Source organism: Armigeres subalbatus, chromosome 2, assembly GCF_024139115.2.
Source record: "Armigeres subalbatus isolate Guangzhou_Male chromosome 2, GZ_Asu_2, whole genome shotgun sequence".
NCBI lineage: Eukaryota > Metazoa > Arthropoda > Insecta > Diptera > Culicidae > Armigeres > Armigeres subalbatus.
The window spans coordinates 222,776,933-223,032,318 of NC_085140.1; the positions used below are offsets into that span (position 1 = coordinate 222,776,933).

Genomic DNA, 255,386 nt, shown 5'->3' on the forward strand with positions numbered 1-255,386 from the left:
GTTTTAAATGTATTTTCATTTTCTATATATACGCAACTTTGGTCCACGCTCTATTTATCTAATATTGACCAAGCTAGCTTTTAAAAAGATGATATTGAAACTAATGCTTTTTGCCTTTTGTTTAAATATTAAACATGTACATCTCACAGTATTTATCTGGAGTGCTGCCGTTTAAAACGTTTAAAACAGATCGAGTAGAGAATAAAATATATCAATTGATACCATCGAGCTTTTGGTCATATTTTATATTGATGGTGTATTTTTCATTCATGTACTACGCATTACATATTAGCGAAATTATATTAATGTCCCGTCAAACAAAAGTCTGATGTAAATAGGTAAATTATGTTGTGGTATGCTTTAATCTAACAATCTTATTTCTAAATGCACTACCTTCGTGTCGATAAATTATTTTCAATTTCAATAGAAAACTTAATCCTTAGTACAATGAATCTTTCTTTCTTGGCATCTGGAAATGGTAAGCATTGTGCGTTATTAAAGCAAATCACAATATTAACAATCAATTCTAAACACAAAACATTCTTCAACTTTTGTTTATTATTTTAACAAATCTCACTTCATTGCAACATTATATGATTGAGTGCATCTCATGATGTTATACATGTGCATCTAGGAATTAATATTCAAGTTAACAGAGCATCTGAATACGATATGCCTTAAATATATTAAAGAAAATGTCTGTGCTTGGTCCTGCGTTCTAAGTTTAGATCTATTTTCGCTATTATCTACGCCTGAATAAAAAATCAAAGTCAGCAAGCATATATATATATATATATATATATATATATATATATATATATATATATATATATATATATATATATATATATATATATATATATATATATATATATATATATATATATATATATATATATATATATATATATATATATATATATATAGTGATCACTTGCTAATTGAGTTGAGGCATGACCGCACCCCAATTAACGAATGCCGTTCGCTATTTGAGGCGTTCTGACAAACGTCATTGCTGCCCAACACAACGTCGAAGTTTGTTGACATTGAATCTTGAGGTTTGGCAATCTTTTAATTGTGTTTAATTAGCGAACCCTCACTAAAAAGCGCCTCAAATAAAGAAAACCCAATTAGCAAACATCCATGCGAAACCTATATATGATCTATCATCTATCCGATTTTCGGAGAATTGTTCTCTTCTGAAAATAATAAGATCCGTATTTTTTTTAGTTCCCCCATTAGAAGGGTAACCAGTTACAAGATGGTTAGGATGGCCGACATTTCGACATTTTCGAAAAAAAAACTATTTCCAAAAAAAGTAAATATAAACTAGGTATTAGGTTGATTTTCAATCTTCGAGAAATAAATGCTAAAGAGCGCTGTTCTGCTGGAATGAATCCAAAAGAGAATGAAAAATTCTCTCAATTGTCATCTCTGTATACATTTTCGATATGTAGCATATCGTGAGATACTTTTTTCGCAAGCTGTCATAATAAAGAACTGATTCGGGAGGCTAAACCTCATGATAAATTTCTTTTAAAAAGCTCCAAACGTGGGGAGCACTAGTTCTGATGATGCATTTCAACTTGTCCTACACAGCTGTGCGGTCCCCAACACAAAATAAACAGAATAAAGCGAGAATTATCACTTGTCTGTGGGGGTATTTTAGGTATTTATAAGTTCATTACGTATTTCAGTTTTGTATTTTTACACGCTTTAGAGTTTATTTCGTTGGAAGGATCGTAGCGCAGTAGTTAAAAGTTATTATTCTTTTGATTTTATATGGATTCGATTTATTCGATTTTTTATGGATAAATCACAATACAATTTGTTGTCTTTCCTTGCAAAATCATCCTAGTTTTCATATTTTAGGTCGAAAGAAGTTTTCAATTTTATGTTTAAAAAATTAGATATGTTGGGTAAGTTGTTCCGAAACCGATTACAATGTAGGTCAGCAACCATGCGTCTCCATGCACATTGAGATTGGAGAAACTTAAAAAAAGCATCCAGTTCGAGATGATAGATTGAAAATTGATCCAGTAGTAAACAAATCTTTTTAAAAAACGAAGTTTTGAAAACGTAGATTTTTCAGACGGTCTAATTATTTTCGGAAAGACCGGTCGTATTATGGTTTCACATCAAATTGCTGTAAATAATTATATCCATGTCATTGAATCGAAGGAAGACTGAATAAACCGAATGCAACTTATACTGCTTTTATGGTTTTCTGAGAAAGCGTTGTATAAGAAATACTTACAATTATAAGTCTATGAGAAACAAATGTATTGTATATTAGAATATATTCTCATTACTGTCACTTGTTATCGAATAAGTATTGAGTACAGGTGCTTGTATAAAGAACATAATTTTGATTAAAATTAACCTAAATATGTTTTATTAGCTGGGTAAATTGTGCCATAATTCCCCAGCATGCCAAGTTTGACAACTCTGATCAGTAGAATAGCCTCTTAACAAACCATCCCTTTTATTTAAGTTTAATCAAATTTGGCACGTTTTTAAAATAATTTTATGTTTTTTTTTTATCCGAATCAGATGCTTAAAATAGGCCCATATTGGGCAAAAACATGAAGTGCATTTGAACCGTAAAACAAAAGTGAGATTATAAAACTAATTGTATAGGTTTAATTTATTTTATTGTATTGTGATATACTTCGCAGAATACTCCGTAATGAACTGAGCAAACCCAGTGACAGAAATTTGTGTATATGTACCAAGGTATCATAAATGGCAAAAGAGATGAGTAAGGTGACTTAAATGTTTCCAAATTAAAGCGTGTAATTCATATACTTTCATACACTAGTGATTAATTGAAAGAAATCCATAAAAGTCTGTTGAAATATTAAGTATTACTAAAAACATTATTTTTAAGAAGCACTTGTCACCCTCACCCTTCATTACATGTTTTAGCAGTTATTATACTACCTCAATCTTAACCCTTCCCTTTCGTTTTCAAAAATGCCAAAATAAATGTTATTTGGCGTAGCTTAAGTTAGAGGAAAATGAAAACAAGTTCTTAATTTTAAATCAATAGTTGATTGGTTGATTTAATTAGTTTCACCATTTCTACGCTAAATTGAAAATGAATGTAATGAAACTAATAAAGATGTGCTATAAATTGCTTTTTGTTGTGTAACGATTGATTTACAACCTTATTAAAGAATATGAGATTCGGCGCCTTTGGTTCCACTATTCATTTTGCAAGGGACTTTAGAGCCACTTGAACCCAATACCAATACATCCCATCCAGTGGCGTAGTCACGGGGGTGGTTTTGGACATACCCCCCCAGTGACAAAATTTTTTAGAACAATTTTTTTTCATGAAACACCAACCGCCACCCAACCCCACACCAATTTTCTGGCTACGCCACTGATCCCATCCTAAACTGCTCGAATTAAACAAAAAATGTGTAGACGAGAAAATCTAAAATATTCAAATTTTTCCTATCTAGAAAACCAATGCTATTAACTCGCTCAAGGTTGCATATAACAATTGCTCTAGGTAGTTTCGCAATTATATTCGATGAGCTTATTAGGTATATAAGGTATTAAGACCTGGCCGAATAAAACCTAGCAAAATCGAATCACTTTTATTGGAGTGCTCCATTGTGTCGGATCGTTTTGGTTTTTGGATATTAAAAGTTTTACAAGTTGTCGGTAAGCTCTAGTTAGTGGATTTTTATTTAAAACTAGAGCTAGTAAGTAGCTATGGAGCTAATACGAACAAAAACAAAATTATTATAAATAGTTTTACTCCTCTAATAGTTATATAAAGCTAGTTAAGTTATTAGAAGCTTTTTCATTATTTGAGACCCGTTATAAAGTTGACCCAGGTAAGAAACGTTATCAGATTATTATATAGAACGGTTAAGTGAGACCCATATTCCCTTTAATAGATAACCCATTAGCATGGGTTATCATTGCATTCTGAACCACCTTTGAGTTCGGACGCGCTTTTTTAGCGCTCGTGTATATAATTTTATTATTTTGACTTTTTTTATAAATATTATTAACTGACCGCGCGCGACCTCCGCGTTCGTTTTTTTTTCTCTCGTAAGTAAGTACCCGCGTGTGACAATGAAGTGTGGAATGGTGAACTGTGCACAAAACGATAATCGTTTTCTTTGGCGATGTCACGGCAGTTGCAGACGTACATTTCACGCAGCATGCGTAGGAGTACAGCGCAATCACGAGGAAGTATTGCGGACTTTCATGCTCCCACTATGTCAAGACTGTCAGGAAAAGTTCACCTTTGAACAAAACCTGCAACATTTAGCAGAATCCTTCTTTAATATCAAAGCAGACATTGAGCGCACTTTGTCTGCAAACCATAAACTGCTTTCTAACTACGAAAGCTTAGCTGCTACTCATGACGAAACGCTTGAACGCGTAGAAAAAATGTTTGGTACTATTAAGCAAAACATTTCTAACGTCGCCAACAGCAGCAAAAATTGTGCTACGAAAATAAAAAATAAATTATCAGCCCTACTTGACACACCTTCAGCATTCACCTGTACGACTGTGGAAAAGACCGCCAATTCGGCAGCAGCTGCAACAACAACAGCAACAACAACAACAACGGAAGCAGAACACTCAACAGACTTGCTGCCGGACCTCATGAATGCAGTCAAGAGCGACTTGGTAACTTTAACCAAGTCAGCTGTGACTGCGGCAATAACTGAAATTACATCAGCAGTAGCAAAACGAAGCACAACTGGAGACTTCCCTCACTTAATTTCTTTGAGTGAGCAACTCTTAGAGGAGGTCAGGTCAGTTTCTGCTGCTATTTCCAATATTGACTGCAGTACTGACAAAATCTCAACGCTCGCAGACAAGACTTTGGCGGATGAACTAGCAGAGGAATCCCAAGACAAAAACTCCACTGAAAATAATTTAGTTGCTGGGGCTCACAATCCACAATCTCCACTCAACATCAAAGTAAAACAGCACCAACCAAACCCATCTCCTGCCCGGCAGAAAATTTCGCGTGATGCCATTGCAGAGCTTTTCGCTGAGCGACGCGCAAAACTGGCGCAAGTAAAGGGAAGTTGTGTTAGACACCTTAATAAAGCTGGTTGGAAATGCTTTCTGCCAGGAAAAAATGCAGCTGGAGCCCAGACTGGAAAAACTGGAAGAATACCGGCAGCATGAAATCTCCAGAAACACCCTCACCAATAATCCACTGAATGAAAAGGCGACTAACAGTAAAAGACATCATAAACAAAAAGCTCCACCAATAAGAAGCAAAAACAACGTTACAACTTCCTACACCAGCAAAAACAACAACAATAACAACAAATCTACAGACAAACAGCTGCTCGTAATGGCAAAGCATCAATTTTCCGGACCCCCAGCATCTACAGACCACCCAATTGCAGCTCTCTCTGCTCCTGCTGCAAAATCGTTCATCAATTTCAAAAAAGGTGAAACGATAAACCCGGCCAAAAAAACAAAACCCACACCTCCACCAATCCTCAACCAACAGAGTGAACCAAATATCGGAAATCTGCAAAGCCTTCAGCAACAGCACCAGCAACAACAACAACAGCATCTACGACAACAACAAGAACAAAATCATCAACAACACCAAATATACCAGCAACAACAACAACAACAGGAAACACAACTACCGAATCCTGACAGCCAATTTGAGTTAGATCCGATGAGACCACCCATCGTCCGTCTGACTCAGCAATCCACCGAAGGAGACGGCCGTTTCCTTAAAGCCAGACTACGTGACCCGAGGATTATGAAGGTTGTCCGGTTGTTTTGGCATACATGAAGGACCAGTCTGCTAATGTATGCGTCGAGGAATGACTCAACGAGCATCAGGATGCTCCTTGCATCTGAAGGACTGCCGACTTTACCAGAACATCTACATCAAATATTCATCCAAGTACATCAGTAATACGGAATTGGGCCAGCAGAAGCTGCAGCTGATCTACAGTCATACCGACAATACCTGTCCAGCGAGCGGACACATCGCCTGCAGCAACTACGGGAGAGCACAACGAGGTACCACTCTCCTTCTCCCGGAAATTTTCGCAAGTAAGGACGCCTTCTTCGGCTGAAGAAAATAGCACTATCTTATCGACCAACAGGGTAAATATTTTAACAACTTTCTCATACGCTTAATACCCCTCATAGTCCGTCGTATACTAAAACATGCGAACTAATATCGCGATCGTTCTCTAGGAGTTCGTTCCTTACATTCACAAGTCTGAAACAACGGCACAGATTCAACATTAAGATAAGCTTCGCTACAGTACGTGAAAACGGACTTCTTCTATATAACGGAAGATATAACGAGCAACACGATTTCATTGCGTTAGAGATAATTAACGGAAAAGTAACATTTTCTTTCTCACTTGGGGACAAAATTGAATCGGTTGTTGTCGATCAAGATAAACGAGTGTCTGATGGAAATTGGCATATGGTGGAAGTGAATTATTTCAACCGTTCCGTCACCTTATCTATAGATAACTGTGACATTGCATTGGCGCTAGCAAGTCTAGGACAGCGTTGGAATTGTGCTAATCAGACTACAATGATGTTGGATCGACGATGTGCATCACTAACTGAATCATGTCACCGATTTTTGGATCTTACTGGACCTCTACAGGTCGGTGGACTACCGAGAATTCCAGCACATTTTCAAATACAATCTCATGATTTTATCGGATGCATTGCGGATCTTTACATCGACCATCGGTATGTAGATTTGAATTCATTTATCGCCGACAATGGAACAATCGCAGGGTGTCCACAAAAATCATCTTCATGCGCATCTGAGCCATGTTTCAATGGTGGAACTTGCCGCGAAGGATGGGGCGAAGGATGGGAATGTGATTGTCCGGATGGATATACGGGAAACGCATGTCAAGAATCGGTTACATTACCTTGGCGTTTCAACGGAGATGGAATTCTAAGCTTCAATCCATTACTTCGCCCGATACAATTACCGTGGCTTACTGCCCTTTCAATCAGAACTCGCCAAAAAGATGCTTTCCTGATGCAAACACAAGTAGGTCAAAATAGTTCGGTGATTGTTTCTTTGCGGAATGGTGTGCTGTATTACACGTATAATTCTGAACCAATGTTTCTTGCCGGAACTAATCTAGCAGACGGAAAATGGCATAGGATAGAAATCAAGTGGTTGGGAACAGAAGTATCGCTGTCTGTGGACTATGGCCAACGAGCCGGTTTGCTGCCAATGACTCAAAAAATACAAGGCATGTACGTCGGCAGAATAGTGATCGGAGGTTCAGAGAGCAGCATTTCTGGATATGGTGACTACGGTTTCTACGAAGGTTGCATACAAGATGTTCGTGTAGGAGGAACTCAGTCGGTTCTTAATCGTCCAACCATCCGAGAAAATGTGATTGATGGATGTACGTCAAATGCCAAATGTCCAGATAGCTGCCCGGAACATTCAAACTGTGTCATTAGTTGGGACGAGGCACATTGTGAGTGCATCCACGGCTATGTTGGAGAAAACTGTTTACCTATATGTACGGCCAAACCCTGCTCCGACAATGGGCAGTGCCGTGCTGATATGACAACTAAAAAGGGTTATCGTTGTCAATGCAATAGCACTGCTAATTCTGGTGACTATTGTGAAATCACAACTCAACAACCATGCCCTGCCGGATGGTGGGGAGAACGAGGATGTGGACCTTGCAAGTGTAATTTGAAGCAAGGTTATCATCCCGATTGTAACAAATTAACTGGCCAATGCTACTGTCGTGAGAACCATTATCAAATGGAAAACGACACATCTTGTCTTCCTTGCGAATGTTATGCCGTAGGGTCATATGGAAAATCTTGTACAAACTCTGGTCAATGTGAGTGCCGAGAAGGAGTGATAGGAAGGCGTTGTGATTCGTGCTCTAATCCATATGCAGAAGTAACTCTGAACGGATGTGAGGTAGTGTATGATGCTTGTCCCAAATCATTTTCCGCTGTAGTATGGTGGCCAAGAACAACTTTTGGTGAAATGGCTATGGAAAATTGTCCGTTACCCGCTAGAGGTAAAGGAGTTAGAAAATGCGATATAGAGCAGGGAGGATGGGGCCAACCAGACATGTTTAATTGCACATCCGAAAAATTCTTGGATCTTCGAAAGCAGCTATCTCAGATTGAAACTGAAGGACTTGAATTAAATACATTTATATCAGTTAAAATTGCTGCTAGTTTACAGAGTGCTACTACTAGTTTCAGACATGTAAAAGAAGATAGCCAAAATTCATTCCGGACATTTGCATTCGAATCATCATTTTCGTCGAAAAACTCTCTGTGGCAGCAGAATGATTTCGAATTCGATTATTTGTATGATATGCAGAATACGATGCAGACGAAATTGTATGGTGCTGACATTCTGATAACTGAAAGGCTGTTGCAAGAATTGATCAATTACGAATCCAGACAAAACGGTTTGAATCTGTCCCACAGTCAAGATAAACATTATATTAAGAATCTTGTAGAAAGTGCCGGAGTCATTTTGGACGCTCAATACATGAATGAATGGAAAAGAGTGATTGATTTTACCCAAAGAGGCCCCAATGATTTGGTTGAAGCGTTCAACAAATATATGCTCATACTGGGTCGCTCACAGCATGATACTTACACGAATCCGTTTGAAATAGTGCACGACAATATGGCTTATGGGCTGAATATTGTTACTGCGGAATCATTATTCGGATTTGAGCCACAATTGCTGACTGGATACCATAGGAATAGTAAATCCAATATGTATACTACCGAAAGTGTTATATTGCCAGATACCAGTTTGTTTCTGCAACACACATCTAAGCAGAAATATCCTCTGATATCGTTCCCAAAATACAACAATTACATCCAAGATAAGACAAAATTCGATCGATATAGCAAAATACTGATTCCGCTGGATATGTTAGGAATTACACAGCCCGACAAAATGAAGTCATCAATTCAATAAGTGATTATAGAGCAATCGTTGGATATGCACAGTACAAGGATGCAGGAGCACTTTTCCCATTAAATTTCGATGAAACTATCACCCGCAGATGGGGTGTGGATGTACAAATAGCAAGCCCTGTCCTAACGCTCAACATACTTGTACCTAATATAGATAGAAAAGGTTTCGAGAATCCTACAAACGAGCTTCCAGGTTCTTCGGACAAATCGTCCACGAAAGATTCCGAAGTGTTTGCAACCCCCATCCATGAACATTCCAATGAAAAGTTATCTAATGAAATAAAAATTTCGATTCATGATATGAGTGATCATGATAATTTGGAAACCTTGGACGAGCACCCAGAAATTATAATGAGCATTGATGAAAATCCATTCGAAACCTCTAATCCTCCGGATACAGTAGTTTTATCTTCCGGTACCGCTAATAACGAAGCAACATACGGAATTGACGAAACGGTATACACTAAAATAAGGAAGCGTAGTGTTTCCAAATTACAGTCCGATACTTCGATTCTTGATAAACCGATTGAATACAGACCATTAGGCAGTCCTCATCTACCTCAACCGATAAAATTACAAATGTGGTTGCATATACCAAGAAATTGGTTTGGGCCTCGATCGAATCCTCAGTGTGTGCGCTGGAACGCTCACGTAAACCTATGGACCCGGCTAGGCTGTCAAACCGACATTCCCGATTATGAATCATTAGCTACAAATGAAAGCGTCTTCATCAATTGCACCTGCAGTCAAATATCCAGCTATGCCGTATTAGTGGACGTAATTGATCCAGAAATCATTCCTGAACCATCACTGTTGGTACAAATTACATCGTTTTCGGCGTTCCTGATCTCACTACCGGTGCTGTTCTCCGTCATTATTTCCCTAGCGCTTTTGCGTGGCCTGCAAACAAACTCGAATACCATCCATCAGAATTTGCTGTTTTGTATTTTTTATCGCCGAGATGCTATTTTCGTCGGAATCCAAGCACGGAAAGAATTGGTCGACAACGAGGTAAATATATGTTGAACTAATTTTAGTACCCATTTAATGCTCAAATCGTACTGCGGGAAAATATTTAACATAAGACTGCTTTTCAGAGTGGAATATTTGAAAGAATCATCCAATGTAATTCCATATCAATTTTTCACTTTTGCATATCGTGTTTTTCCCAAACGGTCCTCTACAGAATGACCTATTTTCCAGTATATAAAGTATAATATGGCAAGTGGTATTTTGGGTATTTTTTTCTGTGCTCATCCAACATCAAAGGCTTATACAGCAACCGTTCGCTAACTGGGCTAAAACACCAGTCCAGTTAACGAACGCCGCTTTTTAACTGGGCTGACGAGGGAATTCGCGATGCATTGTTGTGATCGTGTTTTACATTAAGCTTAAAGAATATTCCATTCAGAATCCCCTCGTCACCGAGTCTTGTTGTTGTTTTTGACGGATAACTGCTTTTTAACTGGGCTTTGGCCCAGTTAGCGAACGCCCAGTTAAAAACAGTCCAGTTAAAAGGCGCCGAGTTAGCGAACTGTTGCTGTACTGTGTTAAAGTATTTCTTAAATTCCGACCCCTAGCTTAGGCTAGTTCGCCGACTGGCTGGCTTGCAATATCTCGATCACTCGGCGTCTGTGAAGGAAACTTCGACAGTTCCGGTGGTGAATAACGTCCGCACTGGCGGTGCCCTACATACCCAAAGCGCTTTCTTCTTCTTCGAGTGCCGAGGTCAGTTCGACGATTCCGGTAGGCCCCGACGACCCGAGGCCAAACCCTTCGCACTGCGTTGGATACTCCCCTGAACCGACACTTATTCGCTGATCCCGTCTCTATCTACGCTACAGCTCCGACAGTATTTACGTCATTACTCTGCTTATCGCATTCCATATGCCTTCTTCGTGACACATTCGCTCTGTGATGTTGACCGAGAATACCACGTGATCTGGAGTCTCATCTACGTTGATAAACGCCGGGAAAAATGGCGATGACGCATGGTTACACCGGTGCAGATATTGGCGGAAACAGGACAGGAACACTGTGTAACGTAAAATTTCACCTGTCCATGCTCTCTGCTCACCCACATTAACATATTGGGGATAACCCGGTGGGTCCACCTTCCACTATCCGCATTGTATCCTCCGATGGCAATCTACATCCACAGAATCACTTTTAGTTGCTGGGTAGGAGGAGAATCGTGGAAGAAGTTGGGAATCGATATCAATAGACGGTCAAGAAACAGCTGCTCCAATACTGTGTGTGATCCCATGAAATTGCAGTCGAGTGATATATTTTACCGTGGTACGTCATGGAACTCTTTTTAAATATTGTCATGTCTTTCCCAGTTCTCATGCAAGTTGGTTGCGATAGTGCTACATTACGCTTGGCTAGCGTCATTCGCGTGGACTACAGTAGACTGTGTGCATTTGTATCGTATGTTGACAGAAATGCGCGATATTAACCATGGTCCCATGGGTTTCTATTACACGCTTGGATATGGCGCACCGGCACTTCTGGTAGGACTTTCTGTAGGGGTGCGCGTCCATGAATATGGAAATAATATGTTGTATGTATAGATTATGTTTTGAGTAGCTTTCTATTCTCATTCTGCTCTTTTTCAGTTGCTGGTTATCGGTATACGAGTCTGTAATATGGTGGTTAGTAGGACCAATCGTTATTATGTCGGTTTTGAATCTTCTGATACTGTTCCTGTCAGTGAAGGCTGCTTTCACGATAAAGGACCATGTTCTAGGATTTGGAAATCTTCGAACGCTGCTGTGGCTTTCTGTAGTGTCATTACCTTTAATGGGTATTATGTGGGTTCTTGCAGTGTTAGCCGCATCCGAAAGTTCGCAAACGTTAAAAGTTTTGCTTTCAGTAGTTGTAATCATACATGCGTTTTTTTCCATAATTGGGTACTGCATAATAAATAAGCGTGTGCGAGAAAATCTCCACAGAACATTGTTGAGATGCCTAGGAAGAAAAGTTCCTCTGCTTGATTCATCTTTAGCAGTCAGCAGTAGCTCTCAAAACATTGGACAAACTCCAAAACTCCTGGATTTGCAAGCCAATACGAGACTGCACGAAGGAATATAGGAATTAGCACTTCCAGCACGACATCCAGAAGTACAGCCAAAACTAGTTCCAGCCCATATAGGTTTGCTATACTTAAGTTTATTGAAAAGATAAGTTTGAATATTAATTTATTTTCACAGGAGTGATGGACAATTTCAACACACATCGACGTCCACATCGAATTATAATTCTAACAGCGACGGGGTGCCTTCTTACATGCGTGGTTACGATGGAAAGGGAATGCGAAAATCAAAGAATCCAACGACGGTTCCCCGCACGCCAGGAAAGGACGACGTCATAGACGAGATTCAGATTCTGGAAGCGAAACAGATGGCAGAAGTTTGGAACTAGCATCCAGTCATTCGAGTGATGATGAAGAATCCCGTGTAGGTCGTAATAGTAGCACACATCGCAGTTCTGGTGTCTGCTCCACTGGATATCTCCCAAATATTACCGAACATGTAGTCACTACGCCACCAGAACTGCATGTTGTGCAGAGCCCTCAGGTATGTATCAAATCATTATTAAAGAATTATAAAATATGAATTAAAAAAAATAAATCGTTTTCCTGTTTTAGCTTTTTCCTAATGTCAATGCAACACGATGGTCGAGTCAAGTTCCAGAATCGTACTTGATTGCAACTAACGGTAATTATCATTCTCATCTTATCACTTTTGGACACGCATAGCAATATAGTATTATCAGGAATTTCAACTGAAGAAATCTCCAAAATGTTATATTTTTCGGTATACAACTGTCCCGATAAGCAATATTTACCGGAATTTCCATAAAGCCACGAAAGGCTGGAAAAGTAGAAATCTTGCATAAGGCTAACATAACAACAATTTTGATATGGAATTTTCATTGTTTTTGTCTGTACAGCACAAGAAATTTGGTGGCAGCATAGTCCTTTTCATAAGTACAATCAAAGGAAATTAATTACTATGTCTGAAACTCGATTTGTGCAATTGCACAATATGTGCAAGATTTAGTTCGAAAAATGTACTGCATGGTAACCACTTCCTTCGGTGGAGTTGCTTTCCCTACCAAGCTACGAATGATCTCCGTCGTTCTCCGCAGCTTAGGAGGCTACTGATGAGATCGAATCTCCAACACCAGGCACATAGTCGAACTCTGGCAATCTATTTTTTAACCAACTCTTTTACACGCATTGTTTTGTGCAATGCCAACCGAGTAGGATGAGTAGGATCTCAATAATTATCAAATAACCCTGCTCGCAGAGCAAGATTACTTTTGACATAATTTTGCTCGTTTTTTTGTCAACAAATGGGCAAGAGAGGGATGGGAAGAACTTCGAGCTACTTCGAGCTGCTCATTGGACAGCACTAATATCGAATCATTTTGCTTCGTTGTCTTACTGGAATTGCTGGGTAGCACCAGCCAATCTTATTACCGGGTGATTTTTTAATTTTTGAACTGTCACTTTTAAGTTTAATTCTCCAAATGAGACAGACCCTAAGTATACGTAAAGGCTATATGATCACTACAAAACCGAACTTTTAATAAAAGGCTCGAGACCCATAATATTATATGCCAATCGACTCATCTCGATGAATTGAGGTGATGTCTGTTATGTGTGTATGTACGTATGGGTGTATGTGTACTATATTTTTGGTGGTTAATGAAAATTGGCCAAATTGGACCATCACCGCTAGGTGGATTGATCAGGGTTTTGCCTTATTAAACAGAAATTAGTTCAGTTCTATTATTGAAATGACTTAGACATACATTCTTCTCTTCAGCTGGTCGTTGGTCGCAAGATACTGGATCCGATAATGAGGCACATCCTCATAACTCTGGAATACAAAACATTCTACCGAATCCCGATTTAACGGATACATCATATTTACATCAAACTCGAATGAACATGCCACCTTCAATACTAGAAAATATCCAAGAAGGTTATAATTTCTCTAACCAAGATTTAAGACATAAAAAGTACAATGATCAAGGAAACGACACGTATGCAGATAGTTACAGAGATTACGAAGGAAATCATCAGCATGACACAATGCCTTATGTTACCGGTGGGGACTTAAATCACTTATCCGGTTCAACACAAGTTATCAACCATATGCGTTCGTACAACCATGAAAGCCCTTATGCTCTCAAAGAATCTCTATACGATAGATCTAGAACTCTTGGTTACAAGGCTGAATCTCAGTATATGTCGAAAGAGCGAATATCTTCAGATTTGTACAGTCCTAGATCAGATGCACATGGGTCCTTCAAATCCAGTGTTCAATCTTTATTGAAGAACGACTATCAACGTCACAAACAAGGTGCTGATTCGGACCGTATGTCGGAAGGTTCCGACAAAAACCCATACAACTTTCCTTACACCGCAGAAGAAGATCATTCAAGCCACACAACTACGAGATCGAACGATGGAACCAATCATGCAATGCACCGGTTCAACAACTCTTCTACAATTCAACCAATGGCGCCTTTGACTAATATAAACGATAATAACGAGTAAGTATCAATCTTCAATGTCCTCTCGTCTACTTTCTATGAACAACTTTATATAATTTCCTACTAAACAGATGGTGTTGGGAACGGCTAAAAAGCCTGGAATAAACTATACGTTGAAATATCATCGAAAACAAAGTAAGGTTTGAATTTGCATGGAATTGTAACATGATTTTACATTATACTTTTTTTTAATTGTATGCCTTATTTATTTCATTGTAACATTCACCTCATCTTACCTATTTTGAAACATTGACACAGATATTATAATAGTTTTTTTTTCCTGGTCGGGTATGCCACTGCCACTGCTGTGCCACGTAGATCTATTGTAGTATTCCCCGTATCCTTAGTGTATAAGTGCTGTTTGAATTACTCCATTATTATTGATAAGCAATGCAGTTTCGGTTTCGATACAGTTCTTGTTCTCAAGAGCATCATGACAAGGTCCCGCTATTTAAACCCTTCACAGAGAGCTCATGTTTAAAGTGTATTAGATGGTGTTGTGTAATGAAATACAATATTTAAATTGGCAAAATCTATTGTAAGACCAGTTATTAGTACTATATCATTTAATTCCACCAAGTTGTAATCTTTACAGATATGTTTTTAGACTTCGACCTGAACTGTAAGGCCGTCTTTAGTGTCTCGTTCTTGAAAAGTCGAGTTAAGCACGAGACACTGAAGACGATCTTACAGTTGAGGTCGAAAAACGTACCTGTAAAGTTTACAACGTGGTGGAATTAAATAAAGCTTGTACGGATCAGGCAATTGTTGAAAAGGTTAATGTAATAATTATTAGTATAAGATGAAATACGACTCTGTACAGCTGGATGCGGCGAGTGAGCCTTAAATAAACGAAATAATTAAAAAAGAAGTAGTTGCTTTAATGCTTTCGTGTAGGAATAACACAATACAAAATCAAACAGCATGCACTAACTTCTATCCTACTCGAGTAGATATATAGGCTAGATGTACCAGTTAAGGCTATAGCATCAGTTGTCGCACTAGTGCTTTATATGTCAAATGGCCAATCAAATCACCGCAAACCAAGTTCATATCGATAAAGCATATTCATATGATACGATAACACCTTTGATTTCCACCAAAACAAGCAAAGCATAATTTAAAAAAAATGATTTTGCTTAATTTTTGACGTCCTTTGCACCAGTTGCCGCACTAGTGGTCCCAATTTGGCCATTCCCATAAGAAAACAATGGGATTTGCCAAGTAAGGAACCAAAACTAAGAATAGTGCCATGACTGGTGCATGCGTTCCTATTATGGATTAATCAATTTTGAGGATAATAACGAATTTCATTGTGGTTTTCACAGCTGTTCTAAGGAGCAGGAAGTAAAACTTTTCGCTTCATATATAAAGTCCACCCACATTTCTTTTTCTTATTGTTTTTTAAATAGTTGTTCTTATGTATGGCGACAATTGGTACACCCACCCTATATATCATATATCCATACAGTATTACAGTGTTTTCCTTTTTCTTTTTTTTTTCTTAGCGGACCGAACGATGATGACGAAACAACTGTGTAAGAGTTCAATTAATCTTATCAGTTTTTCTCAAATGAACCGTCACTTAATACATAAAATTTCTCAGGATGGTCAAGGTGGCGTGCTAGTAAAAAATGAAACGAATTCTGAATATTGTAATGAGCGTATGACTCAATGTATGTGTTTTTACATATATTAATTGAATAAATTGTAATCGCGGCTCGATGTAGAAGGAATTAACTACAAAGGAGTACCTACTTCGTTTAGACAAAAGAGTGAATAACATACTATTACAATTCCCGCAGCAAGAGATGTGTCGTCAAATTATCCAAATAACATGTTACAGGCCCTAGGTGTGAACATAGTGTAGTACATTATCGTTCTACATCTATCGAAACAAGATTTCGCTAATTTTATCTTTCCGTCCATTTTTATTAGTGCTGCTGCCCACGTAGCGTTTTTTCAAGCTACGTGCACGCCGCGACCACGCAAGGTACTCAACATGCGATGTTTGTTCCTAAATTATTCGAAATACATGCGAAAGTGCAATGGTTGTTACGTCAAACAAACATGGGACAAATATGCGTATGACGGCAGTATACGTGTGCATTACTCCATTTGATACTGGGTACCTTGCGTAGAAGCGGCGTGCACGGAGCCTAAAAAACCGCTACGTGGACATCGGCCCTTAATGAGATGAGTGCGTTACTTCTGCGTGAAAGTTAAACGCGTTTTACAATGATATGGAAATGCTAATATCATCTACCAAACTTAGACGTACATCATTTGTGACGATATACTCGCTCGAACTTCCTTCTACCAAGCTTCCTTATAAAGCTTCCTCTTCATTGGGAAGCTTGACGGAAAAAAAGGTGTGCGATTTATATCAAAGTCATTAAAACGAAACTATCAAATCTTTTATTTCGCCTCTAATTTTTTTCTACCGTTTCGCCACTATTTCTATTATGAAATTTTTTGTCTAAGTTTGGAAGATGGAGCATTTCCAGGCCATTCTTGCAAGCAAAATATGTTTCGATAGTGCAACAGGGATTTTTCATCTATAATTCATTACTTCTATTAAAGGGTTAACCCAGACCAAAGCTTCTTTATGAGAAGTAGAATATCGAGGGTCGAGTGCACGAAAATGAAATATTTCATAACTTAACTAAATAGATATTATTTAAGCTACGTCATGAGACCATATTCTCAGTACATAAATACTGATCGAAGCATTTCCTCGTTTAGTAAGATGAACGGTACAAATAACTGTAGGTATGCACTAAAAGATTCTTTGCATCGATCTTGACTTATTTGAAAGAAAAATGTTGGATGCAATTTATAGTGTTGCTCCATGAATATATGATGCCACGATGTTTTAAGTTTTAAATGTATTTTCATTTTCTATATATACGCAACTTTGGTCCACGCTCTATTTATCTAATATTGACCAAGCTAGCTTTTAAAAAGATGATATTGAAACTAATGCTTTTTTGCCTTTTGTTTAAATATTAAACATGTACATCTCACAGTATTTATCTGGAGTGCTGCCGTTTAAAACGTTTAAAACAGATCGAGTAGAGAATAAAATGTATCAATTGATACCATCGAGCTTTTGGTCATATTTTATATTGATGGTGTATTTTTCATTCATGTACTACGCATTACATATTAGCGAAATTATATTAATGTCCCGTCAAACAAAAGTCTGATGTAAATAGGTAAATTATGTTGTGGTATGCTTTAATCTAACAATCTTATTTCTAAATGCACTACCTTCGTGTCGATAAATTATTTTCAATTTCAATAGAAAACTTAATCCTTAGTACAATGAATCTTTCTTTCTTGGCATCTGGAAATGGTAAGCATTGTGCGTTATTAAAAGCAAATCACAATATTAACAATCAATTCTAAACACAAAACATTCTTCAACTTTTGTTTATTATTTTAACAAATCTCACTTCATTGCAACATTATATGATTGAGTGCATCTCATGATGTTATACATGTGCATCTAGGAATTAATATTCAAGTTAACAGAGCATCTGAATACGATATGCCTTAAATATATTAAAGAAAATGTCTGTGCTTGGTCCTGCGTTCTAAGTTTAGATCTATTTTCGCTATTATCTACGCCTGAATAAAAATCAAAGTCAGCAAGCATATGTATATATATATATATATATATATATATATATATATATATATATATATATATATATATATATATAGTGATCACTTGCTAATTGAGTTGAGGCATGACCGCACCCCAACTAACGAATGCCGTTCGCTATTTGAGGCGTTCTGACAAACGTCATTGCTGCCCAACACAACGTCGAAGTTTGTTGACATTGAATCTTGAGGTTTGGCAATCTTTTTAATTGTGTTTAATTAGCGAACCCTCACTAAAAAGCGCCTCAAATAAAGAAAACCCAATTAGCAAACATCCATGCGAAACCTATATATGATCTATCATCTATCCGATTTTCGGAGAATTGTTCTCTTCTGAAAATAATAAGATCCGTATTTTTTTTAGTTCCCCATTAGAAGGGTAACCAGTTACAAGATGGTTAGGATGGCCGACATTTCGACATTTTCGAAAAAAAAACTATTTCCAAAAAAAGTAAATATAAACTAGGTATTAGGTTGATTTTCAATCTTCGAGAAATAAATGCTAAAGAGCGCTGTTCTGCTGGAATGAATCCAAAAGAGAATGAAAAATTCTCTCAATTATCATCTCTGTATACATTTTCAATATGTAGCATACCCTGAAAGACTTTTTTCTCAATCTGTCATGGTAAGGAACTGATTTGGGAGGCTATACCCAATGATATTTTTTTAAAGCTCCAAACGCATTGGGGCACCGGTTCTAATGATGCATTTTATCTTGCTTTACACAGCTGTGCCGTCCCCAACACAAAATAAACAGAATAAAGCGAGAATTATCACTTGTCTGTGGGGGTATTTTAGGTATTTATAAGTTCATTACGTATTTCAGTTTTGTATTTTTACACGCTTTAGAGTTTATTTCGTTGGAAGGATCGTAGCGCAGTAGTTAAAAGTTATTATTCTTTTGATTTTATATTGATTCGATTTATTCGATTTTTTATGGATAAATCACAATACAATTTGTTGTCTTTCCTTGCAAAATCATCCTAGTTTTCATATTTTAGGTCGAAAGAAGTTTTCAATTTTATGTTTAAAAAATTAGATATGTTGGGTAAGTTGTTCCGAAACCGATTACAATGTAGGTCAGCAACCATGCGTCTCCATGCACATTGAGATTGGAGAAACTTAAAAAAAGCATCCAGTTCGAGATGATAGATTGAAAATTGATCCAGTAGTAAACAAATCTTTTTAAAAAACGAAGTTTTGAAAACGTAGATTTTTCAGACGGTATAATTATTTTCGGAAAGACCGGTCGTATTATGGTTTCACATCAAATTGCTGTAAATAATTATATCCATGTCATTGAATCGAAGGAAGACTGAATAAACCGAATGCAACTTAAACTGCTTTTGTGGTTTTCTGAGAAAGCGTTGTATAAGAAATACTTACAATTATAAGTCTATGAGAAACAAATGTATTGTATATTAGAATATATTCTCATTACTGTCACTTGTTATCGAATAAGTATTGAGTACAGGTGCTTGTATAATTTTGATTAAAATTAACGTAAATATGTTTTATTAGCTGGGTAAATTGTGCCATAATTCCCCAGCATGCCAAGTTTGACAACTCTGATCAGTAGAATAGCCTCTTAACAAACCATCCCTTTTATTTAAGTTTAATCAAATTTGGCACGTTTTTAAAATAATTTTATGTTTTTTTTTATCCGAATGAGATGCTTAAAATAGGCACATATTGGGCAAAAACATGAAGTGCATTTGAACCGTAAAACAAAAGTGAGATTATAAAACTAATTGTATAGGTTTAATTTATTTTATTGTATTGTGATATACTTCGCAGAATACTCCGTAATGAACTGAGCAAACCCAGTGACAGAAATTTGTGTATATGTACCAAGGTATCATAAATGGCAAAAGAGATGAGTAAGGTGACTTAAATGTTTCCAAATTAAAGCGTGTAATTCATATACTTTCATACACTAGTGATTAATTGAAAGAAATCCATAAAAGTCTGTTGAAATATTAAGTATTACTAAAAACATTATTTTTAAGAAGCACTTGTCACCCTCACCCTTCATTACATGTTTTAGCAGTTATTATACTACCTCAATCTTAACCCTTCCCTTTCGTTTTCAAAAATGCCAAAATAAATGTTATTTGGCGTAGCTTAAGTTAGAGGAAAATGAAAACAAGTTCTTAATTTTAAATCAATAGTTGATTGGTTGATTTAATTAGTTTCACCATTTCTACGCTAAATTGAAAATGAATGTAATGAAACTAATAAAGATGTGCTATAAATTGCTTTTTGTTGTGTAACGATTGATTTACAACCTTATTAAAGAATATGAGATTCGGCGCCTTTGGTTCCACTATTCATTTTGCAAGGGACTTTAGAGCCACTTGAACCCAATACCAATACATCCCATCCAGTGGCGTAGTCACGGGGGTGGTTTTGGACATACCCCCCCAGTGACAAAATTTTTTAGAACAATTTTTTTTCATGAAACACCAACCGCCACCCAACCCCACACCAATTTTCTGGCTACGCCACTGATCCCATCCTAAACTGCTCGAATTAAACAAAAAATTCCTATCTAGAAAACCAATGCTATTAACTCGCTCAAGGTTGCATATAACAATTGCTCTAGGTAGTTTCGCAATTATATTCGATGAGCTTATTAGGTATATAAGGTATTAAGACCTGGCCGAATAAAACCTAGCAAAATCGAATCACTTTTATTGGAGTGCTCCATTGTGTCGGATCGTTTTGGTTTTTGGATATTAAAAGTTTTACAAGTTGTCGGTAAGCTCTAGTTAGTGGATTTTTATTTAAAACTAGAGCTAGTAAGTAGCTATGGAGCTAATACGAACAAAAACAAAATTATTATAAATAGTTTTACTCCTCTAATAGTTATATAAAGCTAGTTAAGTTATTAGAAGCTTTTCATTATTTGAGACCCGTTATAAAGTTGACCCAGGTAAGAAACGTTATCAGATTATTATATAGAACGGTTAAGTGAGACCCATATTCCTTTAATAGATAACCCATTAGCATGGGTTATCATTGCATTCTGAACCACCTTTGAGTTCGGACGTGCTTTCTAGCGCTCGTGTATATAATTTTATTATTTTGACTTTTTATATAAATATTATTAACTGACCGCGCGCGACCTCCGCGTTCGTTTTTTTTCTCTCGTAAGTAAGTACCCGCGTGTGACAATGAAGTGTGGAATGGTGAACTGTGCACAAAACGATAATCGTTTTCTTTGGCGATGTCACGGCAGTTGCAGACGTACATTTCACGCAGCATGCGTAGGAGTACAGCGCAATCACGAGGAAGTATTGCGGACTTTCATGCTCCCACTATGTCAAGACTGTCAGGAAAAGTTCACCTTTGAACAAAACCTGCAACATTTAGCAGAATCCTTCTTTAATATCAAAGCAGACATTGAGCGCACTTTGTCTGCAAACCATAAACTGCTTTCTAACTACGAAAGCTTAGCTGCTACTCATGACGAAACGCTTGAACGCGTAGAAAAAATGTTTGGTACTATTAAGCAAAACATTTCTAACGTCGCCAACAGCAGCAAAAATTGTGCTACGAAAATAAAAAATAAATTATCAGCCCTACTTGACACACCTTCAGCATTCACCTGTACGACTGTGGAAAAGACCGCCAATTCGGCAGCAGCTGCAACAACAACAGCAACAACAACAACAACGGAAGCAGAACACTCAACAGACTTGCTGCCGGACCTCATGAATGCAGTCAAGAGCGACTTGGTAACTTTAACCAAGTCAGCTGTGACTGCGGCAATAACTGAAATTACATCAGCAGTAGCAAAACGAAGCACAACTGGAGACTTCCCTCACTTAATTTCTTTGAGTGAGCAACTCTTAGAGGAGGTCAGGTCAGTTTCTGCTGCTATTTCCAATATTGACTGCAGTACTGACAAAATCTCAACGCTCGCAGACAAGACTTTGGCGGATGAACTAGCAGAGGAATCCCAAGACAAAAACTCCACTGAAAATAATTTAGTTGCTGGGGCTCACAATCCACAATCTCCACTCAACATCAAAGTAAAACAGCACCAACCAAACCCATCTCCTGCCCGGCAGAAAATTTCGCGTGATGCCATTGCAGAGCTTTTCGCTGAGCGACGCGCAAAACTGGCGCAAGTAAAGGGAAGTTGTGTTAGACACCTTAATAAAGCTGGTTGGAAATGCTTTCTGCCAGGAAAAAAATGCAGCTGGAGCCCAGCTGGAAGAATACCGGAAGCATGAAATCTCCAGAAACACCCTCACCAATAATCCACTGAATGAAAAGGCGACTAACAGTAAAAGACATCATAAACAAAAAGCTCCACCAATAAGAAGCAAAAACAACGTTACAACTTCCTACACCAGCAAAAACAACAACAATAACAACAAATCTACAGACAAACAGCTGCTCGTAATGGCAAAGCATCAATTTTCCGGACCCCAGCATTTACAGACCACCCAATTGCAGCTCTCTGCTCATGCTGCAAAATCTTTAATCAATTTCAAAAAAGGTGAAACGATAGACCCGGCCAAAAAACAAAACCCACACCTCCACCAATCCTCAACCAACAGAGTGAACCAAATATCGGAAATCTGCAAAGCCTTCAGCAACAGCACCAGCAACAACAACAACAGCATCTACGACAACAACAAGAACAAAATCATCAACAACACCAAATATACCAGCAACAACAACAACAACAGGAAACACAACTACCGAATCCTGACAGCCAATTTGAGTTAGATCCGATGAGACCACCCATCGTCCGTCTGACTCAGCAATCCACCGAAGGAGACGGCCGTTTCCTTAAAGCCAGACTACGTGACCCGAGGATTATGAAGGTTGTCCGGTTGTTTTTGGCATACATGAAGGACCAGTCTGCTAATGTATGCGTCGAGGGAATGACTCCAACGAGCATCAGGATGCTCCTTGCATCTGAAGGACTGCCGACTTTACCAGAACATCTACATCAAATATTCATCCAAGTACATCAGGAATACGGAATTGGGCCAGCAGAAGCTGCAGCTGATCTACAGTCATACCGACAATACCTGTCCAGCGAGCGGACACATCGCCTGCAGCAACTACGGGAGAGCACAACGAGGTACCACTCTCCTTCCCCCGGAAATTTTCGCAAGTAAGGACGCCTTCTTCGGCTGAAGAAAATAGCACTATCTTATCGACCAACGGGGTAAATATTTTAACAACCAACGTGCTTCCAACAAGTTCTTCATCAAAACAGAATGCCACTGAAGTTTTGATTTACTGTCAAAATTTCAATCGCATGAAAAGCCCAGCTAAAATGAAGGAAATTCATAATAACATCTTAAGCTCGTCCTTCTCGGTTATTTTGGCAACTGAAACCAGCTGGGATGAAAGCGTGAATAGTGAAGAACTTTTTGGAAGCAGCTTTAACGTATTCAGGGACGATCGCGATTTCTTAGAATCAAAAAAAAGTCTGGCGGTGGAGTTCTAATCGCAATCTCTAGCAATTTTGATTCAGAAATAATAACTACAAAAAAATATAAGAACTTTGAGCATGTTTGGGTGAAATCTAACATTGCAGGAGAAACCCATGTTTTCTCCTCTGTGTATTTCCCACCGGAACATGCGCAAACAACATCTTATGAAAGTTTTTTAAAAACTGCAGAAGAAATTTTATCGGGACTTCCACCTGAAGTCAAAGTACATATTTACGGAGACTTTAACCAACGCACCGTTGACTTTATTCCGGATTCAGAGAACGAACAAATTCTACTTCCAGTCGCTGGGGAAAATGAAACACTTATGTTTATATTTGACAGAACTGCTAGCCTAGGACTTAACCAAATCAATCACATTAAAAATCAACAGAACTGTTACCTTGATCTCCTACTAACCAATATTCAAGAAGATTTCTGTGTGACTAAATCATTGAATCCCTTATGGAAAAACGAAACATTCCACACGGCAATCGAATACTCTGTGTTCGTTCATGAATATAAAAACCCAGCGACTGTGACTTTGAAGAAGTCCTTGAATACAACAAAGCAAACTATGACAACATAAGACATAAGCTAAGTAGATTTAACTGGAAGCAAATTTTAGAGAATGAAGGTAATATTGAATCTTCCGTTGATGTCTTTTATAACATTATTTTTGATATTATTATTGACGAGGTCCCAAAAAGAAGAAAACGACGGAGCGGAAATTCAAAATATCCAATTTGGTACAATAGGCAAATAAAAAATTTAAAGAATCGCAAACAAAAATTACATAAAACTTACAAGCTAGACAAGACGAATGAAAATTTGGAAAAATATTTGAACATCTGCGATCAATTAAAATTAGCAATTAGCAATAAAGTCATGCCCAAAGAACTTCTTCAATTACGTAAAATCTAAATTAAAATCAGACAATTTTCCGTCAACCATGTATTTAGACGAACGCGTCGGTAATTGCTCGGAAGATATCTGTAATCTTTTTGGAGATTTCTTCCAAGAAATATACACCACCTTTTCGGAACAAGATCGCGACCTAGATTTTTTTGCGCCTATCCCAGAATTCGCTAGGGATATCGGTGTTAATCAGATCATGGTGAACGATATTCTAAACGCTTTAAAAAACTTAGATGCATTTAAAGGCCCTGGGCCTGATGGTATTCCACCGATATTTATGAAGAGTCTGGCTAAAGAGCTGACTGCACCTTTGTTTTGGCTCTTCAGATTGTCATTGGAATCCGGAAATTTTCCCAGGGTATGGAAAAGCTCCTATCTTGTGCCTATCTTCAAATCAGGCAAAAAATCTGACATTCGTAATTACCGTGGAATAGCCATTATCTCTTGCATTCCCAAACTTTTTGAATCCATTATCAATGAAAAATTATTTTCACAACTTAAAAACAGAATTACGAATAAGCAACATGGATTTTTCAAAGGTCGCTCTACCGCTACAAATTTAATAGAGTTCATTGACTATTCTCTTAATGCAATGGATAATGGTAACTACGTGGAAGCTCTATACACTGACTTTAGCAAGGCGTTTGATCGTATTGACATTCCAATGTTACTCTTCAAATTGCAAAAAATTGGAATTGAGCCAGGACTCCTTAGATGGCTTGAATCTTATCTCACAGACCGGCAACAAATAATAAAATTTAACGGAAAGAAATCCAATCCCATTCAAGTCACTTCAGGAGTTCCACAAGGCTCTCATCTTGGCCCTCTTTTATTTATATTATATGTAAATGACATTACCTTCATTCTCAAAAATATAAAGATTTTAATTTATGCCGATGACATAAAGCTATTTATGGAAATAAAAATGAAGACGACATAATCATATTCCAGAATGAAATACACATGTTCTATACATGGTGCAGAAAAAGCCTATTGCAACTGAATGTTAAGAAATGCAACATAATATCATTCAGCAGAAAAAGAATAACACCAAATACACAAATTGTATTAGGAACAATACTGTAGAAAGACACGAAAGAGTTAGGGATTTAGGAGTGATTTTAGATTCGAAACTAACTCTTGTTGATCACTATAACACAATCATCCACAAAGCTAATAATATGCTAGGCTTTATCAAGCGTTTTGCTTCAACTTTCAGGATCCCTACACAATCAAAACACTATATATTTCATATGTACGATCTATACTTGAATATTGTAGCATTGTATGGTCGCCTTATACAACCACACATGAAGAAAGAATAGAGTCAGTACAAAACAATTTCTATTATACGCTCTTCGTAAATTAGGTTGGACGTCATTTCCTCTTCCATCTTATGAAGCACGTTGCATGCTTATAAATATACAAACTTTGAAAGAGCGTCGAGAATGTGCAACGGTTTCATTTGTTAACGATATAGTTTCTCAACGTGTTGATTCAACTGAAATTTTATCGAAATTTAACTTTTACATACCTTCTCGGCTACTTCGACATAGAACATTATTTTTAACCAACCACTGCCGAACAAATTACGCCAAATTTGGGCCTCTCAACCGAATGATGGCCGTTTACAATCAACACTGCGAAACTATTGACTTAACAATGTCTCGGCATAACATTAGACAGTATTTCCAAAGAACAAACATTACAAATTCAGCAATATAAATTCAAAATCAAAATTATACATCACTTTACTAAAAAAACTATTATTTAATTATACTATAGCATTACAAAAACAAACATGTATATGTATATGTACTAGTCTACGTTGGTTGACGAAATAAAATAAACTAAATAAAATAAACTAAACATGGGTGCTGGTTTGGGAACAAGGTTCCCCCGAACTTGAGATAAGGCCTGAAGTGCAAGCACTTCAGTAAAGTAGGACTAAATTAGGAGCGCATAGAAAGTCTCTACTACAAATACCAAACATGATTATCCTCCCCAAGCACCAGCTTTCTTCTGTTCTGAGCAACAACTAGTCTCCAAACTGAACCCTATGTACCATCAAGGAATAAGATATGCACCAGGGGCATTTCACTCCTGCCCTATTGAAAGTATACTTTCAGAAAGTGGTCTTACTTCCATTGGATCTAATAATCGATTTCCGAAAGTTAACTCCTAGTGTGCCGCTCACGGTGTCTGTGATTTTTCAAAAACAGTATCCGCTCTTAAATTAATTTAGTCCTACTCTATCAGTATCTCTGAAACACCCACTACGCGAAAGTATGAAACTTGACTGCTCAAGGGTTGGGGACAGGGTAGAAATATTTCACAGTCAATGCAGTGAAAATCATGGATCTCAGTAAAATCTGCTGTCGCCTTCATCGCCGCCGTGGTGAGTGCGACTGGGTGCAGCCGAAAAATCATTTCTAACACCGACTATTCATTTTCGCATTCAGCTACTCACAAGTCGCTCTGACATGCTGCTCAGTTCGCGCCTTACCGTATGACTGTGAGTGGCCCATTTAAACGCGTGGTGAATTTTTTCAATTTGCTGGGTGAATGTGTACATTTTGCTGTGGTAAATTTCATCTTCGCGGCGCTGTGGGTGATGTGAGTTCTGTTGTTTACTTTTCAGCCTCTCTGGGAATGTGAGGTTGATTTCAAAGCAGGAAGAAAATAAAAAAATGATATAAAAAAACATCACCTTCATCCAGTGCTGCCGAATATTTACAACCCTGGTTGGGGATCTCTAGGGTCGTATGACTTGTCTCTCAAATTGCTAAGTTGAGCTTTTGCGTAAGGAACAGGAACATTTATAAACTAAATCTACATCCGGAGTTGTTACACCTTTTACGGAAAGTGGAGTACATCTATATTTACCTAGGGGGAATTCAAACAAAGCCCAGCATTCCTTTTTGCCTTTCTCGTATACAAAGTATACGTAAAGGCTATATGTTCGTTCCGAACGAACTTTTGATAGGAGTCCCGGAGACCCATAGTGTTATATACCAATCAACTCAGCTCGACGAATTGATGTGATGTCTGTGAGTGCGTGTGTGTGTGTATGTGTGTGCGCAAAATAATCTCACTCATTTTTCGGGCACTTATTCTTAACCGATTTGCTCGCAAAAAGTTGCATTCGACGCGGAATCTTGTCCCATTGTTTCGTATCGAAAATTGGATCAATCGGACTGTGGGCTTCGGAATTACGGCCAAAATATATTTTTTTATAAGAAAAAATTTCACTCACTTTTTAGGCACTTACTCTTAGCTGATTTACTCGCAACAAGTTTCATTCGACGTAGAATCTTGCCCAATTGTTTCGTATTGAAAATTGGCCTAATCGGACTATGGGTTTCGAAGTTATGGCCAAAATTCATTTTTCAAAATCTCACTCATTTTAGTCACATATGTACCCTCAGCCGATTTGCTCGCAAAAAGTTGCATTCGATGCAGAATCCGGTCCCATTGTTTCCTGTTGAAAATTCGGACTATAGGCTCAGAAGTTATGGTTAAAATACTTTTTTTTTCACCAAAAGTGCGTAGAAATTACTCACTCGAGAGAAACGAGAAAGGCACCATCACCGCTAGGTGGATTAATCTGGGTTTTTACTTTTAATCCGAGAAAGACTAGGCTTGACAGCTCCTTTCGAGCTCGGGGAAACGACACAAATATGAAAATAGGTGGAGATTATCTGATCCAGGGCTTGCTCTTTAGAAATTAGCCAACTACCTACTAAATTTCGACTTAAATTACATAGTGTTTTTAATGACGTCACAGTGTTGGGGTTATACTTGCAGATTTGTTGAGGCTTTGTATCATTAACGCTTCAAATTCGGTTGGAAGGTCCAGCTGGGACGACGGGCGAACCACTGAAAGGCTGGTCGCGGTTTTGACCCGATGGCGATGTATGTCGAGATGGCTTGCGAGCCCAAGCGTGGATAAGTGGATTACCTTGGAGTAATCGGTTCGTGGAAACTACGATCTTTGTCGGCACGCGCGGTAACATTGCCGCTTGACACAGCGGTCGTAGTACGATGAAGACGGGTGTTCTGGCGAGATTTCCGATATCGCTTATAACGGGGCTGCTATCAATGATGGATAGGGTTTCTATAAGCACTCCTGACGTGGTTCACTTCTGCAGACCCGGAAGATATCTGTCGAAGAAGTTCGAAACAAAGCAAAAAAGGGCCATTCATTGGACCTAACCCCACATTAGACCCCTGTGACGTCAATGTATCCTAACCTCGAAACACAGGCTATAGCTAGCTCATATTTTACCTTTTTCATATTTTTTTTGGCTTCAGTTATTTAGTCCCATGTTCAGTTGTAACAATGGTGTTATAGTTTAAGCTAGTAAAAATAACTAGAAATTACTAACAATACTATTTATCAACCTCAAGGTTTGTTAGCTATTTATTCATTCCGTACTATCACTTTTACACCACTGATTTCAGTATTTTAACTGTTTTTGCTCGAGGTTTCAACTATTATAAGAGACAATAGAATAGGATAAGAAAATTTCCACCGTAAAGATTTTGGCACAATTCTACCTCAATTTAATGTATCGATTGCAGTATTACACACGCGCGCACTGCTACTCCTTTCTACTGCTTTGCTACTGCTACTACTTTGCTACTGCTTTCGGACGACTATCAAATGAGGATGCGCTTGTTAACATCTCGATTTTTATATAGAAATCCTAACATAAAATTAATATGTTGCATTTCATGGTAATGCACTCTGTTTTTGGTGTATTGGCGCTTTGATGTTGCACGAAGAAGAAGAAGCAGAAAGATGATAATCGAAAAAATCTCCACGGGAAACCATACGGAGAAGTTTTTAAAACTCTCAAAAATTCTAAAAGCTATTTAATTAAAAACGGTTAGCAGTACTGGGTTGGACTTTTCTTAAACTGTGTTTAAAGTGTAATATTACAAAATAAAATTTCGAATAGAAATATTGTTCAATCAAAGGTAATTGCCTATTTCCGGGGATTAAACCACCCGACTTGGACGTTAATTTACAATGTTATGAAAACTCATATGTGAACATGTACGTTATGTGGAAGATATTGATTTGGAAAATGTATTGGAGGTAACCACTTTCCCTTCGATGGGACTCGAACCCATGACCCTACAGTACGCTAGACTGGTGCTTTAACCAACTAAGCTACGAAGGACCTCCGTCGGCCTTCGCAACCTAGCGGCTACTGAACGAGCTCGAGATTCCCAAATTGGACGCATAGTCAAATCACTCGCAATCCATTTATCAAGCCAATACTTCCACATGTGTATTGTACACGTCCACATTAGAGGAGCGTGAGTATTTAGAATGTCTGGCGGCTATACACATTCTTCATCAGCAATGTGTACCGTACTGTAGGGTCATGGGTTCGAGTCCCATCGAAGGGAAAGTGGTTACCTCCAATACATTTTCCAAATCAATATCTTCCACATAACGTACATATTCACATATGAGAAATATTGTGTTTATTATACAGTAGAAGAAAAGTCCATCATTGCAATGATGGTCTTAAAATATAAAGTACATTTAGAAATCACAATCAATTAAAAAAAGTCACAGTAGTAAAATTGCTATCTAGGTGTGTAAAAAAAGGTCAAAAACCTCCGACGTAACATATTACGCGATAAATGGTAGTCAAACAATGTTGCAAATCTGTTGAATACGCGTTGCAAGCCACCGATTGCCCCATGTAGTCCGTAATTCGTCCTTTGCAGTGGTGGTCTAAGCATTCCGCTATTGCGGAGTGTCCTTGGTCGAACATTCAAATCTATCTGCTCCAGAATACCTTCGCAGTCGATTCATCCCTGTAGTATATCGGCGGTCGTCATCGCCCGGGTGGTGTCTCTCCTAGCACAAAGAAGTTCCAGATCGATCAACTGGCATCGGCTCTCATAGCTTGGTAGGCAACGGATCTTATGCAAACTCGTGGCTCATTCGCCTCCTCCACGTACCGTCCGCCTTCTGCACCCCACCATAGATGGTACGCAGCACTTTCCTTTCGAAAACTCCAAGTGGGCGGCGGTCCTCCACGAGCATTGTCGAGGTCTCGTGTCCGTAGAGGACTACCGGTCTAATGAGCGTTTTTGTAGATTGTCAGTTACGGCGGCGAACTCTATTCGATCGTCTTGCGGAGTCCAAAGTACGTACGATTTCCAGCCAATATGCGTCTCCGAATTTTACTGCTGGTATCATTTTCGGCAGTCACCAGTGAGCCCAAGTACACAAATTCTTCTACTACCTCGATTTCGTCACCACCGATGCAAACTCGCTGTGGGTGGCTCACATTGTCTTCTCTCGAACCTCTTCCTATCATGTACTTCGTCTTCGACGTGTTGATGACTAGTCTGATCCGCTTAGCTTCCCTCTTCCGTCTGATGTAGGCTTCCTCCACCTTCTCAAAGTTCCGTGCCATAATATCTATGTCATCGGCGAAGCCAAATAGCTGGACGGACTAATTGAAAATTGTACCATTCGTGTTAATCCCTGCTCTTCGTATTACCCCTTCCAAAGCGATGTTGAATAACAGACACGAAAGACCATCGCCTTGCCGTAACCCTCTGTGCGTTTCGAAGGGACTCGAGAATGCCCCTGAAACTCGAACTACGCACATCCCTCGATCCATCGTCGCTTTGATCAACCGTGTCAGTTTATCCGAGAATCCGTGTTCGTGCATTAGCTGCCATAGCTGGTCCCGATCAATTGTATAATATTTGAAGTCGATGGATAGATGATGTGTGGGCACGTTGTATTCGCGGCATTCCTGCAGTACTTGGCGAATGGCGAACACCTGGTCCGTGGTGGAGCGTTCGCCCACAAAACCCGCCTGATACTGCCCTACGAACTCCCTTGCAATTGGTGCTAGGCGGCGTTCAGAAATGTGATTGCGTGGTAGTTGTTACAATCCAGCTTATCGTCCTTTTTGTAGATGGGCCACAGGACACCTTCCATCCACTCCTGCGGCAAAACTTCCTCCTCCTAAATCTTGGTAATGACCCAGTGCAGCGCTCTAGCCAGTGCCTCGCCATAGGAATATCCGAAAGAAATATGGTAATAATTGGATTCTCTATCGTTCTTCTGTTTATCGGAACACATCTTTGACGTTTTGTATTATTTTTATTTCATTCGAGGATTAAAGCGTGTCGACGCGATTTGGTACGTGTCGCGCCGCAGAAATTGAAATTTAAGCGTGGACGCGCGTCAACGCGTTCAATGCGATGGACTAGTTCGACCGCCATCCGTAAAAGCGGTGACAGCGCTGTTTGCCTGTTTTTAGCAAGAGTGGGCTATATTGATAATATACTCGCGCGCTAGTCTAATTAGGGCCTAATTAGACTAGCGCACTACCAGCGAGGTTAGGTTTAACGTACGGATTGGAGAAAAATCCAACTTCGATAGTCCCCTATTTCGGTTTTCAACTTGACTAGCGATATATAATTTTTGATGACATGGAATAAAACCCCAAAATGACAATGTTAACATCAAATCATCAACACTTTAACGAAGAACAGCAGCAGAAGCCCCCAAAAATAACGTGAATAGTAAATAAACTAATCGTATTTTGATATCCCAAGCAAACGAATCGACGGTTGAAATTATTCAATGGAAATTTAATGGATTCAGGAGTCAGCACTCAGAACTACAAATCATGATAAATAAACACAGCCCAGCAATTATTATTTTATACAAGAAACAAGAACAAACAGGACGGCTAACTACTCTAGGTAAGCAATATTATTCGACACCATCAGTCTCCTCAGTGCGATCTCTATATGATTCCTCCGTTGCTCAATGAACCGCTTGATTGATCGCAGACATCCTCACCCAACCTGAAGTTCCAGAAACTTTTGAAAAAAAAAAATTGGGAAAAAAAACCCTTCACGATGCACCGGACTGAATCGATTGACTTGACTTGACCCTAATCTTCCTGCTTCTGCAATGGCAGCTCACACAATTTGGCTACCGGCCTTTTCATGAACCCGGTTGAGGTTCTTAGCGTTACCACTCGAGTTATTCCATCCGCGCCAGGGTGTAGTTCCTGAATCCGGCCCATCTTCCACTGCTTAGGTGGTAAGTTAGGTTCGACGATGACAACCAGCCTTCCTACCTTCACATCTATTGCCGGCTGCCAGTGCTTCCCTCTAGCTTGAAGTTGTGACAGATATTCCCGGCGCCGTCGTTTCTAGAAGTCCTGTAATTGTCGCTGTATGAGCTGGAACCGTGACAATCGGTTTAGCTGGACGTCTCCAAGATCTGGATCGGGCAAAGCATGAAGTGATGCTCCGACTAAGAAATGCGCCGGCGTTAGAGACTACAAGTCCCGCGGATTATCGGATAGCGCCGTCAATGGTCTGGAGTTAAAGCACCCTTCTACTTGTGCCAACAATGTTGTGAAGTCCTCATGCGATACTGGATTTCCACCGAGTACCCTCAATATATGGAATTTGGCTGAACGAACCGCGGCTTCCCGTAATCCGCCAAAATGCGGGGCACCAGTATGCTGTCATCTGAATCAACCTTGTGAACGTCGAAAATCTTACTAGATAATCCGAGAGAAAATTGGACTCCTTCGACGAAGCGCAAACCACCACGTTGCGTCGCTTTTCCAATTCTTCCTTCGGTGGTGCTTCCGTGGCTACAGGCCACTCTCCGGGGTCTTGCTTTAACCATGTGGGCCCATGCCACCACAGTTCATTGTCACGGATGTTGTTCGGTAGTATTCCACGCGATATCAAGTCTGCTGGGTTGGTGTTCCCTGGAACATGCCTCCATTTGTCTACTCCCGTTGAACCTTCGCAATCCTGTTCGCGACGAAAGTAGTCCAATTTCCTGGCGATGACTTGATCCAATGAAGGACGCAGGTCGAGTCCGTCCAGAAATAAACCCTGTCCTCTATCTTTAGCAATTCTGCCACCTTTTCCCAGAGTTGTGCTGCCAACAGTGCTTCGCAGAGTTCCAATCGTGGTAGAGATTGCGTCTTGAGCGGCGCCACCCGTGATTTCGAGGTCAACAGATGAACCGAAACCGAGCCATCCTCTATCTGACTTCTCACATAGATTGTCGCGCCATATGCGACTATCGAAGCATCCGAAAAACAATGGTATTCTATAGATACCGATCCTGGAACTATATCGCACCGTGGAACCCGTACATCGTTCAATACTGGGATTTGCTCGTAAAACTTTCGCCATTCCTCACCTACCATTTCGGATAGCGGGTCATCCCATTGAAGAGTTTCATCCTTCTCGTTTTGCAAGCACCAAAGCCGCTGCATAAAAACCTTCGCTGAGGTAATCGTTGCTCCGAGCAGACCAAGCGGATCGAAAAGCCTCGCTATGTAGCACAGCACTTGTCGCTTCGTAAGAATCTGGTTTGCGGTGAGAGAAAGAATCTCGAACTTGTACCGAAAACGATCAACGTTGGGTAGCCATGTTAAGCCCAATGCTTTCACCTCCGCGTTCTGGTCCCAATCAATACCGTTTGCATCCGGTAACGCCAAACATTCGTTCGGAAGCCATTCGAGTACTTCCGGACGGTTAGAAGCCCACTTTCGCAGTTTAAATCCTCCGCTGATCATCGCTGCGTCGAGTTGTCGCCTCAATTCGATCGCAGATTCGACGTCGCCCGCTCCTGAAATAACGTCGTCCATATACTCGTCTTCTTCGATCGTCGTAGCCGCCAGAGGAAACCGCTCCAGCTCGTTGGATGCCAGTTGCTTCAGAGTACGTGTAGCCAGATATGATGCCGATTTTGTACCGTACGTCTCCGTCAGCAGCTCGTATATAGAAACCTTGCCATCTAGTCCAGTCCACATGATGCATTGTAGCGGAGTGTCATTGGAGTTCGTCCAAATTTTCGACATCAGCAACCACCATCACCTGACGGATTCTACTCCGAAGGACGACCGATCTAAGGTCTTGCTGTACTACTGGTCCAGCATACAGCGCATCGTTGAGGAATATTCCAGTAGAAGTCTTACAGGAGGCATCAAATACCACTCTCACTTTGGTCGTGGTGCTCGTTTGCTTAATAACCGGATGATGTGGCAGAAAACTGTCATATCCTCAGGTTCGTCCACCTTTCGCATGTGACCGAGATTGATATATTCGGTCATAAACTCGCTGTACTGCCTCTGTAGATCAGGATCTTTCGCCAACCTTCGCTCTACAGCTCGTAAGCGCGTCAATGCGATGTCTTTCGATTCACCAATTTTCGCCAGCACTTCAGTGTTCTTTGGAAGGGTAACTGTGTAACGTCCATCCGTTTCTCGCTTCACCGTGTTTTCGAACAGCTCTTCGCAGCGGCCTTCTTTCGGAGAGTGTTTGTTGACGGCTCCCACTTCCTCGCAGGACCTTAACCGTGCCATTATCTCTTCCAGATCGTCCGACACTGCCATGTTGCAGGAGTATCTAATCGCCTGACTATCCGATGTGACTTCGCCTGTCACTATCCATCCGAAAACGGACTCTGTCAATACAGGCAGGCTCTTGCCTAATTGAATTTCTCTTCCTGACGGGAAGAAGGTGAAGAAAGCTTGGATGCCCAATACCAAATCGATCTTCCTCGACCGGAAAAACTCTGGATCCGCCAGCTCGATGTCTACAGGTATGTCCCATCCACTTGCCTGAATAGTGGACGTTGGCAGGCTCGCTGTGACCTTCGGTAACACAAGGAATTCCATAGATCGAGCGTACGACGAAACGCGGGACTTGACGACAGCTTTAATTTTGTGCGATGTCTTTATTCCGGACTGCCCGATGTCTTTATTCCGGACTGCCCGATGTCCTGAATCGAAATGTTGGCTTTCTGTACGGAAACGCTCATCGTCTGGCATAGTTTAGTGGAGATAAAGTTGCACTCTGACCCTGAATCCAGAAGTGCTTGTGCTGGGTAGCGACATCCTACATCGTCTTCGATCACTACGACAGCTGTAGCCAAGAGAACTTGGGATGACACACACTGCGCCGCGTTGGAAGAAGTAGATTCGACCGCTGAAGCATTCGCTGCCCTCGACCTTGCGCTTGTACTACCCCGTTTCGGACTCCCTCCTGAACTCGATCTCCTGGGGGATCCTTGGCTACCCTTGCGTTCTCTTCCCTTGAAGCAAAGTAACGAATGGTGTCGACCCTTACAATGCCAACAGGAGAATTTTGAAGTGAATTGACACTCATAGCAGCAACAAATTCCACAGAATCGAAGGTTTGGCGTTAGTGTGAGTCAAGAAATGGCTTCGGCATTTACCTGAATACTGCCCTGAATCGCATATTTGTCCCATATGCATAGGAAACCCATCAAAGATGGGACAGATATGCGATTCACGGCAGTATACCAGTTCTTACATACCTGACGGTAGTAGAACAACGCTAAGGTTATTCCACAATTCTTGTCGAAACTTTCGAATTAAATCCACATGTAATTCCCACGCCCTCCACTGTGCTATGATACAACAGCAGCTGCAGCAGGCAATCAGCGCTGGCGGTCGTCGTTCAGTTTGGCTCCTATTCTGCCGTAATCTGGAAAAGTGACGTAACAGCCATTTTACAACATGCATGTTTTCCATTTTTCTGTTAAAGAGCTCGATGAATAGTACTCGTTAACACCATTTTTGGAAAATGGCGTATACGTCACTTTTTTTAGATTACGGCAGTATTCTTCCCATCTGTTGATCAAACATCGAGTGTACGCAGTTCGACGATCAGCTGTTGACGGCAGCCTATTTTTGCACACTTTTTGCCGCTCCAAATTTAATGCGATACAAATCACGATACCATTAGTTCTTGATATGCGAGCGATGGATAACGAATATATTTCAATTATTGTGATGGCGATTTGATCCTGACTTGTAGAATGGCCGAAGGATCTATTCAGCAGTCGTTCGATGGCCACTGATACCATTCAAGACACTATAGTATGGCGATGATTTTCCTTTATTGTCTGTTTGTTAGAGCACTTTCACTGGCACAATAATGTTTGAATTTTCACAGGTTTTCCGGTAGTATCATCCGGTTCGAAGGATCAGCTTATGTCGGGTTCCTTCCCGACCGAGAACTATGTTTTCACCTTCACTATGTTGGCCAGCGAACCCAGTCCAAAACGACACCTTTCCCAGGGCAGATTTTGTCACCCAAAATGACCATCAGTCACACAAAACACCAAGTCTTCACATTGAAACACAATTTACAGTTTATTACACTTTACATTAAACATCGATTTATTATTAATTTACGACACTACTTTATTTGACACTAATTACATTCATTACTAAATACTAAACTTAACACCCAACAATAAAAACGATCAAGGGTTCGCCCCTCGAAATGTGCACGACGGCGGACTGTTTACAACTAACGCTGCTGCTGCTGCTGTATTGCCTTTCAATTCGCGAAGTCGAAGCAAATTTTGCTCTTCCCTCCTATGGGAAATCCCATTGCTATCTGTCAGAGTTTGAGTGAAACATGGCCGCCATCTCCTCCTCTCTGTTGCTCTACTGTAAAAACCGAGCCGGTGACAAGCGCGGTGTCATCATCATCAATAGATATAGACCGCTGTCATCAATGAAACGCAGTATGAAAAAAAATTATAGCCCGGGACATCCTGGCTACGATCTGGCGATGGGCCAAACAATAGGATGTCAATCTCGATGTCAATAGCCTGGTAAAAACCCATAAAGAACTGTCATTGTTTGTGTGAAGAATAATTATTTTGCTTCGACTTCGCGAATAATCACCGACGCACCGAACGACGACGGCACGGCAGTGTAGATATGATGATGGGAGAGCCTGCGAAAGAGCGAACCGAACCACACCCCCCCCCCAGACCAAATTTCTGGCTACGCCACTGGATAGAGCTAAAGGTGTTAAAATATATGGTAAGGTGGGGTAAGGAGAACTCTCAATGCCTTAAAACCTAAACATTCAAATTTAATTGTTTAACATGCTGTTGGGGTAGTAATTAGTACTGCGAAAATGGCATCACTGTTCAATGTTCAATAAATCAGTATGAATTCAAAGTTTGTGTGAAACGAACCTTCCTTCGGCAAATCGCGATTCGTGCACTAAAATGTAAGTAGTTTTAGGTAATATTGTATGAACAGGGGCCCTCCTTAGCCGTGCGGTAAGACGCGCGGCTACAAAGCAAGACCATGCTGAGGGTGGCTGGGTTCGATTCCCGGTGCCGGTCTAGGCAATTTTCGGATTGGAAATTTTCTCGACTTCCCTGGGCATAAAAGTATCATCGTGTTAGCCTCATGATATACGAATGCACTGTTATTTGTTAGACTGCACTGTGTCACCGGAAACTGTACGAGGCGCATTGCGACCTAAAGTGGTTCATTGCACAGAGGCCAATAATGAACGTCTAACGGCAGATGTATTTCCCAATGTTTAGACATCGCAGATAGGCCGAGGCTCAGGAATGGGTCAATATTATATTTTTGTTATACGAAAGGAAAAAAACAACAGATACAGGAAAGTCATCTTGTTTTATTGCATTTGTAAAAGAAACGCAAATGAATGAATGATTTTTAACGATTTGCAAATGTGAGTTCAAATGTTTAGTTTATTTCGTTTCATTTCTCGTGGTGTTAATAACAAAACAGCGTTGGTGAATTTTTCGAAATTGTCAAATTGCCACCTGTTCAGATAAAGCTTAGACAGACTTTTTCGAAACACGACCTTTCAATACCTTGTCTTTTTTTCCTCCTTTTTTGGCCTGCCCTTGTGAAAGTCGTTTTGCCTTAGACTTACTCTTCGCGGCAATGTACTCATCCAAATCAAATTCGTCATTTTCGTCTTCTTCATCATGCTCGTATTTCTCGGCGAGGCGGTCAAGCATGGCAGAGAATCCGAGTTGCCGCTCGCTTTGGCGTTGTGCAATCTGCTGTTCTAATGACGATGCTGATTGTTTTGATTTCTTTTTCTCGAGCTTTTCCTTCAATGCAGCTGCTTCATCTGCTTCCTTAGCATACTTCTTGTGACGGCGATCACACTTTGCTTTCGGTTCCTCGGTGAAAATTTTGTACTCTGGAACTTCTTCAGTGGCGATCATCTCCTTAACGATTCCGAAAATTCGAGGTTCATCTTCACAACTCATAAAAGGTACGCTATTCAGCATGTAGTTTATGCAACCTTTTCCAGACAAGTAAGCTTTTTTGATATCATTACGCTCTAGTTCTGAACCAATGTAAACCTTCTCAAAGTTACTAATATCTTCAGTGGAAATGGGCTTGAAAAATTGCTGCCACATAGTCATCCATTTGGTTCCAGACGAATCATCATCATCATCGATGATTCCCTTGTCATCGTATAGCGCTCGTTTATCTTTGTCGGACAATATGGAATAGATTTTGCTCAGCACTTTGAACTTTTCCGTGGCTTCTGTTTTTTCGTTTTCCTTTACGCGATCAGGGTGCACTTTCAACGATAATTTATAGTACGCTTTTTTTACTGAAAATAGAAATTTCTCGTATAAAAACTATGGCCTACCAGAACAATTAAAAAAATAATCTAGTAGTTTAATCCACCTAGTGGGACTGATGCCTTTCTCGAACATCACAAAAAGTGTAATAAAAGCACATGATCAAAGAGAAGACCTTAGGGATTTTTTTCTACAGGTCTTTGTAGAGTAGAGAAGGGCAAGATGGATAACCTTAAGCGCACTCTCAATATCGCAACAACCTGCATTCCATCTGGATGGATCCCAATTTTAGATTCATACTGGTCAGTACGGTTCCAGTTGGGGTCAGTTTGTTCTCGGAAAAAGTAGCTATTTACAAATTTAAGTCAAAACATGCCGTGTGGCACCTCAAATTTTATGATTTTACAAAGCAATAATGGGAATGATAATTTTAGGGTTCCTTGGTCAGTCTAGCCCAATCCGGGGAACCTTCGAAATGGTCATTTCCTTAATTGAGTCAAATTAGGTCGTGACACATTAAACTCTATAATTTTACAAAGCAATGATGGGAAATGATATTTTTAGGGTGGTTCCTGAGCCACTCGTGTCCCACCCGGCAACTTCGATCGGGACCTTCGGGATGGTTATTTCCTTAATAAAGTCAAAACAAAACAGGTCGTGTTGCACCTCAAAACTCATGATTTCACAAAGTAATAATGGGAATGATATCCACGGATGAGGATGGTTGTTATATTTTGCAAGTTTTTTTTATGAGATGTACCCCACAGGACATAAAAAACCAGATCATTCAGCTTTGGTAAAGCCTGAATATTAAAACGCAAGCTGTCTACACTGTACTTACTTTCTTTCTCCTGGGCATTTTTGGAAACTTCAAATATTTTGTATACATCTCTTGTTCCGTAGAATGATTCACATAATTCCAGAGTTGGGGCCATTGGGAATGGAGAAACTGGTTCCGTTTTACTTTACGCAAACAACTTTTGCAAGTTCAATCCTGTTCAACAGAGAACATGAACCGTACCGACAACCGCCAAAACAACAATGCGAGATCAGAGACTAGGACTATCACGCTTGAAAACACAGAAAACCAAAGCTACCCAAAAGTGGGTTGTTTTCACTCAAAACTATAGGGTCTGTTCAAAAATTACGTAACGCAATCGGGGGTGGGGGTTATTTACTTTTTGTTACGATTTGTTACGCAAAATATGCACGGTTAGATGACTTTACCCATTAATGGGTACTATGTTATTGTTGATATTATTCCCACAGTGAAAAATTCACCCATTTTCTTGAAAAAGCGCCACTACCCATTTTAATGGGTAGTGGCGCTTTTTCAAGAAAATGGGTGATTTTTTTACGGTGGGAATCAGCCTATTGACATCCTATTGTTTAGCCCATCGCCAGATCGTAGCCAGGATGTCCCGGGCTATAATTTTTTTTCATACTGCGTTTCAATGATGACAGCGGTCTATGTCTATTGATGATGATGACACCGCGCTTGTCACCGGCTCGGTGGGAATAATATCAACAATAACATAGTACCCATTAATGGGTAAAGTCATCTAACCGTGTGGGGGGTGCACAAGGGGAGGGTCGCTGAGCACAGTTCTAATATTGTAGCGCGCCCACCAAATCGGAACGCGCGTGTGCGACACGCGACGTGAGACTGATATCCGAATCAATTGTCAGAATGACATTTGTCATTTTTGTAATTGTTTTGTTGTTGAGTCTTGAGAGTGAAATTATTACTGTTCAAAATAATATTGCGCATAAATCCCAAAATTTTATTCCCACCTTTGGGTTTCCGCGCCGAGCACTCAGCGCCAGACTCGGCGACAAGGCGAAATTTATAAAGTTGGTAACCCTGATTTTTGACAATTAATGTCGATTGTTTGTGTGAGTGCACCGATGTCTAAAAATAGAGCTTTTAGCTGAATTTTCTATTGTCAAATGCAAATTTTGACAGTATTATTTATGTATGAGTGAAAAACATGTACAAAAGGTGTATCGGGGAAGCTGTCGCTGAAGTCAAATGTCATTTTATTCAAAGACGAAACGAAAAGTTTCAATGCAAAAAGCAATATGGGAACGTCCACAAATTACGTAACGCTTAGAGGGGGGAGGGGGGGTTGAGTGAAGTGTGACGATCCATACAAAATTTTCAGAATCTTCATACAAAAAGTGTGACATAGGGGGGAGGGGGGGTTGAAAAAGTCCAATTTTTGCGTTACGTAATTAATGGATCTTCCCTATAGGGCTCATCTGCTTAAAAAAGTTGCTTTTTTCACATTTTGTAAAATAAACCTGGATTAAAATGGCAAATCCTATTATACATAACGTCCGACGACAACATGCAAGTATTAACACAGTGTACCATGCTCTTTATGGACACTGTTAAGTGAAGTTTGATATTTTGTGAAACTGGCAACACAGGTTGATCAATTAATGCACATACTTCCATACAGAGGCAAAAGGATTTTATTAGAATAGTTTAGAACGGCGACGGAGACTGTGGCTCGTGGATTGAAGTGAAACTAGTTTGTAAGTTATTTCATATAGATAATAAGTTCAATAATAATTCATAATTGCATAATAAATTTCAGCTTTGGAGCTGTGTGAAATGGACACTGCTGTCAAAACTGTTTCTTTCGAGCCAGAAAAAATCCGTCACAACATTCTCCAAAGAAACTATCTCTGAAGTGGGGAAGACTCGCCATGGATGAGCTAAAACGAAAGCTTGTACTGCTTGAGGAGCAGAACAAAGCATGGCGGACTCAACAGGAAGAAATTGAGAAGAGAATCCGGCTGGATTACGAGTGCAAATTAAAACAATTGAATGAGGATTACGAGAGAGCGGCAACGGAAATCGATTTAAAATTTGGTGCACGTAAGGCAGCAATCATATCAAAATATTACGGGCAAAGCACTTGCAAAAAACCGGCGAACGAAGAAAAACAGCGAAATTCTTTCAGTGACAAAACAAAATCACTCCATGAATTCGATAGAATATTTTGTTTTGGTGCCGCAGATTCCCTCCAAACTGCTACTCATCAAACACAAACGTACGTATCGCAAAAGAAAATTGAAATTAAACCAGTAGGCCAAGCGCTGCAAAACCGTAGAGATGCATCGACGATAACCGTGCGCCGTCCTGGCCATCGAACGAGCTCGGATGAGTACATCAGTTCATACACCGCCGCACAGAATAAGGGTAACAAAGAGTTCGATTTGGCGTACGATTCAAAGCAAAGCAGGTTATTTGGCGTATTAAAGGAAAGTGTGAAAGAAATTGTAGATCGTTTTGGGAGAACAAAAACTTTTGATCCAGGCGGGACTGATAAGGGAACAGATTTCAAGTGAAGTTTAGAAAAGCGCAATGGACCCGTTTTGCTAGTTTCACGGGTGGGAGTGTTAAGTGAAGTTTGATATTTTGTGAAACTGGCAACACAGGTTGATCAATTAATGCACATACTTCCATACAGAGGCAAAAGGATTTTATTAGAATAGTTTAGAACGGCGACGGAGACTGTGGCTCGTGGATTGAAGTGAAACTAGTTTGTAAGTTATTTCATATAGATAATAAGTTCAATAATAATTCATAATTGCATAATAAATTTCAGCTTTGGAGCTGTGTGAAATGGACACTGCTGTCAAAACTGTTTCTTTCGAGCCAGAAAAAATCCGTCACAACAGACACTATTTCCTTGGCATTTCGAAAAGAGAATTGGCTACAATCTACGGGAAAGCTGTTTCAACAATCTACGATTGGGTTTTACGATACGAACGTGATGGAGTGTTCCGGAGGAAACAACGTGACCGTATTTACAGAAAATTCAACATCGAAACGAGAGAATGGGTCGTGAACCTCTACCGGAATGAACCAATCCTATTTCTCGATGAAGCCAAGCAAAGATTTCAACATCATTTTCAAATTTCCATCAGTGTTTCTTCAATTTGCACTATCTTACATGAATCAGGGCTTAGCTGGAAAACGATAGAACGGCGAGCAATACAAATCCGAGACTCTGAGATAATTAGATTCGTTCAGGAAATGCTCTCCATTCAATGGGACTTATATAATTTAGTTTTTCTGGATGAAGTTTCCTTTGATAACAAGGACATGCTACGCAGGAAGGGATATGGAGTGGTTGGACAAAAACTGATCTACCGTGGAGAGTTTTCTAGGAAACCAAGAGTGTCTTTTCTATGTTTTCTCGGATTAGGTGGAATGCTGGATAGTTTTTGGATAGAAGGAACTTTCAACAGAAGGAAATTTTTTGAATGCTGCCGTACGTTTGCGTTGAATAATAATCTCGTTCAAAACTATCCAGGGCTCCACTCAATCTGGATTCTAGATGGCGCTCGCATACATTGCGACCCACACATTATCCGCTATCTAAGATCTATTGGCATCATTCCCATATTCCTTCCTGCGTACTGTCCTTTTTTCAATCCCATTGAAATTGTTTTCGGTTTAATTAAAAGACATCTACAGAGATATCACCAAGAAAATGCATCGATATTGGAGGAAGTTTGTGAAGGAATGAACTACTTTAAAGTTTATCCCTGCCACAAGCTTTTCGAAAATTGTGGGTACATGTCTGGAGGTGTGTTCATTCCTGAAAAAGGCTTGAGCCAAGACCCAAAATACATGGACTTTAATGTATTTCCAAGATAAGTTTTCAAATAAAATTATAATTTATTTATGTAAAACGTTGAATGTTTTTATTTCATTAAAACAAAATGGAAGAAGGTAAAAAAGCCATTTAGATTCGCTTATCAAAAGCTGCGAAAGAAAGATTTTTTGGAAATGGTCATTACATCATAAAAGTGCTTTTCTCTATAAATTACTTCTACGCGTGATCAACATCAGTGCAATCCATTACTTTATCCGCCAATGAGTGACTCAAACTTGTTTCCTCTGGGCGTGTGGCCGATTCCATCGCACTGAATAGCTCCGACTCGGAACTTCCTCGGATCGTCATGGCCTCCAATTTGCGCATTACTCCCTGTAGAACTGAAATTCCAAGGGAAACTTCAGTCTTCAAATCATCCAATTCGCGACACCAGGTATTATTGGATGTCTGAGCTACAACCATTCCACGATGAATTGATTGCAAACGTGCTGCTTCAGAAACGGCTGCCCAGCGGAAATACTTTGACAGCTCGATAGGAGGAGAATCCGCTTGCTTCAGAACTTCCTGCATATGGGCTGGTGAAGAATTGATTGTGTTGGCCCATAGTAACCACGAACTTTGATGGCCTTCTAGATGACAATGATTCTTCCGTAGTTCATCAGCCAACGCAGAGTCATCCCTTGTGGAATGAGCGCCCGCTCGATCTGGATTTTGTGGTGACAACAACCGTTTTGCTACTTGCTGATACTGGCCGGCCGTCTCCACTGCAGTTGAAAATGCATAGACAAATATTTTAACGCTCTTGCCGCGCCAGTTTCTCAGCAGCCGTGGTGTCAAAACACTAACAGTATAGATCCTTCTCTTCACCTCGTCCTGCAAATTTACAAACTCCTGAATGTCGTCAATGGTTGGTTCTGTTTTTTCTGCCCAATTTGGAACATCATTTTCGAATATAACTTTCCGGTTCATCAAATGCTTTGCTTGATTCCAGATTGATTCGATAGTTTCGTCCACTGAATTCCCATTCACAAGAGCTCTGACACTCTCCTTGGGGCGCTGTTGACTGCGATACAATCTTCGGCAAAATACGCCAGTAAAGGAAAAAACAAAATCTTCTCCTTCAAATAAATTATCGGTGTCAACTAGGGATTCATCTGCTAGGATGTCCTCTCTAGGAGCATCGTCACTCAGCGGCCGGAATTCTCGCTGGTCGTCGGAAACCTCAATGCTGTACATTCGTGTATTCTTCCCAGCAGTTTCCTCTAGCAGATCAAGGCCATCCTCATCGAGATATTCCTCGGCTTCGTATGATCTGTGAAATTTGAGCACTGATAATCAACTGTAGGGGAAATGGAAATTAAAAACTTACTCTTCAATTTGTGAATCCATGAATGAAACTGTAACTGGAATTAATTATTTTCTCAAGACTCTTGAAATTTATTTAACGAGTCTGGTGAGTATCGACAACATAAACAAATAGGGTTACTGCTCCTGGACTTCATCTCATAGCTCCGATATTGGTCCTACGAAAAACAAAGCAATGAAAAGGTATTTGATTTGTTTATTATTTTTGTGATTTTTTTCAGCAGTGAGCACGCATGTTAGCAAAAAGAAGCGACGAAATTTGTGCCGTATTTCATTGTTTCACGATGAGATGAATATATGTTCAGTGAGATTGAAAACGGAACAGTTCCCCTACACGACAACGTTCACGTTACTCAATATGACAGAAAATTAACCCATTTCTTTTTATTTGATAAAATAAATAAAAAATGTGCATTTTTATGCAAGAAATGATCCTCCTTCCTAAATAAAGAGCTAATGTAATAAATGCACTTAAGTTAAATAACAGAACAACGGCTAATGTGGTTACCTAGGCCGTTGAAACAATTAATATATTTTAGCATTTTACTTTGAATTGGTATGTTTTTCTTTAACATGTAGTCGCGTATAAGAGAGTTGCTTTCTGAACTGCACTCTATTTTTGATTTTCAGTCAAATACCCAATATAAGCATTTTAAAATGATCTCCCTATGCTGAGCTGTAGGATCTGTCAAAGTTAACACCGTCGTGTGTCTTCTTCTTATTTTTACTTGGATTCGTCTATATAGTATATTATAATGTTACATTACGTTATATTGCTTTTGTGTCATATTTTTTTTCGGTATAGGCTCTCAAACAAAATAGTGCTGTCCAATGAGCAACTCGAAGTAGCTCGAAGTTGTTCTCGTTCTGCTCGTTCTTTTTTTGTCACTAATGATTCAATTATGCGGCCCCTCCCCATTTGAACAACCCATTTTTTTTTAATTGTTTTATTCCTCCGTGTATAGTATTACCGTTTAGTCTTCTAGCAACACTGCTGTCGTTGTCAAAACTATCGATTCGATTGCATCAGAATCCTAACTTTGACGTTTCACAAGAAAAAGATGGCCGAGCTCAATTAATACCTACTACGAACTTATCCAATTTCTTTAGTAAAATAATGGAACATAGCAGCGCAAAATCCCTCAAATTAGTAAAAGTTTGCAATTTCGAGGATTCAGAATTTCTGTTACGTAAGAAGGTGAAGGTTCAGTGCGCTAGTAATTGTCGAATTATAGTGATTTCGAAGGACTCTCGTCGTTTGTGGCTTTGTGCGAAGAAAATTGCTCATTGGAAAAAGACCAACAACAGGAAGATCAGCAAGCAGCGTTGTACTGGCGAAGGTCGTGATCCTTTAAATGATGATTGTTTGGATGACGACGATGATTTCATTCTAACGAAATGTGACTGCTAGAACTTTTATTAAGCTTAGCATACGATTAATCTTATTAAACTTATATGAATACTGGTTATTAGATAGCTGGAATAATCGTGTGTAAATACAAGTCGATATCAAACATGTATTCCAATTGGGATAACAACCGAATGGCAATGGTTGGAATGAGACTGAACTACAGGAAGGAGTTTCCCCAGGGCAATTCTAGGAGCAGCGAAGTATCATCGAGCCGTGGGTACAGCACAACGGGTTCCAAGGGAATTTTTGGAAGCTTAATGCAAAAGTGTGTTGCATTCCTAAATCCTTGGATGCAAATCAACACATCTGAAACGAATAAAATGCCCTTGACTGTACCCGACATTTGCGTTGATTTTAACATAAGTGCGCCAATATTCGAGGCCATACAAGGTAAAGCAAAACTCATAATCCCGGAAGATGAAGTAATCTGTGAAGAAAGCCTCTCTGCACCCATCAAAAGCTGTGTGTCTGTTCAACATTTATTTGACGGTAACTCGGATCCTTCCAATAGTAATCATCGATGCAATATGGCCAAACCTAAGAAAAGGCAAGATGTTGTTTCTCCGAGTAAATGTCATGTCAATTTAGATAAAAATGGCTATGTTCAAACAAGAAAGGTGTCGCCTATCCGCATGTATAACAGGTCAAAATCTTGCATCAAAAACCGCAGAGAGAAGAACTATCACGTTTTACAGTTAAACATCAAGGAAGATATGTGGCAAATGAACGACGATCAAGAGTTATGTTTGGACAACAAAAAATGCGAATCCAATCCAAATTTCAGAGGTTCGCCTTTGACCTCTTCGAACACCAAAAACTCCCTTATAGATTTATCAGAAACCGCATTTCCTTCAATCGCTCCGTCTATTTCGGAAAAAGTAAATTTTCCAGAAATAGTCAGCCGTTCATCTGAAAGCGACAGTGAGGAGAGTTTTGTGATGCTTTTCGATATGACAAATCCAGTGGGCGGCATCGACGTATGTCCTACAAGGTCAATGATTTCTTCAGTTTTTGCTAATCAGAGGTGTCGACAGATATCGGAATGTAGCGATGACAGTATCGTATTTTGTTACGAGAGCGATGGAGAGGATTCCGCCCATCAGCCCGATCACGCATATGACGATGAAGATTATTCCGAAGAAGAGGGCACGGATGAAGAAGATAGCTGTGATGAAGACAGTGAAGACACCCTGTCACATCAACCTGATTCGGGGTTTGAGGAAAAAAAGGTTAGTACTTTTCGGATTTATTGATCAACGGTTTCTATCTTTAGATCAGGCCAGGGAAGAGATAACCAGCTGATCAAACTTTTTCTTACTTGGGATCAGCGCCTAATTATTGCTTTTCAAATGTTATTTTATTGCAGTGCCTTACCTATTACCAGTGTATTTTTGTAATTTTCAATAAACATATCTTAAAGCAAATCAATTAGAGTTGAACCATTTGCAAGAGTTTAACTTTAGTAACTGAGACAATCGTTTCGCGAATTAAATCGTGTAAATGTTTTGTTTAAAAATCCTATCCCTGCAACACCCTCAAAGTGAGAATAGTTTTGTAATAAAATATGAAAAAATGCATCACTGTAATCGCATTTACGTTCACAGGTACAATTCAATCTGAAGCCGGTAGTACACGTGATGAGAACATGGACTTTGCATACCGCCAAGCCCGCAAAGGAGAATGGGAAATGGCTGCCAGAGATCGAGAGCGATTTAAAAACGGATCAAAGAAACTGAAATCATCCTCTGTCCGGTATTTGATCAAAATTTACGTGATAAAGTTTATAGGGAGAGATTTTGTTAATGTAAATAATTTTAACGTTCTCTTTTTCAACTTCAGTGTGTAACCTAATAAATCTATGCAAATGTTCTGGCTCCTGGTATCCAATGACTTTTCGCATACAAGTTATAGTAAAATTATTTCTATCATAAGAACCAAATAAATAAACTTCCATACCAAACTATCGTTCGGGTTCTTATTTTTCGATAATTTCGTTCAGAATCTTAGTTCTCCAACACTCGCTATGAGTGTATGTATGTAAACTAAAATATTTTGCAAAGGAAGGAATGTATAAAATAAAGACGGTGCAGTAAAATTAAGAACTCGCTTATGCGGTATAATGAGCGTATCGTGGTATCTAGTTCTACATCATAGTGCTTTTGCTATATTTAAGATTGTATAAACAAATGTAAATATACAGGAATTCTTGGTAAACATAATTCGCAATAAAAGAGTGGTAATAGATTTGTTAACTATCGTTTTATTATTTCTGAGTTATTTTTGCTTTTCAACTTTTTTCTCGCACACGATTTAGACTTGTATTCATCGATTTTTCTGGCTCTATGTAATGCTACAATTAGCAATAGCAGGAACAACAAATAAAAGAAAATCGGTAGGTAAGATTGTATATCCTTTACTATGTAGAACATCCGTATTAGGTTGATGATTTTCAGAGGAAGCTCGTGTTGGCGCTGCAAATGATATATATTATACGTTAGAAAACAAAATATAATCTGTATTGGGCCTTTACATTTGTTGGCCGTTTCATTATATAGTGAAGTGCGTAAAATGAACTTTGAAGCGAAACTGAAAACATTTAGGGGAACTGTTCCGTTTTTCATCTCACTGAACATATATTCATCTCATCGCAAAACAAAGAAATACAGCACCAATCTTGTCGCTTCTTTATGCTAACACGCGTGCTCACTACTGAAAAAATCACAAAAATAAGAAAACAAACCAAATTCCTTTTCATTGCTTTGTTTTTTATGGGATGGAAATAGGAGCTATGAGATGAAGTGCCGAACCGTTCCCCTAACGTAAAGTAACGCTTATCTCACGAAGTGTGGAATCGGTAGTAACTACGTGTTCCACCTGAAAAGGATCTTCTCGCTTAGTGTCACTTGGTGAAATCCGTAATCAAAGTTGGTAAAGTATCCCATGTAATTCCTTACAACTAAAATCTATGTATTGAGCGAAAAAGAAATACAGCAAAGATCCGGGAAGTCGAAGTTCCGATGCGATATCTGGAAAAAGTGTACAATATGAGTGACGATGATGGAAATGTAACACGGAATATATAGGAAATGAAATTTAAGTTGCATTTTTTAAATTCAGAACAGTATTGGATTAAAAATTATTTGGTATGCGGGATTAGACTTTTGATAAGCTTTACAATAAACATATTAATTTGAAAATATCGTTTTTACATGTAAAGGTGCTTATTTAACAGATTATCAAACTTCTACTACCAAAAGTAAATTAGTTTTTATTTTACTATACTTTGCCATGCTTAATTTCAGTGATGTCACTCATGTTCGTATGTATGCACGGCAGCTTCGAGTTCTCGGATAAAAATCCCAGCTAAGGAGTCGTTCAAAAATGACATCCCACGTTTTAGGGGGGGGAAGGGTCTAAAATTTTGTAACAGTACATGTACTAAGTATACAAAACCCAGAATAATCCACCTAGCGGCGATGATGCCTTTCTCGTGCATCGTAAAATGTATTGAAAAATCACATAAGAAAGGTCAAAAAAGCAATTAATACGCATTGCTACCTTTACTGAATTTTTTTTCTTCTAGAAAAAACAATGATTTTTCAATAATTCCGTAATGCACTGTCCGATCGGTCCAATTTTCAATAGCAAATAATGGGACCGTATTTCCCGTCGAATGCAACTTGTTGCGAGTAAATCGGGTAATGCTAAGTTCCAAAAAGTGTGTCTACAAAATGTGTACACATACTTACACACATACACACACACATATACAATATACATACACACATTATGGTGGCTCAAAAAACACTTTTTCAAATTTTTTGATGGGCCGCCCTCTTATTCGGTTCTATTTGATGCCCTGATGCTCTGGACAAAATTTTAGCCAAATCGGTTAACGTTTGGGCGGTGCTAAACTCGTTGGAAGATTATATGGAAAAATGTATGCAGTAACATCCAAAAACAGTGATTTGCAATTGGACGGCACAATTTACGATCAAGAACAATGATACTCATTCAGTTCTTGTAGAATTAAATACAGAATGTTATGCTGAAAACCGCGAGAAGATTACCCAAGAAGGTCCATCAGAAAAATTGAAAAAAGTTTTTCCCATACTAATTTGAGCCACCCTAACACACATACATACATCACCTCGGTTCGTCGATCGGATTTGGATCTCTGGGCCTTCTATCAAAAGTTGTTTTTTGGAATAATTCTATAGCCTTTCGGTACAACTTTGTTGTACGACAAACGTCACATTTTTATAAAATGGGTCACCCTATTTTTCGATATCTCTATAACAAGGACCCAAGTATCCAGAACAACTTTGTAGAACGATTTTGTTTCTTAAAAGTGTGGTTTATTTGGTCGAAAATGCATCTTTTCTCGTTAATCTTGCAATATTGGATCCGATTTTCGGATCGGAATCTTCAGCATCGAGTACTTGGGCGGATAACCAGTGTCATTATGACCCCCGGCTACGACAATGGCGCGGCTGGTAGCAGCACAGTCTCCAGAGAAATTTATCAAGTAAGTAAAAGAAAAAAAGAAAAAAAAACTAAAGGAAAATTGATATCCTTAAAATCGACCCCGATAGAAAAGGCGGTGGTCAGTGAATAATAGACTCCGATTGGAAAGGCGGATGTCTGCAACAATGGAACTCCGATTGAAAAGGCGGAGTTCAATATTTTGAGATCCCGATTGGAAAGGCGGTTGTCGATAATTCTTTAGACTCTGATTGAAAAGGCGGTGGTCGATTTTAATGAACTCTGATACGAATGCGGTGGTTCATTGCAATTCATTGCAGGACTAAAGAAGGTATTATTTTCTTCTACAGGATAGTTAAACGAAGTGCGGCCAAAAAAGTATCGGAAGAATTGGCCAAAGTGAAAGCAGAGTTGGAAAAGACTCGTTTGGAGAAGGAAGAATTAAGTCGGCTCCTGGCGGATCGGGATAAGGCGGAGAATAAATTTTGCCAAGCTAGATAAAGCACGATACGGGTGGAGCACACTGCAGATAATGAGACATTGCTCACGACAATGAACAACATGTCACTGAGCAGTCTCAATATGCCAGAGTGTGTTCCGACAGCAGGTGAAATTGAATAAACGTGACTACGACCATTAGAAGAACGTTCTGAACGCCTCCATGGACCTCATACAAGCAGTTGATCAGTCAACGAGGATCAATATATTTCGCATCAAGGCAGGTCCATTGCTGCTTGAGTTGCTTGACGGAACATCATCTAATCCAGGGATACCGGATGAGAAACAGTTTCCATATTCGAACGCGATTGCTCGGTTGGACGCTCACTTTGGATCAAGAGCATACATGTTGTCACAACGAAGTAAGCTAGCCAATATGGTTCAAAGAAAGGGAGAAATGAACATCCAATTCGTGAAACGGGTGGCAGCGGCGGCAAGGCTATGCAATTACAGATCAGATGAAGAATTCGAAGCCATTTCTTGAACAGTGACTAGAGGATCGACGGATAGCCGTGTTAGAACTCTCTCTTACCGAGTACTTACGGATGGAGGATCCTTGAACGAATTGGTTGACCAAGTGCGTATTCGAGGGGTTGAGCTAGAAAGCCGCCGCGGTAGAGGATCTTTCTTTCGTGGGCCTGAAGGCAGAAGAAGATTCAGAGCATTCGAAGGTAACCGATGTTGAAAGTGTTTAAATTTTCGAAACTATAATTATTTCAATTTTGCTTTAAAATGAACTCGAATAATAATAATAATAATTGTTGTAGGTGGTAGCTCAGGTGAAATACCCTGGGCCTCCATGAAAAACCACCATTTCGAGTAGGTGGGAGCTGAAGGCCGAATTCCTAAGCACCAATGAAAAACCACCCTCGGGCGAGCACTGGCGCTTGAACCTAGCTATTTAGCACTGTAAAGAATTAAATAACTTTACAGAACCCGTAGCTTCCGGGAATGAAAGCACACCCAAATATGGAGTTACGCTCAAGAAGAATACCACCAATGCGATTGCCCGAGGAGGAAGCCCCTACTGGAGCTGGTCCTGGAACGGGGGACAGAGCGAGCCGCCAGCGGCTAGAGGAAGGAGAGGTGCAACAGCGACCCTCTAGACATCGGGCTCAGCCCGTGCCGACAAGGCAAAACAGAAACAATCGCAAGTAACCGTCGCGATTCGATTGCACCCGCCGCTCCAGGACCAACAGTGGAATTGCAACTACAGCAATTGAAGGACGAACTAGCTAATCATATGGGCACAGCAGTTACACAGTTTCGTGGGACAGACCCCATGTCCCGACACCGGATACCCAAGTTGCAGTACTCCTATCGGTTGACGAGTACAGTAAGCATCCTTAACCAGGATATTTTGCCACAGTACTTGGAAACCGTGGAGAACCTTGAGGAGCTGCAATTTATCGTGTATTCGGCTGCAGTGGCTGTTGTAAGAACGTTGGGATTGCGAACGCGCCCACAAGGTGAGAGTGATGGACGCGCACGCCCCAAAGCACGAAAACCCGCGTGGATGCGACGTCTGAAGACCCGCATCGCCACACTGCGGTCAATGGTTGGTCGATTAACACAGTACAAGCAGGGGAATCGATCAACCAGGCTAGTTCGGAATGTTGCTGAAATTGTGAAACCCACAGAACTCCGTGATCTCTCTGAGGCGAACATTACTGAGATCCTCGACACCCATGTACAGCGGTTGAGTGCTCTTGCTAAACGACTGCGACGTTATGGAGAATGTTCGAAGAGAAGGAGCAAAATCGAATGTTCAACATCAACGAAAGGGAGTTCTACAACCACATCCGAAACGACAAAGCCGATTTTGGCGAGGGCCTTCCGGAGATTGGAGAAGTCACGCAGTTTTGGTCCAATCTATGGTGATGAGGTGAGGCGATGAGGCGATGAGGTGTGGATGGCAGAAGAAGAGCAATATTGTGGTGGAATTGGAGACATGACCGCTATCAACGTGACCTCCCAAGACATACGTGAGGCTACCCGGTATACCAGGAATTGGGCTGCACAAGGACCTGATTTTGTGCGTAATTTCTGGTATAAAAAACTCACAACGGTCCACGGGCGGATGGCGGAATGCTTCAACACGGTACTAGATAAGCCCGGGCAGCTACCGGAATTCATCACTAGGGGTGTCACTTATCTTCTGCCGAAGGATCGGAACACTTTGAACCCAGCCAAGTACAGACCAATAACGTGCCTTTCGAGTCTGTACAAAGTGCTGTCATCGGTAATAGCGAGGAGGGTGCAGAACCATTGCGACGTCAACAACCTGATGACCGAAGATTGTGCACCAACAGCTTGCTTTAAAGCACAACTTGGTTAACCAGTTTGTCGCCTACTACAAATATGTGCCTGTCCCGGTTCTGAAAAATAGTTTCGTGAAGCTGTACTGGGATCGCGAGATCATAACGGATGTCCTCATTCGTGCCAATCGGCCCGATATTGTGGTCTACGACAAAAGGATGAAGCGGGTAACCCTCATCGACATTGCTGTACCGCTAGACCATAATGTCCAAACAACATTCTCCAACAAGATAACGAAGTACCACGACTTGGCGGAGGAGTTGAAGCAGATGTGGCACCTGGAGGACGTGCGTATAATTCCGGTTGTTATCTCATCAACAGGAATCGTCCCGAAATCTCTTCTGAGATACTTAGGAGAGCTGGAACTATCTCATAACCTCCATAGCATCCAAAAGACAGTGGTTCTTGGAACTTGCAGCATCGTAAGAAGATTCCTAAACCACCATAACTAATACATCTGGTGCAAACGTTTATTATAGGATTATAAGTCAACCAGCGAATGAGATCCACAGAGCCCAATCCCCTTTGGCATTCAGATTGCCCGGGGTAGGTGAAAATTCCCAGTACGCTTGCTGAAGAAGTGCCACAACTCTTTAATGATAATAAAAAGAGAGAAAACTATGCATAAGTAATGAAAAAACGTTTAGTTTTATTATCACGGTGATATTGTTTCAGGAATCTCAAAATCTACCTACTAATCAAGAGAAGACAGTCATTGGTATGATCGGATCTGATGTACCAGACGATAAGGCAGCATACGTCGTTGCAGACGTCGCTGGAATAAGAGCCCGTTTCTTCATAGACTCCGGTGGGCAGGTGAATACGATTACACCGGAGTCCTTCAACGCCATGCTACAGAATGATACCGCGAAACGAAACTTGCACGAACTTCAGTATTGATCGGACAAGGTATTACGAGCATATGCTATACAGGGAAATATAGATGTCTTAGCTACATTCTCAGCAGAGCTCTATGTTTCCGATGAAAGACCTTTGAATACTGAGAAGTTTTACGTAGTGCGAGAAACGAAGGCACTTCTTGGTTTCAATACTGCTGTACGATATAGTTTGTTGCGAATTGGCCTGGAGGTTTCTGTCCAAGGAAACACAAGCTCAGACTGGAGATGCGAATTCAAACTGAATGCCGTACAAGCGGAACCTCGGAGAGAATTTCCAAAATTCAATATTCCGGAGGTGGCTTTGAAGTATGACAAAACCATGCCACCTTCCAGAAACGTTTATATCCATATTCCAGCAGCTTTCAAAGAGTTGACAAGCCAAAAACTCGAAGAATTAAGAGATACTGTTATAATTGAAAATGTAACTAAGGAAATGGATAAAAGTTTCTGCTCATCATTGCTAGTGATCCCTAAGGTAAAGTCGGATATCAGACTTGTCATCGATCTACGGGGCCCAAATAAATGCTTCTTCAGAACGCCTTTTAAGATCCCGACGTTTAAGTCAATTCTGTTGCAGTTTACTTACTTACTTATGGATCCTGTACACCTCCGGTGGTGCAAAGGGCCGACTTGAAAGATCTCCATCCTGAGCGTTGCCCGGCTATCGCTTTAACCTGTTGCCAGGTTAGATTTCGGTCGACTTCTTTTATTTCTTTATTGAGACTTCGCCGCCATGAGCCTCTGGGTCTGCCTTTGCTGCAATGTCCCACTGGGTTCCAGTCTAATGCTTGTTTACAGATTTCGTTTTTGCCCCTTCGTAGATTGTGGCCGACCCAGCCCCACTTCCGATTCCGAATTTCTGTTGCTATCGGCCTCTGGTGACAACGACGATGGAGCTCGTTGTTTGAGATCCAGTTGTGAGGCCACCAGGCCCCAATTATATACCGCAGGCATCTGTTAATGAACACCTGCAGCCGTTGAGTGTTCTCCACTGATACACACCATGTTTCGCTAGCGTATAACAGCACAGATTTCACGTTAGAGTTGAAAATTCGTATTTTGGTGCGTTCACTTATCTGCCTGTTTTTCCAGATATTTCTTAAACTCGCAAAGGCAGCCCTTGCTTTCTTGATCCGTGCGCAGGGAATCAATTTTTCTGAAATGCGCTTGCGAAACAAGCGACAAAAGAGAACCAACGACAAAGCTTTGTTTTTGTCGGAGATAATAATGACAAACATCCTTGGGCGTGCCTCATTGGCAAGTTGTGCCAATTTACCGTGCTGGGCTAGGGTTAAAACGTTCTATGCTCCTATTCGTGTCCGTTGTTTCGCGCTAAGAGTCGTCGCCGTAAAATCAGTCCGTATCAGGGTTTGCAGAAATCGCTCTCAATAGATAACGAACAACGATAAAAGAGATAAGAAAATTATTTTGAGCTTTTTAGTGGAATGTTTTCACCTGTCATAAGACGAGTTTAAACAATCCCATTGAATTCCACCACTTAATTGTATCCTGACAGATACGTATTTCGACCTCAACAGTAAGGTTGTCTTCAGTGTCTCGTACTTGACTCGACTTGAAGAAAATGATCGCAGCTTACACTATTCATACTATGCGTAGGTATAATAATTTATCTAGGTACTTATCTTACTACGGTGCTTATTTCTACTCGCTTGATGCGCTTAATGCTTAGGTATAAACTTGAAGAGCCAGGAGCTACCATTTCCTTGATCTTTATTCAACAACCGCGTTTGTACCTGTCGGTAGATTTCCAAGCTCTCAGCAACATCAAGTTTCCACGGAGAAGAGACATTTCTTAAAATTTTAATGTTTGATGTCGTAATTGAATTTACAATTAAGTGGTGGAATTCAATGGGATTGATAAAAGAGAGGCAAAAACTGTTCCGAATCATAACAAGCCATGATAACAAATTTATCAAACTTGTATACAAGTGCGAAAAAACAGAATCGGATAGGCAATCCCCACAGAAAAATGATGATTTTTGCTTTGTTTTCGCTCCTTTCGTGTTGGTTACTGCACAGCTGTGTAGAACAAGTTGAAATGCATCATCAAAGTCAGTGCTCCCTACATTTGGAGCTTTCTAAAAGAAATTTGTCATGGGGTATAACACCCCGAATCAGTTCTCTCTCATGACAGCTTGCGAAAAAAGTTTCTTGCGGTATCCCTGGTCCGTATTCTTTCATTATCGGATTCTCGAACAAAATGATGTTTCGGGAGCAGTAGGTTGTTGGCCCAAGGTTCCATATACACCGGGATGGGACTGCCATCTTAGGTATAGCTTCCGGGGAATAGCATTTCATACTCAGCCGCTGGATGCCAGAACAAACGCTGTTGGAGCCGCACCTCCTTGGTGGACAGACGCTCGATCAGTCGGGTCAAATTTGTTCAAAGTCCCACCCAACACCAGGACTAGGCTAGTGCGCTTTGAGCGGCACACGGTCGCTTTGATAGGGCCTGCTTGGGGAGACATGCAGCTTTTTATAGAAGTTCAACAGGACCCAATGTCGAACTCCACCACATCCTAGGCAGACCCCACAGGACGCATCCTCTCACTCTAGCTGATGTCAGAAGGATAACAGTGCCCATGCTGCACTACCAGCTAAGTACGCAACCCTTAGCTGGCTGTCAATTGTCATCGGAAGACCCGTGGAAGCGTGAGTATTGGAACTTGTGCGGACCAGAGCTATGTTAGGCGCCCCTTCCCGGATGTCAACTCACCATTTCGCAGTCCTGTTGCAGTTGCATGGTGAAAAATTCTTTTCTACGATCGATTGGAAGGACGCTTTCTTCCATATTGAGCTACAAAAAAATTCCAGGCCCCTTACAAACTTCTTTGCCGGCGACGCGCTTTACAGATGCTGCCGTTTACCATTTGGGTTAACAAACGCTCCGGATATTGTCGGCGTAGCACCAACTTAGAATTCGGAAGTCGGGACTTCCGAACCGAACTATCTTCCGAAGTTTTAGCTTGAGCTTGATTGACTGCTCGTAGTTGCTACTCTATTATGACCAGATCAGCTGTTCTTGCACAGAGAACCAACAGATGTTAGCTTGGGACTAGCACACATCTTAAATGTACAAGTACTGGTGATCTCATTTGTTACGTCATACTGGCGCCTGCCACGTCAGAATGCAAGTCAATGTAGGGAAGGGGGAGGAAATGATGATGCAATCACTCGCCCACCACGAGTTCATGCGGAATTCGTTGGAATTTTTGGGTTAGGTTCGAGAGGCAGAGGTCCGTCTTGGTTAACGAGCTGCCAATGTGATAGATAGGAGAAGTCAACTGATGGAATTTCTTATTGGATGTAGCAAACGAGCTCTATAAGTTCATTTCCAATTCTAGCAGATTACTGTTAGAATACTCAAGTTGAAGGTATAGGAATAGTAACGGAAACGGTATGGAAGTCCATTTCCAGTTCTAGCGATTGCTAGAACATGAGAGATATAGAGAAAGATACAAAGTAGGAGAATGCAACGGACCTGGGATTGAACCCACGACCTCCTGCGTATGAGGCAGAAGCAGTAACCATATGACTACCAAGCCCGGTCCGAACTTTCTCCCGAAGTTTTATCTGTTAAACTAATTGATGCATTGTTCAGCGCATCTTTAGGCGTATCTAGCGCACTACTTCCGAAGTTGGAAAAGTTGCCTGTATCTGGAAAACTTCCAACTTCGGTATAAAAAGCGGTCTAACTTTTATCCGGATAGACAATATATTCCAGGAAGTTATGCAAACGGTAATTCTTTCGGAATGCGAAGGAACGGTCAATAACCTGGACGATGTCATGGTATTCGGCCGAACTAAGGAGGAACACGATCGGAACCTACAGAATGTATTAAAGAGACTGGAGCATCACAATGTGATGATAAACCAAGAAAAGTGTTCATTCGGGATGGAAGTAGTCAAATTTCTTGGCTTCACAGTGTCGAACGAAGGTTGGCAGATCGAGAATGAGAAAATCAGCGCCATCAAGGAAGTACGGAAGCCTGAATCGGTACCAGAGGTAAAAAGCTTCCTGGGGTTTATCACGTTTATCGACAGATTCATCCCTCAAAGAGCAGACAGGACTCGCTACTTGCGGGAATTGTCCAACTCCAATGTTTTTTATTGGAACCAAGACCTATAGGATGAATTCCAATATCTGAAGCCTAGTGCGTGGAAACATATCAAGACCCTTGGCTACTTCAATCGTGAAGACTCAACGGAGTTGTTCGCGGACGCAACTCCATATGGACTCGAGGCCGTTTTGGTTTAGTATGATGCGGAATCAAAACCACGAATCATGGTTTGGGGCGTTGAGCGATTTGCGATATCTATTAAATATGCAACAGTGTTAAATACAACACTGGAGAATGGTTATGTGTGCGCTGATATACATCATAAGTTAAATCTATGGATTTTTGCCAATAGATATGTGTGGATTTTAAGTAGTGTAGCTGAGTTTCATTGGAGTTCGTCCAAATTTTCCGGAACATCTTTTCGACATCAGCAACCACCATCACCTGACGGGTTCTACTCCGAAGGACGATCGATCTAAGGTCTTGCTGTACTACTGGTCCAGCATACAGCGCATAGTTGAGGCGTTGAGGGATATTTCAGTAGAAGTCTTACAGGAGGCATCAAATACCACTCTCACTTTGGTCGTGGTGCTCGTCTCCTTAAGGTCTGAGGGAAGCTCTCTCGCGGTAGAACGCTATTTTCGTACTAAAACGTCTATAACACGGAAATGGGAACGAATTTCGCTTATCCCAACTGACAATCTCTTTGAAATTTATCAAAGAATGTTCCTACAAAATTTCATGGACCTACTATTTCCCAAATTTGAATGAATGTCTCAATACTGAGCTATTGTACAACTGAAATTTTCGCTTCTCAGTACCTCTCTCCGATGATTTGAGGCACAAAGGAACCGAATTTCGCAAAACCCAACTGACAAAAGTTTTGAATTTTTCCAACGATCATTTTGATGTAATAAAAAGTATATGTCACCGCAATAAATTTTGCAGGAAGCTCTTTTTACTTCAACCAAGTTTTTAAATTCCATACAAAAGTTACCATTTCGGGAGAGCAGCCAACAGCACATTTTCTTGTGGCGCACGGCAGGAAAGGAGCGATGAGAGCGGTAGAAAGTCCGTCAACTTTGTATCTAGCGTGACACTAGAAAAAAGCGTATTCCTATTTGGGAACACGAGGATACCAAATATATAAATTGAAATCAAATATTGGAAACAAATAAGACAAATAGAACAAATAAGCAAAATAAAAGAGACAAATAAAGCAACTAAGACAAACAGTACAAATAAGATAATCAAGACAAATTCCTACGGAAGTCCCTCCAGGTATTCCTCCAGAAGTTCCTCCGGAAGTACCTCCAGAAGTACCTCTGGGAATTCCTCCGGAAGATCCTCCGTAAATTCCTCCAGGAAATCCTCACTCCAGAAGCTCCTCTAGGAAATCCTCCAGAAGTTCCTCCAGGAATTTCTTCTGAAGTTCCTTCAGGAATTACTCCGGAAGTTGCTCCAGTAATTCCTCCGGAAGTTCCTACAGTAAATCCTCCTGGAATTCCTCCGGAAGTTTCTACGAAAATTCCTCCAGGAGTTCCTTCGGAAGTTTCTCCAGGAATTACTCCAGAAGTTACTCCAGTAATTCCTCCGGAAGTTCCTCCTGGAATTCCTCCGGAAGTTCCTTCTGGAATTCCTTCGGAAGTTCCTCCAGAAATTCTTTCGGAAGTTTCTCCAGGAATTCCTTCAGAAGTTCTTCCAGGAATTTCTTCGGAAGTTTCTCCAGGAATTTCTCCCAAATTTATCCAGGAATTCTTTCGGAAGATCCTCCAGAAATTCTTTTGGAAGTTACTGCAGAAATTCCTTTGGAAGTTTCTCCAGGAATTCCTTCGGAAGTTTCTCCAGGAATTCCCTCGGAAGTTTCTCCAGGAATTCCTTCGGAAGTTTCTCCAGTAATTCCTTCGAAAGTTTCTCCAGGAATTCTTTCGGAAGTTTCTCCAGAAATTCCTTCGGAAGTTTCTCCAGGAATTCTTCCGAAGTACCTCTAGGAATTCCTCCGGAATTTCCTCTAGAAATCCTCTCCAGAAATTCCTTCGGATGTTCCTCCAGGAATTCCTTCGGAAGATCCTCCAGGAATTCCTTCGGAAGTTCCTCCTGGAATTCCTTCGGAAGTTCCTCCAGGAATTTCTTCGGAAGTTCCGCCAGGAATTCCTTCGAAAAATCCGACAAGAGTTCCTTCGGAAGTTCCTCCAGAAACTCTTTCGGAAGTTTCTCCAGGAATTCCTTCAGAAGTTCTTCCAGGAATTTCTTCGGAAGTTTCTCCAGGAATTTCTCCCAAATTTATCCAGGAGGAACTTCCGAAAAAAATCCTGGAACAACTTCCGAAGAAATTCCTGGAGGAACTTCCGAAGGAACTCTTGTCGGATTTTTCGAAGGAATTCCTGGCGGAGCTTCCGAAGAAATTCCTGGAGGAACTTCCGAAGGAATTCCAGGAGGAATTCCTGGAGGAACTTCCTGGAGGAACTTCCGGAGGAATTCCTGGAGGAACTTCCGGAGGAATTCCTGGAGGAACTTCCGGAGGAATTCCTGGAGGAACTTCCGGAGGAATTCCTGGAGGAACTTCCGGAGGAATTCCTGGAGGAACTTCGGAGGAATTCCTGGAGGAACTTCCGGAGGAATTCCTGGAGGAACTTCCGGAGGAATTCCTGGAGGAACTTCCGGAGGAATTCCTGGAGGAACTTCCGGAGGAATTCCTGGAGGAACTTCCGGAGGAATTCCTGGAGGAACTTCCGGAGGAATTCCTGGAGGAACTTCCGGAGGAATTCCTGGAGGAACTTCCGGAGGAATTCCTGGAGGAACTTCCGGAGGAATTCCTGGAGGAACTTCCGGAGGAATTCCTGGAGGAACTTCCGGAGGAATTCCTGGAGGAACTTCCGGAGGAATTCCTGGAGGAACTTCCGAGGAATTCCTGGAGGAACTTCCGGAGGAATTCCTGGAGGAACTTCCGGAGGAATTCCTGGAGGAACTTCCGGAGGAATTCCTGGAGGAACTTCCGGAGGAATTCCTGGAGGAACTTCCGGAGGAATTCCTGGAGGAACTTCCGGAGGAATTCCTGAGGAACTTCCGGAGGAATTCCTGGAGGAACTTCCGGAGGAATTCCTGGAGGAACTTCCGGAGGAATTCCTGGAGGAACTTCCGGAGGAATTCCTGGAGGAACTTCCGGAGGAATTCCTGGAGGAACTTCCGGAGGAATTCCTGGAGGAACTTCCGGAGGAATTCCTGGAGGAACTTCCGGAGGAATTCCTGGAGGAACTTCCGGAGGAATTCCTGGAGGAACTTCCGGAGGAATTCCTGGAGGAACTTCCGGAGGAATTCCTGGAGGAACTTCCGGAGGAATTCCTGGAGGAACTTCGGAGGAATTCCTGGAGGAACTTCCGGAGGAATTCCTGGAGGAACTTCCGGAGGAATTCCTGGAGGAACTTCCGGAGGAATTCCTGGAGGAACTTCCGGAGGAATTCCTGGAGGAACTTCCGGAGGAATTCCTGGAGGAACTTCCGGAGGAATTCCTGGAGGAACTTCCGGAGGAATTCCTGGAGGAACTTCCGGAGGAATTCCTGGAGGAACTTCCGGAGGAATTCCTGGAGGAACTTCCGGAGGAATTCCTGGAGGAACTCCCGGAGGAACTTCCGGAGGAATTCCTGGAGGAACTTCCGGAGGAATTCCTGGAGGAACTTCCGGAGGAATTCCTGGAGGAACTTCCGGAGGAATTCCTGGAGGAACTTCCGGAGGAATTCCTGGAGGAACTTCTGAAAGATTTCTTGGAGGAACTTTCGTAGACAATTCCTGGAAGAACTTCCGAAGGAATTGCTGGAGGAAATTCCGGAGGAACTTTCGTAGACAATTCCTGGAAGAACTTCCGAAGGAATTGCTGGAGGAAATTCCGGAGGAACTTCCGAAGGAACTCCTGGAGGAACTTTCTTTATTTTTCTTCTTAGTCTTGTCTTATTTGTCTTATTTGTCTTATTTGTCTTATTTGTTTAATTTGTATTATTTGCCTTATTGGTCTTATTTGTCTTATTTGTCTTATTTGTCTTATTTGTCTTATTTGTCTTATTTGTCTTATTTGTCTTATTTGCCTTATTTGTCTTATTTGTCTTATTTGTCTTATTTGCCTTATTTGTCTTTTATTTGTCTTATTTGTCTTATTTGTCTTATTTGTTTTATTTGTCTTACTTGTCTTATTTGTCTTATCTATCTTATTTGTCTTATTTGTTTAATTTGTATTATTTGCCTTATTTGTCTTATTTGTCTTATTTGTCTTATTTGTCTTATTTGTCTTATTTGTCTTATTTGTCTTATTTGTCTTATTTGTCTTATTTGTCTTATTTGTCTTATTTGTCTTATTTGTCTTACTTGTCTCATTTGTTTTATTTGTCTTATTTGTCTTATTTGTCTTATTTGTCTTATTTGTCTTATTTGTCTTATTTGTCTTATTTGTCTTATTTGTCTTATTTGTCTTATTTGTCTTATTTGTCTTATTTGTCTTATTTGTCTTATTTGTCTTATTTGTCTTATTTGTCTTATTTGTCTTATTTGTCTTATTTACCTTATTTGTCTTATTTGTCTTATTTGTCTTACTTGTTTTATTTGTCTTATTTGTCTTATTTGTCTTATTTGTCTTATTTGTCTTATTTGTCTTATTTGTCTTATTTGTCTTATTTGTCTCATTTGTCTTATTTGTCTTATTTGTCTTATTTGTCTTATTTGTTTTATTTGTCTTACTTGTCTTACTTGTCTTATTTGTCTTATTTGTCTTATTTGTCTTATTTGTCTTATTTGTCTTATTTGTCTTATTTGTCTTATTTGTCTTATTTGTCTTACTTACACCAGCACCACTGTTTTCACCCAAATACTTTTCAAAGCTTGTGTGGAAACCTTGTTCAGAAATCCTCCTACGATATTTTCTAATGTTGTTCTAGAAACGACTCATGTTTTCATTTTCCAAAACCAGCTGGAGTTTGTTTATTTTGATTTCCTCTTTGCGTGATTGGTCGGCGCTGCTGCTGTTCTCTCTCCGAACCACTGCGTGAATAATGTCTTCCCCATTGTTGCCAATTCCTTTTGGTCCTTGTTTACGGCAAATTCTAAAGCATTTGATAAGCAACTGCATAATGATGAAATAATTTTGGCCACACTGACATTCTGGCGGGCTGAATTGGGCAATTTTCTCTCTCAGAGAGTGCTACCACGTGCTTTTTTAACGGAAAACCCTTCCCTCAGACCTTAATAACCGGATGATGTGGCAGAAAACACCGTTTGACTGTCATATCATCAGGTTCGTCCACCTTTCGCATGTGACCGAGATTGATATATTCGGTCATAAACTCGCTGTACTGCCTCTGTAGATCAGGATCTTTCGCCAACCTTCGCTCTACAGCTCGTAATCGCCTCAATGCGATGTCTTTCGATTCACCAATTTTCGCCAGCACTTCAGTGTTCTTTGGGAGGGTAACTGTGTAATCCGTTTCTCGCTTCACCGTGTTTTCGAACAGCTCTTCGCAGCGGCCTTCTGAGAGTGTTTGTTGACGGCTCCCACTTCCTCGCAGGACCAAAACCGTGCCATTATCTCTTCCAGATCGTCCGACACTGCCATGTTGCAGGAGTATCTAGTCGCCTGACTATCCGATGTGACTTACAATACAGACAGGCTCTTGCCTAATTGAATTTCTCTTCCTGACGGGAAGAAGGTGAAGAAAGCTTGGATGCTCAATACCAAATCGATATTCCTCGACCGGAAAAACTCTGGATCCGCCAGCTCGATGTCTACAGGTATGTCCCATCCACTTGCCTGAATAGTGGACATTGGCAGGCTCGCTGTGACCTTCGGTAACACAAGGAATTCCATAGATCGAGCGTACGACGAAACGCGGGACTTGACGACAGCTTTAATTTTGTGCGATGCCTTTATTCCGGACTGCCCGATGCCCTGAATCGAAATGTTGGCTTTCTGTACGGAAACGCTCATCGCCTGGCATAGTTTAGTTGAGATAAAGTTGCACTCTGACCCTGAATCCAGAAGTGCTTGTGCTGAGTAGCGACATTCTACATCGTCTTCGATCACTACGACAGCTGTAGCCAAGAGAACTTGGGATGACACACACTGCGCCGCGTTGGAAGAAGTAGATTCGACCGCTGAAGCATTCGCTGCCCTCGACCTTGCGCTTGTACTACCCCGTTTCGGACTCCCTCCTGGGGGATCCTTGGCTACCCTTGCGTTCTCCTCCCTTTGAAGGAAAGTAACGGTGTCGACCCTTACAATGCCAACAGGAGAATTTTAACCACGCTTGAGACAATTGCGGCAGAGGGATTCCGCACGCAAAAATGATTCCCTACTGGACAACGACAGCTTCAAAAACGATGGACACGTGTGAAGTCCATGTATCTGCGCACACGATGGACACTTAGCGTTGTTAGACTGTACGGCGTTGTTGCTGATCTTCCCTGAAAACGGCCTTCTCCTGGTAGGTAGCGGCTGCTCGACAACTTTTGACTCCGCCTTCACTGGTAGAGCTTCGAGAATTTGGATTCTACGCTGCAGGAACTCCAGCAAGTCCCTTATCTGCCCATGATCACATAGTTGACGTGTAAGCCAAAATGACCAAAACACACTTTTTTGCGGATATGGATTCTTCGTACGGTTATACATATGCTCCATGAAAAAATATGCATGTTTTGTTCGGAAACATTCGAGTTATAGCGATAATTGTTTTTGGAAAAATGGTCATTTGATCGCATAAGTTGACGTACCTCCATTATGGTGCTGCAATATGGTGCAAAAACCTGTCTCATATTTTTTCGACATTCACAATCCACTAATTAAGCACAACATAGGTTTTCGTTTTACTTTGTCGTATTTCAGCACTACTTTATGGTTTGGGCGTGACTGATTTTTTATTCAAAAATTCTTGTTAAATCCACGGTATAATCCAACAAAATAAGCTTTCATCCATCGAGATGTAGGTCTGGAGATAAATAAACGACGAAAAATAAAGCAATGCTAATTTTATTTGCAAATTGCAATATACGTAAAAGGCTATGTAGTTTTCTCTCAAAAACAATTTTTATAGAAGGCCCGTGTGTGCGTGTGTTTGTGTGAGTGTGCATGTATGTCTATGCGCGTATATAATAATAAGATGATATCTATTCTACATATCACAAAGAATCGTGGTTCCAAAAATATACACGAGTCTACCAAATAAACCGACCCGGTGACAAGCGCGGTGTCATCATCATCAATAGACATAGACCGCTGTCATCATTGAAACGCAGTATGAAAAAAAAATTATAGCCCAGGACATCCTGGCTACGATCTGGCGATGGGCTAAACAATAGGATGTCAGTAGCCTGAAATAAACGAATTTTGAAAAAAAAAATCTTTGCGCAGAATACTCCCTCAAGCGATTTGTTTGCGACAAGTTTCATCAACAGTCCCATTGTTTCCTAAAAGTGGCCAAGTCAAACTATGGCATATTTATGGCTACGCCCAATAAACATTGGAGGTGGGTAAAGCGCTTATATGACCAAAAATTGTCTTGTTCAGCTAAAAAAATAGCTTAATTGTTTGTTGGGCGGTGTAAAAAAATATAGCCAGAAAATTGCTCTGGTGGGGTGGGGTGTTCTGAAAATTTTGTCTTTGAGGGGGGGGGGGGGTTATGACCAAAACCACTCCCGTGGCTACGCCCCTGATTCAACGGCAACAGACCCGGCAACGAATAAAGGACAACGATTGGAAAGTCGGATCTTGGAACGTGAGAACTTTGAATGAACCCGCACGTGTTGGGCTCCTGGCTCGTGAGCTGCAGAAGGTCGAAGTGAGTGTGGCAGCAATCAAGGAAATACGGTGGCCCAGAACTGGAGAACGTGAATTCCGGGCGGTGGGTCCCATCGCGAACATTTCAGCAGACCTTTAGACCTTTAGACGGATTGAAGTAGAGTGATGCACTTTCGAATTTATTGTTCAACATTGCACTCGAAGGTGCTATTAGGAGATCTGGCGTGCAGAGGAACGGCACTATCATCACACGGTCGCATATGCTCCTAGGTTTTGCGGACGACATCGACCTTATTGGAATCGATCGCAGAGCAGTAGTGAAGGCTTTTGTTCCACTGAAGAGGGAGACGGCGAGGATAGGCTTAACCATTAACCCTACCAAAACAAACTACATGGTGGCAGATAGAGATAGGGGAAGACCTAGTGGTGTTGGTGCAGAGGTAGTGCTTGATGGGGATGTGTTTGAAGTTGTTGAAGAATTTGTTTATCTTCAAACGCTTGTGACATTGACAATGACGTTTCCCGTGAAATGAAAAGCCGTATTGCTGTTGCGAATAGGGCATTAACGGAGTGCTGCGTACAATACTCCGGGGGAGGGGGGAGTGACTAGAAAATGTTGTGGCGCAGACGCATGAATCATGAGCTGTATCAAGTATTGCCGATTTCACCAATTTGAAGAGTTAGGGTAAAATACCCAATAGTGGACCCCCTAGTAGCGAAATTTTGCTCTTTTTGTCATAAGGAATGGAAATTTTCAACATATTAATTCTGCTTGACATCTAATACCAAGTTCTGCATCTCTTCTTCACGATACATACATAAAACACTCAAAAACACGACGTTATTCGTTGAAATTATCATTTTAAAGTCTGACTGAATTGGCCCTATAGTAGACCCCCTGGGGGTCCATAATAGGAATTTGCTTCCCTATAGTCGACACTTCATTTGATTTTTATGTTCCGTTTCGGGACGTTCTTCTTCCCTATTATGGACCCCCCAAAATTTTCCTATAATGGACACTCTCGTGTTTATTTTTTATAGAATTGTAAAAAATCATTTATTTTTACTTTCCATAGTATTTCCAATGCATGTAATCAAATCATAGGACTGTAAGGTAGGTTCTTCTGATGGAATTTCATAGCAAAATGTTTACATTGTGCTGTAATAATGCAAAAATGGCTGGAGGGTCCACTATTGGGCACTTTACCCTATGTGTAGATTGTGACTTGCCCGCTTCTTTTTCTCACACTCACTCTCATTTCGGGTTGATCGATTTTTGTTACTGAAATTTACCCAATTATAACCCATTACTCATTAGTCACAAGTAAGCGTGTACACTAAATCGATTCCCGCCATGATTTGACGTCTATTTGTTTTCAGATTGAGCACTCACACACAAATATTATAAATTCAGTAGAAAACCGAATTATAGCCGCTAACGAAGTTGGATTTTTCTCACAATCCATACGTTAAACCAAATTTCGGAAGTGGTGCGCTGTATAGCACATCACCAAATGAAAACAGCGCACCACTTCCGAAGTTAGGTTTAACCTATGGAGTGTGAGAAAAATCCAACTTCGTTAGCGGCTATAACTCGGCTTTGCACTGAATTGATAATATTATACACGGAAAATCAAACTTTTTTGAGTGTATTGAGTGTGAGAAAAAGATGACTGTAAGAAAAAAAATCTCGCAAAACTCTTACACTACTAAAAATCCACTCATATTTATTGGCAAAAATCCATAGACGATTGCACGAGCCAAAAACTCCATATAAAAAAACATAAACATTGCCCTCATGAAACTTCACTCGCCATTCCAACACGGGTAAAAAAAATTTGTCAATGCGTTGTCGCAGAACTGCGTATTTACCTCCTTCGATTGGGTGGGGGAGTTCTTTACAACACTGGCTTGGTAAATGGGTGATCCGTATCCCGTAACTCGTTCCCTAAGCCCCTCCTAGATGACGACGACGTATTCGTATTAGCAATCTCTCAGTCATCATGCATTAAGTAGGTAGCTGAGCATACGGGTGTGTTTATCATCTCCAATTCCCAACTTGCCCGTTGTTTAGCCTTCTCCGATTGAAACGTTTTCTGGTCAGCAGAAGAATAATCGTCTACGGTGCGAGTGCAGTTTGTGTCAGGGATGTATGCAAGAAGGGACCCAACAGACGTCATGATGCAATGGTTCATAGATTTAATTCATGATGTATATCAGCGCACACATAACCATTCTCCACGCGGATCACTAATAAAATATATATCCAAATAAACTTTATGTGTGGTCTCGAATTAGCAATTATTTAATTTATGTGTGGTTCTATATCGATTATATTAGGGTGGAGCTATTGTAAAAATTTATAACGGCGACACATATATCTTATACCGTGGACCCCCGATAATTTGAACGGTACCTCATTCAAATTAACGGGGTTCATTTTTAATTTGAACTTCTGGTTACTCTATTTGCATAAAAAAAACTGGTTTCTGGCTGCTCTCTTGGCTGGTTTGTTTGGATTCTGCATTCCGTTTCACGATGTTCCTTTTTTCTTTTCTCGATTCCACGTGTTAAATGACGTTTGAACCATTTTTAATTTGAACGATGTTCAAACGAACGGGGTTCAAATTAAAAAGTGTTCAGATTAAAAGCGGCCATATTACCGGGGGTCCACGGTATACATATTTTTGGCAGTGTGTGAAGTGCAAAAAGCGCAATATACAAAGAAGAAAATATTGTGATTCGTATAAAATACGGCAGACTTCAGTGGGCTGGTTACTTAGTGCGAATGTCGAAAGAAAGAATAGCGAAAACAATATTCCACAGAGAACCAGATAGGGGCCAGCGACTTCGTGGAAGGCCACGAACACGCTGGCTGCACGCGGTGGAATCGAACCTGCACTCAGCGAAATGGACTATCGAAATTGATAACTGGCGCCTTATGAATCTTCGACTGATTATTCCACCAACGGTGCTTTTTATACACAACACAGTTACCTTCCCGAGTATTCAAGCGTCGATGGGCGTGTGGTCTACATAGCGACCTCCCAACCCCAATGTCCATGGTTCGAACCCAGTCTGCCGCACTTTACTTTTTTTTAATGAAATCATCATTCATAAGGCAACATATTGAAATTCATACCGATTCCTTGTGGCAAATTTTCATAAGGCGTTTGATTAAAAATCATACGTCCATTTTCCTCAGTGTGGGGATCCTGATCGTTCGGGGAAACTGAAGGAACATCGCCCAAGACCGACGATTATGGAGCTCTACAATACGCCAGGCATAGGTGTATCGACGCTGTAGCCAACCAGGTATCCAGGTAGGTAGGTAATTGTTGGGAAAAAATGTTTGAATTTTGCTTGGCCACTATTAAATCCTAAACCGTACTGCAGAATCAATACTGTTGTCACTCCGAAATGTAACTCACTGCATAACGATCATTTGTCTAGAGCAGAGTGTATGTATTATCAATTCAGTGCAAAGCCGAGTTATAGCCGCTAACGAAGTTGGATTTTTCTCACAATCCATAGGTTAAACCTTACTTCGGAAGTGGTGCGCTGTTTTCATTTGGTGATGTGCTATACAGCGCACCACTTCCGAAATTTGGTTTAACGTATGGATTGTGAGATAAATCCAATTTCGATAGCGGCTATAATTCGGTTTTCTACTGAATTTATAATAATTAATTACATACACTGGTCTAGAGGATCTATATTAAAAATACACTAGAACAAAACTACTTTGGTTCTCCGTAAAACAGGGGGGATCATGTGTCTCAAGGGATCAAGTCTTCCCACCTTTCCCTACTCAGTCTTCGTCGGTCTCGATTAGAATGCTGTCAATGATGGAAAATAGATAAAATATCATAATTACGTATTCTATCCAGAACATAGGAAGAATCATTTCGCTGAACTTTTGGATATCAGCGGGAAATCCAGTTAAGTGCGGAATAACCAGGTTACTTTGCGTGCGTGCTCGTTGATCGATCGGTATGCCAAGTATTGGCTCGGCGATTGTGTAGCTGTAATGTTTATCATGGTCAGGATGCATTCCAGATATTTTCTTTGCCATGGATATGTTTCTTGCGAAATAATGTGGACTGGTGGCAGCTATAGGAAAATCTGCAAATATGATGTTATGAATAAATATGAAGCAATAATATTGAATTATGATCACCATTGTAGCATTTTGACATATCAGTCATGCCATCCTCGAGAAAACTGTTTTGTCCTTTATAACAGTCTTCGGAAAGATTAGCTAAGCGATCATATGAATGATCTGGAAGAATATATTCGTAGCCAAGTATTGGTCCTCGATGAACCTTTTTTTTGAAATATAAAGGCACAGCTCGACACAATGTTTTCCTCCAATAAACGATTACAGAATTTTCATCTAAATTTTGTTGATACAATGCTCCTTCGGAAGAGTTTACAATCGAAGCAAAGCAATCACCATTCTCTGGAATATATCCCGGTACAGTTTGGCGATTCCTGTAAGAGTTGATCATGAAAAACTGTTCATCTCCATGTTGCGCACCGTATCGCACATTTACTCTATCATCGTAATCGTTGTAAATCTGAAAATAGAAATAATTAGTTTTATTGGTGTTGCCTAATGAGCAGGTTGAAGTAGCTCGAAGTTTCTCCCACATTACTCTTTTGTGTCAACAAATCGAGCGGAATAATGGGAATAACCTCAGGCTACTTCAAGCTTCTCATTCTTCTTCTTCTTCTTCTTGGCATTACATCCCCACACTGGGACAGAGCCGCCTTGCAGATTAGTGTTCATTAAGCACTTCCACAGTTATTAACTGCGAGGTTTCTAAGCCAAGTTACCATTTTTGCATTCGCATATCAGTTGGCTAACACGATGATACTTTTATGCCCAGGTAAGTCGAGACAATATCCAATCCGAAAATTGTCTAGACCGGCACCGGGAATCGAACCCAGCCACCCTCAGCATGGTCTTGATTTGTAGTCGCGCGTCTTACCGCATAACTAAGGAGGGCTCTAAGCTGCTCATTAGACAGGAATATTAGTTACACTTACAGCCCTTTCCACTAGAGCTTGGGCTAGTATCTGGCCAGACCACTCGTTTCCACCATTTTGAACTCAATGTAATCAGTAAAAAATTAAGCTGCTTTCTCTCGTCGCGCGCGGATGTGTAGCAGCTAGATTGTTTTCGGACTGTGAAAAAGACTGGCACTGTAGGTACCGGACAGCATTTTTTCTCATATTCGATCTTATTCGTACGGTTCCCTCCACTACAGGCGATTAGAACTAGGGATCCTAAAATCATTATAGGATCCCTAATTAAGGCTGTGAACCATTCCACCGATTCGTTTAACTTTTAATTAAAGTTTGACACTTCGATTGTTATTTTCCCATTGTGGTTAAAATTTGACTCCGAAGCCGACCCATTTGAGTTTCGACAGATTGATAGTTATTCGGAACGAAATGGATTTGGCGCCAATTTTCTCGCGAACAAAGTTTAACTATTGAACTGTCAAATTTAACCAGGCACCGGAGCAGGGTTATTTTTAACCACGGCGAAATAACCATCGAACTGTCAAACTTTAACTAAAAGTTAAACGAATCGGTGGAATGGTTCACAGCCTAAAACGTGCGAAATGATTGTCAATAGAGTCGAATTTCGTTTTCCGCCAAGCGCTCCCCGACCGACATGGGTGGCCATTCCCGCCAAACATTGGCCTGGATCATTTGTTTACCGGTGTGAGAGGTGTGTATATTGGTGTGAAGAAGAAAATTCCTCCTTCATTCGAAGTGTCGAAATGAAAGGGAATGGTGTTCTACCAAGATTTGCAGAACAAATGCTTTCTGTGTCGAGCTGAAGGTCATCGAAAGGATGCGTGTCCACAAAGGAATAAAGTGAATCAGCAAAAGGAACAAACAGCTGGAAAGAAGGAGACAAAAATGAAGGAAAATAACCCAGAAAGACAACAAAAATCATACTCCGGGGTTGTTATTGTGTCGCCAGCACTAAATTGTATTCCGACTTCCGACGTTTTACTTCCGAACTTACTTCCGACATCATGAACGTCAGAACAAAATTTGAGTTTGTTACCAACACATCGTCGGAAGAGCGTTCGGAAGTGTGGAAATCGACTTCCGAACTTCGATTTGGTGCCAGCGACGTTGTCAGCGACAAAACAAGCTCGATTTTGTGACAGATAATTCCGTGCAGTGCTGCATATTTATTTTATTTTACCGTGTGAATCTCGTTGGAAGTGGGCCTTGCTGCCAGTTTATCAGCGTCATACTAACAGTTTTGGTCTAAATGCACAATATCGGCTTCGAAGTAGCAAACGGAAAAACACCAGTGGAAGTAAGGAAAAATATCATCATTAAAGTACCAGAGGAAGATGTAGTCGAACTGGACGCTTACCGACGGGAACACGGAGCCGACCGATCTCCCCCCAAAGAAGACAAGATGCTTCTGAAACTCCTTCGGAATTATTGGTTGTATTATTTCTAATGCTCCGTAGAGTTTTAATTAAACAATTGAGCCTAATAAATAAATGAAATTATTTAAAAAAGTTTGCTGCCAACGGTGCCGGTGTTAACATTCCGCGATCATTTTATTTCGGGTAAGAACTGCGAATTATATTAAGTTTTTACTTCAGACTAATGACTAATTAAATAAAGTTAAGTTTGATAAATATCCCATCAACATTTCGGGTTGATCCTGTGCGGAATGGTGTTAAAAAACTTGTATTTAGTTGCACTCTGAGAAGAAGTGAAGTGCAGTGATAATCGCGGGAGGATATTAAATTGGCACGTAACTGCTAATTTATCCCAAAGTTTGAGCTGAACTACACAGGATCTATTGAAGAAATATATCCATAATGACGGCCCAGTATCCAGAAGGTAGCTAAAGCCGGAAGGGTACGATGGGCAGGGCATGTTGCAAGAATGCCGGACAGCAACCCTGCAAAGATGGTGTTCGCTTCCGATCCGGCAGGTACGAGACGGCGTGGAGCGCAGCGAGCGAGATGGGCAGACCAGGTGCAGAACGACTTGGCGAACGTGGGGCGTATCCGAGGATGGAGAAATGCGGCCTCGAACCGTGTATTGTGGCGTCAAATTGTTGATTCAGTGTTATCTGTTTAGATGTTAACTAAATAAATGAAATGAAAAATCCATAATGACGGGAAGTAAATACTTAAGCGATGAACAGGTTAGTAATTTGAATATTGGATTTTTATTCGACGCTTTTCGTAGCATTCGAATGTTGGTGGGAGAGACGTGAAGGAGGGGTGATGGAGATCCGTTAGCGGACGGGTGCCATGCTGGCTACCATCGTGGTACTCTTCCAACTATGTCCTTAAAGTGATCTTCCTATGCTGTGCTGTAGGATCTGTCAAAGCTAACACCGTCGTGTGTCTTCTTCTTATTTTTACTTCGTCTATAAATGGAACATTATTGAACTCTTTCCGTATACGAGCAGCGTATTTCACGGAACCGCAGAACAACTGACTTTCTAATTCTTTTCATGTGGTGTTGATATTACCCATTTTCCGCAAGCGGTAATGGCCGCCAGCTTGCCTGCGGGTTAGTATTTGACGTATTGTCGGCGTAGCACCAAGTTAGAATTCGGAAGTCGGGACTTCCGAACCGAACTTTCTTCCGAAGTTTTATTTGTCAAACTAATTGATGCGTTGTTTAGCGCATCTTTAGGCGAATCCAGCGCATTACTTCCGAAGATGGGAAAGTTGCCTGTATCTAGAGAAAAATCCAACTTCGGTATAAAAAGCGGTATAAATTTATTCCGGATAGACAATATGTGGAGGTCAACTGCACCCGCCATTCTAAGCATTTTGATCAATGTGGTATATAAGAAAACCTAAATTCATTTCATCAGCACCTTATTATATGCTACATTGGACAGAATGCTCGGTGCGGTACACTGACAAAAATCCAATCATATCCATTATGTGTGGCACACATAAATTTTGACTATAGCATTTACCACATAACGGCTATGTGAATTCGCATAGCATATATGTGGAAACACACATAACCATTATTACCTAATAACCTTTATGTGGATTCTCCTATAGCGGGTGGTTATTAACGCACACATAAAATTTATTTGGAAATTTCTTTAGATTTTTGCCATTAAAAATGTGTGGATTTTTATTAGTGTAGGTGCAGTTGACCTCCACAAACGTCATATCAGAGACTAACTTGCAGGCAAGCTGGCGGCGCATGTCCGTAGAAGACAAACGGTCTTATTAGCGTCTTGTACATGACATCATTGTACATTTTATTAGTTTATCACAATAGAGCCTTAATAAAACTTTAAATGTTTTTCAGTGATCTCTTAATATAGTATCCAAACGCTTAGCATTTTTTTTTAAATTATGCCATAGAAGATAAAATTAAGCGCACACCAGGGTCACACTATTGCTCTTTGTCGTAAATTTATTGAAAAACAAAACATTGCGAAAAACTACGGCCTCAAACTACCTTTCGATATACTCAAAACTATCTTGACTAAACATGTACTGCGCGTACATTTACAAAACAGCATTATCCAGGATGAATTACGATAAAATGAAGCACTGAAACTAACACAACAAAAATTATTACAAATAAACGCTCATTTCTGATTTTTAAATTTCATGGCTACCAACTCGACAACTATTCCTTCGTCGCCGAGTCTGCTGTTGAACTTTCCATATATGCGACCAACTCGATAACTATTTCTCTACCCATAAGCAAAAGGTTGTGGGTTTCTTGCACCACAATTTGTAACACCATTATTTATGTAATGTAAAATATGTTCTCTGTATAGACTGATAAACTTTTCCGTTAAAAGACAAAGTAAACAAAACAAACCTCCATTTATCAAAATTGGTGATTTTTGTTCTAGCAAAGTTCGAGAAAAACAGTCATCAACTTACTTGTATTATTGGTTGTAGAAGCATCATTAAGCAAAAACATTTTCCTTTAACAACAATCTGAAAATGGATTAACAAACACTATTTTCCACTTTGCTGCACAAATGTTATTATTTCCGCACAAAAGTTCCATAAATGGTACCAAAAATTGGGAGCACACAACTTCTACCGACCATGCCATTGTCGGGATTTCCTTTTGCACAAATTGAAACACTAAACACAAAATTGATTAATCTTATCAATATTTTTTTTTTTTTTTTTTTTTTTTTTTTTTTTTTTCATTCTAGTTCGGGACACTGTTCTATCACCAGAGCAATCGCGTCGCGCTTGAAATTCGTTCGCTGTTTGTTGCGTTTTTGCAATCGGATCGTTAATCCAAGTGGTTCTCTGCTTAGTTGCTGGTGGTTACTAGTGGATTGGCTCAAAATCCGATCAAAATCGATATTAGAACGACGAAAATAGAGTGTATCGAAGTGAGTTTGAAGTGCTTCTATCGTGCGGGTACGGCAAAACAACAACTCGTCGGCATTGTTCATCACTCGTGCCGAGGAGAGCCCATTAGGCTATCCATGAGGACATTCAGCGATGGGACTGACAATCGAAATCAAAACAAAATGTGTATGCAGTTGAACGGAACTCACTTCTGGTGTGAACCGCGCTTAACAATTTCCTTTGAATTGTTCTGCCAGTCCGGTCAGAATCTGTCAAAAAATCAAGGTAAACAAAAATCGTCAGCTGTTTGCAGCTGTCTTATGGATTGCCTTATTGCGGTTTCTTCCATATGTAACCCGAGTAGGAGAAAGTGCTAAAGTGCGAACATACCATCGTTCTGGTTTTTAGTTCGAAAGTTTCACATTATACATAAAGTGACAAAAAGTGGTTCGGGTTCGACGTTGAAGGGGCATAAGGTAGGAAAATTGTATTTTCACTATTTTATTAGCTCTGGGGTAAGCAACGGGTGACCGTTGCTAACATTTTGCGATTTTCCAACGTCTACAGTGTATTAAAACTGGAGTAGTGTAGGGTAGGGCGGTCATGGCAGCCGCGAGCAGCGGCGACCCTGGCGGGTCTAGAGAACTATGGCCGGGCTTAGGAAACTCGTTAAACGGACTTGGAGGGCTGACATACCTGCAACTGATTCCGAAGCATGAGACGAAACCACTGCCGCAGGATCCTTTCATCATAGGTGCTTCGGTGGAAAAGGCTGCAGGTGGAGCAATTGAGGGAGCATCAACAGAAGCAAAAGGAACTCGATATATGTTAAAAGTTAGGAAGCAAGTACAGGTCAGAGCGCTGCTGAAGTTGTCTATGCTTATGGACGGCACTGAAGTTGTTGTCCAAGAACATCCAACTATGAACATTAGTCGTTGTGTTATATCCTGCTTTGAACTCATCCATATGGAGGAGCAGGATGTTCTACACCATCTTACAAGCCAGGGTGTGATCCGAGTCCAACGGATCACTCGTAAAGATCACGGTCTGATAGTTAACACGTCCGCCTTAATTCTCACGTTCAACAAATGCAATCATCCGTCATATGTTAAGGTTGGCTTACTACGCGTTGCTACTCGCTCATATTATCCAAATCCGCTTCTATGCTACGGTTGTTTTCGTTTTGGCCATCCTCGTCTCCGCTGTCCTGGTCCTAAGCGTTGCTTCAACTGTTCAAAGGAACACGAATTAGCAGAAGAAGAATGTACGGCCATTGTATTAACTGCGGAGGAGCACATCGACCAAACAACCGTCAGTGCCCGGTTTTCAAAAGGGAAGTGGAGATTGCCCGTTTGAAAGTGGATTACAACCTTACTTTCCCGGAAGCTCGTAAGCGAATCGAAACAGGAATCGGCAGCTATGCTGATGCCGCAGCCCGGCAATCAACCGAGAATAAACTGGATGATCTAATGAAGAAAATGGAGGCAAAAGAAGCTAGAATCACCCAGCTTATGGATGACATAAAAAGAAAAGATGACAAAATGGAAAGAATGATGGTCCACATCAGGGCGAAAGAATCGGAGCTCCGTCAAATCCAAGCAACGATGCAAGCAAGTCAAATGAGTCAACGAAACGAAGAACCTAAATCATGTCAAGTGAACCAACAATCCCAAGCGAGCCAATCGGGTCAACAAAGCCAGCTAAACCTATCAGCGGTAGCTGCACATCAGCATCGTCTTGCTAAACAGATCGGAGAATCTCCAGTAATGAGGCAACTTAGAAATAGATCACCGGCGATAACTGAACCCAAAGGCAACGGAAGCAGCAAGAAGCAGAAAAGAAAAGAAAACCGGCACAACAACACTTCGCAAAGTCCACCTCCGAAAAACTGCCGAAAAACCGCCACTTCAGATCAGGATGTCGAAAGCGTTGACGAAGACTATGAGGTCGAAGGAACACCCCTTAACCATCATGTTCGATAGGAAGCAATCCCCCCTACAACTATCGACCAGCAGTAACTTCCTGATAAACGAAATAGACAGTGATACGAATCGACTTGAAGGGAGGGAAAGTGTAGTACCCCCTTCACTTTTACAAGTAAGAGCGCAACAGGTTGGAAGATCTGTCCGGGACGTTTTACCCCTACCCGTTGATAGAGAATCCTCCTGTGCGGTCGATCATAGAACAGATCAATGTACCCTCTACCCACCTACTAAGAAACCGTATACTCACGTACCGTACACATTCGCTGCACCTTCCACAAGTACTGTAATTAATACAACCCTGTCCTGCGACGCCGCCGGCGCCACAATTTCTAGTAACTGGTTTGGCGAAGAAGAGATGAAAGTAGCTTCTCCACTTCCGAGCATGGAAGGGTCTGTCCGGGGGGAAGAGGGCGGTACTCACTCCAAGAATATTCGGCCCTCGCAATTCTCCTCCCGGCTTTCCGCCAGTGAAGCCTGTAGTCATCATGAGACCCGAATGAACGAGCTAGTACCTGTATTATCACCATCAACATCAAACCACTGCGTTTCTATTTCGACGCGCCACAATCGATGTGGGGAGGGAGAGCGTGAAGTAACCTCCCCCCTCCCAAGGGTGGGAGTGGATGTCCGGGGGGATGTAGGTGAGACCAGCCAAGAGCGTCTTGCACCTCCTTCTTCCTCCTGGAATCCGGTCGATTTTTCTACATCGTCATCATCTGTAACTTCTTCCGGATCCTGCAATGAACCTACTAAATGCTTCGCATTGCAGTGGAATATACGCGGCTTACGTTCTAACATTAGCGAGCTCAAGTTGTTAATTAGTAGGTATCAACCATGCATAATAGCTCTACAAGAAACCAAAGTAGATAAACGAAACGTCACACCAGAATTTGCCGGCAAGAACTACACTCTACTCGTTGAAAACGGAAGCCGTCGGTATTGGCAGCAAGGTGTAGGGCTTGCCATTCGTGAAGGTGTTCCTTTTGAGCGCATTGATGTAAACTGTAACCTCCAAGCAATCGCAGTTCGGGTACAGCTTCCGACTCCAATGACGATAGTGTCACTATACATTCCGCCAAGTGATCAACGTTGTCAAACCGAATTAGACAAATTACTGGATGGACTGCCAACTCCATTATTGCTTCTTGGTGACTTCAATGCTCACCATCCTGCATGGGGTTCACTTACAACAAATCTACTCGGACGCTACATTGCGGAAAAAACATTGACAAAGCAGCTGATCATATTGAACAATAGGTCGCATACACGTATTGATCCAGCAACGGGTTTCACGTCAGCTTTAGATCTGTCAATATGCTCGGAGATGTTAGCCCCAAAATTTATTTGGAGGACACTTTTGGACACACATAATAGCGATCATTTTCCGATCACAATATCCGCACCCAATTGGTCACGAGTACCGACAAAGACACGACGATGGCTTTATGATCAGGCGGATTGGACAGCATACGAGAGGTTAACGGCAAGCAGCATTAAGCCTGGGGACCAAATCGAAGTCGACGAATTTGTGAACCGAATCCTATCAGCGGCAGTATCCTCCATACCTCGAACATCTGGCCATATTGGTACAAAATCGGTACCTTGGTGGTCGACAGAAGTAAAAACAGCGATTAAGCTTCGCCGAAAAACATTAAGAGCATTGAAGCGCATCAAAGCAGCCGGTCTAGACACATCCGATGCACTTGGAAAATTCCAAGTAGCCAGAGCAGAGGCGAAGAAATCAATAAACGAAGCAAAAAGAAAATCGTGGGAGGAGTTCGTCGGGAAAATATCAACGAATAGCACTGCCGCTGAAATGTGGCACTCAGTTAACACATTGAGAGGAAAGAGGCAACACCGTACAGCCGTTCTCAAGCGGCCTGATGGGTACACTGATAATGCGGAAGAAGTAGCAGCAGAACTGGCCAAGCACTACTGGGAAAGATCAGCGTCCTCAAGCTATCCTCCATTATTTCAAATGGCAAAGGAAAAAGCTGAACGAGTTCGCATACAACTCCTACCTGATACAGGCAACACGTACAACTCGGACTTCTCCTTGGATGAACTCCTGTACGCACTTGATAAAGGCCGAAGTGCCTCTACAGGCCCAGACACTATTGGATACCCGATGCTACAAAGACTACCTCTATCCGTAAAGACGGCATTGCTAGAACTTCTAAACCGAGTATGGCGCAGTGGCGTTTTCCCATCCAGTTGGAGAACTGGAATAATAATACCAATCCCTAAACCGAATACCACTGAATCCGGCCCCGCTGCCTTCAGGCCAATTACTCTCACAAATTGCATATCGAAAGTTTTTGAGCGTATTATAAATAGAAGGTTAACAACCGAGCTGGAGTCAAATGGTAGGCTCGACAAGAGGCAACATGCTTTTAGAGCTGGTCATGGCATCAATACGTACTTGGCGGAGTTAGACAGGTCGCTACCAAACAATGATGAACACTGTCTCATAGCATCGCTAGACCTCTCGAAAGCTTATGATACCACATGGAGGTACGGTATTTTACGCACACTGCGCAAGTGGCAAATCAACGGGCGAATGTTCAACATTTTGAATAGCTTTCTCGATGGTCGGTCTTTCCGCGTAAGTGTCAATGGAGCATACTCACAGGAAATGTCTCTAGAAAATGGTGTACCGCAAGGGTCTGTGTTGTCCGTCACACTATTTCTAGCAGCAATACAACCGATTTTTCGTATTGTTCCGAATAACCTCATCGTACTCCTGTACGCGGACGATATATTATTAGTAGCGCGAAGGAAAAAGGAGCAACCTATGTATCGTGATTTACAGAGAGCCGTGAAAGCTGTCGACAAATGGGCTAAAAGCGTCGGATTCAGCATATCGGCAGATAAATCTAAAATTTTCTACTGCAGTCCTAATGCCCGCCGAGAGCCTGGGGCAATATATCTATTGACCGTGTTGTTATACCAAAGACGAGACAGTTGAAAGTCGTCGGCGTAACCTTAGATAGGACCCTAACATTTAAACCTCACTGTAAACTGGCAAAAAGAAAATGCGATTCACGGCTAAGAATCATGAAAATGATAACCGACAGGATTCCCCGAGGCCAGCGAGCTGCACTGTTACGAACCGGTTCAGCAATAATAACAACACGCCTTCTTTACGGCATAGTTCTGTTTAGTAGAGCAAAAAACGAGGTTATCCATTCACTTGCGCCTATATATAATAAAATGATCCGAATGGCTTCTGGTGCATTTGTTACCAGCCCAACTCTAGCGATTATGGCAGAAGCTGGCACAATACCATTCAACCTCTTGACTGTCCAATCTTTAACTCGTGCTGCTACTCGCTTGATGGAGAAAGATTGATCTAATATCGACCTCCCAGTTGTTCGGAGAACATCTGAATGTCTCATGGAAGCAGTAGAGATGACATTACCGAAAGTAGAAGTGCGCTCGCGGCTTAGCACTCGAAAGTGGCATGAACACAAACCAGGAATAGTATGGGATGTGAAGCATAAGGTCAAAGCAGGAGATCACCCGATTGTAGTAAGACCTATCGTACAAGAGTTGTTGGCAAATAATTTCAATCGTTCCGTGGTAGTATATACCGATGGATCGAAAAGCGATAATTCAGTTGGAGTAGGAATATTCTGTGATAATCTTCAACAATCGATAGCCATACCGTCATTTTGTAGCGTGTTCTCAGCGGAAGCCTATGCGATCAAACTAGCTCTCGGTACATGTACATCGAACAATTTAGTGATTCTCTCGGATTCAGCGAGTTGTCTTTCGGCCATAGAAAATGGCAAATCACAACACCCATGGATCCAAGAAATAGAAAGAATGCTTCGAATACGTCCAGCTCAGTTATGCTGGATCCCTGGCCATGCCGGAATTCATGGCAACGAAGAAGCAGACCGGCTTGCCAAAGAGGGACGAGACAGGCTACCACATGAGATCGCAATTCCAGGAGTAGATGTGATAAAGTCTATCAAGCAATCAATCCGTATAAGATGGGAAGATCAATGGTCACATGAAAGAAACGTCAAACTAAAGGAATCCAAACCTAGCACCGTTAAATGGATAGACCAGGAAAATCCTGCCGATCAAAGGATGCTCACGCGACTACGTATTGGTCACACTCGACTAACTCACGAGTTTTTAATAAAGAAGTCATCCCCACCAGTTTGTGAGTGTTGCGGAACAATCATTGACGTCCGCCATATTATTCTGCAATGCAGAAAATACGACGATGCTAGAAAAAAATATCGACTAGATCAAACAAGCTTGTGTGCGGCTCTACAGAATGATCCTGGAGGTGAAAAACGTATGCTGGATTTCCTACAAGAGACAGATCTGTATCGGCAACTGTGAACAATACGAAGAAATGCAGAAGAAGAGGAAGAAGCAGTAAAAGAAGAAGAAGAAGAAGAAGAAGAAGAAGAAGAAGAAGAAGAAGAAGAAGAAGAAGAAGAAGAAGCAGATTATTGGGGAAGATGAAGAAGAAGCATACTATTGAAAGAAGAAGAAGAAGCTGATTATTGGAAGAAGGAAAAGAATAGTGTTAGTAAAAGTGATATGAAAGAGAAGTTGACGCAAAGTGATGCACAAGAAAACGGAAGAATACAAAATGAAGAGGAAGTTGAACAGAACGAAGAAGACGAGATATGTGTATGAAAGTGTAAAATCAAGCGAAAAGCAACAAAAAACAAAAAAGCAGTAAAAACATTCAAAAGAAAGTGAACTAAATGAAAGAAAATAGAAATCTATGCAAATAACTGGAGAAATACAACGAAAGCAGTACCACGGAATCGGCGAACAGCAGCAACTAATATAATACATAAGCTAAGTGAATTTACTGTACCCTTACCATATATATATATGTTTTTAATTACTCTAATTTATCAGACACGAATTCACGGATAGTGTAAAGTGTCACTAATAAACAACAACAACAACAACAACAATACTTTTTTTTATTACTGGCAGTCATTTTTCTTTTCAGAGTTTTCTTTTCTTTTTTTTTCATTATCCACACGCGTCCGTTCTCATCAATCTTCGTCACAAAACTGATCTCTCGTATTTCTTCCATGCTGAAACAGAGCTCCTCTTTTCTCTTCGCTCAGCATATATCGCGCTCTCAGCCCAAATAACGAATACGATCTCTAACAATTGCAACACAGCGCTCGTTGAATAAAAGGCATTTCAGCATTTCTAAGATTGCATATCGGAATGGTATTATCAACGTTTTTAAATATATCAATTTTTAATATCCAATTTCAATATCATATTTTTTTATTCTATTCTATTTCCTACAATTTGGTGCGATGGCGAATCTTTTTTGATCGCAGTTTCTTCTGGATTCCGTAGTAGGCCCGACTTCCACAGATGATGCGCCTTCGTATTTCACGACTAACATTGTTATTAGCCGTTAGCAAGGATACAAGGTAGACGAATTCCTCGACCACCTCGAAGGTATCCCCGTCTATCGTAACACTGCTTCCCATGCGGGCCCTGTCGCGCTCGGTTCCGCCCACAAGTATGTACTTTGTCTTTGACGCATTCACCACCAGTCCAACTTTTGTTGCTTCACGTTTCAGGCGGGTGTACAGTTCTGCCACCTTTGCAAATGTTCGGCCGATAATGTCCATGTCATCCGCGAAACAAATAAATTGACTGGATCTGTTGAGAATCGTATTCCGGCTGTTACACCCGGCTCTCCGCATGACACCTTTTAGCGCAATGTTGAACAACACGCACGAAAGTCTATCATCTTGTCTTAGTCACCAGCGCGATTCAAACGAACTGGAGTGTTCGCCCGAAATCTTCACACAGTTTTGTAAACCATCCACCGTTGCTTTGATCAGTCTGGTAAGCTTCCCAGGGAATCTGTTCTCATCCATAATTTTCCATAGCTCTACGCGGTCTATACTGTCGTATGCCGCCTTGAAATCAACGAACAGATGGTGCGTTGGGACCTGGTATTCACGGCATTTTTGAAGGATTTGTCGTACAGTAAAGATCTGGTCCGTTGTCGAGTGGCCGTCAACGAAGCCGGCTTGATAACTTTCCACGAACGCTTTCACTAATGGTGACAGACGTCGGAAGATGATTGTAACCTGCGGCTACCAATGTTACTCGCGGCTCCTCCGCAAGCGATGGTTTCCTGTTCTTCAACCCACCGAGTAATAATCCCATCTCATGTTAGTGAGAAGATGAGATCCTTCTCACTAAGATAAAATGGTAAAGACCGATTGCATATACGCGTCACTCAGTCATTCATTTACAGCGGTTTGAGCGTGAGCATAAAAAATAGAACGCTCACCACTTCGTTCATTTGCTCTCCGTTGTCTCAGGAGAGAATGGTTGCCAAATTGAAAGAACAACATCGGCTTGGTTCGTTGTTCGATCGTAATTAATTATTAAATAAAATAGCTCAGCTTGATTCCGAACGAGGATAGTCTGTCCGTGACCTCCTACGGGAATCGTAGTGCGCGCCGGAAAAATTAAACTTAAATTGAAGTGGTAACCAGTTAAACCAAGTTAAACTGAAGAAGATTTCTAAGTGCTAATCTCGAAGTTAGTGTGTGGTCTAGACAAAGTAGTACGGAAAACAATAGTACGGGAATAATTGTGATAGTACGGTCAGTTATATAAGGCATTGTTAGTGGCAGCCATTGCTAATTTATATGTTGTTCGCATGTTATTATAGCTTAAAGATCTAAACCACCACACGTGGCAAATCGTAATCAACCAAATTGTAAAATCATCATTATCTACAAGAAAAAGGTAATTCGCTCGTAAGAATATGTAGGAGTAATTGGAAAGTGACGTCATAAAGGGGGTACTAATTATATCCGCAGGTCCGTTTAGTGGCCTTTTTCTTCTTTTTTGTGTTGCTTGGCAGGACGGTAATCGCTGGAAGTGGGTTCGGTGGCTTTCCGACGCGCACGGGCATCCCTCACGCCTAAACGAGGTCTGTGGAACGACAGTGGGCATTCCATCGCCCGAGCAAACGACCATCTCGTCAACCCGGTAGCCAACAGCCGGCCGACGAAGCAGCCATCGCTATTAGCCACACGTGAACCACCTTGTCGCCCCGGTAGCCAACAGCCGGCCGGCGAATCAGCCATCGCTATTAGCCACACGTGAACCACCTTGTCGCCCCGGTAGCCAGAAACCGGCCGACGAATCCGTCATCGCTATTAGCCAGCTGTGTGCCCGTTTCAATCAACCATCGTGTCGCCCGGTAGCCAAAAGCCGGTCGGCAATTCCGTCGTCGCATCAGTCACACGTCCGCCCAGCCAAGCAACCCTCTCGTCAGCCTGCCGAGCCGCCATCGCTGTAAGCCACCAGTTCGCTGAGCAAACCTCCTGCAACCAGCATTGTTCTCTGTCAAGCCGGTGGAGCGAACCAGAAGGTCCACGTGTCACCATCGCATCGCTGCCTACGCTGAATCAACGTCCGATCGTCGCCACGACGGTGAGATTGGAGTCTATCCGTGGACCTATTCACCGATCAAGTGATCGGTCCCCGAAGCAGCTGCTACCGGCAACCATTCGCCAATTCCGGTCCTCGGATGCCGTCTACCAGCGACATCATATGCCCTAAGAGGCCAACGAGTGATAAGTACCCCTACATTTATATGACGTCACTATAGAAAGGCCAACGTAGGCCAATAAATAAGCATGTAAAATGAAACAAGTTGCGTAGGTAGCATATTCTTTCTAGAGCAAGCACTCCCTGAGGTTTCTTCTTCTTCTTTTTGCTTTATTGTCGTCCTCCGGACTCACAAAGGAGTCGTCAAGCCTCGCCCGCAGAGGTCAGGTACTGAGTGTCGTATTTCGGTAAGCTTTTGAGCATTTAATTTTGTCACGATATCTTTTGGCAACCTTTCCGCTTTGTCACACCAGAGAGCACGTGTCGCGTTACACACGTGTGTATGCTCCTACTGTAGGTGAAGGGTGAAGGACTAGTGTGTGTGTGGATCAAAGTAAACGACCCTGTTATTGTCTTCCCTCCCTAGCCTCGCAGTAGCTAACCACGGGTAACATGATCTGGAATATCACTTTGTAGGCGGCATTAGGGATGGTGAACTCGCGAAAGTTCTCACACTCCAGCTTGTCGCCTCTCTTGTAGAAGGGGCATATAACCCCTTCCTTCCACTCTTCCGGTAGCTCTTCATTTTCTCAGATTCTGACTATCAGTTTGTGCAGGCAAGTGGCTAGCTTTTCTGGGCCCATCTTGATGAGCTCAGCTCCGATACCATCCTTACCAGCTGCTTCATTGGTCTTTAGCTGTTTTGGATGGCATCCTTAACTTCCCTCAAGGTGGGGGCTGGTTGGCTTCCATCGTCCACTGAACTGACGTAGTCATCTCCTCCGCTGCCTTGACTTTCACTGCCTGTACTCTCAGCGCCATTCAAATATTCCTCGTAGTGCTGCTTCCACCTTTCGATCACCACACGTTCGTCCGTCAAGATGCTCCCATCCTTATCTCTGCATATTTCGGCTAGCGGCACGAAGCCTTTGCGGGATGCGTCGAGCTTCTGATAGAACTTGCGTGTTTCTTGAAAACGGCACAGCTGCTCCATCCCCTCACACTCCGCTTATTCCAGGCGGCGTTTCTTCTCCTGGAAAAGGCCTCCGCTTCCGTCTATAACATTCCACGTTCTGCCGGGTACCTTGCTGCAGCGCGACCGCCCGCGCTGCGTCCTTCTCACCAATCGTTCCGTCGACTTCGTCCCATATACCCGACGTTGTTCTCCGCTGCGTCGTTAATGGGTGCTTTGACTGTATACCAGCAGTCCTCAAGAGGGGCCCCATCGAACTCACCCTCTTCCAGCTACGCTATCATAGAAAACTGGCGTTGTTGTTATAAAAATATGGTGAAAACTAAGCTGCTGTTTGAAAGAATTTCCTTTTTGATTGAATCACTTGTTCTCTGTAACTACACATCACAGCGATATGATTTCTAAGACAGAACATAGCAAACATTTTTCTAGATTTTTATACGCTTGCTATTTACTTCCATTTCAGCCACCTTCAACATGATGTTGCTTTGTAGACGCATTATAACCGCATGGCTAAGGAAGACTTTTATATTACTATGGTAGATTATTGTTAAGCGTGATCAATCGTTTTTAATAATTTTATGACACCAGTTAAACTTATTCATTCGCATAACAAATTTCAATTTTGGCAGGTGTTGAGAAAGAATTCGGTGTATATGTAAAAAAGATATCGAAGCAGTGCATAATCTACATCCAAGCCTTTCTCAGCTATTTTCAGAGGATAACATAAATTTATCGAATTCTTTTATCTTCGGCTTCGGCTTCGCTATGCTTTTTGACGCTTGAGCTTCAATAAACAAATTATTTGGACTATAACTTTGTAATAATCGATTCATCCTTAGTTTTTATATGATGATTGGAAGTAAAAAAATTGAGGAATCTCATTTAATAGTGACGTGGTAAATAATTGACAGTTTTACAACAGAGAGGTTTCGTTCAGGGAGAAAAAAAAAGTTGTTCGGGGCCCCTCGGTAGATTTTTTTCAAATAGAGCTTGCTGACGTTTACTCACCCTTCTCTTTCAATCGCACGGGGAGGATAGGATTTGTTTTCATCGGGAAACGCTTCGGAAGCGTTTCCCGATGAAAACAAATCCTATCCACTCTGTGCGCGTGCAAGAGAAAGATGATTAAACGTCAGCAAGCTCTATAGTCACGAAATGAAAGCTTAAGATCTATATTTTGATATTTTCACGTAGTGAAAGTTTTAGCGATACTCATTTTTTTGTCATAATACATACACACGCCGTGGATTATCTTGATTTTATGACATCAATGATGATTTTTTTTAATTAACTCGCATGCATAATCCCATTTTTGAGAATTCCCAAATCGTTATCAATTTTTTAATATGATTTGACAGAGAGAAACGAAATTTTGTGAACAATCTGCCCGACATGAGAGTCTGATATAAATACAATATAAAAATAATTAAGTTCGTGGTACAATCTCTATATATAAATATGAGTTTGCATTTCCTTTCAGGCAATATAACTCACGAACGGGTTGACCGATTTATACGGTTTTCTCACTGAAAATACAATTTTGATGCGAGTTGTAAGGAAACCCAATACGATCGCGCAAAAAATGATCTAGAGTGCGGCGCTGAATGAACTCAACAATTGACAGTAAGAGTGCAAAATAAAGTCGATTCGATGTTCTATAGCTCGATATACTCGATTAAGTTGAAAACCGGAATACGTGACTAGCGAAGTTGGATTTTTCTCGCAATACGTACGTTAAACCTAACTTCGCTAGTGGCGCGCTAGTCCAATGAGGGCCTAATTAGACTAGCGCACTACTAGCGAAGTTAGGTTTAACGTATGGATTGCTAGAAAAATCCAACTTCTCTAGTCCCCCATTTTGGTTTTCAACTTGACTAGCGATATCTCTCCCTATGTCGATGGTTTCTTCGGTCACTGCAATCTACGTATCGCTAGTCAAGTTGAAAACCGAAATGGGGGACTATCGAAGTTGGATTTTTCTCGCAAACCGTACGTTAAACCTAACTTCGCTAGTAGTGCGCTAGTCTAATTAGGCCCTAATTAGACTAGCGCGCCACTAGCGAAGTTAGGTTTAACGTACGGAATGCGAGAAAAATCCTACTTCACTAGTCCCGTAATCCGGTTTTCAGCTTAATCATGTATGCATTTTGGCTTTCTTCATCTCGATAACCTCCCTATCTCGAAATCTCTCTTTCTCGAAGTGTTGAAATCGTATTATGTTCTGGATTCACTCTCCTTATGTCGATATGTTCAAATTTTTAGGCTACTAGACCATCTTTGGACGATAACAAACGCATCAACAATAAGTAATGACATTTGTTTTGTTGTCGTTTTTCATAGCAACAAGCTTTTTTGGATCTAGTACCCATTTAAATTTTTCTTCCATTCCTCGATCTCTCCCTATCTCGATGGTCCCTTCAATATCGAGATGTGGAGAGGCGACTGTAGTAACATCCCGAGCAAGCTCGGGTACGTTCAACTAGTTTTTCTTGCGAATTTATCGAAAAATTATCTATTAAATCCCAAAAAAATATCTGATATTGGATACGAAATCGAGAAAGCACAATAAAATGGGCGTAATTAGGTTTAGCGGAAGTATCTCACCGTAATGCTACGTTTTGAAAGAACAAGTGAATTGAACAACTTATTTGAATGCAATTGACTTGTTCTATTCTCCGTTCAAAATTATGGACGAGAACAGATTCCCTGGGAAGCTTACCAGACTGATCAAAGCAACGATGGATGGTGTGCAAAACTGTGTGAAGATCTCGGGCGAACACTCCAGTTCGTTCGAATCGCGCCGTAGAGTAAGACAAGGTGATGGACTTTCGTGTTGTTCAACATTGCGCTAGAAGGTGTCATGCGGAGAGCCGGGTGTAACAGCCCGGGTACGATTTTCAACAGATCCAGTCAATTTATTTGTTTCGCGGATGACATGGACATTGTCGGCCGAACATTTGCAAAGGTGGCAGAACTGTAGACCCACCTGAAACGTGAAGCAACAAAAGTTGGACTGGTGGTGAATGCGTCAAAGACAAAGTACATGCTTGTGGGCGGAACCGAGCGCGACAGGGCCCGCCTGGGAAGCAGTGTTACGATAGACGGGGATACCTTCGAGGTGGTCGAGGAATTCGTCTACCTCGGATCCTTGATAACGGCTGATAACAATGTTAGTCGTGAAATACGAAGGCGCATCATCTATGGAAGTCGGGCCTACTACGGGCTCCAGAAGAAACTGCGGTCAAAAAAGATTCGCCACCGCACCAAATGTGTCATGTACAAGACGCTAATAAGACCGGTTGTCCTCTACGGACATGAAACATGGACAATGCTCGAGGAGGACTTGCAAGCATTCAGAGTATTCGAGAGACGGGTGCTTAGGACCATCTTTGGCGGTGTGCAAGAAGACGGTGTGTGGCGGCGAAGAATGAACCACGAGCTCGACCAGCTCTACGTCGAACCCAGTATCCAGAAGGTAGCTAAAGCCGGAAGGGTACGATGGACAGGACATGTTGCAAGAATACCGGACAGCAACCCTGCAAAGATGGTATTCGCTTCCGATCCGGCAGGTACGAGACGGCTTGGAGCGCAGCGAGCGATATGGGCAGACCAGGTGCAAAACGACTTGGTGAGCGTTTGGCATATTCGAGGATGGAGAGATGCGGCCTCGAACCGTGTATTGTGGCGTCAAATTGTTGATTCAGTGTTATCTGTTTAGATGTAATCTAAATAAATGAAATTGTTGTGTACAACCCTAATGCGATGTACCGCACGGTACTGAGTACGCCGCTGGGCTCGCACAACGACAGCATAACTGTCACTGCGCGATGCTGAGGGTCTGTCTCATTTGGAGAATTAAACTGAAATTAAACTTAAAAGTGACATTTCAATAATTATCAAATAACCCTGCTCGCAGAGCAAGATTACTTTTGACAGATATCGAATCATTTTGCATCGATGTCTTATTGGAATTGCTGGATAGCACCAGCCATTTTTATGACTGGGTTATGTGCTAATTTTCGAACTGTCACTTTTAAGTTTAATTCTCCAAATGAGACAGAGCCTGAATAAAGCGCATCAATGTATTTTAATCTGGTTGTCGTTGTATTGTATTTTGTTATGTATGTTCAGTTTGTTTACGTCTGGCAATTTGTTAGTTGTGCCGATTTTAACGTGTCGCGAATAAATTAGTTTTAATTAAACAATTCGTGCGCGTTACATTCCCTGATGTAGGGATAACAATCCGAAACACCATCGGGGTTACCGCGGTACAAAAGTGGCGACGAGAATTCGCGAGTGAGGGTAGTTTTTCCATCGCAAAAAGGAAACTAACCCATCATTTCGTCACCCGCGCGAAAGAAACGCAAGTGGAGTGCGATGGCCGACGGTAGTGGGCAAAGTGGAAGGAATGGTGCCGATCCGCCGGGAGCAATTAATCAGCGGCAGCAAATTAATCCGCTGAATATTCCCGCACCAGTGGTCCACCAGCAGCAGCAGCAGCCAAACTTCGTTCCCGGAGTGCAAACACACCATCAGCAGCCATTCGTTCCCGTTTCTACTGCCCTGCAGCATATGCAGTATATAGCTTTCCCGCCCCACCAACAGCAACCGCAAGCCCATAGCAACAACGAAAGCCTGTTGATTCAACTGATGCAAATTGTGGGCTTCGTGGCCGTGCGGTTAGCGACGTCAATCGTCTAGACGCATGTGCTGTGGAGTGTGGGTTCGATTCCCGCCCCGGTAAGGAGAAAACTTTTCGTAAAGCGAAACGTTCTCCACTGGTCCACTGGGTGTTGTGTAAATGTCCTGTCCGTTGTCTCATGCTAGATGTTAAGCGTTCAGTCTGTGCGACCTCTGGTCGAAGACGGTGATTCTGTCTTAATAAAGTAATGCAGCAGCAGCTAGCCCAGTATAATGAGTTGATGGCTCGTCTCGTTCAGCGGCAGAATAGCACCGAAGACCAGCAACAGTTCCTTCATAGTATAGCATCGTCCATCAATGTGATCGAATCTCCGACTCTCTTCGGCCAAGTCCAAGCAGTGCGCAAGTTCGGTAGCGGAAAGCGATTTGGAAAGCGTGAACGTGAACAACAAAAACGTCCTTTCAGTGACACCGGTAAAAAGCCAAACTACCCGTGCTGGTTCTGCGGTGCACACTTACCTCATTTCACCGTATTCGGTAAATTTTACCGAAATCTCAACAGCAGAACTGTTCGGTAATTTATTTTACAGATTTTTTGTAATTTTTTCCATTGCTCAACTGTCAATATCACCGAAAATCAGTTAAATTATTTACCGAACAGTTCTGCTGTTGAGATTTCGGTAAAATTTTACCGAATTCGGCGATTTATTTTAAGTGTGTGTGCTACATTTCGTTCGGGACTGTGGCTACAAAACCCACAAATGCAACGATTGTGGCCAATTCGGGCACCGTGAGGGGTACTGCGACAGTGCTAAGTCCCGTAAACCTGGAAGCAGCCGCAGATTGCGGGAAGTTTCAAGCAAGGTGGTGGTCGTTGATATGTGCAGCGTGCAGTAGCGGCGCATATTTGTTTCTGTTGTTATATCCGGAACGCAGATACGGTTGCAGCTTGACACGGCGTCAGACATCACCGTCATCAGCAGGGACATATGGAAGAAGCTCGGAAGTCCTGTTATAGCACCAGCTACAGTGAAAGCGAAGACAGCGTCTGGCAACATCCTGCCGCTCGATGGAGAATTCGAGTGCAATGTCACGATCGGAGGAAGTACACGATGCGAGCTGGTACGCGTCTCCGAGAAGCAACTACATCTGATCGGTTCCGATCTTGTTGACAGCTTCAGTCTCTGGTCTGTACCCATGGACACCTTCTGTTGCAGCGTTTCTGGTTCCCCAGCTTCACTCGAGTTATCCTTTCCGAACGTCTTCAGCGAAAAGCTCGGTTTGTGCAGTAAAATCAAAGTGAAATTGGAGCTGAAAGAAAGTGTTCGACCCGTTTTCTGCCCGAAGCGTCCGGTAGCATACGCGATGTACGATGCCGTCGACCAGGAGCTCGATCGACTGGAGAAACTCAACATCATAACTTCTGTCGACTACTCCGAATGGGCCGCTCCTATTGTCGTCGTTCGCAAAGCCAACGGTACCATCCGGATTTGTGGAGACTATTCCACGGGATTGAATGCTGCTCTTAAACCCAATCAGTATCCGCTTCCACTTCCGGACGACATCTTCGCCAAGCTCGCTGGCTGTCAGGTATTCAGCCAAATAGATTTGTCCGACGCTTTCTTACAGGTGGAAGTCGACGAGCAGCACCGCAAGTTGCTCACTATCAATACGCATCGTGGCATATATTCCTACAAAAGTCTTCCGCCGGGTGTGAAGATTGCACCTGGTGCATTCCAACAGCTCATCGACACGATGCACAGTGCTTCGAACGTATGGAGCTACGGGACAAAAATCATAACTTACATTCTACACGTTTTAACTCAACGGTGTCTTTGGGAAAATGGTTGTAAACTATTTTTTCCACTAGTTGCATTACTGACCTATGTTAAATTGATAATTGCATTAGTGGCGTAAACGCCAAATTTCATAACATATAATATCCATCTTCTCGGATAGTCTTAGCACAGAGAACAGACATGGATGCTCGTTAAAAACGTGTGTAAAGATTTAAATTGCACCACAGCGCCGCCAACGCAGGCTGCCCGTCATAAAAACTCAATTCCACTAAGTGATGGCGTTATCATACACTTCATAAGCAATGTAGTGCTGCCACCTAGGAGCGAGCCAGGGAACAAGTCGGAATGAACACTAGCGCTAAAAAGTAAAACACGGCAAATTTGAACTATTTTTATCAGCACACTAGCACCGCGCAACGGGGGCATAACGACATACTTTAAAATGACCAGTACAAACTTTTACACAAGCACGCGAATGAAGATGAACGTCTGTTCTCTGTGGTCTTAGTTCTATCGAGGCACTCCGGTCGATGAAACCTGTTAAGCACGCATCTTACTTTCTTACAAACATAAGAGAGCAGATGCGTGTTTTGGTCGAAAGATCATTCAAGATTACCTTTGTTTGGGTCCCATCTCACTGCTCAATCTACGGCAATGAGAAGGCAGACTCGCTGGCAAAGGTAGGCGCACAGGAAGGTGAAGTTTATGATAGACAATACTCGAGCAACGAGTTTTTCCCATTAGTCCGTCAGAGTACTCTTCAAAGTTGGCAAAGAAATTGGACACACAACGAACTTGGACGGTGGCTATTTTCCATAGTTCCAAAAGTTTCTGGGCGAGCGTGGTTCAGAGGTGAGGACTTAAGTCGAGGCTTCATTCGCGTGATGTCGAGACTTATGTCTAATCACTATTCACTAAACGCACATCTGTACAGAATAAACCTTGTCGATAGCAACTTATGTAGGTGCGGAGCCGATTATGATGACATCGATCACGTAGTTTGATCCTGCTCGGAAAATGACGCCTCCAGAGAGCAATTATTGGATACCCTTGTGGTCTGAGGTAAACAAACCTTCAGTGATCTTCGTGGTGTTTTGGGAGATCGTGATGTTGTCTATATGCAGGCCATTTATAGTTTTCTTTGTGCTTCTGACATCAAAATCTAATATTTTGTTTTTTTTTTCTTTCTTTAAAGTTTTTTTTTGTTCTGTCTCTGTCTTTTTGTTCCGTAGAGCTCCATAGCTCTTGCCATCCGGAAGATGCTCCCAGTTATAACGCCCTTGAACTAAGCTCAGTGTATAATTGGATCTACAGGGTCGGAATCAAGGAAACCGGTACAACAACTCACTTACACTCACGAATTCATTTTAGCAGGAACTCAACATTAGGCCATTCCCATTAGTAGAGTTCAATTGTGGCACTCACAAACAAGCTTATGGTTTACAGTCGCTCAAAAGCCACACTGTAGAAAATCCTCTATCTTAATCGCGAAAGTGAGAGAAGGGGTGAAACTCAATTTGAGATCGGAATTATCGGAATGATTATGAGTAGTGGTGAACTTTTCTTGACACCTTAAAATGCCTTCAAACTCAATCGTTACATGCACTATAGGGTATATTAACAATTATGGATAACATAGATTTATGGTTTTAACTTAATCTAGTTTTTGTTTTTGTGACGTCACATTATTTTACTTGCGGTTTTTTGTATGAAGGTCTAGGTTCTTCTGTGGTCGGCGAAATGCGGTAACTGATTGCTTTGCGTTTTCTCGCACGCGGAGACGAGACGAAAATTCTGGCGATCGTGGCAGACGTCCGTTGCAGGTTGATGGACGTTGCTCCCTGCCGAAGCTATTGTAATTTTCCTTTCAGGCGGTTCACCGGAAGTTTTTCGTGGTCGGAGTGATAGCCGACGGCCTATCCAGCCCACCGGGGCTTCGCTCGACGTGCCTACTTGGCCGGGTGGCGAATTGACGCCTAATGGCCTCCTTGTCCAACGAAAAGGAATTGCTGGAGTTGTCCACGGGACGTAGTAACTACTTCAGTAACTTCAGTAACTACTAACACTACTAACTCACTTTTAACGTACTATTTTACTTTATACGCACTAACAAAGTTTTCAGTTCTATTTATTTTTTATCTAGACCTATAAGTTGAAGAACACAATAAAATGTTAGAAAAAAACACCACTAATAGAATTTGCCTATCATTGGCATACTTTGAAATTTTTAACGCGCCCCGCACTTTACTGCTCGCTTGAGCGGTTGGAACAGAAGAGATCGACAGTGTTAAATTGCCAAGCATTCTACCTACGAAACTTTCATAAGAAAACCGAACGAACCCGAGTTCGTTGGGTTAGTATTTGTCATATTTGTGAACACCATACCCTTTACCCTATCTATGCATGCCCATTTCAGCTGGGTATCTTTTGCCAGTGCTCAAACCGCTGTCAACAAACTCTAGGTGGGTGAGTGGTACCGTGCGTGCTGGAAAGGATTGGGATTGAGAGAGAGAACTCCAGTCTCTCACTGAGCTTCTGACAGAGTCGAATTTCGGTTTGTACTAATATTCCTTGTGATAGAGTCACAAGCACAATTTTAGAACCATTGGTTACACAGTCGAACCATTCCTCGAGCACGACGACACGCCACATGGTCACTGACGCCAAATGCTCGGATGAGAAGCTGAAATTTTCTGATCCCAAATCCTTAGCCCCGTCCATCCTTGAACATTGTAAACTAACCTCGAGTCACCACGAGTACACTGGCTTCTACCCCCTCTTACTAACCGTATAATTAAATTATATTGATTGTATATATCACAAAGAGCAATGGCTCCGTAAAGTGTTATACACGCCTGAGCCTACCAAACAAACGAAATTGAAAAAAAAACATATAATATGCTTCGTATAATCGAGATCTATTTGGGAAAATTGTCACTTATGATAAAAACTAATATTTGTGTAATTGACCTATGTTGAATAGATAATTGCATAAATGCCGTGAACGCCAGATTTTACGATATACCTCAAAGAATCAGGATCTTTATACAAAAAAATATGAGGTATGATAACAGTTTCTATTTCAACAATTGACAAATTTCCAATTGATCATCTCATAAGTGACGTAAACGCCAGTTCTAATGTTTTATACTATAGAATCAGGATATCCTTAGAAATGATTTGAGGAATTGTTTTTTTTAACGACGGTATCAGTAATCATTGGAATTTGTTAATTTTTTTTTTCAAGTTCGTTTATTTTGTAGGCTCAGACGTGTATAACACTTTACGGAGCCATGGTTTTTGATACGTACAATCAATATTACCTTATAAAGTTAGTAACAGAGGGGTAGAAGCCAGCGTATTCATGGTGACTCGAGGTTAAGTTTACAATGTTTAAAGATGGGTGGGGATTAGGATTCGGGAATCATGGAATCATCATAATCAAGGAATTTCAGCTGCTCATCCGAGCATTTGGCATTAGGGACGATGTGGCGTGTCGTTGTGTTCGAGGAATGGTTCGACTTGGAGCATCTTCCATATGGCCAGAAAATGAAGGATGTCTGACATGGCCGCGGATTTGACCAGAGGATAGTGTTGTTTTTAATGTCGATATTTTTTTATGGAACTAGAGCACGACAAGCAGGCTATCATCTGAGCTCTCAGCCTTCGATAACTTTTGTGTGGAGGTGCTATATCCTGAGCTTCCATCAAAAGCCCATTAGCATACAAGTTTTACCGTCCTTGAGCTCTCTACCGAAAGTTGTTGCATAATGATAAGCGAGGTACAATTCATTAGGTCTTGCAAATCAACCTCAGTGGACATTTCAACGCGTAAAGACTAGGAAGCAGATTTGCATGAACCTCGTTTAAAGTACTTCGAAGCAGATTGTACTTTCTCTCGGATAAATCAAAGCCAATGTACAACGCCAGTGCTTGTGCCGATGTCATAACCTTTTCCTGATTTGCGCTTGAGCTACTTGATATATTGGTGGAAAATGCTAGCTCCTCCGGTTAATTATTATTGATGGGGTCTTCAACACGTTGTTTCTTTGTTTCGTTTCATTCCTGAAACGGGTTTTGAGGTCTTCCCTTCGCGATGTTGAATGAAGGCTCGGTAATTCTTTCAATATTTGTATTCGGATTGCGAGGAAGATTTACCAATGAAGACAATTAGCGAGAGTTTGGCTTCTCAAATTTCTCGGATGATCGAAAGCGCTGTGACCATTTTTGATCAAACAAAAGAATGCGAAATTGCTTTAGTTCTTTCTCAAGTTCCTCGGAGAACTCATCAGGGTTATATACATCAGACAGAAACTTCAACATATGAGCTTTTCGTTGGTACGGATCAACGGAAAGGCACAGTTTGTATATATCAATGTTATAGAGCGCAAGAGTATCACCTAGAAAATCGTTAACAGCTATTAATAGAGCAAATAAGAGCAGCTGGAATCACTGCTATTCTCTTAAGAATACTATAAGTGAGCTGAGTACTTTTTTTTTTAAACTGTTTGAAGTTGTAGATCATTTCTTCATATATAACTTCATGCCCATGACTTGGAAGCTTTACTCATCACAATGATCGAAATATGTCCAACTGAAACACATTAAATTGGATCTTACTGACTTGATTTTACGCTTTCCATATCGATTTTCACAGTGAAAGGTACCGTTTGAAAACTTGGGCAATGCAAAAGATGCTTTTCACTAACAGGTGATAAACCTTCCACTTTCAACGATGGAAATGTTTACAAACACGAATTGTTTTGATCGTCCCAGTGACCTCACAAAGATACTAATGCGCATACAGCATAATTGAAACATATGTTAAAATCATGGTCAACTTGATTCGACTAAATACGAGAGTCGATTTTTCCATTTTTGTCCAAGGGACAAAGCACTGTGCGATGCTTGCCGGCCTAGAATGCACTTCCGGGTACCTCGATGACGTCATCATCGGAAGTAAAACAGAAGAAGAACACGATCGCACTCTTCGAGCTGCTTTGAAGCGAATCCAGGAATTCGGTTTCACCATCCGCGTCGACAAGTGCACTTTTCGTAAGCAGCAAGTACAGTACGTGGGTCACGTCGTCGACAGTCGCGGTTTACGCCCGGATCCGGCCAAGATCGAAGCGATATCCAAACTACCGCCTCCTACCGATGTATCCGGTGTACGGTCCTTCTTGGGGGCCATAAACTACTACGGCAAGTTCGTCCCCAACATGCGAAACCTACGATATCCGCTCGATAATCTCCTCAAAGCTGACGCAAAATTCCAGTGGACTCTAGACTGCCAGAAGGCGTTTGAAAAATTCGAACAAATCCTCTCCTCGGATCTGCTTCTCACACACTACGATCCGAAGCGGGAGATTATCGTCTCTGCCGACGCTTCCTCCATTGGACTAGGAGCGACAATCAGTCACAAGTTTCCCGACGGTAGCATCAAGGTTGTCCAGCATGCCTCCAGGGCACTCACGAAAGCGGAGCAAGGTTACAGTCAGCCGGACCGTGAAGGTTTGGCCATCATCTTCGCCGTTACGAAGTTCCACAAGATGCTCTTCGGACGGCACTTTCGTTTGCAAACGGATCATCAGCCTCTACTGCGGATCTTCGGATCCAAGAAAGGTATTCCGGTCTACACTGCAAACCGCCTTCAACGCTTCGCACTCAACCTGCTGCTCTACGATTTCGTCATCGAGTACGTGCCCACTCACAAGTTCGGCAACGCGGACCTGCTTTCCTGGTTGATCAACCAGCACGTCAAGCCCGATGAAGATTACATCATCGCAAGCCTCAACCTGGAAGAGGATCTCAGGTCAGTTATATCTAGTTCCGTTAAAGTGTTGCCTCTCCATTCCAGAGCCGTCGCGCAAAGCACCCAGGCAAATCTGCTGCTACGCAAAGTCTATCGCCACATCCAGAACGGTTGTCCCCAGTCCAAACTTTCGGGGTCCGACCTCCACCGGTTCCAAGCCAGACAGGAATCGCTCTCTGTGGTAGATGGGTGCATCATGTTTGCCGAACGGCTCGTCATCCCATCGTTGCATCGCCAGCGCTGCCTGGAACAGTTCCATCGTGGCCATCCCGGCATGCAGCGTATGAAATCTCTCGCACGCAGCTACGTCTATTGGCCCAGTTTGGATGCCGATATCGTCACCTTCGTCAAGGCATGCCAAAAGTGCGCGTCCGTAGCTAGATCACCTCCTCACTCTCCACCGGTGCCGTGGCCCAAATCGACAGTTCCGTGGCAGCGAGTCCACATCGATTACGCTGGCCCGATCGAAGGCGAATACTACCTTATCGTCGTCGATTCGCTCTCCAAGTGGCCGGAGATCGTTCAAACGAACCGTATCACCTCGACGGTGACCATCAGCATCCTCCGTGGGTTGTTCGCTCGCCTGGGTATGCCTGCTACACTTGTCAGCGACAACGGTACCCAGTTCACCAGCGCCGATTTGCTGATTTCTGCGCCACCAACGGCGGAACACCTCACGACGGTTCCATTCCATCCACAGTCCAATGACCAAGCGGAAAGATTCGTGGACACTTTCCAACGGGCCGTGAAGAAGATTAGAGAGGGGAGAGGATCGATACAGGAAGCACTGGATATATTTCTTCTAACGTACCGAAGTACGCCCAATCGTGCTCTTCCCGACCAGAAGTCGCCATCCGAGGTCATGTTCGGGCGCAAAATCCGCACGTGTCTCGAACTTCTGCGTCCACCACCGGTACGAACACCAGTACCAACGCCCGACGACTGTAAACAACTGCGATCCTTCAGCCGGAACGACCCCGTTTACGCCAAGCTCCACGGTCGCAACGGCTGGAAGTGGGTTGCCGGTAAAATTATAGAGAAAATCGGAGACGTAATGTACAACGTGTGGGTCGAAGATCGTCGAATGCTGCGCTCCCACATCAACCAGCTCCGGAGTCGTTTTGCTGCTGACACGACGCTGAAGCAAGCTACTAGTCAAGCCACCTCTCGCCGATATTCATACCGCTCGACATATTGTTGGATGCTTGGAATCTCCCAAGTACATCAACCGGCAGTCAGGCACTGTCGCCTATTCCAAGCGCATCCGTTTCGACTCAAGCATCAATCTCCAGTCCCGAGCCTACATTGATAGGTTCCAAGCCAGCTTGTGCTGCGTCCACGCCACGACACGAGCTTCCGGCAGTTCCGTCTACGTCATCATCAACGTCAACATCGACCGAGTTCGAGTCCGCTATTGAAGTGGAACCAGTACTGGATCTTCCTAGGCGTTGTTGAAACGCAGGTGTTAAGTTCCAGTAGGAATTTAGGACACCGAAGAGAAAGAAGAATGATGCATTGGAATAAAATCGATAATTAATATTCATAAGGAATCAAATTGCTTGCTGAAGAAAATGATTGAAATGTTTTCAATCATTTCAATGTTTGCGGAACGGCTTTCACAGTTTGAACGATTGAAGCAAAAATGTAGTTTGTCTGCATTGCACTGCTTCATCGAAATATTTACAGTAGTGTTTGCATTAACAAAGTCGATATACTGGTAATCGATTTATTGAAAAATGTATGGACATTCCCACACTGTAAAATGTCATCGAACAACCATGTGACTACTCACCGGAAGATGGCAGGAGGGTTTTCCCGCACAAGCTAGAAAAACATGTTTAGATTCCTCTTTGCACGCTAGATGATGTTGTTATCACCAGAAAATTGTTCGCCATTGTAACCTGCCAAATTGCTTACATTAGAAATTTATCTAAATTTACTGTACAAAAATTATTATTCATAAAATCGTACTTTATATTGGTACTGAATCATGGTACAGTAGCCGTTCGATAACTGTAAAATGTTTACTTTTCAGTTAACGAATGCCGTTCGATAACTGCAACGCATTCTAGATGTCAAATGGTTGTCAATCGACGTCAGATGCAATAAAAGTGCATCTAAATGTGCAGCTCAATGCAGCTGTCATTGAGTTTGACATCAGTTTGAAGTTTAACGGTCCGATAACTGCAAAACTGTTGCAACTATCGGATTGTAGTTAAAAAGCATTGCAGTTAAATGACTTGCAGTTATCGAACGTCTTTGTTGTACTTTATATTGGTATTGCTTTTTGCATTGAAACTTTTCGTTTCGTCACTGAAACCATTGACACTTGTCTTCAGCGACTGCTTCCGCGATAGAGCATTTGCACATTTTATTCACTCATACATCTATATTGCTGTCAAAATGTGCATTTGGCAATTAAATTTTCAGCTAAATGCTCTATTTTTTGACACCGGTGCACTCACACAACCAATCGACATCAGTTGTCAAAAAATCAGGAGTACCAACTTGACCACTATCTCCTTGTCGCCGAGTCTGGCGCTGAGTGCTCGGCGCGGAAACCCAAAGGCGTGAATAAAATTTTGGGGCTTATGCGCAATACTGAATCATGGTAGTTTAAGGCTTTGGTCCGATTCGTAAATTAAAATCAAATTAAACTTAAAAATGACAGTTCAAAAATTTGCAAATAACCCTGCTCGCAGAGCAAGATTACTTTTGACAGATATTGAATCATTTTTGATAGATATTTTGTTGGTCTTGCTGGGTAGCACCAGCCATTCTTTTCATAATTTCCGAACTGTCACTTTTAAGTTCAATTTGATTTTAATTCACGAATCGGACCAAAGCCTAAATTAATAACTAAGATTTTGTAAACATAATGGAAACTGAGAATCTAATGGGCCAAACACAATTGGTACGTTTGCGTGCGTTTTGACAGTTTTTCCATGGGATAGATTCCCTTCGGGATAGAAATTGTACTTGGGTGTCAAATCCAATATTCTAGAGATAAAATTTTATGCGTGATTTTCATAAATAGCGTCAAAACTAACAGTGGATAATTTTTCTGATTTAACCGCGAAGTGGACGAAGGACTTCGCTTCACCTGCCTAAAAAAAACATGAGATGTCCAAATCTCTCACATAATCTTATTTGGATAAAAAAACACCGATAACAGCTCAAACATTAATAAACTATCAATCGATTTTTCATCAAATGTTGGATTTTTTGGCATTGATAAAAAAATATATAGATAAACATTGTTTGATACTGACCGCACACAAAGCGAACGTGACTGAATGATCGTCCCATGTTACCAATTCTAAATCTTACGTCCGGGTGTTTCCTTCCATCTACTACTAACAATCAGGGATGCCAGATACAATTTATAAATGTCTGTGTTAATCTCAGTAAAATGTCTGTATTTGTCTGTATGGGGCTTCACACGGTTACTGGCTAAAACCCATTAATGGGTACTATGGCACCCATTTTCGCCAAAACCGCCACTACTCATTTAATGAGTAAAACCGGTTTACCCATTAATGGGTAAGTCATGTTTCTGTCAAAAGATGCGTATTATTTTACCCATCAAATCGAAGCGATTTTCCTGCAAAATGGGTAAATAAATACCCATTTTTATCAAAATAATTTTGGTTTGCTTTAATACCGATTTTTATGCAGATATTTTGTGGAACATGAAAAATAAATTAGACTATAAATTTTTTATTGGAAAACATAACTATTATAAACATTGAACATAATGAAAATTATTGCTCCGCATACGAATAATCCATCATGTCCGCCTCCTGAATGGCAATATGGTTCGTCTCAGGATGAATGCTGAACCCGTTTGAACGAACGTGGCCCGCGGCCCGCATTTCAGGTGGTCTTTGAGTTTATCCATACCTGGTCCTTCTTCGTATTAATTAGTCGTGGAATAACCTGTAGTTTAACGAAATTCTAATGAATCTAAAGCATTGCAGAAGATTTATTTTAAAAACTTACCGTTTCTTGTAATCGTCAGGCAGAAATGCAAAATGGTAGCCTCTATTTTCCTCTGAAATTTCACAAGCGAAGAACTAGAAATAAAATCCTAGCAAATAAAAATTAAGCGGTAATGATAGATATTATTGAGAAAATCGTAATCATTTACTTACATTTTACGTGAGTTAGTTGATTTCAATTCCCTTTCCATCAAAATAAACGGGTAACAGTTTGAAAATGTTCACAACTATTTTTTCACCCATTAATGGGTAAAAAAATATACTTTTTTTTTCTCCAAATAAAATTTGAACATGGGTACTTTTTCACCCATTTGACAGTTTTTAAAATTACCCCTTTTTTGACAGATCAATGGACCATCAAAAAATGTATACTTTTTTACACATTAATGGGTTTTAGCCAGTAACCGTGCACAGGAATACTGGAAATATAAAATTACTCAAAACCATACATTTTTGATATCATCGAATATCAAGGGTTCAATAATCTGAAATTCGAAATAAGTAATAATAAATAATGTGAAATAATATAAGAATGTAAAACAAAAATAATTGTAATTCATTTAGTTTACGTTAGCGATCCAGCTGAGATTCAGCGGCCACTCTCCATCTTTCGAGACCCCCGGATTCACAAAACGCCAATTTCAATTCTGCGTTTTCCGCCTTCGCCCTCTCAATCTCGCTCTCAATGAGTAATGGAAAATCATCAGGTCTCGATATGGTTGGTTATTTCATCATCAAAAACTTTCCCAACTTCGCCAAAATCTGGTTCTGGGGTTGATCAACCAAGCATGGTCTGATCGAATCTTTTTGGATGAATGGCGGAAAAGCCTCGTTGTACCCATCCACAAAAACAACATTTCCTCTCGAGATGTCACAATGTACCGGTCTATTTCTCTGACATGAGGTGTTTTCAAAACCGTGGAAAGGTTTGTAAACAGCGGCTGTAGATTAGAAGTCGATATTAGGTTCGGCTTTCGCTAACAAGCGTTCCGCCCGGAACACGGCACGGGCACATACTTCGCATATCTGGAAGATGTACTGCACAACGCCTACAACGCGGATCTAGAACGTTCCCAAGGCCTCCATCAGGACTTCTAACAGTGGCAAGAATGGGGATTTTCCGGCAACCTCCTTGCTTTTGTCCGAAACTTGGTAGACTCTGACAACCAGCAAAAGCGTTCGAGGACACGTCCTCATTTCGCTGGTTGGGTGACTAACCCATCTCCAACAAAAAGATTGTGGAAGTTCTCGAGTCTCCATTGAACGGAGACTCTCGTTCCTTTCGCACTTCCGCGAACTCTAAGTAAATTGTCGGACCAGAGACAACGTGGTTCGGACTTTGTCTCATCCTCATCGAACCAACAACAGGAGGTCCTACAATTTCTACATTCGAGCCGCCTCAGAATTATTACTCGCAACACCACACCAGTCTGCCTGTGCCGAGGCTGGCGTTCTGCCTTTTTGCCACCGTGCGCTGGTGGCCATCTGCCGCTAGCCGGCACGTTCGCTGCAGCCACTGCTGGAGAATACAAGATCCCTCTCCAAGCTGAAGGGGTCGGAATAGACACACTACGACCTGCGGCGAATATAAATAGTTTGCAATTTCCGCAAGGGTAACAATTTCGTGGCTCTTAGAAGGTCGGTGGTTAAGCCACAGATATTTCCACAACTATGAACACAGGTTTACAGATGGGTGGAGTCGGCATTAGGGTCACTGGGACCGGTTTCACTATCTCGGACTGCCTCCTAGGTATGTGCTGTATTTTTTCGGCTGAAGGAGCCACGGCGCCGCCATCTACCCGTTCAGGGAACCCATCCTCGTACTTTTAGACTCTGCCAGCGTCATCTCCACATTCCAGAGTGATAAGCCTAAGCACAACAGGATCCAAAGCATCTTAGCGAACATGCTCTCGAACACGACCTTCCCTTGGATCCTGGGGCAATGCGGAGTGCCTGGCGGATCTCCTTGCCGAAGTCGGACATCAGGGCCAACATTTTACGACATTGTCCTGTTGGTGATGTAGAAACCTGCATGGCGGAAATCATTTGAGAAAACTGGAAAAAACAGGACAACTACATCCGTTTACCTCCGGAAAATTGAAGGGACCACATCGGCGTGACATAGGTTCCCTATTTTGAAGATCAGCAGATCTTCTCCCGGCTCCGAATCGGACACAGGCGGCCCTTGCATAATTTCAACAGGAGCCCTTTCTGTACTATCTGCAATGTCTGTGACATTGGTAGCTCTGTACAGCATTTTGTCAGCGGATGCTTGTAAAATCAAGTGCTCTCCATTCAAGTGTCCAAATTCACCTTCGAATTACTTATAAAATCTTTATGAAGATTGTACAATTATTTCAAAGAATATACATTTAAGCATATTCCAGGCTTACTTCAAGAATTCCGAACGAAAAATTCCGGTTGGTTCGATTTTCTTTGGTGTTGTTCTCTCTACGTAATGTTTTCAGAAGCAACATTAGGTTTTAATTTATACTGGAATCATCATCGGAGATTCTCAAGTTTTCATGATTTTTTCTGCTTCGGTTTTCCTCCAAAGATAAGAAATATCTGTAAAAGTCTGTAAAATCAATTAAAAGTCTGTATAATGTCTGTAATCTGTATGATGTCTGTATGCAAGACCAAAAGTCTGTATAAATACAGACATGTCTGTATATCTGGCATCCCTGCTAACAATGTTGTCTCAGAAAAGAACACGTACTTCCCACTGCATAAAACTTCCCACTGCGTAACTGCAATTCTAAGCTCGCTTGCACGGCTTATTGGCCTGTATCAAGCGAAAAGTCCCGTTAGGAAATAGATGCCAGCAGTGAGCAACAAGCGTAAAAAAGAAGAAGCCCATCTCGAACGCGTTGATGATGATGACGCTTTTTGGCTGACAAAGAAGCGGGATACAAGACACTAGCTGATTGGCCCACCAATTGGGAAGCAGAGAAGATTCAAAATTAAGTAGGTATAAAATAAAAGTGCATTCGCTCGCAGAGCATTCAGTCTTTCGCGGGTATTTGAAAAGATCGTTTTCTTACTTTTTGCACTTAGCGAAGCAAACAGCCTTTTCAAGGCTGTAAGAGTTAAAAATAATGTTCTCCTTCAGTCGCTATCGCACGGATTAGGAGGCCCTTCAATGGAAGGGCTGAGATACAGTCTACATCCCCTGCTGGGCCAACTTCCTGAATTTTTTTTTAATGATTCTTGTTCGAGGTAGATTTAATTTCTGTGTCGGTTTGATGAGAAGATTTTGCCAAGGAATGGCATGCAACGACGATTATTTATCCAAAATAGTTGATGTGAGAGTGGGCCCTCCTTAGCCGTGCGGTAAGACGCGGGGCTACAAAGCAAGACCATGCTGAGGGTGGCTGGGTTCGATACCCGGTGCCGGTCTAGGCAATTTTCGAATTGGAAATTGTCTCGACTTCTCTGGGCATAAAAGTATCATCGTGTTAGCCTCATGATATACGAATGCAAAAATGGTAACCTGGCTTAGAAACCTCGCAGTTAATAACTGTGAAAGTGCTTAATGAACACTAAGCTGCGAGGCGGCTCTGTCCCAGTATGGGGATGTAATGCCAATAAGAAGAAGAAGAAGAAGAAGTTGATGTGAGAAAATTGGACATATTATGTATCTTAAAGGCATGGTCAAGTCAAGTCCTACGTCCGCTTAGCGGTTGTGTCACAGACATTACCCACTGTTCGTTTTTTAAGGGAAGTTTTTCCACAAGTCCACCCAATTCCTCCAAGAGCAATATTGACGATCCTGAGGTCACGACCAGGGGCAGACGAAAGTCCCCCCTAAGAAAGAATCTCTAACACCATTTTTATGTATGGGAAAACTCGAAGTGAACCATATTGTTAATATAATATATTTGCCAAATTTTCGAATTGGAAATTGTCTCGACTTCCCTGGGCATAAAAGTATCATCGTGTTAGCCTCATGATATACGAATGCAAAAATGGTAACCTGGCTTAGAAACCTCGCAGTTAATAACTGTGGAAGTGCTTAATGAACACTAAGCTGCGAGGTGGCTCTGTCCCAGTGTGGGGATGTAATGCCAATAAGAAGAAGAATATATTTGCCAGAAGGTGTTGGAGTGAAATGTCAAACTCGAAGGATTACGACAAAGGCTCTTCTAGTTGTGAAATGCGCAATCAATCAAATTTTAATTGATCGTTGAAGTCATGGTCGATGGTAATTTCTCTAGTGTTACGTCTGTTTGTCTGTGGTAAAATAGTTTGTGATAGCTACGTATATAAAATAAATAAGAATAAATTAGTTACCGTATTTAAAGTACCGATGTTCTCAAGTGGAACCATAAATGGGACAATTTTTTTAGCTGATTTTATGATTGGGCTGGTTTGATTCCAAAGATAATTGTATATGGTGGTATTTACAAAGACTTCATCATTTGAGCTCGACAATATAGCCCTAAAAGCCCACTTGATGAATGAGTTGGAGTCTTGTAGCTTTGCAGCCATTGCCTGAAAATAAAAGAAATGTAATTTTTATTTTACTTTTTGTAGTTTGTAATTGCTTAAATACAGAATAATCTACCCATAATTTCCTTGCTCAGATTATTTTTAAATATGTGCTTAGTAGACGGTATTTGAGCAACATTTTTGGGATGCAATGGCCGATTTGGCTTTTTTTCATGGAGAACCACCCAGGTAACCTATCGTTAGGTTACCTCCAGTAGCACTGTAAGTTTTAATTATATATATTTTTTATATAAATAGAACAGGTTGCTCGTACCTTGGTCGAATAGAGATAATAAACTATAGAGGACGATTGTCGCTGCGGTTTCCTTTGTTATCGTCCCCAAACATGTTGGGTACCTATCTGTCAAAACGTACTGATTTTTCCTTCGTTGACATTTAGTGCCCTATCCTCGACAGCAAAAGATGTTTCGCAGGTGACGACAGCGACAATCTTCCACTATAGTTTATTACCTCTATTCTTGGTCGCCAACACGAGAAGATAGTTAGGTTAGGTTAGGAGTTGCTGGTTAAAAGGTTAAGTACCGCGAAACGTGGTCTGTACTATTGCTTAAGAAATACACATTAGCCAGCTTCGCACCAGTTTTTTGCCTTTCTCGTACAACAAAGTTGTACCGAAAAGCTATCATTTCACTTCAAAATCGAACTCATAGACCCATGATGTTATATACCAATCGATTCAGCTCGTCGAGCTGAACAAATGTATGTCAGTCCGTGTGTATGTGTGTGTGCACACAAAAACCGAAAAACATTAGCCACTTTTTCATATAGTAATTCTTAATCTTTCTCGCAACAAGTTGTATTCGACTTGGGATTAACCCTAGTTGATCACTATTGAATTTAATTACGATCGGTCATTGCGTTCAAAAGTTATGAAGAAAATGGTGTGTTTAACCATATAAGCTTGATTGGTTGATTCGCTATACAACGTTTGCAAGAGCCGTAATATAGGCAATTATTTATGATGTGTATCACATCAAGGCGAAACCAAACGATTGAATCGAGAAAGGCATCGCCACCACTATAGGTACATTAATCTGGGTTTATCTAACATCCCGCAACATTTCCATGCAATCATTGTCATATGAATATTTTTTTCTTGATCATCTGACATTTCGTCATTAGAGTAAAATCAGCAGTGATTCAAATCGTTCAGGGCTGTCAGTTTGAATATGAATCTGGAACATTCATTCTCCCAGCAGCTGTTCTAGATTCATTTTTTATACCAGTTAAATGTCAAAAAAATAAAACTGGTATAACACTCCGTTCTATTTTCTGCAGATTTGAACCACGATTGAATCACGAGATTCAAATATTTTTCAATTGTTTTGGTGTATGAACGTGTCATTTTATCTACGGATCAATCCACTTTTCACGGCGCCTTTCGGCAGCAACATAATGGTTTCATTAAATTGAATATTTGAAAAACATGAATGGAACACTGCTGGAAAAACTAGCGAGTTTGTTTGCCCCAGATACAAACTAGAATAGTGGTCGAAAATTTAGAATGAAACTGAGTCACTTCTGATTTCACTCCAATTTATATAATAATATAATAATACATACTCCATGTAATAAACGAATATGTATAATTTTAATATAGTTTTGAAAGTAAACTATTCAATATGCAACTGTATTTGAACGAAAACAAATATGAACGAGAACGATATATTCTGCCTAAAAATGTAGGCACCCTATAGTCTGACACAGCAACGAGTTGCGAGAGTGAATCGTTGCTATGGAAAGGAGTTCGATGTTTGGAATTCAGTTTGCTAACGACTTTTGTGACGACAACACGAAGCTTCATACACCGGTCGTTTGCTTCAAATTTTTAGTATTCGGCTGATGAGATTTGTGCGGGATACGACACTCCACTATTTCCACCTATCCAGTTTTTCGCGAGCGGTAATGGCCGCCAGCTTGCCTGCGGGTTAGTCTCTGATTTGAAGTCTGTGGAGGTCAACTGCAGAGTCTATTATATAGAGTTGCGCAAAGAGGATCTTCTTACTCTTATTCTGAATGATGCTCTTGTTATTATGTTGAAAACTTTCATTTTTGTTCAACCCTTCAAGACTTCACGGGAGTGATCGCGTCTAAAGCTTTTTAATTCGATAACCAAAGTCACCTGCAGAGTGCAAACACGTGAGTTTCTTATTGCAACTTTATTGGGGGGGTGTATTGAAGTTTTTTGAAGCTGTTTCTAGAACAAATCTAATACATTTCAATTCATGCGTTTTAATTCGCCATAATAATCATTAGACGATAACAATACTTCCGCCTTACCAACAAGCATTTGTTTACTTTGCTCGATAGGTAGACGGTTTGACAGTTCAATAGGTAGATTTGGCTTCACTCTTTGCGTAACTCTATATATAATAGACTCTGGTCAACTGCACCCACCGCTCAAGCATTTTGATCAATGAGGTGTATAAGAAGGCTCAAATTCACATAATCAGCACCTTCTTATTTGTCACATTGGTCAGAATGCTCGGAGCGGTAGGTGCAGTTGACCTCCACATACGTCAAATCAGAGACTAACCTGCAGGCAAGCTGGCGGCCATTACCGCTCGCGGAAAACTGGATATATAACTACACTAGTGATGTACAAAAAATCAAGATATATAGTTGGAACGCTTTCGATAAATGAACGTTGCGGACGGGAAAAGGGGTGCTAACCTAAGGCTTCTTTTTTGAATATGTAATGAAGATGTAAGCAATTTATTAACCTTTAGCTGCATTAACCACACTAAGAACAAAATCAGCAATGATTCAAATTGTTCGGGCTGTCATTTTGAATATGAATCTGAAACATTCATTTTCCCAGCAGCTATTATAGATTTATTTTTTATAGACAACGGGGCAAATGGGGGTGACAATGTGTCACTGTTTCAACTACATAGAATGGTTGTAGAATTTTTGAACGATTGTGTCATCCGACCTCCAGACTGTCGGTGAGGGATGTGACGTCACCCCTGACTACGGTATCCAACATTTTTTTTAAATTCTAAGTTCAAGCTCTATCTGGAATAAGGGCGAATGTCGCAAGAGAGAATTCTCTTCGCCGACTTCCCCTCTTTTAAATTGAAGTGACAAGCAGATGATTTCGTTGCGGTTTTTCCCCTCAGAACGAAAGAAAACAATGAAAACTTGCATTCTGAGGTGATAAACCGCGATGAAATCCACTGCTTGTCACTTTTATTTAAAAGAGGGGAAGTCGACGAAGAGAATCCTCTCTTGCGACATTCGCCCTTTTACCAGATAGAGCTTGAGTTATGGTAATTTTGTTCTAAAAGGTCAAAAAGCAATCGTCGATCGGCAAATATATATACTAGCAGCAGAAGCCCAAGATGGGTGTGGATCGCTGGTTATCATTAGAGGCCTGAATAAGAGAAACGCGGATAGAAAATATGAATCTGCCAACACTGCATTCAATCTTCTTCATCAAAGAACAACACATGAAAAGAAAGAAATAGTTTATGTAGATAAAATCTCACAATCGGCTATTTTACGTGCCCACATCACATAACAATAGAATCCTATAAACAATGGAATTCCAATTCATAATCTATAAATGAATTGCATATATCATTGGAAACTAATGTAAAATACATTCAATTTTGTTTATTTAAAAATGGCATAAAATCGAATTTGGCCGTTTTCAGTATTTGAGCCAACATTTTGGCTGCTTGACAGGTCTCCTGCTCGATTGGCTGCTGTTTTTTGACGGTTCGATTGGCGGCGCATACCTATCCGCGTTTCTCTTATTCAGGCCTCTAGTTATCATCGCTTGCTGTTTGCCGTCGGGACGATCAACCATGGAGAGGCTGATTTGCAGTCGCAGCTAGCTGTGCTGTAGCCATCGTGCGGTACCTGCCCACCACCAATGATCAACATGAGTCGGGACTTGTAGTTGTCACGTTGTCACTACGCTCGAAATTCTAAGAGTAATTAAATAATTTTGCAACATGTAATGTGGCTGAAAGGGGCGAGTGGCATCATACGCACAACTGGAACCGCAATGCGGTCGGTTCTTTGGGGAGTTGCTGAGTCAATTCAATTTTATTAATAAATGTGGTCAGAAAAGTTTGAATCGAAAAAGTGTCTCGATTGTTAATTTGAAAGTGAAGAGAACAGATTCCGCAATAACAGTTTTTGGACTACGACGTGGCCGACTAGCTAGCAAGCAACCATAAATAAAACTAGTTCTCGTTTTACTTTTTCAATATTTTATGATGACTCCACCGGAATAAACCGTTACAAGGTAAGGCGGCTGATTCTTACTCCCCTTGTAAATAGTTTGATTGTCACCTTTCCTCTTTTGCTGATGTCATCGTAGTGTCGATAATTTCGTAGCATTTTTTAAAGTAAAAACAACCTATATATTGTTGTTTTCTGATGTAATATTTGACAGTGATAGCTAAAAAGCATGGTTGAAACAAATATAACCGATAGTTGAATCATATATCGCGTATGGTTGATTCAACCCTATTTGTGATTACATCTACCAATAATATTGTTATTCAAAAATCAATGCAAGAATATTGATGATTTGAAGCAGAACCATGTTGATTCTACCACATTTGGTAGCTATATACCAGTGTTATATACCAGCTCGATGAATTAAGGTGATGTCTGTATGTGTGTATGTATGTATGTGTGTGTACAAAAAAAGTTTTGAATATAGCCTTATCTGATTTGCTTGCAATAAGTTGCATTCGACGCGGAATCCTGCCTAATTTTTAGCACTTGAAAATTGGCCCAATCGGCCAATTTTTTCCAAAGGCCCCGTAAAAAAATCAAAATTTATTTTTTACTGCTGCAATGCATTCAAATGAACGCAAATAAATGTGAATGGATGGATATAAAACAATCTATTTCCCTAAAATTCAATTTCGACCTCACTTATGTGCTTTTCTTGTTAAGTCGTATAATATATGAGAAAGGAACCATCACCGCTAGGTGGATTATTCTGTTTTTTAATTATTCGTAACGTTCTCTACTCAGTATATTTTTTTATTAAATAATTGGGCTATATAAATAAACGAATTGGTAAAAAACTTGTATACTCACCAGTACAGCGGTGTTTGGAATAGTAATAGTTCTGTTGAGAATGCCGATTTCGTTGTGGTCAGCCATAAAGTGAAGCTGTCTTTTAGAATTATATGAAATGGTTGAATTTTTAGTGTGGAATACCACATTGTGGTGTTCTAGGGTCTCTCTATATACAATGGGTCCTATTTCCTCGAAGTTCAATTTTTCATCTAAACCCTGCATCCATCTCTCAGCATTTGTAACAGAAAAAACGTACATTTTGCATGTCACCTGAAAGAAAAAACAATTTATGCCTCATTATGTTTTTGTATGATAAAGAAAAAAAAAAGTGATTCGAGACATATAAGACACGTAGAAGCTATAAGTTCACTCCAAAAATAAACTTTTTTATACAAAATCCGGAGACCCACAGTGTTATCCACCGATCGACTCAGTGTGACGAATTAAGATTATGTCTCTGTGTGTATATGTGTGTGTATGGCTGTGCGCAAAAATCTAACTATTTTTTCCTGCTATTTTTCCTGGTCAAATTGTTTCCTATTGAAAATTGGACAAATCGAACTGTGGGATCAATATTTATCGCCAAAATACTAATTTCAAACCTGTATAGGAAAAATAACTTTTTTGGCACTTATTTGCGTTGCGTTGTAACGGAGTATTTCGTAGATTGCATACTGATAGCTGTCATGTATATTCTTTATCTTTCTTACCCCAACTGCTTATGGATTACTATTTGGGAATTAATATTTAGCAACCCAATTGAAGGTTCAAAATGATAAAGCATGAAAGCTACCATTGCTGGCCACGCCCATCTTCTCCGTTACTAGGGAAGGGAAGGAAAGAGAGGCCAGCGACTCACCGACGCCCTCATAGATGTCAAGGAGTTGGATGGTTGGAAGGGAATATAGTTTAGGAGTATCATCATAAGCAAATGATATGATAAGATTGAATACACGTTGGGAATGACCATGCTAAGAAATTTATGTCACTCCATTGATGATTTTGCTGGGATGGGGCGAAGCTATTAAACTTGCCCTGGCTAATAAGCCTAGGTTTAAGCGCCATTGATCGCTCTCTGAAACGAGAAAGAAAGTTAAATATTTAAATCCCTTCCCCCTTTTTGTTTCTAATTGAAATTGTTAGGGAAATATTGATATCTAATAAAAATAACTTGTTTGGCACTTATGCTCATAAACATGTGAAGTTTGACAACCCATACAAAAATTTTAAATGGTTCATACAAAAAGTGTAAAATGGGGGGGGGGGTTGAAAATTTCCAATTTTTGCGTTACGTAATTAAAGGGATCTTCCCTTAATTGCTTCTCAACCTACTTCAACGAACGAGAAAGGCATCATCACTGCTAGGCCTTATTGATGGGCTTATTAATAATTGTATGTATATGTGTCGTGATTATAAATTCTTGCAATAACACCACCCTAATATAATAGATATGAATCCACACTTTAATCAAGTTATAGTTTATTCGTGACCACACATTAAGCTTCTTTCTATATATATTTTATTAGTGGTTTGTGCGAAGAATGATTATGTGTGATGTATCAGAGGTAGTGTTCGATTTGCAGGACTACACACACGATATTTTATTGAAGATTGCCAATATGAATGTAATGCCAATAAGAAGAAGAAGAAGAAGTAGTTTTGAAGCAATTAAATTTACTTTTTAATATTAATATTTTTATATCGTCCTACTGGAGCTTCCCTGCTCTACTTTTCTCTAACTCATCGTTATTTTCATCACTTTGAAAACTCTCCCTGTTTTGAATTTCTTTACTCGTAGGAAAAAACTGTCCTTGATCAACACATGGTTTTAGATCCACACTACACTAAGTTTGTACGTTGCCGTGCAGTGCCAATAGTTTGAGAGAGAATAGAAGACATTGGTGCTAATATTGGGCGTATAGCTAGTCTGCGTGTTATAAAAAATAAACGTCGCCCTTTTCGTGATCATATAATATTTGTAAAAATGATTGTGGCTTTGCAAATGTGCGTTTTGATGGTACCCGGGGGACGTTTTTCAGCATCAGACTGAAGTCAATTGTGAGATACTGAAGATGGCCTTATTGTTGGGGTCAATATGTATGGTTACGGTGAGCTGCGGATAGAGTCAAAACGATTGTCGAAAAATCTCCAAAGCAAGCTGTCAAAAAGTATCCATCGCATCGAGAGAGTTTGTGAGCCTTTTGAGCGCAGCCGAGAGAGTACACGTGTAAATCAACTCATACTAATTGTAGTTTATTTCTAACAAAACACAACTATTTAGTGTCGTTTCAAACCTATCGAGGATTTTTTATACGTGGACAGCAAGTTTTAATTTTACGATCGGCACATTATTTTATGCAATGCATTAAATCAACGAAATCTTTAAAATTAATTTTGAAAAGATAAACATAATGATAATTCAATGCGAGAAAATCGTAGCGTGTACATTTAACACTGAGAGGAAATTTGCGGGTTTCAAGCAAAATATCTTGAAAATTAGAATCGATCGAGTCCGCAGCTCCCAGGTTACGGTCAGATAGAAGATGTATGTAGAATCGTGCTATTGCCGTACACCCAGGTTTTTGTGAAAGTTCGGGTTAACCGAGAAATTAATGAATTCCAACCGTGTAAAAAAAAACCTGGGTGTATTGCCAAAACCTTAGGAGATTCTTGGTCAATTAAGGGCTTTTATTAGCTGTTGAATCGAATGTTATTTTCTATAATGAACTGTCATCTACTTAATATTGAAGCGATCATCTAACACAGGATAATATAGAGTTAAGGAGGTAAAACTTTGACACCTGGTACAGGATTTACATCGGACTAGAAAACATATTAAGTCACAGCACATAAAAAAAGAATGTTTACTGTATGATCATAACTTTTAATGTTTCTTACCGCGTTTCAAATAATCCGATTTTGATAAATTTACGATATTTTGGGATGCAGAAAACATGGAATAGGATAAATAATTGTTATTGCGATTGATACTGCTCCATTTTTTATCCCATCTTTCTAGGATTCAAGATTAATATTTTTAAGATTTGGACAACTCATCTGATTCTAAACAGGATATTTTGGACTCGATTTTGGAGAGAACAATTTATTCCAAATACATGGTGCTGATGAAAGGACCAGGAGTCCGGTCAAAAGATCTTCTTCTTCTTATTGGCATTACATCCCCACACTGGTGCAGAGCCGTCTCGCAGGTTAGTGTTCATTAAGTACTTCCACAGTTATTAGCTGCGAGGTTTCTAAGCCAAGTTACCGTTTTTGCATTCGTATATCATGAGGCTAACCCGATGATATTTTTATGCCCAGGGAAATTGAGATAATTTCCAATCCGAAAATTCCCTAGACCGGCACCGGGAATCGAACCCAGCCACCCTCAGCATGGTCTTGCTTTGTAGCCACGCGTCTTACCGCACGGCTAAGGAGGACGAGAGATGAAAGATGTATTTTCAAGCTCGAAAATCGGGTGAGGAAATTCCATGATATATATATATATTTATATGTATATATATATATATATATATACAGTAGCCGTTCGATAACTGCAAAATGTTTACTTTTCAGTTAACGAATGCCGTTCGATAACTGCAACGCATTCTAGACGTCAAACGGTTGTCAATCGACGTCAGATGCAATAAAAGTGCATCCAAATGTACAGCGCAATGCAGCTGTCATTGAGTTTGACATCAGTTTGAAGTTTAGCGGTCCGATAACTGCAAAACTGTTGCAACTATCGAATTGCAGTTAAAAAGCATTGCAGTTAAATGACTTGCAGTTATCGAACGTCTACTGTATATATATTAGGGAGGCTCAAATTAGTATGGGAAAAACTTTTTTCAATTTTTTTGATGGGCCGCCCTTTTATTCGGTTCTATTTGATGCCTTGATGCTCTGGACAAAATTTCAGCCAAATCGGTCAACGTTTGGGCGGTGCTTAACTCGTTGGAAGTTTATATGCAAAAATGTATGCAGAAACATCCAAAACCAGTGAATTTCAGTTGGACGGCACAACTTACGATGAATAACTATGATACTCATTCAAATCTGGAAGAATTTAATACAGAATGTTATGCAGAAAACCGCGAGAAGATTAGAGTTTGCCCGGCTAAGTTATTAGCATTTCTCTGAAGTGGAGTTTGAGCAAATTTCGTTTCTTTTACCTTTGAAAAGAAATAAATTCACCCCTACAACACTTCAGTAAAATGCTAATATCTTTGTCTAATAAACTCTAATCTTCTCGCAGTTTTCAGCATAACATTCGGTATTAAATTCTACAAGAACTGTGAGTATCATGGTTCTTGATCGTAAATTGTGCCGTCCAACTGCAAATCACTGTTTTTGGATGTTTCTGCAGCCACCCTAATATATATATATATATATATATATATATATATATATATATATATATATATATATATATATATGTATATATGTATAATTTTTTTTATTGTAACTGTATGATTACATATGTACATTTAAAATAACCATCAGGGCACCCGATTGAAGCGATTTGGATAGGAAGAGTGGAATCGCCAACATCCTATTGTTAACATCTTGTGGATAAAGGGCGGGCTCTTCTCCTCATCTATTGGGCCAATCTGGGAAACGAGGGCAAGATTTTAATATTATGTGTACGAACTTTCTTCTGGAAGGAGATTCTCTATTCATCCCGTGGATTCGCATAAGTGACTTTGCTTATGGAACCACCCCACCGATTTTTGGCCCTTCATACAGGAGTCTGATGAAATACAAACAATAGCATAATCATGATCAAATCGTTTGTCAGATATGGCCAGTGCTATCGGCAGGTGCCTTGCTACGATAGATGGTAGTATCATCATCATCATCATCAAAAAACGTGATTTTCATTTTTGTTTATAATTGCATGAAACTAAATCTCACATTTGCTAAAAGTGAAAAGCTGGTATGTTTGACTGCAATTGCCATTTTCCGACGGTCTTTGTGACGCGTCTTGTGATTTAGCAAACCACAAACCATTTCCCGACGGTTTTGAGACGCGTCTTGTGATTTAGCAAACCACAAACCATTTTCCGACGGTCTTTGAGACACGTCCTGTGATTTAGCAAACCACAAACAATTTACCGACGGTCTTCCAGACACGTCTTGTGATTTAGCAAACCACAAACTATTTTCTGACGGTCTTCGAGGCGCGTCTTTTGATTTAGCAAACCACAAACCATTTTTCGACGGGCTTCGAGACGCGTCTTGCGATTTAGCAAACCACAAACTATCTACCGACGGTCTTCGAGACGCGTCTTGTGATTTAGCAAACCACAAATCATTTCCGACAGTCTTTGAGACGCGTCTTGTGGTTTAGCAAACCACAAACCATTTTCCGACGGTCTTCGAGACGCGTCTTGTGATTTAGCAAACCATAAACCATTTTCCAACAGTCTTCGAGTCGCGTCTTGTGATTTAGCAAACCATAAACCATTTTCCGACGGTATTCGAGACACGTATTGTGATTTAGCAAACCACACACCATTTTCCGACGTGTCGAGACGTGTCTTGTGAGACGTGTCTTGTGATTTAGCAAACCACAAACCATTTTTCGACGGTCTTCGGGACGCGTCTTGTGATTTAGCAAACCACAAACCATTTTTCGACGGTCTTCGAGACGCATCTTGTGAAACCACAAACCATTTTCCGACGGTATTCGAGACGCTTCTTGTGATTTAGCAAACCACAAACCTTTTTCCGACGGTCTTCCAGACGCGTCTTGTGATTTAGCAAACCACAAACCATTTACCGACGGTCTTCGAGACGCGTCTTGTGATTTAGCAAATCACAAACCATTTTCGGACGGTCTTCGAGACGCGTCTCGTTTTTTTGCAAACTAAAATATATCACTCGTCACAATTTAACCATTTGAATTAAACTCATCTTATGGAAGCAGCGACTGGATCCAAAAAAATTGTAACCGTTGGTCACAAAATGCAGCTTGTAGCTCCACTACAAGGGCCCTCCTTAGCCGTGCGGTAAGACGCGCGGCTACAAAGCAAAACCATGCTGAGGGTGGCTGGGTTCGATTCCCGGTGCCGGTCTAGGCAATTTTCGGATTGGAAATTGTCTCGACTTCCCTGGGTATAAAAGTATCATCGTGCTAGCCATGCAAAAATGGTAACCTGGCTTAGAATCCTCGCAGTTAATAACTGTGGAAGTGCTTAATGAACACTAAGCTGCGAGGCGGCTCTGTCCCAGTGTGGGGATGTACACGGAACCGCGAAACAACTCACCTTACGGTTCCTTTCACTCAAATCTGCCCTTGCATGGAAGAAGCCAAAAATAAGTAAAATGCGAAAAAATCCGGTGAGTACTTTGCCTTTACTCCCGTGTTGAATTTTCACCCACTATGAAGTTTCACCAACTCAAATTTATGTTATTTTCACTCACTCGAGACTATGATGAAAACAACTCAAATTTGGCTTCTTCCAAGGAGCAGAACACGTTGGGTCGATGCAGCTCCGTTTGTTTATAATATTATTCATGATAGGGGGTGAGAAAACTACCTAATATTTAGTTAAAAATTTGAACTTCGTACTCAAAAATGAGTTCTTTAAACTTTTTTTTAGGTTCTTTATTTTTTCTGTGTAATGCCAATAAGAAGAAGAAGAAGAAGAAGAAGAAGAAGCTCCACTACAAGCAAATATTCCTTGTTTTCATGTTAATCTTTCATGAGTTTTTTTCTGTTTGGAAGTCCGACCGATAAGTCCACTTCTCAAAAAAATGTGCATAAAAGTATCATCGTGTTAGCCTCATGATATACGAATACAAACATAGTAACCTGACTTAGAAACCTCGCAGTTAATAACTGTGGAAGTGCTTAATGAACACTAAGCTTCGAAGCGGCTCTGTCCCAGTCACAGTGGGAATTATTCGACAATAGTTACCCTTAATTGATTTTTTCAAATCGCAAACAAGTGCGAGGGATAAAATAAAGGTGTACTGACGTAAAAATGTCCAACGAATCGATTGGGCTAGGTTTCGTAGACCGCATAGAACCGCAAGGACCTGTTTAACCCTGATTCCCCTATGACAAATGAGTAGCACATAACAGTTTCATTATTTTTTCAAACAATAATATTCACATTCAACAAACAAATGCGTATCTTGTGTAAAAATGTGCAAGAAATCTTGTGGCACATGTAGTTTCTACCAACAGCAACATTCAGGCTCATTTAACTCCAATTCCCCTATACAATATTGCGATTCTTTATAGATTTAGCATTTTCTCAAATCGCAATTGGCTGCGTTATATGAACCAAAAGTATTCTTATATAGAAAAGTCCGATGAGTTGATTGCGCTATGTTTGTCTAACCTGAGGGCATGTAAAAAGCCGTTTTACCCCAATTCCCTGAGCGATATACAAAAAGTTTATATTTTTGGTATTTTTTTCAAATCGCAATTGGCTGTGGTACATGAAAGAGGGCTACTATCATATGAAAACGTCCGGTGAGTCGATTGGGCTAGGTTTCACTGACTGGAGGGCATGTAAAAAGCCGTTTTACCCCAATTCCCTGAACGATGTACAGAATGTTGATATTTTTGGCATTATTTTCAAATCGCAATTGGCTGCGGTATATGAACGAGGGCTATTATCATATTAAAACGTCCGATGAGTTGATTGAGCTAGGTTTCACTGATCAGAGGGCAAGTAAAAAGCCGTTTTACCTCAATTCCCTGAACGATGTACAAAATGTTTATATTTTTGGCTTTTTCTTAAATCGCAATTGGCTTTAGTATGTGAACGAAGGATTTTCTCATATAAAAAACGTCCGGCGAGTCGATTGCGCTAGGTTTCACTGACCAGTGGGCATGTAAAAGGCCGTTTTACCCCAATTCCCTGAACGATATACAGAATGTTGATATTTTTGGCATTTTTTTTCAAATCGCAATTGGCTGCGGTATATGAACGAGGGCTAATATCATATGAAAACTTCCGGTGAGTCGATTGGGCTAGGTTTCACTGACCGGAGGGCATGTAAAATGCGGTTTCACCCCGATTCCCTGAATGATGTACAGAATGTTGAAATGTTTAGCATTTTCTCAAATCGCAATTGGCTGCAGTATATTCTCATTTGGAAATGTCCAGTGAGTCGATTGCGCTAGGTTTTACTGACCGCACGCAGGGTGCCCGCACAAATTATGGGCATAATGAACCATTCAATTGTATGTGCCGCATTTTTAATCGTTGTGCAACTGAATTTGATTTTCATATCTCTCGCTCCAGCCTTCGGAAAAAGTTTTGTCGAATACTTGCCGCCCCCAAACCAATACACTCTAGTTAAATGTTAGTTAGTCAGGATATTTAGTATTAAGAATCTACAAATTGTAATATTTTTAAGTAAACATTGTATCTGTTGAAAAATGTAATTTCCGTGGATATGAAAAGAAGAGAAGGTTTTGCGCCCGTTTTAGGAAGGGATATGCTCTACTCAAGCGGGCTTTTCCCTGCTCCAAAATAAATAAATAAATAGACCGAAGGGCACGTAAGAGGCCGTTTTACCCCAATTCTCTGAACGACATACAAAATGTTTATATTTCTGGTATTTTCTCAAATCGCAATTAGCTGCGGTATATGGACGAAGGTTTTTCTCATAAACTCAAAAGAAAAACGTCCAGTGATTGCGCTAGGTTTCATCTACTGGAGTGCATAAAGATTCCAACTTAATTCTTAATTCCAATAATAAAACTTAATTCTACAAAATCATATTGCTACTGTTTTTATTGGTTTAAGTTTAACTTAAGGGTGTTTCGTGATATGTAGTTTATTTTGCAATTTTCACGGGAATTCTTTTGTTGATAAAACATTGGGGAACAAATGTGAGGTTATCTATATAATTGTAATTCACTTTTCTTAAATTTATACCGTAGTTGAGGATTATTCGACTGCTCTAAGCAGGAAATTTTCGTATCCGCCCAAGCTAGAGTATCCACCCAAGCTAGAGCGGACTTCATCATATCACTTGTCCACTGCTGAAGTTTTTTCTTGATAGATTAATTCGATTATTTTTGTACTTCTTGTGACACCGCTCGCCTGCCTGTTCATCTATGAAGTTCATAGTGTACGGCTATGGGATGAAAACGACTAGTAAATAAAAAGAACTGATTTGTTTAAATTAATTATTACCATTCGCTGTGAAATTTCTCCCAAATGTTTATATTTATGCAAGCATGGTGGCAGTTGGCGAGCAAAAGGGAACTCTTGTCGGATCAATAGCTCAAGCGTGTTATAAAGTACGTCTACTTTCAGATGATCGAGTTTCCTCGTCGATAAGGCCAGGCTACTTATCGATACACCGGACTTTTTCATATGATAATAGCCCTCCTTCATATACTGCTGCCAATTGCGATTTGAAAAATACAGTCAAACCTCCATGAGTCGATATTGAAGGGACCATCGACTCATGGAAATATCGAGATGAGGAATAGCAAATCTTTGGAAAGCCGTTTGAAGGGACCATCACAGTAACCCAAAAAATATTTTTTAATATGGCATAATTTGCTTCCATGAGTCGATATCGAGTCATAGAACATCGACTCATGGATGTTTGACTGTATCAACATTCTGTATGTCGTTCAGGGAATTGGGGTGAAACGGCTTTTTACATGCCCACCGGTCAGTGAAACCTAGCCCAATTGATTCACTGGACGTTTTCATATGAGAAGAGCCCTCGTTCATATACCTCAGCTAATTGCGATTTGAGAAAATGCTAAAAATATCAACATTCTGTATATCGTTCAGGGAATCGGGGTAAAACGGCTTTTTACATGCCCTCCGGTCAGTGTAACCTAGCCCAATCGAATCACTGGACGTTTTCATATGATAAAAACCTTCGTTTATATACTGCTGCCAATTGCGATTAAAAAAAAAATGCCAAAAATATCAACATTCTGTATATCGTTCAGGGAATTAGGGTAAAACGGCTTTTTACATGCCCTCCGGTCAGTGAAACCTAGCTCAATCGACTCACCGGACGTTTTATATATGAGATAATCCTTCGTTAACATACTGAAAACAATTGCGATTTGAGAAAAAGCCAAAAATATAAACATTTTGTATATCGTTCAGGGAATCGGGGTGAAACCGCATTTTACATGCCCTCCGGTCAGCGAAACCTAGCCCAATCGACTCACTGGACGTTTTTATATGAGAATAGTCCTTGTTCATATACCGCAGCCAATTGCGATTTGAAAAAAAATGCCAAAAATATCAACATTCTGTATATCGTTCAGGGAATTGAGGTAAAACGGCTTTTTACATGCCCTCCGGTCAGTGAAACCTAGCTCAATCGACTCACCGGACTTTTCATATGATATTAGCCCTCGTTCATATACCGCAGCCAATTGCGATTTGAAAAAAAATGTCAAAAATATAAACATTCTGAATATCGTTCAGGGAATTGGGGTAAAACGGCCTTTTACATGCCCACTGGTCAGTGAAACCTAGCGCAATAGACTCGCCGGACGTTTTTTATATGAGAAAATCCTTCGTTCACATACTAAAGCCAATTGCGATTTGAGAAAAAGCCAAAAATATAAACATTTTGTATATCGTTCAGGGAATTGGGGTAAAACGGCTTTTTACATGCCCTCAGGTTAGTAAAACATAGCGCAACTCATCGGACGTTTCTATATAAGAATACCTTTGGTTCATATAACGCAGCCAATTGCGATTTGAGAAAATGCTAAATCTATAAAGAATCGCAATATTGTATAGGGGAATTGGAGTTAAATGAGCCTGAATGTTGCTGTTGGTGGAAACTACATGTGCCACAAGATTTATTGCACATTTTTACACAAGATACGCATTTGTTTGTTGAATGTGAATAATATTGTTTGAAAAAAATAATGAAACAGTTATGTGTTACTCATTTGTCATAGGGGAATCAGGGTTAAACAGGTCCTTGCCGTTCTCTGCGGTCTACGAAACCTAGCGCAATCGATTCGTTGGACATTTTTACGTAAGTACACTTTTGATTTATCCCTCGCATTTGTTTGCGATTTGAAAAAATCAATTAAGGGTAACTATTGTCGAATAATTCCCACTGTGGCAGTGTGGGGATGTAATGTCAATAAGAAGAAGATTGATTCGTGGTTCGAATCTGCAGAAAATAGTGTTGGAATATCAGGTAGTTGTCGGGTTTTCCATTTTCATTAATTAAACAACACAAGCATTTCTCAGGGCCATTTTTTTATTTTTTGTCATTTCTTATTTTTTTTCTTTAACGTCTGTTTCCATCATCGTTAGTCACAAAACTGAGGACTTTGCCTCCAACGCTTGCTGAAGTACGCCGGCGGATCATTCTCTGCGCTCTTCGCTAAACCATCGTATTTTGCTCTCTCTCGAATTTCATCAACTCGAAGCTCAGAGAATGTTCGAGAACTAGCAAGGCTATATGTTTTTAGCTGACACTCTAATAAATTGTCAAACATATTTGAAATGTAACACCCTATATTTTCCAACTAATATTCTTCTAATATCACTGAATGAAATCATTTTATTATCGAATTAACTATTCTATTTCCTACATCCTTCTCCTCCTCTATTCTCAATGTTTTGAAAAAATGAAAACAATTAACAAGAGTACACTATGCATTCTGTATAATTTGTTTCATGAAGAAAAAGATTTTTAATCGTCATAAAAATAATATTATCTCAAGAATTAAAAAAAATCAAATAGAAGTTTTATGATAAACTTAAGTAGAACATCACTGAAACGAGAAAAATGATTTATATCACATAAAATAAAAATATATTTGAAACGATACTTACCAATAATCAGCATACAGTGATCGTTCGCTAATTTGTGCGTTTTGTCAAAAATAATGTTGTTTACTTTTTGCATTTTCAATTGGCCAAAAGACGACTTTTTATGGATTATATTATATTATGGATTATATGGATTAATTTCAAAATATTTCGAAAAATGTTATTATTCCTTACACAACGCTAACTTATCTTTATCACGTGATTATGATAATCACGATTTAATGTTATTTTGAATAAAACTTTCAAAAATCAACAACACAAAACAAGATTATATACAATATTACTTTTATAATGGTTGTTATAAATGTTTAACACATTTTCACGCGTCGTTTTTACAACTATTTTTACAAATCATCTTAGTTTACCATTTCTCACACTATACACAAGGCAACAGCTGATCTTGTTCAAGCCGTCAAGGATAGAACTTACCAGGCTCTAGAAAATCAATCTTGCATCTACTTGCATCTACTGATCTTGTTCATGCAGTCATGGGAAGAACTTACAAGGCTCTAGAAAATCAATCTTGCATCAAAACCAGAAAAATCCAACAATATTCTCAGTTCATTTAATTTTACACTTTTTAACTCTATACTTATGGCAACAACTGATCTTGTTCATGCAATCATGGGTAGAACTTACCAGGCTCTAGAAAATCAATCTTGCATCAAAACCAGAAAAATTCAAACAATACTTTCAGCTCATCTCTGTTTACACTTTCTAACTCTATACTTATGGCAACAGCTGATCTTGTTCATGCAGTCATGGGGAGAACTTACAAGGCTCTAGAAAATCAATCTTGCATCAAAACCAGAAAAATCCAACAATATTCTCAGTTCATTTAATTTTACACTTTTTAACTCTATACTTATGGCAACAACTGATCTTGTTCATGCAGTCATGGGTAGAACTTACCAGGCTCTAGAAAATCAATCTTGCATCAAAACCAGAAAAATTCCAACAATACTTTCAGCTCATCTCTGTTTACACTTTCTAACTCTATACTTATGGCAACAGCTGATCTTGTTCATGCAGTCATGGGTAGAACTTACAAAGCTCTAGAAAATCATCTTGCATATAAACCATAAAAAATCCAATAATAGTCTCAGTTCTACTACGTTTACACTTTTTATTCTATACACAATATCACATCTAATCTTTATCATTCAGTCATGGACAGATCCTATCAATCGTAGATAAAATTTGATGCTATAGGAATGCACAGGGATAAAACGTCCTCTCAGAGACGCACCAACTCACTCAGAGATTGGACTTTCTTCCATGTGATCCAACCGGATCAAACGTCCACTCTGAGACGCACCAACCCACTCGGAGGTTGGATTTCTTCATATCATTCACTATAATGTGCTCAAAAGCAACACCAGTCGGGAAAACGGGAAGTCGGGAAAACTGATCTTGTTCATGCAGTCATGGGAAGAACTTACCAGGCTCTGGAAAATCAATCTTGCATCAAAACCAGAAAAATCCAACAATATTCTCAGTTCATCTCAGTTTACACTTTCTAACTCTATACTTATGGCATCTACTGATCTTGTTCATGCAGTCATGGGTAGAACGTACCAGGCTCTAGAAAATCAACCTTGCATCAAAACCAGAAAAATCCAACAATATTCTCAGTTCATCTCAGTTTACTTTTTCTAACTCTATACTTATGGCATCTACTGATCTTGTTCATGCAGTCATGGGTAGAACTTAACAGGCTCTAGAAAATCAATCTTGCATCAAAACCAAAAAAATTCCAACAATACTTTCAGTTCATCTCTTTTTACACTTTCTAACTCTATACTTATGGCAACAGCTGTTCTTGTTCATGCAGTCATGGGTAGAACTTTCAAGGCTTTAGAAAATCATCTTGCATCTAAACCAGAAAAAAATCCAACAATATTCTCAGTTCATCTCAGTTTACACTTTCTAACTCTATACTTATGGCATCTACTGATCTTGTTCATGCAGTCATTGGTAGAACGTACCAGGCTCTAGAAAATCAACCTTGCATCAAAACCAGAAAAATCCAACAATATTCTCAGTTCATCTCAGTTTACACTTTCTATCTCTATACTTATGACATCTACTGTTCTTGTTCATGCAGTCATGGGTAGAACTTTCAAGGCTTTAGAAAATCATCTTGCATCTTAACCAGAAAAATATCCAACAATATTCTCAGTTCATCTCAGTTTACACTTTCTAACTCTATACTTATGGCATCTACTGATCTTGTTCATGCAGTCATGGGTAGAACTTAACAGGCTCTAGAAAATCAATCTTGCATCTAAACCAGAAAAAAATCCAATAATAATCTCAGTTCTACTACGTTTACACTTTTTATTCTATACACAATATCACATCTGATCTTTATCATTCAGTCATGGACAGATCCTATCAATCGTAGATAAAATTTGATGCTATAGGATACACCGGGATAAAACGTCCTCTCAGAGACGCACCAACCCACTCAGAGATTGGACTTTCTTTTGGATCCACCTGGATCAAACGTCTTCTCAGAGACGCACCAACTCACTCAGAGATTGGACTTTCTTCCATGTTATCCAACCGGATCAAACGTCCACACAGAGACGCACCAACCCACTCGGAGGTTGGATTTCTTCATATCATTCACTATAATGTGCTCAAAAGCAGCACCAGTCAGGAAAACCAGACTCTAGAAAATCAATCTTGCATCAAAACCAGAAAAATTCCAACAATATTCTCAGTTCATCGCGGCTTACACTTTCTAACTCTTTACTTATGGCATCTACATGCGAAGAAATTACAAGGCTCTAGAAAATCAATCTTTCATCTAAACCAGAAAAAAATCCAGTAATAATCTCAGTTCTACTACGTTTACACTTTTTATCCTATACACAATATCACATCTGATCTTTATCATTCAGTCATGGACAGATCATATCAATCGTAGATAAAATTTGATGCTATTGGATCCACCTGGATCAAACGTCTTCTCAGAGACGCACCAACTCACTCAGAGATTGGACTTTCTTCCATGTGATCCAGCCGGATCAAACGTCCACTCAGAGACGCACCAACCCACTCGGAGGTTGAATTTCTTCATATCATTCACTATAATGTGCTCAAAAGCAACACTAGTCGGGAAAACTATGCTCTAGAAAATCAATCTGGCATCAAAACCAGAAAAATTCCAGCTATTTTCTCAGTTCTCTCTCTCAGTTTCTCAGTTCACTTTTTATTCTATACACAATATAACTACTGATCTTTATCATTCAGTCATGGATAGATCCTATCAATCGTAGATAAAATTTGATGCTATAGGATACACCGGGATAAAACGTCCTCTCAGAGACGCAACAACCCACTCAGAGATTGGACTTTCTATTGGATCCACCTGGATCAAACGTCCACTCAGAAACGCACCAACCCACTCGGAGATTGGATTTATTCATATCATTTCTATAAAGTGCCCCTAAAACAACTATTGTCACAATCGGGGAAATGTCAATAATATTTTCAATTTATCTTAAGTTACACTTTTAAACACAATGCGGATGGCAACAGCTGATCTTGTTATCATGCAGTCATTGGTAGAACGTACCAGTCTCTAGAAGATCGATCTTGTATCAAATTAATTAAAAAAAAATCAGCAGTGTTCTGCACGTCTCATCGTTTACAGAGCTTATCATGCCCTAGAATATCAATCCTCCTACAGAACTTATCCCAATACACATCAAACATTAACAGTCTTCTACGCAGTTCATGGTTTACGTGTTTTAATTCTGAACTCCAGGCAATTGTAACTTTACTGGTAATAAAACTTAATTCTATTCAGAAATAATTATCTTTTCACTCAATAAATGCAAAAGAAAATTAAAAACTTTTCTAGCCCGCTGATTAAGCGTTCTCTCAGAAACGTAATGGCTCACTGAATAATGATTATCACTTTTCCTAAGTTATAATTCAGTTAATATTTAATGTTAAACTTTTTTTCACATAATTTTTATTGAATAAAAACCCATTTGATTCTCCCAATCAGTAGAAACGAATCACCGTTATTTTCACGCTGAAGGTGAAGATTCACCAAAAATATCTTCAACAGCCCTGTGCTACACAATCAACACATCTAGGAATCTACTGCCATTTTTTTATCAGCGCCAGCTCAAGGTCACTGCACGACCAAACCCGCAAACTAGAAGAGTAAAGAAAAACTTACGTGGATGCGTCGCAGCCGAATAATTTACACAGGAAAAACCATCACTATACAAACACACTGTATCACCACGGAACTTAAACACAAAATAGGAAGCGTACGAACATTACCGACTTGGCCATTGTCGGGTTTTCCATTTTCATTAATTAAACAACACAAGCATTTCTCAGGGCCATTTTTTTATTTTTTGTCATTTCTTTTTTTTTTCTTTAACGTCTGTTTCCATCATCGTTAGTCACAAAACTGAGGACTTTGCCTCCAACGCTTGCTGAAGTACGCCGGCGGATCATTCTCTGCGCTCTTCGCTAAACCATCGTATTTTGCTCTCTCTCGAATTTCATCAACTCGAAGCTCAGAGAATGTTCGAGAACTAGCAAGGCTATATGTTTTTAGCTGACACTCTAATAAATTGTCAAACATATTTGAAATGTAACACCCTATATTTTCCAACTAATATTCTTCTAATATCACTGAATGAAATCATTTTATTATCGAATTAACTATTCTATTTCCTACAGTAGTGTGCGACGCTTCGCTGTAGATCGAAGATGGATAGGCAGCAGGTGCCAGTTGGTTGTAGTTCCTCTTGGGTAGATTAACAAATATTGTTATGGACGTATCAGGAATTAGAAGTGCGCGACGTGTTAGTTCGTGTTAATTGTTGAAATATTGTTGGTGTAAATTATTTAACTTTTTGTGTCATTGTAGGTTAAAACTTAAATATACTAAAAACTAGAAGAAAAACTATTAAACTAAGTGGTGAACTTCTTATAATTCCGAAAAAATCACTTTAATAAAAAAATAAAAAAAAAAATAAAATAAATATTATCAGAGTTCGTATAATAGTACGGTTAGTAGAAAAACAGAAGGATAAGTTGTTTGTGTTGGGTACACCTTAACACTGATGCACCTTAACATTCACACCCCGCATCAGCGATTGTACCCATCTTTTTTTGCCATGGGCAATTCTGATTCTGCCCACAGGTTATGGGCTTCAGTTCGTAGAACGCGAAAAAAAAAATAGCGGATTCGGTCGAGAAAATAGCGAGAAAGTAGTCGGTTTCGGGCGGCGTATTTTTTTTTCGGCCATTGGTATACGGTGAACGTGTGTACGCGTGCTCTTGCGGAGGAAAGCAAGATGGCCGACAGTGCAAAAATTTCATTACCAAAGCTGAATGCCAACAATTGGTGCTCCTGGAAACAGCGAATGGAATGGCTGTTGGAGCGGGAAGGCTTGTTGGAGGTTATTAGCGAAGACCACTTAATGTGGTCTTCGTTATTAGTGAGCCTAAGCCGGATGACGACGAAATTACTGACGAGTGGAAAGTTTCCGACAGAAAAGCCCGGGCGAACATTGGGCTGTTTCTAGAGGAAAGCCAGTTTAAACTGGTGAAGAATGCGGACAGTGCAAAAGAAATGTGGCGTGCGCTGCGTGACCACCATGAAAAGGCGACAATGTCGATCATTGTGTATTTTCTCGGACAGTTGTGTAGTGCCAATATGTCGGAAGGGGAAGATATGGAAGTGCATTTGTCGAAAATGGAGGATCTTTTCGACAAGCTTGTGGCAGCCGGACAAACCATGGAAGAGCATTTGCAAATTGCGATGATCTTTCGCAGTGTACCACCGTCGTACCATACGTTGGTGCAAAGTTTACAAAGCAGGGCCGACGAAGATTGGACGGTGGCGTTGGTTAAAACGCGTTTACTCGATGAGTATCGGCACCGGCAGCATAGGTCTGACTCGCTCACTCAGGAAACAAGAGCGTTGAAATTGGATGCAGTGAGTGATAAGAAGAAGATCTGTTTTTATTGCAAGCAGCCCGGCCATTTCAAGGCTGAGTGCAGGAAGTGGTTGGCGAAGAGAAATGCTAGTGATTCGGGGAAGAAGTACGGTGGAAAGCCGGCTAGTGAGAGTCAAAAGGCAAAACAAGCCAAGGGAATGGGCGGTGCGGTCTGTTTTTTGGCGAGTGGCGACGGCTCTGAAGGCTGGCTACGAGCCATATGACAAGTGACACTGCGTTCTTTTCGGCGTTGCGTACCGATGTTGAGTCGACCGTCACACTCGCGGACGGCAATAAAACGAAAGCAAGTGAATCATTTGATTGAGAAACTGCATAAGTCCATTTTACACTATTTCTAGAAAACAACAAAAAACTTTTTTTTTTACGTAGAACTTACGTCTCTCTTTACTATACCGGGTGTCATTTCAAAATATTCAAATCGACCGCGTTACGCTGTGTTGAAAGATTTTAAACGTTAATAGCGTTTGTCTCAGTGGACGAATTTCTGCGGTAAGCTCCTCAATCGACAGATTTCAAGTATGCCTTCCATGTCCATGCTTGATAAGACCCGAAAAACTTGTTTCAATAGGCATGGAACTGTTTTCAATGAAAAACATTGAGATCAAGGGAACCTATAAATATGGGTACCGCATAATTCTTGCATCATTCCATTACCACGTTCTGATTGGTGCAGACACCAGCGAATGAGCAGCCGCTGGGTCTGCCGAGAAGCCATAAAATAGCGCAACGCGATTTTTTCCTTTCATTCTGACCGGGACAAGCGAAGCAACCGCATCATCGATTGAACAGCACTCACACCTTTTAGCAGGGAATGAAGTCTGCACCGACCGCTTTTTCGGCTCGACACCATCGAAGCCACCTTCATCAGCCGAAACCTAGCCAGTAGGTACAGCAGCAGTCCACCCTACAGACCCGACAAAGCAGCAATGCTGAGCAGATACCGACAGCAGCAGCAGAGTCGAGTCGAGACCGGCCGGCATCGGTGCTGAGCCGAGACAGGCTGAAGAAAAGCCACATGATGCAGCATGTATGTCCAAAAACAAACGGTTCTTCAGAGAGCCAATAATAGAGATCAATATCAATGCTTTCAATACCCTTCGGGATAGAAATTGTACTTGGGTGTCAAATCCAATATTCTAGAGATAAAATTTTATGCGTGATTTTCATAAATAGCGTCAAAATTAACAGCGGATAATTTTTCTGGTTTAATCGCCAAGTGGACGAAGGACTTCGCTTGACCATGCCTTTAAAGATTCATAGGATGTCCAAATCTCTCACATAATCTTATTTGGATAAAAAACACCGATAGCAGCTCAAACATAAATAAACTATCAATCGATTTTTCATCAAATGTTGGATTTTTTGGCATTGATAAAAAAATATGTAGATAAACATTGTTTGATACTGACCGCACACAAAGCGAACGTGACTGAATGATCGTCCCATGTTACCAATTCTAAATCTTATCACCCGAAATCCCATGTCCGGGTGTTTCCTTCCTTCTACTACTAACAATGTTGTCTCAGAAAAGAACACGTACTTCCCACCTGAACTGCAATTCCAAGCTCGCTTGCCCGGCTTATTGGCCTGTATCTAGCGAAAAGTCCCGTTAGGAAATAGACGCCAGCAGCGAGCAACAAACGTAAAAAAGAAGAAACCCTTCTCGAACGCGTTGATGATGATGACGCTTTGGCTGACAAAGAAGCGGGATACAAGACACTAGCTGATTGGCCCACCAATTGGGAAGCAGAGAAGATTCAAAATAAGGTATAAAAGAAAAGTGCATTCGCTCGCAGAGCATTCAGTCTTTTTTATATCATCACTAGAAATTCGCGGTTATTTGAAAAGATCGTTTTCTTACTTTTTGCACTTAGCCGAAGCAAACAGCCTTTTTCAAGGCTCTAAGAGTTAAAAATAATGTTCTCCTAGAAGGCTCTTCAGTGGAAGGGCTGAGGTACAGTCGACATCCCCTGCTGAGCCAACTGATGGTTTATTTCAGGCAGTCATTCAGTGGGAAGGTTGCCACTGTCGAGGCTAATATTTCGTGACCGGACAGATACTTCCTGATTTTTTTTATGATTCTTGTTCGAAGTAGATTTGATTTCTGTGTCGGTTTGATGAGAAGATTTTGCCAAGGAATGGTATGCACGCCGATTATTTATCCAAAATAGTTGATGTGAGAAATTTGGACATATTATGTATCTTAAAGGCTGTTAGAGTTTGGTTTAAACTGATCACCGTGTATTGGGTTAATTATAACAAACATATGAGTAGTCACATGAGAACGTGTAACCAAGAGTAAAATAAAATAACGTCATTCGTTTTCTATATCCAAGCTGAACACACGCTCTTTTTCTTCTCTCTGCTAAATATCACCGTTTTCAGGTTATGGGCCCAGCCCTAACCCCGCGAAAGTGCGCGTTTCGAACACGTTCAAACCAGTTTTGCGTCGGTTTGTAAGAATCGGAGAAGTCGCGAGTTACGATGGAGGTGGATAAGAAAATTTATCTTTTAGATGGATCAAACTACGCTAATTGGTCCTTTCGGATGGAGATTCATCTCGAGGAATTAGGCCTCTTGGAGTGCGTGCGCGGAGAAGCGGAAAATCTTCCGGAATTGCAGATTCACGTCGGCGACGATGCCGATACACAGGAGAGCAAGGAGGAGCTTCTAGCGGATCGCCTCAAGCAGGATATAAAATGTAAATCGGTGCTCGTCCGCAACATCGCCGACTCGCAGTTAGAATATATTAAGGGCAAGCGCACCCCAGCTGAGATTTGGACTACACTCGAGTCCACTTTCGCCCGAAAGGGAATCTCCGGACAGTTTTACCTGTTGAAGCGGCTTTCGGCGATGAAGTATAATGATGGAACATCAATGCAGGCGCACTTGCTTGCTTTCGACCGGATGGTTCGAGACCTGGATTCGGCCGGAATCAAGATGCACGAGCACTTGGTAGTGTTTCACCTTCTACAAACGATGCCAAGGTCATATGATCAGCTAGTCACCGTGCTGGAGACCCTGTCGACGGAACAATGTACGCTGGATTTTGTTAAGGCTCGCCTGTTGAGCGAAAGCATTAAGCGTGAAAACAACGAAGGCAGCTGTGGAAGCAATTCATCGACGGCATTCGCAGGTAAAAGTGAGAAAGCTAAGTTTAAATGCTTCGCCTGTGGCGAATTTGGACACAAGCGCGCCGACTGCCCCCGGCGGCGTGATCACGACGTTGCAAAGCAGGGAAGACTGAGGAAGAAGGTGAATAAGAAGGAGAAGGCGCACGTCAGCGAGTCGTCGGAAGTGACATTCATCAGCAGCTGCATCGTCGATGAAAAGCCTGCTGCTAGTAATAGTGGTTTCGAGTGGATACTGGACTCTGGCGCGTCGGATCATATGATCTGCTGCGATGAGTATTTGCGTGACGTGCACTGCCCTTCTACGCATAGTTGTCCCATGTTAGTTTTTGTGGATTTTGACTTTTCACCATAGAGCAGTCTATTTTTATGTATACTTTTAGAAAACTCTAACAGATTTCGAACTTTGTTCGGAAAATCATTGAAAACAACATCAAGTCTATTTGTCCCATTGCTTAATTTCTACGCATAATTGTCTCGCGGTGATTAAATTCATCATTATGGCGGATTCTGTTATTTTATGGAACAACACACATTGAAACAGCATTTTCTGTTTAGATCTTGCAATCTACGCCTGCAATTTGTACAATACTCATTCTAAGCGACATAATCACTTCAACCACGTGGCAGGTTCAATTCCATAGATAAAGCATGTGGAGACATATGTCAATCGCAGTAGTCATTCACGAAATCATGCATTGAACGGGGCTGATATGCGTAGAAACCATAAAACAAGTGCTCTATTTCTCTGCATAACTGTCCCGCCAATCTATTTTCAATATCGTTGTGGCAAATTCTATTTGTGAGTAAAAAATAAGAATGATTTCAATAAAATAAAGTCTTCTGAATGGCTCTGTGATGTAATAATCTTATATTTCATTATGGTTAAACGCCAGCAATGAAAATTAGTGTTTAATTTCAAATGCCATTTTCTCATTTGTCGTTTTTTGAATTTGGTACAAGCATGCGTAGAACGGCAGTGCAGCTATTGGACAGTGCAGTGATGATAAAGATCGCATCGGGCCAGGTTCTCCGAAGTCACCACAGGGGAAAAGTGGACATGGTAGCCCACATCGGGCAGCGAGAGCTTAAGTGTGTAGTGGAAAATGTACTGTTTGTGCCCGGCTTGAACTATAATTTATTCTCGATCCGCCGGTGCGGCGAGCTTGGTATGGAAGTAGTGTTTACCAAAAAACTCTGCCGTGATTAAACAAAACAAAGAAGTAGTGTGCACCGGTCGCCGTACCGATAGACTGTATGTGCTGAATGTGGACGTGAAGAGAGTCGTGGGTTCGGAGAGCCTGGCAACAGTGCGTGAAATGGACGATGTGCAATTATGGCACCGAAGATATGGCCACATCGGAAAAAGTGGGCTGATAAAACTGATTGGTGGTGACATGGTGCGTGGCCTATCGCTGAAGAAGAATGAAGTGCTTAATATGAAAATATGCGGCCCGTGTTTGGAGGGGAAGCAGACTAGGAAGCCGTTTCAAGATACGCCGCTACCACGGAGTTCGCTAGAGTTGATTCACTGCGACGTATGTGGTGCGATGAAGCCAGCCGCTTGGAGTGGTAAGCGATATCTAGTGACATTTACCGATGACTTCACCCACTTTTGTGTGGTCTACGTCTTGAACACAAAAGACGAAGTGCTGGAATCGTTTAAATCATATGTGGCAATGGCCGAAGCTCACTTTGACAGCAGTATCAGTCGCTTGCGTTGCGACAACGGGGGCGAATATGTAGCCAAAGCGTTCACTGAATTTTGTGCTGTAAAAAGTATACGAGTTGAATACACTGTACCCTATACCCCCCAGCAGAACGGCGTCAGTGAGCGTCTCAACCGCACAATTCTGGACAAAGCACGTTCAATGATAGCTGATTCGGGATTGAGCAAGTGTCTGTGGAACGAGGCGGTTCAGGCGGCCGCCTACCTGATCAACAGGAGCCCGACTTCGGCAGTGACATTGAACAAAACACCTTACGAGTTGTGGTACGGTCACAAGCCGGATGTGTCTCGGATGCGAATCTTCGGCAGCTTGGCTATGAGTCTTATTCCGCAAGAAAAGCGTAGTAAGCTGGAAGCCCGCAGCAAGGCTAGTCATTTTGTCGGATACGGGCCAAACGGATATCGGCTATGGGATGGTAAGAAGATATTCATTGCGCGTGATGTGGTGATCAACGAAGTGCCGGCACCTCCCCTCGGAGGAAGCGTTTGCAAAGATCAGTCTGTTCCGGGAAAGGAGGGAACTTCTTCGGGTGGTTGCATTCAGCCGTTGGTAGAAGCTGATGATGATCGCCAGCTTGCTGGACCGGTGGGGCGCCAGTGTGATAAACCGTCGACTCAAGTCGAACAGCATTTCGAGGCGGTAGACACGGCAGAAGACCTTTCCGATGCTGAGATCGAAGAAGAACAAGGTGCTGAGCATGAACCGGAGTCACTGGTAGCCAACAATCTACGCCGAAGTGAACGGAACCGAAAGCCGCCCAGGAAGCTGAATGATTACATGTGCATGGCGTTGCAATGCGAAAGCCGCCCAGGAAGCTGAATGATTACATGTGCATGTGCATGCAATGCGGAGAAATATGTTGAGAGTATCCCCGAAACCATCGAAGAGCTACAGCAATTGGACGATTGGTCAGAGTGGAAGCGTGCCGTGGATGACGAGTTGCAGTCGTTGGCTGACAACTGGTAGACTTGCCTGCGGGGCGCCGGCCGATCGACTGTAAGTGGGTTTTCCGAACGAAGCACAACCCGGATGGATCCCTGCAGAAGCGAAAGGCAAGATTGGTCGCTAAAGGCTTCACACAGATGCACGGATTTGATTTTTTCGAAACCTATGCGCCAGTCGTGAGGATGGCTACCGTTCGTGCTATGCTTGCGTATGCCAATCAGCACGATTTGTTCGTGCATCAAATGGATGTGTCGGCCGCTTTCCTCAACGGTAAACTCACGGAGGATATTTATATGCGCCAGCCCAAAGGTTTCGAGGAGGGAGAAAAGGTGTGTAAGCTGCTCAAATCCATTTACGGGTTGCGTCAAGCGTCGAAGGTATGGAACGACCGCTTCAATGAATTCATGGCCAAATGCGGGTTCGGAAGATGCGAAGAAGATAGCTGTCTCTATGTGCGCTACGGCAGCAACGGTCCAGTCTATATTCTATTATACGTGGACGACTTATTGATTATTTCAAAGGATTTGCGCAGCATAGAGATGGTAAAGCGAATGCTTAAGAAGCAGTTCCGAATGCAAGATCTCGGAGAGGCCAACATGTTCTTGGGCCTACAAATCGATCGGAACTGGAAGGAAGGCACCATGAAGCTGCGCCAACCGTGCTACATTAATGCCGTCCTGAAGCGATTCAGCATGGAAACATGCAAGCCATCACGTACTCCCATGGAGTCCAACTTGCGGCTCGAGCAAGTACTGGAAACTCAACACCTAGGAAAGCCGTACCGTGAACTTCTCGGCTGCCTCACGTACCTAGTTGTGACATCGAGGCCGGACTTGGGTGCGGCAGTATCTTTCTTCAGCCAGTTTCAGTGCAATCCATCGGAGCAACATTGGAGACATGCGAAAAGGATGTTGAGATACCTGAAGGGTACGTTGGACTACGGATTGGTTTACAAGCGGAACGAAACCGACCGACAAATCGTTGGGTTCGCGGATGCAAGCTGGGCGGCCGATGCCAACGATCGTCGCTCTACTTCTGGGTACCTATTGCAGGTTTACGGGTCAACGACAGCGTGGAGTTCCAAAAAGCAGAGAACCGTGGCGCTCTCATCTACTGAAGCCGAATGTTACGCCCTGGCCGACTGTGTTTGCGAGGTTCTGTGGACACGCAAGCTGTTTGCAGAGCTGAAGCTGTTGGACTCTGGGCCGGTGAGGATTTATGAGGACAAACAATCGTTTTTTCATATATTCCTGAACAAAAATTTTTTTTTCGTATTTTTTGCCAGAATATGTATTTTTGGACGAGGATTCAGAATATATAAAAATCTCATTTTGGCCAAAAACGTTACATATGCAGTTTCTCAAACAAACGGTTCAAGTGGTGTTGGTGACGGAATTGTGTATGGTGAAGACAGCAATGGAAATCTTGTCGAGATTACCTTGAAAGACGTTCTCTATGTCCCTGACCTCGACGGTGGGTTGATTTCCGTCAGCCGGTTGGCTGCAAAAGGATTCACTGTGTGTTTCGGTGCAACGAAGTGCGATATCATGAACTCGATTGGTGAAATCGTAGTGATCGGTGACAAAGTTGGTAGCCTTTATCGGCTCCGTGTGCAGCAGTGTTCGCTGATGGCAGCTGGGAATCATCATGCACGGTGCCAACACACATGGCATCGGCGGGTAGGCCATCGTGACCCCGACGTGCTCAAGAAGATGCGAACAGAGAATCTGCTAAGTGGATTTTTGCTTTCTGACTGTGGCGGGCAGATGTCGTGCGAGTGCTGCATGAAATGCAAACTGGCTCGAAAGCCTTTTCCTGCGGTAGTGGACCGTAAAGCAAAACGCCCTCTTGATATTATCCATACGGACCTGTGTGGGACTTTGGAGATTAGTACCCCATCTGGCAATAGATTCCTGATGACACTAATAGACGACTACAGTCGATTTTCTGTCGTTTTCCTCCTGACTCGGAAAAATGAAGCTGTACTCAAGATCAAGCAGTATGTAAGGTGGGTTCAGAACTTGTTCGGACGAAAGCCCCTCGTAATTCGTTCCGATGGTGGGGGCGAATATCAGAACCGCGAGTTGCGTGATTTTTATGAGGCAGAAGGCATAAAAGCGCAATACACCACGCCATATTCACCCCAACAAAATGGCGTGGCAGAGCGCAAAAACCGATCGATCCATGAAATGGCGATCTGCATGTTGGCGGATGCCGGTATGGACAAACTGTATTGGGGGAGGCTGTTTTAACAGCGAATTATTTACAAAATCGGTTGCCCTCCAGGGTAGTAGGCAAAACCCCCTTTGAACTGTGGTTCGGCTCGAAGCCCGATTTGTCCCATCTAAAAGTTTTTGGATGCCCTGCCTATGTGCATATTCCTGCATCAAAGCACTCAAAGCTCGATCATAAAGCGGTTAAGCTAACTTTCCAGGTTTATTGAGCTAGGAGACGGTTCTGAGCAAGTCGAGCAGCACGATATGGCGATCCCCGAGAGCTCTTGCGATGAGATTGAGCTTCCGGTTCAGAATGGTCCAAAAGACGGCGATGTGCCCGAAGAGATACAATTTGAAGACAGTGGATCATCGGACGGATGGAATGATGCAGAAGACATCGAATCTGAACCACATGAGGAGCAAGAATTGCGGCGAGAAGAGCGGCGTACGCGAGGAGTTTTTCCGAGTTGTATGCAGGATTATGTTTTTTGGAATAGCGACTGAATCAGTGGATGAGCCTGTGGACTATCGTGAAGCACTGCGCAATGTTGAGTGGAAACAAGCTATGGATGCAGAAATGCAGTCGCATGCGCAGAATGCTACGTGGGATTTTGTAAAATTGCCAGATGGGAGGAAGGCTGTTGGGTCACGATGGGTCTTCAAACTGAAGAGTAATGAGCAAGGTAAAATCGTCAAGCATAAGGCCAGACTGTCATTCTTTGCCGATCGCTCGAAGTAGCCGGATGAGAAGGTCCGTGTCTCCATCGCAGGCAGTAACTTTATCATTTCACAGTGGAGTTTTTTTCTCGGTTCATTAGTTTGAGTTTTTTTTATATCTTTCGCTACTGTGGATAAAGGGATTGTCGTAGGCGATTCGTGGTTGGTGAGGAAGGTGTTCGTGCGACTAAAGGGTCGCACGTTCATTGTGAAGCATCAGCATCATCGGATGCCATCCAGCTAAAAAGCAGCAACAACAACGAGTGCAGCATCTCGAACGGGAACGGATAAGTAGAACCGCATTTGATTTTATTATTTTCTCCGTTCCCATTGTGTTGCATTATACCTACTTGTGTTCACCACACAGCAGTGCTAGAGCTGTATAGTTTGTATCACTTTTGTCTTTACCAATTACCGTTGTTAGGTACAGGGTGTGACAAAAATATTGAGATCGAAAAAAATTGAAATTTTGTAATTGAATTATTATTATTATTATTATTTATTATTATATTTTATTATTCTATCACGGTATATAGTTTGGCCTTATTTTTTTCTATCTTTATCGTCATTTTTTTTATTCATTTATTATTATCTTTTTGTCTGATTTTCCTTCATCCTGCTTTTGATGGATGAAGAAAACGGAGGCGATACGCCTCCCAAAGATAATGTTGTTCGTACGCGATTCTACCAGGCATCCTCACCTGGGCCTTGGGATTTTTACTTTCGGCAGAAAGTAAAAAGCTTAGATTTTCTAGGAATTAAACGTGACTTGACGCGTCGTTTTCCGAAAACTGATTTTCATCAGATTAATCGGAACAAACTACGTGTAACCGCACCTACATACCAGGATGCAAATGCTATCGCAAAAGACCAGAACTATAATGTGGAATATTTGGTTTATGTGCCCTCGCGGGAGGTCGAGATTGAAGGCGTAATTAACGCAGCGAGCCTGTCTTGCAAGGATGTACTTGCAGGAAAAGCCCGTTTAAAGAATGCCCTGCAGTCTACCGTGGATATTCTGGACTGCAAGGAATTGCATTCAGCAGCTATGGTAGATGGTAAAAAAGTATACTCGAAGTCAGGTTCGCTACGGGTAACGTTTGCCGGTTCGATACTCCCAACATATGTAGATATCGAAAATATGTTGTTTCCGGTGCGTCTTTTTGTACCCAGAGTTTTCAATTGTACCAACTGCAAACAGTTGGGGCACACTGCTGAGTTCTGCGACAACAAGCCCCGTTGTGGCAAATGTTTTGAAAAGCATATGGAGGAGTCCTGCCAACAACAAGTTACAAAGTGCGCTTATTGTGGCATGGACCCTCCCCATGGTTTGCAAGAATGTCCGGTGTACAAAAAGCGCACCCAAAAAGTTAAGCGTTCGTTAGTACAGCGCTCTAAGCAGTCGTATGCAGAAATGGTGAAGTCGCAAGACACATCCGCAACTGCCAACGCAACGGCTGCTATTTCAGCTGCCGTTCAAATAAGTGATTTTTATGATGTCATTTCCATAGACGAATCGGACTCTGACGTAGCCGATATGGATGATACTGCGGAGGTACACGTACCCGAAAAGAGGAAGAAACTGTCTTCCCCGGGATTTCGCCGTAAGAAAACAAAAATCATCCCTAGAAGCTTGCCGAAATCTGATGGTAATGGGGGATTATTTAAAATTCCGAAGCAGCCTGTCTATACTGCTCCTTTTGACCCATGTTGCAGTAAGACATTCCCGCCATTGCCTAAAACTGATGTTACAAAGAAAGGGGCCATGCAGAAACCACGTGGTCATATTTTTGAAGGTTTTCAACCCCCCCTCCCCCCATGTGGCTTATCGTGGTCATTTGGCAGACCCCCCCTCCCTCCCCCTTTGACCACGTGGTTTTTTCAAGTTCAAACATTTTGAAAAAAAACTTATGTAACTAAAACATATGGTTAATCCGATCAATTTTGAAGATGGACAATTTCAATTGATTCAAAATCAAACTAAACCCAGCATGGAAATTATAAAATTTCATGAAGTCGAAAATTTTGATGATGTTATCATATTGTAATGTGTAGGTTTAAGGCAGGCATTTTCGTCTTTTCGTCATAGTCTCGAAAATCAATAAAAGAGAAACTTTTTTGACAAACTCACCCGTATCAAATTGTATGTTCAGGAGATACGTTCTGCTATAGTGGAGTTCTAGTAAATGAACGTTGTTTTCGATGGTTTCAGCCACTATGACGATGGACGGAAATACCTGCCGTGTCCCTATCAGGTATTAGGATATCTAGAACTCGCACACCTTCAATGCATCAGGAGGATACAAAAAAATGTGGACTAGCGAATATCTTATAAAAATTTAGAGATAAATTTATAATGGTTTAGAAATTTTCCAAAAAATCCCTATATTTTCAATTTATTATTGTTTTTTTTTATAATTCTTAAGATATTAACCTCAGCAAAGCATCTGAACTGAACTCCTTCAACGAAAAGTTTATCAGAGAATCACAAAGTTAATATGTAATCTTAGAGATGCAAATAAAACCTCCTACTGTTGTTTCTTTTGAGTAGCATTCTTGTAGAAATTTCAGTTTTGTTTTCAGAATCATCTATATTACAAATTAATAATTATCAAATATTTTTTTTAATTGTTCATTGCTAATATTGATTTATTCATGAAAATTTTGTATTTTTTCGTTGAACATTTTGATTTCTAACAATCTTAAACGCTGGGCATATATGACCCATCATTCCTGAAAGGGTTGAGATATGTTTTGGAATTTAATTTCAATCGTTATTTTAACACTATTTTTTAACCTAGATTGTGTTAGGAATTGGCGTGTTTTTTTCTGGAACACTGCCACTTTTTTTCATATCGCAGGAATTCTAAGACCCTTTTATGAATTTAAAAAGCATTTTATTTAGAATTTCATGTTGATTTTTTAAATGCAAGCTTCTCTATGTCATAACCTTTTTCATGCGCACTACTAGAACTTTGTGCATTTAGAACATTTTCAGTATAAATTAGAGAAAAATCCAGCTTACTTTTTTACAGAAAAGATTTTTTTCAAAATTCTGGGCAACTTTAAGGAATCTTCAAAGGAAATTCTTCTAAATTTCCAATGGAATTTTGTTTTCGTTTTCCAAAAGAATTTTTTAGAAATTTTCAGCATTTTTATTTAAATTTCCTAAAAAAATTTGTTCGGAATTCGCCAAAAAAAATTTCCGATGGAAATTCCTAAGATTTTCCAGTAGAAAATCCAAAAAAGTTCATCTGAAACACCAATAATGAATTTCCCGAGGAAATTCCGATGTTTTTACAAGTGGAAATAACGAAAAAATTGTAAATTTATTGTACTTGTAAAGGTTGTACTTTTAAAGCATTTCCAGTAGGAATTCCTTAAAAAATAAATCAAATTTTAAAGATTTTCTGATGTAAAAATTCCCTAAACTTTCTAAATCATTTCCTGTGCATCTTTGCATGGTAAAGATTTGAAGCAATGTTTAGCTGAACCTACAAAGAAATCAAAATGACATTCCGAAGAAGAATAAATTCCCGATGAAATTTTGAAATGATTCCTGGTTCAAATTTTAAAAACATGAGCCTTAAGAACTCCAAAGATTTATTCTTTAAAAATCCAAATATTTTTTTGAAGATAATCCATAGACTCTTCCGTGGAAATTCTAAATAATGCCTCGAAAAAAAAAATACTTGGAAAATTTTAAAAAATGTGATAGAATTCACAAAGAGCGTAAAAAAGTATTCCGAAAAAATTTCAATTCAAAATTCCAAAATTGAAAAAAAATCAACGGAAATATCAAAGTGTTTCATGTGGCATTTGCTCCATATTGCATCTGGAAGTTGGTCTGCTTTTCTACTTAGTATATTCTATTAGCATTTCCTCAGTTATAAATTGAAAGCTTTTATATGCCAGCCATTGCACGATTATATATCTTGTGTAGCAAGTACGATGGATACACTATACCTAGGGTGTCGAGAATGTTTCCCACCAGAAAACATCCTAGACAGGAACGAGAATCGAATTCGTCATCTCCAGATTGGCGATCCTACGCCTTTGCTCGCATGGTTAACTGGAGACTGAACATTTTGAAGTGCACTCCTTAAAATGTTCGAAAAACTTCTTTTGGAAATGAAGAAGAATTTCTGGTGAAGATTCGGAAGAACTTGTCGAAGAAATTCATTAGAATGTTTTTCCACCGAAAATTATATGTATTTCCCACGAGACTGTTTTTAATTTTCAGACAGAATTCACATGGATTTTTTTTTCGGAGTTTTAAGGAAAATTTTTCGGAATTTACACTGGAGATGTTTTGTTTTTTTTTTTCATTCAAAATTTCCAAGCAAAATTTTTCAGAGATAATTATTAAAAAAAAATAATCTGAATGCCAGCACTTTATCAGGATTGTATGAAGTAATGTCAAAGTTTTTACAGGAAATTTCTTTACTTGATTTTTCCTGAATATCCACAAGAAATTCTTTTGAATTTTTCTTCTTAAGTTTTTTTCTTGGATTATTGTAAAAACATGAACATTTTTCAAAATTGTAGCCGCAGTCCGCTGATGCAAAAGTGTCGGCGGCGTGGTGCCAAAAAACATTTTTCCATTTTTGCTTTCCAAATTTTTTATGTGGAAATTGAGACTGAATCGCAACCTGTTTTTACCCTTCTTACACCCTAAGAAGGGTATAAAGATCGCTTGAAAAACCGACTTTTTATCCGAGGCTCGGAGACCCAAGTCGTATATACCAATCAACTCAGCTCGACGAACTGAGCACATGTATGTATGTGTGTGTGTGTGTGTGCGTGTGTGCGTGTGTGCGTATGTGTGTGCGTTACAAAAATCTCACATCAAGATCTCAGCCGTCCGTGGACCGATTTGCACGATTTTAACACTAAACGAAAGCTATGACTTTGTCATTGTACGAGTTCAATTTTTTTTGCAATCGGACATTTGGTTCCAGAGATATGTGAGAAATACGAACATGAAGTGCATTTTCAGAAAACTAACAGAATAATGTCACATGAATATCTCAGCCGTCTGTAAACCAATTTGCATGATTTTATCTTTAAACGAAAGCTATGACTTTGCCATTGAACCCATTGTATTTTGTTTTTGCAATTAGACATTGGGTTCCGGAGATATCTCTGAAATACGAACATAAAGCATTAGACGTATCAACTTCACAAATTGGTAAAATATGTCCCATCAAGATCTCAGTCGTCCTTGGACCGATTTGTGCGATTTTATCTTTAAACGAAAGCTATGTTTTTGTCATTGGACCCATTCATTTTTTCTGCAATTGGAAATTCGGTTTAAGAGATATCTGTGAAATACGAATATGAGATATATTTACAGACTACTAATGAAGAATTGTCACACCAATATCTCAGCCGTCTATGACCCGATTTGAACTCTTTTGGGCTTAAAAAGAAGCTGTACTATTGCCATTTAAGGCGGCAAATCAAATCTGCAGTCTTTTGTATTTTTAAAATTGTTAAGTTTTCAGAAATATCCCTTTTTACCCTTCTTACACCCTAAGAAGGGTATAAAGATCGCTTGAAAAACTGACTTTTATCCGAGGCTCGGAGACCCAAGTCGTATATACCAATCAACTCAGCTCGACGAACTGAGCACATGTATGTATGTGTGTGTGTGTGTGTGCGTGTGTGCGTATGTGTGCGTTACAAAATCTCACATCAAGATCTCAGCCGTCCGTGGACCGATTTGCACGATTTTAACACTAAACGAAAGCTATGACTTTGTCATTGTACGAGTTCAATTTTTTTGCAATCGGACATTTGGTTCCAGAGATATGTGAGAAATACGAACATGAAGTGCATTTTCAGAAAACTAACAGAATAATGTCACATGAATATCTCAGCCGTCTGTAAACCAATTTGCATGATTTTATCTTTAAACGAAAGCTATGACTTTGCCATTGAACCCATTGTATTTTGTTTTTGCAATTAGACATTGGGTTCCGGAGATATCTCTGAAATACGAACATAAAGCATTAGACGTATCAACTTCACAAATTGGTAAAATATGTCCCATCAAGATCTCAGTCGTCCTTGGACCGATTTGTGCGATTTTATCTTTAAACGAAAGCTATGTTTTTGTCATTGGACCCATTCATTTTTTTCTGCAATTGGAAATTCGGTTTCAGAGATATCTGTGAAATACGAATATGAGACATATTTCCAGACTACTAATGAAGAATTGTCACACCAATATCTCAGCCGTCTATGACCCGATTTGAACTCTTTTGGGCTTAAACAGAAGCTGTAATATTGCCATTTAAGGCGGCAAATCAAATCTGCAGTCTTTTTGTATTTTTTAAAAATTGTTAAGTTTTCAGAAATATCCCTTTTTTTATTTTGAAATCGTTAAAAGCATGATAATATCAGTTATTTTACATTCAATTGAAGGTCATATGCATAGAAATTTAAATATGCACTGGGCACACACAACCATTCAAAAGTGTAAGAAGGGTTGCGTTCACTGTAGGTGGATTAAGTCGGGTTTTTTATTTTGAAATCGTTAAAAGCATGATAATATCAGTTATTTTACATTCAATTGAAGGTCATATGCATAGAAATTTAAATATGCACTGGGCACACACAACCATTCAAAAGTGTAAGAAGGGTTGCGTTCACTGTAGGTGGATTAAGTCGGGTTTTTATTTTTATTTTCGGTTATTTTTGTATGGATATAGCCTAGGCTAAGATGGTCAAATAATGCAGATATGCATCGGCGTTGCGACCGACGCTGCGTTATCGATTTTTCTCGATGCACACCTACGTCTTTTTAACGCTGAGTTGAAAAGACGCTACGTGGGCATCGGCCCTTAGATGCGCTTTGCGTTTAATGATTAAATTATTAAATTTTAATGATTTGTATTTTTTACACCGCTATTGTTATTCACCAAAAGTTTTTCGTGTAAAAAAAACCACGTGGTTCGAGAGCAACATCCCCCTCCCCCCATGTGGCTTATCGTGGTCATTTTCCGAACCCCCCTCCCCCCATATATGACCACGTGGTTTCTGGACGGCCCCAAACATCAGTCAAGGAATATCTCTGAGCAGAAAACTGCTACTCGCACTTCCAAGAAAAGAATCTCGTCCAAGCGAGGATTGATATCCTTTAAGGATCTTGTGGTTCGTATTTTGAACCTATTCAATATTCCGAATTCATTGAGGCCAATCATTGACCTCTTTATTCCAACAGTTGAAAGTTATCTGAAGCAATTGACTGTTTCATGGCCCCTTCTTGCAGGACTTGTATCTTCCGATGGATAATACGACCATACAAGATACAATCACTGTGCTGCAGTTGAACTGTCATAGTCTGAAACATAAATTGGACGGGTTTAAGTTTTCAATTCGCAACTCCGATTGCGATATATTTGCACTCTGTGGAACATGGCTTTCTTCTGAAGATGAAATCAACTTCCACGATTTTAACATTATTCGCCAAGATCGGAATGATCATTATGGTGGCGTTCTTTTGGGAATCAAAAAATGTCACACTTTCTACAGAATTCCCATTCCGGTTTAGAAATCGTCGCTTGTCAAGTAAATGTAAAGAATAAAGACCTTTGCATAGCTTCAGTGTATATTCCCCCAAATGCCTCACTTAATCGTCGGCATCTTTGGAGCGCAGTCTCTCTTTTATCATCCCCAGTTTTAACACTGGGTGATATGAATGCACATGGTATTGCATGGGGCGAAACTAGAGACGATAACAGAGCGCCAATTTTCTGTGATTTGTGCGACGATTTCAACTTGAATATTTTGAACACAGGCGAAGTAACTCGAATAGGACCTCAAGGTCAGGAAAGTCGAATAGATCTGTCTTTATGCTCTAATTCACTATCATTAGATTGCACGTTGAAGGTAATCCAAGATCCCCATGGTAGTGACCACATGCTGATAGTCACCACAATCAAAAGCGGCTATCAACAATCAGTGCCAGTTAATGTTCCTTTCGACCTCACGAAAAACATTGACTGACAAAAATTTGCATCGGCCGTAAAAAATGGTATTGAAGCAACTGATATTCTTCCTCCACTGGATGAGTATCGATTCCTTACAGAATTGATTCATAAAAGCGCACTAGAAGCTCAGAAACGACGCGTTCCAAGTACATCTGTCATGAGAAGACCAGCCACTCCTGGATGGGATGATGAATGTACTAAGTTGTATTCCGAGAAATCTGATGCCTTCACGGCTTTCCGTAAACGCGGAAGGTCTGAGCTTTTCGAAGAGTATTTGAGGCTTGAAAGAAAGCTAAAAAATCTTCTCAAGGGTAAAAAACGTAGCTACTGGCGACGTTTTGTCGAGGGACTATCACGAGAAACCTCAATGACAATACTTTGGAAAACGGCCCGCAACATGCGGAACCGCATTTCCACCAACGAGAGTGAAGAATACTCCAATCGATGGATATTCAACTTCGCAAAAAAGGTCTGTCCAGATTCCGTACCAGCTGAACCGCTATTTCGAGAATCTACGCTTGATCCCGGTTCTTTGGGTGGACCATTCTCAATTCTGAAACTATCTATGTATCTTCTTTCATCGAACAACTCTGCTCCGGGATGCGATAACATCAAATTCAATCTTCTTAAAAATCTTCCAGATATCGCAAAAAGACGATTACTTGACCTGTACAACTGCTTCATGGAGTACAACATCGTACCTCCAGAATGGCGACAGGTCAAAGTAATAGCTATTCAAAAGCCTGGGAAACCAGCGTCTAATCACAATTCATACCGACCGATTGTCATGCTATCGTGCATAAGGAAATTATTGGAGAAAATGATCCTTTCAAGAATTGACCATTGGGTCGAGCAAAATGCATTACTGTCAAATACTCAATTCGGTTTTCGAAAAGGTAAAGGAACAAATGATTGTCTAGCGTTGCTCTCTTCAGATATACTGCTGACCTATGCGCACAAGGAGCAACTGGCTTCAGTTTTCTTGGATATTAAGGGCGCTTTTGATTCTGTTTCCATAGAAGTACTGTCGGAAAATCTGCACAGTAGTGGATTACCCGTTATTTTGAATAATTTCTTGTACAATTTGTTGTCAGTAAAACACATGAACTTTACTCTCGGCATTCTGACAACTTCCAGAAATAGCTACATGGGCCTTCCCCAAGGTTCATGTTTAAGTACCTTGCTTTACAATTTCTATGTTAAAGATATTGACAATTGTTTGGAAGGACAATGCACGCTTAGACAACTTGCAGATGATGCCGTGATCTCCCTTAGAGGTTCATGTGCAAATGTCCTGCAAAGACCATTGCAAAATTCCCTAAATAACCTGACTGTTTGGGCCAGACATTTAGGGATCGAGTTCTCTCCGCAAAAAACTCAATTGGTAGTTTTTACTAAGAAGCGGTACCCAGGGGTCTGGTTTGATTCCAAGTGCACCTGGAAACCCCATATTGATTTTTTGTTAGAGAAATGCCGAAAAAGGATCCATTTTCTCCGTTCTATCTCCGGAACTTGGTGGGGTGCTCACCCGAAAGACCTCATCAAACTATATAAAACGACTATTCTCTCTGTTTTAGAGTATGGCTCTTTCTCCTTCCTCTCAGCAGCTGAGTGCCACCTAATCAAATTGGAACGAATTCAATATCGTTGTTTGCGTATTGCTCTTGGCTGTATGCATTCAACGCATAACATGAGCCTGGAGGTGCTTGCTGGAGTCACTCCTTTAAAGCACCGTTACTGGGAGCTCTCACTTAGAATACTGATCAAATGTGGAACAAGTAACACACTTATATTAGAAAACTTCGATAATATGCTTGAACTGGCTCATCGTTCAAGATACCTGCGAGTCTATCTCAACTACATATCGTCAGATCTCTGTCTTCCATGTTATAATCCACCTCGAGTTCACTTCGTCAACGACAGTTCCTCAATTGAATACGATCTGTCCATGAAACACGCTATTCAAGGAATACCAGATCATCTTCGAAATCTTTGCATTCCCCCTATTTTTTCCGAAAAATATGAACATGTCAATTGCAATAACAGATATTTCACTGATGGTTCTCGCATTAACGGATCCACTGCCTTCGGTGTTTTCAACGTAAATTCAACCAGCTTCTGAAAACTTCAAGAACCGTGTTCGGTTTATGTTGCTGAGCTGACAGCAATTAATTTCGTTTTGGGGATAATTTCCGATCAGCCCGTAGACCATTATTTCATCTTCTCTGATAGTCTTAGTTCTATCGAGGCACTCCGGTCGATGAAACCAGTTAAGCACGCATCTTACTTTCTCACAACTGTAAGAGAGCAGATGCGTGATTTGGTCGAAAGATCATTCAAGATTACCTTTGTATGGGTCCCATCCCATTGCCTAATCTATGGCAATGAGAAGGCGGACTCGCTAGCAAAGGTGGGCGCACAGGAAGGTAAGGTTTATGATAGACAAATCTCGAACAACGAGTTTTTCCCATTAGTCCGTCAGAGTACTCTTCAAAATTGGCAAATGATTTGGTCAGACAATGAACTTGGACGGTGGCTATTTTCCATAGTTCCTAAAGTTTCTGGGCGAGCGTGGTTCAGAGGTGAGGACTTAAGCCGAGGCTTCATTCGCACGATGTCGAGGCTTATGTCCAATCCCTATTCACTAAACGCACATCTCTATAGAATTAACCTGGTCGATAGCAACCTATGTAGGTGTGGAGCCGGTTACGATGACATCGATCACGTAGTTTGTTATTGCACGGAAAATGGCGCCTCAAGAGAGCAATTATTGGATACCCTTGTGGCCCGAGGTAAACAACCCTTCAGGGAAGTTCGAGGTGTTTTGGGAGATCGCGATGTGGTTTATTTGCAGGCCATCTATGCCTTTCTTTGCTCGTCTGACATCAAAGTCTAATACTTCAATTTTTTCTTTCTCAGTTTTTTTTTCTTGTCTCTATCTTATTGTTCCGTGTACCATGAAGCTCTGGCCATCCGGAAGATGCTCCCTGAAGAACCAAAACCCGATCACGACGCTACGCCAAACCAGACATGACGTCAAATACCCGGATGAGCAGCTGAAATACCTCAAACCTAAATCCCAACCCCGTCCATCACCAAATTACGCAATCTAACCTTGAGTCGCCACGAGTATCTTGGTCTTTGTCCCTTTCCCTTACTAACTGTTGATAATAAGATGATATCGATTGTAAATATCATTAATAGTCTCGGCTCCGTTAAGTGTTATACACGCCTGAGCCTGTCAAATAAATACAATAGATAAAAAAAAGGCCAGACTGGTGGCCCAAGGCTTTAGTCAACGCTGGGGAGTGGATTACCTCGAAGTTTTCGCTCCGGTAACACGGCACGAGACACTTCGTGCGATGTTGGCGATAGCGTCGAAGAACAAAATGCATCTGAGTCACTTCAATGTACGAACGGCTTATCTTCATGGAATGGTTGAGGAAGACATCTACATGCGTCAAGTTCCTGGCTATGTCGTCGCGGGAAAGGAGGAGTACGTGTGCAAGCTGAAGAAAAGTATCTATGGTTTAAAGCAATCGGCACGTTGCTGGAACCGTACGCTCCATGCTATTCTAGTGAAACAAGGGTTCAGACAGTGTGAATCAGACAACTGCTGGTATGTTTGCGGTGAAGGTCGAAATAAAGTGTTGCTGTTGGTATACGTGGATGATATGTTGGTTGGAAGTCAGAATCCAACTAGCATTGTGGAGGTATACGAAGCAATGGCGAAGAAATTGGACATAACGAACCTTGGAGCGGTGAAACATTTCCTGGGCTACGACGTTCGCAGTAACGGAGGCATCTACAGTGTTCAACTAACCAGCTACATCGAGACACTTGTCAAGCGTTTCGGTCTCGAAGATTGCGAGCCTGCAAAGACGCCGATGGAGACTGGATTTATGAAAGAAGATGTTTCCAGAACACCATTTGAAGATACAACACAATATCGAAGTCTGTTGGGTGCGTTACTGTATGTGGCCATTACCGCTCGCCCGGATGTGGCGGTGAGCGTTTCAATACTCGGCCGCAGAGTGAGTGCACCGAATAACCATGACTGGATGGCTGCAAAGCGTGTAGTGAGATATCTAAAGGGAACTAAGGAAGCAAAGCTAGTGTTTGGTGCAGGAGATGGTTGGAAGCTTTTTTTTTTCCCTGTTGGGTATTTTAATCACTGCGACCATTTGTTAGATCTATTGTGATATATGCCCCATTTCATATAGCTTTGTCAAGTTGACGCATCATTGCTATGTAGAGCAATTGCATCACCTTGACTACCAGCGTCTTCCCAATACGGTATTATGGTTCTGATGAATCGCACTACCAAATTGGGACTTGTTCTCCAAACTTCAGAGGGTTCTATCAGCCCCCTGTTGAAGAACTGTAATCTTTTTCTAAAATTGCCGGACAATGGCATAACAGATGTTCCGAGTCTTCCACATGTATACCGCAGAAGCGACATACATCATCTTGAAGTTTTCCTAGCAGCTTCAAGTGATAACGGCTCGGGCAATGGCCTGTTACAAGACCTGTATATGTGTTAAGATCTTTTTTTGAAAGATCTAAGATTTTGCGAGTGATAAATACGTTTGGTGTGATGAAACGTTTAGACTGCCTCGCAATCAAGGTGTTCTTCCAAATGTCCTCTATTTTTGAATGTTCCCAAGATTTCAGTTCCATTTTAAGATAACACGCAGATACACCACAAAAACGTTCTGGACCTATAAATTGTCGAGATGAACCAAGTCTTGCCAGCATATCAGCTTGTTCATTGCCTTCAATGCCACAATGACCAGGAACCCAATATAGGTTCACTTTGTTACGACTACCCAAGGTTTGGAGTGACTGAACACATTCCCAAACGAGTTTAGATGTGCATCTTGCTGATTTCAGAGCATTCAATGCTGCTTGACTATCAGACATTATGCAAATATTTGAATGCCTGTAATTTCGACGTATGCATAAATTAGAGCATTCAAGAATAGCCTGAACTTCAGCTTGGAAAACAGATGGCCACTTTCCCATGGGAATCGAAATATTCGTCCCTGGGCCAGTCACGCCTGCTCCAACTTGATTGTTCAGTTTTGAACCATCGGTGTAAAACACAATCGATCCTGAACGAAGATTTGGTCCACCATTTGTCCATGTGCTTCGCTCAAGATTAATTACATCAAAACATCGATAAAAGTTGTATCTTCTTCTCATCTAATCATCGTTGTTTGTGATCAGTGAGTTGATACTTATTTTGTTTAGAATACTAAGATGTCCTGTTAGGTCACCTTCGAAGAGGTTTGAATCTCTTTTGATCTTCAAAGCACTCTTCTCTGCTTCTAATTGAATAAATTGATCCAATGGTAGCACGTGGAGCAAAGCGTCTAGTGCTGTGTTCGGCGTGCTTCTTATCGCACCAGTTATTGAAAGAGTAGCTAATCTTTGAAGTTTTCCCAACTTCTTCCGTACCACCCTTTCTTTTGTTTTTGGCCACCATACTAATGCGGCATATGATATTCTGGGTTTCACAATCGCCGTATAAATCCATTGAATCATTTTTGGCTTAAGTCCCCACTTTTTACCGAACGTCGCCTTACTTATCCATAAAGCATTTGTAGCTTTGCTTAATGCTTCTTCAAGATGTAAGTTCCAATTCAGCTTACTGTCAAGTCGAACGCCAAGATGCTTGACTGAGTTTGAAAGTTTCAAATCTGCTCCTTTCAGTTTTAATGTAGGTAAAGAATAATTTCTTCTCCTTGTAAACGCCACTAGTGTGGCCTTTGAAGGGTGGTTGGAAGCTTACCGGTTATTCCGACGCGGACTGGGCCGGTGACCAAGAAGGTAGGCGATCAACCTCAGGCTTTGTGTTTCTCTTTGGCAGCAGATCCATTGTATGGGCGAGTCGCAAGCAATCCTGCGTTAGCCTGTCATCAATGGAGGCTGGAGGCCCTCAGCGATACCTGTCAAGAATTAATATGGGTACGGCGGCTGATGACTGATTTTGGAGAGAATCCTGTTGGTCCAACGACTGTTTACGACGACAACCAGAATTGTCTTAGCTTTGTACAGGCAGAGAGGACAACTAAACGTTCCAAACATATCGACACCAAGCGACATTTTATAAAGGACTAGCTTTATGTACCCGGCCTTGCTCGGAATTGCCAGTTTGGTTTTCAGTTTTTTCACAATCAGAAAAAGATAAAACCAATTGGTCAACAGAGTAATTGTGTTAACTTGTTTGATTAAAAGATGGCTTTTGGAAACATTGACTGATCTTGAAAAAGGGATCGTTGGCTTGAATAGGCTTATTCCGGGCAAACGTCAATTGCTAAAGAAGGAAAAACATTCACCGATGCTTTATCCCGGGCAAACGCCCATTTTTAAAGAAGGGATCACACTCACCATTGGCTTATTAAGGGCAAATGCCTACTTTTAAAGAAGCAATCACATCCACCATTCAGAAGGAAAGACATTAATCATTGCTTTTCGCTGGGCAAGCCATGATTCCGATGCAGGGTAACAATTATCATTGCTATATATCCAGCAAATGCATGCTTTCTATGAAAGATTTTTCTGATGCTGTTCATAATTATTCCAAATGCCCTTCATGTCGAATGACCTTAAGCCAAATAGTGTTATGTTAATGGCCTGCTTCATTCAGGGATATGCCATTTTCAGGGAAATGCCATATTCTGGAATATGTGTATCGGTAAGAATCATTTTTGGGAAATATCATTTTCGTTGAAGTCATTTTTGAGGAAATGTTATTACCGGGAAAATGTTATGTTCGATGATTTCTTGCTTAACTTTTCAAAAGGACCTAAGTAACATTTTTTCATGATTTAATTTGAGTATTGCAATCAAAAGCTTTCATGTTTTTCTGTTGATTGCGCTATTCAAATTAATTCTTGAAAAAAATGTTACTTAGGTCCTTTTGAAAAGTTAAGCGAGATTTGCTATTTTTGAGAAATTCGGGAAATTTTTTTATTGGATCATTGTACAATGTGAAAGAACCTCGAATGAACTAAATAGGAGGGATTTTAAATTATCGTTTTCCAAACAATATCCAACCCCAATTACCTCCCGCATTCCAAAAGTTTCCCAGCCTCTCTATAATAGTGTTGGGCAGAGAATACGTGTTTACAAATTTGGTTTGAATTGACCCATGCGGTAAAAAGCTATACTAAACTGTTCGTTTAATGAATATACCCTCTCTCTCATTCAGCTATGACACTCCTATCCAGTCTGATATAGTCTTCCTTAAACAGAAAATATGGGTTCCAAATTTGGTGGACATCGGTAAATGGGTTCAAAAGTTATGCTGAATTGATCGATAACTAAACAATACCCCTTTCTCACACCATCCCCCTTTTAAAATGACCTACCCTCATGCAGTAAAGTTGTTTCCTTAGGACATACAATATTTGATACAAATTTGGTAGAAATCGGCCAAGGGGTTCAAAAGATACACTGAGTTGATCAAAAACTTAGCGATACACCTCCCCCCACACCTTTCCCCTTTTTCCAAAAAGCATCTCGTCATCTCCTAAAGATAAAAAATGTGTGTTCCAAATTTGGTAGAAATCGGCTAAGGAGTTCAAAAGGTACACTGAATTGATCAATAACTAAGCGATACCCCTCCCCCCACACCCTCCCCCTTTGTCTATAAAGCATCCCTAACCCCCCTATCGTCATCTCCTAAAGATAAAGAATGTGTGTTCCAAATTTGGTAGAAATCGACCAAGGGGTTCAAAAGATACACTGAGTTGATCAATAACTTAGCAATACGCCTCCCCCCACACCCTCCCTCTTTTCCAAAGAGCATCCCTACCCCCCCTATCGTCATCTCCTAATGATAAAGAATGTGTGTTCCAAATTTGGTAGAAATCGGTCAAGGGGTTCAAAAGGTACACTGAGTTGATCAAAAACTTAGCGATACCCCTCCCACACCATCCCCTTTTTCCCAAAAGCATCCCTAACCCCCCTATCGTCATCTCCTAAAGATAAAAATGAGTGTTTCAAATTTGGTAGAAATCGGCCAAGGGGTTCAAAAGATACACTGAGTTGATCAAAAACTTAGCGATACCCCTCCCCCCACACCTTCCCCCTTTATCCAAAAAGCATCCCTAACCTTCCTATCGTCATCTCCTAAAGATAAAAAACGTGTGTTCCAAATTTGGTAGAAATCGGCCAAGGGGTTCAAAAGGTACACTGATTTGATCAATAATTTAGCGATACCCCTCCCCCTTTTTATATAAAGCATCCCTACCCCCCCTATCGTCATCTCCTAATGATAAAGAATGTGTGTTCCAAATTTGGTAGAAATCGACCAAGGGGTTCAAAAGGTACACTGAGTTGATCAATAACTTAGCAATACGCCTCCCCCCACACCCTCCCTCTTTTCCAAAGAGCATCCCTAACCCCCCTATCGTCATCTCCTAAAGATAAGGAATGTGTGTTCCAAATTAGGTAGAAATCGGTCAAGGGGTTCAAAAGGTACACTGAGTTGATCAAAAACTTAGCGATACCCCTCCCCCCACACCATCCCCTTTTTCCAAAAAGCATCCCTAACCTTCCTATCGTCATCTCCTAAAGATAAAAAATGTGTGTTCCAAATTTGGTAGAAATCGGCCAAGGGGTTCAAAAGGTACACTGATTTGATCAATAACTTAGCGATACCCCTCCCCCCACACCCTCCCCCTTTTTACAAAAAGCATCCCTAACCCCCCTATCGTCATCGCCTAAAGATAAAGAATGTGTGTTCCAAATTTGGTAGAAATCGACCAAGGGGTTCAAAAGGTACACTGAGTTGATCAATAACTTAGCAATACCCCTCCCCCCACACCCTCCCTCCTCTCCAAAGAGCATCCCTAACCCCCTTATCGTCATCTCCTAAAGATAAAAAATGTGTGTTCCAAATTTGGTAGAAATCGGCCAAGGAGTTCAAAAGGTACACTGAGTTGATCAATAACTTAGCGATACCCCTCCCCCCACACCCTACCCCCTTTTCCAAATAGCATCCCTAAGGGAAGATCCATTAATTACGTAACGCAAAAATCGACCATTTTAAACCCCCCCCCCCTATGTCACACTTTTTGTATGAATCATCAAAACTTTTTGTATGGGCTGTCACACTTCACTCAACCCCCCCTCCCCCCTCTAAGCGTTACGTAATTTATGGATGTTCCCTAACCCTCCTATCGTCGTCTCCTTAAGATGAAGAATGTGTGTTCCAAATTTGGTAAAAATCGGCCAAGGAGATCAAAAGGTACACTGAGTTGATCAATAACTTAGCAATACCCCTCCCCCCACACCCTCCCCCTTTTCCAAAGAGCATCCCTAACCCCCCTATCGTCATCTCCTAAAGATAAAGAATGTGTGTTCCAAATTTGGTAGAAATCGGCCAAGGGGTTCAAAAGGTACACTGAGTTGATCAATTACTTAGCGAAACCCCTCCCCCCACACCCTCCCCCTTTTTTCAAATAGCATCCTTAACCCCCCTATCGTCGTCTCCTTAAGATGAAGAATGTGTGATCCAAATTTGGTTGAAATCGGTCAATGGGTTCAGAAGTTATGCTGGAACACACATACAAACATACATACAAACATACAAACATTGAGTTTTATATATATATAGATCAATGTGAACGTGGTTTAGTGAAACTTGTATATTGCCCTTCCAATGAAATGACGGCAGACGCACTGACCAAGCCGGTATAAGGTATAAGGTTGAGGTATAAGGTTTCGACAACTGTTGGAACAATTCGGATTAATGGATGGTCAAGGTCATCACTGAGGAGGAGTGTTGGGTGCACCTTAACACTAATGCACCTTAACATTCACACCCCGCATCAGCGATTGTACCCATCTTTTTTGCCATGGGCAATTGCCAACATTAAAACTGTAAAATTGTTATTTCCGTTTCCTTTGTTTCATTCCAAAAACGAACGTGTGAATAAAACGTACAGCTAGTAGCTAGTGTCTCTGTTCATTTCGTCCGATTAACCATTTTTCCGGTTCTGGTTCTAGTGTCCGCTTCGCTGTATTGTGATTGGTTCGGTCCCTGATTCTGCCCACAGTTTGTTACAAATATGTTAATTGTTCTATTGTTTCTATTGTGTTAGATTATAAGCAACAATAAGCGTGAACAATCACTACAAAACCGTTCACAAAGAATATTAGCAAAAGCCATACAAAGCAAAAAGGTAATTAGATTAATTTCTGTAATTCTGGAACAGGTTGTGGATGTAGTGTGGTACGCGGGCCTTTTTTGTTCTCTTTGACAGTTCTTGCCAGAATCTACATTCGGCAAGTCAAATTTCCCTTGAACCCTCGGAACGACATCATTAGGCTGAAGGATCGGAAGACGCTACTAATTTCGATCGGGATAAATCCCGAACGGACAGAAAATCCAGCCCCAGTTTCCGTCGTGGTTCTCCAGGAAGTCGAACCGGTGCATGTTCCGGCGTGTCATCGGTTTAGCTAGTTGGAACCCAGCCTGAAACTACCAGAGCTTCCCGTTACCGTTAGAAGGCCGGTTCTAGTTACAGCGAAGAGTCGGTCAAACCCATAACCGCCATCGCCGGTCACCATCGTCGAAGTCCACACCAGTCCACAAAATCCCGTTAATCAGCACAGAAGAAACCCATTTTTTAGCAAAAGCAACTAGAATAAGTGACGTCACAAAATGAGTAGGCCGAAGAGGGAAATAAAACGTGTATGATTGAAAGTAGTGTGTGGCTTAGTTTTGAGGCAGTGGTCCCTGAAGTGAACAATTTACACTAAAATTAGACAGATATGAATTTCGACCTCAACAGTAAGGCCGTCTTCAGTGTCTTGTACTTGACTCGACTTGAAGAAAATGATAAAGGAAATGCTAGCTCCTGGCTCTTCAAGTTTATACCTAAGCATTAAGCGCAACAAGCGATTAGAAGTAAGCACCGTAGTAAATGTACCTATACGTACCTAGATAAATTATTATACCTACGCTTAGTATAAATAGTGTAAGCTGCGATCATTTTTTTCAAGTCAAGTCAAGTACGATACACTGAAGACGGCCTTACTGTTGAGGTCGAAATACGTATCTGTCAAGATATAATTAAGTGGTGGAATTCAATGGGATTGTACAAACTCGTCTTATGACAAGTGAAGACATTCCACTAAAAAGCTGAAAATAATTTTCTTAACTCAAATTTGCTTTTCTCTCGTTTTCCGTGCTCGAAAGGAGTTCCAGGCCTCGTCCTGTCCGGACGGTTTCTGAAGGGTCGACGCGTGTGGCTTTTGAGCACTCAATTTTGAGAGCTTTGGTTCACCTGTTTTATTTTTACGTAGTTTCTGGTGATATTCCTTTTTGTTCCCCCGCGATTGAATGAATGATTGTGAGTGTAACCGGTATCATAATCGATCAGTTCTCTGAATTATTCCCGTGATAGATTCCCAACCGTGAGATGCGATAAGATAAATTGACTGGCAGGATCGCCAAAATGTGTGGCCATAAATGGCCGGAAACGAAGTTGGGACAGCGACTCTCCGTGGATGCGTGTGCACGCCACGGAGGTCTGATTAGAAGAGGCCAAGTCATGGGTTGCTGCTCGCTAGCTGCACGTTGGTTTGTGAAATTTATTATTGTACTTCCAGCTGAAAACCGAAGTGAGCTCTAGCGACAATCGAGTTTTCTCCCGTTTCCTTTTGTCGCAACTACGTCGCGACTAGTGCGCATCATGGCGCACGGCGGTGGCATAGATGCGCACTAGTCGCGATGCAGTTGCGACATCAGGAAAAACGATTTTCAACTGGAAGCACAATAACACACGCTGAAGGCATTTCACTCAAACCCCACATGACGGAGCCTTAACGCGCAACTGACAGGTGACCAAATTTGGTAGTGCAGTAAGAGTTAAATCAGCAGTGATTCAAATTGTTTCAATATGAATCTGAAAAATTCATTTTCCCAGCAGTTGTTCTAGATTCATTTTCCATACCAGTCAACTGTTAAAAACTTAAAACTGGTAAAACGTTCACTTTTATTTTCTGTTTTTTTTTCACTTAGTTGTGCAAATCACGAACTTGATGACGGTAGTGAGCAAACGTCAAACTCGAGCAAATCCGATCCGCCACTAGTGGTCGATTGGCCAACTAATGATTATTTAAACTGACCAGTAAGTCAGTGAACGATGAGAATTTCATCGGTGTTATGACTGTTTGTCTGTGCTACCAGTGATCATACGTTCATCAATCATACGATCAATCAAGACAAAATTTTCAAAACGACTTATCTGCTTTTGTAAACAAAGATTCAAACGACGATTTGGCGAATCTGATAGCCTTCCCACGCAAACCAACACCATCAACAGGTAGCGGAAGCCTACACCTACCTATTGATGGTGTTAGTTTGCGTGGGAGAGCTATCAGATTCGTCAAATCGTGGTTTGAATCTTTGTTTACAAAAGCAGATAAGTCGTTTTGAAAATTTTGTCTTGCAATATCTTCTTGCTCTTGAAAGTTTAAACAGGCCAGTTCCCAGTAGTAGTTGTCGTCTGCCTTTGAATGAACTGTAGCCGTTGGTCGCGATGGACCAGCATCAGCTGCATCACTTTGATCGGCTTTCGTCTGAGCGCTGTTGGTTGGGTTTGATGGTGTGCTTCGGCTTGTACTTCCACTGCTACCAGTTTGACAGTTGACTGATTTTTTGACAGTTGACTGGTATAAAAAATGAATCTAGGACAGCTGCTGGGAGATTAATGTTTCAGATTCATATTCAAACTGACAGACCCTAACGATTTGAGAGTGAAATCAGTAGTGTTTTAGTTTAATTCAAAATGTTTGACCACTATTCTAGTTTAAATCTGGAGCAAAATAGAACAAACTAGCCGATTTCCCAGCAGTGTTCCATTCATGTTTTTGAAATGTTCAATTCCCCAGCAGTGTTCCATTCGTGTTTTTGAAATGTTCAATTGAATAAAATCATTATGTTCCTGCCATGAAATGCACCGTAATGAATCGCATACTTTGAGCGTGCTTACAGTGGCACACTAGGAGTTTTCTGAAATCAGTATGGCGAAAGGCATCTAAGGTCCGATTTCTCAAAATTAAGCTCCTTAATCGAAAAAATATTTGGTAGGCATAGTAGCGGACATCATCCTTCACAACCGGTACCAAATAGTTTTTCATGAGAAGTCCCATATTTTGAGAAAATCCGCGTTAGATGTCTTTCGCAATACAAATTTCTGGCGAATAACTCATGCTGGCCATTTGCGCATATGCGATAGCGCCTGGATGCTGGCAGCGGCGGGTAGAAAACCAGCCACTACCAATAATTCATTGCAAAGTGGATTGATACGTAGATAAAATGATGCATTCATACACCAATAATACACCAATAATTTAAAACTATTTGAATCTGATTCATTCGTGGTTCGAATCTGCAGAAAATAGAACTGAGCGTTACCAGTTTTATTTTTCTGACAGTTGACTTGTATAAAAAATGAATCTAGAATAGCTGCTGGGAAAATGTTTCAGATTCATATTTAAACTCACTGCCCCGAACGATTTACTTACCAATACATCCGACGTATTTTGCCACCATTTATAATGAGGAGTAAATTGACGCATTTCTAATCGGTCATCCAAAATTAGTTTTGTAAGTTCGTACCTTTGTACAAAATATCCGATAGAGAAAAAAATCACAGCTAGCAGGGAAGTCGATGACATTACTAAAACATCTGAAAAGAAATAAAAAAGGGTTTATTGTTAAATAAGTTTAGGTTATCAACTTTCGTCTTATTTTTACTGGAAAACGATACTGAAGACCGAAAACATGTGTTATGAGAAGAAAAATTTATAAAAATATGCAAAAAAACCAATGCCTACCGATGGGAATCCGTGGCTAGCAGTACGCTAGATGAGTGCTCTACCACTATGCTACGGTAAACTTAATGAATAACTTTTAAATGGATAGAAATGTAAGGTTACTGCTTTTAGCATAGTTATTCGTTATGTGGTTGGCAAATACTGGGTAATTCGTACCTGAAGGAATAAAATAGACCCCATTTCGCGGTCCTTAGCCTTAGCGTTAGCGTTAGCGTTAGCGTTGTTACGGTATACTTCGTAGATTGGACACTAGTGATACTCATGTTTCTTATGGAATCCTTATCCAGATTGCTATCGGAAATCAAGGTGGGGAGTTACCCTTGATTCCAATCTAAGATAAAAATGGCATAAGCATGAGGATTACTACTCCCGGCCACGCCCATCTTTACCGTAACTAGGGATAGGAAAGGAAATGTTGATGTAGAACTTACTTAACGAGAGGCCCCCGACTTGGCGACGCCCTCATAAGTTCTACGGAGTTGGTGGTTTGGTAGGTTAAGGTAGGTCATGGAGGTTTGCCTCAAGCTGGCAATTCGACCCACAGACTATGTTGTTTACCTGTTTTTATTTAAACTCTTGCCAGCCGGCTGTCGAAAGAGTATGCTAACATCAATTTTATTTACAGTTTATTCTTTAAATAATTTACAGACGATTTCTTAACCTCAATCTATCAACAAATATCCGTTGAACAAATCTAAATTTACCAAATTTGTACTTTCTGCTCAGTGAGCAAAACGATTCTTCTAGGTTCATCGAATACAAAAATCAAACCAAGCCTTTTAAAGATAATTATACTAAACATTTTACAAAGTTTTATTTCAAGTATTTTCGCGATTTCTGATATAAAATTCAATAGCAAACAATCAAACAAAATTAAAATATTCTAGCTAAATTTTACTATTTTGGTCGAGCATGGGTCAGCCGCCTGACACCCGCGTTGAAAAATATGTTCCATGCTTGCCCCCCACATAAAATAATAACGTGTGCTAACCACCAATGATACTAAAAGATTTAAATGAAATTAGGCATTGTTTCCGCTTATCATTTTAGCACCGCCAGGGGGAACTTGGCCAGTACCCACTGCACTTTTCTTTCCAACAATTACCATCATTTGTGATATTTCAACGGAATTTTATTGGGAATTCTGAAAAGGCAGACAATCAATGCAGTTAGATTGCCAGGTAATACGTGCACATCGTAGCACTGGTGATGCATCACAATCGTATATATACAGGAGTATATGCACTATATGATGACATTGACCGGAAGATTAGATAAGCATTTCCCCCCCCCCATTTCGCGGTCCTTAGCCTTACCCAGAAACTTCTATCCCTACCTCCTCGTGGTGCTGGCCTGGATACGAGCAATCTTAGGGAAGATCGGGTATCCAACCCCGGTGGAAACTATGGTCATATGCTGATCGAGCGTCTGTTGCGTTCCGAATAAAAATGGGCTTTAATGAATCACCTGCTTTGAGCGTGCTTACAGCGGCACACTAGGAGTTAACTTCCTAAAATGAGTATGGCGAAAGGCATCTAATAGCCTATTCAGATTGGGCAATTTATGACTTTGTTAAGTGAGAGGGTATCCAATTATTACGAGGTGTTCAGACTGCAGCAAGATAATATATCTTGACGTTTCCATGTTTCCTCATTTGCACGCTAATACAGGGTTGAATTCAAGGAGAGTTTTAAAATTTATTTTGCGAAATCAAGCATTTGTGTGGCGACAATCGAACATTTTTTTCTGAACAAAGTTTCTACGAAAAAAAAATATGAAAAGGGATTTTCGAAGAATATTTGAAGCTCTCATTAAGGATAATGAGCGAAGCTACATTCATTAGTTGGGTGCGCCGTTATTCGGGGAATCAGACTATTCCTCAATTTATTTTTAAGTTTAAAAAGTATTTTGATTCTGTACTATGATCGAACGGAGATTTGATAGAAAAATTTAGATACTTTTGGGAATTCTCACAAATAAATAAAAAAGGACGATTGGACCAATTTTCAAGAAATATTATCGAACTAAAATGTATTTCCACCAGTATCTCCATGTATGAAGGGCAACTCAGCAATTTAATTTTTTTTTTAAATGGAAACTGAACCATTGCGTTCTACTCGACAACCAATGATACAGCTTCTAACAAAATCGAATCGTGTGAATGTGATATAATTTAAACTGGAATTTGGATGAATTAATGCATTACCAATCCATGTTTTATTTAAGGTTATTCTACTTTATATATACATCCCATTCAAATCGTACAGTTGTCCCACGTGAAAATGTTGAAATCCAAAGTATATTAAGCCATTCAAGGAGCAGAATTGAAACAATTTATGAAATCATGTTTATTCATCAAATATATTCGTTTTACAACCGTTCCTACGTTTTAAATTGTCTTCCGCATTGGCCCTTGAACTTTGAAAATTTATTCGATTTGTTCTATTAAATCTAGGTTTAGGTTAAATACTTCATGTTAATTCTAGAGAGCATCTGTTTTTTAAACAAATCATGTTGAATAAGTGGAGAATAAATAATTATTATCATTATTTTCATCATATAAAATGCTTTCCACAAAACCATCACAATCTGAGTTATTCTTCAGCGCTCAGAAGATTTCCATCTAACATGCATTCGACCCTGCTCCGACAGAAAGAGCATGACTGTCAACTACGAAACGAAATGAAAACAGAGAGAATTTCTCTCTGGCAAAGAGAGCGTGACGCTTGTCAGTTTTGTTTTGTTGAATTTCTCCCTGCATTCCAGTTAGAACGAAAGCTCTCTCGTAATAATTGTTCGTAATAAATTCTTTTTAGTGGGTATCTTTTGACAGCGCAAAATGTATGGAATATTACGTAAATAATGACATCATAAAGCGTATTTACCCTGAAACGCCAATTATTATGTCATTAATGGCGTAATCTGAATAGGCTATAAGGCTCGATTTCTCAAAATCAAGCACCTTCATCGAAAAAATATTTGGTAGGCGTAGTAGAGGACACCTTCCTACATAACCGGTACCAAATAGTTTTTCATGAAAAGTTTCTAAATTTGAGAAAACCCGCGTTAGATGTCTTTCGCCATACAAATTTCAAGCGGTTAACTCATGCTGGCTATTTTGCGCATATACAGGGGTTAGACAAAAAGGTTGAGATAGGCAAAAATTTGTCGAAATTCAAATCAGCATAACTTTGCGAAGAATGATCCGATTTTGATCAAACTGGGACCATCAGACGCGGAAACTCTTCTCGTATACTGGCCCTATGCGAAACTTCTGATTGGCCCTTGGCCACCGGTGGTGTTCCGGGTTTTCCGAGGGTATGTTAAAAATGAATTTTTTCTGCTGCTTGTCATTTTATATGACGTTTACTGCCATCATGTTTTATACTTTCCCCAGAAACTAGAACTAATATACTGACCAATGCTGGCTGCAGATTGAAAATCCGTTAGGTATACGCAGAGATATGGCCATTTTCGTGAAAACGGTACAGGATTGGCCATACTCCCTGAACAAATGTTACTTTCGCAGAACACCCGGAACCTGTTACAAATTGGCCAAAGAGTCTTACAGTCTTCAAAATATATCTCTAAGAAAAACATGAAAGAAAACATGAAGTTTTACACCATATATGGGTGTATGGTTCCATACACCATACACCATTACACCATATATGGGTGCATGGTTCCAGATGGTGCCAAAATCGGCCCCTCCTGGAAGACCCATGGAACCTGCTATAAGGGTGGCAGTGGACACAATCATTCTGGAAATGTTTCTATAATCATTGTCTCGCAAAGCCATGAAGACAGATACTCATATTTGCATTATTCCGATCTGTTATCATTTAATCATGTTCCCGGTACCGTTTTTACGGAAATGGCCGTATCTCTGTGTTGTTTAGATGGATTCTCGATCTACAGCCACCATTGGCCGGCATATTAGTTCTAGTTTTCAGAGAAAGTATAAAATAAGATGAAAGATAACGTCAAATAGAATTACAAGCAGTGGAAAAAATGCATCTTGAACATACCCTCGGAAAGCCCGGAACATTTCCGGTGGCCAAGGACCAATCTCAGGTTTTGCAGGAGGACAGTATACTAGAAGAGCGTCCGCTTCTGATGGTCCTGGTTTTATCAAAATCGGATTATTATACGCAAAGTTATGCTGATTTGAATTTCGACTTATTTTTACCTATCTCAACCTTTTTGTCTAACCCCTGTATCACAAATAAAACCCGAGCGAGATCAGACAGGTTCGCCTAGTAGGTATAAGATAATTTCGTCAATAATCTCTTTGCATTTCAAATTGTAATTGCTAACCAGATAAATGTAGAATTGGCTACATCAAGCTGCCTGTTGCTTAGAAGCAGTAAATAATTAATGTAAACATAGAATGGTGTTCTTTTCTACCCGTTCGTGGATGCTATACACGGTTCCTATTCTCATGCTGGTCTCATAAAGGTACGAATGTGCGAGGCTGTTGTGCTGGTAGCGATGGTATGACAGAAGTGTGCTTTCATTCCTCTGTACGTTCAGTTGGAAAGAACAACAAAAATGATGCTCCTCAAAGAGACACATTGAGACAAACGGTTTCTTTCAAAGAGAGTCGCTCCTCATTTTTCCCACAACGAAGAGCATCTTTTTTCTATGTTTTGATCATGTCCGTGATGTTTTGTTGTTCATTTTTGATAAACTTTTTTTTGCTCATTGAGCTCATTGTGCGAGTAAATGCCAAGCCTGATTTCCAATACAATAATTTTTAAACAAACTACAGCAAAAAAGGACATACAGAACAATTACAAAAGGAATTTTCGCAGGGAATCCTGGAAGACCTCCTCGAATTAACTTGCAAAATAAAAACAGGAGAATTTTCATTCGCGAAAAATCTATGAATATTTCGGGCTCTAGCTGGGGCGAAACGCTTCTCATTATAGTTGATTAATTACTGTAATTACGTCGCGAAGTTGTACTGGGGCACTAGATCCAAAAAAGATAATATTTCCCTTGCTATTTAATTTACGGCGAAATTATTCTGAAAAAGAAAAACAAATTTTCTGCATTTTTTTATCAATACCAAAGTGACGTTTCACAAAATAGCAACCCTGTATGGAAATTTAGCAACCCAGTGTGGGGCGCTAAATTTGGAAACTCACGGCTAATTTTGAGTTGCGTTCTTATTTTACATTCCTGTTTAGATACCTCCGGTGTACAAGTGAGTCCCTATAAAGGGCCCGGAAATAGCGATAGGGACCCAGATGGGGACTCCCGTGGAGGTGCTCTAAGCGTTCCTGTACAGATAGTAGTGTCCCTTACCTGAACGGTAGCGCAGTGAGAACGAGCTATCAATCACAATGAACGACCCTGAAGATCCTGAACCCAAAGTCAGAATGGGGTCTCGTTTCAATGGCGCCCAGCAAAAATACAATATTCTCACTCGTTTCGAATTCCTCGGGAGGGGGCGAGAAAACAGCTTTCTGTTTTAGAGATCCATTCGTCCTTCAAACGAAAAGGGTCCAATAAGTGTTCAGTTCTCCTGGATTCGGATTACGAAATCCTGATATCCATGAGACAAAATCTAATTTATGATCAAGTTCATGTTCATAGTTATTTATATTCTTTTTTCAATAGCATGCTGTTTACTATGTTTCAAAACCATACAAATTAAAAGTATTAAGGCATGGAACTTATGACAATACCTAGAATAACAAATTTAGAATTTTACAATTTCATCATAACTCGATACTTCCGTTCCGTGCGCGAACCGATCCAGTTTGAAAAACTATCGCGATTAATGGAGCAGATTTCGTTCTGCTGAATCGTTAATCTACGTACAGATTGGCGGTCGAAAGAGATAAATGTCGGTTAAAATAAATTGCAAACGTCGGCGTGATGAACATGTTTTGGTTCATCAAGACTCTCCGTCATCGATTGACGGGAAGTTAAAAAGTGATAAACCGCGGTCCATCGTAAAATCATCACTTAGCACGTATCCAAATTTCCGGCCAGTTAAATTAAAAGCTTCATTCACGATCGAAGCTTTCGCGAACGCACTACGAGCAGTCCCAACGATTACCTTTGTCTAAATATCCCCTATCAAAACAAAAAGCTCATTCAGCAATCTCCCACGATAGATGTCGGCATGAAAATTAAAACACCAAAAATTCATTTATTATAGTCCATTTGCTCCTGTAAACAGTGAGAGAAACTACGAATTTTGCTCAGGTCTCTACCAGAGGTCCTGAGAGTACATCAATAACTTTTTTCTCAGGTCTCGGAGAGCCTGAGGGTACACATTCAATCACAATTTGCTCAGGTCTCAAAGCGAGATCCTGAGGGTACTCGAACGGCACGGCCGGTAAAAACATTTCAGAGGATTCGTACAGCTTCGGACTGAAAGCAAGAGTTGCGGTCTTCTCATCTTGTCTACTCGATTGGGCCCAGTCTAATGTAAACTGGCGAAACCAATAATCCCATCGAAATCACAAGAGGGCAAAAGCCTACATCCTAAAATAAAAAAATAAAAAATAAATCGATGAAAATCTTCAAAGTGGTCGAAGTAGAATAATGAATACTCACCATTCAATCTGGCCCGGGCCAACCATTGAGCCGAAATTCATTCTGAAATAGAAGTCCAAAGATAAAACCGAATGTTTGTTTACATGAAATGATCTTACCAAGCAATGAAATATATCTCGTCAGATAAAACTCTTCTTTCCTAGCAGATTCCTAAACTTAAAATGGCAAGTCGATCGAAAAATGCAAGCGGAATCGCGGGAGCGGATACGTTTGAGAAAGTTCGTTGGACGGAAATTATTTCGTTTTTTTTAACCAGTTCACCAAATAAGTAGGCTCCTTTTTTTTTTTCCTCGTTTGTCGGGTGAAGATCACTGCGTCCAGATTTTAGGACTATTGTGATATACCCTTTTGCTGTGAAATACGCAAGTTATCTCAGTAACATGTTTGTCACTGAGATACCTTGGTATCGACTGAACTCAAGACCATCTATTATTGATGAATAGAGATCCTGAGTTACAGTATGTGACCCCCATTCTGGCGAGACTAGCTTTATGAAGCCAACCACGTCCTTGGGGATAAGATCCATATGTCAGCAGGCCCTAAAAAGGGCTTGCTGAGAACTTTGAACCTACGTTGGGTGAGTGCACTGCAATAGCAGAGGATGTGTTCTGATGTTTCTCTCTCCTCGTCACAGAAGCGGCAATTTGAGGTTTGGATTGCTCCGATCTTTTGTAGATGGTATCTGCAGGGGCAGTGTCCAGTTATTAGACCGGTGTAGATGTTGAGATCCCTTTTGTTGAGACCTAATAGTTGTTGGGTTTTCTTGGGGTTAATCGTTACGAGCCTTTTGGATTGGCTCGTATGGGGAAGTGCATTCCAGTTTGATGTGATTTGACTGACCATATATTTGTTCAGTTCCATTTTACAGAGCAGTCTGAGATCCCGCAGAAGGGCTCAGGGCCAATGAACCTTTCATTAGATCCATTCCTGGCTAGCTCATCCGCAATCTCGTTTCCCTCTAGCCCCGTCTGTCCTCGGACCCAATATAGGTTGCCTCGATTCCGCATGGATAAGTTTTCAAAGCCAGAATGCATTCCCACACTAGCTTTGAGTTACAAGTGTAGTTATTAAGCGACTTAAGTGCCGCTTGGCTGTCAGAGAAAATACATATTTTTGCAAATCTATACTTTCTCCTCAGGCATAATAACACGCATTCTACTTCTTCTTCTTCTTCTTCTCATTGGCATTACATCCCCACACTGGGACAGAGCCGCCTCGCAGCTTAGTGTTCATTAAGCACTTCCACAGTTATTAACTGCGAGGTTTCTAAGCCAAGTTACCATTTTTGCATTCGTATATCATGAGGCTAACATGATGATACTTTTATGCCCAGGGAAGTCGAGACAATTTTCAATCCGAAAATTTCCTAGACCGGCACCGGGAATCGAACCCAGGCACCCTCAGCATGGTTTTGCTTTGTAGCCGCGCGTCTTACCGCACGGCTAAGGAGGACGCATTCTAATATTGCATATATTTCCGCCTGAAATACTGTGGGCCACTGTCCTAAGTGGACAGAAATTTTTGTTGTAGGGCCATAGATTCCGGATCCTGTCAGATTATTCATTTTCGAACCATCTGTGAAGAAATTTATAGAGCCTGTTGGAACGCTGGGTCCACCTCCTTCCCACTCCTGGCGGGAAGGAATGAACACATCGTAAGGTAAGTCATAATTGACTACCGTTCCCATCCAGTCACTACAAATTCCTATTGCGGGATTTATGGCAAATTCATTTAATATGCTGAGGTGACCCGTAAGGTCTCCCGACAGCAGTGTTTTTGTTCTCTTTAACCTTAGAGCACTTTTTCCGCTTCCAGCTTTATGAATTGATCTAACCGGGACAGGTGAAGCATTGCGTCTAGGGCCAACGTGGGTGTACTCCGAACTGCACCAGAGAGGGCTATGCAAGCGGTGCGTTGGATTTGTTGAGCTTAGCCCTTGCAGCAGCCTCATTAGTTTTAGGCCACCAGACAAGGGAAGCGTAAGTTGTACTGGGACGGACAATGGTTTTATATATCCACATGATCATACTTGGTTTTAGGCCCCATCTTTTACCAAGGGTTTTGAACAAACCCAAAGTGTATTGAGACCTTTCTGCACAACTGATTGGAGATGAGAGTTCCAATTAAGCTTTGCGTCGAGTATGACACCTAGATATTTTACTTCACTTGAATAAACTAATTGTGTTTGATTTAAGAAAAAAGTGTCAGTTGTACCTTTCTCCGTTTGGTGAAAGGGATAATGGAAGTTTTTGTAGGATTTATGCCTAGTTGATACTTTTGACACCAGGAAAAAGTGTGATTTAGGGCAGATTGCATTCTTTCCACGATAACACTTTCGAATTTGCCTCGTACAATAATGACAACGTCATCAGCATATCCAACCACTTCGAAGCCTCTTCTCTCTAAGCTGTCTAGAAGCTCATCCACCACCAGTGACCACAACAAAGGAGAAAGCACTCCGCCTTGCGGACACCCCTTGTTGCTTTAACAGTGATGTATGAACCGCTAAGCTCAGAGGAGATTTTCCGATTAGCTAGCATAGCATGTACCCAGGTAACAATGCATGGGTCGAATTTTCTCCTCAACATTGCTGACCCTATAGACGAATAAGAAGCGTTATCGAATGCGCCCTCAATATCAAGAAATGCTACAAGAGCAATTTCTTTTGCATTAAGTGTTTTTCGATTTTTGAACTACCGTATGTAGTGCCGAGATCGTAGATTTTCCACTTTGATAAGCGAATTGGTTTTTTGACAAAGGCATTGCTTTCATAAATTTGTGATTTATGTACTCGCATAGTACCTTTTCCATAATTTTGAGCATTACAGAGGATAAACTTATCGGCCTGAATGCTTTGGGGTTGGTTTTATCTCTCTTGCCTGCCTTCGGAATGAAGACAGCCCGGATTTGACGCCAATCGTTAGGTATGTGCCCCAAAATCAGACTCGCCTTAAAAATCTCAACCAAAGGTGGAACCAGTGTTTTCTCCTCTTTTTGGATCAACGCTGGAAATATTCCATCCATGCCAGGAGACTTAAATGGCTCGAAAGATCTCACAGCCCTCTCAACCCTGGCCCGAGTGAAAGCTTCCTTTGCAACCTTTATTGCGTCTTTTTAGACCCAGAAACCCATGATTGGATCTCTTGTGGATCTGAGACAGCAATTCCAGTGCCTTGGTCGCCGATGCTCGACTCAGGGATTGAATCAGGAAGTGGATCTTTAACAATTCGCTCAGTGTATCGCTAGGCTCTACAGTGAGCGAACCATCCGTCTTTCGGAGGCTACCCACACCATTGGAGTGGTCTTTTGAAAGAGTTTTTGAGTCTGGCCACTACGGGTGTATTCTCTATGCTTTCACACATTAGAATCCACGATTTCCGTTTGGCTGACCTTATTTCTTTGTTGTAGTTCGTCAGGGCCTTTCTGTATAGGCTCCAATCGCCGGTTCGCTTAGCACGATTGAACTCCCTACGCGCAGTTTTCCTAAGCTTCTCAAGAGTTTTATTCCACCATGGAACGTCTCTACTCGAACTAGTTGATTTAGTTGGACAGCTCTCTTGGTAGGCGTTAAGGATTTTGTTTTTAATGGATTTGGACGCATCTTCCAATTGTGTTATGGACTTGATGTGACTTTCTATGATGTACTCTTCGGATCGTAGGATAGCTGAGTAGGATTCCCAATCAGTTTTCTTAGGATCTTTAAACGTTTTTTCCATCGTTAGACCCCCTTCCCATTCGAAGATGATGTGTTTATGGTCTGACATTGATATTTCTTCAGAAACATGCCAGTTTTTTATTTTATCAGACATAGACCGACTACATAGAGTCAAGTCCAAAACTTCCTGACGAATGGAGTTTTCAAACGTGGGCTTGTCACCAACATTACAAATGTCAATGTTCTTGGAAGAGAGAAACTGTAACAGGTACTCACCTCTGGTGTTTATATTGGTACTTCCCATACGGTGTGATGTGCATTTGCGTCGCACCCTATGACGAAGGGGATGTTGTGTCGGTGGCTGTAGGCTACGAGCGCAGCTATTTCTGGAGAAGGATTTCGTCCACGTCACCTGGGAAGTATGCCGAGACCACCAAGATCTCTCTACTCCCTCTGGCGGAAGGTACCTCCATCCTGACCGCTGCGATGTCCCTTTTATGAATTCTGAAATTGGAAAGTATTTACAGTTGTTATGTAATAAAATAGCCGCTCTAGGAGAAAGCTGGCTGTCATCATATACCAACTTACATGAGTGTTGTGGAATACCTTGTATTCTGGATTTATTGACCCATGGCTCTTGAATGAGGGCCACGGTTAAATTCTCTTTGGTGAACCTCCGACAGAGCACACCGTGGCGCTCTCAGCATGGTGGAGGTTCACTTGCAGAACTTTAGTCGCCATTTCCGGGGTTCCGCTTTTTCCGGACGACGACTGTCCGGCTTTGGATGTTGCGGATCATCAGGATGTCGTTTGGTATTACAGTCTGGGTTTTCTCTCTTCCCTGTAGCAACCTGGCCCGCCAGTTTCGCCTCTGTGGTCAAACTGTCGCTTTTGCACCCCTTTGCCCTGTTTAGATACCTTTGGTTTGGTACCACTAGAGCAGGGGGTCGCATGTAAGCTTCGAGCTTTTCCTTTAGAGGCGGACAGACTAGCCTTTATGGTGCTTTTGGGGTGAGATTTACTAACCTCGCCCGAAGTAGGCTCAGTCGTGTGTGACACTTTGCGGAGCCGCAATTCTCAAGTATGATATTTTTACATGGTATATCATCTTATCTTAACAGTTAGTTGGGAGGGGACATAGACCATAATACTCGTGGCGACTCAAAGCTTGAGCTTGATTAACTGCTCGTAGTTGCTACTCCATTATGACCAGATCAGCTGTTCTTGCACAGGGAACCAACAGATGTTTGCTTGGGACTAGCACACATCTTCAATGTACAAGCACTGGTGATCTCATTTGTTAGGTAATACTGGCGCCTGCCACGTCAGAATGCAAGTCAATGTAGGGAATGGGGAGAAAATGATGATGCAATCACTCGCCCACTGCAAGCCGTATATACCTCTGCACTTGCCACGAGTTCAAGCGGAATTTGTTGGATTTTCTGGGTAAGGTGGGAGAGGCAAAGGTCCGTCTTGGTTAACGAGCTGCCAATGTGATAGATAGGAGAAGGTAACTGATGGAATTTCTAATTGGATGTAGGAAACGAGCTCTATAGTTCATTTCCAATTCTAGCAGATTACTGTTAGAATACTCAAGTTGAAGGTATAGGAATAGTAATGGAAACGATATGGAAGTCCATTTCCAGTTCTAGCGATTGCTAGAACATGAGAAATAAAGAGAAAGATATAAAGTAGGAGAATGGAACGGACCTGGGAATGAACCCACGACCTCCTGCGTATGAGGCAGAAGCAGTAGCCATATGACTACCAAGCCCGCTTCGAAACAAGAGAGATCACGCACTGAACTGATTAATTTTATTACCGGCCGCGCAATGCAGAACACAATATTTCGTCCGACCGCACGATCGTTCTGCTGTCCGAAACAAGAGAGTTCACGCACTGAACTGGTTAATTTTATTACCGGCCGCGCAATGCAGAACACAATATTTCGTCCGACCGCGCGATCGTTCTGCTGTCCGAAACAAGAGAGATCACGCACTGAACTGGTTAATTTTATTACCGGCCGCGCAATGCAGAACACAATATTTCGTCCGACCGCACGATCGTTCTGCTGTCCGAAACAAGAGAGATCACGCACTGAACTCCCATAATACTCGTGGCGACTCAAGGTTAGAAAAACTTAATACAGGAGGGACGAGGTAGGGATTTAAGTTTAGGTTATTTCAGCTGCTCATCCGGGCGTTTGACGTTGAACGTTGAAAACGGTTTTGCGTGGCGTCGTGCTCGATTTTGGTTCGTCAGGGAGCATCTTCCGGATGGCCAGAGCTTCGAGGTACATGGTACAGAGAAACAGAATCGGACAAGAAAAAAAAACTGAGAACGAGAAGAATATAGGCGTTAAACTTTGATGTCAGCCAAGCAAAGGAAGGCATAGATGGCCTGCATATATATCACATCGCGATCTCCCAAAACACGTCTTATATCCCGGAAGGGTTGTTTACCTCGGGCCACAAGGGTATCCAATAGTTGCTCTCTGGAGGCGTCATTTTCCGAGCTACGTGATCGATGTCATCGTAACCGGCTCCGCACCTACATAGGTTGCTATCGACCAGGTTTATTCTGTAGAGATGTGTGTTTAGTGAATAGTGATTGGACATAAGTCTCGACATCGTGCGAATGAAGCCTCGACTTAAGTCCTCACCTCTGAACCACGCTCGCGCAGAAACTCTAGGAACTATGGAAAATAGCCACCGTCCAAGTTCATTGTGTGACCAAATCATTTGCCAACTTTGAAGAGTACTCTGACGGACTAATGAGGAAAACTCGTTATTCAAGATCTGTCTATCATAAACTTCACCTTCCTGTGTGCCCACCTTTGCTAGCGAGTCCACCTTCTCATTGCCATAGATTAGGCAATGGGATGGGACCCATACAAAGGTAATCTTGAATGATCTTTCGACCAAATCACGCATCGGCTCTCTTATAGTTGTAAGAAAGTAAGATGCGTGCTTAATAGGTTTCATCGACCGGAGTGCCTCGATAGAACTAAGACTATCCGAGAAGATGAAATAATGGTCTACGGGCTGATCGGAAATTATCCCCAAAGCGAAATTAATTGCTGCCAGCTCAGCAACATAAACCGAACACGGTTCTTGAAGTTTTCGGAAGGTGGTTGAACGTTAATGCGAGAACCATCAGTGAAATATCTGTTATTGCAATTGACATGTTCATATTTTTCAGAAAAAATGGAAGGGATAGATATTTGTTGAAGATGATCTGGTATTCCTTGAATAGCGTGTTTCATGGACAGATCGTATTCAATTGAGGAACTGTCGTTGACGAAGTGAACTCGAGGTGGATTATAACATGGAAGACAGAGATCTGACGATATGTAGTTGAGATAGACTCGCAGGTATCTTGAACGATGAGCCAGTTCAAGCATATTATCGAAGTTATGTAAGACAAGTGTGTTACTTGTTCCACATTTGATTAGTATTCTAAGTGAGAGCTCCCAGTAACGGTGCTTTAAAGGAGTGACTCCAGCAAGCACCTCCAGGGTCATGTTATGCGTTGAATGCATGCAGCCAAGGGCAATACGCAAACAACGATATTGAATTCGTTCAAATTTGATTAGGTGGCACTCAGCTGCTGAGAGGAAGCAGAAAGAGCCATACTCTAAAACAGAGAGAATAGTCGTTTTATATATTTTGATGAGGTCTTCCGGGTGAGCGCCCCACCAAGTTCCGGAGTGATGGAAATGAATTAAAAAACGATGCGTGTCCGTTGCTGGTCCAAATGAAAGTGGACGAGAGATTTATTCTTTATTATCTTGACAGATTGAAGCGTTACGATAGTAACGCTTATTTGACGTATAATCAAGGTTTGTGTAATTTTAGGTATTTACAATTATAAATAGTTCAGTGTGGTGGGTGACACAACAGCTGTTCCCCCTTCAAATTAATACTTAAGTATTTACATTTCAACAAATTCGAACTTGAAATATCTTATATATATCGAACTTAACAAACTTCAAATGAACTTAATTTGTTAAACAATTCACTTTTTCGAAAATTCATCACTTTGAACTTATACTCTACGAATAGCTAAACTCCGGATCTTCGTTTCGTTTGCGAATCCTCTTCGATCGCCGTAGACACACGCTCGGCAAGTCCGCCGAAGTCGCGTTTCGCTTCCTGGCCTTTGCCGGAACCATAGGGAATCCCCTGAATGGTTCATCATCAGAGCCGCTTCCAGCGTTAACTTCTTCGGTGTCCTCTTCGTGCCGTTCTTCAATTCCAGTTCGTTCCTCGACCATAGCATCTCTACCACCCGTACCGACTCCCTGCCACACGTTTTGCCTCGGCTGCGGAGTTTGCCCCTTGTAGCCCCTAAGCTGACTTCGGTGGGCCATGGTGAGAGCGCTTCCAATTGCTATCTGGAAAGTGTTAATAGAAAAACGTTTGAGAAACGTTGCCTTAATCCATTTGTTCGGTAAATGATGATGAAAATTTCGATACCATACAGTATCTCCTTCTGTCAGTGTGTCTAAACCGTCATTCGACTTTTTCGGTATATTAGACATATTTTTGTCATCATTTACATCAATTGGAGTCTGCGGTACTTGTAAATAATTTCTATAAGTCTTTTTTGGATTCAAAAGGTCCAAAATCGTTTTGGTTTGAAATTAAATATTTTCTCTGAGGAAATTGCCCATCACACGAAACAATATTATTTCTATAATTCATTAGAAATAAGTTTATCTGATCCTCCAAATCAACATCTTGCAAGTCTGGGTCTAATAAAAACTTTTTCAATACTGTTTTCACAGTTCTCACCAGCCGTTCCGCCTGCCCATTACTGGAGGGGTTATAGGCTGGACTTTTCACTACTTTTATCCCTGCTTTTCAAGAAATGTTGTGAATGAATATGAATTAAATGGAGGACCACCGTCCGATACCAGTACATCTGGTAAACCAAATCTAGCAAAATAAGCTACCAATTTCTTCACCACTTTTGCACAATCCGTGCCCTTCTTCATCCATTCTACCTCCAACCACTTTGAGAAAGAATCAACAATCAGTAGAAAAGTGTGGTGAGAAAAATAAAAGAAGTCTATGTGGACTCGGCTGAAAGGTCTTGTAGTAGGTTTCCAGTTGGATAAAACTTTTGTTTTTGGTACTATTACCATACTTCCACACACATCACAATTCGATACATACTTTTCAATGTCTTTATTAATGCCAAACCAGTACACTTGCCTTCTTGCCAATTGTTTCATTTTAACTATTCCTGCGTGGTTGGCGTGTAAAAGCTTCAAAATTCCGTTTTGCATTTTATGTGGAATTACCACCCTGTTCTGGTACAAAACGCACCCTTCAACAATTTCCAAATCAGTTTGATTTGCAAAAACGTCCATAAGACATTTATCCAGATTTTTAGGCCATCCATCACGCAAATATTTCATAAGTTGTTGTAAAACTCGTCGTCCTTTGTCCATTTGGCAATCAAAGCAAAATCAATGGGTAATTCATCACCAAAGTTTATACTTTTTATAAACTCATGATCTAACTCAATAGGAACCTTCTGCTCTAATGGGAATCTCGAACAAAAATCCGCGTTTCCCATTTTTGCAGAAGGTCTGTACCGTATTTCAAAATCGTAAATCGAGAGTTCAAGTATGTATCGTTGGAGTCTTGTTACAAATATGGAATTTTTCCCTTCTTTGCCGAAAATCCCTATCAATGGTTTGTGATCAGTATAAGCAATGAACCTTTGCCCATATAAATATTTATGGAATTTTTTAATAGTACAAACCAAGGCCAAAGCTTCCAGATGAAGAATTGGGTAACCTTTCTGCGCGTCATTTAACGTAAAAGAAGTAAAACTAATAGGCTTTTCGATGCCTTCTATCACATGTGCAATCACTCCTCCTAGGCCATAGCCTGAAGCGTCTGTTACTACTACAATGTCTTTTGATGGGTCATAAAATTCTAAAAAATTGGTATTAACCAGTGCGTTTTTGCTTTTTTGGAAAGCTTTTTCACAATTACCATCCCAAACATATTTAGTATTTTTCTTCAATAGTTTATACAAATGGAATAACTTGATAGACATATGGGGCACGAAACGATTATAGTAGTTGATCAAGCCTAAATATGACTTTAGCTCAGTCACATTTCTAGGAACCTTTGCTCTTTGAATTGTTGAAATTTTGTCTGGACTAGGTAGTAACCCATTTTCGCTAAGAATATGGCCCAAATAAGGCAATTCTGACACAAAAAATTTACATTTCTCAACATTTACTTTGATATTTGCATTTGCGAGTCTTTCCAAAACAAGAAACAATTTTTCACGACAAATCTCCAAGTTTTCACCTGCTATGAGTACATCATCAAGGTAAACATAAACGTTTATAATCCCTTCTAAAATTTGATCCATAACCTGTTGGAAAATCGATGCACTTGAGGAAGCCCCCTGAGGTAAACGATTATAGGTGAACAATCCCTTGATTGTGTTGATCACCATAAATTTCTTGGAACGTTCAGTCAATGCTAGCTGTGTATAAGCTCCCTCCAGGTCTAGCGTACAAAAAACTTTACAATTTGCCAATTTAGCGAACAAGTCGGCTGCCAAAGGTAAAGGGTAAGTATTTGGTATTAAAACTTTATTTATTGAAACTTTACAATCAATTACGAGTCTTATTTCATTATTTTTTTCATAACTGACAACCACTGGTGATGCCCATTCACTGGTCTTCACCGGTGTAATCACATTTTCTTTTTCTAGTTTTGTCAAATAATCCAGGACTTTTCCTCAACCGATAGGGTACATCATACGCCCTTTTAAAATAGGGACATCACTTTTAACACCAAATCAGCCTCAAAATCTTTAATGGGCGTTGAAAATTTTTTCCTAAACACTTCCGCAAATTTGCTTTTAATTTCCCCAATAATACACTCTTTGTCCGTTGAATCTACCCTGTTTACCATTTGATCACTAAGAAAATTGTTCCTCCATTGAGGAAAGAAAACATCAAGCCAATTTCGGCCAAACAAAGGAATAAATTTAAAATCAGTATTTAAAATTAAAAGATTCAATTTCATTTTCAATCCATTTAGATTCACAAAGGCATTCGTTTCCCCTTCAATTTTTAGTTTTGATCCATTGACAACTAGTAATTGTTTATCACTAATAGTTAAAGGCTTTTTGAATAACGAAAAATATTGAGATTTTCCCATAACAGTTACACTAGAACCACAATCAACCTCCATTTGTACCAAAAGATCATCAATTGAGACGTTTATAAGACATGGTTCACTTATTCTATTAAGAGACGCAACACACATACACTGCAAATCACCTGAATTCCATTCATCATCATCGCTGTCATCGTCAGCTCTTTGAATCGTCGACATTCTCCCCATTAAGGTGCTCAGCTCTTTCTCCGCGCTCGTACCGGGTTTCGCAACATCCACGAACTTAACCGCATCCCTTTTCATATTCTTTAATTTAAAACATTTCCTTTTTATGTGTCCTTTGACCCCACAAAAGTCGCATGTTATATTAGAATAATCTGTCCTACGTCTGTCGTTAAATTTATTGAATCTAACTGTTTTTTGTGTTGGGCTGTTGTAATCCTGAGTACGTCTCACGCAAGGTCTCACGTGTCTCGATTGTTGGGTCTGTAGGGCTGGAAGCCTAACCTTTCCCTAACTGGTCTCCGAACATGATTCGGTCGCTCCGGTGTTCCCACCTGACTATTCCTTGCTGTGTTATATACCTGAAGCAATTGATTAATCCTCGACCCCTGAGGAAAGCCGGTATTGATTGTCTTCGCATTGTCTTTAGCAATATTCCAAGTAGTAATAAATTTGTCCATGGACTCAAGGGACAAATTTTCTTCATTTAAAAGTTTTTGTTTTAGTGCCTCATCCCTCAGCCCATGCAAAATTCTGTCTTGAATGGCTATGTCCTTAAACCCGCCAAAACCGCAGAATTCCGCTTGGAGTTTTACCGCCAAGACGAAATCCTCGGCTGACTCATCTGGTTGTTGGACGCGATGACTAAACCGGAATCGCTGAACCAAATCAGGTTCGGTTTTATCGAACCTTTGTTTTAACTTACTAACAATTTCAGCGTAACCAACTGTCGCTAATGTTCCTTGCTGGAACACTAGTTTCAGTTGGGAATAGACATAAGGTCCACATAAGTTCATGAAATGTGACTTTTTCTGAACATCTGACAACTCATTTGCCTCAAAAGAGAATTGCAGACGGTCTACCCAGTCTGAAAAGGAAGTTCCCTTGCGGTATGGCTCAATACTAGAAGCCATGCCACCTGGGATCTGATTTCCAAGCATGTTCAATTCCTTACAAAAGAAATAAAAGGAACAAAAGAAACAAAAAATCTTCAAATGTAGGCTCGCACAAGAAAAAAGATCAAAACGACTTACCCGTACAGATACGATTGGCTCTCGCCCAAGGCCTTTGCCTGTGCCGACAATTGTCGCAATAACCCTTTTCCGAAAAACGACCCGAAGCCGTACTATTCGAACCACTATCAAACCTTCCTGGGTAGCACGTAACTTCCACGGTTGCCTGAGGCCTAGAGGATTAAAAGGAAACACTTTTAGTATTTTTAGAATAAAATTAAAGCACAATCCTGTGACACGAACAATTGATCAAATTCACTAAAGAATTATTTTCCTTTTGTTTTGTTTTTCACAATAGGCATAATGGAACAAAGGAACCACATGGAATTTCCCACCCCACAAAATTGTTCGATTTATCTATAAAACGCTTTGTAAAATTGTTTTTCTCTCCGCTTACCGACCTTTCGACGAATTTTTCCCTTTTCCGCTGCTCAACAGAACGTCGCTCCGGACAGCAACAGAACGGCAACAACGAAATCAGCTGCCTCCTACGGGATTATTCGGCGTCCGTATAGCAACCAACTTCCGCGGATGTATGCGACAAACGCTGCCAAGGGAAAACTGCACTCCTGATGCTCAACCGAACGGCGATCGTGGAATCAACTACCTCAAACTAGTTTATCCGGTGTCTCCAGCGTCTTTCAGCAAGCCACTCGCGCGGGTTTGCCGGTAATTTGCTTTCCTTTTGCCTTCACCGTCGGCGCTGTTCGGCGTTTTGCAAAATATCACAGGCAGCCCTCAGTTCTCGTCGTTTGATATGCCTCACCGTCCTCGTGGGTTGTTTTCGGTGTGCTTTGGCTTTCTCGCAGTCGAAAAACCACAGTATTGAAGTAATTGCACCACAATGCCACAAAACTACTTATTCACTGCACACGCGGTCGATATTCGTATAAAAAAAACCTCGTCGCCAGTTGATGGAAATGAATTAAAAAACGATGCGTGTCCGTTGCTGGTCCAAATGAAAGTGGACGAGAGATTTATTCTTTATTATCTTGACAGATTGAAGCGTTACGATAGTAACGCTTATTTGACGTATAATCAAGGTTTGTGTAATTTTAGGTATTTACAATTATAAATAGTTCAGTGTGGTGGGAGATAGAACGGAGAAAATGGATCCTTCTTCGGCATTTCTCTAACAAATAATCAGTATGGGTTTTCCAAGTACACTTGGAATCAAACCAGACCCCAAGGTATTTAGAAGATAAAGATTGGTTGATGTCATCTTTCAACAGCTTGAGTTTCAGTTGAGCTGGGTACCGCTTCTTAGTAAACACTACCAATTGAGTTTTTTGCGGAGAGAACTCGATCCCTAAATGTCTGGCCCAAACAGTCAGGTTATTTAGGGAATTTTGCAATGGTCTTTGCAGGACATTTGTAAAGCAAGGGACTTAAACATGATCCTTGGGGAAGGCCCATGTAGCTATTTCTGGAAGTTGTCAGAGTGCCGAGAGTAAAGTTCATGTGTTTTACTGACAACAAATTGTACAAGAAATTATTCAAAATAACGGGTAATCCACTACTGTGCAGATTTTCCGACAGTACTTCTATGGAAACAGAATCAAAAGCGCCCTTAATATCCAAGAAAACTGAAGCCAGTTGCTCCTTGTGCGCATAGGCCAGCTGTATATCTGAAGAGAGCAACGCTAGACAATCATTTGTCCCTTTACCTTTTCGAAAACCGAATTGAGTATTTGACAGTAATGCATTTTGCTCGACCCAATGGTCAATTCTTGAAAGGATCATTTCCTCCAATAATTTCCTCATGCACGATAGCATGGCAAGATTTTTAAGAAGATTGAATTTGATGTTATCGCATCCCGGAGCAGAGTTATTCGATGAAAGAAGAGACATAGAAAGTTCCAGCATTGAGAATGGTCCACCCAAAGAACCGGGATCAGTGATTGAATCTCGAAATAGCGGTTCTGCTGGTACGGAATCTGGACAGACCTTTTTTGCGAAGTTGAATATCCATCGATTGGAGTATTCTTCACTCTCGTTGGTGGAAATGCGGTTCCGCATGTTGCGGGCCGTTTTCCAAAGTGTTGTCATTGAGGTTTCTCGCGATAGTCCCTCGACAAAACGTCGCCAGTAGCTACGTTTTTTAGCTTTAAGAAGATTTTTAAGCTTTCATTCAAGCCTCAAATACTCTTCAAAAAGCTCAGACCTTTCATGTTTACGAAAAGCCCTAAAGGCATCAGATTTCTCAGAATACAACTTAGTACATTCATCATCCCATCCAGGAGTGGCTGGTCTTCTCATGACAGATGTACTTGGAACGCGTCGTTTCTGAGCTTCTAGTGCGCTTTTATGAATCAACTTAGTAAGGAATCGATACTCATCCAGTGGAGGAAGAATATCAGTTAATTCAATACCAATTTTTACCGCCGATGCAAATTTTTGCCAGTCAATGTTTTTCGTGAGGTCGAAAGGAACATTAACTGGCACTGATTGTTGATAGCCGCTTTTGATTGTGGTGACTCCTCTTTAGCCGTACGGTAAGACGCGCGGCTACAAAGCAATACCATGCTGAGGGTGGCTGGGTTCGATTCCCGGTGCCGGTCTAGGCAATTTTCGGATTGGAAATTGTCTCGACTTCCCTGGGCATAAAAGTATCATCGTGTTAGCCTCATGATATACAAATGCAAAAATGGTAACTTGGCTTAGAAACCTCGCAGTTAATAACTGTGGAAGTGCTTAATGAACACTAAGCTGCGAGGCGGCTCTGTCCCAGTGTGGGGATGTAATGCCAATAAGAAGAAGAAGAAGAAGAAGAAGACTATCGGCATGTGGTCACTACCATGGGGATCTTGGATTACCTTCCACGTGCAATCTAATGATAGTGAATTAGAGCATAAAGACAGATCTATTCGACTTTCCTGACCTTGAGGTCCTATTCGAGTTACTTCGCCTGTGTTCAAAATATTCAAGTTGAAATCGTCGCACAAATCATAGAAAATTGGCGCTCTGTTATCGTCTCTAGTTTCGCCCCATGCAATACCATGTGCATTCATATCACCCAGTATTAAAACTGGGGATGATAAAAGAGAGACTGCGCTCCAAAGATGCCGACGATTAAGTGAGGCATTTGGGGGAATATACACTGAAGCTATGCAAAGGTCTTTATTCGTTACATTTACTTGGCAACACGTTACACGTAGTTTGTTCCGATTGATCTGATGATAATCAGTTTTCGGAAAACGACGCGTCAAGTCACGTTTGATTTGCATAATAAAAAGCCCACTTGCCGTTTTTCATACAAAATGGTCAACTTTGGAGATCTAGATCTAGATTGCGTGTGAACCAATTTAGCTGAAAATTTTACCAGAGCTCAGATATAACTTGAATTTTACCACACCTGAGTTTCGACCATATTGATTCATAGGGTAAAAAAAATATCGCGGTAATACCAAAACGATTTTTTGTGGCAAAAAATAATTTTATAATATCTTGAAAACTACAACTCTTAGTGTACAAGTATATTCCGCAAATTTTTTTGTATTGCCAAAATACGCGTTTTTGTTGAATAAATCATCAGTTTACAATCCATAGAATTCGAAATATTTAAAAAATAATTTTTTGTCGAAAAATTCATTTTGGTATTTCCACAATATTTTTTTACCCTATGAACACATCTATGAATGAATATGGTCGAAACTCAGGTGTGGTAAAATTCAAGTTATATCTGAGCTCTGGTCAAATTTTCAGAAAAATTGGGTCACACGCAATTGAGATCTAGATCTCCAAAGTTGACCATTTTGCATGAAAAACGGCGAGTGGGCTTTTTATTATGCCGGTCACTGTATGTTGAACTAACATTCCTTTCCTTCCTTCCGTGATTGTAAGGACATGGCTAGGAATGGAACTGCTACTGTATAGGAAAAGGTACTACAGTCGGGATTCGCTGGTTGGGATCTTAATACTTGGGTCACTTTTTAGTTGGGCCTCCGCTGGTTGGGCAATGGCCCAACTAAAAAGCAACCGTACGTCAAAATTCAATGTAAACACGGAAAACGGGATTGGGCGTCACTGGACATCATTTGTGATGTTCAAGTCGAAATACACGTGTTCAAATGGCTGTCAGTTGACCCAACTAAAAAACCGGATTCGTTAGTTGGGCCGAGGTCGTGGCCCAACCAGCGAATCGCGACTGTAATCCCAAGTACCAAATTGCGACAATATACACTCAGAATTAAGAATAAACAAAAATAGTTTGAATTTTAATCATTTTATAGTACGTTCAGATTATGAGCTATATCACTTGATATAGAGCATCTTGACATCAGTGTTTGTACATCTAGTTTTCACTGGAAATAATGCATATGGCATCTCATGTCAAGATTCGCTATATCAAGTGATATACTGCCGCTAACCGCAAGTCGAGCACATCTGTATATGGGCGTCCATATACAGATGTGCTCGACTTGCGGTTAGCGGCAGTATAGCTCATAATCTGAACGTAGTCTTAGTTTTTGTCACATTTATAGTACGTTCAGATTATGAGCTATATAACTTGATATAGCGAATCTTGACATGAGATGGCATATGCATTATTTCCAGTGAAAACTAGATGTACAAACACTGATGTCAAGATGCTCTATATCAAGTGATATAGCTCATAATCTGAACGTAGTCTTAAACATAACCTTGTATAAAAAGTATACTGTCAAACATTAAAATCTATACTATGGCTGATTTGTGTTTGAAAATTTAAAACTGAATTATGATTTCTCTGAAAAGTGTAAGAGACATGTTTTCTGTTTGTTCATTTAAATTCTGCGGTTCTGAAGCGTATGGCAAATCATATTTAATTGTTTAAACGTAAGTTTATCGATATCATTCTGTTGTAAACCATCTTGATTGTGTAAATTAAACATGAAATATCCCCCTTTTGCAGGTGCTTCTACACCAAAGTTGTCAGCACACGAGTCGCGATAGAAAAATTACAGGACGAAACTGGAAATGATCTTATTGGTGGCTGCAGTAGCTAGACCAGGTTAGACCAAACAAAGATTACCACCATGAACAACGCGGGGAGGTTCAACAAGTGGCATAGGTGGCAGAAAAAGCCTGCAGGCGGCGGAACAGATTCAATGGGCGAAGGTAAAAACCTGATCGGACAGAGTGAGAGGCAGCGGTCTTAGAATGTTATCTTGTTATACTGGAACTGGACCAGAACCGAGACAAGAACAGGAAAAATGTACGGTACTCCATCTGTACGGTACTCCATCGTACGGTAAATACAAATAATCACCGTATACGGTAATTAGACTACCGAACCAAATGTAAAGTTAAATTTGATATACGAACTCCGGTAAACTAAAATGATCTGTCAGATTCGAGGACAGATTGGCAGTCACTTCCAAAATGAAGTCTTTGAGGTTCGCTTATGGTGTAATAGTTCGTGGTTTTACCACCTTTTACAGTGACAGGAAACTCGTAGTAACTCGTTGTTTGACAATGGAAAAAGTAAGTAGCTTTAAGCTAAGAAATATTAGCTATCCTATGTGATAACACGATAAAACTTTTCTTGACTAATACTACTACTACATAATATTTATCTACAGGTGGAAGACGACCTCACATCCCTGGTTCCGATGCTGCCGTTTGCGTCAATGCTGCCGTTGATTCAATGGGGATAAAATGTATATAAGTGTGAATTTTGTTTTTTTTGTAAGCCAGAATTGAGTTTATAATAAAGTTCTTGAATAGAAATGGAAAGCGTACATTATGATGGAAGAAATATGTTGTAAGTAACTCCGAAAATGTTGATTAACATTGACAAATAAAAATTGACGAACAGGTTCAAGAAGCACGCTGCTCGAACCGAACCGAACAGTATAGTAGTTTTGACATTTGATAAAAATCCATTACCGAATCGTACGGTAATTTTTGACAGATGATCAAAAATATATTTAGCACCGAACGTTCAATAGTGTTTGTTTGCATTACCGAACAGATTACCGAACGTTCAGCTGTTGAAAGTTCGGTAAAAAATTGCCGTATACTGTAAAAATAAAATGTGCAAGCCGCGTATCGCCGAGTGTTTTCCAAGGTCTGTCGTGGCGTCTGTAAACGCACGTTCCACGGGTTGGCTTCAGTGGTCGTTATTTGCTTCCGGTCGTTATTCGTTCGGGCGCTGGGATGGGGCACAGCGCCGCTGGGGTGGGTGTTTGTGGTTGGACGCAGAGACTGACGAAGGCAGGTTGAGCACACTGCCGAATACGGCAAAACGCCGCCGGTGCCGGAGGTTGTGGTTGGATACGGAGGCTGGGGAAGGCAGGTTGAGCACACTGCCGAATACGGCAAAACGCCGCCGGTACTGGAGGTTGTGGTTGGACACGGAGGCTTTCTCCCGGGTATTATGGGCTCGCCGAACGCCGCAGGTAGGGTAAGGGTTGACCACGTGGATTTCCCCGGGCACTTCCGTCCGAAAATTGTCGGATGACGAACGACTGAAGCCAAACAATTGGCATACCGTCGATGGCCACCATGCACGGTTGGCCCGAACGAATAACGACCGGAAGCAAATAACGACCACTGAAGCCAACCCGTGGAACGTGCGTTTACAGACGCCACGACAGACCTTGGAAAACACTCGGCGATACGCGGCTTGCACATTTTATTTTTACAGTATACGGCAATTTTTTACCGAACTTTCAACAGCTGAACGTTCGGTAATCTGTTCGGTAATGCAAACAAACACTATCGAACGTTCGGTGCTAAATATATTTTTGATCATCTGTCAAAAATTACCGTACGATTCGGTAATGGATTTTTATCAAATGTCAAAACTACTATACTGTTCGGTTCGGTTCGAGCAGCGTGCTTCTTGAACCTGTTCGTCAATTTTTATTTGTCAATGTTAATCTTAACATTTTCGGAGTTACTTACAACATATTTCTTCCATCATAATGTACGCTTTCCATTTCTATTCAAGAACTTTATTATAAACTCAATTCTGGCTTACAAAAAAAAAACAAAATTCACACTTATATACATTTTATCCCCATTGAATCAACGGCAGCATTGACGCAAACGGCAGCATCGGAACCAGGGATGTGAGGTCGTCTTCCACCTGTAGATAAATATTATGTAGTAGTAGTATTAGTCAAGAAAAGTTTTATCGTGTTATCACATAGGATAGCTAATATTTCTTAGCTTAAAGCTACTTACTTTTTCCATTGTCAAACAACGAGTTACTACGAGTTTCCTGTCACTGTAAAAGGTGGTAAAACCACGAACTATTACACCATAAGCGAACCTCAAAGACTTCATTTTGGAAGTGACTGCCAATCTGTCCTCGAATCTGACAGATCATTTTAGTTTACCGGAGTTCGTATATCAAATTTAACTTTACATTTTGTTCGGTAGTCTAATTACCGTATACGGTGATTATTTGTATTTACCATACGATGGAGTACCGTACAGATGGAGTACCGTACATTTTTCCTGTTCTTGTCTCGGTTCTGGTCCAGTTCCAGTATAACAAGATAACATTCTAAGACCGCTGCCTCTCACTCTGTCCGATCAGCCGAAAAAAATTTCAGCGTCCAACCGCAACCACCAACACCGACGGCGTTTTGCCGTATTCGGCAGTGTGTTTGGCCTGTCTTCGTCAGTCTCTGCGTCCAACCACAAACACCCACCCCAGCGGCGCTGTGCCCCACCCCAGCGCCCGAACGAATAACGACCGGAAGCAAATAACGACCACTGAAGCCAACCCGTGGAACGTGCGAACGTGCAACCGCAACCCCCAACACCGGCGGCGTTTTGCCGTATTCGGCAGTGTGCTTAACCCGCCTTAGCCGATCTCCGTGTACAAACAAAATCACCTGTCGGCGGAAAACCTACACCATAATTACCACCATCGCCCGGCCTTGAGTGGCGGGTATTCGATCATCCTAAAGCCAGGTAGCATGCAGACACGGTCTGTTAAATCGCATTCCAACAATGGGCCCCAACGTCTCCCGCCGGCCATCCCGCTACTAATCCTATGAACTAACCCTAAACAAAAACTTAAAATTAAATAAAACAATGCTTTAAGATCTATATTTCATTTATAATGTCCGTCTCTGCCTCCTTAATGTCGTAGGCCCCTTAAGCAGGTTTCAAGTTGACCCTGACCATTCCGTGCCGATAGTTCGAACGAGCCAGACGTGTGTGCAGTGTCTCATCGCGGATTGTGTTCGGTAGTGAAAAGGCTATTGTGTGGTGCGCTCCTACCTACGGATCCAAGGCGATCGCTGTCGGCGAGTGAAGTAGCTGCTTCTGGCGACGCCAGTGAAGCAGGCTATTGTTACTGCTGCTACCTACAGCAGCAGGGGCAGATAAGTAGAAACGTTTTTATTGTTCTCCCATCTGCTTGAACTCTGAATCTGACTGATAGAATAGATAAAATTAGTTTTTTTTTCTGATTACCTATTAGTCTTAAGTTAACATAAGCAAAATCACCCTTCCACCTTGCGGGGTGAGAATGGAGACAGAGACTGTTGAAGGCAATGGGCCTCCAAAAGATGCAGGGCGCACACGATTGTACCATGCGGCTTCGCCTGGGCCTTGGGTTGTTTACTTTCGGCAGAAAGTGAAGAGCCTAGATTTTCTGGGCATAAAACGAGATTTGACGCGTCGTTTTACGAAGCTTGAATTCAACCAAATCAACAGGAACAAACTACGCATCACCGCACCTACATACCAGGTGGCGAATGAAATTGCTGGCGACAGGGCGTACAATGTTGAATATTTAGTTTATGTGCCCTCGCGGGAGGTCGAGATAGAAGGCGTAATCAACGCAGCGAGCTTGACTTGCAAGGATGTGCTTGCAGGGAAAGGTCGCCTAAAGAACGCCCTGCAATCTACCGTAGATATTCTGGACTGCAAGGAATTGCATTCAGCAGCCACGGTAGATGGCAAAAAGGTTTATTCCAAGTCAGGCTCGCTTCGGGTGACATTCGCCGGTTCGATGCTTCCAAAATATGTCGATATAGAAAATATGTTGTTTCCGGTGCGTCTTTTTGTGCCAAGGGTATTTAATTGTACCAATTGCAAACAACTTGGTCACACTGCCGAGTTTTGTGACAACAAACCACGTTGTGCTAAATGCTTCGAAAGTCATCGGGAGGAGTCCTGTCAGCAACAAGCCACAAAATGTGCTTATTGCGGTTTGAACCCTCTTCATGGTTTGCAAGAATGCCCGGTGTACAAAAAGCGCACCCAAAAAGTGAAGCGCTCGTTGGTACAGCGCTCCAAGCAGTCGTATGCGGAAATGATTAGGTCGCAAGACACATCCGCCACAGCCACTGCATCGACTGCTATTTCAGCCACCGTTCGTTTAAGTGATTATTATGATTCCATATCAATCGACGAATTGGACTCTGACGCAGCCGACATGGATGATTCTGCGGAGGTACACGTGCCCGAAAAGAGGAAGCAACCGTCTTCCCCGGGATCGCGCCGTAAGAGAACAAAAGTCATCCATAAAAGCTTGCCAAAATCTGAAGGCAATGGGGGTTTATTTAAAATCCCGAAGCAATCTGTCCTTACTGCTTCTTTTGATCCTAGTTGCAGAAAGACATTCCCGCCATTGCCTAAATCCGATGTTTCGAAGAAACATCCGGCTAGGAGAATCAACGAAAGAAAAAAAAACAAATTCGCACTTCTAGAAAAAGTATCCCGTCCAAGCGAGGATTGATCTCTTTTAAGGACCTTGTGGACCGTTTTTTGAACTTGTTCAATATTCCGAATTCATTGAGGCCAATCATTGACCTCTTTATTCCAACAGTTGAAAGTTACCTGAAGCAATTGACTGTTTCATGGCCCCTTCTTGCAGAAATTGTATCTTTCGATGGATAATACGACCATACAAGATACAGTCACTGTACTGCAGTGGAACTGTCATAGTCTAAAAAATAAATTGGACGTGTTCAAGTTTTTGATTCGCAATTCCGATTGTGATGTATTTATTTGCTCTCTGTGAAACATGGCTTTCTTCCGAAGACGAAATCAACTTCCACGATTTTAATATTATTCGCCAAGATCGGGATGATCATTATGGTGGCGTTCTTTTGGGGATAAAAAAATGCTACTCCTTCTACAGAATTCTATTCCGACTGTTCCTGGCTTAGAAATCGTCGCATGCCAAGTAAATGTGAAGAATAAAGATCTTTGCATAGCTTCAGTGTACATTCCTCCAAATGCCTCTATTAATATCGTCGACATTTTTGGAGCGCAGTCTCTTTCCTATCATCTCCAGTATTGATATTGGGTGATATGAACGCACATGGTATTGGATGGGGCGAAACGTATGACGATTATAGAGCGCCTATTTTCTATGATTTGTGTGACGATTTCAATTTGAATATTTTGAACACTGGTGAAGTAACTCGAATAGGACCAAATGGTCAACAAAGCCGTATTGATCTGTCTTTATGTTCAAATTCACTATCATTAGATTGCACGTGGAAGGTAATTGAAGATCCCCATGGTAGTGATCATATGCCGATAGTCACCACAATTAAAAGTAGCTATCAACAATCTGAGCCAGTTAATGTTCCTTTCGACCTCACGAAAAACATTGACTGGCAAAAATTTGCATCGGCGGTAAAAATTGGTATTGAATCAACTGATACTCTTCCACCTTTGGATGAATATCGATTCCTTACTGAGTTGATTCAAAAAAGCTCACTAGAAGCTCAGAAACGACGCGTTCCAAGTACATCTGTCATAAGAAGACCAGCCACTACTGGATGGGATGATGAATGTACTAAGTTGTATTCTGAGAAATCTGATGCCTTCAAGGCCTTCCGTAAACACGGAAGGTCCGAGCTTTTTGAAGAGCATTTGAGGCTCGAAAGAAAGCTCAAAAATCTTCTCAAGGCAAAAAAAACGTAGCTACTGGCGACGTTTTGTCGAGGGACTATCACGAGAAACCGCAATGACAACACTTTGGAAAACGGCCCGCAACATGCGGAACCGCATTTTCACCAACGAGAGTGAAGAATACTCCAATAGATGGATATTCAACTTCGCAAAAAAGGTCTGTCCAGATTCCGTACCAGCAGAACCGCTATTTCGAGGATCAGTCAATGATCCCTGTTCTTTGGGTGGACCATTCTCAATGCTGGAACTTTCTATGTCTCTTCTTTCATCGAATAACTCTGCTCCGGGATGCGATAACATCAAATTCAATCTTCTTAAAAATCTTCCAGATATCGCAAAAAGACGATTACTTGACCTGTACAACTGTTTCATGGAGTACAGCATTGTACCACCTGAATGGCGACAGGTCAAAGTAATAGCTATTCAAAAGCCTGGGAAACCAGCGTCTAATCACAATTCATACCGACCGATTGCCATGCTATCATGCATGAGAAAATTATTGGAGAAAATGATCCTTTCAAGAGTCGACCATTGGGTCGAAGAAAATGCATTGCTTTCAAATACTCAGTTTGGATTTAGAAAAGGGAAAGGAACAAACGATTGTCTAGCGTTTCTTTCTTCAGATATACAACTGGCCTTTGCGCACAAGGAGCAATTGGCTTCAGTATTCTTGGACATTAAGGGCGCTTTTGATTCTGTTTCCATAGAAGTACTGTCAGGCAATCTGCACAGTAGTGGATTACCCGTTATTTTGAATAATTTCTGCACGCTCAGACAACTTGCAGATGATGCCGTGGTCTCTCTAAGAGGTCCATGTGCAGCTGTCTTGCAAGGACCATTGCAAAGTTACCTAGATAATCTGACTGTTTGGGCCAGACATTTAGGGATCGAGTTTTCACCGCAAAAAACTCAGTTGGTTGTGTTTACTAAGAAGCGGTATCCTGCTCAACTGAAACTCAAGCTGTTGAATGATGACATCAACCAATCTTTATCTTCTAAATACCTTGGGGTTGTGTTTGATTTCAAATGTACCTGGAAACTCCACATTGAGTATTTGATACAAAAATGCCGGAAAAGGATCCATTTTCTACGTTCTATCTCCGGAATATGGTGGGGTGCTCACCCGGAAGACCTCATCAAACTCTATAGAACGACTATTCTCTCTGTTTTAGAGTACGGCTCCTTCTGCTTCCTCTCAGCAGCTGATTGCCACCTGATCAAATTGGAACGAATTCAGTATCGTTGTTTGCGTATTGCCCTTGGCTGCATGCATTCAACGCATAACATGAGCCTGGAGGTGCTTGCTGGAGTCACTCCTTTAAAGCACCGTTACTGGGAGCTCTCACTAAGAATACTCATCAAATGTGGAACAAGTAACACACTTGTTCTAGACAACTTCGATAATATGCTTGAACTAACTTGTCGTTCAAGATTCCTGAGAGTTTATCTCAACTACATATCATCAGATCTTTGTCTTGCGTGTTATAATCCCCCTCGAGCTCACTTCACCAAAGACAGTTCCTCAATTATATACGATCTGTCCATGAAACATGCTATTCAAGGAATACCAGATCATCTTCGACAAATATCTATTCCCTCACTTTTTTCTGAAAAATATGAACATGTCAATTGCAAGAACAGATATTTCACTGATGGTTCTCGCATCAACGGATCCACTGGCTTCAATGTAACTTCAACCACCTTCCGAAAACTTCAGGAATCGTGTTCGGTTTATGTTGCTGAGCTGGCAGCAATTAACTTCGCTTTGGGGATGATTTCCAATCAGCCCGTAGACCATTATTTCATCTTCTCGGATAGTCTTAGTTCTGTCGAGGCACTCCGGTCGATGAAACCTGTTAAGCACGCATCTTACTTTCTTACAAACATAAGAGAGCAGATGCGTGTTTTGGTCGAAAGATCATTCAAGATTACCTTTGTTTGGGTCCCTCTCACTGCTCAATCTACGGCAATGAGAAGGCAGACTCGCTGGCAAAGGTGGACGCACAGGAAGGATAGGTTTATGATAGACAATTCTCGAGCAACGAGTTTTTCCCATTAGTCCGTCAGAGTACTCTTCAAAGTTGGCAAAGAAATTGGACACACAACGAACTTGGACGGTGGCTATTTTCCATAGTTCCTAAAGTTTCTGCGCGAGCGTGGTTCAGAGGTGAGGACTTAAGCCGAGGCTTCATTCGCACGATGTCGAGACTTATGTCCAATCACTATTCACTAAACGCACACCTCTATAGAATAAACCTGGTTGATAGCAACCTATGTAGGTGTGGAGCCGGTTACGATGACATCGATCACGTAGTTTGGTATTGCTCGGAAAACGACGCCTCCAGAGAGTAATTATTGGATACCCTTGTGGCCCGAGGTAAACAACCCTACAGGGAAGTAAGAGGTGTTTTGGGGGATCGCGATGTGGTTTATATGCAGGCCCTCTATGCCTCTCTTTGCTCGTCTGACATAAAAGTCTAATTCCCCTATCTTTTTTCTTTCTCGTTTTTGTTTTTGTCTTATTGTTCTGTGTAATACGAAGCTATGGCCATCCGGAAGATGCTCCCTGACGAACCACAACTCGAGCCCGACGCTACGCCATACCGTTATTGACGTCAAATACCCGGATGAGCAGCTGAAATACCTCAAACCTAAATCCCAACCTAGTCCGTCCTGAAATTACGCAATCTAACCTTGAGTCGCCACGAGTATCTTGGTCTATACCCTTTCCCCTTACTAACTGTTGATAATAAGATGATATCGATTGTAAATATCATAAAGTCTCGGCTCCGTTAAGTGTTATACACGCCTGAGCCTGCCAAATAAACACAATAGATAAAAATATTTTCTATAGTTCCAAAAGTTTCTGGGCGAGCGTGGTTCAGAGGTGAGGACTTAAGTCGAGGCTTCATTCGCGTGATGTCGAGACTTATGTCTAATCACTATTCACTAAACACACATCTGTACAGAATAAACCTTGTCGATAGCAACTTATGTAGGTGCGGAGCCGGTTATGATGACATCGATCACGTAGTTGGGTTCGCTCGGAAAATGACGCCTCCAGAGAGTAATTATTGGATACCCTTGTGGCCCGAGGTAAACAACCCTTTAGGGAAGTACGAGGTGTTTTGAGAGATCGTGATGTTGTCTATATGCAGGCCATTTATAGTTTTCTTTGTGCTTCTGACATCAAAATTTAATATTTTGTTTTTTTCTTTCTTCAAAGTTTTTTTTGTTTAGTCTCTGCCTTTTTGTTCCGTAGAGCTCCATAGCTCTTGCCATCCGGAAGATGCTCCTAGTCGAACCATTCCTCGAGCACGACGACACGCCACATCGTCACTGACGCCAAATGCCCGGATGAGAAGCTGAAATTTCCTTATCCCAAATCCTAAGCCCCGTCCATCCTTGAACATTGTAAACTAACCTCGTGTCACCACGAGTACGCTGGCTCCTTCCCCTCTCTTATTAACTGTATAATAAAATGATATTGATTGTATATATCACAAAGAACCATGGCTCCTTAAAGTGTTATACACGCCTGAGCCTACCAAATAAACGAACTTGGAAAAAAAAAGTTGACCCTGAGAAATTTGGTGAGCTAGTTAGGGACGTCTGGACGTCCAGTCCATAGACGTGAGGACGTCAGGGAGATTGTTGCATCATTTAATGCATTAGATTCATGAAGAATGGTTAAAAAGTGAATGAAAGACTTAACTCGTCAGTGTTTTAAAAACTGTCGGGTGGTATTAGATTAGAATGTATAGGTTCCATTTTGCCGGTGCTCTGCTAAATCGTATCAAGCACCAATAAAAAATTCAAATTTTTTAACCAAGTTTTCGTGTAGCAAATTCAATTGATCACAAATCGCACCAGACATCGCTCAACGCCATAACTGAGGATATCCTATAACAAATGTACGCATGAATTGATATGAAATAACGTCCGTTTTCCTTTTGCGAACAAAATATCTCAAGCCAGTCAAAAAGCCGTTTGGTACGGTTTGGCAGAACCCCGACCATTTGGAAATAAAAAAAAGTTGTTCGGGACCCCTTAATATTTTTTTTAAATACCCAGTAAATTAATGTGACCAGATAAATTTTGTGTGAGCGCGGGACAAAACAAAAGTTCATAGTTCAATTTGTTTTAGAAATGCACTCAGAACTTATTAAAAGGGTTTAGTTTGCTAACCTTTCGATAAATGGTAACTCATTTTAGAAGTCGAAGCCTACGCTGAATGTGCAGCGCAATGTAGCTGTCATTGAGTTTCACATCGTTTTCAAGTTTAGCGGTCCCCTGTCTGGTAACTGTAAAACTGTTGCAATTATAGAATTGCAGTTAAAGGACTTTCAGCTGTTAAACGTCTGGTGTATATAATTTTGTTAGAATATTATTTTTTAGTAGCGATATAAACAATGATATCGAATCTCGAAAATTAATTTCTGAATAATCTAAGTTACCTAACAAAAGTAGATACTGTGATGAAGAATTAACTTTTTCAGGACGGATGGGTCATATATGCCCAGCGCGCTGGTTCTTTTGCTCCAATTTATTTCCAAACGGGTGAGTCTGAATGAATATCGGCTCGGAATACCAAAAATCCCGTCCTATTTTAAATTACTTGGAGACCAGAATCCGGCATAAAATTTTCCCGAAATGTGAGGATTTCGCTCCAAAAAGCGTCAAAACCCAATCGAAGAGAATTTTATGTTCAGGTATAGATTTACTATCCATTATTTTAAGCATAGAAAGTTATTTTAATGAACACATCAAAGAAAAACACGTTGAAATCATGCAATGATGCAAATTGCAAGTCGAACATGAACGATGAACGATTCTCTGGGCAATGAGTCGGGTGACTCGCGCTGGATGTGAATTTTGGATGAGATTTGAGAATTTGAGCCTTTACACAAGGCGCCGTGCCATTGGTACTTCGCGTACCTGAAGGAATAAAATAGACCCCATCTCGCGGTCCTTAGCCTCTTACCCAGCAACTCCTATCCCTACCTCCCCGCGGTGCTGGCCGGGATACGAGCAACCTTAGGGAAGATCGGGTAACCAATCCCGGTGGGAACTATGGTCGTATGCTGACAGGGAAGGGGGGTTTGCTCCTCTCCGGAGGTGCAAATCTTATTGAGCGTCTGTTCTCCATGTCAGGATCGGCACACAACAGCGTCTGTTCTCCATGTTAGGGGCGGCTGATCATCGTCCGAGTGCCAGCGAGGGACTCTAAGTGAAACTGTGCACCATGGTCCACCGGAAATAAGGAGGAATGGTCCTCCGGAAATTTAGGGGGTTTGGTGTCAGGCCCTGCAAGCCAGCCTTTAAAAAATCATAAGCAACGAACAATCAACAAGAGAGTACGGACCGAAACCATCGGCGAAGACCAGTGCGACGAAAAGGGACTAGCGATTGGAAACTCGGTTCATCGGGAGCACACGCATACTCGCCGATGTGCTCAAGGACCGTGGATTCGGCATCGTAGCGCTGCAGGAGGTTTGTTGGAAGGGATCAATGGTGCGAACGTTTAGAGGTAATCATACCATCTATCAGAGCTGCGGCAACACACACGAGCTGGGAACAGCTTTCATAGTGATGGGCGATATGCAAAGGCGCGTGATCGGGTGGTGGCCGATCAATGAAAGAATGTGCAGGTTGAGGATCAAAGGCCGGTTCTTCAACTTCAGCATAATCAACGTCCATAGCCCACACTCCGGAAGCACTGATGATGATAAGGACGCATACTACGCGCAGCTGGAATGTGAGTACGACAGCTGCCCAAGCCACGGCGTCAAAATCATCATAGGAGATTTGAACGCTCAGGTTGGCCAAGAGGAGGAGTTTAGACCGACTATTGGAAAGTTCAGCGCTCACCGGCTGACGAACAAAACGGCCTACGACTAATTGATTTCGCCGCCTCCAAGAATATGGCCATTCGCAGCACCTACTTCCAACACAGCCTACCGTATCGGTACACCTGGAGATCACCACTGCAGACAGAATCACAAATCGACCACGTTCTGATTGATGGACGGCACTTCTCCGACATTATCGACGTCAGGACATATCGTGGCGCTAACATCGACTCTGACCACTATCTGGTGATGGTTAAACTGGGCCCAAAACTATCCGTCATCAACAATGTTCGGTACCGACGACCGCCGCGGTACGACCTAGAGCGACTGAAGCAACCTGATGTCGCCACTGCATACGCGCAGCATCTCGAGGCAGCGATGCCGGAAGAGAATGAGCTCGATGGGGCCCCTCTTGAGGACTGCTGGAATACAGTCAAAGCAGCCATTAACGACGCAGCGGAGAACAACGTCGGGTATATGGGTCGAAGTCGACGGAACGATTGGTTCGACGAAAAGTGCAGACAGATTCTGGAGGAGAAGGACGCAGCGCGGGCGGTCGCGCTGCAGCAAGGTACCCGGCAGAACGTGGAACGTTATAGACGGAAGCGGATACAGCAGACCCGCCTTTTTCAGGAGAAGAAACGCCGCCTGGAAGAAGCGGAGTGCGAGGAGATGGAACAGCTGTGCCGTTCTCAAGATACAAGCAAGTTTTATCAGAAGCTCAACGCATCCCACAAAGGCTTCGTGCCGCGAGTAGAAATGTGCCGGGATAAGGATGGGAGCATCTTAACGGACGAACGTGTGGTGATCGAAAGGTGGAAGCAGCACTACGAGGAACATCTGAATGGCGCTGAGAGTACAGGCAGTGAAAGTCAAGGCAGCGGAGGAGAAGACTACGTCAGTTCAGCGGACGATGGAAGCCAACCAGCCCACACCTTGAGGGAAGTTAAGGATGCCATTCAACAGCTAAAGACCAATAAAGCAGCTGGTAAGGATGGTATCGGAGCTGAGCTCATCAAGATGGGCCCGGAAAAGCTGGCCACTTGCCTGCACAAACTGTGAGTCAAACTGTGCACTGTCAGAATCTGGGAAACCGAACAGCTACCGGAGGAGTGGAAGGAAGGGGTTATATGCCCCATCTACAAGAAAAGCGACAAACTGGAGTGTGAGAACTTTCGAGCGATCACCATCCTTAATGCCGCCTACAAAGTGATATCCCAGATCATCTTCCGTCGTCTGTCACCATTAGTGAACGAGTTCGTGGGAAGTTATCAAGCCGGCTTCGTTGACGGCCGCTCGACAACGGACCAGATCTTTACTGTACGGCAAATCCTTCAATGCCGTGAATACCAGGTCCCAACGCACCATCTGTTCGTTGATTTCAATGCGGCATACGACAGTATAGACCGCGTAGAGCTATGGAAAAATATGGACGAGAACAGTTTCCCTGGGAAGCTTACCAGACTGATCAAAGCAACGGTGGAAGGTGTGCAAAACTGTGTGAAGATGATTTCGAGCGAACACTACAGCTCGTTCGAATCGCGCCGGGGACTAAGTCAAGGTGATGGACTTTCTTGCCTGTTGTTCAACATTGCGCTAGAAGGTGTCATGCGGAGAGCCGGGGTACGATTTTCAACAGATCCAGTCAATTTATTTGCTTCGCGGATGACATGGACATTGTCGGCCGAACATTTGCAAAGGTGGCAGAACTGTACACCCGCCTGAAAGGTGAAGCAACAAAAGTTGGACTGGTGGTGAATGCGTCAAAGACAAAGTACATGCTTGTGGGCGGAACCGAGCGCGACAGGGCCCGCCTGGGAAGCAGTGTTACGATAGACGGGGATACCTTCGAGGTGGTCGAGGAATTCGTCTACCTCGGATTCTTGCTAACGGTTGATAACAACGTTAGTCGTGAAATACGAAGGCGCATCATCTGTGGAAGTCGGGCCTACTACACTCAAATTAATGTAATGATTATTTTTATGTGCGAAACTCGCATAGAAGTTGAAAATTGATCTGGTTTCCCATTTTAAGTGCAACTTAGCCCTCCTTAGCCGTGCGGTAAGACGCGCGGCTACAAAGCAAGACCATGCTGAGGGTGGCTGGGTTCGATTCCCGGTACCGGTCTAGGCAATTTTCGGATTGGAAATTGTCTCGACTTCCCTGGGCATAAAAGTATCATCGTGTTAGCCTCATGATATACGAATGCAAAAATGGTAACTTGGCTTAGAAACCTCGCAGTTAATAACTGTGGAAGTGCTTAATGAACACTAAGCTGCGAGGCGGCTCTGTCCCAGTGTGGGGATGTAATGCCAATAAGAAGAAGAAGAAGAAGAAGTGCAACTTATACGAATTATATGTAATCGTAATGGATAACATAACCGTCTGCAAGCATTTTATATGCAACGTTCTGATATAGTTATTACATGCTGCATATAGAGTTGCTTCTATAGACAACACAAATTGAAAGAAAAAAACAAAGCAACGAAACGGAAGTTTGGAAACGATACCAAAGGAAAACCATCTGAAATGTTGATATCGACTCAAAGGTAAGTTAAATTACGTTCATGATACCGCCTAAACAATCATTCCTAATGATTCATAAATATTTGATTCTTGCAGTTTACAGCTTATTGCCGCAGCAGAAAAAATCTTTGAAAAGAAAATTATGCAGCACACACCAACAAGACGCTGACGCTTGATCATCCCCCGCCATCGGATACCTAAAACACGTTTTGTTTTGGTGAGAAGACCGCGGATGTGGGTACGGAATTTGGTGCGGCTAAATTCGATCTCGAAATCAGCAGGGATGAACTGTGTCAAAAGGTGGATTTGGAGCTGTAATCTGCATTTTTACATAAAAACCATCCGATAGCAATTCTTAAGCCTTAGACGCAATGTAACGAATCGGTGATGAAAACAAATGTCGATCCGGCCGTTTCCGACAGTTCCGCTGCATTGCGTAGGAGGCTTAGGGGCAAGCCAGAGTAAACGCGACGAGCGATGCGACGCGACGCGACTCACGTAAAAGAATAACAATCATTATCAACAGGCTGTCAAATTGCACTGTCGCGTCGCGTCGCATCGCACGTCGCGTTTACTCTGGCGGGCACCTTAACAATATAATCCTCCGAATCCTGTTGTTTTCCGTTTTCGTTTTATTGCATTACGTTATAAATAAATGTGAATCCATGTGAATAATGACAAAATTACTCTAAAAATATAAACAAAATTGAAAAAAAGTGCGTTGTTAATATATTTCGACCAGTAGTTTCAATATTGAAAATTATATGCAATACTTATAATGCCTAACGTTAATTCGTAATGCGTTTTATGTGCGAAATAATGAAAATATATTCGCGACGCACATAAATATAATATATATTAATTAAATCGACAAAAATCTAACAGCTCTGCACATACTTTTTAAGATCGAAACTCACTGGTCAAATTTTAAGTGCAAAACTAATGCAAATAATAATTATATTATTCTGAGTGTATGGGCTCCAGAAGAAACTGCGGTTGAAAAAGATTCGCCACCGCACCAAATGTGTCATGTACAAGACGCTTATAAGACCGGTTGTCCTCTACGGACATGAAACATGGACAATGCTCGAGGAGGACTTGCAAGCACTCGGAGTATTCGAGAGACGGGTGCTTAGGACCATCTTTGGCGGTGTGCAAGAAGACGGTGTGTGGCGGCGAAGAATGAACCATGAGCTCTCCCAACTCTACGGCGAACCCAGTATCCAGAAGGTAGCTAAAGCCGGAAGGGTACGATGGGCAGGACATGTTGCAAGAATGCCGTACAGCAACCCTGCAAAGATGGTGTTCGCTTCCGATCCGGCAGGTACGAGACGGCGTGGAGCGCAGCGAGCAAGATGGGCAGACCAGGTGCAAAACGACTTGGCGAGCGTGGGGCGTATCCGAGGATGGAGAGATGCGGCCTCGAACCGTGCATTGTGGCGTCAAATTGTTGATTCAGTGTTATCTGTTTAGATGTTAACTAAATAAATGAATGAACAAGGCTTGAGTAAATACAAACTATAAAGATAATTTTGTCTGAGTCACAGATTCACATTCTAATCTTGACTTCTATGATCCATATATAAATACATACAAAATGTTTGCTTCAGTCAAAATCATATATTTAAAAAAATCTAATATGTCTTTGATAATACTAAGAAATAGTTAATTATGTATTCATTTTTTCTCTATTTCGCGGGACATTATCTAGAAATAAGTTAAATGCGGGACGTTTCGCGGGACGCTTTTCAGCGCGGGACAAATAGTGAAACGCGGGACGTCTGGTCACATTACAGTAAATGAAAGACAAGAATCTATATTTTCACGTATTTGAAAGTTTAGCGATATTTTTTGTGATAATATAGTTCTATTGAACACGCCGTGAGGTATTTGGATTCAGGATTCTCGTCAATCCAAACAATTTTGTTTTTATGATTTTATTAAAGTGTTTTTAGAAATCAATGTAGGTAATAAAAAAAAATCCAGCACGTAGAATGAAAGACAAGTGTGAACTTACCGTGGCATATTTTATAATGCTTCATCTTTTCCTTAGGTTGTTTTGTATTCATTTCAGTTGTGTCTTTGACGCAATATTGAACTAACTGTGTATGTAATACTCGACGCAATTGCGTGTATTATCAGTCAAAATATCTATTATCTTTTTTCACTACCGATAAGAATTTGAACCTATGTTTCACACAACACTTATTAATGGAGGAACATTTATTCAAAAATATTTGAAGCTCATTATTATAAACTATCTATATTCTCGATTATTTGTTATGAAATGCCCAATGTTTTAGTTTTCTATGATGCGCACTTCAGCTTCCAAGTATAAGACTAACCCAAGAAGTTGTTTCGAACTTCATCGTTGAGAGAACGTCCAGGCTGATAACGATTGCTGTTCGATTGACGGTATTTGTTTGATGCTTTTTACTGCCTACGTTCAATTTACTATACACTATCAGAGACACACGACAATTACTAAATCACAAAACTTGCACTATGGCGCAGGATAAGCTGCGAAATGCATTTTTTTTATTGCGGTATATTTATTGAAATTTCTTATCAGTACATATCACAAAAACAGACATTTTGAGAGGTTTGATTTGCTTTATAGAAAACCCCCTACGGATAGTCGATCGTCTTGACTTGATCACATTCCTACAGGATACAATGTTACTAAAATTGTAATATTCGAGCAATAAAATTGCGAAAAGGTTAAAATTGACAAAGAAAGTAATAATTTATTTCCTGTTTGAATGCTCAAAAGCACATTAAATGGAAAGATATGCTTAAGTCATACTGACGATATAGTGTCATGAAAATGAAGAACTGAGAGTAATAATCTCAAGCTACGGGGCACGTCAGATTTTGGTTTCAAATTTGTGTTGGCCTAATTTCTCCTGGTTGACATATCGTGTACTCATCATGGACCTTTATTTACTATCAACAAAAACCAGCCTAATTTATTATCCTAGAAAAGCATGACCAGAAATTATTCGACATTAGAAAATTCAACGGCGCCGACAGGGATAGAACCCACTTTGATGAGAGGCAGGCACGCTTGCAACTCAACCACCGGTGCCGTTGAATATTATCAATGAACAGTTAAATCTGATAGCCGCGATACATTGTGGGATCAAATAAAAAATAAATGTCGAAATTATCAGAACTCATTGTGTATGGTATAATCCGATCAGGAAGACATAGTTAAATAAATAAGCGTAATTTGTATTTTGAAATTTTTCGTACAACAATTTAAATACATATTTGAATTAATTAAGGTACCCACCCCGTATTTTTTTTGCTGTAAATGAAAATAAATGTAACTCATAAGATGAAAAATGGAACTGAAAATCAACAGAATATATATCTTTCCATAAAACTGGCTGAAATTTTGATTATTCCGAGCTCTTGAAGAGAGGCTTCCGAGTCTCTGATAATTTCAGGTGCCTGTGCAAATTTGTCTTCACCCCTCTATAGAAAACGAGCAATGGGTAATGTTTTAAACATAACCGCGAGTAGACGTAGGATTTAACGTATTTACATTTGACTTTTGAATATATGGTGTTTGATTATAGGTATTGATTTTGGAAATAACATCTTCCATGCTGTGTACAATTATTAGCAATTTGTTTATTTAAAACTTCTGGAAATAAAACTAATAAATAAGTGCTGTCCAATGAGCAGCTCGAAGTAGCTCGAAGTTGTTCCTGTCACGCTCATGCCCGTTTGTTGACAAAAAAGAACGAGCAGGACGGGAACAACTTCAAGCTACTTCGAGCTGCTCATTGGACAGCACTATAAATACATTATCAGGATTGCTTTGTTTCCAACTATAGGGCACTGCACGGAAGAATCTCTTTCTCTTTCGTTTTTCATGAAATTTGACGTTTACTGGCCTTGTTGTTTTCTAATTTCTTTACAGCGAAAAAGAGACAAAGCAGTCCGTGCAGTGCCCTATTAGGCCCTTCCCTTATTATTCAAGAAAATGTACACGTAAAAAAACCTTATGTGGTTATATGTTATGGCAAAAAAACATTCGAAAATACTTATACTCTTCATTATGCCACCTAATGAATCATCACATATCAAAAAGCTAATAACATTCATAAGTTAATGAAAAGTATAAGTTTCGGAATGTATGTGACTAATGCGATGTATAAGTTTTTTCTCATACATGTCATTAAGCGCCTGCTTTGGCAAAAAAGTATTAGAAATCCTAATAATTAATAACATTAAATTTTTTACGTGTAGGGCATTTATAGATTTCTTATTAAAGTTAATAAATTTTAATAATTTTAAGGGAACTGTACCGTTTTCCATCTCATTGAACATATATTCATCTTATCGCTAAACAAAGAAGTACAGCACCAATTTCGATGTTTCTTATTGCTAACATGTGTGCTTACTGCTGAAATAATCACAAAAATAAGAAACATGTCAAAAAGCAGTAACCCTACTAAAATAGAGGAGGTTATGCTAATACGTCAACGAAAAATTATTTAATGTTGTGGCTTAAACTTTAAGTCAAGTTTAATGACATAGGGTCTGCCTCATTTGGAGAATTAAACTGAAATTAAACTTAAAAGTAACATTTCTATAATTTACGAATAAACCTGATTATATTACTTTTGACAGATATCGAATCATTTTGCACTTATTGGAATTGCTGGGTAGCACCAGCCATTCTTATGACCGGGTGATTTTCTAATTATCGAACTGTCACTTTTAAGGTTTATTCTCCAAATGAGACAGACGGACAGACCCATATTAATTTCTCAGAAGATATAAACCAAAGTATAAAATAATGTTTATTAAAATATTCTTCTGGAAGTTATTTTTTTCGGACTTTCGGATACAGGGACTCGGATACAGGGTGTAAACGGAAATTTCCAAATTCGAGACCGTCATGAAATTAGGAGAGATTTCAAACGCTAATAGCGTCTTTATCTTTTGATAGATTTTCGAAATTTTCTTCAATCGATTCAGAAACTCTCCAGAAATTTGCAAATTTCATCGATACTATTGATTATCAACGTTAAACTATTGAAAATGTCATTTCTATCCGAACCTGGTAAAATATTCAGAATTAATCAATCACGTTCAACACGGACATCAGATTATCATGTTTTGAGTGTCCTCTAAAAATTTAAGCTCATTTGGATTAAAACTGATTTAACACAAGCCGTTTCAAGTTTGCAAGCAAATTAGTATAGGGAAATTTATTTTTTATTAAACTGACAATGACGCTTCGTCATTAAGCGCAGGTTAAAAGAAAACCTACATAGCTAAAAGGAATACTCAAGAGCTTCTACTCAGCGTAAACCGCATCTTAGTTAATCGTTCCAATAATTAGTAATCGAATTTAATCTATACCGTAGTTTTCTGAAGCCAATTGCGTAACTCCTCAACAGGCAACATTGTTGCTCATGGCGCGAAGATAGCACACACACACCCAAAAAACAGATCTTACAATTATTGTATAAAAATGTGGCATATACAAATCTGTAAGGTTTTATAGAGAAATTGTATTATAATAATACAAATCTGTATAATTTCAATACAACGATTGTATTAAAATCTTCCAAAAATTGTATATGCCCAATTATTATACAGTTTCTGTAAGGTTCTTATGCAGAACTGTATTAAAATCTACCATCCGCTGGTTGGGTGCACAAATTCAGGCTAATATGTTGCACTGCACATTTCAGTGATGCCCTCAAAGAAGTTTAACGATAATGACTAAAGATTCGCAACCTGTATTAAAATCGATTACTAATTATTGGGGCGATTAATCAACATGCGGTTTACGTTAGATGAAAGCTCTTGAGTATTCCTTTTAGCTATGTAGGGTTTCTTTGGTGCGCTTAATAGGGAAGCGTTATTATAAGTATAATGAAAAAATAAATGTTCTCTAATTTTTTTTCTTTTTCGCTGCATACTTGAAACGGCTTGTGCTAAATCAGTTTTAATCCAAATGAGCTCCAATTTTCAGGGGTCACTCAGAACATGATAAAGAATCAGATGAGCGCTGTGGAGCGAAATCGATTTTTTGAACCACCCTAATGGTCAGTCATATGCCACACTGAGCCAAATCACCAGCCATGTAATAAATGAAAATCATTCATTGATCTATCGCTTTGGTGTTTCCTTATATTGAATGATATATCCATATTAATGATTTCATGCTTGAATCTAACATACAGTAGTTCGTATACTGTATGTTATTATGACACTGTGTAAGCTCTTTTCATTCACGTCCATCCCATTATAAATTTCATTTGCAGACTGCATGATAATCTAATCAATCCTCATCAACCGGAAAATCATCCAATGATAGTCATAAATCATTTTGAATTCTTGAAGTAGTGGTTTATGTCGTGAGAGCAAGTTTTGCATAATTTATTATTATTGTTATTTATATGACGACTATCGGGAAATCTTCTTCAAAAATCAAACAGTAAGTAATTACATTTTCCAGTAAGTTGTGCGTTGGTCAGCAAATTTAAAACAATTCAATTTCAATTCAATCAAATATTTTCATTGTAGTTTTTTCGCCATCATAAAAATGCTCATCAACCCATTATACTCGTTCCATGAGACATTTCGTGCAAACGCTCTGTGTTGTAGTTTTGATGTTCATTTACTTTATTCGCACAAATGGTAAGTTAACTGCTATTGACAATCAATCCACAGACTAAAAAACCAGGATAAATTATTTCTTTTTCTAGTTCATCAGAAAGGATCCGTCATTAAAATTGCACCTGAAACATGCTGGCGCAACTGTCTGTATGGTCACCGAACCTCTTTGCGACTGACTGATTGATAAATGCTCTCGCCATCGTTGTGTTACTTGGACTATACTTTCCAAACCATGATGAGACTTATCATTGCAGAATTATGAGATACAAATAAAGACAAAAACACGAATGCCCAATAATAATCCGTTTCATTAAACATTAATGCGCAATATTAATCCGTTTCATTGTTCTGACATTATATATGGGCCCGGAAAAGCTGGCCACTTGCCTGCACAAACTGATAGTCAGAATCTGGGAAACCGAACAGCTACCGGAGGAGTGGAAGGAAGGGGTTATATGCTCCATCTACAAGAAAGGCGACAAACTGGAGTGTGAGAACTTTCGAGCTATCACCATCCTTAATGCCGCCTACAAAGTGATATCCCAGATCATTTTCCGTCGTCTGTCACCATTAGTGAACGAGTTCGTGGGAAGTTATCGGCTTCCGGCTTCGTTGACGGCCGCTCGACAACGGACCAGATCTTTACTGTACGGCAAATCCTTCAAAAATGCCGTGAATACCAGGTCCCAACGCACCATCTGTTCGTTGATTTCAAGGCGGCATACGACAGTATAGACCGCGTAGAGCTATGGAAAATTATGGACGAGAACAGCTTCCCTGGGAAGCTTACCAGACTGATCAAAGCAACGGTGGATGGTGTGCAAAACTGTGTGAAGATTTCGGGCGAACACTCCAGTTCGTTCGAATCGCGCCGGGGACTAAGACAAGGTGATGGACTTTCGTGCCTGTTGTTCAACATTGCGCTAGAAGGTGTCATGCGGAGAGCCGGGTGTAACAGCCGGGGTACGATTTTCAACAGATCCAGTCAATTTATTTGCTTCGCGGATGACATGGACATTGTCGGCCGAACATTTGCAAAGGTGGCAGAACTGTACACCCGCCTGAAACGTGAAGCAACAAAAGTTGGACTGGTGGTGAATGCGTCAAAGACAAAGTACATGCTTGTGGGCGGAACCGATTGTGACAGGGCCCGCCTGGGAAGCAGTGTTACGATAGACGGGGATACCTTCGAGGTGGTCGAGGAATTCGTCTACCTCGGATCCTTGCTAACGGCTGACAACAACGTTAGTCGTGAAATACGAAGGCGCATCATCAGTGGAAGTCGGGCCTACTACGGGCTCCAGAAGAAACTGCGGTCGAAAAAGATTCGCCACCGCACCAAATGTGTCATGTACAAGACGCTTATAAGACCGGTTGTCCTCTACGGACATGAAACATGGACAATGCTCGAGGAGGACTTGCAAGCACTCGGAGTATTCGAGAGACGGGTGCTTAGGACCATCTTTGGCGGTGTTCAAGAAGACGGTGTGTGGCGGCGAAGAATGAACCATGAGCTCGCCCAACTCTACGGCGAACCCAGTATCCAGAAGGTAGCTAAAGCCGGAAGGGTACGATGGGCAGGACATGTTGCAAGAATGCCGGACAGCAACCCTGCAAAGATGGTGTTCGCTTCCGATCCGGCAGGTACGGGACGGCGTGGAGCGCAGCGAGCGAGATGGGCAGACCAGGTGCAGAACGACTTGGCGAGCGTGGGGCTTATCCGAGGATGGAGAGATGCGGCCTCGAACCGTGAATTGTGGCGTCAAATTGTTGATTCAGTGTTATCTGTTTAGATGTTAACTAAATAAATGAATGATTGTTCTGACATGTTTTAATAGAAATAAAATTTCATAATTATACATAATTCAATCTAATTCTAAATACTGCTTAATTTTCCAAGGGGCCGTTGAATCATTTCATTTTTGGGTGAAGATCATCCTGTACACATTTGTTTCGCTTATCATCTGAATGATTATAAACCGAATTCAGGATTACATTCATATGACTTTTTCTAGATTTAGCCAGTGGTGGATTGAATGACGGTCATCTGGGAATCATCTGATTTTAGGCATGGGGCTTAGATAAGGCAAAAATCATACAGAGTCTAGCGGAACCTTTCATTCAGTGCATGACTCGTTCCCATCCCGGAAGAATGTGGATTATGAAACCAATAACCTTCCCTGGGTGAGCAGACGAAATGTCTCTGGGCTAATTTTATTCTTCTCCACCGCAAGCAAGTTCTTGGAGAGGGATCAATTTCCCCCAAATATTTTCAAAGTCACTTTTTGACAGCATTCCAAAAAATCGATTGTGTATCAATAATAACAATAATTTAAGGACTGTCACACATCAGTAAAGTTAAATACTATATTTTTTAGAGAGTCTGTGTGGAAATCGCGTATGTTTATTCATTTTTGGTTGTTATATATCGGAAATCAGAAAAGGGGATCAAGTCTACCCAGTCTCCCCTACACAAAGAAAATCTTGCGGTGGACCTGAAGGCCCATAGCATACTGCATTCTGATGTCCGTGTTAGGAATGCATGGGATTGGTTATATATGAAATTTTTATTGGCTTTGACCAGAATTGAAAATTTCAATAGCTCATCGTTAATAATCTTAAGTTTCAATGAAATTGACAAATTGCTGGAGAGTGTCCAAGTAGATTAGAAGAATGGTTTGGCACTTCATCCCATAGTTCCTATTTCCATCCCATCAAAAACAAAGCAATGAAAAGGAATAAGGTTTGTTTCCTTTTTTTATTTTTTTCACCAGTGAGCACGCTTGTTAGATGCGACGAGATTGGTGCTGTATTTCTTTGTTTTGCCATGAAATGAATATATGTTCAGTAAGATGGAAAATGGAACAGTTCACCTATATAAATCTTCAAAATCCTTCGAAAGATAAAGGCGCTAGTAACGTTCGAAATCTTCCCTTACAGCGTAACGCTCTCGATTTGCAATGGCACCCAGTATAGTAAAGAAAGACGTAAGTCCCACGTAAAAAAGGTAACCCCAGGGATACATGTACGTCAGGTTGAAACCACTGTACTAGGGTGTTAGATAATCTTGTAGCGAGACTAACTGGTCTTAACCCATAAGTTGTAGCAGGTGACTTCAACGCATGGGCTATGGGACTCGGTGCAAGTGCGACGTGTCAAGAGAGCAGCTGGGACACTACAATCAATAGTCGTTGGACCCACAGACAGGTGTCGAATTTTTTGACCTCCGTATGTAGATATAGAGGTCATTGCGGTTCACGCGCCGTGTTTGTTGTCGGGGTGCCCTTCTCCTACGCGAGTTTATTATACAGACCGATAGGTTTCTATCATAGCTTGCGATCGACGTGTGGTGTGGTTACCACCCTTGAAGTCGATGTTTGGTTATAACGTCGAGTGCGTTAGCATGGGCGTGAGCGTTCTCAATAGTCCTCCCCTGATGTATTGCTTAAATGCGGGCCAGGGGATACGGACTGGCAAAAGTGTTTTGGTTTTAGTGGGTCGGGTGAGCCCATCCCCACACTACCTGAGTTAACCTTCTCAGGTATCTGTTTGCAGATTTCCGTTTACCCTCGCTGAAAAAAACCTGCGTGGCTGAGGACGACTTGGATGCTCACTCTACTCTCCCTGCCATGCCTCGAGGTGTTGATAGCGATGGGTACCAACAGTTCTACGCTACAACCCTCCTACCGCGGCATGTGCAGTCCATATTAATACCTATGGCCTGGGACGGGACTTGCAAAGAGTAAAAAATGTAACTTCTGCAGCTGCCAGTCAACTGCTGTCACGAACTGTCAGGTGCAGCCAGCAGATTTTTGTGTGAAAGTATTGGTATCCCAAATAAAATATTCCGCATGATTTTTGATTTAGAGTAGAGTGGGGCAAGAGTACGCACTTAGTTTTCAATAGATCATGTGGCCCTTATGAAGCAAGCTTCTGCATATCAAATCAGTGTCGATGATTCATATACTCTTCCTTTATGTTACCCAGTGGAAAAAATATTGAAATTATTGAGATTCGTTTTAGTAGAACCCTTATTACAAGACAAGTGAAAAACGCACTCTTACCCCACCGGTGGGGTAAAAGTGCGCATCGGGTGGGGTAAGAGTACGCATTTATCCAATCATGTGCTTTAAGTATATATTAACACAAATAAGAGTTAATAACATTTACTTGTTGTTTAATGAGCATATATTAGGAATGTTTAAAGACTACGTAACTCTTAAAGGGGAGGGTCCTAAAATGTGCACTTTCATACGAAAAACCATTGTTTTTTATATATACAAAAAACTACAGAGGTAAAAATATATATCAGGTTTCGCGTGGCGTATACAAAGGCATTTTCCTTAAAGAAAGTCCACCAATCACGTAACGAAAAATTTGGCTATTTCTATTTCATCACCCCTCCTTCTATTTTACACTATTTGTATGAATCCTCTAAATTATATTGATCGTCACACATCTCACAACCCCTCCCAGCTAAACGTTGCGTATTTTATGAATGTTTCTTTTGATTGAATGAAATTATCATTTAGATGAAATTGAGTTTTCGTACTATGTTTAGGTGTACAACAAGTCCTAATACAATTTCATTATTTCGCTTAAGTGCTTTGTTCGCTAAGTCCTTTCTAACACTGAATTACTTCATCTTATCCTAAAAACTTGTGATAATTTCAAATTCTGTCCCTTTTTTCTTACTTGTGGATCTTTACGCTTTGGAAGAAGTCTTTTTTCGGCTGGAGATACGGGTTTGACATCATAACTTGAAGTTTCATATGCGTACTCTTGCCCCACCAGTTCCTGCGTACTTTTACCCCACAGACCCAAAAATTATTCAAGTAATGGTTTTGACTTCTTGGAAAACCAACCGGATTGGTGTTCTATACCATAAAGTACTCTATACAATAGGTTATCGAAATGGTATAATGATCACCTGATTGAACGTATATATGGTAATGAAATACTAGTTGCGGAAATCCAATTATTTTTAGCAAAATGACCAAGAAGTTATCTAACTCCATATCTCCCTTGTTGTTTATTCAAATCGTTTTCAATTACACATGATAATAGTTGGCCAGAATACCTGTCAAACTGATGCAGTGCTGCTAGTTTATCTTTTTTTATTACTTCAAAAAATCGAAAACGTACTCTTACCCCACGCGCACTCTTGCCCCACTCTACTCTACTAAGCCTTTTTCACTTTTACGAGTATTCCAAATTATCCGTTTAGCTTATTAATAATCAGTTATAAACGTGTGTTTTGTTTCCGGTATAACAATCCTTATGAAAATGAATCTACTAATTCGTGAATTGGATACACTTTTATTGTGCTCAGAAGAGTCCACCCGGAGCTTAGGTGAAACAGTCTAGGAAACAGTTGAAACTTCTATGCGTCTATGCCGGTCTCGTCTCAGCCTATGGCTGGCGACTTCGGTTGCCACCCGCTGCGACACTTTTACCTTGACATGTGCAAACCTCTCATTCACTTCCCCGCGCTCAGCCTGTTTTCGATCTAACTAACCAATCACAAATTAGTCATGCTTGTCGACTGCTGCTAGGCACGCTAGATTGTCTACAAACTGCAGGCAATCTCAGTGGTTGCAGCCGAAACTGCGTTCCACTTCTCCACCGCTTGGCACATCATCTGGATACGGGTATCCGGGGTTGTATCCCAAACGTCTAGCATAGCTCTTCTTTCAACGTCGAAACGAGGACATACTGTGGTATCCGCGGATGCCAGCAGGATTCGAAATCTTCTGGAGCCGTCACTGTATGAGTCCGTCGCGTGCCACCGTCAGTAGTAGGAAGAGGGAGAGTCATGGCTTGCTATGCGCTGATCGACAACCGTCGATGAATCGTGCATAATACAATCATTGAACGGATCATCTGCTTACATACTAAGGGGTATACCTTCAAATACACGCTGAATGTTATTTTCTCGTACCCCACATTCCCCTTCTTCTCTAGAGAAAAAAAATCAGAAAAAAATTACGTGTTGAATTACGTAGTAAGATATGCCAAACCAAACCAGGATATCCAGGAGGGGATTGGCCGGCTGAAGAACAACAAAGCCCCTGGGATTGTTCAACTACCAGGAGAGCTATTTAAACAGGAGGAGAAGGAAGCTTTGCCGCAGGAGTGGATGAAAGGTGTCGTGTGTCCCATCTACAAAAAGGGCGATAAGCTGGATTGTAGCAACTACCGCGCAATCACATTGTTGAACGCCGCCTACAAGATACTCTCCCAAATTTTATGCCGTCGACTAGCACCAATTGCAAGGGAGTTCGTGGGGCAGTACCAGGCGGGTTTTTGGGCGAACGCTCCACCACGGACCAGGTGATCGCCATTCGCCAAGTACTGCAGAAATGCCGCGAATACAACGTGCCCACACATCATCTATTCATCGACTTCAAAGCCGCATATGATACAATCGATCGGGACCAGCTATGGCAGCTAATGTATGAACACGGATTTTCGGATAAACTGACACGGTTGATCAAAGCGACGATGGATCGGGTGATGTGCTTAGTTCGAGTTTCAGGGGCATTCTCGAGTCCCTTCGAAACCCGCAGAGGGTTACGGCAAGATGATGGTCTTTCGTGTCTGCTATTCAACATCGCTTTGGAAGGGGTAGTACGAAGAGCAGGGGTTAACACGAGTGGTACAATTTTCAATAAGTCCGTCCAGCTATTTGGCTTCGCCGACGACATAGATATTATGACACGTAACTTTGAGAAGATGGAGGAAGCCTACATCAGACTGAAGAGGGAAGCCAAGCGGATCGGACTAGTCATCAACACGTCGAAGACGAAGTACATGATAGGAAGAGGTTCAAGAGAAGACAATGTCAGCCACCCACCGCGAATTTGCAACGATGGTGACGAAATCGAGGTGGTAGAAGAATTTGTGTACTTGGGCTCACTGGTGACTGCCGAAAATGATACCAGTAGAGAATTTCGGAGACGCATAGTGGCTGGAAATCGTACATACTTTGGACTCCGCAAGACGCTCCGATCGAATAGAGTTCGCCGCCGAACCAAACTGACAATGTACAAAACGCTCATTAGACCGGTAGTCCTCTACGGACACGAGACCTGGAGTTTGGAGTTTTCGAAAGGAAAGTGCTGCGTACCATCTATGGTGGGGTGCAGATGGCGGACGGTACGTGGAGGAGGCGAATGAACCACGAGTTGCATGAGCTGTTGGGAGAACCATCCATCGTTCACACCGCGAAAATCGGACGACTGCGGTGGGCCGGGCACGTAGCCAGAATGTCGGACAGTAACCCGGTGAAAATGGTTCTCGACAACGTTCCGACGGGCACAAGAAGGCGAGGTGCGCAGCGGACAAGATGGATCGATCAGGTAGAAGATGACTTGCGGACCCTCCGTAGACTGCGTGGTTGGCGACGTGTAGCCATGGACCGAGCCGAATGGAGAAGACTCTTATATACCGCACAGGCCACTTCGGCCTTAGTCTGAATAAATAAATAATAATAATATACCAAACTAAGCTACAGTGATCGTTCGCTAATTGGGGCACGACCTCACCCCAACTAGCGAATGCCGTTCGCTAGTTGGGGCGTTTTGACAAGCGTCAATGTTGTTTACTTTTTGCATTGAACAAAGGAAAATTTTACGCGCCAGAAAATATCGATCCCGCCAGACAAAACATCAACGCGTTCTTGACATCACATTCTGACGTTTAGCTGCTTTTTAATTGGGTTTCGCCCCAATTAGCGAACCCCCAATTAAAAAGCGCCCCAACTAGAAAAAACCCAATTAGCGAACGTTCACTGTATAGCCTAGGGATTCATCGTATTTGGTCATCACTTGCATCAATTACAGAAGCTCAGTAATCGCCTCCTCAATATTCAGCAGATTTAATGTCATGTTAAACACCTCATGTTGGCTGAAGCATTTTAAATAATAAAAAAATAAATAAAAATTGTGATCAAATAATTCCATAACTATTGATTTTGTAATCTTCACGCCACATTTATCATTCCTTTTTTACAAAATTATGAGACCGACACATACCTAATAAAATTAGGAATCATCCAATCTGGAGAACTTTCCTGAGTAGGTCCTAAAAACAGCTTCACTCACCAACAGCAGACAGACTTATTTCCTGATCGATACCAATTTATTATAGCTATTTTATTTTAAATACAAACGCATACTTCAATCCCAGACATAACACATAACATTTACTTATCAAATTCATCGTCTTACTAACACTAACGATACCCGTTGTTTTCACTAGCTTGGACAAATCATGAGCCAGATATTGGCAGTGACAAACGCCAAAATCGATCAATACAGATACGCGTGCAACAAGTGATAGCTTGACCAACTAATGATTACATGAATTCTCGCTTAACTTTTCAAAAGGACCTAAGTAACATTTTTTTCATGAATTAATTTGAATAGCGCAATCAACAGAATAATATGAAAGCTTTTGATTGCAGTACTCAAATTAATTCATGAAAAAATGTTACTTAGGTCCTTTTGAAAAGTTAAGCGAGAATTAGTCCGTAAATCAGTCCGATAGTCCGATGAAAATTCCACGAGGGTCACATTTGTTTGTCTGCGGTTTAATCTTATCAACCATCAGCGGGAGCATGTTCACGCACTTGTAACCTTCCATCTGTGCATGTAAATAATCCAGAATGAGCATAACTTCATACAGGATTCAAAACTTGGTCTCGTGGTGAAGGTTCAATCTCTTACACCTCTCTCTGGATATCTCAACTTATCGCAAAGGGTACCTTACTTGTATATACAGTTTTGGTATATGTCCATTCTTATTTGTTGGCTCGTTTAATTTATTTTCTTTTCAACTGTTTGAGGAACGTACAGTCACACTTAATATTTCTACTGAACGTCCTCAGATCTCTCCTTCTCAAACCACTTTATTATTATCCCTTTTTATTTCAGAAATTCTTCACAGACGTCCTACAGTGTGGTATACAAGTTCCTACTGGATGTCGAATTTGGTTTTTCAAGAAGACAAACAACCAATTTGGAAGTGATTGACCCGAAAGTTTGCAGCAAAAAAGTTTGCAAGTTTCCTAATCTTGCTTGGGATAAAATCGGTAGTTACCAACCACAGACATTATTTGGTACGAACGTCGCGCTAAGAAACCAAGAATTGGAAGTCATCGCGAGTGAGTGGAATTTTGCAACCACAATAATGCACCCAATCTCCAGCTTGGAAAGCTCCGGCATCTACGCGCCTTTCCCAGACGAAAGAATGTTCGGCGTCCTTATGCTAGCCTGCGGGCTGCTGCCGGCTCAATTTCCAGCCGGTGGAAGTAACTACAAATATTTACGCGCCCAACCTGCCTTGGGCACCGGAACGTTTTTACCCGAAACCCGACTTTTCGTCGTGCGCCACCGTTGTCGGCGTTCCGTTATCAGATCCAAGTTCTCGCAGGTGAAATTTTGTTCAAGCATCTCCGTGTCCAACCTACTACCTAGAGTGCACAAGAATCTACCTCCTCCTGCCCGCTCCTGCTCTATCGAGCGACGTCGTTACCGGTTTCCGTTTCCCCGCCTTATCAAACTTCCAATTGGTGATTCCCGCCAACTGAGGTGACCCGACCGCCTTATCATCGTCATCCTGCTACCTCGTGTGGGCCACTAGCTCTATCACCCAAACCGTGGGCCGTTCCGAACCTACGGTACTGCCATACTCGTCAAGAAAAACCAAGAACGTCTTCGAACTGGCAGTGTCCGTAACCGTCAAGTCCATCTTCCTGTCGATAGCCAGCGCAGCCGATGCTTTCGGTGTGTTAAACGACGTCTCTATCGACCAACAGTGAACACCCTCGCCCGCCTTGATAGCGCAATAAATCTATAAGGTAAAGTACTGTGTTTTAGGTAGGATCCCCGCCATTTGAAAATTCCCCACGCTTACACGCCCTGACCCCGCGGGAAAAGAGGCCTTCTACGCCCACCCCAGAAGCTGCCGTTGTTCATACCAGCAGCTTGGGGTCTAGGCTAGTCTCCTTCCGGAACAGCAAGAACTACTGGGGCCATAACGTTTCACAATAAACCCGTCTCATTGCAAGAATACTCGCAGGCATTCCACACTGTGTCGTGAATTTTTCTACCAAACTTCCCGTTTGGTTTCTTTTATCTCTCCACAATGAGCGTCCCGCCTCAATTCAGAAATACTCACATCCTGCACTGTGTTCCTACCAAACGTCCCGTTTGTCAACCTTCTCTTTACAATGGCGTCCCGTCTCAATGCAGTCATACTCACAGACGTCCCGCACTGTGTCCCTACCAAACATCCCGTTTGGTTTCAATCTTCTCTTTACAATGAGCGTCCCGCCTCAATGCAGACATACTCACTGGCATCCCGCACTGTGTCACTCTAGAAAAAAAAACTCACATTTCCAAAAATACGAAAACTGCACCCATCTTGTAGAAATATTAACTTACCAATCTGCAGCCAATATTGTTTTTCATTGGCATTTTCCTTTTTTGATGAATTGCCAATGAATCCTGACCAGGATCGCCAAATGTGGTATCCGCGGATGCCAGCAGGATCCGAAATCTTCTGGAGCCGTCACTGTATGAGTCCGTCGCGTGCCACCGTCAGTATTAGGAAGAGGGAGAGTTATGGCTTGCTATGCGCTGATCGACAACCGTCGACGAATCGTGCATAATACAATCATTGAACGGATCATCTGCTTACATACTAAGGGGAATACCTTCAAATACACGCCGAATGTAATTTACTCGTACCCCACACATACAGTATGTGCTCTGCAGTATAGATAGTGGAATATATAGATGAGCGAAGATAAATCCTCTGTCTCCAAACGAACTGTCAAACGTGTCTCCAAACGAGCATGACATCACGATTTCAATGGAAACGTTAAGGGTTGTGACGTCATATGCGCGTGTGCACGGGCAATAAAACCGACTCAGCCATGCTTTCGCTCATCTATAGATTCTACTATCTATACTCTGCAGTTTCGTCAACACTAAACTGTAGAACTTGTGGAGGTGCTGCCGGAAGCAACCATGGCCTGACAGAAATTGTGTCAGATAGAAGTAGACTTCCCCATGGGGTATGTCCATACCCAGTATCAGCCGATGGGTCCTGCCATCTGGCAATTGAAGTCACCTGATGCGTTCGCGGGCTCCTCAAGTGATTGCCACGTAGCTCGAAACACTCCTTGTCTTCATAGATGACCAGCCCGACTGGCATCATGCTCGCTATCACGCAGGCTGCATCGTGTGCTATCGTGCGGAAGGCAGATAGCACTCTGAGACACATCAAGTGGTACGTGCTCTCCAGCTTCCGCAGGTAACTGGTTACCCCTAGGGATCCTATAATGAGAGATATGCAAATACTTTTCCAGACGATTTAGCAACGCTGTTACTTTTGTTAGCAAACGCTTCCAGCACTTGCCGCAGAGCAAAATGTTGAAGCTTCTATATGACTTTGCATTTCATAACAATTTGGAATATGTTTGTCTGTCCACTAACAGTGTTTAAATAAGCATTATCACTAAAATAAAAGTGCAATTCAAATAGGCGAAACACGATACATAAACTAGATTACTTCTACTCGCGAAAGTAAAACAAAATGTTTATTCGATGAAACTTTTCTTGAAATCTATCTCAATACCTCTCAACCTCGTCTCAATCTGCAACAATAACAACGTTCATTTGGCTCACGTTTTGACAGTTCTCAATGCTCGATTGGCTTACAATGGCCGCTTTCGCATATCTCTCATTATAGGATCCCTAGTTACCCCCAGAGCTCTCGCCCAGGACGGGCCCCCGTACCTAAGAATAGATACGGCAACGCCTGTCAGTAGCCTTTGTTTACTGGAACACACTTTGGAACTGTTGGACATCATCATCGATAATAAGGGTTGCTGACCAGGGGTATAGCAAAAGTCAAAATCACCGAAGCAAACATAAAATACATACCTAAATATGTTTACTCTTTTATTCGTTGACTTACACAGATTTATGACTTAAAAATGATTTATTCTTCTGAGTCATGTAGTGCACTCACGTACACGCCAAAAAATAACGAGTCGTTTACAGGAGTTAACCCCGTTGAAACTCATGGAAAAAGGTCAACTGAATTAAGCGTGCACAAACCGAGAATGTCAGAATGCCCAAAACTGTCAAAATTTCCAAAATTGTCAAATTCATGTTTACTACGGTGCATCTGTATGGGGTTGACAGCTGCGCTATATCCCTGTTACTGACGTTTAATCACCTTTCTCTTTCTAGCGCATAGGAAGGATAGGGTTTGTTTTCATCGGGAAACGTTTCCCGACTTGGGTGCTGCCAGAGACGATGATATTATTATATAGAGACACGCGGAGAGAATAAAAGCAATGCTGGCTTCACGGCCAACAGAAAAAATATTCTGTGCGATTGGCAACATAAAAATTTGTGAGAACTTGAAGTGACTCTCGGTATGAGCAATTATTTCGTTTGCTCCAACCATATATCCTGCATCGTTCAGCACCATTGCCATATAATGCAACGACAAACATGATGAAATGCAATAATAAAATTGGTATGAGAACTCCAAAAAAAGGCTTAATTTACTTAACTTTCAAAACTTTTTCATGTTTTCTATAATGTTGATTACAATACTTATCTCGCATTTAGCACCGATTGGTAATGTTTGTTTACTTTGCTCGTTTGGTACCGCGTTTAACGGTTCATTTGGTACTTTCGGCTCCACTCTGTGCGGGTCTCTATCTATAAACAACGTCTCTGGGTGCTGCAACAGCAGTCGAAGCCCTCTTGAACGAATAGTCGACCTGTTGTCGAAGGTCAGCTTGCCGTCTATTATGACCGCAAGGAGCTGCACACTCCGCTTTGATGTGATCGCGACTTCACCCACATGAATTGCATGTTGAACCGACTTGCGGTTTTGACGATAACCACCTCCGTTAACCTTTACTGTACCGACCTATTTTTTTCAGTAACTTTTTTTCCTTCAATCTTCTCTAACTTGGTCAAATATTCACTGATTTTCATGCTTCTGGTATTGTTGGATCCAGAAATTCATATAGTTTTCGTTCCCGGAATCTGGAGACGGTCCGTAACATGGTCCCGGAGATATTCCGGATTCCGTTGGGGTAATAGATTATTTTGGCGTGGAAAAAAATCCTTTTCTCAGCAATTTAATGATTCTAAAATATAAATTCATCGATAGATGTTATGATACGTAAAGCAGAATGACCTCATAGATTATGATTATTAGGCCACTTTGCAAGTACCTGGTGCCTGGTACCCTGGGGGAAGTGGCCACTTACCAACCCAATCGAAACTAGGCCTTGTGACGTTTCAAACTTCACGATTTTGCAATGTTAGTACATTCCAGGCATTATATTTCTGTCTCTGTCCATCTGGCCATGTCTCCGGACCAGGTACCCTCGGGGAAGTGGCCACTTATCGATCCGAATCAAACAACGCCATGCGATGTATCAAACTTCATGATTTTACAAAACCAGTTAATTGCTGGCAATTTCGTATAATTTATGTCTGTGTCCTTCTGGCCATGTCCACGGATCAGGTACCCTCGGGGAAGTGGCCACTCATCGATCCGAATCAAACAACGCCATGCGACGTATCAAACTTCATGATTTTACAAAACCAGTTCACTGCTGACAATTTCGTATAAGTTCTGTCTGTGTCCAGTCGGCCATGCTTTGGACCAGGTGTCCTCGGGCAAGTGGCCACTTATTGATCCGAATCAAACAACGCCATGCGACGTATCAAACTTCATGATTTTACAAAACCAGTTAATTGCTGGCAATTTCGTATAATTTATGTCTGTGTCCTTCTGGCCATGTCCACGGATCAGGTACCCTCGGGGAAGTGGCCACTCATCGATCCGAATCAAACAACGCCATGCGACGTATCAAACTTCATGATTTTACAAAACCAGTTCACTGCTGACAATTTCGTATAAGTTCTGTCTGTGTCCAGTCGGCCATGCTTTGGACCAGGTGTCCTCGGGCAAGTGGCCACTTATTGATCCGAATCAAACAACGCCATGCGACGTATCAAACTATATGATTTTACAAAACCAGTTCATTGCTGGCAATTTCGTATAATTTATGTCTCTGTCCTTACTAAAAAAAATAGGTCGGTACAGTAAAGGTTAAGCGAGTCCCAGGCCTCCAGCGCCCATCCAATCCGCCAACGTGCTGATCGCGTGTCCTTCTGAATGTGCTAGCTGAACCATCATTGACAAACACTGCGTCGAGCTTCGCTAGCGCCTCTAGTGACGCTTGAGGCGCTTCGGTTGCTGCAACGGCTGCTTAAATTCTCCTGCTATGACGACCGGCTTACGACCTACTAGGTCGGACGATAGCCTATCGAAAAATCTCCTGCTATGAAGACCGGCTTACGACCTACTAGGTCGGACGATAGCGTATCGATCATCTGGTTGAACTTTTCTAATGGCAGAAGAATGTACCACCACGACTAGTACAAATTGTTGCGATCCTAGACCCGTCCGCCAACCAATTTCCGTTATTGACAGGGACGTTGTACGTACAACATTCGTACTAATTAGTATAATAAACCATTGTGTGTATTGTATAGTGATTCAAGTATTCAATTAGGTGACATAGAGATTCAGCTGCACTTGCGAACCGCAGGTTATAGATGGCTCTACAAATAATCAATATTCGAAAGTAACTAAATCGAAGGTAAAGAGCTTGATATTGATACCGAATGAATGACACATATGCATCCTGTGCTATAAGACGAAGGTGCATAGGTGCGGAGATTATACTATAAGATGAATTGATTATAGATAGTGGAATATATACACTGAGAAGAATAGCATAGTAACGCATACCATACTGAGGGTAAAACTGAAAACTTTTTGCCACTTGATCTCGATAGAATGCAAAACGCAATTGAATCTACTATGTTCGTAGTAAACCTGACCATGCGTTTCTAGACGAAAGATCATAGTATCGCTGATCAGTTTTGTTGTCGGTTTTACTATGCACGATATAATATGAACATGATAAAATTAACAGAGAAGAATGGTTTTCATAGTATATGGTACTTCCTCTTTAACAGAAAAAAAATTTGTTTTCAAGTAAAAACATTTTATTATACATTAGACATCATGATTAGACTTATTGCCAGAAATCTGTCGAAAGATGTTGATGCCGCGGGAAGAGAAACTGCAGGGAACATGCACGTCGCCTGACACCAGACATTAAATATTTTGAATAGTACCGGGACTGACGACATTGCCAGTAAATATAGATGCCGTCACCTGCGTCGTCTCGTAGCGCTAGTAATATCCTTCCGCCATATTATTCGTGCGTATTTGTTGATTCCAAATTGATCCACTATCTGCAATCGGAATCTATAGGTATATTCCCAAATATTTAAGCATTACATTATTATTCGCACATAGAATTGTTGATTAAATAACTTCCTGCTTTAATTTAGATACGGAATTATCTTATTGAAAAAAATAATGGAGATTGGACTTGATATGTTTACGGCAATGACTTGCTCCAGATGAAATAAAATTGAACATGATTGCAGTGACTATGACAACAATCAATATGGTAACATGGTAGAATGATTATTTTGTTTACCAAATTTGTGGTTGGGATTACTATATGGTTCATGGTATTCGGTTTGCTTTGGAGAGATGGTGATATTATGCAATATGTTTATCTTGATATTATTTTGCGATTACCTCTACTATTTTATGGCATAGTAGAGTTAAACAGTTTTGTGTTGATGTATTTACTACAGAATTATTATCAGTGTAGATGAGCGAAGATAAATCCTCTGTCTCCAAATAAACTGTCAAACGTGTCCCCAAAAAAAATGAAAATTGTTAAGAGGTGTGATATCATATGTGCCTGGTACACGGCCAAAAAAACTAACCAAACCATGCTTTCACTCATCTATATAGAGTCTACTATCTACAGAATTAACACTAGGATTCATTCGCTAAAAAAACTTACGCGGATACATTCGTGCAGTAAATCGTTGTAACTAAATTTTCAAATGACTATATCTCAGTGGGTTTTCAACCGATTCTCTCAGTTTTTTAACCAACCTCTTGGCCATCTCTTCTAGTTTCTGGACATTGCAAAATATTGTATCTAGGGGTGTTCAATTTTTGACTAGAGCTGTGGGAGTAAAGCAACGGATTTAGAAAATTGCGATTTTGGAGATAGAAGAAGAAGAATAAGACTTATATTTCATCACCAAAAATGATATCTATTCATATAGTGATGATGGAAATGATAAATTAACAAATAAAAGACATCACTTGAAACATAAGAACACATTTTGAGCATCCCTACTATGCATACGATGATAATTCGGTGCCTTTAGGAACCACTTTATACTACAGGATGTATGAAGCTTCAGAAAATGTTTTCAAGCATGTTGTCAACTGTGAACTTGTTAAAATAAATGTAAACTATATACGAAACATGTGTGATAATAAATTATGATGTTCTAGGATCTCCAAAATGTATTGGACTTTGAATCAAATGGTAATTATATCCTCCGAGTATTTGTCTTTCCTCTGTGTCTCAAATCCAGGCATATCAGATGATGTAGGATCTCCAAATTGTCCTGGAGTTTTAATGTAATGGTCTACCGAATCAACCAAGGCTTCCATGATGTCCTCAGCCGCGGTGTCAACACAATTATGTCCTCGGGGTATTTATCTTTCACTTGCGTCTCAAATCCAGGCATTTGAGATGTTGTAAGATCTCCAAATTGTCCTGAAGTTTTAGTAAAATGGACTATCGAATCAACCAAGGCATCCATGATGTCCTCAGCCGCGGTGTCAACCCAATTATGTCCTCCGAGTATTTATCTTTCACTTGCGTATCAAATCCAGGCATTTGAGATGTTATAAGATCTGCAAATTGTCCTGAAGTTTGAGTAAAATGGTCTATCGAAGCAACGAAAGCTTCCATGATGCCCCCAGCTACGGTATCAACCCAATTATGTCCTCCGAACATTTATATTTCACTTGCGTCTCAAATCCAGGCATTTGAAATGTTGTAAGATCTCCAAATTAACCTGGAGTTTGAGTAAAATGGTCTTTCGAATCAACCAAGGCTTCCATGATGTCACCTGCCGCGATATTAACCCAATTATGTCCCTCTCTTATTTATCTTTCACTTGCGTCTCAAATCCAGGCTTCTGAGATGTTCTGAGATCTCCGAATTGTCCTGGATTTTGAGTAAAATGGTCTATCGAATCAACCAAAGCCTCCATGATGTTCTCATTCGCAGTATAAACCCTATCATGTCCTCCGAATAATTGTCTTCCACCTGCGTCTCAAATCCAGGCATAGGGGATATTGTAAGATCTTCAAATGGTTCTGGAGCATGAGCAAAATGGTCTATTGAATCTACCAAGGCTTTCATGATGCCCCCAGCCGCGATTTCAACCCAATTATGTCATCCGAGTAATTATCTTTCACTTGCGTCTCAAATCCAGGCATTTGAGTTGTTGAAAGATCTCCTACCGAATCAACGAATGCTTCCATAATATCCCCAGCCGCAGTTTCAACACAATTATTTCCTCCGAGTATTTGTCTTTCACTTGCGTCACAAATCCAGACATATCATATGTTGGAAGATCTCTAAATTATTCTGGAGTTTAAATCAAATGGTCTACCGAATCAACCAAGGCTTCCATGAAGTCCCTAGCCACGGTATCAACTCAATTATGTCCCCCGAGTATTTGACTTTCTCGTGCTTCACAAATCCAGGCATATGAGATGTTGTAAAATCTGGATGTGGATCAAGTAGTCTGTCAACTAAATCAACCTCGCCTGGAGCTATGTCTCTAGCGAAGGTATGTATCTAACCATGTCTTCCGAGCCCATGCACACATTTAGTCGAGTCAAGTACGAGACACTAAAGAAGGCCTCACGTATCTGGTAAGTTACAATTACAAATTGTCTTATGACAAGTGATTACCCAAATCATGCAGCAAGGGATGACAGTGTACCGGAGTGTGAGATTTCTGCTGCCGTGACTGGTCCTACGTAGTACTTAACGTACTCCTCCCAAAACAACACGCTTTACGATGCCTCTCAGAAATGTTTTCGATTCCCTCATTTTCTCAATTCAAAGAGAAAAAAACCGAAATAAACCAGGTAGTAAGTGATTCCTCCTTTCTTCCGTTTAACCAAGACACCAACCTTTTTGAATTGTTTCAACATTCTCTTCATAACTTTTGAAAGCAATGACCGTCGACTAGAGTGTGCCAATTACAGAGGGATCACCCTTCTGAACTCGGCGTACACAATCCTTTGCGTATTCCGTTTAACATACTGAGACCGCTAGAAGAGTCCTTCGTCAGCGAATACCAGGCAGGTTTTCGTGAAGGTCGATCAACGACGGATCAGATGATCATTGATGAATTCCGGAAGTACAACCTGCAGCCTTACCAAAGTTCTTGTTGGTGTTGGGTAACCACCCCCCTCCACCAATTTTTTGGCGTTAATGAACATCAATGTGCTTGCCTATACGTTCCATTCTAGTGTCTTCTTGCACACTTAAAATAAATCGCAGATTTTGTAAGTGCGGCTAGCTCAGGGCTACTCTTACCTCTGGTCGGCTTCACGCGTACTCGAGAAAACCCACAACAAAACGAGCGGACAAGAGCGATCAACAATAGAGGAAGGAACATACATGCACCTAAGGCTCAGTCTGAAATAATGACGGCAACAACAACTTTATCTATTTTTTTTATCTTACTTTTTATTTTTTATTATTTCGTTTTTTTCCACTTAATTATAGGAGAGGATTAGGTTGAAGGAAGGATAGAACGGAAAAGGGAGCATTTCGTTGCGGCCGTGCTGCTTACGTTGGGGCCCTTGCATGCATAGGGAGACAGAGAACAACGGGAACATACCTGGTCTTCTTCTTCGGTACCCGGCTTAGGTTGGAGGCCGCTTGGATTGACCTTTTATGGGCGACTATCCAGCAAATCGAAGGGTTTCTACGGCTCGTCCTACCAGTCTAGCACCCGGGTCTTCTCGAATGGTGTTTCCGATGGAGCTTTCCAGCGAATAGCGTTTTCTGGGATACGAACTAACCCTATCGTACTCGGCTGCTGATGACGCCGTCCGCGTGATGCTTTCCGTCGAACCTTCAGGTTTACAGGGTGGATTCGACCTCCGTACCTATCTCACCGTGACTCTGGAGATGCTTCTGTCAACTCCAATTACCTGGTGACGTCCCTTGGCCCGTGCGCGAGGTAACAACACATCGGATATTGGGCGGACCTATGAGCGGGGGTGAACCCACCGGACCTCACAGGAGCCCTCACCTCCACAACTTTGGTTGTCACGCACTCGCCACGTGTGGCGCGGTAATAACGTGGGGGCTCACCGGCCACCGGCTCAAGAGCTCGCCACCACCAGTAGGCCTTCAAACTTGGCTTCGATCCACGTGTGATTCACCGCCAGACGAACGACGGACGCGGTCACGGTCCCGATCACTGATCACTTCGGTGTAATTCCGGTTTTTCTGGGTCAAACGGTGTCCATCGGTGTAATCGTAAAAGCGTTGCACTTGTGCGAAACAGGGTTCAACCGAACACGCGGTGATTTTTATAATCGTCGATTTGGTTTTTTGTCTGAGGGTTGCAGCCTGTGTTTCTGTTCACTGCCCAATCGATACTATCCTCTGCCACTACTCGTGATTTGGATCCCCGTTCCGTATCTCCCGTTGTTCTCACTCTCTTCTCCACTGATCCGGAACCACGAGAACGCCAGTTTGGTTTCGATGATGAGATGCGAACAGTGTCTTTTACAGTGGTTCCCCTTTATTGATGATTTGGGATTTTGGGGTAAGGAATTTTAATGATATAAGTGAAGTAGAAATAATAAAGTGATGCCTTTATGAATTTTTGAGCCAACCTACGTTCAAAAATAGATTTGTACATTTAATTAATTTGAAATGCACGGATGGAATCCGACGTTTCATTGTTGCAGGCTATCGTCCGGTAACAATTTCTGTGAAATTTCACCGAAATCTTATCAGCAGAACTGTTCGGTAAAAATTTTACAGATTTTTTGGTGGTTTTGACAGTTTAACAAAGGAAAATACCGCAGAAAATCGGTGAAATAATTACCGAACAAATCTGCTGTTGAAATTTCGGTGAATTGAAGCAAAATTCATCGAAATCTGTGAAATGATTTAAGTGTGTGCGTTTACTTCGAGGACACCATTACTAGGACCTGATTGTACCAATTTGATCATGGAAGCTTTGGTTGATTCGTTAGACCATTCGATTCAAACTTCAAGACAATTTGGAGATTTTACCACATCTCATATGCCTAGATTTGAGATGAAAGTAAAAGACAAATACCTGGAGTACATAATTGGGGTGATACCGCGGCAGAGGACACCATGGAAGCCTTAGTTGATTCGATAGACCATTTTGCTCAAACTCCAAGGCAATTTTGAGATCTTACAACATCTCAAATGCCTGGATTTGAGATGCAAGTGAAAGAAAAATACTCGGAGGACATAATAGGGTTCATACTACGGCAGAGGACATCATGGAAGCCTTGGTTGATTCGATTGACCATTTAACTCCAGGACAATTTGAAGATCTTACAACAACTCAAATGCCTGGATTTGAGACGCAAGTGAAAGATAAATACTCGGAGGACATAATTGGGTTGATTCCGCAGCTGGAGACATCATGGATCTTCTTCTTCTTCTTATTGGCATTTCATCCCCACACTGGGACAGAGCCGCCTTGCAGGTTAGGGTTCATTAAGCACTTCCACAGTTATTAACTGCGAGGTTTCTAAGCCAGGTTACCATTTTTGCATTCGTATATCATGAGGCTAGCACGATGATACATTTATGCCCAGGGAAGTCGAGACAATTTCCAATCCGAGAATTGCCTAGACCGGCACCGGGAATCGAACCCAACCACCCTCAGCATGGTCTTGCTTTGTAGCCGCGCGTCTTACCGCACGGCTAAGGAGGGCCCCATGAGACATCATGGATGCCTTCGTTGATTCGATAGACCATTTTGCTCAAACTCCAGGACAATTTGGGGATCTTACAACATCTCAAATGCCTGGATTTGAAATGCAAGTAAAGGACAAGTACTCGGAGAACATAATAGGGTTCATACTACGGCAGAAGACATCATGTAAGCCTTGGTTGATTCGATAAACCATTTTACTCAAAGTCCAGGACAATTTGGAGTTCTTACAACATCTCAAATGCCTGGATTTGAGACGTACGTGAAAGATAAATACTCGGAAGATATAATTGGGTTGAAACCGCGGTATGGGACATCATGGAAGCCTTGGTTGATTCGGTAGACCATTTCATTAAAACTCCAGGACAATTTGGAGATCCTACATCATCTCACATGCCTGGATTTGAGACGCAAGGGAAATACAAATACTCGGAGGATATAACTGGGTTGATACCGCGGCTGTGGACATCATGGAAGCCTTGGTTGATTCGGTAGACCATTTGATTCAAATTCCAGTACAGTTTGGAGATCCTAGAACATCATAATTTATTATCACACATGTTTCGTATATAGTTTACATTTATTTTAACAAGTTCACAGTAGACAACATGCTTGAAAACATTTTCTGAAGCTTCATACATCCTGTAGTATAAAGTGGTTCCTAAAGGCACCGAATTATCATCGTATGCATAGTAGGGATGCTCAAAATGTTTTCTTATGTTCCAGGTGATGTCTTTTGTGTGTTATTTTATCATTTCCATCATCACTATATGAATAGATATCATTTTTGGTAATGAAATATAAGTCTTCTTCTTCTTCTATGTTACCGTTACGTAACTATTGCTAATTGAAATAATAAAAATATAAAAAAAGAGTTAATTTTGTTAGTTTGTTAATTGTAATATTTATTTTAAATGTTAGTAAAATTATTGATTAAAATTGTTACGTTAATATTGTTGATATAACTAATTTAAAAATCACTCATAAGCTAAAAAAAAGAACAAAATTTGTTAAACACAATACATTTACACTGAACACAACTAGACGTTACATATGAAAATAATGAGCCAAAGGGAATAAAAGGTATTGCCACACTGGATACGACGACTACGGTATAAGAAAGGAAAAGGGAAAAGGAGGTATGAGCTACTGGGTTGCATTTAGCTAGAGTCTTTTCTGATCTGGAGCGCCAAGTGAGAAGGTAGAAAAGTTTTTAAAAGTTTTTCGTTACCCACCAAGCAAAGTTTAAAGCTTATAGATCGAGTATAATCCCATATCGGGGATTTGACCTATTATTTGGAATCAGGTATGCTATAAATTGAGGGGCCCTCCTTAGCCGTGCGGTAAGACGCGCGGCTACAAAGCAAGACCATGCTGAGGGTGGCTGGGTTCGATTCCCGGTTCCGGTCTAGGCAATTTTTGGCTTGGAAATTGTCTCGACTTCCCTGGGCATAAAAGTATCATCGTGTTAGCCTCATGATATACGAATGCAAAAATGGTAACTTGGCTTAGAAACCTCGCAGTTAATAACTGTGGAAGTGCTTAATGAACACTAAGCTGCGAGGCGGCTCTGTCCCAGTGGGGGGATGTAATGCCAATAAGAAGAAGAAGAAGAAGAATAAATCGAGGCCGATATTAGCAATCAAACCCCAGTAGCCAATTTCATACCTAAGCCCTAACCCTACTACCAGGACCCGTTAACGTTCGCCTGAGAAGTACTGGTGAGACCGCCCCCCGGAAGGCCTTTTATAATCGTAGGTCACCCGAAAGTCCAGGGAGAGACTCCGAGGACATTGTTGGGACCGCACCGTCGATTCCGTCCAGCCAATCGACGTCAAAAGGGCACAATTTGGTAATTCACCCGTTTTCGCTGACTGTACGGCATTCTGAGCTACCGTCGAATCATCCATCCGATCGGTGGCCCGTTCCCCTAAGAAACCACTCCGGGATCCCAAAGAGCTCCAGCATCGGCCGGCCACAACTACACGCCACACAGACACACACACACAACCGTAAGTCAAAAAGAATATATATCAAAAAGAACAAGAACGTGTTTTACTTGTGTCCTTGACCAGCCCTGTAAGCCGACCCTAAGAGTCCCATGCCCTGGGCCAGGTTCTTCCGACCCGCTCAGTAATAATTGACGCCCAACTAAAATAGCTCTGGTCAAGGATTCAAGGAAAAAATCTATCGGAGTGATCAAGAAAATTAGGATATCAAATTAGTGAAATTAACACGTGCAAAAATTAGGTTATCCAATTCACCAAAAAATATATCAATGGTGTAGTTCTATCCGGTATCACCAATTTGTTCTCATCCATAAAGTGATAAATTTCTAGATAGCATACTACTAGTGCGCGAACACTCTCAAAAGCTTATAGTGTTGCAATGTTTGCACCAAATAGCGAGAATTAGGAAACGGTATTAAATTTCAGTTCAGCAATTTTGTCGACTAACTACCCTATACAGTGAATGATTCACGGAAAAAGTTTGCTTGTGTTCGAATAATTACAACCGTACACACAATAGCTTGCTTTCGATCCCGAAATAGCCACCGAGCAGTGGAACAATGATGGATCTACAAACAATGTACGCTTCGATGGATGTCTCCCATCTCTCAATCGATGAAGTTGAATACGAACTACTGATCAGGAACATTTTGTTTCACTTCGATGAACACGAAAGTATCAAGCGAAGAAAACTTAAAGATAGACTGAAAAGCGAGAAAGAGTCGAAAACGTTTGCGTTTTCCCAACCTTGACGCGATATCAATGAAGAATTAGTTACTATCAGGTCAGACCGCATCGTGCTTTCGTGCTGTGCGGTTCTTTCTCTCTTTGCGGAAGGAAGTTTTTAATACTACCCGAAGCTATTTTAATTTCAACGGTGCTTCTTAGCGCTATTTGTACCCACTGATCCCGTTACGATCTTTGCAAGGACCCGTGCCTTCGTTTTACGTTGGACCCGTTTGCGGAAGTAAAATTCCGACAAGCGGTGGTAATCCTGCAGGGACACCGTTCTGGGGAAAAACCTCTTAGAAGGTCACGTCTCCACGCTCAGCAATGAGCATTAATAAAAACAAGAGGAAGGGGGAGTCTCTGAATTCTCCACTTCCTTCAAAGAAACAAGGTTTCAAGACCGTCCTGCCAAAGCGCGGAAAAAATAGAAGGAAGCTGGAGAATTCAGATATTCCTTCTAACTCTAATATCGGAAATAATTCTTCTCCAATCGAACTGAGCAATCAGTTCGATTTGATTAATGATGAAATTGAGCAAATCGAATATACCTCTAGCCCAGGTGATTCGATTCATGCGAAGAAACAAAGGATTCCGCCAATTGTGGTATCTGTTGCCGAGTTTTCTGGCTTCCGGAATGAGATTTTGAGTAACCTTCAGGGGATCAAGGTTTCATTTCAGATTGCTAGGAAGGGTGACTGCCGCGTTTTACCGGGATCCTTTGACGATCGCAAACGTCTTCTTCAGTATTTAACTGAGAAGCGCCATAAATTCTTTACATACGACGACAAAACTGAGCGATTGTTCAAAGTCGTCTTGAAAGGTCTCCCCAGTGATGATAAATCACTGGATGAGATTAAAATTGAAATTTCTCAATTACTTGGATTTTCACCAGTCCAAGTAATTAAGATGAAAAAGAAATCCCACTCTGGTACTTCCCAGAGGGGCATTTCTCAAGAATTTTATTTAGTTCATTTTAACAAAAGTGAACTAAATAATATGAAAAGTTGGAAAAGGCCTGTATTATGTCCCATGTCCGTGTTACATGGGAACATTTCCGCAGGCCTGGGGGAAATTTCCAAAACCCCACCCAGTGCCGTAAGTGCCAAAAGTGGGGTCATGGAACCAAACATTGTCACATGGATGCTAAATGCATGATTTGTGGTGGAACCTCTCACGCCAAGGACGCATGTCCTGTGAGAGAAGATTCCAATAAATTTAAATGTGCAAATTGTGGGGGCAATCATAAATCCAATTTCTGGGAATGCCCTTCACGCAAAAAAGTTTTGAATTCCCGTGCAAAGTTGATGACGGGAAATTCCAATCGGATCCCAGATTCGACGGGTAGAAATTTTTCAAATGCTCAAATTTCGAAACCGGTTACCGGTCGAGCAATTCATACCCACCACAATTCACAAACAAATTTTGCCACTCGTCAACGGGTAGCAAGCACTTCAGTAAATTCCAATTTTTCCACGTATGTACCTACGTATGCAAACATCGCTGCTGGTAGACCAAATTTCTCTTCTCAAAATGAGGTTTATACCCATGTCCCAACGGAAAATAACGGTCATGTTGCCGATTCAGGTAGCATGACTGCTTCCGATTTTGATTTTTTAACTGAACAATTGCATCACATGATTGATGCAATGTTCAAAGCAAATACCATTCCTGAAGCTGTTCAGGTTGGTATAAAGTACACACAAAAAATTGTTATCGGACTCCGTTTTAATGGATCTAAATAATTGTGTGAAAGTTCTAAATTGGAATGCCCGCTCTCTAAAGGGTAAGGAAGATGAATTATTCAACTTCCTAACAGTTCATAATGTGCATATTGCCATTATAACTGAAACCTATTTAAAACCAGGACCGAGATCCAAATTATTTTATCTACAGAAATGATCGTCTTGACAGCGCCTGTGGTGGGGTCGCCATTGTCATTAATAGACGTATCAAACATAAATTATTTTCTTCGTTTAAAACCAAAGTTTTTGAAACCTTGGGAGTTTCTGTTGAAACAAATTTTGGCCAATTTTCCTTCATTGCAGCCTATTTGCCTTTTCAATGCAATGGGCAGCAAAAGAATTTGTTGAAAGCTGATCTTCAAATTCTGACTCGCAATAAATCAAAATTCTTTGTAATTGGTGACTTCAATGCCAAACACCGTTCATGGAATAATGCTCAAAGCAATTCCAACGGCAACATTTTATTTGAAGATTGTTCTGCGGGATATTATACTATTCAATATCCCAATGCACACTGGTTCAGGAGCCCCCAAAACGTGCGTTTTTTAGTTTTCGACCTGAAAACTACATTTAAATCATGATGTCTTCAGAAAGTTGAAGGATCTTTCTTGAGCTTTCTTTTGATAAGAAAATATCAATGATCTATCCACCTTGAAGGGCGGTATAAAATAAAAAATTTACGCAGATGTACAAAAGCAGTGGTTGTTCTATGCAATGTTGTAAAGAATGTGAATTGGAACATCTTTTCTGAAGACACAATATTAGACAAACGGTTTTGTAAAGAGTTAGAGCATGTTTTGTATGAATGACTTATGAAAATCATATTTTGAGCATAACTTTTTGGAAATGATTTTAGCACTATGGTTTATTCTAGAAAGTTGTGCATAATGACAAAAACAGGTTTGTCTAGAAGACTACTTTGATCTATCTTGAAACCTGTCAAAGTTATTAAGGAATCTTTAGAAAAAATAGTCAATTTTCACATCAAAACACCATGAAAAGCGGCAAGAAGCGGCAAGCCAAACAGCCACCATCTGAAAGATTCGGTTTTAAGCTACCGAATGCACAATGTTTTGTTTTGTTCCATCAAGTTCCACTATTGTTTTGAATAAAATTAAAATAGTCCTTAATGTACGTTTTTCAGTACAACTGTTACGTAAACAATGAATTATTGGCAGTGTCTGATTTTCTACCGGCCGCTGCCACATCCAGGCGCTATTGTATATGCGCAAATAGCCAGCATGAGTTAACCACCAGAAATTTGTATGGCGAAAGGCATCTAAGGCGTGATTTCTCAAAAGTAGGAACTTTTCACGAAAAACTGTTTGGTACCAGTTATGTAGGAAGGTGTTCGCTACGCCTACCAAATATTTTTTCGATGAAGGTGCTTAATTTTGTGAAATCGAATCTTAGATACCTTTCGCCATATTGATTTCGGAAAGTTAACTCTTAATTATTCCATATAAGTACGCTCAAAGCAGGCGATTCATTAAAAAAGTGGCTAACATGATTAGTTATTTATTGCATGATTTACAATCTCAACAAATGACAGCCATTCGTCTTAAATGTGGCTGTATCGTCTTGATGGAGATTGTTACTATGCAATAAATAACCAATCATGTTAGCCACTGTTATTTATAACAGTTGTACTGAAAAACGTACATTAAGACTATTAAGTTGATTCAAAACAATAGTGAAACGAAAACTGGCATTCAGAACAAAATGATTCAAAATTTATGTCAAACTAAACACAAATTCAGAAACTAACTTGTTTTCATCCACTCGAAATCCTTCGACAATTGATTTGGTTTTAACGGATTCAAGTCAGCTGTGTGGCCAATTGGTAACTCATGCTGACTTTGACTCTGATCACCTTCCTGTGACGTTTGAAATCTCACAAGAAGCCATTTTTAATCCAATCAGCTCTACTTTCAATTATCATAGGGCTGATTAGGATTTATATAAAACGTATATCGATAGGAATTTTGATGTTGATATTCCTCTCGATACCAAAAGTGATATTGATAATGCTCTCGTATCTTTGACAAATTTAATTGTCGAAGCCAGAGGCATTGCAATTCCTAAATGTGAAATTAAATTCAACTCCATTATTATTGACGACGATCTTCAGCTACTGATCCGTCTTAAAAATGTGAGGCGAAGGCAATACCAAAGAACTCGCGATCCCGCGTTGAAAGTTATTTGGCGAGATTTGCAAAATGAAATTAAAAAACGTTTCGCTATTCTGAGAAATACCAACTTTGAGAATAATGTCTCGAAGTTGGATCCCAGTTCGAAGCCCTTTTGGAAATTAACGAAAATTCTTAAAAAAAACCTCAAAAGCCAATTCCAGCGCTTAAAGAGGGAAATAAAATTTTATTAACAAATGGCGAAAAGGCTCAAAAACTTGCTCAGCAGTTCGAGAGTGCCCATAATTTTAGTCTAGGTCTCACTAGTCCAATTGAGGATCAGGTTACACGAAGCTTCGAAGACATTCTCGATCAAGATAATGTTTTTGACCCTTCGTTGGGAACTAATTTAGATGAAGTGAGATCTATTACTAGAAAATTTAAAAATATGAAAGCCCCAGGTGATGATGGTATTTTCTACATACTTATCAAAAAACTTCCTGAGAGCTCTTTATCCTTTTTGGTTAATTTGTTTAACAAATGTTTTCAATTGGCATACTTCCCAGATAAATGGAAAAACGCCAAAGTTGTTCCAATTTTGAAGCCGGACAAAAATCCAGCTGAGGCTTCTAGTTATCGCCCAATCAGTTTGCTTTCTTCAATAAGCAAACTGTTTGAAAAGATTATTTTAAATAGAATGATGGTTCATATTAATGACAATTCTGCCATGGGCATTCAACCACTCATCACTTATTAAGAGTCACGAACTTAATTCGGCTCAACAAATCTGAAGGATATTCGACTGGAGTTGCTCTTCTTGATATAGAGTAAGCATTTGACAGTGTTTGGCATGAAGGTTTGATTGTAAAATTGATGAATTTTAATTTTCCTCTGTACATTATTAAACTGATCCAAAATTATTTATCAGATCGCTCACTGCAGGTAAACTATCAGAATACTAAATCTGACAGATTACCTGTAAGGGCTGGTGTCCCCCAAGGCAGCATACTGGGGCCCATTTTGTATAACATTTTTACTTCTGACTTACCTGATTTACCACCAGGGTGTCAAAAATCTTTGTTTGCAGATGACACAGGTCTCTCAGCCAAAGGGCGAAGCCTTCGTGTCATTTGTAGTAGATTGCAAAAAAGTTTGGATATTTTCTCCACTTACTTGCAAAAATGGAAAATTTCCCCGAATGCTTCCAAAACTCAGCTTATAATTTTCCCACATAAGCCGAGAGCTTCTTATTTGAAACCTTCTAGCAGACATATTGTCACTATGAATGGTGTTCCAATTAATTGGTCTAGCGAAGCTAAATATTTAGGACTTCTGCTAGATCAAAAATTAACTTTTAAAAATCACATTGAAGGCCTTCAAGCCAAATGTAACAAATATATTAAGTGTCTATATCCACTTATAAACAGAAAATCAAAACTTTGTCTTAAGAACAAACTTTTGATTTACAAACAAATTTTTAGACCTGCCATGTTGTATGCTGTGCCAATATGGACTAGTTGCTGCAATACCAGAAAGAAGAGGATTCAAAATAAAATTCTGAAAATGATTCTGAAGTTGCCTCCGTGGTATAGTACCAATGAACTTCATAGAATTTCTAATATTGAGACATTGCAACAAATGTCCAACAAAATAATTTCCAATTTTAGACAAAAATCGTTGCAATCTTCTATTGCAACGATTAACTCCTTGTACCCTTAGTATAAAATAGGTTAAGATTAGTTTAAGTTGAAAACATTGTAATTCCTACATGGTTCAATTCAACCAGAGGAAAAATTCTAACTGCCAGAGGCAATTGAAATGTATTAATACTAACTAAAAATATAACATAGCAAATAAGGATGATAGTGTTAAGAAAACACGGAACACCTAGTCTAAGAGATGAATGCATGTATTAGATAATTAGCAAATAAAATTAGTTAAAAAAAAAAAAAAAAAAAAGTTACTATCAGGGCAAAAATAAAGGTAATAGGAGGCTTGCTCGAAAATCCGAAGACAGATGCTCGACAACGTCAGAAGTTAAAAACGCGATTAGTTCATTATCGAGTTCGAAACTATATCCTGTCCAAAGCTACAGGTGCGGATAGAATCAAGGAAGAAATCTTGAGAGTAGGGAGGTTGACTACCGAACTATTCGTGAAATTCTATCCGGAAGTTAACGAGACGGACAATTATTCAGAAGATACTGAACGACTTGAATCGGATTTGAACAATGTTCTAGAAGAGGTCAGAAGTGAAATAGAAACATTGAATGAAACAACTATGTCAGGTAGAGAGATAGAAGAGCAGTTAGAGCAGGAAGGAGCGACGAATCAAATTATAGCTTCTAAAAGAAAGGAAATGAATGAGTCGGTTAGAAGATCAGAAGAAATTTTGAGAGTGCTGTCTGAGTATGAGGAAGGAAAGAAGGAAAATCCAAAGGAACTCATTTCGGTTTTCAAAAAGTTTGTTCAACAAACCACAGAACAGCAAAAGCACATGCGAGAAATTCAGATTGCTGAAGAGGAAAGAAAATTGAGAGAAGCAAAAGATAGTGTAGAACGGAAAAAGAGATTGGAGAAAGTGTTGATAAGTTTGAACGATCGGTTGAAAAAAGAGCCGGATACGTCTCTGGAGAATGAACCAGAGACGTTTATACAGAGAGGGGGAATTTTTAAAGAGGAAGAAGAGGAAAAAGAGTTGGATAGCAAGATTGGCTTTGATTTCAATTTGAATAGTTTAAAGCTAGACTCAAAGCAAGATAGCTCCGATAATAGTAGTGACATAGGAAGGTCGAAATTGAAATCTAAAAAGGATAAAGGGAAAAAGTCGTCCAAAAGAGAGTCGAAAAAAGACATCGCAGACAAAGCTTCTCATCTGCATCGGAGGTTACATCAGTAACCGAAAGCTCCGATCACTCTAGTTCGGAAAGTAGCTTAGAATCCAATAAAGGACATAAAAGAGGGAGAGGGAGGAGAGAAGGTAGAAGAAAGAGGGAATTGAAGAGAATTCCGGTAGCTGAATGGAGATTAAAGTATGATGGAAAAGATCAGGGAAGAAAGCTAACTGAGTACCTAAAGGAAGTTAAAATGAGATGCATCTCTGAGGACATCACAGAGAAAGAGCTATACAGAAGTGCCATTCATCTTTTTGCGGGGCGCGCAAAAGACTGGTTCATTGCGGGAACCGAGAATATGGATTTTCGGAATTGGCATGAGCTGAAAAAGGAATTAAAACGGGAATTTTTGCCACCCGATTTGGACTTTCAGCTGGAGGTACAAGCAACTGAGAGACGTCAGTCTAGGGGGGAAAAGATTACTGATTATCTTCACGATATAATGAAAATTTTCCATTCGATGACTCGTTCGATCTCGGACCGCAGGAAGTTCAATATCATCTGGCGTAATCTCCGGTTTGATTATAAGAACGCCATGACCGGTGCCGGAGTAAGATCTCTATCTAAACTGGAAAAGTATGGAAGAATTATTGACGAGAACAATTTTCGCTTAACTTTTCAAAAGGACCTAAGTAACATTTTTTTCATGATTTAATTTGAATAGCGCAATCAACAGAAAAACATGAAAGCTTTTGATTGCCTTACTCAAATTAATTCATGAAAAAAATGTTACTTAGGTCCTTTTGAAAAGTTACGCGAGAATTGGACAATGTTCCAAAAATCTCACGACAGTGGTAGAAATGCCCAGGTCAATGAAGTTGCTGCAACGGATTTAACGAAGTCAAAAAAAGCATGTTCCAAAATTCGAATACGGCATCACGTGTATTCACTCGAAGCAAACCTAAAAATGAGTTCACAGAGAAATTCAAACCGTTAAGAGAAACTCAAAAAAGCTTCAGGGACACGAATGAGAATAATCATGTGATGGATCCAGTCGAGGGCTCTGTTAAGAGCACGCTTTTAGCGATGGCTGAAAAATACAGACGACCTCCCCTGGGCGTATGCTACAATTGCAGATTAAGCGGACATCATTACGCAGATTGTACGAAACCGAAAGGCAAATTTTGTAGGATTTGCGGGTTTGGTGATGTCATAACACCAGCTTGTCCCGTGTGTCAAAAAAACGTGGCGGATTCAGCATGAGGAGGCAAGCTGAGATAGATCGTCGAAATCCTCCAACTAATAAATATGTCACTGAGAAGCTTACAATGAGTGGGTTTGAACCGGTCTCTGATAACGATTATTCCCCCGTGTCCAGCGTGAACGAGCTTTTTGTTCAAGTGTCGATGGAGACACCCAGCCGTTTGTAAAAGTGAGTGTGTTTGACAGAGAAATAATCGGCCTTTTAGACAGTGGAGCACATCGGGCAGTTTTGGGGGCAGGGTGTAAAAAGCTCATAAGACTTTTGAAATTGAAAATATTTACCTCAGACGTGCATGTTGAGACTGCATCAGGATCAACTGTCGAAGTTGAAGGTTTTGTGTATTTGCCCATCACCTTCAATAACGAAAACCGAATAATCAAGACTCTCGTGGCGCCCAATTTAAAAAGAAGATTAATTCTAGGTTTTAATGATTTTTGGAGAGCTTTCCAGATTCAGCCAGTGGTTTTGAGTCGAGAGTCTCGAAGAAGGGAGAAAGAGATGGAAGAAAATTTAAGAATAGAGGAATTAGAATGGGAAATGAGCGAGGAAGAAGAGGGAAACTTGAGCGAGACACAAAAAGCTCAATTAGATAAGGTTAAACTTAAATTTAAAGTTGCCATTGAGGGGCAAATGTTGGATGTAACATCTCTTGCAACTCATAAGATTGAGCTGAAGGATGAGTTCAAACATTCGGCACCAATCCGAATAAACCCCTATCCGACATCACCTGAGATGCAAAAACGCATCAATAAGGAACACGACAAAATGCTACAGCAACAAGTCATTGAGCCCAGCAAAAGTGAATGGTCACAAAGCACCGTCCCAGTAATTAAACCAACTGGGGATGTACGGTTATGTTTAGACGCCAGGCGTCTAAATGAAAGAACCAAACGCGACGCTTATCCTCTCCCACACCAAGACAGAATATTGAGCAGACTGGGTGCAAGTAAGTACTTAACTACGATCGATTTGACGAAAGCGTTCTTACAAATACCGCTGCATCCAGAATCTCGCAAATACACTGCTTTCTCGGTGTTGGGGAGAGGATTGTTCCAGTTCACCAGACTTCCCTTCGGCCCAGTAAACAGTCCAGCCACATTAGCTGGGCTAATGGATGATGTTCTGGGATATGGTGAACTGGAACCGAATGTGTTCGTGTACCTCGACGACATTGTCGTGGTAAACGACACATTCGAAGCCCACATCCAAACATTATCAGAAGTCGCTCGCCGGTTGAAGGCAGCAAATCTGTCAATTAATCTGGACAAGTCCCGCTTTTGTTTGAGAGAATTACCTTATCTAGGTTACATCCTCTCAACCGAAGGACTGAAGCCAAACCCGGACCGGATCGAGGCCATAGTTAATTTCGAGAGACCGTCATCTCTGAAAGCACTACGCCGGTTTCTCGGGATGACAAATTATTATAGACGGTTTATTCCGGGATTTAGTGAGATATCAGCGCCTCTCACTGATCTCCTTAAGAAAAAACCGAAAACTCTCGTCTGGAAACCGAGAGCAGAACAAGCGTTCATGAGCTTAAAGGAAAGCTTAATCGCATCGCCCGTATTAGCCAATCCCAATTTCGACCTTCCCTTTCAAATACAATCGGACGCAAGCGATAGTGCCATCGCTGCTATCCTGACTCAGCTGCATGGAGAAGGTGAGAAAATAATCGCATATTTTCTCAAAAGCTTTCGCCAGCTCAAAAAGCCTACGCAGCTTCAGAAAAAGAAGGGTTGGCCGTTATATGTGCCATTGAAAAATTTCGGCCGTACATAGAAGGGGCTCATTTCACTGTGGTCACGCTCTCACTCACATCATGAGAGGCAAGTGGCGCACATCGCCTAGATTAAATAGATGGAGTATCCAGTTACAGGGTTACGACTTAGAGATACGGCACAGGCGTGGGAAGGATAACGTCATTCCAGACGCCCTGTCCCGTTCTCTGGAAGTTGCAGAAGTCCTTACTAATGGAGACGCATGGTACTCCAATATGTTCAGACAGGTGAAAAATTCTCCTGAAGAACAGTTGGATTTCAAAATTGAGAATCAACAATTGCTCAAACTAGTCCCAAATAAAACCGAAGTGCTCGACTATCGCCATGAATGGAAGCTCTGTATCCCAGAAAGCAAGAGAGAGCAAATACTTCAACAGGAGCACGATGGGTCTTTACATATCGGCTATGAGAAGCTACTCGATAGGCTCAAATCTCGCTATTTCTGGCCTAAAATGGCAGATTATGCTAAAAAATATGTAGCTAAATGCAGAATATGCAAGGAGTGCAAGCCCAGTTTCATCTCACAACACCCAGCCATGGGGAACCAAAGATTGGCAACGAAGCCGTTCCAAATTCTTGCTATGGATTTTATTCAATCTTTACCGCGATCAAAATCTGGAAATATGCACTTATTCGTTATGCTCGATTTGTTTTCGAAATGGACCGTGTTGGTCCCGGTCAGGAAAACATCGTCACCACTTATAGTGAAGATTCTCGAGGAACAGTGGTTTAGGTGTTATTCAGTTCCCGAGATCATTATCACTGATAATGCTACCATTTTAATAAGCCACGATTTCAAAAATTGTCTGACAAAGTATGGAGTGAAACATTGGGCGAATTCACGTCATCACTCACAGGCAAATCCTGTTGAGCGATTAAATCGGAGCATAAATGCGTGTATTTGCACTTATGTGAATTCCGATCAGCGTCAATGGGACACCAAAATATCCGCAATCGAGCACACTATAAACAATACGCTCCATTCATCTACAAGTTTCACTCCATATCGGGTCATATTTGGCCATGAAATCGTCACCACTGGCGAAGAGCACAGAAGAGATCCCGATACGTCAGAACTATCTGAAAAAGAACGAGATAAGCAACGATTAAAGGTTGACAATGCAGTTTACGAGCTTGTTCGTAAAAATTTGGAGAAGGCTCATGACCGCAGTGCAAGAGCGTACAATCTTCGTTCTCAGAAATCTGCCCCTGTTTACCAGGTAGGCCAGAACGTGTACAAAAGAAATCTTGCACAGTCGTCTGCTGGAGACAACTTTAATGCAAAGCTAGGGCCAGCGTATGTGCCATGCACTATTGTTTCGCGAAGAGGCACCAGCTCGTATGAGCTCTCCGACGAAAACGGCAAGAATCTAGGCATATTCTCTGCCGCAGATATCAAGCCTGGTATATCAGAATAATCAGCACTAATTTGCCCACTCTTTAGTCTTCGATTTAAGGGTTTTGTAGCACTACATTCACGGTTTATGGATAATTTATAGATACCGCATTCTCAGCTTGTCCGCGTCGGTTGATAGTGATAATAGGTAGTGTAGAAGGTCAAGATCAAATAGTATCGTCCATGGAGAGCAAATTAAGTTAGAGAGAGTGCGAAGTTGATGTGAACGAATGTAGATGTTTCTGTCGTCGGTCCGTCTCTTTCCGTTAAAAGTAGAATAACCAATACTCAATACTCGAACACATGAAGCAATAGTCTGTCGTTGGGAGGGATTGTAGCTTGTGAGCGAAGAACAAAACAGACCAGGGAAATATGCCTTTTAGTGACAAATTCTTCATCACAAATTTGCAGATAGTTTTTGGAACCGGTTTAATCTGCACTACAATTCTGATATCGACATCCGCCATACCAATTACCAATCACCCTCCAATAAAACATCGATCAGTTATTGAAAACGGAAAATAAGATCAGCATCAATTCGGCAAATTTGGATATTAGTTCACAGGCAATGTTTTTGTTTTGGCCATCTTCAAAGAAACATTACTGCTTTTGTTGATTAGAAGAAGGGATCAGAAACGGAGATTTTGAAGCGGTACAGAAGGCATTCCGTGCATGAAAGGAATGAACTATCTGGTGGTTACACGCGACAATGTCTGTTTTTGAGAAAGTCTAAAGCATGAAAGTTGCAACTCAAACCTGGTATGCTATTTATTTAGGTAAACTTTATAAAAATTAATTGATAATAAATTATGCAATTAATTTTGGGGAGAGATAGAGGGTGGTGTTACCGTTTGTTACCGTACAACTGGAACCAATACCTTTTTCCCAATATTGGGAACCCGGTTTATCTCGAAGAATAAAATATTTAAAAAAAAATATGAAAAAAAATATATATAGGTTGTGGCAAATTAGTTATTTCAGATTTAAGTAGTTATTTAGACATTACCCTTAAAATGCCTTCATCTCCCACCCTGAAACCGCCCATGTTTCTGGAGGATACGTCTAGCATCTCTATCTACGTAGTTCACCATCTACAATGGTGGTATTCCTGCTTTAGTTCCGGAGATAATGAAGAGAGGGAGAGAAAGAGCAGATTGGTCTAGGAGACGAAAAAAGGGAGTCCGCGTCTGCTAGTCAAGAAAGATAGACGTGATAAGGCAAGCAGACAAAGTTTTTCGAAAGATAGCCCTTGTTGTGGGCCTCGTGGTAAGAGTTCAAAGTGCGTTGAAGTGACGGGCCGAGTGATAGGCTTCTCAGTAAATTGTGAAGAACGGTCGAAGAATAGTCGGTGTTGCGCAGAATTCGACATTCGTATCGCCACAGCGTGGTTCCTTTCTGGTGGCGAAAGAAGGAAGAATCGGCGAGCTCCGGACTGGTGACCGACGAGCTTTCGTTATCGTCGAGCCACACGCAATGGTAAGCGGCAACCACAGTCTTGGAGGTGAGGACTCTAGTGAGGTCCGCGGGTTCGCCCCGCTTGCTAGAGTTCAATATTCGATGCGTTGCCGCCCCGTCTGTGAGCCCGAGAGACGTCGAATAAGAAGAAGACTGGCTGGATTCATCCTCGGAAGGTCGACCGAAGAAGCAACAGCCCAATCCGCCCTCGAAACACGTGGTAGACCAGCCGTCATCGATTTCATGGCAAAACACTCCATGGAAGTGGCCGTTTAGCAACGGCTGGCGCCCAGAACCACTTAGGGTTCTCTCCGCTACGAATCAAACGATCCAGTCACCCGTGAGATGGTGTGGTGACCATCGGACCAGCGCTAAGCTGCCTGTCATCCTCGACGTTCCGAAGCCACTCGTCCGCCAACAAAGAACCACAAAACCAACGACGCTACCTGCATGTCCGAAGTAATCCACCGAATTCCATCGAGCCGTGTCAGGCTACTCCTGGACACCGAAAAGACCACCGAATACTGCTACCCTGCCGAACCAGTTCACCGAGATACTCGAGACCATTCCAACCGGCCGTGGAGGGCCTCCGGTGGACCAACAAGTAAACAGCGAACCGGCGACCCTGCTCGCTGTTCTCGAAGCACTCCATCGAAGGCCACTCGTGGTGGCTGCCTACAACGACGCAAGTATGACGATCCTCTTCTGCTCAGTTGAGTTAAGGTGCTTTGGTACGGCCGCAACGATGCCTCCTCCTTCCTTCCTCTACTAACCCAAACCTAATGTTTAAATAAAAACATAATGTAAAGCCTACTCTCATATGTTCGTGCCACTTATTCTATGCAAAGATAGACCTGGTTTCCCTTCATTTGGCTGTCTTAAGTCCATGTGGTTTCTAGGTAAAGGTAAGGGTAAGTAATCCGAAGCAAACAGAGCGCCGACCCTGAGAGAAATAGCCGCGGGCTAGCAAAGCGATAATTACACGTTACGTAACTATTGCTAATGAATCAAATACAGTGGCTGGTTTCCTACCCGCCGCTGCCAGCACCAGGCGCTAACGTATATGTGAAAATAGCCAGCATGAGTTAACCATCCGAAGTTTGTATGGCGAAAGGCATCTAACGCGGGTTTTCTCAACAGTTGTAACTTTCAACGAAAACTATTTGGTACCAGTTATGTAGGAAGGTGTCCGCTACTACGCCTACCAAATATTTTTTCGATAAAGGTGCTCATTTTGGAGATATTAAACATTAGATGCTTTTCGCCATACTGATTTCCAAAAACTAACTCCTAGTGTGCCGCTGTAAGCACGCTCAAAGCAGGCGATTCATTGAAATAATAAAAATATAAAAAAAAGTGTTAATTTTGTTAGTTTGTTAATTGTAATATTTATTTTTAATGTTAGTAAAATTATTGATTAAAATTGTTACGTTAATATTGTTGATATAATTAATTTAAAAATCACTCATAAGCTAAAAAAAAGAACAAAATTTGTTAAACACAATACATTTACACTGAACACAACTAGACGTTACATATGAAAATAATGAGCCAAAAGGGAATAAAAAGTATTGCCACACTGGATACGACGACTACGGTATAAGAAAGGAAAAGGGAAAAGGAGGTATGAGCTACTGGGTTGCATTTAGCTAGAGTCTTTTCTGATCTAGAGCGCCAAGTGAGAAGGTAGAAAAGTTTTTAAAAGTTTTTCGTTACCCACCAAGCAAAGTTTAAAGCTTATAGATCAAGTATAATCCCAAATCGGGGATTTGACCTATTATTTGGAATCAGGTATGCTATAAATCGAGGCCGATATCAGCAATCAAACCCCAGTAGCCAATTTCATACCTAAGCCCTAACCCTACTACCAGGACCCGTTAACGTTCGCCTGAGAAGTACTGGTGAGACCGCCCCCCGGAAGGCCTTTTATAATCGTAGGTCACCCGAAAGTCCAGGGAGAGACTCCGAGGACATTGTTGGGACCGCACCGTCGATTCCGTCCAGCCAATCGACGTCAAAAGGGCACAATTTGGTAATTCACCCGTTTTCGCTGACTGTACGGCATTCTGAGCTACCGTCGAATCATCCATCCGATCGGTGGCCCGTTCCCCTAAGAAACCACTCCGGGATCCCAAAGAGCTCCAGCATCGGCCGGCCACAACTACACGCCACACAGACACACACACACAACCGTAAATCAAGAAGAACAAGAACGTGTTTTACTTGTGTCCTTGACTAGCCCTGTAAGCCGACCCTAAAAGTCCCATGCCCTGGGCCAGGTCCTTCCGACCCGCTCAGTAATATCTATCTCCAAAATCGCATTTTGCTAAATCCGTTGCTTTACTCCCACAGCTCTAGTGAAATATTGAACACACCTAGATACTCGACTCGTTTTTCGTTTCTAGATCATTGACATAACAACTTGACATCCAGTCGACCGGGAATGTTTCGGTGTTAGAGATATTGTGAAATAAACGATGTAACAATTGAGCGGATGTCATGGGGTCAGCTTTGAGTATCGCGGCTTATATGCGTGCGACTCCTGGTGGGCCGCACTCGAAGTTTATGCTTTGGATGGCCATTATGTTTTCTTTGTTTCAGACGAAGACCGGAGTGGCCAATGCAGTGCATAAAAGTCTTCTCCATTCAGCTCGGTCCATGGCTGCACGTCGCAACCACGCAGTCTGCGGATGGTCCGCAAATCGTCCTCCTCTTGATCGATCGACCTTGCACGCCGTGCACCTCATCTTCTTGTTCCAGTCGGATCGTTTTCGATGCAACTCGTGGTTCATTCACCTCCTCCAGGTACCGTCCACCATCTGCACATCACCATAAATGATACGCAGCATGTTTTGATTAGCAAGCCTATATCTGTGAGGGTGAGATATATTAGGAGTTGGGCAATCCACTTTTAGAGTGCATTGATGACTGTTCGCGATGGCGAATATGACGCAACCCAGCCTAGCATCGCTCCGCATTTCAACCCTGTATAGCAATCAAGTTCTCTTTTATTTCCCTTTCCTTTCCCATCCCATCGTTAAGCAAAATCCACACACACCAAAGCCGAGTAGGCCGCGGGTGTACAGTCACCTATGACCACCAACTTTTTTTTGCTTGCGTCATGAAAGTACAGTACCGATAGAGCGAGGCCGCTGATTGGCGGACCAATCAGATTTTTCGAATACATTTTTTTTCACCTGCGGCAACTATAAAAGAGTGTGTGAAACAGAATTTCTTGTCATTAGTAAATCGTAATCTGCACAGTGAAATAAAGATTAAAACGAAACCTGGTCTGGATCATCATTTCAAGCTGAGCCCTGAGGATTGCGGCAGCTGCTGCACGTCTGGTCGCTGAAAGGATTTTGCCGCAATTTGGTTCTGTTGCTTCCCGTTCCCGCTTTGCCTGCAGCAACCGATTTCCTCCGAGGGATTTGGCCGCTGCTCAGTAAACCCTCTGCTGGTGTGATTATCGCGGATGTACCGCTGGAACTAACGAATGCCACAATTTCTCGCTGCCTTCCCCCTTGAAAGAGTTATCGGCCATAGTTCTTATCAGAATTGACCACTAGGAAGGCAGACGATCGAAGAGCTAGTTAGTCCTGTTTGAGTTTTAATAGCAGAAGGGTTTCTGAGTCCGGCATTGTTGATGCTGGGGATCAATCGGTTGGCTGCTCCGTTGCTGTGAAAAGCTTGCGTTGGCGTGTGTAGCCAACATAGTGGTCCGTCCGAACCGGATGAAGAGAAACGAACAGAACTACAGTCCAAGTGAAATCGCAGTACAGTTCGAAAAAGTGTTGTGATCTTTTCGATTATTTTCGACTGCAACTGCTTGTGAAAAGAAAGACAAGAGAACATGGAACAATTGTGAAGAATGTAGCATAAAAGTGAGTGATTTCCAAAAGAACACTGGTAGCGTTTCTGTGATCGAGCGGTGTTATCATCGTGTGCTTCGTGACTGTTGCTCTACCGTAGCAGCATTTCCCCCATCCGATGACACCAATACCACGCACACCAGAGACATCAAAGAAATCGAAAATGGAGGATGTCAAAACATTAGTCCATCAGCGTGGCCAAGCGAAGGCCAGTGTTACCACCATCGTCAAGGCACTGGAACAGGCGGAGGATGATCCGAGCCAGGTGAGTCTTCCGATCCTACGAGTATATTCTAAAAAACTTGAAACGTTTTATAATACGTATGTTGCCTTCCACAAGGAAATTCTGGCAAATACCCCATCCGGAAAGCTCGATGAGCAGGATGGGAAACTTTCCGAGTTTGAAAATCTCCACACTGATGCTATGATTCGTGTGGAGACACTTATCGAATGTTTGACCAAACCTTTTTCCGCTGCTACACCAGCTGCAGCACAATTGAATTCTCCTCAAGTGATTATTCAGCAACAGCCACTCAGGGCGCCAATCCCGTCCTTTGACGGGCGTTATGAGAATTGGCCCCGTTTTAAAACGATGTTCCAAGACATCATCAATAAGTGTTCCGACTCCGATGCAATAAAATTGCATCACCTTGATAAGGCGTTAGTTGGTGCAGCAGCAGGTATTATTGACGCAAAAACTTTGGCGGACAATAATTACTCTCATGCTTGGGACATTCTCATAGAACGGTTTGAAAATAAAAGGGTGATTATTGACACCCACATCGGGGGGCTTTTGTCATTGAAAAGAATGAGTGGGGAGTCTTATCGGGAGCTACGGGAACTGCTAGACACGTGCACTCGGCACGTAGAAGGGTTGAAGTATATGGGTCAACCAATCGATGACACATCTGGGTTAATCATAACAAAAATACTAACATCTTGCCTTGATCCCGTTACTCGGAAATACTGGGAACGTTCTCTCACTCACGGTGAATTGCCTAATTTCGATGATACATTGCAATTCCTCAAAGAGCAGTGTCGTGTTCTCGAAAGATGTGAAACTGATCAACCCGCTGTCGCAAAGTCCTCTGTTGGTAGGTCGATTCAACCTGCGTCAAAGTCAGTAAACGTCAAGGTTCATGCATCTACTTCCGCGGAAAATGGTGAACCGTGTGTGCAGTGTGGTGGTAATCATTTTAATTACCAATGTTCCGAATTTCGCAAATTGTCAGTATCAGCTCGAATTGCAAAGGTGAAAGAGTCTCGAATGTGTTTCAATTGTCTTCGACGTGGCCACCGGTCGTTGAACTGTCCATCTAAGGGTAGTTGCTCTAAGTGTCACAAGCGACATCACACTCTTCTGCATGAGGAGGGGCAGAAGCAGGATAGCCCCACACAATGTGTAGCAAAGCCACCAGAACAAAATGTTTCGGTTCAAGCGTCTTCTCCTCCGTGAATCTGTTAGACAAAACCGGTTGTGTTGTCCGTTGCCGAGCGTTTTTGGACTGTGGAGCACAAACAAATCTCCTTACTGCTTCAATGTACCAAAAGCTAGGAATTGAGGGTACAACAGTTAATGCGGAAATTGTCGGTGTGAGCGGTGCCCGCAGTAAGTCAACACGGATGGTCGAGGTGAACGTCCACTCATTGCATACCGATTACAACTCGTCGTTGAAATGTCTTGTCACACAGCGAATCACGAATCCTCTTCCATGTAAGTCCGTAAACATTTCTGGATGGAAAATCCCCTCAGGATTTCCATTGGCTGATCCAAAGTTTGGTAGCCCGGCAGAAATAGATCTGTTGATTGGAGTGACAGAATTCTTCCGTCTATTAAGACCAGGACATCTTGTCATCGGCGAAGGCTTGCCGCAGCTACGCGAAACTGAATTGGGTTGGGTGGTCGCCGGTGAAATCCAAGACGAGTCGTTAGCTGTGGTGAATTCGCAACTGGTGAATTCGGTTACTATCGAGACTCTGAATGAAGCAATAAAGAAGTTCTGGGAGATTGAGGAAGTGGACAGTCTAACGGCTCATTCGACGGAGGAACAGGAATGTGAGGAATCATTCCGCCAGTCGTACCAGAGAGATTCTACTGGCAGATTTGTAGTGAAACTCCCGTTTCGAAGCAACTTATCCCAGCTTGAAGATAATAGATCTTTGGCTCTTCGTCGTTTCATCTTTCTTGAAAGACGTTTACAGAAACAACCTAGCTTGCGAGTCCAGTACTCATCATTCATTGATGAATATGAGCGGTTGGGGCATTGTAAGGAAATACGTGAGTCCGAGGATCGCCCTAACACGGTGAAATATTACATGCCTCACCATGCCGTGCTTCGACCAGATAGTTCGAGTACCAAACTAAGGGTTGTATTTGATGCATCCGCCAAATCGTGTCCCACTGGTACGTCACTCAATGATGTGCTACAGGTCGGTGCAACTGTTCAGAGCGACTTATTCAGCATTTGCTGAGGTTCAGAATGTACCGTTTCGCCTTCACCGCTGATATAACGAAGATGTACAGACAAGTTCGTGTTCACCCAGAACAGACCTCAGTCCAGAGAATTTTCTGGCGTGCTAGCCCAACTGAAAGCCTTCGAATCCTGGAATTGCAAACCGTCACATACGGGACCGCTGCAGCTCCATTCCTGGCAACCCGTGCATTAGTCCAACTTTGTGAGGATGAAAGGTCTGAATTTCCTCTGGCGGCGCGCATAGTACTGGAAGATTGCTATGTCGATGACATAATATCAGGTGCTGATTCAGTTGAGGAGGCTGTTGAATGCGGCAAGCAGCTTAAATCTATGCTAGAGAAAGGAGGATTTCCAGTGCACAAGTGGTGTGCGAATACCGAGCTGATTCTACGAGACATTCCGGAATCTGAACAAGAGAAACTGCTTCAACTTGATCAACTGTCTACTAATGAAGTGATTAAAACGCTTGGGTTGATATGGGATCCACTTACAGATGAATTCCTGTACGCTACTGACAACTCTTCAGAAACCACACCTGTTACCAAGCGAATGGTGGCCAGACAGTCAAATAGTACTTGCATGGTTGCGGAAACCTCCCGCAATGCTACAGCCGTTTGTTCGGAACCGCGTCATCGAGATAATCCAAGAGAATCAACATACGCAGTGGAGCTATGTTCGGTCGAAAGAGAACCCGGCTGATGTAGTATCACGAGGTCAGTCTCCTGATCTTTTGAAAGGAAACTCGTTATGGTGGAATGGTCCAGCATTTCTACATTCGCGCGATTATGAACAAATTGTTCTGGAAGAATTACCCGATTCTTATCTTCCGGAAATAAAAACCTCCGCTGCAATCGCAATTACTGTCATGAATCTCGACGATCTTCCGCTATTCAAACGTTTTAGTTCTTTCCGAAAGCTCCAGCGCGTCCTTGCCTACGTTCAACGTTTCATAAAAAACTGTCGAGATAAGCTCAATCGTACAACCGAACCGTTTCCAACGATAATAGAGCTCAGAAGATCGCTACATACGATAGTAGTGTTGATTCAACACGAGACCCTAATGAAAGAAGTACAGCGTGTAGAGCAAGGTGAACCTTGCCGGAAAATCGGCGCGTTAGGTCCTTTTCTACAAGACGGAGCTGGCAGTGCGAGTTGGAGGTCGACTCCAGAATTCTTGTTTGCCAGTGCAGACAAAATATCAGTACATACTTCCACAACATCACATAACGGACCTTATTATTCGTGCATATCACGAGGAAAATATGCAGATGGGCCCGACAGGACTTCTGTCTGCTTTAAGGCAACGTTTTGGCTTTTGGGGTCCCGATCCGCTGTTAGGAAAATAACAAGGCGTTGTGTGCAATGTTTCCGGTCGAAGCCGAGGGGTGTTACTCAGTATATGGGAAATCTGCCTTCAACGCGAGTAACATGTAAAGCTCCTTTTGAGATCACAGGAGTTGATTATGCGGGACCTTTTCTCGTAAAGCAAGGAACGAGAAAACCTGTGATCGTGAAGGCATACATATCAGTGTTTGTATGTCTAACAACAAAAGCAGTTCACATTGAACTTGTTTCGGATATGACAACCGTTGCGTTTATAGCAGCTCTACAGAGGTTTGTTTGTCGGAGAGGAGTTCCACGTGAAATACACTCTGATAATGGAACTAATTTTCAATTGCTAAAACAGAGCTGCATAATCTTTCACGCTGTTCCAAGACCAAGTTTCTGTTCGGGATATTAATTCCTTTTGTCGATCAAAGGAAATCATATGGCACTTCATACCCCAGAAGCTCCAGAATTTGGAGGCCTCTGGGAGGCAGCAGTGAAAAGTACCAAATACCATTTGAAAAGAATTCTCAAAGAAACTCCATTGACTTTTGAGGAGTTTGGCACGTTACTTGCACAAGTAGAGGCCATTCTTAACTCGCGTCCGCTTTTTCGATCTCTGATGATCCTTCTGACGGTGATGTGATAACTCCGTCACACTTCTTAATTGGGCGACCCATGAATGCAATTCCGGAGCCGTCGCATGAGTCGATAAGTGACAATCGTCTAACTCGCTGGCAGCATTTGCAGAAGATAAGAGATCATTTTTGGAAATCATGGGTTAGGGATTATTTGGTTAGCCTTCAACCAAGAGCAAAACATTTTCTGCGTGCTCCAAACATTGCTCCGGGACAGGTTGTTTTACTGGAGGATAAGAATTTACCTCCACAACAATGGAAGATGGGCATTATTGTGGCGGTTTACCCTGGAAGTGACGAACTAGTGAGAACGGTAGACGTTCGCGTAGGGGAATCATTGTTTCGAAGACCTATTAATAAACTTTCTCTCCTACCCATAGAAGATAATCAGTCATCGGACAAGGATGCCACGACCACCCAATAGACGCCATCACTTGCGCGGGGGTGTATGTTCGCGATGGCGAATATGACGCAACCCAGCCTAGCATCGCTCCGCATTTCAACCCTGTATAGCAATCAAGTTCTCTTTTATTTCCCTTTCCTTTCCCATCCCATCGTTAAGCAAAATACACACACCTAAGCCGGGTAGGCCGCGGGTGTACAGTCACCTATGACCACCAACTTGTTTTTGCTTGCGTCATGAAAGTACAGTACCGATAGAGCGAGGCCGCTGATTGGCGGACCAATCAGATTTTTCGAATACATTTTTTTTCACCTGCGGCAACTATAAAAGAGTGTGTGAAACAGAATTTCTTGTCATTAGTAAATCGTAATCTGCACAGTGAAATAAAGATTAAAACGAAACCTGGTCTGGATCATCATTTCAAGCTGAGCCCTGAGGATTGCGGCAGCTGCTGCACGTCTGGTCGCTGAAAGGATTTTGCCGCAATTTGGTTCTGTTGCTTCCCGTTCCCGCTTTGCCTGCAGCAACCGATTTCCTCCGAGGGATTTGGCCGCTGCTCAGTAAACCCTCTGCTGGTGTGATTATCGCGGATGTACCGCTGGAACTAACGAATGCCACAATTTCTCGCTGCCTTCCCCCTTGAAAGAGTTATCGGCCATAGTTCTTATCAGAATTGACCACTAGGAAGGCAGACGATCGAAGAGCTAGTTAGTCCTGTTTGAGTTTTAATAGCAGAAGGGTTTCTGAGTCCGGCATTGTTGATGCTGGGGATCAATCGGTTGGCTGCTCCGTTGCTGTGAAAAGCTTGCGTTGGCGTGTGTAGCCAACAATGACAGATATGTAAATATCGTATAACGGTTTGGTGGCCAACACTAACCAGTAAAAAGCAGGCCATGACTTCGCCTCTTTTCTCGTGGGACAACGAACGGAGACGCACGCGCGATTAGACAGCACACCCCGTGATAGCTCGTTTGGCAGAACTGTGCCGCACAATATCCAAAGACTGGCGGAGTGAAAAACTGTCAAAACATGTCGTCACGAATGAATTCGGTCCTCGCTGAATGAACTTTTTGACAGTTCAGTAGTACTTTCCACTGACTCCGACGAGGACTCCGGCAAGGGTCGAGTTCGTGATTGGTTGGCTGCCCCTGAGCCCAACAAGAAGTACTACTAATCTGTCACCAAATTGAGGTTACATACAGGCACTGCAGAGCCTAATTAGGTTCTGCAGCGTTTGTGCGTAACCTCAATCTGGTGACAGATTAGTAGTACTTCTTGTTGGACTCGTGGGCTGCCAACCAATCACGAACTCGACCCTTGTCGGAGTCAGTGGAAAGTACTACTGAACTATCAAAAAAGTTCATTTGACGAGGACCGAATTCATTCGTGACGTCATGCTGCAGAACCTAATAGCCCGTCACGCTTTTTAAGCCCTCAGTCCACTGTTTGTCATAATGACAAATATTTGTCAAGTTGATCCGGACATCTACCAAACCGATTAGAAATCTCACATGGATATCAAGCTGACTTGACAAATATTTGTCATTATGACAAACAGTGTTATGATAGCTTTACAGGCAGCATTGTATTAGGTTCTGCAGCGTCTGTACGTAACCTCAATCTGGAGACAGATTAGTAGTACTTCTTGTTGGACTCAGGGGCAGCCAACCAATCACGAAGTCGATCCTTGTCGGAGTCAGTGGAAAGTACTACTGAACTGTCAAAAAAGTTCATTTGACGAGGACCGAATTCATTCTTGACGTCATGCTGCAGAACCTAATTGTAGATACGAAGTTAACACCCTACTGTCATCGCCTATCCCTCCAATGGGAAAAAAATGGTGGCTAACATCTCTGGGGCTAGCGCGCGGTGGGCCCCACTGACAATTCAAAATTAGTAAACAAAAACATCATTTCAGGACTAATTTTCTGTGATGGAGTAATTGTTGTTAAACGATTTGAATGAATTTATTACTATTATCGTTATGTACCACGTATTCTGTGCCGTGAAAAATGTGTTCGATTTTCTATTTAATTGTAATAAGACCGTCATTCAACACAATACGGTTAGTACGGTGCAAAACAAATTTGAATATTTGGTAACAATATTGTATCAGAAAATAACGCCCACAACAAAATAATAACGTGAATTTTATGCTGGAGCCAGAAGCATAGCTGTGTGTCATCCAGGTCGGTGGCACGACACCATGTTTTTGTAGCCAAAATTGATCATCTACGTATCCTTTCTCTGTACCACAAGGAGCATGTACCATACTTTAAACAGGACTGCAAATCTTTGTTCCTGAGCTCAAGCCATTTCTTGGATAACTGGATGACTTATCTGTGACTTCATGCAGAATAACTATCATTTCGGTCAATTTTGAAAGTCAAATTTGAAAGTTTATTTCGGTTCCAGATAAAAAAAATTCCTAGAGCAATCCCATTTCGACCGCATAAAAATGGTTTTGATTGTGCTGCCATTCAGTTGAATGCCTCAGTCTGTCAAACAACTAACACACATGCTTAACATGTACGTGGGTAGTGCTGTCAACAAATTTCTATTATGAAATTATGTCTCCTGTTTCAAACTTTTGGAATAGTAGAAAATTTTAGTATGAATGACGAGTGTGTATGATAAATATTTATTTGGAAGACTTTACTTTTATTACGCTAGCGGAAAATAATTGAAAAACCTACTTTTATTGACTGCATGATGTATTATCAAATGTGTAACATAAGACTATTTCAGTTCAAACCGCCAGTTTGGCAACGCGTTTTTCGACTATAAACAAAGCGACGAAGAAAATAAATTTCAAACGCTCTAAAGTTTGAAAAAATAGATCATTTGAACGCCTTCCGGTAGTTATTTTTCAATTATTTTTCACTTGAGCAATGAACATTGCTTTTATTTATTGCGCAGTGAGAAATTTTTGTGAAAAGTGCGGTGAAAAGCAGTGAATTACGTTGATTTTGGTGACGGTGTTGCGCGTTTTCTACAGCAGTGAACGAACTGGATTTTCCTTCGTCGCACGGATAACGTAGGAAATTGTGCAAAAAGTCTCAGTCGCAAAGTTAAATTTAACTGTATTTCAAGTAAGTAACACCGGAATATAATTTAAATGAATGCAGATCGTAGTGTACACTTTTTTCTATCTCGCCAGATGATGCGTTCATTATTTCAGTTTACGATTCGCGAGTATTTAGTGATTTATAATTTGATATGACGGATACTAGCGCCATGGACGAATTAGCACATAACCCTACTTATCAGACATTTGTTCTCTTTCCACAAAATGGTTTCTAGGTGCATGAGAGAAACATCCTGTCAAGACAAAATTTTCAAAACGACTTATCTGCTTTTGTAAACAAAGATTCAAATGACGATTTAGCGAATCTGATAGCTCTCCCACGCAAACCAGCACCATCAACAGGTAGCGGAATCCTTCACCTAACTATTGATGGTGTTGGTTTGCGTGAGAGAGCTATCAGATTCGTAAAATCGTCGTTTGAATCTTTGTTTACAAAAGCAGATAAGTCGTTTTGAAAATTTTGTCTTGCTGTGTTCGTAAGATTGGTCCCAGCTTAGCAAATTAATAAGAAAATTATTTTGAGCTTTTTAGTGGAATGTTTTCACCTGTCATAAGACGAGTTTATACAATCCCATTGAATTCCACCACTTAATTGTATCTTGACAACCGGAGTGGCCAATGCATGTCAAGATACAATTAAGTGGTGGAATTCAATGGGATTGTATAAACTCGTCTTATGACAGGTTAGCAAATTAATCAAAATAACCTAGAAGATAACTAAGGGCAGCAGGGACTATGTCCAAGGGCTTGACGATCCCTCCCCAGGCCATCTGCGAGTTGTGGCGCCTGCCTAGGATGTGGTGGGGTTTGACAGTGGGCCCTGTTAAACCTCTATAAAAAGCTGCATGTATCCGCAAGTAGGCTCCGCCAAAGCGACCGTGTGCCGCTCAAAGCGCACAAGCCCAAGTCCTGGTGTTAGGTGGGACGCTAAACAGCCCTGACACGACGGCCCTCCGACGAGACAGGAGGTTTGCGCAGGCCCAATAAGCCGCCTTTAAAAACAACCATTACGAACAACATAGAAGATAATACGACTCGATACAATCGGCAACGACCTGGGCGACGAATAAAGGATCACGATTGGAAGCTTGGAACATGGAACTGCAAGTCGCTAGGCTTCGCAGGTTGCGATAGGATAATCTACGATGAATTACATCCCCGCAACTTCGATGTCGTAGCGCTGCAGGAAATCTGCTGGACAGGACAGAAAGTGTGGAAAAGCGGGCATCGAGCGGCTACCTTCTACCAAAGCTGTGGCACCACCAACGAGCTGGGAACCGGCTTCATAGTGCTGGGAAAGATGCGCCAACGCGTGATTGGGTGGCAGCCAATCAACGCAAGGATGTGCAAGCTGAGGATAAAAGGCCGTTTCTTCAACTATAGCATCATCAACGTGCACTGCCCACACGAAGGGAGATCCGACGACGAGAAAGAAGCGTTCTATGCGCAGCTGGAGCAGACATACGATGGATGCCCACTGCGGGACGTCAAAATCGTTATCGGTGACATGAACGCTCAGGTAGGAAGGAGGAAATGTATAGACCGGTCATCGGACCGGATAGTCTGCATACCGTATCGAACGACAACGGCCAACGATGCATAAACTTTGCAGCCTCCCGCGGAATGGTAGTCCGAAGCACTTTCTTCCCCGTAAGAATATCCACAAGGCCACATGGAAATCACCTAATCAAGTAACGGAAAACCAAATCGACCACGTTCTAATCGACGGTAAATTCTTCTCCGACATCACGAACGTACGCACTTACCGCAGTGCGAATATTGAATCCGACCACTACCTCGTCGCAGTATGTCTGCGCTCAAAACTCTCGACGGTGATCAACACGCGTCGGAGTCGTCCGCCGCGGCTAAACATTGGGCGGCTACAAGACGGTAGACTAGCCCAAGACTACGCGCAGCAGCTGGAAGTGGCACTCCCAACGGAAGAGCAGCTAGGCGCAGCATCTCTTGAAGATGGCTGGAGAGATATTCGATCCGCCATTGGAAGCACCGCAACCGCTGCACTAGGCACGGTGGCTCCGGATCAGAGAAACGACTGGTATGACGGCGAATGTGAGCAGT

At 41.2% G+C, this 255,386-nt stretch overlaps 7 protein-coding genes, 4 long non-coding RNA genes and 1 pseudogene across 17 annotated transcripts; 4 read left to right on the forward strand and 8 right to left on the reverse strand.

Annotated features, from left to right (window-relative positions):
• The first annotated feature begins 5,831 nt into the window (after positions 1-5,831).
• Positions 5,832-16,336, forward strand: LOC134209577 (protocadherin-like wing polarity protein stan). Its single transcript, XM_062685574.1, is given in 12 exon segments — positions 5,832-6,033; positions 7,047-7,484; positions 7,612-7,703; positions 8,905-9,984; positions 11,316-11,536; positions 11,592-12,010; positions 12,013-12,127; positions 12,186-12,292; positions 12,295-12,551; positions 12,623-12,692; positions 13,809-14,541; positions 16,050-16,336. Coding segments are annotated over 12 exon segments (3,768 nt in total). The 3' UTR covers positions 16,084-16,336.
• A 16,200-nt stretch (positions 16,337-32,536) lies between these two features.
• Positions 32,537-34,432, reverse strand: LOC134209578 (uncharacterized). The gene is made up of 3 exons (XM_062685575.1): positions 33,756-34,432; positions 33,159-33,693; positions 32,537-32,800 (listed from the first exon to the last, which is right to left on the reverse strand). Exons 1-3 carry the CDS (start codon positions 34,430-34,432, stop codon positions 32,537-32,539), a joined length of 1,476 nt encoding a protein of 491 aa, XP_062541559.1.
• A 186-nt stretch (positions 34,433-34,618) lies between these two features.
• On the reverse strand, positions 34,619-35,452 carry LOC134209581 (uncharacterized). The gene has a single exon (XM_062685576.1). It carries the CDS (start codon positions 35,450-35,452, stop codon positions 34,619-34,621), a length of 834 nt encoding a protein of 277 aa, XP_062541560.1.
• Positions 35,453-35,709: 257 nt separating this feature from the next.
• On the reverse strand, positions 35,710-37,490 carry LOC134211739 (uncharacterized). 2 transcript variants are annotated; one of them, XR_009979078.1, is made up of 3 exons: positions 36,679-37,490; positions 35,962-36,131; positions 35,710-35,859 (listed from the first exon to the last, which is right to left on the reverse strand). It is a non-coding gene; the product is annotated as an uncharacterized LOC134211739 (long non-coding RNA). The 2 variants fall into 2 exon arrangements; XR_009979079.1 differs by having other exon boundaries at positions 35,710-35,871.
• Positions 37,491-38,155: 665 nt separating this feature from the next.
• On the reverse strand, positions 38,156-40,083 carry LOC134215937 (J domain-containing protein CG6693). The gene is made up of 2 exons (XM_062695015.1): positions 39,875-40,083; positions 38,156-39,062 (listed from the first exon to the last, which is right to left on the reverse strand). Exons 1-2 carry the CDS (start codon positions 39,966-39,968, stop codon positions 38,266-38,268), a joined length of 891 nt encoding a protein of 296 aa, XP_062550999.1. The 5' UTR covers positions 39,969-40,083; the 3' UTR covers positions 38,156-38,265.
• A 1,354-nt stretch (positions 40,084-41,437) lies between these two features.
• Positions 41,438-43,807, forward strand: LOC134211744 (uncharacterized). The gene is made up of 3 exons (XM_062688916.1): positions 41,438-41,574; positions 41,637-42,591; positions 42,654-43,807. The coding sequence occupies exon 3, from the start codon at positions 42,671-42,673 to the stop codon at positions 43,709-43,711; it is 1,041 nt and encodes a 346-aa protein (XP_062544900.1). The 5' UTR covers positions 41,438-41,574; positions 41,637-42,591; positions 42,654-42,670; the 3' UTR covers positions 43,712-43,807.
• Positions 43,805-83,202, reverse strand: LOC134211743 (uncharacterized). Of its 2 annotated transcripts, XM_062688915.1 has the most exons (4): positions 82,816-83,202; positions 75,434-75,643; positions 45,040-45,193; positions 43,805-44,982 (listed from the first exon to the last, which is right to left on the reverse strand). In XM_062688915.1, exons 3-4 carry the CDS (start codon positions 45,057-45,059, stop codon positions 43,887-43,889), a joined length of 1,116 nt encoding a protein of 371 aa, XP_062544899.1. In that variant the 5' UTR covers positions 45,060-45,193; positions 75,434-75,643; positions 82,816-83,202; the 3' UTR covers positions 43,805-43,886. The 2 variants fall into 2 exon arrangements, with proteins under 2 accessions (XP_062544899.1, XP_062544898.1); XM_062688914.1 differs by lacking the exon at positions 82,816-83,202 and having other exon boundaries at positions 75,434-75,949.
• Positions 46,074-48,698, forward strand: LOC134211742 (uncharacterized; annotated as a pseudogene).
• On the reverse strand, positions 48,692-200,903 carry LOC134211740 (scavenger receptor class B member 1). Of its 5 annotated transcripts, XM_062688910.1 has the most exons (8): positions 200,518-200,903; positions 160,316-160,479; positions 112,240-112,491; positions 106,954-107,154; positions 70,684-71,083; positions 70,381-70,628; positions 49,321-49,472; positions 48,894-48,917 (listed from the first exon to the last, which is right to left on the reverse strand). In XM_062688910.1, the coding sequence occupies exons 1-7, from the start codon at positions 200,567-200,569 to the stop codon at positions 49,410-49,412; spliced, it is 1,380 nt and encodes a 459-aa protein (XP_062544894.1). In that variant the 5' UTR covers positions 200,570-200,903; the 3' UTR covers positions 48,894-48,917; positions 49,321-49,409. The 5 variants fall into 5 exon arrangements, with proteins under 5 accessions (XP_062544893.1, XP_062544896.1, XP_062544895.1 ...); XM_062688909.1 differs by lacking the exon at positions 49,321-49,472 and having other exon boundaries at positions 48,692-48,917; positions 200,518-200,901; XM_062688912.1 differs by lacking the exons at positions 49,321-49,472; positions 160,316-160,479 and having other exon boundaries at positions 48,692-48,917; positions 200,518-200,901.
• On the forward strand, positions 83,262-85,327 carry LOC134211745 (uncharacterized). Its single transcript, XR_009979081.1, has 4 exons — positions 83,262-83,371; positions 83,433-84,476; positions 84,545-84,621; positions 84,696-85,327. It is a non-coding gene; the product is annotated as an uncharacterized LOC134211745 (long non-coding RNA).
• On the reverse strand, positions 166,779-167,463 carry LOC134215938 (uncharacterized). The gene is made up of 3 exons (XR_009980375.1): positions 167,299-167,463; positions 167,201-167,242; positions 166,779-167,128 (listed from the first exon to the last, which is right to left on the reverse strand). It is a non-coding gene; the product is annotated as an uncharacterized LOC134215938 (long non-coding RNA).
• On the reverse strand, positions 174,596-180,218 carry LOC134215939 (uncharacterized). Its single transcript, XR_009980376.1, has 3 exons — positions 179,645-180,218; positions 179,269-179,420; positions 174,596-175,251 (listed from the first exon to the last, which is right to left on the reverse strand). It is a non-coding gene; the product is annotated as an uncharacterized LOC134215939 (long non-coding RNA).
• Positions 200,904-255,386: the final 54,483 nt, after the last annotated feature.

Coding starts and splice junctions, on each gene's coding strand:
- LOC134215937 (XM_062695015.1), bottom strand. CDS start 39,968: ATGGCCCCAACTCTGGAATTATGTGAATCATTCTACGGAACAAGAGAT. Junction 39,063..39,874: donor AAATGCCCAGGAGAAAGAAA/GTAAGTACAGTG, acceptor TTCTATTTTCAG/TAAAAAAAGCGTACTATAAA.
- LOC134211743 (XM_062688915.1), bottom strand. CDS start 45,059: ATGGATTCACAAATTGAAGA. Junction 44,983..45,039: donor ATGGATTCACAAATTGAAGA/GTAAGTTTTTAA, acceptor CAAATTTCACAG/ATCATACGAAGCCGAGGAAT.
- LOC134209581 (XM_062685576.1), bottom strand. CDS start 35,452: ATGCCAGACGATGAGCGTTTCCGTACAGAAAGCCAACATTTCGATTCA.
- LOC134209578 (XM_062685575.1), bottom strand. CDS start 34,432: ATGTGGACTGGACTAGATGGCAAGGTTTCTATATACGAGCTGCTGACG. Junction 33,694..33,755: donor AACGATGTACGGGTTCCACG/GTGCGATATAGT, acceptor ATGCTTCGATAG/TCGCATATGGCGCGACAATC. Junction 32,801..33,158: donor ATTTTCTCTCGGATTATCTA/GTAAGATTTTCG, acceptor CAGGACTTCTAG/AAACGACGGCGCCGGGAATA.
- LOC134211740 (XM_062688909.1), bottom strand. CDS start 200,569: ATGAATACAAAACAACCTAAGGAAAAGATGAAGCATTATAAAATATGC. Junction 112,492..160,315: donor AAAATACGTCGGATGTATTG/GTAAGTAAATCG, acceptor TTTTTCTTTCAG/GTGACATGCAAAATGTACGT. Junction 107,155..112,239: donor TTCCAAACACCGCTGTACTG/GTGAGTATACAA, acceptor TTTTATTTTCAG/GCAATGGCTGCAAAGCTACA.
- LOC134211744 (XM_062688916.1), top strand. CDS start 42,671: ATGGACACTGCTGTCAAAACTGTTTCTTTCGAGCCAGAAAAAATCCGT.